The sequence below is a fragment of the Suillus subaureus genome (assembly GCF_016647635.1).
Source record: "Suillus subaureus strain MN1 chromosome Unknown BJ212scaffold_9, whole genome shotgun sequence".
Lineage (NCBI taxonomy): Eukaryota > Fungi > Basidiomycota > Agaricomycetes > Boletales > Suillaceae > Suillus > Suillus subaureus.
Genome location: NW_024538565.1, coordinates 458,358 through 692,815, shown reverse-complemented (window position 1 = coordinate 692,815; position 234,458 = coordinate 458,358). Strand labels below are relative to the sequence as shown.

The 234,458-nt window shown below is 46.7% G+C and overlaps 79 protein-coding genes across 79 annotated transcripts; 34 read left to right on the top strand and 45 right to left on the bottom strand.

Moving 5' to 3' along the window:
• Positions 1-2,395: 2,395 nt before the first annotated feature.
• Positions 2,396-3,733, top strand: BJ212DRAFT_1478934 (uncharacterized protein; the record flags this gene model as incomplete). Its single annotated transcript, XM_041339784.1, has 2 exons — positions 2,396-3,616; positions 3,665-3,733. 2 exons carry the CDS (start codon positions 2,396-2,398, stop codon positions 3,731-3,733), a joined length of 1,290 nt encoding a protein of 429 aa, XP_041195237.1.
• Positions 3,734-10,346: 6,613 nt separating this feature from the next.
• BJ212DRAFT_1061211 (WD40-repeat-containing domain protein) lies at positions 10,347-12,191 on the bottom strand. Its single transcript, XM_041328962.1, has 5 exons — positions 11,856-12,191; positions 11,699-11,805; positions 11,069-11,645; positions 10,418-11,016; position 10,347 (listed from the first exon to the last, which is right to left on the bottom strand). Exons 1-4 carry the CDS (start codon positions 12,093-12,095, stop codon positions 10,645-10,647), a joined length of 1,296 nt encoding a protein of 431 aa, XP_041195236.1. The 5' UTR covers positions 12,096-12,191; the 3' UTR covers position 10,347; positions 10,418-10,644.
• Positions 12,192-12,744: 553 nt separating this feature from the next.
• On the bottom strand, positions 12,745-13,945 carry BJ212DRAFT_1342510 (uncharacterized protein). Its single transcript, XM_041335182.1, has 7 exons — positions 13,552-13,945; positions 13,471-13,492; positions 13,338-13,397; positions 13,094-13,291; positions 12,949-13,048; positions 12,860-12,886; positions 12,745-12,811 (listed from the first exon to the last, which is right to left on the bottom strand). The coding sequence occupies exons 2-7, from the start codon at positions 13,482-13,484 to the stop codon at positions 12,761-12,763; spliced, it is 450 nt and encodes a 149-aa protein (XP_041195235.1). The 5' UTR covers positions 13,485-13,492; positions 13,552-13,945; the 3' UTR covers positions 12,745-12,760.
• Positions 13,946-14,305: 360 nt separating this feature from the next.
• On the bottom strand, positions 14,306-15,368 carry BJ212DRAFT_1061271 (uncharacterized protein). Its single transcript, XM_041328963.1, has 3 exons — positions 15,144-15,368; positions 15,004-15,098; positions 14,306-14,956 (listed from the first exon to the last, which is right to left on the bottom strand). The coding sequence occupies exons 1-3, from the start codon at positions 15,315-15,317 to the stop codon at positions 14,461-14,463; spliced, it is 765 nt and encodes a 254-aa protein (XP_041195234.1). The 5' UTR covers positions 15,318-15,368; the 3' UTR covers positions 14,306-14,460.
• A 593-nt stretch (positions 15,369-15,961) lies between these two features.
• On the bottom strand, positions 15,962-16,667 carry BJ212DRAFT_1478930 (uncharacterized protein; the record flags this gene model as incomplete). The annotated part of the gene is made up of 2 exons (XM_041339783.1): positions 15,962-16,210; positions 16,266-16,667. The coding sequence occupies 2 exons, from the start codon at positions 16,665-16,667 to the stop codon at positions 15,962-15,964; spliced, it is 651 nt and encodes a 216-aa protein (XP_041195233.1).
• Positions 16,668-21,115: 4,448 nt separating this feature from the next.
• Positions 21,116-22,506, bottom strand: BJ212DRAFT_1298134 (uncharacterized protein; the record flags this gene model as incomplete). The annotated part of the gene is made up of 7 exons (XM_041332662.1): positions 21,116-21,291; positions 21,324-21,392; positions 21,592-21,658; positions 21,710-21,763; positions 22,137-22,172; positions 22,207-22,259; positions 22,329-22,506. The coding sequence occupies 7 exons, from the start codon at positions 22,504-22,506 to the stop codon at positions 21,116-21,118; spliced, it is 633 nt and encodes a 210-aa protein (XP_041195232.1).
• A 569-nt stretch (positions 22,507-23,075) lies between these two features.
• On the top strand, positions 23,076-24,212 carry BJ212DRAFT_1478928 (interferon-inducible GTPase-domain-containing protein; the record flags this gene model as incomplete). The annotated part of the gene is made up of 2 exons (XM_041339782.1): positions 23,076-23,302; positions 23,363-24,212. 2 exons carry the CDS (start codon positions 23,076-23,078, stop codon positions 24,210-24,212), a joined length of 1,077 nt encoding a protein of 358 aa, XP_041195231.1.
• Positions 24,213-25,332: 1,120 nt separating this feature from the next.
• Positions 25,333-25,590, top strand: BJ212DRAFT_1244804 (uncharacterized protein; the record flags this gene model as incomplete). The annotated part of the gene is made up of 1 exon (XM_041329639.1): positions 25,333-25,590. A coding segment is annotated over one exon (258 nt), but the record flags the coding sequence as incomplete, so codon positions are not given.
• A 575-nt stretch (positions 25,591-26,165) lies between these two features.
• Positions 26,166-28,340, top strand: BJ212DRAFT_1298132 (uncharacterized protein; the record flags this gene model as incomplete). The annotated part of the gene is made up of 7 exons (XM_041332661.1): positions 26,166-27,035; positions 27,248-27,365; positions 27,641-27,749; positions 28,003-28,064; positions 28,107-28,179; positions 28,265-28,278; positions 28,300-28,340. The coding sequence occupies 7 exons, from the start codon at positions 26,166-26,168 to the stop codon at positions 28,338-28,340; spliced, it is 1,287 nt and encodes a 428-aa protein (XP_041195229.1).
• Positions 28,341-32,252: 3,912 nt separating this feature from the next.
• On the bottom strand, positions 32,253-33,023 carry BJ212DRAFT_1298131 (uncharacterized protein; the record flags this gene model as incomplete). The annotated part of the gene is made up of 7 exons (XM_041332660.1): positions 32,253-32,329; positions 32,352-32,368; positions 32,469-32,506; positions 32,561-32,578; positions 32,622-32,767; positions 32,818-32,883; positions 32,939-33,023. The coding sequence occupies 7 exons, from the start codon at positions 33,021-33,023 to the stop codon at positions 32,253-32,255; spliced, it is 447 nt and encodes a 148-aa protein (XP_041195228.1).
• Positions 33,024-35,295: 2,272 nt separating this feature from the next.
• On the top strand, positions 35,296-36,731 carry BJ212DRAFT_1298130 (uncharacterized protein; the record flags this gene model as incomplete). Its single annotated transcript, XM_041332659.1, has 7 exons — positions 35,296-35,358; positions 35,571-35,610; positions 35,669-35,764; positions 35,800-35,844; positions 35,905-35,914; positions 36,056-36,480; positions 36,535-36,731. 7 exons carry the CDS (start codon positions 35,296-35,298, stop codon positions 36,729-36,731), a joined length of 876 nt encoding a protein of 291 aa, XP_041195227.1.
• Positions 36,732-46,027: 9,296 nt separating this feature from the next.
• BJ212DRAFT_1298129 (uncharacterized protein) lies at positions 46,028-47,137 on the top strand (the record flags this gene model as incomplete). The annotated part of the gene is made up of 5 exons (XM_041332658.1): positions 46,028-46,042; positions 46,065-46,183; positions 46,435-46,759; positions 46,817-46,870; positions 47,000-47,137. The coding sequence occupies 5 exons, from the start codon at positions 46,028-46,030 to the stop codon at positions 47,135-47,137; spliced, it is 651 nt and encodes a 216-aa protein (XP_041195226.1).
• A 7,935-nt stretch (positions 47,138-55,072) lies between these two features.
• On the bottom strand, positions 55,073-55,615 carry BJ212DRAFT_1060736 (uncharacterized protein). The gene has a single exon (XM_041328961.1). The coding sequence runs from the start codon at positions 55,512-55,514 to the stop codon at positions 55,236-55,238; it is 279 nt and encodes a 92-aa protein (XP_041195225.1). The 5' UTR covers positions 55,515-55,615; the 3' UTR covers positions 55,073-55,235.
• A 904-nt stretch (positions 55,616-56,519) lies between these two features.
• Positions 56,520-57,479, bottom strand: BJ212DRAFT_1446075 (uncharacterized protein; the record flags this gene model as incomplete). The annotated part of the gene is made up of 3 exons (XM_041338186.1): positions 56,520-57,011; positions 57,068-57,289; positions 57,345-57,479. The coding sequence occupies 3 exons, from the start codon at positions 57,477-57,479 to the stop codon at positions 56,520-56,522; spliced, it is 849 nt and encodes a 282-aa protein (XP_041195224.1).
• A 649-nt stretch (positions 57,480-58,128) lies between these two features.
• Positions 58,129-60,824, top strand: BJ212DRAFT_1446074 (Dynamin central region-domain-containing protein; the record flags this gene model as incomplete). The annotated part of the gene is made up of 12 exons (XM_041338185.1): positions 58,129-58,278; positions 58,335-58,452; positions 58,499-58,931; positions 58,984-59,203; positions 59,268-59,600; positions 59,655-59,804; positions 59,858-59,967; positions 60,027-60,081; positions 60,134-60,343; positions 60,398-60,464; positions 60,515-60,746; positions 60,806-60,824. The coding sequence occupies 12 exons, from the start codon at positions 58,129-58,131 to the stop codon at positions 60,822-60,824; spliced, it is 2,097 nt and encodes a 698-aa protein (XP_041195223.1).
• Positions 60,825-61,201: 377 nt separating this feature from the next.
• On the bottom strand, positions 61,202-61,791 carry BJ212DRAFT_1267473 (uncharacterized protein; the record flags this gene model as incomplete). Its single annotated transcript, XM_041330667.1, has 5 exons — positions 61,202-61,235; positions 61,285-61,355; positions 61,408-61,512; positions 61,568-61,639; positions 61,705-61,791. The coding sequence occupies 5 exons, from the start codon at positions 61,789-61,791 to the stop codon at positions 61,202-61,204; spliced, it is 369 nt and encodes a 122-aa protein (XP_041195222.1).
• A 114-nt stretch (positions 61,792-61,905) lies between these two features.
• Positions 61,906-63,518, top strand: BJ212DRAFT_1342392 (uncharacterized protein). Its single transcript, XM_041335181.1, has 6 exons — positions 61,906-62,320; positions 62,373-62,453; positions 62,512-62,653; positions 62,706-62,816; positions 62,868-63,200; positions 63,253-63,518. Exons 1-6 carry the CDS (start codon positions 61,935-61,937, stop codon positions 63,397-63,399), a joined length of 1,200 nt encoding a protein of 399 aa, XP_041195221.1. The 5' UTR covers positions 61,906-61,934; the 3' UTR covers positions 63,400-63,518.
• A 46-nt stretch (positions 63,519-63,564) lies between these two features.
• BJ212DRAFT_1060396 (uncharacterized protein) lies at positions 63,565-65,817 on the top strand. Its single transcript, XM_041328960.1, has 9 exons — positions 63,565-63,889; positions 63,944-64,065; positions 64,114-64,388; positions 64,440-64,608; positions 64,662-64,802; positions 64,854-64,992; positions 65,043-65,185; positions 65,314-65,718; positions 65,773-65,817. The coding sequence occupies exons 1-8, from the start codon at positions 63,722-63,724 to the stop codon at positions 65,438-65,440; spliced, it is 1,284 nt and encodes a 427-aa protein (XP_041195220.1). The 5' UTR covers positions 63,565-63,721; the 3' UTR covers positions 65,441-65,718; positions 65,773-65,817.
• Positions 65,437-66,648, top strand: BJ212DRAFT_1446070 (uncharacterized protein; the record flags this gene model as incomplete). The annotated part of the gene is made up of 4 exons (XM_041338184.1): positions 65,437-65,484; positions 65,869-66,078; positions 66,160-66,502; positions 66,599-66,648. 4 exons carry the CDS (start codon positions 65,437-65,439, stop codon positions 66,646-66,648), a joined length of 651 nt encoding a protein of 216 aa, XP_041195219.1.
• Positions 66,649-67,001: 353 nt separating this feature from the next.
• Positions 67,002-67,765, top strand: BJ212DRAFT_1478916 (uncharacterized protein; the record flags this gene model as incomplete). The annotated part of the gene is made up of 4 exons (XM_041339781.1): positions 67,002-67,019; positions 67,072-67,104; positions 67,162-67,350; positions 67,400-67,765. 4 exons carry the CDS (start codon positions 67,002-67,004, stop codon positions 67,763-67,765), a joined length of 606 nt encoding a protein of 201 aa, XP_041195218.1.
• Positions 67,766-69,575: 1,810 nt separating this feature from the next.
• On the bottom strand, positions 69,576-70,267 carry BJ212DRAFT_1446068 (FAM96B protein; the record flags this gene model as incomplete). Its single annotated transcript, XM_041338183.1, has 4 exons — positions 69,576-69,697; positions 69,750-69,845; positions 69,895-70,044; positions 70,102-70,267. The coding sequence occupies 4 exons, from the start codon at positions 70,265-70,267 to the stop codon at positions 69,576-69,578; spliced, it is 534 nt and encodes a 177-aa protein (XP_041195217.1).
• Positions 70,268-70,356: 89 nt separating this feature from the next.
• BJ212DRAFT_1059992 (uncharacterized protein) lies at positions 70,357-71,891 on the top strand. Its single transcript, XM_041328957.1, has 11 exons — positions 70,357-70,475; positions 70,527-70,596; positions 70,653-70,692; positions 70,749-70,782; positions 70,840-70,937; positions 71,023-71,032; positions 71,093-71,124; positions 71,269-71,299; positions 71,373-71,496; positions 71,553-71,617; positions 71,671-71,891. The coding sequence occupies exons 1-10, from the start codon at positions 70,464-70,466 to the stop codon at positions 71,561-71,563; spliced, it is 462 nt and encodes a 153-aa protein (XP_041195216.1). The 5' UTR covers positions 70,357-70,463; the 3' UTR covers positions 71,564-71,617; positions 71,671-71,891.
• On the top strand, positions 71,329-72,432 carry BJ212DRAFT_1060236 (uncharacterized protein). The gene is made up of 8 exons (XM_041328959.1): positions 71,329-71,496; positions 71,553-71,617; positions 71,671-71,901; positions 71,953-71,977; positions 72,031-72,047; positions 72,162-72,199; positions 72,246-72,302; positions 72,350-72,432. Exons 2-7 carry the CDS (start codon positions 71,568-71,570, stop codon positions 72,296-72,298), a joined length of 414 nt encoding a protein of 137 aa, XP_041195215.1. The 5' UTR covers positions 71,329-71,496; positions 71,553-71,567; the 3' UTR covers positions 72,299-72,302; positions 72,350-72,432.
• BJ212DRAFT_1060220 (uncharacterized protein) lies at positions 72,205-73,161 on the bottom strand. Its single transcript, XM_041328958.1, has one exon. It carries the CDS (start codon positions 73,063-73,065, stop codon positions 72,520-72,522), a length of 546 nt encoding a protein of 181 aa, XP_041195214.1. The 5' UTR covers positions 73,066-73,161; the 3' UTR covers positions 72,205-72,519.
• A 135-nt stretch (positions 73,162-73,296) lies between these two features.
• Positions 73,297-78,043, bottom strand: BJ212DRAFT_1267907 (uncharacterized protein; the record flags this gene model as incomplete). The annotated part of the gene is made up of 10 exons (XM_041330687.1): positions 73,297-74,873; positions 74,955-75,044; positions 75,138-75,314; positions 75,480-76,844; positions 76,899-76,948; positions 77,000-77,334; positions 77,395-77,545; positions 77,608-77,720; positions 77,772-77,852; positions 77,912-78,043. The coding sequence occupies 10 exons, from the start codon at positions 78,041-78,043 to the stop codon at positions 73,297-73,299; spliced, it is 4,071 nt and encodes a 1,356-aa protein (XP_041195213.1).
• A 2,292-nt stretch (positions 78,044-80,335) lies between these two features.
• Positions 80,336-82,542, top strand: BJ212DRAFT_1298120 (P-loop containing nucleoside triphosphate hydrolase protein; the record flags this gene model as incomplete). The annotated part of the gene is made up of 11 exons (XM_041332657.1): positions 80,336-80,421; positions 80,472-80,491; positions 80,550-80,563; positions 80,614-80,662; positions 80,712-80,898; positions 80,945-81,013; positions 81,060-81,207; positions 81,261-81,339; positions 81,362-81,387; positions 81,409-81,710; positions 81,864-82,542. The coding sequence occupies 11 exons, from the start codon at positions 80,336-80,338 to the stop codon at positions 82,540-82,542; spliced, it is 1,659 nt and encodes a 552-aa protein (XP_041195212.1).
• Positions 82,543-82,983: 441 nt separating this feature from the next.
• On the bottom strand, positions 82,984-83,522 carry BJ212DRAFT_1478910 (PDCD5-related protein; the record flags this gene model as incomplete). Its single annotated transcript, XM_041339780.1, has 4 exons — positions 82,984-83,025; positions 83,095-83,139; positions 83,193-83,320; positions 83,387-83,522. 4 exons carry the CDS (start codon positions 83,520-83,522, stop codon positions 82,984-82,986), a joined length of 351 nt encoding a protein of 116 aa, XP_041195211.1.
• Positions 83,523-83,605: 83 nt separating this feature from the next.
• BJ212DRAFT_1342337 (PAB-dependent poly-A-specific ribonuclease subunit PAN2) lies at positions 83,606-88,066 on the top strand. Its single transcript, XM_041335180.1, has 16 exons — positions 83,606-83,986; positions 84,038-84,364; positions 84,413-84,617; positions 84,663-84,865; positions 84,917-85,175; positions 85,221-85,330; positions 85,382-85,934; positions 85,987-86,292; positions 86,341-86,401; positions 86,456-86,568; positions 86,618-86,730; positions 86,783-86,888; positions 86,944-87,124; positions 87,171-87,305; positions 87,358-87,905; positions 87,966-88,066. Exons 1-15 carry the CDS (start codon positions 83,694-83,696, stop codon positions 87,756-87,758), a joined length of 3,366 nt encoding a protein of 1,121 aa, XP_041195210.1. The 5' UTR covers positions 83,606-83,693; the 3' UTR covers positions 87,759-87,905; positions 87,966-88,066.
• BJ212DRAFT_1554875 (uracil-DNA glycosylase-like protein) lies at positions 87,549-89,085 on the bottom strand (the record flags this gene model as incomplete). Its single annotated transcript, XM_041341941.1, has 8 exons — positions 87,549-88,161; positions 88,212-88,225; positions 88,287-88,503; positions 88,556-88,661; positions 88,709-88,739; positions 88,795-88,862; positions 88,913-88,964; positions 89,026-89,085. 8 exons carry the CDS (start codon positions 89,083-89,085, stop codon positions 87,996-87,998), a joined length of 714 nt encoding a protein of 237 aa, XP_041195209.1. The 3' UTR covers positions 87,549-87,995.
• A 351-nt stretch (positions 89,086-89,436) lies between these two features.
• On the bottom strand, positions 89,437-90,925 carry BJ212DRAFT_1342325 (uncharacterized protein). Its single transcript, XM_041335179.1, has 4 exons — positions 90,710-90,925; positions 90,535-90,660; positions 90,327-90,499; positions 89,437-90,275 (listed from the first exon to the last, which is right to left on the bottom strand). The coding sequence occupies exons 1-4, from the start codon at positions 90,799-90,801 to the stop codon at positions 89,602-89,604; spliced, it is 1,065 nt and encodes a 354-aa protein (XP_041195208.1). The 5' UTR covers positions 90,802-90,925; the 3' UTR covers positions 89,437-89,601.
• A 44-nt stretch (positions 90,926-90,969) lies between these two features.
• Positions 90,970-91,605, bottom strand: BJ212DRAFT_1342324 (uncharacterized protein). Its single transcript, XM_041335178.1, has 2 exons — positions 91,478-91,605; positions 90,970-91,406 (listed from the first exon to the last, which is right to left on the bottom strand). The coding sequence occupies exon 2, from the start codon at positions 91,276-91,278 to the stop codon at positions 91,018-91,020; it is 261 nt and encodes an 86-aa protein (XP_041195207.1). The 5' UTR covers positions 91,279-91,406; positions 91,478-91,605; the 3' UTR covers positions 90,970-91,017.
• A 199-nt stretch (positions 91,606-91,804) lies between these two features.
• BJ212DRAFT_1298115 (uncharacterized protein) lies at positions 91,805-92,581 on the bottom strand (the record flags this gene model as incomplete). The annotated part of the gene is made up of 4 exons (XM_041332656.1): positions 91,805-91,960; positions 92,041-92,135; positions 92,265-92,456; positions 92,482-92,581. 4 exons carry the CDS (start codon positions 92,579-92,581, stop codon positions 91,805-91,807), a joined length of 543 nt encoding a protein of 180 aa, XP_041195206.1.
• A 1-nt stretch (position 92,582) lies between these two features.
• BJ212DRAFT_1059350 (uncharacterized protein) lies at positions 92,583-94,223 on the top strand. Its single transcript, XM_041328956.1, has 5 exons — positions 92,583-92,921; positions 92,973-93,043; positions 93,101-93,342; positions 93,399-93,668; positions 93,791-94,223. The coding sequence occupies exons 1-5, from the start codon at positions 92,735-92,737 to the stop codon at positions 93,990-93,992; spliced, it is 972 nt and encodes a 323-aa protein (XP_041195205.1). The 5' UTR covers positions 92,583-92,734; the 3' UTR covers positions 93,993-94,223.
• Positions 94,224-96,773: 2,550 nt separating this feature from the next.
• On the top strand, positions 96,774-98,223 carry BJ212DRAFT_1478905 (uncharacterized protein; the record flags this gene model as incomplete). Its single annotated transcript, XM_041339779.1, has 3 exons — positions 96,774-97,599; positions 97,666-98,031; positions 98,090-98,223. 3 exons carry the CDS (start codon positions 96,774-96,776, stop codon positions 98,221-98,223), a joined length of 1,326 nt encoding a protein of 441 aa, XP_041195204.1.
• A 5,993-nt stretch (positions 98,224-104,216) lies between these two features.
• BJ212DRAFT_1059202 (uncharacterized protein) lies at positions 104,217-105,726 on the top strand. The gene is made up of 6 exons (XM_041328955.1): positions 104,217-104,626; positions 104,676-104,792; positions 104,850-105,203; positions 105,260-105,307; positions 105,361-105,617; positions 105,674-105,726. The coding sequence occupies exons 1-5, from the start codon at positions 104,395-104,397 to the stop codon at positions 105,441-105,443; spliced, it is 834 nt and encodes a 277-aa protein (XP_041195203.1). The 5' UTR covers positions 104,217-104,394; the 3' UTR covers positions 105,444-105,617; positions 105,674-105,726.
• A 1,197-nt stretch (positions 105,727-106,923) lies between these two features.
• Positions 106,924-107,811, top strand: BJ212DRAFT_1342270 (uncharacterized protein). The gene is made up of 2 exons (XM_041335177.1): positions 106,924-107,708; positions 107,740-107,811. The coding sequence occupies exons 1-2, from the start codon at positions 107,231-107,233 to the stop codon at positions 107,787-107,789; spliced, it is 528 nt and encodes a 175-aa protein (XP_041195202.1). The 5' UTR covers positions 106,924-107,230; the 3' UTR covers positions 107,790-107,811.
• A 50-nt stretch (positions 107,812-107,861) lies between these two features.
• On the top strand, positions 107,862-109,592 carry BJ212DRAFT_1428132 (uncharacterized protein). The gene is made up of 5 exons (XM_041337665.1): positions 107,862-108,261; positions 108,311-108,426; positions 108,483-109,007; positions 109,059-109,116; positions 109,168-109,592. Exons 1-5 carry the CDS (start codon positions 108,154-108,156, stop codon positions 109,438-109,440), a joined length of 1,080 nt encoding a protein of 359 aa, XP_041195201.1. The 5' UTR covers positions 107,862-108,153; the 3' UTR covers positions 109,441-109,592.
• A 1,120-nt stretch (positions 109,593-110,712) lies between these two features.
• Positions 110,713-112,825, top strand: BJ212DRAFT_1058692 (FYVE zinc finger-domain-containing protein). Its single transcript, XM_041328954.1, has 6 exons — positions 110,713-111,253; positions 111,313-111,376; positions 111,454-111,763; positions 111,816-111,886; positions 111,945-112,137; positions 112,191-112,825. The coding sequence occupies exons 1-6, from the start codon at positions 111,010-111,012 to the stop codon at positions 112,434-112,436; spliced, it is 1,128 nt and encodes a 375-aa protein (XP_041195200.1). The 5' UTR covers positions 110,713-111,009; the 3' UTR covers positions 112,437-112,825.
• On the bottom strand, positions 112,786-116,034 carry BJ212DRAFT_1478900 (RAM signaling pathway protein-domain-containing protein; the record flags this gene model as incomplete). The annotated part of the gene is made up of 6 exons (XM_041339778.1): positions 112,786-113,148; positions 113,262-115,107; positions 115,158-115,414; positions 115,467-115,559; positions 115,610-115,721; positions 115,775-116,034. The coding sequence occupies 6 exons, from the start codon at positions 116,032-116,034 to the stop codon at positions 112,786-112,788; spliced, it is 2,931 nt and encodes a 976-aa protein (XP_041195199.1).
• Positions 116,035-116,313: 279 nt separating this feature from the next.
• On the bottom strand, positions 116,314-117,563 carry BJ212DRAFT_1267136 (uncharacterized protein; the record flags this gene model as incomplete). The annotated part of the gene is made up of 3 exons (XM_041330635.1): positions 116,314-116,657; positions 116,713-116,734; positions 116,796-117,563. The coding sequence occupies 3 exons, from the start codon at positions 117,561-117,563 to the stop codon at positions 116,314-116,316; spliced, it is 1,134 nt and encodes a 377-aa protein (XP_041195198.1).
• A 471-nt stretch (positions 117,564-118,034) lies between these two features.
• On the top strand, positions 118,035-124,993 carry BJ212DRAFT_1342238 (uncharacterized protein). The gene is made up of 18 exons (XM_041335176.1): positions 118,035-118,125; positions 118,181-118,379; positions 118,433-119,112; positions 119,168-119,472; positions 119,527-119,642; positions 119,701-119,999; positions 120,053-120,234; positions 120,282-120,336; positions 120,385-120,901; positions 120,951-121,568; positions 121,620-122,043; positions 122,090-122,407; positions 122,456-122,604; positions 122,653-122,866; positions 122,917-123,483; positions 123,534-123,915; positions 123,965-124,438; positions 124,494-124,993. The coding sequence occupies exons 1-18, from the start codon at positions 118,115-118,117 to the stop codon at positions 124,756-124,758; spliced, it is 5,775 nt and encodes a 1,924-aa protein (XP_041195197.1). The 5' UTR covers positions 118,035-118,114; the 3' UTR covers positions 124,759-124,993.
• A 7,093-nt stretch (positions 124,994-132,086) lies between these two features.
• BJ212DRAFT_1267244 (uncharacterized protein) lies at positions 132,087-132,269 on the bottom strand (the record flags this gene model as incomplete). Its single annotated transcript, XM_041330643.1, has 1 exon — positions 132,087-132,269. The coding sequence occupies one exon, from the start codon at positions 132,267-132,269 to the stop codon at positions 132,087-132,089; it is 183 nt and encodes a 60-aa protein (XP_041195196.1).
• Positions 132,270-138,151: 5,882 nt separating this feature from the next.
• BJ212DRAFT_1267406 (uncharacterized protein) lies at positions 138,152-138,337 on the bottom strand (the record flags this gene model as incomplete). Its single annotated transcript, XM_041330660.1, has 1 exon — positions 138,152-138,337. The coding sequence occupies one exon, from the start codon at positions 138,335-138,337 to the stop codon at positions 138,152-138,154; it is 186 nt and encodes a 61-aa protein (XP_041195195.1).
• Positions 138,338-139,146: 809 nt separating this feature from the next.
• Positions 139,147-139,356, bottom strand: BJ212DRAFT_1267786 (uncharacterized protein; the record flags this gene model as incomplete). The annotated part of the gene is made up of 1 exon (XM_041330681.1): positions 139,147-139,356. A coding segment is annotated over one exon (210 nt), but the record flags the coding sequence as incomplete, so codon positions are not given.
• A 615-nt stretch (positions 139,357-139,971) lies between these two features.
• Positions 139,972-140,388, bottom strand: BJ212DRAFT_1554793 (uncharacterized protein; the record flags this gene model as incomplete). Its single annotated transcript, XM_041341940.1, has 1 exon — positions 139,972-140,388. The coding sequence occupies one exon, from the start codon at positions 140,386-140,388 to the stop codon at positions 139,972-139,974; it is 417 nt and encodes a 138-aa protein (XP_041195193.1).
• A 293-nt stretch (positions 140,389-140,681) lies between these two features.
• On the top strand, positions 140,682-140,864 carry BJ212DRAFT_1267936 (uncharacterized protein; the record flags this gene model as incomplete). The annotated part of the gene is made up of 1 exon (XM_041330689.1): positions 140,682-140,864. The coding sequence occupies one exon, from the start codon at positions 140,682-140,684 to the stop codon at positions 140,862-140,864; it is 183 nt and encodes a 60-aa protein (XP_041195192.1).
• Positions 140,865-142,963: 2,099 nt separating this feature from the next.
• BJ212DRAFT_1342225 (uncharacterized protein) lies at positions 142,964-144,628 on the top strand. The gene is made up of 6 exons (XM_041335175.1): positions 142,964-143,304; positions 143,356-143,534; positions 143,581-143,910; positions 143,962-144,055; positions 144,115-144,168; positions 144,225-144,628. The coding sequence occupies exons 1-6, from the start codon at positions 143,199-143,201 to the stop codon at positions 144,521-144,523; spliced, it is 1,062 nt and encodes a 353-aa protein (XP_041195191.1). The 5' UTR covers positions 142,964-143,198; the 3' UTR covers positions 144,524-144,628.
• A 209-nt stretch (positions 144,629-144,837) lies between these two features.
• Positions 144,838-146,991, top strand: BJ212DRAFT_1446052 (3-oxoacid CoA-transferase; the record flags this gene model as incomplete). Its single annotated transcript, XM_041338182.1, has 11 exons — positions 144,838-145,018; positions 145,082-145,105; positions 145,163-145,252; positions 145,305-145,359; positions 145,414-145,740; positions 145,803-145,863; positions 145,915-146,282; positions 146,333-146,391; positions 146,449-146,507; positions 146,569-146,632; positions 146,702-146,991. The coding sequence occupies 11 exons, from the start codon at positions 144,838-144,840 to the stop codon at positions 146,989-146,991; spliced, it is 1,578 nt and encodes a 525-aa protein (XP_041195190.1).
• Positions 146,992-148,131: 1,140 nt separating this feature from the next.
• BJ212DRAFT_1342210 (uncharacterized protein) lies at positions 148,132-150,429 on the bottom strand. Its single transcript, XM_041335174.1, has 8 exons — positions 150,216-150,429; positions 150,047-150,157; positions 149,897-149,992; positions 148,907-149,844; positions 148,781-148,854; positions 148,554-148,727; positions 148,446-148,499; positions 148,132-148,391 (listed from the first exon to the last, which is right to left on the bottom strand). The coding sequence occupies exons 2-8, from the start codon at positions 150,122-150,124 to the stop codon at positions 148,372-148,374; spliced, it is 1,434 nt and encodes a 477-aa protein (XP_041195189.1). The 5' UTR covers positions 150,125-150,157; positions 150,216-150,429; the 3' UTR covers positions 148,132-148,371.
• A 9-nt stretch (positions 150,430-150,438) lies between these two features.
• BJ212DRAFT_1342199 (acyl-CoA N-acyltransferase) lies at positions 150,439-152,586 on the top strand. Its single transcript, XM_041335173.1, has 12 exons — positions 150,439-150,593; positions 150,642-150,718; positions 150,776-150,826; positions 150,888-151,005; positions 151,059-151,219; positions 151,271-151,392; positions 151,442-151,549; positions 151,604-151,647; positions 151,701-152,026; positions 152,076-152,192; positions 152,247-152,442; positions 152,509-152,586. Exons 1-11 carry the CDS (start codon positions 150,539-150,541, stop codon positions 152,349-152,351), a joined length of 1,284 nt encoding a protein of 427 aa, XP_041195188.1. The 5' UTR covers positions 150,439-150,538; the 3' UTR covers positions 152,352-152,442; positions 152,509-152,586.
• A 684-nt stretch (positions 152,587-153,270) lies between these two features.
• BJ212DRAFT_1428107 (sterol-sensing domain of SREBP cleavage-activation-domain-containing protein) lies at positions 153,271-157,682 on the bottom strand. Its single transcript, XM_041337664.1, has 6 exons — positions 157,331-157,682; positions 156,514-157,276; positions 156,237-156,463; positions 155,882-156,188; positions 155,666-155,827; positions 153,271-155,615 (listed from the first exon to the last, which is right to left on the bottom strand). Exons 1-6 carry the CDS (start codon positions 157,423-157,425, stop codon positions 153,429-153,431), a joined length of 3,741 nt encoding a protein of 1,246 aa, XP_041195187.1. The 5' UTR covers positions 157,426-157,682; the 3' UTR covers positions 153,271-153,428.
• A 564-nt stretch (positions 157,683-158,246) lies between these two features.
• On the bottom strand, positions 158,247-160,680 carry BJ212DRAFT_1267322 (Aldehyde/histidinol dehydrogenase; the record flags this gene model as incomplete). Its single annotated transcript, XM_041330651.1, has 10 exons — positions 158,247-158,340; positions 158,402-158,573; positions 158,682-158,870; positions 158,928-159,274; positions 159,328-159,452; positions 159,504-159,599; positions 159,646-159,803; positions 159,855-160,037; positions 160,089-160,422; positions 160,486-160,680. The coding sequence occupies 10 exons, from the start codon at positions 160,678-160,680 to the stop codon at positions 158,247-158,249; spliced, it is 1,893 nt and encodes a 630-aa protein (XP_041195186.1).
• A 459-nt stretch (positions 160,681-161,139) lies between these two features.
• Positions 161,140-163,201, bottom strand: BJ212DRAFT_1554773 (uncharacterized protein; the record flags this gene model as incomplete). Its single annotated transcript, XM_041341939.1, has 4 exons — positions 161,140-161,955; positions 162,009-162,533; positions 162,556-162,910; positions 162,969-163,201. The coding sequence occupies 4 exons, from the start codon at positions 163,196-163,198 to the stop codon at positions 161,140-161,142; spliced, it is 1,926 nt and encodes a 641-aa protein (XP_041195185.1).
• Positions 163,202-163,598: 397 nt separating this feature from the next.
• On the bottom strand, positions 163,599-165,655 carry BJ212DRAFT_1478886 (uncharacterized protein; the record flags this gene model as incomplete). Its single annotated transcript, XM_041339777.1, has 11 exons — positions 163,599-163,888; positions 163,946-164,002; positions 164,059-164,115; positions 164,168-164,226; positions 164,283-164,635; positions 164,689-164,820; positions 164,885-165,074; positions 165,123-165,177; positions 165,236-165,325; positions 165,380-165,403; positions 165,460-165,655. The coding sequence occupies 11 exons, from the start codon at positions 165,653-165,655 to the stop codon at positions 163,599-163,601; spliced, it is 1,503 nt and encodes a 500-aa protein (XP_041195184.1).
• Positions 165,656-166,994: 1,339 nt separating this feature from the next.
• Positions 166,995-169,122, bottom strand: BJ212DRAFT_1298097 (3-oxoacid CoA-transferase; the record flags this gene model as incomplete). The annotated part of the gene is made up of 11 exons (XM_041332655.1): positions 166,995-167,311; positions 167,349-167,412; positions 167,478-167,536; positions 167,583-167,641; positions 167,693-168,057; positions 168,107-168,167; positions 168,214-168,540; positions 168,595-168,649; positions 168,702-168,791; positions 168,849-168,872; positions 168,936-169,122. The coding sequence occupies 11 exons, from the start codon at positions 169,120-169,122 to the stop codon at positions 166,995-166,997; spliced, it is 1,608 nt and encodes a 535-aa protein (XP_041195183.1).
• A 1,600-nt stretch (positions 169,123-170,722) lies between these two features.
• Positions 170,723-172,083, top strand: BJ212DRAFT_1057517 (uncharacterized protein). The gene is made up of 5 exons (XM_041328953.1): positions 170,723-170,882; positions 170,945-171,072; positions 171,120-171,315; positions 171,369-171,562; positions 171,615-172,083. The coding sequence occupies exons 1-5, from the start codon at positions 170,847-170,849 to the stop codon at positions 171,883-171,885; spliced, it is 825 nt and encodes a 274-aa protein (XP_041195182.1). The 5' UTR covers positions 170,723-170,846; the 3' UTR covers positions 171,886-172,083.
• Positions 172,084-172,335: 252 nt separating this feature from the next.
• On the bottom strand, positions 172,336-174,025 carry BJ212DRAFT_1057303 (transcription factor TFIID-domain-containing protein). The gene is made up of 6 exons (XM_041328951.1): positions 173,736-174,025; positions 173,165-173,631; positions 172,836-173,108; positions 172,700-172,789; positions 172,452-172,571; positions 172,336-172,388 (listed from the first exon to the last, which is right to left on the bottom strand). Exons 2-5 carry the CDS (start codon positions 173,627-173,629, stop codon positions 172,503-172,505), a joined length of 897 nt encoding a protein of 298 aa, XP_041195181.1. The 5' UTR covers positions 173,630-173,631; positions 173,736-174,025; the 3' UTR covers positions 172,336-172,388; positions 172,452-172,502.
• Positions 174,026-174,720: 695 nt separating this feature from the next.
• Positions 174,721-176,056, bottom strand: BJ212DRAFT_1057380 (uncharacterized protein). The gene is made up of 6 exons (XM_041328952.1): positions 175,780-176,056; positions 175,605-175,729; positions 175,514-175,550; positions 175,395-175,458; positions 174,861-175,339; positions 174,721-174,801 (listed from the first exon to the last, which is right to left on the bottom strand). The coding sequence occupies exons 1-5, from the start codon at positions 175,799-175,801 to the stop codon at positions 175,042-175,044; spliced, it is 546 nt and encodes a 181-aa protein (XP_041195180.1). The 5' UTR covers positions 175,802-176,056; the 3' UTR covers positions 174,721-174,801; positions 174,861-175,041.
• Positions 176,004-176,575, top strand: BJ212DRAFT_1342129 (uncharacterized protein). The gene is made up of 3 exons (XM_041335172.1): positions 176,004-176,057; positions 176,111-176,329; positions 176,389-176,575. The coding sequence occupies exon 2, from the start codon at positions 176,147-176,149 to the stop codon at positions 176,327-176,329; it is 183 nt and encodes a 60-aa protein (XP_041195179.1). The 5' UTR covers positions 176,004-176,057; positions 176,111-176,146; the 3' UTR covers positions 176,389-176,575.
• On the bottom strand, positions 176,573-177,744 carry BJ212DRAFT_1554743 (uncharacterized protein; the record flags this gene model as incomplete). The annotated part of the gene is made up of 5 exons (XM_041341938.1): positions 176,573-176,892; positions 176,948-177,144; positions 177,196-177,416; positions 177,468-177,528; positions 177,576-177,744. Coding segments are annotated over 5 exons (816 nt in total), but the record flags the coding sequence as incomplete, so codon positions are not given.
• An 805-nt stretch (positions 177,745-178,549) lies between these two features.
• Positions 178,550-180,113, top strand: BJ212DRAFT_1478881 (tryptophanyl-tRNA synthetase; the record flags this gene model as incomplete). Its single annotated transcript, XM_041339776.1, has 8 exons — positions 178,550-178,785; positions 178,853-178,972; positions 179,019-179,065; positions 179,115-179,252; positions 179,315-179,336; positions 179,387-179,825; positions 179,879-179,965; positions 180,018-180,113. The coding sequence occupies 8 exons, from the start codon at positions 178,550-178,552 to the stop codon at positions 180,111-180,113; spliced, it is 1,185 nt and encodes a 394-aa protein (XP_041195177.1).
• Positions 180,114-180,386: 273 nt separating this feature from the next.
• Positions 180,387-182,372, bottom strand: BJ212DRAFT_1298092 (uncharacterized protein; the record flags this gene model as incomplete). The annotated part of the gene is made up of 8 exons (XM_041332654.1): positions 180,387-180,505; positions 180,589-180,692; positions 180,941-181,086; positions 181,272-181,309; positions 181,375-181,505; positions 181,747-181,838; positions 182,004-182,163; positions 182,230-182,372. 8 exons carry the CDS (start codon positions 182,370-182,372, stop codon positions 180,387-180,389), a joined length of 933 nt encoding a protein of 310 aa, XP_041195176.1.
• A 433-nt stretch (positions 182,373-182,805) lies between these two features.
• BJ212DRAFT_1267185 (uncharacterized protein) lies at positions 182,806-183,978 on the bottom strand (the record flags this gene model as incomplete). The annotated part of the gene is made up of 6 exons (XM_041330639.1): positions 182,806-183,173; positions 183,231-183,276; positions 183,335-183,430; positions 183,521-183,529; positions 183,599-183,822; positions 183,891-183,978. 6 exons carry the CDS (start codon positions 183,976-183,978, stop codon positions 182,806-182,808), a joined length of 831 nt encoding a protein of 276 aa, XP_041195175.1.
• Positions 183,979-185,699: 1,721 nt separating this feature from the next.
• BJ212DRAFT_1267774 (PLC-like phosphodiesterase) lies at positions 185,700-187,005 on the bottom strand (the record flags this gene model as incomplete). The annotated part of the gene is made up of 4 exons (XM_041330679.1): positions 185,700-186,084; positions 186,142-186,656; positions 186,753-186,869; positions 186,922-187,005. 4 exons carry the CDS (start codon positions 187,003-187,005, stop codon positions 185,700-185,702), a joined length of 1,101 nt encoding a protein of 366 aa, XP_041195174.1.
• An 837-nt stretch (positions 187,006-187,842) lies between these two features.
• Positions 187,843-189,921, bottom strand: BJ212DRAFT_1446039 (MFS general substrate transporter; the record flags this gene model as incomplete). Its single annotated transcript, XM_041338181.1, has 11 exons — positions 187,843-187,989; positions 188,045-188,177; positions 188,224-188,357; positions 188,410-188,501; positions 188,548-188,661; positions 188,713-189,197; positions 189,244-189,258; positions 189,306-189,412; positions 189,464-189,597; positions 189,651-189,717; positions 189,769-189,921. The coding sequence occupies 11 exons, from the start codon at positions 189,919-189,921 to the stop codon at positions 187,843-187,845; spliced, it is 1,581 nt and encodes a 526-aa protein (XP_041195173.1).
• Positions 189,922-190,367: 446 nt separating this feature from the next.
• Positions 190,368-191,401, bottom strand: BJ212DRAFT_1057046 (uncharacterized protein). The gene is made up of 4 exons (XM_041328950.1): positions 191,169-191,401; positions 191,048-191,116; positions 190,947-190,995; positions 190,368-190,895 (listed from the first exon to the last, which is right to left on the bottom strand). The coding sequence occupies exons 1-4, from the start codon at positions 191,294-191,296 to the stop codon at positions 190,509-190,511; spliced, it is 633 nt and encodes a 210-aa protein (XP_041195172.1). The 5' UTR covers positions 191,297-191,401; the 3' UTR covers positions 190,368-190,508.
• An 832-nt stretch (positions 191,402-192,233) lies between these two features.
• Positions 192,234-193,237, top strand: BJ212DRAFT_1446038 (PRP38 family-domain-containing protein; the record flags this gene model as incomplete). Its single annotated transcript, XM_041338180.1, has 5 exons — positions 192,234-192,287; positions 192,335-192,410; positions 192,461-192,617; positions 192,668-192,783; positions 192,834-193,237. 5 exons carry the CDS (start codon positions 192,234-192,236, stop codon positions 193,235-193,237), a joined length of 807 nt encoding a protein of 268 aa, XP_041195171.1.
• BJ212DRAFT_1342060 (ribosomal protein L15) lies at positions 193,221-194,236 on the bottom strand. The gene is made up of 5 exons (XM_041335171.1): positions 194,122-194,236; positions 193,905-194,068; positions 193,692-193,851; positions 193,455-193,641; positions 193,221-193,403 (listed from the first exon to the last, which is right to left on the bottom strand). The coding sequence occupies exons 1-5, from the start codon at positions 194,197-194,199 to the stop codon at positions 193,252-193,254; spliced, it is 741 nt and encodes a 246-aa protein (XP_041195170.1). The 5' UTR covers positions 194,200-194,236; the 3' UTR covers positions 193,221-193,251.
• A 1,341-nt stretch (positions 194,237-195,577) lies between these two features.
• Positions 195,578-195,948, bottom strand: BJ212DRAFT_1478874 (uncharacterized protein; the record flags this gene model as incomplete). Its single annotated transcript, XM_041339775.1, has 2 exons — positions 195,578-195,759; positions 195,801-195,948. 2 exons carry the CDS (start codon positions 195,946-195,948, stop codon positions 195,578-195,580), a joined length of 330 nt encoding a protein of 109 aa, XP_041195169.1.
• A 3,678-nt stretch (positions 195,949-199,626) lies between these two features.
• BJ212DRAFT_1478873 (uncharacterized protein) lies at positions 199,627-200,419 on the top strand (the record flags this gene model as incomplete). Its single annotated transcript, XM_041339774.1, has 5 exons — positions 199,627-199,642; positions 199,702-199,809; positions 199,865-200,109; positions 200,154-200,210; positions 200,267-200,419. The coding sequence occupies 5 exons, from the start codon at positions 199,627-199,629 to the stop codon at positions 200,417-200,419; spliced, it is 579 nt and encodes a 192-aa protein (XP_041195168.1).
• Positions 200,420-201,251: 832 nt separating this feature from the next.
• BJ212DRAFT_1213851 (uncharacterized protein) lies at positions 201,252-201,734 on the top strand (the record flags this gene model as incomplete). Its single annotated transcript, XM_041329276.1, has 1 exon — positions 201,252-201,734. A coding segment is annotated over one exon (483 nt), but the record flags the coding sequence as incomplete, so codon positions are not given.
• Positions 201,735-209,719: 7,985 nt separating this feature from the next.
• Positions 209,720-211,569, bottom strand: BJ212DRAFT_1267456 (IPP transferase-domain-containing protein; the record flags this gene model as incomplete). Its single annotated transcript, XM_041330666.1, has 8 exons — positions 209,720-209,963; positions 210,016-210,103; positions 210,152-210,208; positions 210,265-210,477; positions 210,526-210,670; positions 210,719-210,803; positions 210,854-211,236; positions 211,288-211,569. 8 exons carry the CDS (start codon positions 211,567-211,569, stop codon positions 209,720-209,722), a joined length of 1,497 nt encoding a protein of 498 aa, XP_041195166.1.
• A 2,337-nt stretch (positions 211,570-213,906) lies between these two features.
• On the bottom strand, positions 213,907-214,363 carry BJ212DRAFT_1213044 (uncharacterized protein; the record flags this gene model as incomplete). Its single annotated transcript, XM_041329264.1, has 2 exons — positions 213,907-214,182; positions 214,235-214,363. Coding segments are annotated over 2 exons (405 nt in total), but the record flags the coding sequence as incomplete, so codon positions are not given.
• A 481-nt stretch (positions 214,364-214,844) lies between these two features.
• BJ212DRAFT_1478867 (uncharacterized protein) lies at positions 214,845-215,995 on the bottom strand (the record flags this gene model as incomplete). The annotated part of the gene is made up of 5 exons (XM_041339773.1): positions 214,845-215,096; positions 215,150-215,273; positions 215,615-215,699; positions 215,757-215,877; positions 215,903-215,995. The coding sequence occupies 5 exons, from the start codon at positions 215,993-215,995 to the stop codon at positions 214,845-214,847; spliced, it is 675 nt and encodes a 224-aa protein (XP_041195164.1).
• A 665-nt stretch (positions 215,996-216,660) lies between these two features.
• Positions 216,661-217,280, bottom strand: BJ212DRAFT_1267109 (uncharacterized protein; the record flags this gene model as incomplete). Its single annotated transcript, XM_041330633.1, has 3 exons — positions 216,661-216,861; positions 216,934-217,113; positions 217,164-217,280. Coding segments are annotated over 3 exons (498 nt in total), but the record flags the coding sequence as incomplete, so codon positions are not given.
• An 8,061-nt stretch (positions 217,281-225,341) lies between these two features.
• Positions 225,342-226,014, bottom strand: BJ212DRAFT_1267388 (uncharacterized protein; the record flags this gene model as incomplete). Its single annotated transcript, XM_041330657.1, has 3 exons — positions 225,342-225,528; positions 225,584-225,780; positions 225,838-226,014. Coding segments are annotated over 3 exons (561 nt in total), but the record flags the coding sequence as incomplete, so codon positions are not given.
• Positions 226,015-226,907: 893 nt separating this feature from the next.
• Positions 226,908-227,421, bottom strand: BJ212DRAFT_1255305 (uncharacterized protein; the record flags this gene model as incomplete). Its single annotated transcript, XM_041329759.1, has 2 exons — positions 226,908-227,045; positions 227,140-227,421. Coding segments are annotated over 2 exons (420 nt in total), but the record flags the coding sequence as incomplete, so codon positions are not given.
• A 1,583-nt stretch (positions 227,422-229,004) lies between these two features.
• Positions 229,005-230,361, top strand: BJ212DRAFT_1267617 (uncharacterized protein; the record flags this gene model as incomplete). The annotated part of the gene is made up of 4 exons (XM_041330673.1): positions 229,005-229,246; positions 229,307-229,530; positions 229,579-229,729; positions 230,232-230,361. 4 exons carry the CDS (start codon positions 229,005-229,007, stop codon positions 230,359-230,361), a joined length of 747 nt encoding a protein of 248 aa, XP_041195160.1.
• A 222-nt stretch (positions 230,362-230,583) lies between these two features.
• BJ212DRAFT_1251046 (uncharacterized protein) lies at positions 230,584-230,763 on the top strand (the record flags this gene model as incomplete). Its single annotated transcript, XM_041329714.1, has 1 exon — positions 230,584-230,763. A coding segment is annotated over one exon (180 nt), but the record flags the coding sequence as incomplete, so codon positions are not given.
• Between the last annotated feature and the right edge of the window lie 3,695 nt (positions 230,764-234,458).

Genomic DNA, 234,458 nt, shown 5'->3' with positions numbered 1-234,458 from the left:
AATCAAAAAGGTCATCAAATTCCAAGTCAAGAAGACAACGGTGAAATGACTAGGCACCGGGCAGCAGAGCGGACAAATTGAAACATAAAAAAGGACATGCGCCTTCCATATCTATATCTAGAAAGAACAAAGAAGCCGGTGCGCGAAGAAAGAAGAGGCAAGCATCGTCGGGTGAGAAACCCCTGAGTCAATGGTTACTTCGATGCGAGAGCAAGGGACGGAGGTGACCGGAGGTAGGTTCTCCCGTCGAGATAAGAAGTCAACATAGCAGCGACTCGAGCTCGTGTCTTCTCTACTCTTTCAGTTAGATCGGAAAACCCGTCCAATACAGGTTTGAGTTCCAGGGGCGTGAATGATCGTGACTTTTGACCGAGCACTAACAGGAGGGGACTGACTGAGCCAAAAACGCCCTTGGTGCCAGAATTGAATCGAAGGAGCAAGGCGGCGGGTGGGAAAACCCAGCCTTCCTTCCACGTATTGATCTGCCTACGGCCCGACGGGAGACTGAGAACATACGACGACACTGTGGACGGCAGATCCCGACGATGACCGGTACCCTCGGTAGTTTTCATTGATCGCGTCGTCCTGAGAAGACGAAGCCGGGTATATAGAGGGCACGCTGTAAAGCTCGTGTATGTCTGCTATTACCGTCGCGCCAAGCCTATCTGATGCCAAGCAGTGTCGACAACCATTAATCATTGTGAAGAAACATTTTTTTTTGCACTCGACCTTTGTCGGGGCTCGGCTCCACACTCCGGATGTGGATGTGGCGCGAAGGGCGAGTAACTCCTACATAAGGATGATCACTGCGGCGTAATGTGAATATTGATGCAAGGACAAATAGATAGAGGACGGGACCGAATGGGACAATGGCAATGACGATTACCTCTGAGACGAGCCTTGGATCTCCTATTCATTTTATCCGATCGATATGTCCTGGGAAGACAACGTCGTGGAGCATAGAATACCGTTCTAGAACCTTCGAGCCAGTGTCGGTGGCACAGAACTCGACCACAATCTTGACCACGACCTCTCTAGATTCTGCCACCATCAAACTGCACCATGAAGTGGTAATCGCTGGGACAGAAAAACCTAAACCAAAAAAAGTGCACTGCATGATGTGCATGCGGAGCTGCTATCCGACGTCACGTTCTGAAGCTAGTGAACATGACCCCCTGTGATATAAGTTCGATCCAGGTGCGCCTAGGTAAGGAACGAGAGGGTTATTGGTTATGCGAGGAATAAAACCCCCGGTAGCGAAACCATGCCGGTGGAATCCGTTGCGGGCGACATGGCTGGTACGCGAACGCTGCCAGTGATATGTGAGAATGCGAATAAAGAAACCAAGCAAGACGGACGGACGAGTCGAGGCGTGCCTGGAGGTGCTGACTGCGAAGACAGGAAAGGGGACAGTGATCGGCGTCCTGCATTGATTGGGACCTCATAGCGCAGACTAAGGGGCGCTTGTTAGATAAACTTGGCGCAACTTGGCGTGGCGATAGCTTGCCAAGTACTAGTGGTAGCGATGTCATTGCGTGGTAGCCCGGGAGCATCGGTCAAGAATGGAAAGACTGATTTGACAGGGTGACAGTATTCACGAGGTGCATGGACGTTATGACTGCGGTAACGGGGTCAATGTGGAACGTTTGACGATCAAGTCGTTGAGCACTCCTCGGAGATGTAAATGGTACAGTCCGACATTTGTAAGTTGATAAGGTCAATGAAATTTTCACACGGACTTATTCCGTGAAGCTATGAGCTACGGATGTTATCGTGTAGACTGAAGTCGACGAGGACAAAGTCGGAACGTGGATTCGGATTGGTATCCTCCCCCTATTCGATGTGTCGTAAGCTCGCGACGGCAAGGAATGTTGAAAATTCCATCAGACGTTTTCGAAATTAAAAAGGAGAATTTGGCATGGACCTGGGGAGGATTGGTGATTGGGGCCATCAAGAACTTCATCGAAAGAGATGCCTGCTCCGTTTAAAGGGAAGTAAGACGGCTGACAGAGCTGCGGATGGTTGAACTTCTAGAAACACAGGCAGGAGTCAGGGCACGGAAGGGCCCGAGGATGCCAAGGTCAAGCCAAGGATGGCGATTATGTGTAATCATAACAGACGTGAGATGAGGATTGTAGATCTGCATTGAGATCTCACGGGGACCGGTATATCGGAGAGAACATTGTTCTTTGATTACCAACGTTGCCAGCGCGAGGATATATATTTCAAGAGAAACTTTGTGAGTTGACGGCGGGAAAGACGCGTAGCGGAAGCAAGTCTAAATTTGGTAGTCAGATCTCGATCGATCGAGACCCCGGAGACTCCTTTTGATACACAAAACCATTCATTTAAGAGTCCAAGAGAGTGTGGATGTTGCATTTTTTTTGCCCCCAACATGATTCGTACCAGCAGCATTTTGCTGAATTCGCCTACACAGTCACCGAGACTAACCTCCCAACAACTACCAAGTTCCAGTACTTCCAGTAGCTGCTCATCATCAGACATCCATGTATACACACCACGTCGTATCAGATTCGCACCTCTACCAGAACAGAATCTATCAATCGACACGACAACAACCACAACCATACCAACACCATCAACACCACCCATACCAACTTCACCAGACCTCGAATCAAATCAAAAATCAAAACCATCTTCCTTTTTCCGTCACATATTCAAACGCTCATCACCAACAAGGCACTTCTCAACAGAAGACATCACCTCACGTATCCTTGGTCGTTCCCCCACTCCGCAACCTTATGACCTCGGTTCACCTCTAACCCGGACCAGTTCATCATCATCAGCACCGCCTAAATCTTCATCTGAGTCAAAATCACGCTCTTCAATCAACTCGATCGGTTCAGGAGGCGGTCGTCATACAACATCCCAACACCGTTTCACTTCCCCATCTGTCCCTACAAAATCAGGTAGGCGCATGCTCAACGGACGCGTATATGGTTCAAAACGAAATCCACCAACAAACCCCTTTGCAAACGTTCGTGATGAGCCTGAATTCGTAGAATGGGGTTATGGCGGTATGGGAAGCGTAAATTGCAGCAGTGACTCAAAATATTCTGTTTTGGCAAAGGGCGCACCCGCTTTACTTTCTCATGGCCAAGCAAAATCCCCTGGCCCCCGTGGTGGCGCTACAGAACCCGTGGAAAGGAATGATGGCGTGGGTGTCCCAGCTCCAGATGATGAAGATGACGGCAGTGGCATGGGTTGGGTAAAGAAAAGGAGACTCGAAAGAGAACGTCTTGCTAGGGAGAAAGAGGCGGCCGAGACAGATTCAAGACGCACAAGTACCGACGGATCTTCCGCCATGGGCAGTACAAGCACTGATCTATCCACTCTCGCTACTTCTTCAGCTCCTACAACTCCTACTAGCACAACAGATACTCTCCCACCCCCAACTCAAGATTACATCTTGGAGGCCGTTAGATTGAGTCCTACCCATCATCACCACAAACGCATCCCTCCCGTGGTCGATACTACACACTCCCAAATCGAGCCTGCCAAGAACAGCCCAAGCCCAACCAGTGAGAGCAGCAGCGATGAAGATGACACCCCTAAAGAAGACGATTCAGACGAGAGCGAGGTCGAGGAGACAGAGGTGCGTCTCTTATCTCTCCCTTCTCCCACCCGTCTCACCTTCCATTAGGATCACCGAAAGACATCCTTAGGTGCTGGTGTCGAGAAGATAAGCAGGCACAAAGAGGCCGTCCATTGACGTGCCTGTCCTTAGAGGGACATTCGCCCCGACCGCTCTTCCAATATACTTCGCTGTCCATATCCCTTTGCTCTGTTGCTCTTCTTGTCCATGCCGTCCATTTGCTCTATCCTCGCCATCACATCATCGCTCAATTCCTGTACATATTCTGTTGCGCCGCCCCATGACGCGTCCATCACAGCCCCCCGTAATACTACTACTTATCCCTGCGTAAATCGCTCATATTTTTTATCACTCCCGGATTCCATGGGGTATACCGCTGTCCTCACTACACCGGCGCCGTCTCTTCGACGTGGGATGATGTCTCTCGCGGATTATCATGGAAGGCGGGCATTCATCGAGTCCTCGTGGTCTGGAGATTGATTAATGGTCGTCTAAGGTACTTCTCCTCCATATCTGATGCGCAGCCTGTACTGAAAATGGACCATCGTCCTCGCAATAGTGCCGTTTTTATCCTCGCATGCAGTACTATTTTGGTCCTCGCGTCTAGCGTCAATTTGATCCTCATCCCGTGTCGTCATCCTTCTTCATCTCCGCTCGGTCGTATTCGTATCCGACGTGCAAGGTCTCTGTTGGCCGTTCAGAACTAGATCCAGAACTAGAACCTGGTGTCATCAGTTCATTTATCGTCACGTCCACAAGTACTTTGACGACTTCTTGCCGGCCGATGTTTCGTGGACATCCCCGGACAATTATCATTATCTCCATCAAGTCAAGTAGAGATTCTCCATCAAGTGGAGGTTTTCTATCGAATCTCCATCTCCATCTTCGACTCCGACCGGGGCAAGGGTTCGGCTTTATGTTTCGAACCCGGATTGGCAATGATACCGTTAGCGATAGTTTTTGTGACTTTCCCTTTCATCGCAAACCCCCCGCTCCATCTCCATCTCCATATCCATGCTATATGCCCGATCGACTTCGGCATCTCCCTTTGTCCTCAATCGCCACTCATACACCATGTATCCCCCTACATATCTAACTTGTATCCAACAACAATCGTATTGCCTGCTTAACATGGGCATCGCCGATGTACGTCCTATCTAACATTGCATGAATCCTGACAGTGAAGCTTATCGCGCTTGTCTTTCACAGTGCACTTGTCTCGTCTCGTCACTGTACTACGGTGCTGAGAGGAGCCATGGTCGCTCCTGTCTCGTCTCGTCTCGTCTCGTGTTGTGCTTTGATTTCTTTCCTTGTCCAATCGCTTCATCTCATCTCAACTTGACTTTTTATTTCATCATGGATTATACGTCGCAATGCATTAGTTATACCCTTCAGCAGTTTAGCTCCATCTCGTGTTGTCTTTTTTTGTCTCTTTCTTTTTTCCTTTGTGACGATGAGGTATATGTTTTTTGATGTAGATGCTTGGGCATACTGGGGCCCATCTGTAGGGGAGGGGGTTGGGTGATTCTATAGTGTAAATCTCGTCACGACGATGAGAATGCATATTGATAACATAATATACACATAACACATATCACTACTGTGCAGTGCGGGAGAACTCCCTCTAAGCAAGTGTCATACATGAAATATTTATATCTGGATATCGTAAGGTGATCTGATAAGATCAGGGAGTAGACACAGCGCCCATATGCATTGTCTGCAGGGTAAGACACCTCCCAGAAGTCATCCCATAGGCGTGTTGATTTAATATAAGACAAGACGCGAAAAGAAGGCCCTAGCGCTCATGTCCATAATCCAAAATCTAATATTATACAGCACGCTCAATCGGGTTTAGGACGATGATTCACCTGAAGCTCCACTTAAATTTTTGAACCGAATGCTCAAACTTCGATGCGCACTCGTTTATAGCAATACTTGGTATGAGAAAAGAAGTGTCCAAGTCTAAGATTATATGTTACAGGGTAGGAGCAACGCCTGAAAACTTTGAAGCGAGTGTAGAAGGCGTATTATATGTCATACTTCGCGTAGGGTCGGAGGAGCGAGGAGCCGCGGTATGATGACGAGGTCTTGACGCGGTTTTTTTGTTTGAAAATAAAAATAAGAGATCCGAGATTCATTTTGTGTTCGGCGTGTTGGATGGTGACGTGACGTTGTTCGTCTAGTGTCTGGACTGGACTGGTGCTACAACTGGGGTCTAGCGGAGTTAAGGAGTTCCTGGATGACGGGAGGGATGAAAATCGTCGTCGCCAATGTTTGTATGCGTCCAGTTAGAGATAGCAGCAAATCTAGTGGTTGTGTAGGCAGCCCGATGACCGCAAGGCACTACGACCTTCAAAGGCTCCGAGGTCGGTAGTGATACTGATGAACGTGTGACGCGGTCAGCTATTGAATGATTCATTCAGACCAAGTACTGTTGAGCCGAGGACATTCATGTCGGGAGGTCGTCATAGTATCAGCTCTCGAGAAACTCGGATGCGTCCAGGAAGTGTACGAGATGTTGTATTAGTTGCGTACCAGGTAATTGCAAGAGTCCGCGGTGACGTGACGTGGTCAGCTATTCGCCTAAATATTGCTGCGAGTCGAGTCGAGCGGAGTTAAGCGGGTGTTACGAGTTGACAACACTGTAGTTAAGGTGTCGTTGATTTCGACTCCTGAGGACTTTGGGCGCGTGCAAGGACAACATTGTTGAATTTCCACATCGTCGAAGTAAGGCGTTTACATGGAACCCGAGAAAACAAACGCGTACGTAGGATACACGTGCACAAAATGTCAACGAATTTAAGGTTCAGCCTGAACTATAGTTTTCGGCTCTTTCCGAATCGAGCTCGTCAACTACCAAGTCCAATAAGCATATGATCTAGTAGTGCTGGAATTGCAAGGCGTTAGGACCCCAAAGTTTGGTTGTCAAGAGGAGAGGATGTGCAGCTCGACCAAAGAGGCGATTCGGCGTGGTTAGGAGTTCATTCGGCCAGCCGAATCAGGGGCAAATTCGGAAGGTTGGCAAGCGAATAGCCAAAGTCACTATGGACATGAGCGAAGGCAACGTCCAATCCAGAAGAGCAACGAGATAGCAAATCCAGTTGCGTTAGTCCCATGCCAGGTAAAGCTAAAGGTTTTGAAGAACTCTGGACATGTGGATAATGGAAGGGATCAAAACCCCTGTCAACGTTGACTTGAGCATCATGGGCATATATAGGTCCAGTCCAGAAGCTTACGCGATAGCAAATCTAGCTGCGTTGATCGTGTGCTAGATAATTTGGGACCCCGGGGTCTGGCTTTCGGATCATATCATTTCTTGCAGAGGGTGAACCGTCATCCCGATCTTAGAGGGATTTTTGCCCGACGAGAGCCTTGAATAACGTAGCTCGACACACCGCCTCCTGATCTTACATGCCTATCTTGGTCCCTCACCAGATTGACTATACAGGCCTATCGCTGCCGGCGGGATTTTAGCCATGTGATGTAGTTTAAATTATTACGCGGGGTTTGGATGAGGCGGAGGAGCGCTGAGGGATTTTGGCCATTAAAAATATTTGGTGAAAACGGTGTGAGATATGCTAGTTCGGATTATGGTGCGGGATTTTCGCCGTTTGTGAGTTAAGTTTTGGAAGCTGCGGGGTAAAATACCTACCCCAGCGGCAGAACTTAGCTGGAGGGATAGGGGCGCATGACTGCGCACGGACTATGTTCGTATCACCGACGGGGCGGGGTACGGACACCGCCTGAACTGTGACATCCAGTCACGACAAGCAGGCACTACGCTGTGCCCATATGATTATAGAAATTTTCGGAAAACCCATTTCGGCGTGCAATTTTACAATATGAACAGGATGTACTCACAGATGGCCGCAACGCATCAAACTCGGCCCGTTCCGCAGCCCTTTGACAGTATTGCTGTGGAATGCCGTACATCCTGTTCATCTAAACAACAGAAGTATCCCACTGACTTGACAAGCGTTGCCTTCGATTGGCAAGATTCTCAGGGAATTAGGCACATAGCCTGGCGCTGTCAGAATCTTCGCGGGTTAAGGGCATGAGATCACCTGATATGCAGGATGAGCTGAGGAGGATCATTAGTGAACACAAATGGCAGATTAATGTCTCGCTTACCTTGTTCTCGACTTCTAGATGGACCATGTGAAGAGAGAGGATACTTGATTTCTAGATCTTGCTCTAAAGTTGTTTTGAGAGCGTTGGTAAGTATGATGTGAAAATATTGCGAATACGAAGGACATGCCGTGACTCACTTGTAAGCCGCCACAATGCCAGGCTGACGTGAACCGTATGAGCTCAGCAGGACTGATTGATTAGTACTATATCAGACAAACACTGTCAGCAAACACATAATGCATAGGGGCTGATTAATCTGTGCTTGCATGAACACACGCGTCTTGATATATGAGTAACTGATACCACAAGACTAGGGATACATTAATACACACACAAATGAAATGAAACACGCGTACGATAGGCAATATTATGGAACATGACTCGACACAAGCGAATGAGGACCTTGGACACTTGCCATCCGGAAATCCAATTCGAGTAGGCTGACTCCTTTGCGGTGGTTGTACGCGCATATGCGGGCCACGATGGAAGGCACTGGCCGATCGACCAGATAGGCACCTCGTACGTGATTCCATTACCAAACCGAATATTTGGTAAACCGTTGAGATACTACCACGTATTCGATAATTTATGATGGCGTGGCCTGCATCTAGACTGCTGCCTGCAGGTCTTGGCAGTTTCAATGAGTGCGCGCACATGCTGGTGCATTTGGCACATGAAGTTAGGCATTCCCCTAGCAGTCGGATCTGAGGGTGTGTGAACGCTACCACTCCTGATTGCCTCGTGGGTAAAGTGCCGTACGCTCGCCGTGGAGGGCTGAGGTAGAGGTACCCTATGCTGAAGCGAGCCTAATAGCAATACGCACAAAAATATCCGAGATCACCGGTTAGCTCCCACAGGGATGCGCGCCGGACAATACCATGTGATACCTTGTATCTGTTGATGCGTACGTGAACCACAAAAGAGGATGAGTCACCCTCGTGGCGTTTCACTAACTCGGAGCTTTAGAGTCTAGATCTTCATGATAAATGTATGAAACATAGTTAATGTGGTAGCCGAGTACCACGTGGAGAGCTGGTTGGCACTGGCGGTCTAGTCAATCGGAGCGAGTGAACCTGTGAGTTGTGATTTCAGTGTTTTTGATTGACGATATGAAGGTAGAGGTTAAAATTGCTCACAGAACTCTAATCTTCACCATGTGGCTACAATGTCTTCAGCGTCCCGAGTCGACATTTGTCATGCTGTAAGTCAAGCTATATTTGACTCACCCAATGATATTGTGATCTGGTGTGATTCTCTCATATTCTCCGCCGTGCTGTTGCACCAGTGATAATGACAGCGAGGAGCCGCGCGCCCGATGACTTGTATAACGAAAACTCTGGCACGGAGAAACAATCGTCCGAGCTTTGTCCGCAAGGCCAGGCAGCCCGAGGACATATCGGTTTCATGGCCAAACAAGCATGGATATCTGTGGTAGCTTTGCCAGCAAGAATGGAATTAGGTTGTCTTGCATTGGGAGATCATCAAGCCCCTCTGCCCAGACAACATACGTGAAATGCGTTTTCCGGTGTTAAGCATGCCTCCGTCTGACTTCTGTGACAAAGAATGCAAGGCAAGGCAAATGCAGTCAGCAGTTCGCGGAACGAGGAGCACTCGTTGTCAACCAAGACATAAAGTTCCAGATCTCATTTTGTTACAGAAATGGCAGCGTGGAATGATGTGCGGGGTAATGCTGACTGGAAGAAAACCACTGGATTCCGACCTAGCCCAGGCAAGAAGTGTCGCCTAGTCTTGGCACGATCTCCTCTCACATGTGGTTGGACCGAAGCTGTTTAATAGTATGCGAAGTCTCTGCAACGAGGTAACACGCGTCGATACCTATTGTATTTTTTTCTCGGGCACATTTCACCCTTGGGTGAAAGGTGACGAAAGTCCGTAGATCTATGCTCGTGCGTCCTCCAACTCCCCGAATCACGGCCAAAGGTTGCAAATTTACGATATCCTGGATGTTATGTAGCAGCAGCCCATCAGGGATAACTCACGAACCTGGGCTTGACTGGGTCGATACTCACTTCCACAATACGAGGGGCAAGGGTATTGGTTTGGGACAAGCGGTAGCCAGCTCCTGGATACGCAGCATCGCATCCTCGTGTTTATTTGAATGATACGCTTGTAGAACCAATGGGGCCGGAAATATCATGCGCGATGCCACAGGGGTTTCTAGCGCTGATGATCTCGATGCAGCGCGAGGACAAATGGACAGGGGACTGCTGGAGCTTGATATTCATGTGTCCTATCGACACAGTCCTGATAGGACAAAGTCTCCAGAGAGTAGTCCTCAGCGATGCGTGAGCGCTTGAGCTCATATCTATTAGAAGGTCGGTCCAATCGAGTCAAGTGACTCCCAGTGCGGGGAGATATCCTGAGAATGAACTTTGAGAGGAAAGACCGTTGGCGCACAGTACCTGAGAAACATCCTGGAGCCGATCAATTCGATGCAGCAAGAGTACAAATCAAGGCAGACCAGAGGGTGATGTTCATTTGTTCCATTGGAAATAAGATCTTGATAAGAAAAACCAACATACGGTACTCCTCGGCGATGTGTGAACTCGTATCTATTGGAAGGTCCATCCAATTTGAGTCTGGTTTGATGCAGCAGAACGCAAACGCATGAGAGAGAACTTTGAACGAGCACCGATGACCGGGCAGGACCTAATTTCAGTGATTGAACGGAGAATACCCCTGGTGAACGAAGATACAAGCGAGGCGCCCGGGCGTGCCCGGGAGACTTCTAGGGATGATCAGCTCAGTGTAACCTGGATGCAAGCACAAAGAACATGTAGACCGAAGGTTGGCGTTCATTTGTCTTTATTTTACTGATGTCCGACCTGGCGACTCCGTGGACCCAACTCTATACAGTCGTATTTTTTTCACCAATATTAAGATCCCCCATCGATTCTCCACACTTCCATTCCCCCCTCGCCTCCAATGCCCACCACATCTCTCACCCAATCCACCGCAAGCACCTTCATCCCATCCCAGACCCTGAAGCTAGTCACAGCACTTTTCGTGCTCCGCAGGTCCCAAAGCCGTGCAACGCCATCGTAGGCACCAGTTACTACCTGCTGCTTTCTGCTCTCAGATGTAGCAATGCAAGATGGAGTCGCGGAGTGCATCATGATACCTGTGGAAGACGAGAGAGATGAAACACGGAGATCGAAGATAGAGACAGTGCGGTCTGTGGATGCACCAAGGAGGGTATTGCCGTCGGGTGTTTCAGCGAGATCAAGCATCGGTCGCTCAGGGACGTTCTGATTAGGGGAATATTTGGCTTAGCTCGGGCAGCGCAAAGATAAGACTTACAATAGTGTTGATGCACACGCCACTCTCAACGTCCCAAGTTCGGACCGTCGAGTCAAAACCACAACTGTAGGCTTTCCCTTTTGCATGCTCGCCGGCAGCAAATAATGCTTTTGACACACGTGCGGTGTGCGATTTTAGCACTGCTATTGGTGCTTTCCGTTTTATGTTTGCAGAGGCAGTCTTACGCCGCTTTTTCCTGTCATCCTCGCGGTCTAGAGGTACTTGGTGGTCATTGGGTATTGAGGTGTCCCAGACACCGATAAGGCCGTCCCACGAAGAGGTGAGGAGGTGCGAACCAGATACATCAGTAGATATTGAAGATAGTGGACTGGTGTGTAGATGTAGAGAAGTCACGGTGGATGCACTTGGGCCCTCAGAGCCCAGAAATATGCGGGTGAGACACGCGGTGAGGTCATGCGACGAACTTGCTAGAATGCGAGACTCGGTTTCTGTTGACGGCGATGGCACGACGCAGACAGAAGTGATGGGTGCTTGGTGCACGGAGATATCAAGGAGGGGATTTTGGGAATAGTCGAAGAGACGCAAGTGACCGTCATATGATGATGTTACAAAATGCCTGTAGTGATAACTGGAGGTTTAGTAGATGGATCGCGAAGTGATGGAACATACTGAGGTATTCGGCATGATACCGATGACACCCAATCCTCGTGGGGAAGCTCAGATATGCGCTGGGGAGGCATAACACTTTCGAAATACTCAATTTCTAATGTATCTTCCTATGACAATGTCAGTCTCTCCCTCAAACCAACTTAATCACTTTTCTCACCTCTCCGACACCCTTTTCTGCGCGCCATTCCAATAGGGATGTTCTGAGGATTTCACCATGGACAAGGAAGTCGAATGGAATAGGCCTGGGGAGGTCGAGTGCTTTGTTGATGAGCTGGGAGAGCTGGTAGCGTTTCCAATCCAATGGGATCATAAATTTTTGGGAGGGGAGTGCATAGGGCGTCTTGGTCGTAAATACGACAGGGTGCGAAGGCACTGCGGACGAAGACGAAGACGCCATTGTTGACGCGTTGAAACTAAACGGTGAGCGCAATCCCTAGTACCTAGGCCAAATCCACGATATTTTTGTGGCAGTGCACGTCACTGCATGTCACAGGGCCAATACTGTGTCACAAATCCTAGGGTACAGTCTTACCATACAGATCATGTTCAAACATCATCCTATGTGGCTCGAAATGAGTTCCAAATACTTTGGATCCTCCCTAATGATCATCTACGTACAGGCCCTGAGGCCCAGTGAAAACTGACTGTGACGGGAGGGGTTGTGGTGTGACGACAAGTGATTTTGTCAGCATCTCGGTGGAAAAACATACGAGAACATGATAAGACACGTAGTGAGCGAATCCGCACATTTCAATATATGCGGGGGCGAGTTTCCTCATGTACATAGGTGCTTTTTTCAATGTAAAACACATTTGCGCATTTGAGCGCATATACTCGCTCCCTTTGCCAGACAGTTGAAAATGTGCGCAAATATGCTCGGATAATATTAGGCACTGTAGCAACGGGGGTACAAAAGGTGGTACAAAAAACCTCCAAAACACAGATAGCGGCTTGAAAACATGATGCGTGCGGATAGCGGCTCGAAAACACTTGCAAACGTTGTAGGAAATGAGAATGTCGGATGGTGCAGGATCGATGGTGCAGGATCGGATGGTGCAAAATCTAATAAAGTCGTCCTTCGGAGACAGTTTTGGTCCATGTATCGGTAGCGACCTAGTAGATGATGGTTTAGCAGGTCTATCGAGAGAATCAAGGACTTACGAGTGCAGCTGCTTCCTCATCATATCCCTATCAGTCAGCATGAATGAGTCAATACAAGTGATTATACCACAAGAGATTATACGACTTACCTTTCGTTGCTCTGGTGTCAGATTCCCGTAATAAGCACAAAATTCCTCCGTCGTCCCAACGACTTTGAGTTGCTTGAGCCACCGAAGAGCACATAAATTCCTGCAATGCATTAGTAAAGCAACGTCTGAAAAAAAAGACTCATACCGTCCGTTCTTAGTTGGGCTTGGGCGCATTTTCACGATCTTGCAAGTTCCTGCCTTGACAACTTTGACTTTCGGGACGTTGGAATTGGCCGCGGCTTTGTCGGACAGGACAGATCCTTCGTTTGGTGACACAGTAGGGTTGCAGTTGGAAGGCAGCGGAGGGATTTTCACGCCAGCAGCAGCCAATGCGAGTAACGAACTGAAGACGATTAGTAATACCAGTCAAAGCAACATGTATGACAAACATAGGATTAGAGACAGTAATCTTGATTGGTATGCCCCCAATACCGAAAGGAACGCCATATCTTCGCAAACGCCGCACGTCGAGACGCACTGTCAATAGCCCACATCTTAACATCCGACAAAATCACCCCACACCTCATCCGATACATCAATAGCACTGGAAGATTCAAGCCAATATTCGGTGAGAATTAACATATGTAAAAGAACATAACACACCACAGTAAAAATGTCACAGGGAAACATACCCAAACCGCACATACCAACCCGAACCATACACTCTCCCATGAAAGGATCGACACTCCAACAAAGCTGTCACTGACGGGAACCACAGAAGACACGATTACAGAGGAACCACATAGCAAAATCGAAGAACGAACCAGACAAGACAACGAAGCTACGACCCTATAACCAACCTCCCCTACTAACACGTCTTCCTCCCGCAGCTTTCCTTTCGTGCCTGCTCACCTCGGTGACAGAGTACATGTCTGCACCATAAATGAAAAGCATCCAAACCCCCCAAAGATGAAAGATAGCTAATGACGAGACAATGTCCAACATAGGGTCTACGACCCCAAAGGACTAAATCTGAAGCAAAAAAAAAAAAAAAAAAAATCTTGATTGGTGTGGATGTCGTAGTAGTCGCATGTGGTGGCACATTCTCCTTTTCGGCAAGTGTATTGGCAGGACAAAATGGCTGAGTGACGGGATGACTGGTAGGGAGAGACTTGGGCTCTTCAATGAGACAAGAAGCCTCCGTAATGATGATGGTAGGGGTGCTTGCTTCGATGGCACGAGGACTCGGCTCTGCAGTAACAACGGTGGGAACGTTTACGTTCTCCGAGTCCGCAAGATGCAGAGATGGTGGTAGTACTGGGGGAGGAAGTACTGCTGGTGGTATCGAAGGAGTTGGTGGCAAAGAAGGGAGAATTGGTGCATCCAGAGTAACTAGAGTAAGGTAATATTAGTAGGGTAAAGCAACTCGAGCGAGAACTTACATTTGGCTTTCTTTTCTGGGACCTCGGACTTTGAGTGCTTCACTTTCTTGCGCTTCTTACCTTTTGTGTCCGAAGAGTCTCCATCGTCGCTGTCGTCATCACTGTCGTTGTTGCTGTCCTTCCTCGATTTCTAGTTGCCATTGTCGTCAAGGTGGTTCCGTCGCCATGCGGAGTAAGAGGACTTGCAGAGATAATCTAGTTTCCATCCGTCGTGAGCAAGAGTAAACAATGGGTAAGATCTTTCCATGAGCGAGTGAATAAATTGGTTTCCTGTCGAGGCCAACTTGCCCCATGACTTCGGTGCAAGCTGACGATTTACGAGCTCTGACCATCCTCCACGCAGAGTCTTGCGAATAGCTTTGACCGTCGCCTCAGGGACCTGTTCTCCGTTTTCGCCTTCGAGATAAGGAATCTTCCCGCGATGAAGCCCTTGCGCGCTAGCTCGTTCAGCCCAGTCCAAGAATGCGTCCTGGGTCCAAAATTTGACCTTAGGATGCGTCTCACGAGTGGGCCGTTTGGCGTTACTGGTGCTGGGTGCCGATAGTGATAAGTGCGTGCCTTTGGAGCTGAGAGACTCCACAGCTTCGTCAAGGCACACAGAGGAGGCGAGCTGGTGAAACATTGCCCTATCATTACATTAGAGAATGCACATGAAGTACATACAAAAACTTACTGGATAGTATCACGTTCGATGGAGAGTTTGGTGACCTGCGCTTCCAAGATCCCACAATGCTCTCGCAAGGCTTGGTTTTCGTGCATATATGCACCCTAAAACATACAGTAAGTTAATAGAAACAGTAGCAAATGACTCACCTGCTGAAACAAGCTGAACTGTGGCTGCGGGACTTTCAATGGGGGCGGCGAGAATGAATCTGCATCGGGTGACGTCATATTTGTCAAGGTGGGTCCAGGAGAAGGCGTGTAAGACCCTGAAAACGCGGTGTTGTTCCAGAGGCTAGAACCTCCCTCGCCAGCCATACTGAACATACTAGAACTGTAAGAATTATAAAGTCAGTGATAGGACAGACTGGCTCGATATAAAGTAAAAGCAAGACTGTCCGAGTCTGTATTCGATATTCTGTCTCCGCCGGAAAATACCGAATCGAGAAACTTGAAGTTCTCGGTCTCGACACGGTACCTTTCATTTCACAACTTACCACACATCGATGTCTTCCCCGACTATCATTAGCTCATCCAACATCACGATGCTCGGGGATGTTGTTGTTGTCGAGATCGATGGTTTAGACGCGTCATGGGCTACTTATGTCTTGTCTTTAGACATGGAATCTCCTGGACGAAAGGTGAGTGTTTTTTGGTGCTTATTCGCTGATTGCTCGCGCAAATCAGGCTCAGGTGGGTCAGGTTGGGGCGAATCAGGTTGGGGCGAGTCAGGCTGGGGTAGGTCAGGCTATGATTCATATGTAAGGCTAAGTGAGAGTTCGGTAGGGAATTGCAATTAAAACGATTCTGAAGAGAGACGAGTTGGATATCTTCGAGACGAGTTGGGAATTGGCCGTGACAGAGACTTTCTGAAGGACTTTTCGGTCGTTCTTGGAGCGGGAATCTGACTCTAAGATTCGCTGTAGGTAGGAGAGTACATGAGCAGTATATATACGTTTTCGAATACTTGACTAGGCCGGAACGAGAACATGAAGCGTAAGGCGAGGTGAAAATACTTCGGTGAGACAAGGAGATGGTGAGGTCTGAGCACAAGGTAAGGTAACGAAAGAAATGGACAAGGGAGATGAAGGAATGTATCCACGTAACTCGGATGCGAAGAGTTGCGCTCTTCGCATCAATGAGTCACGTGGACGATTGCGACCGCGTGGTTCGTTGGTGTTCATTTTAGAGCTTGGTCGGGGTGTAGAGAATATGGAATCCTTACACATATGATTATTAGGAAACTATATATCATGATAATGATAAGAAACGTACTTGATTAATATTGTCGTCTGTCTCGAACTCAGAATTCCGAGCGCGTTTGCGACGTCCAACAGTAGAGTTGTCACTGTCAGCGAGTCGTGCGCGTTTGGCAAATTCCCGTAATGCAATAGTTCGACGGGCAGTGTTAGTAGACAGAGCACCGTGACCAGGAGGATCAGGGTGCTGGTGTGCAGCAGGTTCTGGGGCCAATGCATGATTTTGCTCAGCCGGAAGATATACCATATGCTCTGGTAGCACCCTGCCCAGACGGATTCTCTCTTTCTCATCTTCTGGGGCCTCTTGTAGATGTCGGCGCCAAGTTGCTGCAGACACGTTGTGTGGCCTACCGAAGTTATATCTCGAGCACACACAGAGGTTGGAATTGTCATTGCACTCATTCGTAGTAATAGGCATTGTTTCGATTGTTATAACGGAGAGAACCGCCTCAATGCAAGCACCAGCTCCACCTAATTATGCTGTTCGACCCCCGGTTACACCAAAGAGAGTTACTAGGCAAGGTGGGTAGAGCTCGGACAGCACGAGGAGGCGACTGTAATGTTGCGATGCATAGCATTTGCACAGCTGCAATGTGTTGCACTCGACGTTTACCTATTTCGACAGCGAGAAGCAGATTTCAACATATTACTAATACGGTAACTCTCATATAGACATACCCTGCCCTCTGTCGTCACAACCAGTTTTCACTGGGCCTGAGGCCTGAAGTGCTGCATTCACTTCTCATCATATCTACAATACTTGTCCTCCGCGTTCGTACTACTCGGGAATAATGCATAATGTAGTGTGCATCTTGTGTTTGTCTTGTATTGCCTCTAATCATTGATCTAATGCTGGTTCTCAGATGCAGTGTGAAGTATTTCGAGCTCGACCCCACCTTGTCGAGTCTGATGCAGCTTCTGTACCCTGTACTACCAAGTCAAGCCTCATTCAGAAGTACTATGTAGGTTGGCAAGCACTACTCAAACCACAATAACTTCTCCCCAGGATCCTCGCAGCCTCCATACTAGTGTCAACCTCCACACTTACCTATGCTACATCAAGGCCCACTTGCATGCCGCGTCAAACTCCACCCTGCGTGTCGGAACTGGTGTCTTTGCGCGCTCCGCTTCAAATGCCCTATCCCTCCCTCAACTCACGAGACACCTTTGCTTCTCATATTACTTCGCTTCGGGAGCTCCTTGGCAGTTCTGACTTGAACCAGTGTGGTGCAGAGGCATATCCCCTGCCAGACTACTACATCTTGCGATCAAAGAACCTAGATGGTGCGAGTGCATACAGATTACCATTTTGTAGCGATATCTCATCTCACGAGCATGCAAAAATCACACGTTGGTTCTCTGAGAACATTCCTGGTACTTCTGGTCAAGTGAGATCAGCCCAAGCTATTTTCAACAGCTCGCTGTTGTTCCATTCCTTGTTCCGATTTTGGAGGTGTTTTTTAATCACCAGCCTTCCGATGAGCAACAACGGGTGAAAGCGTGCGCCAAAGGCATGCCACCAAGCCATTTTCGAATGATAAGCTTTCCTGCTGACAACTTCCTGACTGACGTAGACCTCGAGTGTCCGACAACACTAGAAGCAGGACCTGCAGGCAACCAGCAGTGGATTTTGGATGCTGGTCAACATCTCAGACGGTGGAATGTATATCTCAACACAACGATAACTCGTATCCGAAGTCACAGCTCCTCCGCTGCTGGCTGAAGAAGAAATTTCGCACGTGAAACGTCGCCAGTTGCTGCCAGCTGGAGAATGTGTGCTCGTTAAACGTTGACGTGCTTCAAAGAGGGTTCAGAGGAGGAAAATAAAACACACATTGGCTGGTGTGGCTAGCAGTATGCGCCTCTATAATGAACAAAGTAACGAAGGAATGGTCATGAACCCGTGCAACTTGATCTGGAGGTCGAATATAGAACATAGGAACATTTGCACTGCTGCATCCGACTTAGTTTGCTGATGTTGGATGGAAAAAAAAAACAAGGTGCAGTGCACGGTGTCCCAAACGTGTGACTGCCTGTTATTGGTCTTGTCATGGTGAGCGCGGTAGTCCTGGCTTCTATGTAGGTGTGGGTTTGACTTCAATCGTACAAACATCGAGGGAGGGATTCCTTGATGAAGTTAGTGCGGATTGGCCCATCCGTGATTGGGATGTTTAGAGATGGACGAATATAATTGTTTGGACATCATGCCAAACGGGCCAGCATTTCCTCATGGTCACCTTCCATTTGCTGCTCTCAAAATTTTATTGATAACACCGAATACATACTATGACGAAAATATCGCCTAAACCGATGTCTCCTTGAAATCTACTTCGGGACACCAAATAACTACATAAGTACTACAACGAGGCTTGGAATGGAGATTAAAAAATATAATTCCTGCTCCTTACAGAGCACCAGACAACCGTGTTACACACCACTGCCAGTTGATATATGCACGCACTCCTGGGAAGTGGTTGAAGACATGCCAGGTGCTGCATCGGAGTTGGCCACGAGCTTAGCGTGATGTTCTCTAACACCAAGGATCAGGCGGGGTCCCAGCACAGATAACTGCACCGCCCTCGCAACCTGAAGAAACCCAGTATAAATCTGAGTGCCCAGAGAAACCTTCCGTAGTAATGATGAACCATGGTCGTATGCAGAGGTAAGTGAAAAATTGACATACCGCTGAGAGTGTTGGGGAGAATTCAAGAATGAGGGTGAAACAAGAAACAGCAACAAAGCTAGCATGTCCGATCCTTTAGCGGAAATGGAAACCCATATTCACGGCATGAACTCACCTCGTGAAGTAAAGCATGTGAGTTTTAATCAACACCGTGAAACAGTCCTTGAAAATCCCTCCTGCCGAATGTTGTCGCAGCTCACGGAAATGTTTTACCGCAATCCAGACTGTCAGACACAGTGCGAGGACTTCCCACACAGTGGAAAATATCCAAGCAATGTCAAACAGAAGTAGGACATGTTCCCCATCGCCAATAAAGCACTGGTAAGTGCCAGAGAAAATGAGTTCCTCTGGTATTAATCGATGAGATGCAAATTTTTTGACATTCATAATTAAGCGTACCCCCTGAACCATGTATCGTTATCATTACAGCTACCACTCCGACGAAAATGTTGTTAACCAGGAAGGTAACAATGAGAAAAATCAGGACCATTCTGGATCTTTGATACATGGCATGTAACCGAGTGATGATGATAACTTGCACCATGTTTCAGTCTGGTCAACGTCACTGAGGTCTCGCAAGTGCCAAGCTCACCAAACAGCATTGTAGATACCACAGCACTTATCCAACTTCGTATGATGTACATAATAAAGCCTGACAAATCCAGTCAGTGACCAGCCTCGGGTAGCACACACTCCAAACAGACTCACATCTGTGGCAGTATAGTGTGATAGTCATTAATGAACCAAGTTAGTAAAGAGCCACACCCACCCCTACACGGCACAGTGGTTGACTGGAGGGGAATAGCATACATCTGTGCAAGAGACTCACTGTATCTGTCAGCGAGATGGTCGGAACACTGCCTGTATGCCGTTGGTCAGAAGGAACAAAGATAGCAAATGTACTAAGGAGACGTGCTCAGTATGCCCAAGCTGAATATGAGAGATAGGCAATTAGCACAACACCGATTGTTTAGCCTTCCGAACATACGCAGTATATAAGATTCCAAGGTAGCGTACCTAGGATATTTTCAAGTCAGTACAATGACAACCGTGCGGGAAAGCTACATACACCGAGATACAGAATTGTCATCGGGGACCAGTGTTGCCTCTGGAATTAAGTGTATTTTCATTTTGTGTTCCTCTGACATGAGACTCTACTCACCCAGACCAGTTCGACCTATAAAACCATTCTTAGCAAAATGGCTGCTCCGGTCATAGCATCAACACACCTCTTGTCCGAATGTAAGTACTGAAAATACTTGTAGATTATCAGCAGTCCTTTGATATTATCATGCTTACCCCAATCATACATTACTCCAACAAAGGCGGCAACTGCGAAACCGCAGTCAAGGTTAGATTGAGACATCGGCGACAACATCCGACTGCTGCACACGAACCTACGAAATAGCTTACAGAACGAAACGAGTTAATGGCCGACCACCAAATGGGATCATTTGAGATTATGGTCATGTTGGTAGAGAATGGGGGTAGTAAGTGAGCGGCGAAATTGGTGGCCATATGACGATGGCGTTCAAGCTAGATATAAATAACACCACCCGACGCCATGATATAACACAGCGTCGCTCGAACGAATGTTGGTTGTGAAGCTGCAAAGCAGTCGGGCGTGGGATGTCCGAGTCTGGAAATGACCGAAGAACTATCCATGGTTTCCAACACCATCCCTATAATATTTACAAGCAGAAAAGACTAGCAGAAAGAAGACCCAGACATTGCCCTTACAACCACAGCCTCAAAGTTGTACAGGCTCATGGTATTCTCGATTAGCGCTGGTGTCATAAACCTTTCGCGTTTCGGTCACGGGAAACGATGTGGTATGCGTCTTCAGAGTTGTACTGTCGTACATCCTCCCTTTCTTGAACGTCTAGGAGACCTTTGTTGTTGTTTGAGTGGCGTCTCAATTCTGGCTCCGCCACTTAGCCTTACCAACATCATGATGTATATTGAACCTCGAAACTCGCCGACACACTTGTGTAACCTATGCGCAAGCAACACCTACAACCCCTATAACACTTATCATATCTGACACTAGTTCTTCCAAGCCCTTTAAAGTCTTGAAGCCGGTGGACTTTGATGGCTCCAAAGAAGCACTCGTGGTGTGGTTCCAACATGTTCTGGGCGCAGTGGAGACCGTGACATGCGGATAGCCAACCTTGCAAATTTCTCTAGGGGTGCGATACAGACTTCCTGTAGCTTTTTCTCTCGGCAAGTTTCTCGATGGTCTCCTTGCTCAAACCCTTGGGAGAGGACTTGTCCAGAGTTCGGCCGGCGCTCCACGTGGTCGAGGAGGATGTCGGATTTAGTGAAAACAATGGAAATTTTGACCCGCGTTGGCTGTGATCTGTGCGGAGCGGTAGTGTTCCATCAATGTACTGGTTCCCAACTCTCCTTCACACTTCGATGTGAGGAATTGCTCCACGCCAGTCTCTAGTAAATGCCAGCCTGCGTGGGGTATTTCAAAGCAAAGCCATGTATGTCGTCAGCTTGCTGTACAGACGCGCTAAGATGGAGGTCTCACCAAACAGCATGTAGCTGATCTTTCAGATCAGGCATTGCTCTGTGACGATCAATGAAATCTCAGACTATATCGAGGTTGTCCTTTTCTGCTGGTTCAAGACCTTTGCCATTGTGGAGAACAAACCATCATTTTGCGGTGAGATGAGCTCATGGTCCATGCTGGCCTCGCCTGGCTTATCGTGCGAAGAGGTCTATTGACAATATGAGTAGCTGTGCTCGTTGAAGTGTCGCGTTCTACCCACCGCATTTCGCACTCCAAATGCGTAGTTGATCAGCAAAAACTTGCCAACGCCAGTCTATGAGAAGTTTTGTGTCAACACTGAAGTAACTGGTGCCAGAGATGTAGAGAGGATAAACCAGCATTGAAGCGTCAAAGGATCTAGCCATGCTGAACCCTGATTCGAGTTGGAGAAGACTCCGTCGCAATGGATGCCGTGTAGGCTATGCGTCAGCTACGCAGAAGGGAAGTATCCTCCTGCACCACCCAGACTAGCTATTCACACGCACGCCTAGCTCATTATGAAATGGAAGACATGTAGGTCAAACGGTGTGTTTGTGTCAACTGTTGGTCATAAAGCTTGGGATTGGTCGAGGTGTATGGAAGCATACCATGCCTGGTTCAACGGATTAGGAAGCAAGATTAGTTGATACATCTGCATCATTACTGACCTGATCTATGAATGTTTGAACTTTGAACTTCTTCACCTTTTAATACCTGCAAACACTATCCAACGCGCACCCCACAGCTCCCCGCCTGGTACTGCGTTTTGACGAAGTCATACAGCAAGGTAGCTGCAGATAGGAGTCACCAAATGTCCTATTCATAACTTGATACTAGTGGTTGATATACACACGACTCACATGAGGTGCGATGTGATCGGTCGCCGAAGATAGTACCAGATTGGCACGGTCTCCTACCGACTAGGGGGGTGAGCTGGGGTGAGAGACCGCGGGAGTCAGACGTCAATGTAGCTTTGATCATTCGGAAGTGACGGAATCGTAAGAGTGGGCAACATCCAGGTACCTGAGTACTAGCCATAATGATCACTCAAGGCAGTCAGTATCTCGATCTCAGGTCACAGGATCCGTACCTAGCAGCTGGTCTCTAAAAGAGGCACGGTGTCTTTGTACAAGCGCGTACCCTTTTCATCCCTGGAGGGCTGTTGACGCGGAGATTAATAGAGCAGCGTTTAATTTTGAAAGGACACTAGACCCAATCATCGTTTCTAGTGGTGTCGACGCACGACGCAAAAATTTAGAGGGTACTTTTATCCTGCCCTTCACGTGCACTTGGCGCAACACGTTAGAAGCTATGTGACACTTGACTGGCTATTAGGTTTATCGCGTGTTCTCCTGGCTTCTGTCTGGATAAGTATAAGATCCCTGCTTGCCCTTGTCGGATCATTGTCTCTTGTCTTCCCTGCAGAGCTCTCATCACTTGGACACTGCATTTGCACTACTGCAATCCACACAAGAGGTGAGCGAAGCTTGAAGCTCTGTACCGCACAATTGATTGATCCTCGTCTAGGTCGCATCGGGCATACGTGGAGAACACATTCCACGCAACCCTTCTGAGCGTCAAGTTTTCCCCCCATTTGTTTGCACTGCATGGGTGCAGTTGCTTCAGTACTCCCTTTCCTAGGCTTCCCTTCGGATGATGGTGATGAGGGTAGTGGTTATGGAAGATCCGAGCAATGGAGAGTAGAACAGAGGGCAAGGGAACTAGAAGCACAAGTGCATACTGCGAGGCAGGAAGCGGAAGAGGCGAGGCGCAGGGCAAATGAGGCGGAAAGCAGATCTAGAATGGCCCAAGAAGAGGCCACGTTATCATGGGAGTGAGCCGAAGCCACAGAAAGAGCCAGGCATCTCGCGGATGAAGCAGCAGAGGCTGTAAGGAGACGTCAGGAAGAACTGCAGCAAGCGTTGGATGAGGCTGAAGAAGCTTTTCACAGAGCAGATGAAGCAAGACTCGCGACTGAGCGTAGATGGTTTGAAGGAGTTCGCCCTGAGCGCCGCCCTTCAGATCAAGAGATTATTGAGATGAAAGCCCGCTATGGTTACAGCCCAAACTTCATTCACATCGCTGTTGTTGGCTCTGCTGGAGCTGGGAAGTCATCCTTCATCAATACCGTCCGTGGCCTGTCCAATAATGATCCCATTGCCGCTCGCACGGGGATTGTCGAAACTACCGACACCGTCACAAGTTATCCTGATCCACGTCCAAACTCCCGGATCATTTGGTATGACGTTCCTGGAGCAGGCACACCAAGCGTACCCGATTGGCAGTATTTCAACGACCTGGGACTCTACATCTTCGACTGCATCATCATCCTCATCGACAACCGTCTCTTGGAATCTGACCTCGCCGTCCTCAGTGCCTGCCAGCAGTGCAGCACCGTTGAGGCATTCATTGTTCGCTCCAAATCAGATCAACACATCAACAACATGGCGTGCGACAAGATACCAGGTTTCGACCCTTGTGATCCTGACACTGATGACGAGACACGTTCTCGTTTTCTGCAAATCAAATTTGAAGAAAAGAGGAGGTTCATCCACGAAACGAACGAGAATGTGCGGAAGAACCTTGAGGACAAAAGCCTCTCTCCTCGGAGGGTCTACATCGTTTGCAAGGACGCCATGCTCGCGAGGTTGCAGAATGCGCGTTCCTCAAAAACAATTGACGAGGCAGAGCTTCGGGATGATGTCGAGGGAAGTGTGCGTAGGCGTCTACAGTCGGGGCGTTAAAAGTAAGTCAGATCGTCTTGCTCAAATGTCGATTGGATTGTAACATTAGTGCTTTTTCTATCCTATAGGTAGGCCCGTACTGAGCCCAGGACTGATAACCCCAAATATTGATAACGTTGTTGGTCCTTTGTTCGCTGGTTTTGATTTATTTTCTTGTGAGCCGTCGGAACTTCTACCCCTCCCCCCAGTCTGATACCTTGTTGCATTCTCGACCCTCGGAAAGGGTCAATTCGTTTTGTTACATTGCAAACACCTGCTTTCTTGTGCCTACATCATTTTGATAATGAATGAAAGTCAAAAGCAAGCATCTCTGTTTCGTTCATCCCTGAACTCACTGCTCAAGCATCGAAGAATCCTTGTGAATTAATGAGAGCGCAAGCGGGTAAAATGTCGGATCCATCCAGTGTATTAGACTCGTGACCAGTCTGACATACGTCCTTTGAGAGTGGGAAATCTTGATGTAGTCAGACTGGTCGACCTCGGAGAAATTTGGCAGGCGAAGCACGGAGTTTGAAAATTGCAGGTGCCTTTTGTGCCAATGCCGTGTCATCGTCCATCATATCATACAGACACTACTATATTGCGAGCCTACCCCTGTTACTCGTCCGAAAAATTTCGGTTCCCCGGAATTGCATCACTTCAAGGTACGAGCAATCAGTGTTCAAACTGTGTGTACAGCCATTCAATGACCCCTGTCACCCCATTACAGCTGAACAACGCATCAAAATTTTTATTGACACACAGGATCTATAAGACCATTCATGCAGGTTCACGCTCTACAGTGCGGGATATGCATTTGAAGCACCCTTGCCACAAAATACCTTCCACATTGGTCACATCTTTCAAAAAGCCTGTCCCAGTCCCAAATACTCACACCAGTCTTGCTGGAGAGGTCAGCCAGGAGAGGACATCTGGGAAATGGAAACTCTAGGTCCAGTCTATGTAGAGTCTACTCTGGGTCCTGTCTGGGGGTGTGCCAGCTGCCTGGCCAGATTAAAGTGGAGTTTAATTCCAAATTGGGATGTATGTAGTATGACTCAGCTAGGGAGTCATGCATGACAAATGCATCAGCCCCTAGCTTGTCACCATTCATGACAACAATGACCCATGTGGCGGGGCCATGGATGTTGTCACCCTGTTTTTGGGTCTCTCCAATGAACCAGAACTCGCAGGCCTGTTGTATTTGTCTTTAACCCACTTCATTCACTCAGCTAGTATGATCAAAGATGATATCCTCCTTCCTCAGCCTCATGCAATCTCTACCTCTTCAGTGCTTCATTTTCTACCACCAAGCATCACTGAATTCCTAGGCGAATCTTTCAGTCTCTCTCAACATGCAGTTCATGTACTATGGCTTGCAGTCAAAGATATTGTTTGGACACTTCCAGGCAAGAACAAAGAACAAGAGGCAATAGGAACAATCTTTTGACACCATGGCTGGCCTCATGGCATAGCTGCCCATGTCCTCTATCCACCAATGAAGATGTGCATCAACCCAGAGTGTCTTGCTCACCAATGACAAACACTGCTCAAGAAGGAAGAGGCTCGATGTATCTTGATTTTCACTCAGTCTGACAGTGTCCATTGTATGTGGTCTGTCCATCTAAGGTGCCAATGTATGTTGCAATTCTTTGTTTCAAGTGTGTATACCAGCTCATTTTATTATCATCAGTGTGTAATACAAACTATCACTACAACTACGCCGTCCATCAAGGATCTAGGACATATTATACTGGTATACCACAATATATCCAGGTCACAGAACATCAGTTTGTTGAGCTGGCACTTGTGATGCATTGGATGGACTTGATGCGAGTACAGTGCATGTTTCTTCTTCTCTGTTTCATGTCTTATAATTGTCTCACCAACAGTGTTTCAGCTACCAACTGTGCATGATTGTACAACAAGGCCCAGGCTCAATGTGATACCCTTGATTATGAGTGGCAGTTCAAGATGTCTGTCACGACAGAAGAAGTCTGGGACACATTTATAATACTTGCTCTCTTGGATGACCATCAGGACCAAGGCACCAGACTCTGTGTCTCCCATGGCAATAACCAGAGTGACCACTTCACAGCTGTGATGCAAGCATGCAATGAGAAGATTATAACTCATGGCCAGGAAGAACTTCCCCATGCATGCCTTGGGTGCATGCGATTGTTCACGATGCCTGATGGCACCACTTATCACACAGAGGTGGTTGTCACTGATGGCATCACTGTTGGGTGTCCATGCTGTGCTGTACCTCATTGCAAAAATGCTCTCATAAGCACCCATCATTGTTTTTGTTCTGCAAACCATAAGTACCTAGAGGCTGTCTGTGCAGTAGATGGATGCGACAAGCCTGTCATCCATGACAAGAGCACCAGAAAGCCTTGCAAAGCCTGTAGCAATCCACTCCACTTGAGGATGGAGGATGCAAAATCAGTGTTATCACAGAGCAGAAAGAGCAAGACACAGAGAATGAAGAGTGTGAAGCTGAATAATGCACTTGCTGCCTCCTCCATTGGCAATGCACACACTCTGGAGGATGTTCTGCCTGTACAGGACATTGATGAATGGTTTGAGCATGACCCATTAACAGGCAATGTATGCATCCAACAGGCTTCAGTGACATCATCTACTGGTGTTGTGGACCCTTCAGTGCTGCTAATTGAACCACAATGCAATTCAGGAGCTTGCCCCAGCAAAGATGAAGTCCCAAAGCTCAAGGTGGTATTCTTCCATAAGTGGACCAACAATGAGCAGCTTTTCATATGCCCTTGTGGTGTTATCTCTGGTCATGGTACCATGTACCATCATGAAGCTGTCTCCAATGTCTTGGTATGCTGAATGACTTATTCCCTGTACAAGCTAACTTATGTTCACAGATATTGTTCGAGAAGATGTTTTCACTTCCATGAGCTTGCAAACCCCACCACCTCATCTATGATTCAAATTGCAACACTCTATGTGAAGTTGAGAGTAGGCAGTTGAAGTTTTTTGAGGGGATGGGCATGTGCATTGACGCCTTTCACCACAAAATGAAACACAAGGCCAGCAATCAGTTCTGCCAGGAGTGCTGTGATATGAAGACCTATCCTGAGCTCCTTGATGAACAGGGCAAGTACTACTTCAATTCCTCCATCGCAGAGCAAACCAACATCTGGTTTGGTGGGTTTCATAATATGTGTCATGAGATGACACCAGTAAAATATGATTTTTTACTTGATGAAGTGATCCTTTGTCACAATTGTGCTACTGTTATTAACTTACATTGCCAGGATAAACAACCTCATCACCCTCATCTCTCCACATAGTACTTACGTCTCATTTCTTTTCATTTACCACTATGATGTGTAATATAGTGAAACATGTCTGTTGAAAGAAAGTGTGAATGTATTGTTTTCATATGATGCAGGAACAGTGTTCAACGAATATTTGTAAAGATATAGGCATGCAAGCTGTTCACTTTCTGGCCTGCAGTTCTAGCTGCACCATGAATCGCAATGGTGACTGTTTGCGATTCATGGTGCAGCTAGAACTGCAGGCCAGAAAGTGAACAGCTTGCATGCCTGTATCTTTACAAATATTTGTTGAACACTGTTCCTGCATCATACAGACATACAGAGTTGAAAGAAAATGTGAATGGATCACTTTCATAACAATGACATGAATACAAATCTACTTGAGTGAATGACAATGACAACAATGAAGGAGGTTAGAGATGAGTAATGACAGTGCAATGTGGATCACTTTGACTTCACAGACTTCTTCTTACTTGTTTGACTGAGTGCATCCCAACATGCAGCCAAGTAGCATGTCCAAAGGCCATCAAGAGTGTGTCCAGTGCATTCATGAGCAAGGAGGGAGGTATTCTTCATGTTGGCCCATGCCAAGTGATTTGCATGATAGGTTGCATGAACAAATGGGACATTGAAAATGAGACTAAAAAGTACCTCTTGGGTATAATGCTGGCGGAGGAGTAGTGAGTCCATCTGCCAAAAAACAATGACCATATCAATTGTATACATGCTACATGGCAAAACATGCTTGCCCTTGCCCTTGTATAGTGGAATGAAAACAGGTATGACAGACAGTGCTTTAGGTTCACCAGAGTCAACAGAAGATGCAGATGATGCCAAATGAGTTGATAGCAAAGAGTCAGATGATGAGATAGAGTCCACAGGAGAAGGGGATGATGGAGGCATTGGGGACATAGATGTTGCTTGTAAACTATCAAAATTCAAGTGCAAGTGTGGACATGCTGAGAGTGGTTGAACAGTTTGAGATTGCACTGGGCTGTGTTATGAACTTGGATAGAGCATCATTCCAATAAAGGAATCAAGGATCAAGGTTGATCAAGGACTAAGCCTTATCGAGTCAATGCCTCCCTCAGGAGCAATCATCTAGACTCCCACAGGATCTAGAGTTCAAATGGGACAAATGGCTAGCCTCCTTCCCAAGGAGCTAGAGTTCAAGTATCAAAGAGAACCAAGTAGATTCAAGTTAGAGGAAATACAAGTGGTAACTAGATTTTATATATGTAAAGGAATTGTGCACAGACCAAGCTGGGCAAAGGGTAACTAGTACTAGAAATGGAAGGTTCATGGGAAAACAAGGTATGAGTCAGAGATAAGAGAGACCATGAGGAAACAGCACAGTGAAAAGGAAGCGTTAATAGTACAGCCATTAGGTGTCCACAGTGATGGTGAGAAAAAGAATAGGGGCACTGTAACAGGCTGCTAAACCAGCAGGGCCACTTGCCTAGAGCTTTGGTTGATGGTCTGGGTGTCACTGGTGTATTGTCAACAATTTCTATCTCCAATGACTCAACATCCTCTGATACCTTGGTTGGTGTTACTAGTGCATCATTGACAATTTCCACCTCCAATGACTCAACATCTTCTGATGCTGGCTGAGGTGGTGATTGCTTGTTTGCATTGATTGCCATATGAAGTCTATCACAGTTCAGCTTCATGTTGGTGCAGAGATGTGCAGGACACATAGACTCCTTGGAGGCATTGTAGAGCTCATCAAAGTTGTGGCAATCAGTTATACCATAGTGCCAGTGTCTTACTACTTGAGGGTCTTATATAAGTTGAGGTGAAATGCAATGACTATCACAATTGTACTTCAATAAGACTAAGGTGCCAGCTCCTCAAGTTCATGGTCAACGGATTTTCTACTTCTCAGTTGATAATATGTTGTTCATGGGTGGCCAAAGGGTAATAAATTACTTCTTTGCTAGATCACTTCTTGATAGTAAAGGGAAGTATATATTTTGTCAGGTTAACTTAAACCTAGTAGGTAATATGGACCTCTGCTGAATTGAATACAATAGACTGTTGTATAGGTGATCCCTGTAAGATAGTATACAACCAATCTAGACTAGAAATACTTTAGTTTTCAAAGGCAATCTCAAGGCCTTCACTTTCTTCATAATCTCACACTATTAAGACAGAAAGAGGGAAAACTCCTGCACTTCAAATCTTACGAATCTCATGGTTTGAGACAAGAAAGAAGAGGGAAAAACTTGTTGATTATGTGAGAATGGAGTCCTTATATACATTTTAGAAACCATCCTTACTAAGCAATGACTCATCACTGGATTGGTAAGAATATGCTTACTAAAGTACATGAGTAAAATATTACAAAGCACTGCAAAATGTTACAAAGCATGACTTATCATGACAAAACATGATAAGTCATGGAAAAATCCTTACAAATCAGAATATTACCAGTCACATGACATGCTTACAAACATATCTGAGTGGTTCACTGATGTAATCAAGTGGCTGAAACTATAAATACAACTAAATAAATAAAGGGAAATAGATGACTAAGCTCATGAGTGAGAAATATATCCTCATACACTCTCCTAATCATCTCCTTTGTCATATGCCATTCTGGACTCTCAACTCTAAATCCACTTCTCTGGATATCCGGATCCAAGATCCAGATCTCAAATGATCTGATCTATCTTTATCTTCCTTCTGGAATCCAAACCCTATATCAGTGCCCAACCCCATTTAGACTTCCCCTGTCTCCAGACTCTGGTTAACCATGTTTCCCTTCTGATTATTGATCTGTTACATACATTTCATTTCCGGTGTTCATTATTTGTGATCCATCCTACTTACTAATAGACTTTGCATATGCTTCATACATAGCCTTTATGTTTGCTGATTGATTCCTATATGATACCTACAGTATATAAACCTCCTGTAACTCTCAGAAATACTTCAGTTTGAATATCATCTTAGTTCCTGCTCATTCCTGTGTCCTCTGGACTCAAGACAAGTCTCCTGTCATATTCCAAGTCTTAGGATTACATCCTAGACTAAATTTCCGACTCTACCTTAAGGTAGTCTATCCTCTGTTAGTTTCTAGTCTGGACTTCGTCTGGATTAGTCTTATCCGCTTGCCCAAGTAACATCTGGACATCCATTGGATTTATCTCACATTTCAGATCTGGACATCCGTTATCTGCCCTAGTCAAATCCTGGAAATGCTGAACAATGGTTCTAGCCCCTGGAAATTAAGGGCACATACTCAGGAAAGGGGCACAGTGTATGAGCTGAGGCCAAGCCCTTGTGATCCAACCCCCTTGAGTACACGACCTTAACATCCTTCTATACTTCTTCTTATATATGTCATGGTATGAACTCCATACCATGCACAACACCAGATGAAGACATGGCACTCAGACTTGAGTGTCAAGGGATGTGAGAGGGAAGCTGGGATCCACTTTTTGAAGTGATCCTCAAACACCTCAATCTTGGTGATGTTCTTGCCAAGGGCAGTGACCAGTTCCGGATCATCAGCCAGCTGATAAAATGGAAAGTATGGGCAGTCAGACACCCATTGGCATTTGACAAGAGTATTGTCCTGAAATTATGAAGATTCAATTCTAGCAGCAAGAGCATGATACAGAGGTACTCACATCATCAAACCAGTTCAAGACAAAGCATTGTTTGGACTTGCACTCGATTTCCTTCTGTCACTCAGCAACTCGCATGCTCTCTAACTCTTTCTGTGCACATTGCTAGAGGTCTTGTTGCCACAGTGGGTCTAGCTGGCTGGTAATATGAGGAGGTTTGGACATCCTTGAGACAGGAGTTGTGCTTGGGCAAGCAGATGATGGTAGGTGTGCTGAGGTATCTGCAGGGGAGGGCATGGTAGGAGAAGGGGCCATTAGGAGGTCATGGATAGATGGAACATGTTCAGGAAGGGGTTGTGGTGCCTCAAGACCATTGGCAACAAGCAATTGTGACAAGGCCTGGTGAAGTTGGTAGTATCCAAACCCTTCAGCATTGAGAGTGACAAGATTAGCCTCCAGATGACTGCTAGCCCCTTCATCAAGTATTGGTGCTAAGTGAATTGTGCACCCACCATCCTTAGTGCAGTGCATCACATATTTGCCCTCAGGACATTGCAGTGCACTTGGTCACCGACACAGATCTCATACACAATCAGGACCACACTTCCAGGGCCTCTTGCTCTGTGAGAGAGCAGGCACCACAGAAGGCATAGCAGATACTGCAGAAAGCCAGGGACTCGAAGATGAATGAGGTATGCAGGCCAGAATTTTTGGGTAGTTGAAAAGTTCTGGGAACCACTTGAAGAAACCACAAGGCCCATGCTGGTAATGATGATGAGGTCAATATCATATCTGCAACAATAGGGTGAGGTACTCACTCATGCCAGCATTGCCATTCCTATCAGACTGACATATTGTCACAGGTACTGCTACTCTGCAGGTCAGGCAGTCCATGACAAGCCTAATGGATGTTGTTCTCAGGGTGGTGCCAGGAATAAGGGGCAGTTAAGGTGGGGGTGCTGGAAGTGAAGCCATGATGGAAATGGTAAGTGGAGAGAGCAAACCATGCCAGAAGGGTGGCAGCAGTGAGGAAACAGCAAGCAGGAGGGCAGCAGGCAAGAGGGTGGCAGGCAAGAGGGTGGTGGGCAAGAGGACAGCATATGGCAGGCATTATTAGGGTGGGGTGAACTAAGTCACAAGCTGAGTCACATCATCCTGATTTGGACTTAAACTCCACATTAATCTGGCCAGGCAGCTGGCACACCCCCAGACAGGACCCAGACAGGACCTGGAGTAGACTCTACATAGACTAGACCTAGAGTTTCCATAAGCCTTACATTCACAGCCAGGAGACCTGTTTCATATGCTGTGAGTCTATTCATCACAACCACACCATCCTGGTCTTGTCCAACCAGGAGACGGGTGGACATGTGTCAACATCCATGATGACTCACCAATCCTCGAGTAGTAGTAGCAGTCTCTTGAGCAGATACTTTGTATTAATTAGTTGCATGCTAAATTGTATCTGTACTGAGCTACAACTCACAAGTGCAACACCGATGGACTAGTCAAATAAATGGTCACAGGTTTGCTGAGGTAGTACCAACCAAACCACAGAGTTGCTGAAAATCAGGCCAGACTGAGACATGGGATCCAAGATAGCCATTGAAGTAGGGTGCAATATCATGTGGGTTGGGAGGAAGGCAGCAAAAGGCAGTGTAAATCAGGGTCATATCAGGTTGGGGGTTTGCAACTGCAAACAGGCCATCAGCACTAACAACTGTATCTAGAAGAAAACCATACCAAGTGTTGGAAGTTCCTCATAGGTAGAAGTAAAAAATGAAGTGTGGTAGATGTCTGTGAGATCCACTGTTGTGAAACATGCACTATTTAGCATTAATATGAAGAGTGAAAATGTACTGACCTCTAAATCCACAATGCTCATTAGCGCACTGCATCAGGATGTGGCCATTTATGGCAGAATCCATGATCCTGGTGGAACAAGGCATGTCCGAAAGGATACCACAAAAACACTTGACAAAAAGCCTGTGTCACTGTAAGTAATCCACGAGGCCATAGGGACAGATATGAAAACGTCCTGATGCTATTGGGCTGCACAAGTCTGTCATTAATAGCAGTGAAGTGAACTGGTAGTACACACTATGCAATGGTAACAATTTGCTTGACCTCACATGAAAAAATGATGAGTTCTGTGCTTCCTCACTGATACTTGATACATGGGCAAAAAATTGCATTGACTGAGTCATTGACTGACTCAGGGAGAGGAAGCATGGCTATGATGAGCGAGAAAAATTCACGGACCTTTATACAAAGGGCCTTGCAGGTTTTTTTCTGATTCTTTCAGTTGGCAAACTGTTCAAAGGTAAATAAATTGAACTCAAGTCCCTGTTCACATCTAAAAGTGAGATTGACAGTCTGACTGACCTATGACAGTTGAGGTTAGTCTGCACTTAGTACATCGCTTGCAGCACTTGACAAGCAACCCACATCCATGGAGTAATGGAATAATGTGTACATGGCCCAATGGTTGATGGAAAATGCAAGGACAGAGGTTTGAAAATGACAGTATGGTGTGCAACATTGAACCACCATAACCCGATTTAGAAATTGATGAGTGAGTGGTCAGCATGCCCATGTCATTTGCAAGCCATTGACAAGAGCCCACGACTGTCACATATACAGGCATGAATTGAATTCAATGAGATGAGTCCCCTCAACTATTCACTCAATCTCTATCTAAAGCATGAGTCTCAGTCATTCACAGATTGCAGCACTTGAACAAGTGCAACATATACTCAATAATGTTGGTTTATCCCCTATCTCTGTGACAACCTCATCCCCATCTCCACACCCATGTCTGTTGCCACACCCAATGACTACTAGTACACCAGGAATTACAGACTCAGCCCCATGTCCAAGATACCAGTCTCCAGCCCCTTATTATTTTATGACTAATGATATATGTATCACAGAGAGCCAACTATGTGAATTGAGCCACCAAAGTCAGCACTGTTGTTGATCATCCTGTTCATGCTATCCTCAAGTATCCCATGACAGCACCTAATGGCATTGCACACTGTTTTGTTGTTAATCCTGCATCCTTCACAGAGCCTTGATCAGCATTCCAATATTCTCTTGGTGGAGGTCATAGTGGGCAAGAAAATGCAGTGTGCCAGCTTCTCCAAGATGGTGCAGGTAATGCTGTCTGTTGTCACCAGCTTTAGTCATTGTGTATGTACATTGGTGTTCCATTCCATTGATTTTATCATGCTAAGTACAAGAACACATACTACTAGGCAATGGCCTCAAGGTATGTACATTCAACAAGGCCAGTTCTAGCAGTGATTATGCTGCATCTCTGACTTCAAGTGGGAGTCCCCCTAGATCCAGTGATGACTCTGCAGAGGCAGAGGTTTTCAACAAGACTTTTGCTTTCTTTTGTGCCATTATGGAACAGGGATGTCATGGTGGCTTTGATGCGAGTCCTGACTTGGAGATGGATGACTTCAACATTTACTCTGAGTTTGAGAATTTCCATGGGAGCTGTGGGGCTCCACTTGTGATATCAGTGAATAATCTTGGCCATCCATATATCCAGTAAGTTTGATAACTTGCATGCAGTGTGCACTGAGTACTAAAATCACACAACATAGCTGCAAAAAATTTGATGCATCAGTCTCTCAAACTCACTCCCATCTTGTCCTCCAAAATTTGGATGAATTCAATACTGAGTATTTGCAGGCACTTGTGGAGAATGATGCAAAGGCAATTTCCTTTTATGAAAAACAAGCCCAGGACAATGGATATGGCCCTCTCATACCATGTTCCTTTGTTGCCTCCCCCGCTGAGCAGAAGCAATGCTGTCATGAGTCATTCTATCAGTGTCACTCGAATTATTATTGATCCTCATCTATTGGGTAGCATATTGGCATTGAAATAGTGAAGGAAATTTGGCTTGTGGGACACTTTGCAGCTGGCCCATTCCATGCAAGGTGAAGTTTGACATGTATACCCCATATGATCTCGCTGCCTGCCCACAAGTTCTTGTTATCTGCTCCAATATTCACAGTCACCCTCCACCTGCACCCATCATTTTTCACAAGTTACTACTCACACTCAGCTGGAAACTTGCTAATGCAACACCACATCAGATTCTACTCGACTCTGCATTTATACAAGCTTTAAGAGCCCAGCTTGACTGGAAGGAAACTCGAAATCCCTCACTTTCAGACCTCCACCCATCACTTGGGAACTCCAACCATGCTTGGTGTCTCATCAATAGCTTGCAATTTGATGAATTTCCAAGTAGAACAGGATTTGAAGGTGCAATACACTTAGCAACAACACATGATCTTTTACCTGTCAACAAGCACTATATTTGTTGTGTGGAGACACATCAACTACCTATCCAATCAGTAACATCAACTTCATCTTTTCAGTTGGTCACTTGCATGACACAGCAGATGTTGTGGTGTCTGATGCAAGCCAAATGGCTTTTGATTGACACTTTATTCAAACATGTACATGGCTAACAGGAATTTGAATTTGAGTCTTGGGACATTGCCCACATGAAGTGTGAGTTGTATGAAGTTGTCTGAGCTGGTTCACTGATGACCATGAAAATTTATTGTAGCCATTATTGGTGCTCGAGCATTCACAACATCTCAATCAGCACAAGCACACTTCATCCTCTTCCAACAAATATTTGAGATTGCCAGTGCAGACACAGGTTGTACTGTCTGATTTCACTGCATGCATGGGAAGGAATTCAAACCATCATTGCTGATGGACATAAAGGCCAAGGTCTCAGTAAGTATATTTTCTCACATTCTGAGTTGACGTTAATTGGGATTTAACTATATTCAACAGGCCTAGGTATGTATTGTGTATACTTGTGTAAAGACTCGATCAAGGCCTGCTGCTATGACACAACCACTCTCCTTCACAACCTGGATCCATATGACCACCTGCACTGATTCTACTGTCTATGCCTCACTCACTATAAACACAATATATGTAGTCTCCACAGTCAGGTACCAAAGGACATGGAAATAGCCATGTTGACCATTGCATCAATGGAGCCTCATCCTGACTTGCAGGGAACATTAACGAAGATCAAGAAAGGTGGAAAAAAGGCTGCAGCATGGCTTAAAGATAAAATTGAAGGCACAAAGTTCACACTCCTAGCACTCTATCAGCCTAACAGTCTTATTCCACTCGAAATCTGGAAGGCCTCACTGACTACTATGAATGGCAATGAACAAGCACACAGGAATGTCAACCATGATGGTGTGGGTCTTACACTTTTGGGAGGAATCATGCAAGGATTTCACTATGATGAAAATATCAGCACTAGTCTGGACCTTTTTGATGCATTTGGCATCAACTCCAGTGACTGTCTATCTACCCATGCTTACTGTGCAAAATGTGCTCTTGCTCAACATGGTAAGTGATACCAGTATATTTGAGTTTTTTCCAAAATACTCAAACAGTTTTCAGTGAGACACACAAAGTCTTTGCTCTCACAGGGCAATGCAAGCTTCGCATGCATTCATCTCACCTCTTTGTCTGTCAAGCCTCAACCCAAACTCATTCCCAACTCAATGCTGATGTCCAGTTCCACCATTGTTCCAGTATCAATGTTCAGCACTCTCACTTCTGCACTAACTGCGGGTGCACATGTTGCAGATTATTAAGCACATTCCCCATCTTTTAGTGCCACACTTCCCCTGGTGTCTGCAGTACATCTGCATATCTCTCCCACCCAACAATAAATAAGCACTTTCAGTGCACTGCACAGAGCTGTAGACTCAGAGTAGTGGAGCATGAATGATACAATGGCCAGCAGGGCAATTTTTATTGATAATGAGACTACATGTGTGATGTGATGATGTAAGTATGTGATGCAGGTTGATGGTCCTTTGTAGGTGGTGGCATTGTAAGTGTTCACATAGTTGATATTGAATGGGTGAATGAGGAGGCCAGAGTATTGTGGCAATGGTGAGTTTGTGATAGTACTGTGGATAAGTTAGAAATCAAACAATGAGGACATTGATAGCGTACATGAAGAACATCAAGATGCAGTGTTGGCCATGGAGGCAAGACATTGCCAGATGGCCACGTCAGCGCAGGAATAACTGTCAGAACAGAGATTAGTAGTGAAGGTGGGCTCCTCAGGGTCTTGCATAGGCTTGAAGGAGTGATGCTTGTACCTCAAAGTGACGCAACTTCTGGGAACTGAAATTTTTCAGACAAGTAACAGGGGACTGGTCACTCCTATATTGCTACATCTCTATGTTATGACTAGCCCAAATCATGAGTTTTAACATTGATTCCATGTTGCCTATGTCCATATCTGCTTTGAATGCTCTCAACAACCTTCCAACAGATTTTACAAACATGCCTTCAACCATATAGTTCCAGCAAGTGCTTGAAGCCTTCGCACACCTTGATTTTGTCTTGAAAGGCACCAAAAATCTGAAGTTAGTTCAACTCAAGGCTCTCATATCTTTACTGGCAGGAAGAAATGTGATCCTCTGAGCTGAAACTGTGTGGGTGCATTACTTTGGAAAAATCCATCCTTCCAAGTGGCCATGCTAGGTTTGTCTGAGATGGTACACAGCAGGAGGTCTGTAGCTGTCATCTGCATGCCACAGAGTATTTTCAGCAAAGGGAGAATTTTTTCCTCTGTGTTGAGGCTGTGAGGGTCCACTGTCCATGCTAAAGATTCAGATGGCAGAGCATACTGCAGTGGTGGTTAATAATATGGAGCAGATGGTATCATTTGTGGGATCCTATTTCAATTTTAGTGCTGCAGCACAAATCAAGAAAGATGTGGCACTCTATGCAGTGCGCAAACAAAAATTTCTGTGCAATTGATAGTTAACTGTAACTATGTGGCACTATTACTTTGACCGGCACAACCAGCACTTGCACATTTTCAAAACTCTGTGCTTTGCCTGCCAAATCTCTCTGAGATCGACCAGCCTGGCTACACCACTCAACTTGTCTGTGGTTATATAAGCCAGGCTGGTATCGAGCCTACCAGTGTATTCCATCTAGCATAAATGGCAGATGGGGCCATGAGATGAGATGGTGAAGAGTATCATGAAAACAAGGGTGACAATTTGCAGAGTCAGAATGCGTAGAACTTGCTGTCACAAAGCACCTGACTGTCACCATTCAACCAGTCAGCATCAGGCTTTATTTAATATGAGGACTCAGGACACTCCTTTGGTCAGCTCCTCAATGATATACCATGTCTACAGTAGCAACTTGGGAAAATATCAGCACAGTCTTGCCCTCCACTCATCTCTGCAAATAGACACATTGTATCTCTTCACATTCTCACCCTTGATAATGCTGTGTATAATTGACTGTGAGTTGAAAGGGATCTGTTTGAAGGTCAAGCATGGTCCATGCTAGTGTTGACAGGTAGTTGCATATGTGGGTCACAAAGGGAAACTGTCCTCAATTCACTGTCCATGACAAACAGTTTGGATAGAATGCAAAGTCAATGTGAAGGATGTGGCAGTGGGTTTTTTTTTTTTAAAATCCAGTTTTTTGTCTTTGAGAGTATCTCTATGTAAGACAATACTATCTAGTCTTGGGGGCCCCATGCCCTCCTGTGCCTCTAGATTCATGAATGCCCTGATGTGAGGCTTGCCTCCACTGGTCTGCCATTCCTGCCACATGTTTTAGACATGCAATCTATCAAAGGAGAGGTGGCTTTGTAAATGAGTTGCACAATGGTGTGACTGAGTATGTGTGAATTGACTGGACATGTTCTCAGTTGCATAGCAACTGGTATAGGAAAGGGATTGAATGTATATAAGTAAAAAGAAAGGTTTCTTGAGTGACAGAGAGACTAATTCTGTTTGGATGTGACTGATTTTAATGATGTTCATTATTCCATATAGGCAAGTTAATAGGTTTGGTTGTTTTGAGATTATATGGGAGGGGTATTTGATTATTTGATTATTTGAGTACTTGAGGCAATTGAAATGGGTGATGTGATTCTGTATGAAGGAGGCTGTCAATTTGGATGTTTCAAGAGCATAGTTACTTCACCGAGTATAGATTTCAATCTTCCTGTTGTGTTGATGTAGTGTGTGAGATGCGGGATGGCTGCTTCATCTGTTAAGAGATATGGGATGGATATAGCCTTGTGGCCTAGTGCATTTGTCATGACATGTTGTTCTTGTTGATAATGGGGGCATGTGAGGAGGTAGTGATGGATATTTTCATCTATGTTTGGGCAATGTGGGCAGGAGGGAGTGAGGGACTTGCTGATGCAATGTAGGAATTTCATATTCTGTGGGCTTGTATAGGCAGATATTACTTAGTGTTATGTTCGCACTTTTGGTGCTTATGTAATCATCATAGTTTTCACCACCTACCAGTACCAGTCTGAGACTGAGAGTTTATAGCATGATTTCCTATCCTCTCTGAGCACTGAGCTTAGTCCAGAAACCCTTTAGGATTGAATAGCAGCTAGGCATAGCACATTTAGCCCAACATTAGAAGTCTACTTTCCAGTTCTCTTCTTGTTGTGTTTGCCACAGTGATGAAGATGTTGGTTTAGTGGGGCATGGTGGGTGCAGAGGCACATTAATAGACCTGTGAGTCATTTAGGATAAGATTTGGTTAGTTTAACAAATGAGCAAAGCAATATATTGGGATTGATACTATGTGTTCATGTGTAGCAAGGGGATTTGGACCAACTTCTGGACCAGTGAGCTTGCATGGATTGGTGGTGAGCTTGTTTGAGAGCAGAGATACTTAGAGGTAGGGAGTTGAAGCATAGATAGTGAGGAAGCCAGGCCTGGGAGCTATTGTTCTGGCATCCTTCTGCAGCCTTCTTTGCTTGTTTGTTGGCTTCCTTGTTGCCATGGATGTTGGAGTGGCCTGGTACCCAGAATACTGTGACATCAAAGTTGTTGTGATGGTCATTGGCTAGTTTCTGCATCATTTGGTGAAAGTGGTCTGCTAGGTGTGATCCCAGGCATGTGCAGAAGCTGTTGCTACTCTGAATTGCCACTTGGTTGTCAATGGATATTGAGATGGGGAATTGGATGTTGTGTTCTGTAGAGATTAGTTTTGCTGCTAACATGAGGCCTACCTCTTCCACTTTGAATACAGTATGTTCATCTTTGGTGCCTAGGTAGTATCATAGTATTTGTGGCGCTGTGCCCATCCAAAATAGTACCACTGAGGCACCAATTTTGTCATTATGGCCTGAACCATCACAATATACCTGTATTGATTCTGTTAGTTGTTCATGTAGTGTGGAGGCTTCGTCTTTTGAGGGTGCAATGTTGGTCTTGAAGGAGTTCTTGGTGGTAGGAGGTCATCGTGCTGGGATTAAGGTTTCTATTTCATCTGGGTCAATGGAGAAGAGATGGGTAAGTCCATGTATGCAATGAAGAATGATGAGATGATACATAGCACTTTGCAGTGTGTTGAACTGGGTGGTATACAGTGGCTCAAAAAACTGTCTGCATGTTTTGACATTTTTCACTATCTATGATATTGTGTGAGAACTCACAAATGCCTCAAGGACATGCTTATACCACATTGTAGTATGGCTTCAGGGCTTTCATTTGAGCCCTACACCGTGAGAATCGGTGGAGATATGGTGGAGATACAAGGCTCACAAAATGGTGACTCATGCGGACAGTTTTTTGACCACATATTAAAACCATATAAATCATCATTTATGACACCATAACAATCATGCCACCATTAAATAAATTATAAAGTGGTGTCATTATGTCATTTTAAAACCATATCTAACTATACAAACCAAAAATTTCCATATGTCATGGTTATATTCACCATGAAAGCCACCCCCCTGCTCAAAGGGATAATATCCTCTCTCTTTCCTATTCTGGCCTCTCTGCTTGTCAAATTTCCTCTAGAACTGGAGTATCCAAGTCCACTGTGGCCAAGTTCATCAAAGAAAGTCACACAGACAAGGAAAACCTCTGTGAAGGGTGTCCATCCAAGCTCACCTCTACTGATAGAAGGGCTATTATTCAACATATCACTATAGGAAAGGCTGATAATGCTGTCCAGGTCACCTATTACATCAATTCCACCATCACATTCCCTGTCTCTTCACACACTGTGAGAAACATTCTCAAGACAGCTCATCTCAGGTCAGTAACAAGGAAGAAAAGGCTCTCCTTTCTATCACACATATGCAGAGAGGACTAGCACCCTTCTTTTTTCACATATATACCTTGCCATCTGACCCAATCCTATTTATTGTGGTCTTATATGATCATATAACATGCTTCCAGTCCATGTAATCCAATTCTGATGGGCTAAGGCAAAGGTTAGTCATCTCTGTTTATGTGTGATAGAGAGGAAAGCCTTTTCTTCCTTGTTACTGACCTGAGATGAGCTGTCTTGAGAATGTTTCTCACAGTGTGTGAAGAGACAGGGAATGTGATGGTGGAATTGATGTAATAGGTGACCTGGACAGCATTATCAGCCTTTCCTATAGTGATATGTTGAATAATAGCCCTTCTATCAGTAGAGGTGAGCTTGGATGGACACCCTTCACAGAGGTTTTCCTTGTCTGTGTGACTTTCTTTGATGAACTTGGCCACAGTGGACTTGGATACTCCAGTTCTAGAGGAAATTTGACAAGCAGAGAGGCCAGAATAGGAAAGAGAGAGGATATTATCCCTTTGAGCAGGGGGGTGGCTTTCATGGTGAATATAACCATGACATATGGAAATTTTTGGTTTGTATAGTTAGATATGGTTTTAAAATGACATAATGACACCACTTTATAATTTATTTAATGGTGGCATGATTGTTATGGTGTCATAAATGATGATTTATATGGTTTTAATATGTGGTCAAAAAACTGTCCGCATGAGTCACCATTTTGTGAGCCTTGTATCTCCACCATATCTCCACCGATTCTCACGGTGTAGGGCTCAAATGAAAGCCCTGAAGCCATACTACAATGTGGTATAAGCATGTCCTTGAGGCATTTGTGAGTTCTCACACAATATCATAGATAGTGAAAAATGTCAAAACATGCAGACAGTTTTTTGAGCCACTGTAAGTGGTGCAATTTGGGGTGAGCAGTGATGTGGATAATGGCCCTGTGACAGATGTTATGAAGAGCAAGGGGGATGGGTAGTATGTTGGCATGGGCTTTGAGGATATCTCCTGCAGTAGTGCACATGGCACCAGTCATGGCCAATGTGGTGAGTCTTTGCACTGCTGTGAGTCTTTTGGTAACTCCCAGGGAGCCTCATTGGAGGATGTCAGATCCTTCCTTGAATGCCAGTGAAAACCATAAGTTGGCCATATACAGCATTTTCAGTATGGCGATGGCTTGGTATAGTTGATGCATGAGAGGTAGTGGGATTCCTTTGGCCATGGTGGATAGATGGCAAATCTGGCATACATATGCTGTTCCCTTTGCTACTGCATTGTCAACTTGAGCAGACCAACAAAGTTCTTGATCCATGATGACTCCGAGGAAGCAATGGGATGTGGTGGGTCGGATTGTTGACCCTTGGATGATCATGTTGGGGCGTGATCTTTGTTTGTTCATGGAGCAATCTATCAATGCAAATTTGTTAGTTTTGAAGTGTGAGTTATGATTGTGTGACCATTCAAAGCTGCCTTCAGGGTGTTCCAACATGTCAGTGAGCATTTTGTGCGCAGTTTTGAAGTCATCCACTATGGTGATAAACACTGCATCATCAATGAATGCTAGAGTCAACTCCTTCAGAGTTTCTCTTCCTTTTCATTTGTTAGCAACTTCCACTAGATCTGAGTTATAGATAATATAAAGAATCATGGACAGGGGGTCATCCTGTCCTATACCATTGGTGATTGGTATCCAATCTGAAGTGTATCCATTGAAGTGTAGTTGAGTGAATCTGTCCATTAGTACTCATTCTGTGAACTCTACCATTTCATGAGGAATGCAGCACTTTCACATGTTGTGAAGGAGGCAGCTTGTGACTGCATTGGGGAATGCCCCTTCTATGTTAAGAAAGAGAATGGATGCTACACAGTAAGAGCACCAGGCATCTTTGATGGTGGCTTCTAGAAGGTGGAGAGAGTCAGTGGTAGAGTGACCTGGCCTGCTGCCAAAGTGCGTGTTTGGTAGGAGGTTGTGGTGTTCTAGGGTGTATGTTAGTTGTCCTGCTGTGACTGCTGTGAGGAGTTTGCATGTAGTGTTGAGTAGTGCAATGGGCCTGTAGGCCTTGGGGACTGCATAGAACAGCTTTCCAGGCTTTCAAAGGACCATGGTAGTGAAGCATTGCCATGGTTTGTAGTATGTCTTGTGGGAGAAGACCACATTGAATATGTAGACAAGATGTGGGGCTAAAATAGATGCATAGCACTTGAATACGATGTTGCAAATTCCATCTGGGCCTGGGGCCTTGTACCTGCTGAGGTTGGTGATGGCTCAGGAAAGTTGGTCCACTGTGAAAGGGGTGTGTGGGGAGACTGGGTCTGGGTATTCATAATCTGGTGGTACATTGTTAGTAAGAGGAGGAGGGAAGAATGCTTTGGCAATTAATGTGCTCTTCTTATGATTAGTAGATGCCTCAGTAGATGAACCATCTGGGTGTTTGACAATTAGTGTTGGGACTCATGTCTTACCACCGTCCCTGGGTTTGGACATTATGTAGCAATTGGCCATCCAAATGTTGTTACCTTCTAAGTCCTCAAGCCATTCAGTCCAATGTTGCTGCTTCATTAAGGTGATGGATTCTGCATATTCATTCTTGAGGGCCTTTAGTTCTTCATGGGATTTGTGTAGAGGCAGGGCACACATCTGGTAGGATAGACAATGTTATGAACTCGGATAGAGCATCATTCCAATAAAGGAATCAAGGATCAAGGTTGATCAAGGACTAAGCCTTATCGAGTCAATGCCTCCCTCAGGAGTGATTGTCTAGACTCCCACAGGATCTAGAGTTCAAATGGGACAAATGGCTAGCCTCCTTCCCAAGGAGCTAGAGTTCAAGTATCAGAGAGAACCAAGTAGATTCAAGTTAGAGAAAATACAAGTGGTAACTAGAGTTTATATATGTAAAGGGATCATGCACAGACCAGGCTGTGCAAAGGGTAACTAGTACTAGAAATGGAAGGTTCATGGGAAAACAGAGTATGAGCCAAAGATAAGAGAAGTTATGAGGAAACAACACAGTGAAAAGGAAGTGTTTAATAGTACAGCCATTAGGCGTCCACAGTGATGGTGAGAAAAAGAATAGGGGTACTGTAACAGACAACTGAGATGGTTGATGTTCTTGCACATAACAGAAAGTTCCCATGTCCACCACCATTTAGAGTGAGGGCATGGTTTTGTTATTGGGATGTGGGCATTGATGGTGGCGGTGATGGTGTCTGTTAGTTGGTGAGTGGCTGTCTGGAATTCCTTGTCAGTGGCTAATGGCTGGGGAGGGTGGGGAGAGAGTAAGTTTTGGAGGTGCTTATCAAATTGTTCCCATTCAACTTCTCTCCAGTTTCTCTGTGGCATGGTGTCAGCACGTGGTGTTTCCAGTTCAAGGACAAGGTGTATAGGTACATGGTCAGTCTTTGGGCCTCTGAATTCTGGCACTGTGGTGCAGGTGATGATGGTGTCGAGGAGTTGTTCTGTGCTGAAGACATTATCTGGTCTTGTCCAGTTACCAGTGCTGGTGGATTGGAGTGCTGGGATGTTAGCAGGTAGTAGCTGTATGTTAAGGTTGCATGCTCAAGGGGGTTGGATCACAAGGGCTTGGCCTCAGCTCATATGCTGTGCTCCTTTCCCAAGTATGTGTCCTTAATTTCTGGGGGCTAGAACAGTCATCTGGAGTTTCTAGGATTTGACTAGGACAGACAATGGACATCTGGATCTGAAATGTAAGATAAATCCAATGGACGTCCAGATGTTACTTGGACAAGTGGATAAGGCTAGTCTGGACAAAGTCCAGACTAGAAACTAACAGGGGATAGACTACCCTAAGGTAGAGCTGGAGATGTAGTCTAGGATACAATCCTAAGACTCGGAATATGACAAGAGACTTGGCTTGAGTCTGGAGGACACAGGAATGAGCAGGAACTAAGATAATATTCAAACTGAAGTATTTCCGAGAGTTACAGGAGGTTTATATACTGTAAGTATCATATAGGAATCAGTCAGCAAACACAAAGGCTATGTACGAAGCATATGCAAAGTCTATTAGTAAGTAGGATGGATCACCAATAATGCATATCAGAAATGAAATGTATGTAACAGATCAATAATCAGAAGGGAAACATAGTTAACCAGAGTCTGGAGACAGGGGAAGTCTAAATGGGGTTGGGCACTGATATAAGGTTTGGATTCCAGAAGGAAGATAAAGATAGATCAGATCATTGGAGATCTGGATCTCAGATCCAGATATCTGGAGAAGCAGATTTAGAGTTGAGAGTCCAGAATGGCATATGACACTGTATCATACCATAGCTAGCAATCAAATCAATGAGAGGGTTAGTGGCAGTATAATTGAATAAATGATGGTTGCGCATTTCTTCCCATAGCAGATGGTGACAGTTGAAGTCACCCATCCATAGCATGTGGTCATTGATCATTGGGCATAGTGTCATGATGTTGCTTTCAATGAATGTGTCAAGCATTTTGAGCATTGATTGAGAGTGATGGTCATTGTAAATATTGAAGATGGTGCATTTGCTGTATGGACCAGATAGCTGAAGGAGGGTGATGTCTGAGGAGGGGAAAGAAATCTGTTTCCATAAGTTAGTGTCCAGAGATGTGCTGATTAGCATGATGGCACAAGTTCATTGTTGTGGATGAGTGAAGTGTTGGGTCAGGTATATTACATGCCAATGGTGGTTGGCAGAAGTATTTCTGAGGAAGTTGATGTGCAGTTCTTGAATGAGGATAATGTCCCATTTGGAGATGCTGGGACTGTTGAGAAGGGAGGCCTGAGCAACCATAGAAGTGTTGAGGTTTTGCTGCCAAATGCATAGACAGATGGTAGGTTCATTTCGGTGTTCAGACATGGGACACAGGCTGGGAGGTGCTGGCTATGGAGGAAGAAGATGAATTAGTGGGGTTAGTAGGGTTGGTGGAGTCAGAGAAGCTTGGAATTAGGGCAGAGCCTAGACAGCCCATGAGGTCAGTGAGGATAGGAGATTGCAGGATTTGAGGGGTGTGTGGGTGGGATCTGTTGCATGGTTGGAAAGTGATGGTTGATTGCTTGGATCCCTTTTGCCTGGGAGATTGAGCTCTGTGGGGTGCTGGGTATGTAATTGGGGTTGAGCAAGGAGGCTAATTGATGTGGGTCCAGGACATTTCTGTTGGGTAGTAAGGCATGGTATTCTCCAGGAATTTTTTGTTGATGAGTTCACATCATTGAATGAAGTCAGGGCAGGTGCAGTTTCAACTGGCATGGTGGTGACTTTGGCAGTTGATACATACAGTATTGTGGGAGGTGCATTCTGTGGTGTGGTGTTGGTTGCTGCAGGTGCCACATACATCAAGTGTTGCAGAGCAGTTTCATGCTATATGTCTGTACCTCTGACATTTAGTGCACCAGATGGGCTCACATTTGTCCTTGGGGACTGCAATGCATTCATTTTGGATGCAAATGCCTTCTTTGAGGATGAGGATTGCCATATGGGGGTCTGCAATGTGAATCAGTGTGAAAGCCTTGCATTGGGTTGCAGATCTGTGCTGGGGGGGCTTGATCCAGTGAGTAGTCACAATTGAGTTGATCAGGAGATTGTTGTCTTGCTTGACTGAACAGAGGAAGGCGTCATCTTGAATTTAGAGCTGGATGGGGAGGTATTCAGCAATGATAGGGTCAGTATGAGTGCAAAATGATACTGTGTTTCCAAAGTGTTTGGTTAAGGCTTCTTTACTTGTCATTTCATGGAGCCAGGATGCTAGGGATTCAGTCTCAAGTTCAATTATGAAGCTTCTGTTGTATAGTGCAGTGATGGATCTGATGTCCCCAACTGGGGTGTCTGGCTTGCAGATGTTGGCAAGGGCTGCCTTCATTTTCTTGACCATGTCAGCATGCAGAGTGCCTGGTGGGAAGAGGTTGTTACCTGGCATGGGGTCAAGTAGGATTTCCCATGCACAGATGGCTGCTCTCCCAATGGCTTTATCAATAGAAGGAGTCAAGTTGGCAGCCATGACGGAACTGTATGTTTGATGTTGGTTTTGAGTGGTAGTGCCAGTTTCCATGTTGTCATTGTCATTGTCATGTTAGGTAGGTGTGTGTTGGGTCAGGAGCTGGGTTGACAGAGTGTTGAGGCATTCTTGGGTGGTGTCAAGTGACGGGGAGAGGAGTTTCAGGGCATTCTGACATTCTTCTACTATCATGTGAAATTTGTCAGCTACTGTTTCAATACATGATGCTGAGATCTGTAAACTGTCATTCATTTTGTCTCTGTCATTTGCTATGGCTTTGTGGACTGCCTCTGTTCAATCCAAGGTATTTGAGAGTAGGTCAGAGGTGGTTAGTAACTTTGCCATCTGTGGTGCTATAGCTCCCATGACGTGTTCTATGATGCATGGGGTGAGGGTGTCCAAGATTTGTCTTGCTACCTCTGTTGCCATTTCGCAGGCTGCATGCTTTTTGAGGATGTATGCAGCCACACATATGGCAGTAGTGACAGGGAGAGGGGTAGTATCTCGCATTTGCATTATCTGAAATAGAATGGATATTACATGAGTTAGGGTAAAGGTTTCATCAGGGAGGCTAAGGAGGTTTTTGTTGAGGTATTTTTCTGCCGATGTATAGTCATTCACTTGATTAGACATTGCTTTGATTTCATTCTGTGTTAACGGGGTTTTCATTGACTGTCAGGTAGCTGGGCCTGCAGAGGGGGAGATGTTGTTCAAGCCAGTGAGCCTGATCTTCACTCCCTTTGTTGCAGGCACATTGGTCTGTTTTTGATATCTATGTTTATATTTTTGAGTTTTATAGGGATTTCAGAGAGATACTTAGATGCCTGTGGGTGTCATTTACACTGTTGAGCATGATGTTGAAAATTTTGTTTTCAGGGTCCTACTTGGGGTGGCACTTGGTGTAAGTCCAAGAAGCGGTTTGTGGCAGTGGGTTTTAAATTGATGAGTTGGACTTCAATGAACCAATGATGCAGTGCAATCACATGCCCACATTTCTGACCAATCCTTTTCTACCAATTAGGGCCTCATGCAGGAACCCTGTGACCTGAGATCGAGATACTGATTGCCTTGATTGATGGCTAATAGTACTCAGGTGCTTAGATGGTCTCCACATTGTCCACTCTTACAGATCCTTGTGACCTAATATTGATATTCCAAATGATTAAAGCCACATTGATATCTGACTTATAGTGACTCCTTGTGTATGCCTCATGTGGTGTACAGCTCCATACCCATTGCCCATTGAACCCATGGTGCAAGTTCACTTATGCACCACTACTTTGGGCACAACCACCAATTGAAGGTCAACCCAACCCTAACCCTAGTCCAAATATAGAATGTGCACTTGAGCTGTTCAGTTTTAGTTCACAACTGTTACAATCGCAGTTACCCCCTATCTCTTTACTCTTTCTTTACTCGTGTATTACGTCATGACCGCACCCGTCTGTGCCATCATTAGACAACATCCTTCTATATCTGTATTATAGCATGATCGCTACATGCCGTCACTAGCTGACTCATATCTCTGACTCGTCTTGATGACGTATGCTTACCGGACCTCTTATCTCTGACTCGTCTTGATGATGTATGCTTACTGATCCCTTATCTCTGACTCATCTTGATGATGCGTACAATACCGGCCCTAAATCTCTTACGTCTATATAAACCCGGTCTTGTACTTAGCTAGAACTTCACTTTAATCTACTAGGTTTTACCTGAACTATCCTTCGCTTAGGACCCCCAATCCTAAGTCATCTGATAAACGATATTCAAGTCGAAGACACTCTCTTTGACTTGTCTTAAAGAACCTTACATTTGTAAGGACACGATCCGGCTTTAGGCATACTCTTATCAAGTACCTATCATCACGCCTATCCTAGTCAACCTACGGTTCACCGTAACAACAACTAGAGTCTTGCTGAAATAGACAGGGGAATGTACAGATTAAATTTATGTAAGTTCAAGTATTCAGAATGTGGAGTTGTTACAAAGGGGCTGAATTGACTAATCTTACAAGTTTATAGGAAGCTGACAAAGTGCAGAGGTGACGGACCGGAATTTTCTCGATCACGTGACTATCGAAGACACGCACTTAGTCATCCTGCCCGCCCGTCCCACGCGTACTTACCTTTGGGGTGCGAAAGTAGTTACACCCCCAACTCCAAGTCTGACACGATGCTTCCTCCAACCTACCGAAAGCATCGATCGGATGCAGGTCCATCATGATAGTCACTAGTATATTTTCAACATCCGCTACGGCGGACGCTCACTGTGAACTTTGAACCCGGGTCCCTACCTTCGTTGGCGGAATCAACATCGATCAAATACTCACTCTCAGTGTGCATGTCGATCCACGGCTCACCAGTGATCCAAGCGATGCAGGGTGTTGCTATGAGCCTGCGATGCTTGTCCTCCTGTCATAATAGTAATACGCGTCTGTCGACGGCTTGCCTCGTATAGAATTCGATTGCGGTGGCCCACAATACCATCATTCACTGGCAAGTTTCATATACATAAACGAAGAATATGGTCTTCCAAGCCCATCATACGTCATGTATAAAGATCGCAACGAACGAACGTGGCGCTTGGAATGGTAAGATGCGCTACTTCTCTGTCGTTTTGGTGGAACTTGACAGTGTTTAAGTTGAGAGTCGGAGTTGTTCTAGGTTTCCTGTTCCATTTTTGCAGGGGTGCGTGTACTGAGCGTTTCGATTATACTTCGCAGCATCAACCTACACGAGACTCTATGAGGTTTAGTGCCCTACCTTTTTAAGCCTGCACCCAGGTCATCACACATGTGTTCCTTGACGGCTCCGTTAACGTCATACACCCCTGCACTATTGTACGCTGGTCCACATGTTCCCCGCTTGATTGGAATGTGACCCTCAAACGCATCTTTTTACAGTGCCTCAGAGAAGTGAGGAATAGCAACATTCTACGGGGATTTCCTCGATTAGAGACCATCGGGCCTCTATGCTTCCAAAAATCCTGCAAGGAAAATTTTGGGCCGCCGGCAGTTGCAGGCAAGTTGTGTGCAGTGGACAGGGTCGAATTTTAGCCTAATTAAAGGTCATAAACATTCAGTTTGTGACGCCACCATGGACATACACTAAGACTTGTTGCATTAGTACGTACAGATTGCCGTCGAACCGGAGGAGTGGAGATCTCTTTCGTGGACCTCATGCATCCCGCCTAAACCAACAGATCGCTTGGCAGCCGAAAGACAACGAGTTTATCGGCGGTGACACCCTGTCAGGTTATGGAGCCCTGGATGTTTATTGATGAAGTCACATCCCCGCTGCACAGACACGAAGCCAAGTCCCTAACTAAGCCCTGCCTCTACTCCGCTCCTCGTGTTTTAGATGTGAGATTGAGTTGCGAATTCTGGTTTCGTACTTGGAGATTTACTACCACAGGAGTAAATAAATGTGTATATAAAACATTGGTACTGGTATGTTACATCGAATCATAAGTCCGTAGAAGCACTAATTGTAAACATGACAGTGAATAAGCACCACAAAACGAGTTAAAGTAGCCATCATCTGGGCACGTCCTGGCGTTTGTCCATGTTGAAAAGTCCCCCATCCACGCACTGCTGACCCGAGCAATTCTCCTTATGACTACTAAGAGTGTTCCTGCGCGAGAACTTGCTCCCACAGTCGCAGAAGTATACAATCCCCATATGGATCTCTTCCACATGCTCGTACAGGCTCTCAATATTGAACTCCTGACCACAATGGTTCCATTTGCACTCGGCGCGCGCGCTCCCTTTCCCATGAATCCCGTGAATTTCATGTAAGTGAGCAGACAGATTGATGCCACGAATCAAGTAGTTGCAGTGCAACCCGTGCGGATAACCCCACATGCACTGGAAGGTCTCTTCGCGAGAATGGGCAACCTGAAAGTGCTGATTAGATGCAGCGATGCACGGTCAGAATATTGATGATTTAAACCTACAGGTACCGCTACAGTGGAGGAATCAGACAATCCGTTGCTAGAACAGCTATAAAAACGGTTTGACATGGTATGGTCGAGGGGAACTGTGTGCTTTGTGCAGCTGGAATATCTGAGTGAGCAGTGACCTGGCGAGATATGAAGGGCATCAGCAATGTACTTATACTCTTCCCCCCCCCCCCCAGCTATCAATACGAGATGATGTATACAGCATGTTTATCACACTTGCCAATTAATCAAGAGGAGCACCCGGTTACGTTTAAACTTGTGCATATTCTACGGGAGTGATCAAATTAAATTATCGGGCCAATCAGCCACAGTGCTGGCCAACTTGTCCCAGAATGCCAAAGTTCCACACAGCATTGTGCGCCAACTTGCCGTCCACTTCGGCAAACAAACTTGATTGCCGCCCTAAATAAGCGCCTTAATTCGGCGAGAAAGATAGCGAGAGCTATTGCGACACGGTGTAGGCGGTAAAATAATAGTATCATGTCGATATCAAATACCAGAGATCTAGCTTCAGTCTAGAGGCGACACAACAAAGCGATATTTCTAATTCACTTTCTCTAAGTTAGCGCGGGCTAGCAGTGCAAAGCGCCAAACCCAGACTTCAGGCAGCATATACATGCTAACCAAATGCTTACACTGTGTCTGATGGAACCCGAAGGTAATTAAAAATTGGATGGGCGGAGGGGACTAATAATCACGAGATATCAGCAAATTTCAATCGAACCAGCGCCCTGCAAGAGAAATGGATTTTGAACGTATCAAAAAACTATTGTCCACGAGTTTAGAACCGGTACGGGGTCTAGGAACGAATTTCAAATCTGTTGAGGTCCCCGCTTGGCTATGACTGGTTGAGAAGGACCTTCCTTGAGATTCCTCCCCAAGGATTTATTCATGAATTTATGGCCAAGGTGTGGTCATCAAAAAAAACGGTCGTCGGCAAGTTTTGAACGTGCACCAGGAGGAACAGATTTTTAATCTGCCGCACTAACCCTTTGGTTAAGGCTAGTTAAGGTGAACAAGCAAGGAACTGACCGTGAGTGAATTGAGAGGAGTCATGGAGAATTAGATGATGTGATATAAAATATCGATGATCATTAAAGTTGACTGTCTGTGTATTGAATAGACACGCAACCAATCCAGAGCAAGAAACGAGTTTAGAATCCGGCTTATCGTATGGTCAAGATGCGATGGTGTCCCAGTCGCCACTGCGGCACCAGGAAGCCATGGATGTCGTGGCTTGCTGCAATGGTACCCCGTTGGTATGAGGTCGAGAAGAGCCAGCAGCTGTCTTCTTTCTTGTATGATAGTTCCTCTATATAAAAACGAGTGAGTGACAGAGATGAACCGAGAAGTACTACAAGCTGGTAAGGGACATCGACTATGTGTGGCTCTCGCAACTCGATATCTGATGCATCTCCTTTGCGTAGCATGCCAGAGATGACGTGCCACTCGAGCACAGCTGAGGGTATGTGACGGAGACCGGGTGTCGTACTCAGTTGCTCCGTTCGAATTGGAGCGTAGTAGGGACCGAGGAGGGTGCGTTGAGCGCTGTGATGGTCACGTCGCCTATTGGAGGTAGAGAACTAACACTATACTGTTCAAGAGGAACTGAGATATACAAGGTTGTAGGGCACGTACATCAGCATCCTCGGCGTATTTGATGAGCATCGCTCGCCGTGTATACCGTAGTGTGGTTGTCGTAGCAGTCAGTGACTTTCCATTTGCAGAAAAGGCCGTAAATTCCACCTAGGTTTGATGGTGGACCGATAGGTTCAAGGTCCCGTATACTAGTTGCGCTGTCTTGTCGCATCATACACTCACGAGAATGCAATCATGGTGAAATTGCATTATGTAATACAAGTGCTCTGTCCAGGTGGCTGTGTTCCCTTGAGCGGCGTGCTTCCATCCGAGGTCCATGCTCAGAACAGCTGACACCGGTACCACCTACCTTAACCGTCTTAAGGATTTTGCCTGTTTTGGCATCCCAGACTTTCAGCGAGCGCCCGCCCGTCGCGATCATCGTATCTGGTAAGTAGCAAACAGAGCCTCCACACGCCGTCACGGTACCAGTTCCCTGCCTCATGATCAGTAGTTCAATGGTCTCGCCGCTCTCAATATTCCACACTCTAACTGTTCCACCGAACAACCTGCTCGTCACTCAGTCCTTACTTAGACTCCAGTAGACAGACCACAATCACCTTGTGTGCCACGTCCACTTTTCTATGACTTTGGGCGCCCGTGTCAGAATCTAACTGCGCCATCTTCACTCCCGCCTGTTACTTTCCTGCTGTCTGGTGACAATGCTATTGTGGGCACTCCTCCATTGCCTTCGTCCTGCGAGGCCTTCCCAACCCTGCATGCCGTTCCCTAAGTCCAGGCAGGCGTAAAATGCCATACTAGACGGTACAGGCGTGTCCTTCTGAGGCGCTCTTGTTGATATTTCTTGCTTCAGGGGCAGCGAAAGGCATCATTCTTGCTCGCGGACGGACGCGGCATAATCTCAGCCCCCCAAGCCACCCCCGAAAGCCACACACACGTTTACCCACAGGTACCCCGCCCCCACCCCTGCGAATTGGAAGCTGTGATGGGGCGGACGGTTTGTAAAATGCACAGGAGGAAAGTCCCTCATCATTCATGCTGTATCCTGATTCCTCGTGTTCGCTTCACAGCTTGACCACGTGACTAGCTGTGCAGCGCCCAAGTCTCGTTTCTGACCACATTGCAGCACAGTTTCTTCATCTCCGTTGAACTCTCAGCATCGCGTCTTGTAGTTGGACCCATCCACCGCATATCGATGCCTAACCTACAAAAAGCTAGGAACAGCATAGATGAAGATATTGACTCCGAATTGTAATTTATGGATATGCGAAGGCAAGTACGCGCAGCAGGCACTAGTTCCTGCCACCGTGCTTATCCAAAACATTTATGATACACGATGAATTTAGCGTGATACGATTCACATCGGTTTCAAATTCATCAGTAGGCCCTTGTTATATATTTCCATCTTTAAGACATTATGTGTTACAGCTCTATGGATCGAGGCAGAGAGTGAGCGGCTAATCGATCGATCACTGCTATCACGCTCCCACGTTGGAGTTCCCAGACCGAGTCAAGGAGGCCAATACGGTGTTCGTGAGTTCATTGAGAATAATGTGGCCATCAACTATAAAATGAGCGTCTACAATTCATAGAGTCAAATTTTGAATCATAGCAGGTTCGAATTTCATCTCTCCTGGTGGATGCTGTCTCATCTACCCTCTTATCTAGGGATGGGCGCCATATATTCATCCAGTATCAAAGAACGTCAATCAAGGGTTGGGACGTATCTGGCTGGGATAATTGATGTGCTACCATGACATCAACTTCACAGAACGTTTAAGCTGGTATCTTTTGCGTGTGCTGTCACGGTGTCGGTATGCCCAACACGAACGTATTGTTGTACATTCACCAAGTTCGCTGCTTGCTCGCATCCGCCCTCTAACAGTGTGGCCCTGATCTCAAATTATCATAGTTGGCGGCCGTTCATCGATGCATATCGTCCTGGTAGCCATTTTGTAGGTTCGTGGAGACCAGTCGGATGATGACGGTGATGTCCCGATCTAGCCGTGGCTGTGGTATCATATTTGAACTTGTGTGTTTGGGAGCCAACTCCCGGCCACTTATTGTGTGTATGTCCCTATACTTGGTGGAAGGTGTCCCTGAACCGCAGATACAATACCTAGGGGTGGCACTAACGAACACATTGGAGACTCTCCCCATCACCAGAAATAGGCCATCCATGTGTTCCTCTCGGAAATAGGGTATGTGCACCCCATGAACTCAGGACTTGTGCTTGATAAATACCCCCTGCAACGAGTCAAACAAGAATCATCTTGGAGGTGCTAGCGTCTTTTCTAGAGGACAGTGGTAGTGGTGTACTAGTATATACATCCCAAATCATGAGTCCGTACAAGCACTAACGAACAGAAGTCATGAATATCATTAGACTCCCTGCGACCAGTCAAGGAATAATCATTTTGGCACGCACTAGCGTCTATCTATGTTATGTAAGAGACTCCCTGCCCGCATACTACTGACCTGAACACTGGCAGGTTTTCTTATGTCTATTAAGAGTGTCTCTGCGCGAGAACGTGGCCCCGCACTCGCAGGGATGTGAAATCCCCATATGGGCCTCTTCTACATGTCTGACGAGTGATTCTTTGTGAAGTTCCCGATCACAACGTTTCCATTTGCAAATGACGCGTGTCTTGTCTGTGCCATGAATTCCGTGAACCTCACGTAAATGAGCGGACAGATTGTGGCCACGAATCAAGGCGTTGCAATACAACCCATGTGCACAATCCCACATACACTGGAACACCTCATCGAGCAAATGCTGAAGCGCCAGCTCTTAGACGCAGCGACGTACGTTAAGAAGATTGAGAACTTACACCCGGTCCCGATGCACTGGAATCAGATACCCCATTGCTCGAGTAGTTGTAAAATCGCATCGACATAGTAGTAGTGTTATGCGTTATGCAGCCTGATGTTCTTTGGATGGAGCGCCGACTCTAGCGCTCGAGATGAGATTGAGAGAGAAGACTCAAAGAAGGCAAGGCAGCCAAACCTGTATCGGTCCGCATGAGCAGCCTACCTAAATATACCAGCCCCGGGCTGTGCGTGGGCAATACTACTTTTACTATCAAACATGAACATGTACGCCACTCATAAGTATGCATCATGTGTTTCACATATAGCTATACAGGCTGTGCACAAGTTCATAACTTCCTGTGCAGCCCTTCGAGTTCCCCTCGCCAATCAGTCCAAGAGCTGTCAAAGAAAATAACTGCGGACTTGCCACTGACCAAGCCAAATCTACAGCATCAGCGAGGAGCGCCGCGCCAAATTGGCAGAAGCTTTGCTTCCCCAGCATCATCACATCGTGAACTCCGCGGATAACTCGTACACCTCCTAAATGATCGCGGCTCGCAGTGGGCTATCAAATAGCCTGAAGTTGTGGGGAGTAATTTTGAGGAGACTTCCACTGCCTTGCCGAGGCGTGTTTGTGAAATTGCTACGATGCCTGCGGCATTTCATAAAGAAGTGCGTGCCCCTCGCGTATACAAGAGATGCCACGGTGTAACAGAAAGAATAGCGCACCATTCAAAAGAGCGAGTGGACCTGTTAATCTAATGAATTCAGCGTGTTTTCGCGAAACTGTTGGCGACCGAGGTGAGCTCTAGACTAGAGCTTCTTCAGTGGCGACGCAGAGAGACAACCCGATTCTGGTTCACTTTCTCATAGACATACACAATGTACATTACACTTACAGTATATATTCCCCTTGGAATCCAATGATCCTTCCCAATCGAAGTTAGAGTTTCAAGCGCTTCAAAAACTGGTCAACCAGATTCTTCGTAAAGTCCTCCACCACCTGGAACCTCGCAATCCCACACACTTCGCTTTCAATGTGCTGCATCAGGCCTGAAACCAACTTGTACTTCCTCTTGCACTTTGGGCACTTGAACTCGTCCGCGTCATGTGTCGGAGAGTTGATATGGGAATTCAGAGCCCCCAAGGTACGGAAAGTACGGTGGCAGAGATAACATTCGTAAGCAGTGCCGTTGAATGCGCGCTCTGTCGCATAGTAAGATACAACGCGGATCGTTCCGCCTTCTATGCGGCGAGAGACCGAAATCGTAGGCACTATCTTGAGTGCATGGACTGCCGCGGTTACTTGTGCTCGTGAGATATTGTGACAAGTCCCCGACTCAATGTGAAGGGCAATTGAAGAAGGGGTCTTAAACCTCTTTGGGCATAGTGGGCACTCGAAATCCAGGCCCCTGTGCACGGGGGAGGATGAGTGCTGTGCAGCAGGGTCTTTATTAATATATGAAGCGTGAAAGCAAGTGCAGGACTTACTTGATCCAATGAAGTCGGGGTGGCGAAATCGCGCGAGCATACAAAGCACCAGTTGTGCTTTGAGCTGGCAGCAAGGTGCTGATAAAGGCTTGCCAGGTCAACAAACCACCTATTGCATCCCACACAAAACGGCTCGTCGTCGTCGTCACTGTCATCGTCACTCTCGAACGCACACTCGTCCGATTCACTGTCGCTGCGATGTACCGCAGCGTTTTGCATGTGCTGACATAAAAGGTACGTGAGTTGGGAGGAAAATGGCAACATGCGCACCGCGCACCTGATCCAGTCCGGTAAAAGTTGAGAATAATCTGTCACAATCCTCGCAGAAGGGGTGGTCATCTTTGTCGCGACAGTGGGCAAACAATGCCTGTGTGGAACGAAACAAACGGTCACATTGATTACACTGCGCCATGATGGTGGAAGTCAAGACAAAGGTCGTCACAAGATCGTCAGAGTCATATTTATTCGAATTTCCAAGTATGAACGCAAGATATCCATGAGGCGCATGTGAGGCTGTAACGAAGAAGCTTGAAGGGGGCACAAATATTTGCCAGATGTTTAAGGCGACTCTGACTCATGTGATAAGAATACTTCCTCATGATACGGATGTCCCTACGTTACCATGATGATTCTGTTGTAGTGAGACATCTGACATAGGGGCATGCGTATCAAACAAGGTTGTGATACGCTTTGGCTCAGTTAGCCAGCCGTCTCCAGCTGCTACTGGCTTGCAGCCGTATGGAACAGAACGCTGCGTGACAGGTATCACTGTGATAAGAAAATGGGGGAGACAGCGAGAAACGACAAGAACATGCAAGTGTGTGCGAGAAGTCGAGAAGTGAGTGGTCAGGCAGGAGGCCCTTAGCTTTCAAAAATAGTGTTTATCTGAAACAGCACAGAAAGTCCAACGACGAGAAGAAAGAAATTTGTTCTGGTTTGGAGTTGTGGCTGTGTTCGCACCAAGGCGTGCCTACTGCGTGTTTCGCAGTTCAAGTCACGGTCTAGCTTCGTTCATTTCTGTAATTCTTTGCCCTTGTCCATCATCATATAGTCTGCCCATCATGTCAACCGGTCTCGGTTCAGAAATTGTCTCTGTTATCAACAAACTGCAAGACGTATTCTCGGCCGTTGGTTCCTCAGCATCCCAAATAGACCTACCACAGATTTGCGTGCTTGGAAGTCAAAGTAGTGGTAAGAGTAGTGTACTTGAGGTGTGTACCGCGATATTCGATGTATATGAAGTGCACTACTTACATCAATGCATTAGAACATCGTTGGAAGAGATTTCCTTCCTCGTGGCACTGGTATCGTGACACGGCGACCACTAGTCCTTCAACTCATCAATCGTCCCGCAACTGCGCCGCAAGCGAATGGAACAACAAATGGTATGCTTCTTTCTTTGACTCTGTTCACCTAGCTGACTTGTGATAGCACAATTAAATGGCAGTGATAAGCAAGCGAACGAATCGGAGTGGGGTGAATTCCTGCACCTTCCTGGCGAAAAGTTTTATGACTTCAACAAAATCCGTACCGAAATTGTTCGAGATACAGAAGCTAAGACTGGCCGCAATGCAGGCATCTCACCACAACCCATCAACCTGCGTATATTCTCTCCCAATGTCCTTACTCTCACTCTCGTCGACTTGCCCGGTCTAACCAAAGTCCCTGTCGGAGACCAACCCAAAGATATCGAAAAGCAAATCAAGGACATGCTTGTCAAGTATATCTCGCGGCCAGCATGTATCATCTTGGCTGTCACCGCTGCCAATACAGACTTGGCAAACTCCGATGGTTTGAAGTTAGCTCGGGAGGTTGACCCAGAAGGAACGAGAACAATTGGTGTTTTGACCAAGGTCGACCTTATGTAGGTCCATGCTTTGATAACGGTGTAGTTCTCGAAGCTAACGCACCGAAAGGGATCAAGGAACGGACGTTGTGGACATCCTTGCAGGGCGCGTCATTCCGTTACGTTTGGGATACGTGCCAGTGGTAAACCGAGGGCAACGCGACATTGACACATCCAAGTCAATCAGTGCTGCATTGGATGCAGAGCGCAGCTTCTTCGAGTTGCACCCTTCATACAAAGGGAAAGCCCAATATTGCGGAACACCTTTCCTTGCCCGTAAGCTCAACTTGGTGCGTGCCTCAATTACTCCCCACGCACAGCAGATTTGTCACTAACATCTTACTCCCGTCTTAGATTCTCATGCAACACATTCGTGCCACTCTGCCCGACATCAAAGCTCGTATAAGCCAGCAGCTTCAAAAATTCACTGCCGAGCTGGCTACCTTGGGCGGTCCTTTGGGTGATGCATCCTCTGGCAACATAGTCCTTTCGGTCATTACGGAGTTCACAAATGAATTCAGAACAGTCATTGACGGTAACACCAACGACCTCTCGCTGAATGAATTGAGCGGTGGTGCACGAATCAGCTTCGTCTTCCACGAGCTGTTCAATAATGGTGTGAAGAGTATCGACCCTTTCGATCAGGTCAAAGATGGGGATATCCGAACTATCTTGTACAATTCTTCGGTGGGTTTGTTACTCGCATAACCGGAGACTGCTGAATTAAATTTCTTAATGCAGGGTCAAACACCATCACTTTTTGTTGGCACGCAAGCCTTTGAAATCATTGTCAAGCAACAGATCAAGCGACTGGAAGAGCCGAGTGTTAAATGCTGTCAGCTTGTATATGACGAACTCATTCGTATTCTCGGACAACTGCTACAGAAAATCGTACGTATTCACACAACCGACGAATGCAATAAAGTGCTAATGGTATCGTACAGCAAGCCTTCAGACGTTTCCCTGCGCTCCGGGAGCGCTTCAACTCCGTTGTAATTAATTTCTTCAAGACTGCGATGAATCCCACTACGAAGCTTGTAATGGACATGGTTTCGTGCGTCCATAACAGCAGATATTATATTTTTTCTACATTCTTATGCACTTGATGATTAGGATGCAAGCATGTTATGTCAACACGACTCATCCCGACTTCCTTAACGGACACAGGGCAAGTATATATGACTTTGATGATCCTTTATTAGCTCATGCATCCTGCACAGGCTATGTCAATAGTTCAAGATAGATTGAACGTCAACAAGCCTCCAACCCCAGTCCCAGACGCCAAGTCAGGGAAGCTTGCCCCGGGTCAAATCAACAATAACCGTGACTTGGATGTTGATATCAAGAAGGAAGAGCCGAGTTTCTTTGGCTCATTCTTCTCGTCTGCCAAGAAGGGGCAGCCTAAGAAGGCCGGTCCCATCATGGAAGCGGTACGTCCTTCTCATATACCTGAATATTCCGCAGCTTATACTCGTGTTTCTTAGCCTCCAGCAGTGATTAGACCCCTGTCCGCTCTCAGTGAGAGGGAAACAATGGAAACCGATGTTATCAGTACGTCATATTTACACGTTTCTTCACTCGCACAATTAATTTGACCTCAGAGCTACTGATCCATTCGTATTTCAACATCGTCAAACGCGAAATGATCGACATGGTTCCAAAGGCTATTGTGCTAACGCTTGTCAATCACTCGAAAGAGAACTTGCAACGCGAGCTTCTCCAAGAGTTGTATAAACCTGAAGTGCTCGATGACTTGATGAAGGAGAGTGACTTTGTTGTCAATCGCCGGAAGGAGGTTGTTAGCATGGTTACAGCACTGAACAAGGCTGAAGAGTACGTTGAATCTTCTCCCATCAGACTTGATACTCTACTGACTATGCATTGTCATATAGGATCGTTGCTGGGGTTTAGACACGTCAAATATTGGGAGGTTTCATTGCAGGTTCTCTACATGACCTCGTTCGTTGTGCTTATGGACTGACTACTAGTATTAATACCCTCTACACAATATGTTCTACCTGGTGTTAGTCTCCATACTTCCTATTGTTACAGTTTTTGACATCCACCGGTGTGCGCTAGTTGAACGTTAAAGTTGATTGGTTTAGCGTGTGTTCTTTTAATCCCCCTTGGAGTTGTTCGACACGACGATCTTTCCAAAACCAACAGTCTGATCTACTTTCGATGGAATAAGCTATGAGGTACAAACGATAGAAGCTTCCGTCCTCCATTACACTTCAGGGGATCTTTGCCTCATCTACCAGATTTACAATATGCTGTGCTTCAGCACTTCAGCCGAGGTTGAGCCGGAACATGTCATTGAGCCTGCAAACGATTTCTAAGGAAGATTTCAGCACCAGGTTGATGAACATACACGTAGAATGATTCGCCCTCCTTTGCCAGCACAAACACCTGGGAGAACTGCAACTCTTGGTCTCCGTCCACCTACATCATCTTCAGGAGCTAGATCGCGCGATTGATCAATAAGAAGACGAACCCTTAGTAGCCCTGTCACGTTGATCAAGAGAGTACTCATATCAAGGGATGACGGCTGCGCGTCAAATGTGCTGATCTTGTGGGCGACCTTTTGAAAAGGTAGATCCTGAACCATACGGAAGAACAGTGAGCGATACGTGTTGAAATACAATCAGACTTACGGTCAGATGCTGCACGATGTTAGATCCACCCTGGACCGGTTTGCCCTCCCATGTCAGCATGGAGTGCGGCCGCTAGAAGTTGTCAAAAAGTGTTTGAATACCGGAAAGTTGCAAATACACCGTGACGAAGTGCTTACATACAAAGGGGCCAGGCTCTCCCGGCCTTGTGCGAATTGTGAGTAGTAGAAGTCAGTAAACTGCTTTGCTATAGCAGTGATATCCATTGTGTTCAAAAACTAAGACACAGACGATTGCAGAGATGGTGGTAGTAGGGCAAGGTAGTAAGCAACTTGCCAAGTCTAAGTTGCAATCGATGACCTTCCCAATTTGGGTTATCAACGTTTCGGCTGTGATTCTCACTCGCAAGATGACAGCTGTTTTCCAGGCTGCTCTTCCGCCAAGCAGTCCACCAATGACAGAGTCGTCTCGTCCAACTATGCGCAGGAAGAGTTCGGCGCAGAACTTGCTGTCGTCGTTTAAGCCTGCGAACGGCGCTGGCAACGCAGCAACGATGGGCAGCATATCATCGGCTACCAGCGTCGCTTATACTTCAGTCTCCACACCAACTACAATTCCTGCATCCGGCAGGGAATGGGATGGCCAGTCTGTTCACTCTGACACGCTTTCATCTAATGCCACGTTGGTGGGCACTGGCACACCGGTCATTGCGCAGGGAACCTCTGTCGAATATCTCCGAGATTTGGTGCAGAAGCGGATCATCACGTTAACTTACATGCGAAATGTTCATGAAGGGTGTGTTCGGTCTGCCCTTATATCACTTCCTAGAGCTCATGACTGCACACAGGAGAAGTCATTGGTTCCATACAATTATGATGTCCAGGACTGAACTCGACAAGGCATTCAATAACTTAGCCATGCGCAAACGGTGCGGCAAGCCCCGGGATTATTACTTATAACGATTTTGCTGAGATATTATGAGACAGGACATATCGATTTGCTATCCTTGCAATGTCTCTTTCAAATCTGTTAGATATTCCTCAAGTTCAAGACTTTCTTCGCGGACTAATGAATACCATGAATGAATATGACCAAGCAAAGGAGGAACCTGACCGTCAGCCAAAGATCGTAAGCTTTTATCCAACAACCATGGGTCGTTCACGGCTTACTGCAGGTCCAGCGGTTATTCCGGCCCAGAGTATCAAAGCGGCAGGCTGCTGGCGGTTTCGCTGAATATACTGTACCATATACGGACGGATCGGAAACATCATACCTCGTTTCACCTCATATAGTGCGTTCCCTGCGGGTTTGACAGTATTCTAATTAACTGAAATGTTCACAGCCATTCCCTCTAGACTATCATCAGACCCTTCTCTCCCTCCTGGATGTCATCTCGGAAGTATATAATAAAATATCTCGAATACTGGGCCCCTCACCATTTCCAAACTCTGGACAACACATGATGGGACCTCTCGGACTTCTCGCACCACATCCTGGTGTTTCGTATTTGTTCTCTGGCGCCGACTCCAATGTGAAGCAAATGGACGACGGTGACTCCAGCCTGTGGGGTATCGCAAACGTACATGGTGGCTACGGCGGTGCTCTTGGAAGCCCGCCACCTAGCTGGACGCCCGGGATGGGAGATATGCTCCTAAAAGTGGACACGAAATTCAAGGTAATAAATTCGGGATGACATGGAAACATGGATATTGAACAAAACACGACAGAAAATAACGTCAGCATTATTGAAAGAGTTAGACCAGGTCGCTCGAAACGGAATCAAGGATGAGTTGACGTCTCTCGATCCACTCCTTCGGAATGTTGCTTCACCCGACGATGGAAAAGAGATGTATGATTTTGAAGGCATTTTCTGACTCACTGGAATCATTCGCGGATATAAATTGTACTTTTATATACCCACCCCATTTGCATGTAGAATAGTGTATCATTCATCTCTTGATGGACGTTCGTATTTATTATGTCGTGCAACGAACCTGAAGTGCGTGACGTCAGAACGCGAAAAGTCACACAGGTCACATGTGGGACAGTGGAATTACGCGACCACAACGCGTTGCTAGTGCCAGAACCTCTTTGCTCCTTTCTTTTTGGAACCTTTGGACGAGTTCTTCTAGCATCCTTCTATTCTTGAAATCTTTTATCTACCACAAAGTTCAAACTCTCGTCCCACCGAGCTTCATGCCAACGAATAACGTTCAAGCTCTTCTTTCCACAAATATCCCAGACCCGAGCGATTTCCCTATGCCAGACTTGCGACAACTGGATGCGAGTATGCGGTGCACAATTTGCGGCGAATTGTACGATGCACCCATAACGCTTGCCTGCGGGCACTGCTTCTGCTCACTCGTGGGTGCCTTACCCCCTTTCTCATGCAGCCTGTCATCTGAATGTTGCCGGTAGTGTATTCGGGAACATATTGTCAAAGAATCGGAGTGCCCAAGCTGCAGGAAGCCGACAAGTGAAGGACAATTTAGGACAAATCCAGTTCTCGAGGAAGCAGTGAGTGCATGGAAAACTGCACGGTGAGTCCTGCATCCCCCCTTGCGTAGATGCAGTTTCAACAAGTACAGGTCAACTATCCTCCGGCTCTCCCGTGAAGAACAAGACCGCACCAGAAGGAGTCAAGAAGAGCAAACACCCCGCCGGTCCAAAACCCCATTGACCAACGGTAAGAAGCGCAAGCGGCGCGTCAGCTCAATGTCTTCCGATTCAGATGTTGTTATTGTTCCGGGTCCTTCTAATTCAAGCCAGCTCACCTCTTCCCCGGTACCAAACAAGTCCAGGCGTTTGAGACGGCAAGACATGGAGCCTTCGTCCGATCCACAAGAGGAAGAAATAGTGCAAGGTTTGGGTGTCCTTGTATATTGTGGCACAGTAGTGCTCAATTCGTACTTAGGGGGTCGGATGGTAAACTGTCCTATCTGCAACGTGTCCATTGTCATGGGGGATATCAACACGCATTTAGACTCGGGATGCCAGAAATTCCCATCCGGTGCTGTGGCATCAGGCACAAAAGATCAATGGTCAAAGTTATTTTTAAAAAAGGGGAAGAGTAGGGACAACGGGTAAGCGTTGGTTTAATTCTGACCATAACGAACTGACAAGAACGTGGAGGCAGGATTGACGTGGATGATGCAACGGAGCGCATACCCAAGGCCTCATATGATGTATTGAAGGACAAACAAGTCAAAGACTTGTTGCATACTCACAATTTACCCATCATCGGTGACCGGAAAACGTGGATCGCTCGGCATCAACGGTGTGTGACTTCTTGGTTCCAATTAAATCCGCAGTTATCAATGGATCTTAGCTGGGTTATGATTTTTAATGCCAATTTGGATAAATCTGGATCTAACAGGAAGACTACGAAAGAATTACGCAATGAATTGAAGAATTGGGAAGATAGTAGAAAGCGAAGACATCTTGTGGATAATACAGCAACTCACATGGTGGGTCTTCCGTTCCTTCTATTGCTGAGAATGCTTATCGCAAGCTGTAGTTGAACAATCAAGGAGAGTTTGCACGGCTAATTGCCGAAGCACGGGACAGCAAGGCTAGAAAAGACTCCAGTCCAACAATCGTGCGGCAACATCCTCAGGACGATAACGTTGTTGGAGATTCTGAAGATGATCAATCGCTTTCGTAAGCCAACTATCCCTATCTAAAAATGTGGCTTGGATGCTGCAGACATGTATCGTACGTTGTGTTTTGTCGTGCTTTTCGGCAGGTAGCGAGCGCTCGATGTGAAGACACCCTTACTTTCTCGCCAGCTACTCCAGAGCTGGGCGGGTAACGTGTAATCAATTTCTTTTGACCCTCAGATTTGGGTACACAATGCCCTTTTCCATTGATCCTCGTTCAAGTGGTCCACTCGGTTTCGTTGGCGGTCGCGTATGAGTTCAAAACCAGGTACACACCTTCGTGGAGCAGTTTCCCAACACGTTTCAAGAAAACCCGAAGCTTCTCCTTTGTGTTGTTGCAGAGCCTCCGCTAAGTGCCCGTGCCACAGTAGCCTTTGTCCCAGTGGCGATCAGTCCACAGTAGTCCACAATTTAACTGCTTTTTCTGACAGTCAGACGAGTCTGAGTGGCAAAGTACTGTATATAAACTTGATGGATCTGTATGATACACTAAACATTATTCTGAACATGAGCAGGCTCACCCCACCACTGTCGGTTAGCGATTCTATATCTCGTAGGAAATCGCAAACTAACGCAACATTCATACAGCTTCTTAGTAATTTAAGCGCTCTGTCGGCATCAACCACAGCAGAGGTAAGTTTAAATGGAACATGCCAGGTGTTGGGTGACTTGACTGCCATTCAGGAAGAGAACACTGCATTTGTGACTGAGCAGTTTCTCCCCCGCAAGCAAGATGCCGTGTTTGGAGATCCGTTTGTCTTCCAAACGTCAGCAACCAATCAGCATATTCGCGCGAGGCTCATCATGCTCTCACCGTTCCCATCTGATACTGCTCCGTTGGCCAAATCGGTAGCATATCTTTCTAGTCGCTTTGGATCCATCAAGGCCGAAGTTGTAAGTGTATCCCACCAGGTGGTCACTTAGGTGACCGACCAATAATGAAATGACTGCATTTAGTAATCTTGGCTTCTTTAGTTTCGTACACCTGGTGCAGAGAACCACTTCTTTCGCCTTCATATTTTCGCATGCTCAGCCGGTGTGAAAATTACACTACCCCCCTCTTTCCGGGGTATTGTGTCCATCAACGACTACGAGGGTCTACGTCGTCGTCGGCAAATTCGTTGTGGTCGTACCTTCAACGAACGAATGCGCCGTGGTTTTATCAGGCTTGGTTCCTGTGCGCTCGAAAATGACGACGAAGTTTTCATCCACGCCGAGGGAAAGATCGAGCTAATGCTGAGAACGGAGAGTGATGTCAATGATAGGGTTTGGTCTCGCATGGATCGTGGCATGCGGAAGATTTTTCAACGGCGCCTAGGTTCTTCTAGGCTGTTAGACTCAGCTTTGGGCGCTGCAGGTGGTTCTTGAAGACGTTTCTCTGTGTATTGTACTGCTCAGTGCTGTCTGGATACAGCTATGTACAACTTGAAACTCGTAATAGGCATTGTTGTGGTATCGGAATGATGGCCACGTGTTGGCAGGACACGAGCGAGGCACGCGGAGTACATTGTCGAGCCGAAGTAGAAGGCATAATTGTTCTCGCCTTCAGAGAATCAAGATTGCAAGCGCGCTTTTTTGTTTCCGAGTACAAGACTACCCAAATAAGGCATAAGGGAAACGATTTGCGGGATCATGACTCCGTCTCGGTGACGTATAGTGACCGCCCTTCCCAAACCCTTAAATATGCAGAGCCTTGGGAGAGTTCCCGACCCAAGGACGCACTTCGTATTCTTGTCCCCGCTCGTATTTGTTCATCACGATATTTCGTTCACTACTGGATTAATTTGCGCGTCATGTCGAGATATTCGAACTGCTCAATGTCATCAGACTCGGAGGTCAGTTTCGTCCTTCAAACACAGTATAACGTCGAGCTAAAGTCTGCCTTAGAGTTCATTATCACTCAAAAAGACTCATTTATTGGTACAACACAATCCTCTTTGCCGTATTTGCGTGCCAGTAGCTGACCCTATTGCACAGAGGATTAAGCCAACTGGCACTCGTAAGATTCACTACAACGCTCTGAGCGACTACGATTTTATGCTCAAGACACCGAAGCCCATTGATATATCTCTGGCGCTCCCACACTATCGTGCGCGCAATCAGCCGGTAGACCACCGTTTGGCTATGTTCATCAGTAACGAGACGTCACCGATTAAGCTCAAAGTTGTAAGTGCCATATCTTGACTTGCTGTATTATGTCTCAACATCTCTACAGTGCCGCTCTGTGCCTCGTTGCAAGTTTTTCCTCGATATCAGAACCACCACTTCCAACGTGACCGTTTGGTTGCCCTCAGATTTTCGAGGTCACATTCGTTGTTCGGGTACACCATCTTTCTCAGCTGGTTTTGTCAACCGCATGATGGCAAATGTCCGTGTGAATGAGGCAATGTCAATGGAAGACAATTGGGACAGCGACGAAGTATGGGTCGATACCCGTGGTCTGGTGACTTTCAGGATGTGGGATCTTCACACCAACGCTCCAGAAAGCCAGCCCAAAGAAACGTTGAAGCGCATTTTTAGTTCGACTTGTAAGAAATTACCGGAGAGGAATGTTAACTGGGATTTTCTTCTTGAGGATTGAGAGCCGGGTTTTCTTGACTTGTTCTGTCGCTCTTTTCGATTTCTGACTTCATTCGAACCCTATACACTTCTTAACACTGACTGCCAATTGATTGGTCTTTAGGTTATCACTCTTTCTTATATCCCAAGTGTAGCATGCTTTCATTCACTCTGCACAAATGTAGCCTTTTTATACCTACCGCAAACATCACTGTATCAATATGATCCTCGACGGACTGACAGACTTATAGTAGGTACACAACATTATAATCGATTCAATTTAATACACAAAGTATTCGGCTATCACATACCAAGACGGCTTGGGAAATTTGACTGTCTATGGTTTGCCGCCGGTAATGAAGGTCTTGCTACACGACCCTGGCTTTCCAACAATAATTGATGCACACTGCCCCTGTAGCAGTTTGATTAAAATTAGCCAGCCTGTTGGACGTAGTCAAATGCTCAAATGCAACCCTACTTTTGTAGACACATGAAGTACATGGTTGTGACCAAGAACGATGGTCGGAAGGCTAGCCGCCAGCCCACCAATTAACCTGTCACCCCCTCAAGGAAAGACTGGTGCAACGCATGTTCGCTTGCAAAGGCATATCAGCCTGAAGGCAGCCTGGCACTGGCTGAAACTTAAAGCGTCAATGCGACTTGTTAGAGTGCTCGGCTACCTCTATTTATCATGTCCGTGTTGAAGTCGAGCTGGAAACCCCTGGCGGCATCGGGATATTTGTGATCCAATACGTCTAAACAGTAGTAGTCCTTAAGCATTACCTAATTCTGCTCGTCATCATTCGCTGCAATGACGGAGATTCTGGTGGGAAGATGGTTGGCCGCAGCACGGTCTTACGACAGTCAGTGCCTACTCAAACAAGGGTGTCTTCCGCAGCCTGTGACGCGGTGAACTCGGCTAGGCTAACCCTGACGGACTTCGTAAAGAGCTTCCCGAGGTGTGACTACTTTTGCAATGCACACTACACCCTTGGACGAATGTCCTCGCTGCGCAGTCACCCGTGGTTGTCGCTTTCGCCGTGTGAAGGTTGATACAGTAGCCGCAAAGACGGGTCCAGTTCGGCATCGGCGTGACATAACTCTCCACGTTCTGAAGGCGGGTAGAGTCGAATCTTGAGCAGGCCAATGGTCCAGTGCACCATCTCATCATCAGTGGCAGGTGAATTTGATAACTGACCGTGTCTTGGACCTGGCATTGATTTGATTGCACCACTCTTTTTCTGGCTTGTTCGATTCACGCGAAGGTAGCGGAAAAAAATCCACGCCCTCCACCTATAGCATAATTGTTCTATGTGCGTCCATTTTTGGGGCTCCTTGTCCACTCCGTAGCATACCAGCCGTTATTGACATCGGTAAAGATCTGGGGTAGGTTACAGCTATAACCGGCCATGTCGGTCTCCAAAAGCTCTGTTTTTTCGTAATGTGCAATCTAGTTGTCGTCGTCTGTATTGTTGCAGTAGAACTTTGCAGCGGACCACAAAATAGCATGAGCGATGATGACTACATCGGACCGCCTGTCGACAGAAAGCTTCATGACATTGGACCCTATCCATTGAACCTGGACGCGATGAGAGCGCACGCAGGAAACCTGATGGGGAAAGTGCGATACAGGCTATGCCGATAGCAAGAAGAGCCACGATGAATCGCGATTAGTCTCCTAGAGAAACATAATGTACTGACACGGTCATAGATCACTTACCAGGAGGAAGATGGATGCTATTTTTGGAACAGTATAACTGCACTTAAGTAGAACAAAGGTGCTACAATCCTGTAAGATAAAGCTATAGATACAACTTGTCATATAAAGGGAATTAACACTTGCTACCGGCTGTCGTGTCGTCCAACAGGCTCAGACACTTTTCTAGTGTCTCCACCAGGGCAGAGTTTTCCAAAGCAGCAGCAACACGCTCCTTATCATTCAACTGTTTATTTACTAAGGTATGGGTCAAAAAGGGGTAGAAGGGGGCAGGAGTTTGGTTGCTAACCTGCAAGTTCACTCTGATGCGATCCTGGTTTTACTCGGATATCCACTTTGAAACGCTGAGGCAAACTTCGCATCAGTCGCACGCGAATGGACAACCCTGAGCAGGTAGTTAAGAGAGATTCTTAAAACGTTGTAAAAACACTCGCCAATCAATGTTGACATCCCACAGTGAGGTACGGTGGGAGTAAACTCGACCATGATGTGATTGTCACCCATTTTAATCTGCTCTGCAGAGACTACCCTGAGTTCTTCAAGAGAATTGGGATGCTCAGGATCTGCGATAGAGCGGATCAAGTCTGTAGAAATGTGTGCGATTTAGGCGAGTTTAGGAGTTAAGAAGGCCTGAAACGTACCAAATATCTCATCCTCGTCGATAGGCTCCACCTCAGACTCGCTGCTGAACTCGGGCTGGTACTGTTCGTCAATCCATAGTGACTGCCCTGCTTCAAATTTCGATTTACGGGTAGAGCGTTTGGAAGCATAGACGGTTGGGTTGGCATTGAAGATTTCTCCGTTCATGGCAGGAGGATTTATGAGTAGATCTTGATTAAGCGGCATTTCAGCATTCTGGAGAGTCGCATTGTCACGTGTCGTGACACAGTGTGTCACAGCGCGCCCTGAACGCGCCAATAATTCCCTTTACCTTTACCCTTTGAACGACCATTTATACCTGCTCTCTTCTGTTGTTTCTCCAGTCTGGCTCCTTTACTTGGATATGCCACCTAAAGCAAGTCTTGTTCACTTTCAAACTTATTTGTCCTTAACGCAGCCATTTCAGCGAAAGCGTGCGGACGCAGACCCCCAAGGGGCTCCTGCAACTCGTTCGACGCGAAGCTCAGCGCGGACCGGTAGGCTCCCATAATCCTAATGATTCCAGTCCGATGAATTGAAATGCAAGGTGGAGGTCAAAACGCCACAACAAGTGTAGCCAGTGTTGGAGCCTCGTACGTCCTGTCTTCTTACTGTGTTCCGTCCTGATGATAATAAAGGCTATGAGTAGTGTCGCAAAAGACAGTTCTGCAGATGGTGTAGATGTGCGCAAGCTTGCCCGGGCTGTTGAACAATCTCCTTTACCACTCACTGTTCCGCAGGTGGCTCCGCCTCAAAAGAAAACAAGAAACACCGGAACGAAAGCAACGTCAAGAGCAATAAAAACAACTACAAAAGGTCGTACCAATACGACGATTGCGTGAGTCTTCCGGCCCTTGTATGCTGTAGTGAACTCACGGAAGACCTCCTTACGCCCAAATTGCTCGCCACGTTCACGAAAGAAGTAATGATGATGTAAGCCTGCGGCAGACATCCTTTTCCCAACTTTATATAACACCATTCCATCGCTTGCAGAAACTCGCCTCGACTAGGTTTGCATTGAACGAGTAAGTCTGCCTTTAGTACACTTCAATCCTGACGGCCACGACGGATCAATCGTATCTCACGACTCAACCTTCACGTCGTTCACGACATTCCTTCATGCGCCTCTCGTCTTTGTTGTGCTGTGTCTCTAACACGCCCGCTCGCAGCGACGAAGTAGATGAGATAAACACGGTGGCGGTACGTGCAACTGGTAATCATCGCTTATACTCTGTACGCCTCTGACGTCATCGTTGTTCCTCTGTTTCCCTAGCCCAAGGAATCCCAAGAAGCCCCCACCGAACCGTATGTCCCTCAGCGGGCGCAAGTCCTGTTCAACTCATTTGCCGATGAAGACGACCGCGATGTGATTGGACCAGGAGGACTGGAAAAATTATGTACGGAGGCTGACATACCGCTTGATGGTGCACAGCCCCTTATCCTTGCGTGGCAGCTAAAGAGTAGCGAAATGGGCAAGTTCACGAGGGCAGAATGGTTGCATGGAATGGGGTTACTTGAGTGAGTCTCTATGGTTTAGTTGTGCTTTGCTATTTCATAATCAAGTGTATCAGAATCTCCTCATTGCCAGTTCTAGCTCAAGCCTTGAGAGAGCTTGAAGATCTTCTTATTCGTGATAAGCAGGCGCTTGCTCGCTCGGCTTCCATTTCGAGTCAAGCAAGGAAGCGTGGTATTGCGAGCACAAAAGAGCCCTACAATCGAACTCGTTACAGGGAGTATGCTTCTGACCGCAAGACTGCTTTCGCAGATCTCTATCAGTTTTGCTTCACGCTTGCTAAGCCACCGTGAGTTTTCAGCTATCTCCGAAAGGTAATCCTTCCGATCATTCATATCAGACAAGCACGAAACATCGACTTAGAGGTAAGGAGCTCTGCGTCCGCGGCGAATCATGTATCTTATCATTCCCAATATAGACAGCTATGGCGCTGTGGTCAGTGCTCCTTGCTCCACGATATCCAATCATCAACGATTTGATCACCTTCTTACCTGTACGTCGCTGTCACCCCTGCCATGGATGCCGCTCATATGTTCCTGTAGGAAAAAGGTACATACAAAGGCGCAAACAAAGATATTTGGAACATGGCAAGTCCTTTCATCATCAGGCATATGACGTACTGATGCAAGATAGGTACACGAGTTCTGCCACGCTGTGGACCCTTCCTTGTCCAGTTACGAAGCTGATGGGGTACGTCACATCTTGCGTGGTAACTATGTGTGCACTAAATCTCGTAGGCTTGGCCATCATTACTTGATGACTTCGTTGCATGGATGAAGAGTAAGACAAATGATGGCGCGGGACCTGTTCCAGCCAAGCAGGAGTGATAGTAATCGTCGCTGTCATACATTGTCGATCACATAATGTCTACTCGATGGCGGGTACGATTGTCGACTGCGAGCATCATTTAGTCATTCATAACAGTAGTCAATACATCTTTTGCATTTGTTGGGTCCTGCCAGTCCTCGATACGTCTCTGAACCCGTACCTTTTGTCCCGACTTCTCATGTTTGCCTCGCATCTCCGCTATCTCTTTCTCAATTGCTGCAATGCGGCGGAATGACGCAGCTAGTGCTTGCACTGATACGCGGGGTGCGTCTTTCACATCGGCAGCGAGGTGAAGTCTGCTCCGACTCCGAAGTTCTGCTTCGGCGCGCTTTCGACGGAGATCGAAGCGCGAGGCGAGCTTTCCTGTGCGAGGTGGTATCGACGGGGGCAGGATGGCAGCCGATGGTTTGATGGTGTCAGGAAGAGGAGGTAAGCCCAGTGACGACCGTACGTCTTTCCAGCGCCCCTCAATGAAGGTGTGAGGGCTGTGCGCACGAGGGTGTTCATCGTGAAGGGTTGCTTTCGAGAATAGCTGGCGTGCCAGCACAGCAGCGAACAGGATAACAATGATGATAATAGCGAGCTGAGAGAGTTGCTTTTGGCGTTGTATGCTATGACCAGCCATGTCAGCCGGCGGGTTGCCAAAAAGCTGAGGTGGGGATTAAATGTTAATTACCTGGACATAATGACCTCGAGACTCATGGTCAGCCACACAATGTACAATACCGTGTTCCAGACGTGTCTGGCCAGGCGCGTTCGATGCACGTGACGAATATCACTCTGACATGCAAGCCAAATGCTCATCGTGTATTAAGTACGACCAGTCAAACTACTGTATGCTTTCTTGCTAGCCTACTCAGTAGTCGTCAACTTCCACGGGCTTCACAGCTTGCATTTTCTCCATCGCCTCCCGGAACTCAGTCTCCGCAAATATGGCAGCTTCCTTGGCCACCTGCAGCTTCTTCTCCAACTCGTCTACTGTCATCGGCCTCATCTTGCCACTGTGTTCTACCATGCCAATATTGTCGAAGCGGCGGAGGGTATTGCCAACCCGAGGCATAAAAATGTGACGATCCCAGCCACTGTCATTGAATGCAAGGACGGCGCGTACCGCAGCTGTGTTGATGTCACGATGAAGTTCCTCGAGCTTGGACAACTGCACTTCCATCCAACGGGCTCGACGCTCAAGGGCGAGCGTCAACGCGGCGACTTCGTCTTCCTTGCCAGCTGTATCATCACCGCCGTCGTCTAAGAAATCATCACCCTTGAGCATGTCACGAAGTACGCCATCAAATGAAGAGCTGTCGTCCCACGTCGTCCGAGGAAGCAGGCGCAGGAGGTCGGAGATAGTCTGTGTCAGTGTCTCCAACAGCTGTTGAAATGAAGACACGGCATTATCGATGGAGCCCGAAGGCATGTTGGTAGCGAATGACCCGCCGCCCACAGAAAGGGCAGACAACGCATGCACCAGGGGACCGTACTCAAGAGGCATCTTGGCAGCGGGATTGATCTTTACTAAGTCAAAGAACGGATGATTTGGAAGATCCATGCTCGGATTCCTCACGTCAATGTCGTCGAGTAGATCAGCAAGTGAGGTAGGTCCCACAGGAGATGATGTATCCACAGACTGCGCCCTCGAGTTGTTTGGGCTAGAGACGACTGTATTCGTAGTCTTGGGAGGTGATGGAAAATTCACAGCCTCTGAAACTGAAATCGATGGTGCAGCCGATGCATCTCCAAGAGTAACCTCATCTTCCTTTGGGATCTTGATTGGACGAGTGATGGGTTTATTCTTCTTTGGCATCTTGGACAGTATGGGGGCTTGTTCCACGGGTTCAGATGTCTTAGATGGAGCGGGGGACTGCTTAGCAGTTGGAGTAGCGGGCGCCTGACCAGAGGAGCCTGCAGACTTCATAGCTTTGACCGCCAACGCAGACTTTGTAGCTTTTTGAGCCTTGGCCTGAGCTACCCTTGCCTTTTCGGCTTGAGTCTTTTCAGCCAGGGCTTGCCTCTCCTTCTCCTTTATGACAGCTCTCTCCATCTCTTCCTCAGCCGCCTTCTCTCGTGCCTGCCTCTCCTTCTCCACTCTCTCCGCTTCTGCTTTCTCCCGTACCAACTTCTCTCGCTCTTCTCTCTCCTTCGCCAGCTTCTCCTTCTCCATAGCCTTCTCTTGCGCAATCCGGGCCTTCTCAGTGGCTTTTGCAGCTGCTTTTTCTTGGGCTGCCTTCTGGCGCTCGAGCGCACGCTCCGCCGCCGCCGCCTTTTTCGCCGCCTTGCGTTCTGCTTTGGCCTGTTCTTTGCTGCCCTCGGCGGGTGATGATGCCTCGCCAGGCCGTACATCAGGCGGAGGCAGCACATCGGCGTTCAGGGCGGGAAAGTCAGCAGACGACAGTGCCGGGACCGGCGAAGGTGAGGACGAAATCGAAGGAGTGACTAAAAGTGAAGTTGGCGAACGAATAGATGGTTAAAAGAAAAAGAGGGAGGGAAACAACCGTTAGTCAGCATGCATCTAACCAAGGCTAAAACCATCGAGGGAGGGGAAAAGGAGGGGACAGAAGAGGAGAATCGAAATAATGTTGGCCGGATGCGAAGGTCCCGGAAGCTCTCATGGCCGGTGGTAGAATCTGCGCACTGCAAGCACGGGGCTCGGTACTCTGACCTGGGACTCCCTCCCCTGAACAAAAGAAAGGGACTCACTATTTGGGTATGCTAGGCCCGGCGGGGGGCCATACGTGGCCGTAGCAGCTGGTGCCGCGGTCGCAATTGCTGGTGTACCAGCACACGACAGACTTGCGGAGGATAGTACGGGCGAAGCGAAACGTGCTGACATGATTGCTGGGTCACTGAAAGGTGCAAACTGGTACTGAGGTTGATCTGAAACTGAAAACAAAAATGCAAAAAAAAACATAGACGGCATCATCATACAAGAAGCATACACGTGAACCACAATGAATCAAATCGAAGCGCAAAAAGTGAAGTGAAGAAAGAGAAAATCGTCAATGCGCAGTCCAGCGGCTTACACAAACAGAAGTCTCCTACCAGCTGTAGCGTTATGCATCTGCATCGAGCCAGCACGCTCCCTGCTCGACTGAATCAGCTCACGGAGCTGGGCTTCACTCACGCTCACACTCGTGTCGAACGGCTGAAAGCGTGTCGGCTGTGTCTGTGACTGCGCGTGCTGCTGCGGGGGCGACTGCACCGTCTGCGCTTGCTGCACAAGCGGAGAACTGGTGGAATATCCTGCGTAGTCTCCATGTCCTCCATGACTCCAATGCGACGATGTCATCGCGGGGGTCTCCGAAGCCGTGAAAAACGAGTGATGGCTATCACTCGCACTCAACGGGGATGACACATGAACGGGGGAACTCGCAGCTGTTGAGCCTTGCCTCCCCCGTGCGAATCCAAATCTTGAAACCTTCCGTTCCTCATCAGGGTACGACGGCGAGCTACGCGCACCACCATCAGTTGAGGATCCTTCCGTCTCCCCGAAGGGATTAAACGACCCAAGATAACTCTCACGCATTGCGAGGGGGTCATATATGGAGCGGGCGGGATTATGAGGGTACATGGCTGGCACTTGATGTGTGTGAGGATGTGCTTGTGGTTTGAGCGCAGGGAATGCGTCCATAAAGCCACCGGCGAAAGGCACGCGAGCTTCCGCTTCAAGCGCGCTGAATACTGCCTCTCCTTCCGCATTCACATCTACATCTGCAAGCTTCGGGTCCAGATTGAAGCTGAACCCACCCTCGCTCCCCGAGAGCATACGCAGCGTGCGATCGAAATCGGGAAAGACGCTCACTTGCGTGCTCGAAAGTACCGCCTCGCGCCGCGCTTTGACATCGTCAAGTAGCGCTTGTGCAGCGGTGGACATCTGATAGCTTCCTCCAGACATTTGTAGTGCTTGGAGACTTGGCGCAAGAGCAGGCTCTATCTTAGATGTACGAGTCGGAGGCGGGAGACCAGGCGGGGCATCTGGTAAACCTGGTGGCAGAGAGGCAGGTACAGCCGGTGTACTGTCCACACTCTCCGTGGAGCGCGGGCGCACCGGACTTGGTGGCATATCCTGACTGCCAGATCCTACATCATCTGAGTCGATTGCCATTGACGGTGAGGGCGACGTCGGCGGAAGCGGTGCTAGTTCCTTGACCCGGAGAGTCTTAACTTCAGGTGGCGTTGGGGGACGCGGAGAGACAGCGGGTGTCGGGGGCCGAGACGAAGATGCGACGGAGGGTGTTTTCGTACTTCCTCCGCCACCTGAGCCGGCCTTGCGATCGTGCTGTGGGCGTGGTGTACGCGCCTGCCGCTGACCACCACGCCGGGGACGCTGAGCAATGGTAGCAGTGGATATCGTACTGCTGGGCGTCGGATTGGCAGGTTTGGCCCATGCTGCAGTGCGCGGGAGGCCTGAAAGAGGTAATGTATGAGCGAGACAGGAATAATTGTACGGTCACAACGCACCATCCCCATTCTTGGTCCCCCTGCTTTCTGTGTCCTTTATGGTATGCTTCCTGGAAACGGGTAAGTCACCCCATAAAAACGTTTTCAAAATCCACACGTACAACGTTGTTAGATCTTCCTTTGTAAAGCAGTCTTTCTCATCTCCCCATTCGTGCAGATTCATACAGGTGTGATCAGTACATGACACACCGCGAAGAAAGGCCATGCAATACTTGGTCGTCCCATAGCTAGCACGCATGACCTCTCGACCTCCTCCTGGACTTGGGGCGCCATCAACGGTTGAGATACAGCGTGCGGCATCCTCGCGCCGATGATACGTAATGTAGAGTCCTACAATAGGTGCACCACCCCCTGAGGATGTACGCTTGACGAGTAAAATCTTGGAGATTTTGCCGTATTGCCCAAAGTAGTCATTCGAGCGAAGGGTGGGGATGAGCTACGTCGAAGAGTATTATTGGATGAGGTGAGAAGTGGTTTGATGAAAGGTGTAACATACCTCTTCCTTTGCAAATCGAGGACCGATACCAACGACATATACAACGTTGCGCTGGACGACGCGGACATTGGCGAGATGGCGCCTACCGAGGGCGTCAAGTTCTTTGCGCTCACGTTCACGTTGTTTCTTCTGCTGGGTCAGGCGTTTATGGCTACAACACGCCAGGAAGGCCTATATTGAATTTTAGAAGTAAATTGTGAGGGCGGAACGCACTCTTCTTTCGCAATAGGTTTAAACTGAACAGTTTCGTCGGTATATTCACGGCGACAAGCGGGACAGCGGCCGTTGAGGTTCTGCTTAATATGATGCCAACAGAATCTACATATCTGAGTGGGGCTGAGCGCGTCTACCTAATACATATGAACGAGAGGATATACCTGGTACCCGCAGACACACGGCTTAAAATTAAGGTCTGAAATATCCATCTCTTCGAGACAAAGCGGACAATCTGCATCATCCTGGGATCGGTAAATAAATGACGTTATATGTGATCATCAAAAAAAAAAAAAAGACTTACGGCGTCATCGTCGCTCCAATACGCGTCCTGCACCCCGGCGAGAACATGAGACTTGGACTGGTGGGCGGAGAAGCCAGCGTGGACGACGGGGGCGGGAAGAGATGGATGGTGGTGTAACCTAGTGGTAGACATCTTGAATATGCGTAAATCAACGTGCTCGTTGTGTTAGACGACGATGAAGATGACGGCAAAGGGTTGAAATGGATGAATGAGTTGCGTTTGAGGCGTTGAGCAAACGCGACTTACAATGAGGCTGCAGACTTTTCCCACACTTCATCTATTGTTGATTGTTTGTGTTGTGGCACTCATCTAGATTCCATTACGGATTTCTAGGTCAACCTGAAGAACGATGTTCAGAAGGAACCAAGTACTATCTATCATGGTAGGGGACACTAATTCCGCATCCAGGACTTGCAGAGTATGCAGACTGGTGCAATTGACTCATTTCACAAGTAAGTACAATCCAGCCTCGAGCACACTGGCATTGATACGTAACTCGCATACGCCATAGCGCGTCCCTCCAATTCCTAGAGGTTGCTATAAGTATTAGCGCGGCTCTGACTTTTGTTTCCTCGACGATTTAAGAAGTGCTCATTTTGTCGTATTCTGGCTCCCGCGTATGACTATGTTTCTTACATGTTGAGGGCTAATACGTCTGCTCATAGAGCCTTACGCGGGTCGCTCAGGTCTTTCAGCACATCCGGTCCAGAAGTCGTCATATATGTGAAAAATTGCTTTAGCCTATCACAGCTGAACCTGCTGATTCACCATTCTCTTGCGCATCCTGACACCCATACAGGCTGCGACTGTCTCGAGAAGAGAAGATCATATCAGGCTTGCACATCCTATCTTCATACGAAGAATACGCAACTAGACAGCCGGGAAGATGGTTTACAGTCAAGTTATCTTCACCGCTCATAGCTAATCCAGTTTGACAAGACCCAACCTCTGCATTGCCTCTCATGCTGAGAAGGTCTAACTTGGGGCTTGATTTGGTCCAAACTGCGGGACTCCTCGTGCTTAAAACACTCTTTGAATTGGACAAGGCCGCTCTTGTGCAGGTCGGTCTTTTTGTTCCTGCTGGATTTTCTGGATCATTGTGGATCTACTCCTAGACACCACGGGGGCCGTCAACCGTTTCAAACTCGATATCTACGTCGATTCTTCTGGCGTTCGGGAGCCTTCGGTCAGAAGTTATCATGAGCGTCCACGCCTTCAGTCGTCTGCGATTCCGTAGGGTTTTATATCGAAACTCACGTCTAAGTTTGTATGTTGATTACCTATCATGTTACATGCTTGGATCGCAGATAGGAAGGCTGTCCTGGTGCATTCAGGTGTCCCAAGGCAATACATAAGTAAATCTCTGGGGATAAGTGTCAGGTCTTTCTTTCTTCGATCACTGGTTGTCGGCGTTGAAAGCTATAGCATGATTCACGTGAAGGGCAGAACAGTCCAGTTTTCAACGCGATTGGAACTGGGTACAACAACTGACTCGTCTCGCATCTGTCCACTGCAGACACTCGAGTTGAGGTGCATGCCCTGTTAGTATGTGGAAGTGGCGATGGACTGCGGATGACTCTTGGCGATGGATGGAACTCAAATATTCTAAGACTCCCGAGTCGTCGAAAATGCGGTGCAATGAGGGGTAAAATAGGTCTGTGGGCTAGTTGATTATAGTCAAATGGACAAGGCAGATCTTCTCCAGACTCCAGCTGGGAGCTCATCCGCTGGACAAAATGACTACACACCAACGCCATGTCGTGAGGGAGAGTCAGGCGTCCAGTGCTTGCTAGGACCTATTATATCATCTTTGACAGTGGCATCCTTGACTCACTGAGGATACTGCAGACCTTTGCTGTGGAAGGTGAACAGAAGAAGCACTGAGTTACTTAGTAACTGTGAAGTTTTTCTGATTCGCTATTGATAGCTACTGACTGTAGGTCACTAGTGATACGAGGAAAGATGGAAGGAACCTACCTCATGCACATGAATCGTCTGCGAGATAAATGATAATGGCTGACCACACTACCAGTGATTAAAGTTTAGGGGGTAGCACCCTTATGTCAGCTCATATCGCAGCCTAAAACGGCAACATGCGGTTTGGACTCGACGCGTTATTTTCGACAACCTAGACGCGGATTCCGGAAGCAAATTTACGAGGTCAAAGTAACTGAGACGTTCGCTTCAAGGGCTTTCACTGTGCGGAGATCTGTAGAACTCGAGAACAAGAAGATTGTGTTATATGTTTGCTAGACTTCAAGTTCATTGTTTTATTCGATTGATGAACAACTTGAAAGTACGAAGGACACACCTTCCACGACACGCGTCAATGGCCGCCACTCAAGCTCCATTCAACCTTCACCAATACCTGTTCTCAACAGCGTATCTACTCCAAGCCACAGCACAAGTTCAAAATCTACAGTCATGGCTACAGAAAAAAAGCACTTCACGTCGAAACGGTTTGTAGATGCGCCTATCTCACAGCTGTCCAAAGCTGGAATCAGACATGAGTACGTTCCATAGTCTGCAATTCTACCCACGTTGACGGACCGTCACGTAGGTTTCTGACAGATGTCCAAGGTCAGTCTGGTACACACTGTATAATGCGGCTGAGCTGATGCGGTAGTATTTGCCATAGATGCCACGCTCGAGGTGGGTGTGATTGAAAATCAGTCTACTAAGCTAATGATCGTACATTGTAGCATGCTTTGTCGGGCATTGATCTTCTGGTGCAAGCGAAAACTGGAACTGGTGTGAAGTGCGACTAAATTATTCAGTCATAGACTAACTTTACACACAGGGAAAACCATGGCGTTTCTTCTCCCCGCCATCGAACGACTCGCTTCCTCCCAATTGACGTCCTCTGACGTGGGCAAGATTCTTGTTCTGGCGCCTACACGAGAGCTGGCACTTCAGATCGAGGAAGAGGCAATGTCCCTTCTTGCGCACCACCCGTACGGTGTGCAGTCTGTCATCGGAGGTACAAAGTATGCATTCTTTGGCGCATATTTTGATATATATTAACATTTGCAGCATAAACACAGAAAAAAACCGCCTTAACTTCTTCCACCGCTCGCACCGACATCCTAATTGCCACCCCCGGTCGGCTTCTCGACCATCTGACTTCGGGGCTCACCCTCCGCCCAAGCGTGCTCGTTCTAGATGAGGCAGATAGGCTGCTCGATCAAGGATTTCGCAAGGATTTGGAGCGCATCGTAGGATTCTTGCCTGATAGACGGGGAACAAAGCGACAATGTATGCTGTTTTCTGCGACTTTTGATAAGGCGATCCAGAACGTGGGTGGGTTTTGTGTGTAAAAATAACATGTACTGATCGTTTGGGCGAGTAGATCGCAAAGATTTACCTAGATCCAAATTACAAATTCATATCTACGCTACACGCGGATGAGATCAACACACATGAACATGGTGTGTACATCTTTTTCATAAGCTATCGATGAACTAACAGGGTGGCATGTATGTAACTTAGTTCCCCAGAGTTACCTCGTCACGCCCCTCGAAGATACCCTTCCGATACTTGTTTCCCTCCTCAAGCAGGCAGGCCCAGAAGCAAAGACGATGTTGTTCTGTACAACGGCACGTGGTACGGCCGTCGTTGCGAGTATCTTGCAACAAGTGTCTGCTGCAAGCCCACAATCTATGCTTCCCCCAATCTACCAGATCCAAAGCCGTATGTCACAGGCTGCACGTACACGCGCCGCACAGGAGTTCCGCGATGCCCCAGAAGGGGCGGTTTTGGTTACAAGTGATGTGACTGCGAGGGGGATGGACTTTCCAAGGTGGGTCTTATATCAATATCTTAAAGTATCCTCTTTGCCAACAATCATGCTGTCGTCCAATCATTTTTCTCTATGTTGATCTTTTTTATTTCGTGTCTTGCTCCTGCAGTCTACTTTCTCTTCATCACAAGGTGTACTGACATCATCTTACAGTGTAACATATATCATCCAGCTTTCCCTCCCCAGCTCGCCCGCACAATACATCCACCGCCTCGGCCGAACCGCGCGCGCAGGGGCTGCCGGTGAAGGCATATTGATGCTCATGCCCGACGAACAGTTCTTCTTGCGGCTGCCAGAGATCGCCTCGCTTCCGTTAACGCCCTACACGCAGCTTGAACGTACTGGTAATTTGAAGTTTAAGCTAGACGACCGCTCCATCGGCCAGGCATATTCTGCTTGGCTTGGGTTCTATAAGTCCTGGCTAAAGCAACTGCGATGGTCACCCACGGAGTTGGTGAAACAGGGCGCTATATGGGCGCAGTGCTTGGGGTGGCCGAGTGTGACGGAGGTCGGCGGTGGACCTAGTACTTCAGGTAGTGCTCCAGCACAAAGAGGCGCAAGGGGTAGAAGTGTGGTGGCGACATGGATCCCGCCGCCTATCGCAAAGCGCACTGTAGGATTGATGGGTCTGCGTGGAACACCGGGGCTAAACGTGGTGGATCGCCTGGACGATGCGGGTGACGGTCCAGCTCGGAATACAGGAGGAGGGGGACGTGGAGGGGGGCGCGGGCGCGGGCCAAAAGCTACCAAACCGCCCACAGAAGGGGCAAGCGATAATAGGACTGCGCACACACCAGCCACTAGAAGGGGCAAAGCGAAGGCAGGACAATAAATGTTCGAAGTGGCTTATATTCCTTGGGAAGAAGTTGGTAGTTAGAGCTGTTAGAGTCCGACATCATGCCTATACCTCAATGCATTGCTAATTGATTGTCTTAATTCAAACTGCGGCGCTCAGTGACTCAAACATATATCGCAGTACCGGCCTCCCTGAGCAACTGCTTTTGTGTCACGATGTTTCACCGACCGTTAGCATATAATTGACAACAGAGAGGTCCAGCTTGCACTCCTGTGGGCTCAACGGACGGCCGAGACAAAGTCTTGACAGGAGAGACTAACGACAAGTATTGCGGTATTCGAGGCGATGAGGGCAGGGCACTGACAGGGGTAGGGTGGTACATGTTAGCATTTGGTAATTGAGGAGTATGGTGAATGATAATGAATGATATGATATCACGATATCAAAGCAACAAGCTCGAGTACATTAATGAAGCATCTAAAAATCATCATCATCATCAAAATCTCGCCTGCGCTGGTACTAGTTGGTAGTCGCGATCAGCAATCTTCCGTCTCAAAAATTATGACATTGATGTGGTCGAATACTCACCACTATAGTGGTCTTCGTAGTTGTCTTGGACCGTGCGTCCTCCATCTGAATACATCAGATTCAGCACTGTACATGCTCACACGAACAAGACTACACACCTGATCAAGAAGGTCGATCAACTGCTGCTCGCTCACACGTCCCCGCAGCTGTCCTGACTGAGCCATCCGCATAACGACGGTCTCGACCTGCCGCGATCTCTCCGGGCTCACAAGGGCAATGCGGGATACTGGGTAGTGAACACAAAATGATGATATTGAGTACGGGCACTGAGCCAGAAACAAGGAGTACGCACATCGCTCTCGGGCAGCAATGTCGAGGATGGTTGCCATCATATCCCTGCGCATCTCATCTTCAGCTGCCTTCCGCTTCGACTCGTCTTCTGCTGATGCATTTTGGTTTTGTGGTGACAATCCCTGTAGATTCTCCATGAAAGGGTGTTAAGAAGTGTTTGAAGTCGTGAAAGTTATTATAGTAGGGGTCAAGCTTGGATGTGATTAGATATGGGAACTATTTGGTGCAATATTGCTTCCGTTACCGCGAGCTCGTCGATCTGGACTCTAGACAACGACGGCATCGATTTTGTCCATGACTGCAGCACGATGTCGACATCGTACTACATAATAGACCCGATTGCGACGCTACATGATTATGCTCAGCCAGTCACTGCCCTTAGCTTCGACCCCGTCTCTGACACGCTCTGGTCCGGGACCAGTGTAGGCACGGTCGTCGCGCTGCACACAATACAGGGCCTCCGTGGCGTGTCATTCCCCGTCGGCGGTGTTCTTCCGGTCAAGCAGATCGTTGCAGGAGATAACTATGTCAGGGCACTTGGTATTGCAGGTGAAGGCGTCGGCTCGTGGGCCAAAGGTGGGATGAACAAGTGGTTCTTTCGGTATGTGATTTCCCAGTACTACACTTGTGTATCCTTTCATGAAGGTTGTAGATCAGACTCTACTCTAACAGCATTCTCGAACACTACGTATACTTCCAATGTCCTTGCAGTTTCAACAACTGCACCTGAACTTGTCCTATTGAATGCAATCACAGGCAACTCCGTCCGTGTTGCTCCCTCCTCATCCGTTGTGACACACCTCCAGTTTTCACATTCCACGCTCCTTGCGGCGCTTACGGATGGGTATGTGCGTGCATATGACCCTCGCACTGCGCTTCTGCGCGAGAACGGAGAGAACTCGGTGCTGGCACATAGTAGTGGTGTGCAAGACCTCCAGACGAGTGGAAACTATTTCTACACTATTGGGTGGAGTATCAGGTTAGCAACGTGTTATCTGCGTATAGAAATACCACTGATGTGTTGCAGACGCGGTCACGATTTTCCTGATCCCCTAGTGAAAGTATATGACCTACGTACAATGCGCCCTCTCCCTCCCATCCCCTTCCAGGATGGTCCTGCCTTCATTGATATCCTACCTAAACATTCTTCTAGCCTCGTAGTCACCTCTGCGCAGGGTCTAGTGAACGTTGTCGATGTATCCGATTACAGTAATGTCTCCGGGTTTTATCAGGTATGTCAGTAATTCTCCCCAGACTTAATCGCTCATGTATTGCAGCTCGAGACCACATCCTACATCAGCTCAACAGCTGTGTCGTCCAACGGCTCGTTCCTCGCTTTTGGTGACGCACTCGGTGCCATCCACCTCATGACAGCCATCGCAGAGGACGCAGAGCCGCTTTTCAATGGTTTTGAAGGCCAACCCATCGAATGGGCTGATACTCCTGAAGCACCCCCTGATATTAACTGGACAGATTCAACGTGAGTTATCTTCTACCATTCATACCCTTTGCTGATTTCAACACACCAAAGACCCCTTAACTCTATTGGCATCCCACACTACAACACTCTGCTGCTTTCCTCTTGGACACCACAATTCCTTCCGCGCTCTGGGATCTTGAGTCCACCTCCGCCTAAAATTCCGCCCCAGGTCTTAAGTACCATGAAGATGAACGACAATATTGCATATGCGGCTCTTCCGAAGGAGCTGCGTGGGCGGAGGAATCGTGTGCCTGTGACTGCTACTAAAGATCAAGGGCGGTTCAGGAGTGGAAAAGGCAGAAAAGATGATGTGAGTGTGATTGTTGTTTGAATACGCATAATTGACAGGATATAGCTCGAGCTGGAAGCACTAAGCATCGACGACAGCGTCGAGGAGGTACCCCGGATTTATCGAAAGGTGGAAATTGAGTACTCGAAGTTCGGCGTGGAGGATTTCGATTTCGGGTGCGCGTTCTCTGTCTTCACTTCTGACGGCTTTCATTGATGTTTCTGCAGCTTCTATAATAAAACACCGTACAGCGGTCTTGAGACACATATCCTCAACTCTTACACAAATTCAATGCTCCAGGTCATGCACTACACGTTTCCAATACGGCGCCTCGCCAAGTCGCATATCACGACCAATTGTCCAAGAGAACACTGTCTACTGTGCGAGCTCGGTTTTGTGGCACGTATGCTCGAGGATGCGGGCGGCACAAATTGCCAAGGAGGGAACTTCTGCAAGACCGTTGGTGTGCTAGCTCAAAGTCAAAACCAGATCGAGTTGATCGATTACGGGCGCGAGCCCACTGAAGTCGACTATGCCCATATGATCCAGTCATTCCATCGTTTCCTCGTTGATCATCTTTCGCTTGAAGGAAACTCCTTCCCACACAATCCATGCCTCATACACCAGCCATTCCAGGAGGACACGCATTCACCTGCGGCTGCACCTATCACACAGCTTCTTGGTATAGACGCGAAGAACGTCATCACATGTATGAGCTGCAAGGCTGTGAGGGAGAAGGAGAACATGACACATGTCGTCGATATGGTTTACCCACGCAAGGTGAGGACACTTTATACGCATACTGGTCTGTGGTACTGACTCAGATAATCAGCTCACACCTTCAGATCCCCCTCCTGCAACAGATTTCACCAGTATCCTTCGTGCTTCCCTGATTCGCCAGATGACATACAAGGCAACATGTCAGACGTGCAAGCAATTTGGCGCCTTCAATTCCCGACGCTCAATACCTTCATCAGAGCTTCCACCTGTGCTTGCGGTCAATGCAAGTGTCTATAATGAAGATAATCTGAAGCTATGGTTAGACAACCGACAGTCGAGATTTTTGAGTCCATCGGTGGAGGTAAGAGGCGAGGTTGATGGCGTGGACGAGGCAATGGGGGTTGTGTATGAACTGAGAGTGAGTTTATTTTCTTGCTGCTGTTGCGCTCATTTTCGGTCCGTATAGGCCATGATAGTGCAAATTATGACGAAAGAAAGACACTCGCATCTCGTTGCGATTGTCAAGGGTGAGCTTTTCATTCTAGCTGTTACTAACGCAATCCCTACTGATAACGACGCAGTTCCTGAAGCGGAAGGTCGCCCAAATTTCAAGAGCGCCTGGTTTCTTTTCAACGATTTCGTTGTGCGTAATATATCAGAAGAAGAGGCGTTGAGCTTCCCAAGCACGTGGAAGGTCGGTTGTGATGTTTTTTCTGTGCACCAAGATACTTAAGATGAACCAGGTCCCAGCTATCTTATATTTTGAGCGCATCGATGTACGAGAACAGCTCGACTACAGCGGACTTCCAGACCAATTGGACCCGTCGATTCTGAGTCTAGATACCTCTATCTCTGTGTCAGTACATTCATCTCATGGCCGCTTTACTCTTTTTATCTTTAGCGCATAGGAACCGCGACGAGAATATCATCCAGCACGAGTGCCTCCGCTTCGAAGAACTCCCTAAACCTGGAACACTTGTCGCAATCGATGCTGAGTTTGTCTCCATGCAGCAGGTATGCTTTGTGTACAATTTCCGTTGGACTGTTTTCATATATCCTCACTTGTCAGGAAGAAACAGAGTACCGTTCGGATGGTACCAACCGTGTCATCCGCCCTGCACGGCTCAGTCTTGCTCGCGTGTCCGTTCTTAGGGGCGATGGTCCAAAAGAAGGTGTCCCGTTCATCGACGATCATATCCATACGAGCGAGGTCATTGTCGATTATCTGACTGAGTTTTCTGGTATCAAATGTAAGTGTGGTCCAGTATTTCTTTTTCCTGGCTGAAAATGTGACAGTCGGTGACCTCGATCCGCATTTGTCGCGGTACACATTGACACCCTTGAAACTTGTGTACAAAAAGCTCAGGGTGCTCGTTGATCGGGGATGTATATTCATTGGGCACGGACTCTCGAAAGACTTCCGCATAATCAGTATGTTCCTGCATTTAAACGAGGACCACTCACTAACTGTCGTCATGGTCAGATATATTCGTACCCCCAGAGCAAGTTATAGACACAGTTGACTTGTACTTTCTGCATACCCGCCAGCGACGACTATCACTACGTTTCCTGTCTTGGTTCGTCCTGCATGAGCATATTCAAACCGACACGCACGATTCGATCGAGGACGCTCGAAGTGCGCTCAGGTTGTATAAAGCGTATCATGATTTCGAAGAGCGCGGTGTCTTCGACGAAAAGCTGGAAGAGTTATATCGTGAAGGAAAGCAATATGTAAGTGTTTGTGGCTATTCTCCTCCCTTCCGCACAATGCTGATTGACTATGTCAGAACTGGAAACCGCCACCCCAACCAGGCTCACGGCCAAACACAACCCGCTCGCCTGTTCCTGCTGTGCAGGCCTCGCCTATCGCACAGTTCCCGATGATAAATCAGAATTTTGCGCAATCGCCGTTCAATGCTGTGAACTTCCCCATATCTAATCCAACATTCTTTACCTCTCCTGATATGGGGCAGTTCGGAGTCGGCGGGCAAAGCCAGATTTGGAACAGCCAAAGGCATCGATGAGGAAGATCTGATACATGCATGTAATTTAAGCAATGATTCCGTTAGTGTAGCAATCGCATTCGCTTTCCTGTAGGTGAAATACTGATATTGCTACAATTCATGTCGTTAAGATGTGGCGACCTGCGCCTGAAGGTGGAACAGGACTGAGAGCCATCCAATCGATTTCTTCCCCGTGTGTCTTCCGCAGCCATTCATTGGCTTTCTTGAAGTGGGCGTTTCCAAGGAAGCCCCGATGAGCTGAAAGAGGAGAAGGATGTGGAGATCTGACACATAGTTACCAGCGTGTCCATCAACAAAGTGAGTCAGAGCGTACCTTAACACCAGATGCTTTTCCTTCTCGGCCTGAGTCAGTTGTCCCAAAACAAAACAGCAGATGGCTGGTACACACCTCGTCAATCCCAAGTCTGTCGTATAGTTTTTGGGCAGGCAAACCCCAGGCAAAGAAGACAACCCCTCTTCCGTCCGGACGGTCGAGCACCGCTCGGATAACAGCGTCAGTGAACTTCTCCCAGCCTTTTTTTGAGTGCGAGTTCGCATTATGCGCCCGTACAGTCAGGCAGGTATTCAACCAGAGAACTCCAGCCTTAGCCATGGGCGTCAGATCCCTGTTGTACAGAGTAAGCGAATCACAAGCTTGAAGCTAGAGATATGACAAACCCAGACGTGGGGACTTTGAAAGTGGGGATGTCAGTTGAGAGTTGTTTATAGATATTCCTCAGGGAACCAGGGAGCTTAGTTGGAGGAAGGACGGAGAAAGAGAGCCCTAAAACATTGTATTAAACATATTCTTAGTGAACTGGACATACGTACCGTGCGCTTGTCCTACATTATGATATGGATCCTTGTAGAGTGCCGTGGTGAGCGACGGAACACATATAAAATTATACAACGCACACCTGGCCTAGTATAACGGCTTTCACAGAGTCAAGTGGCGTCAATCGTGACCAAGAGTAGACATCATTCACTATAGAGAGTTTTATAACGTCTTATTGATAAACGACATGAGTATCTTACGCTTTGGGTATACGGTGTGCGCACGATGCTCCGCAATGAGGAATTCTTTGAGCTGAGGTAAATGGTGTGCTCAGAGGAGAGAATACCAGGGGGAGTGAGTACTAAGGACACACCTTTTGGAAATACGGCTTCATAAATTCCTTGTCTAACGCAGCCCTCCAGGAACCACCCATAGTCTCACGTTCTAAGTTCTCTATGACAGCCTTAATGTCAGGTACACTGCTCTGACATGATTCTTCTTCGACTGTTGCGACAATGACCGTCGAACTACAAGCAAGTTAACTAGACTTTATTAAAAAGTACTTGCAAAATGGTGTACCTTTTAGCCTGGATCTTCTGTCTTTTGGTAGAGCTCGAGTCCATAGAACTGGCCGCAACGCGCTTTCGTGACACTGAAGCCATAGGATAAATTGAAAGCAAGACGCGACGCGCTTGGTCGCACCTACTATATGCCAGTGGCACGTGACATAGTTTCAATTTATACGCTGCTCCGACGAGCTGTAACAAACTGGACATGCCCCCGGACTATGGTCGACTAGTTTGTTTAGGAGCCACTATCGATGAATTTATGCCTTGGCTCGCAGTGACATATACTTTTTTGATGGTGGGGGGAATGATTGAGAGGATTCGAAATGACCAGGTCGTTGCATTGGTACAGAAAAACATGACAGAAACTTCAAAGGACAAAACTATCTCTTTCTCGCCTTCATTTTCTTGTGTAGAGTCGTCTTTGCCTTTTCAAACCTTGTCTTTTTCTTCAGTCGCGGTCCGTCATCGTTTGCGCCCTCAAGATCCCCCTTCCATGTCGTTCGCGATCTCGACAGTGCATCAGCTTTCTTACCCCTTTGCCTCAGCTCTTCATATCCATCGCCGAGCACCCCCGTCTTCGTGCGTCCGACTGAGTGTAGCACATCCGCAAACTCATCCTCCAGGCCCCGGCCTCTTTTCCTACCCTTTCCAGCTCCCGTACCTCCGAGTGCCAAATCCTCTTCATCTTTTCGTCGCCTACGCGCATCTTTCTTCTTCATGACTAGTCGGGTGAAGTTCTCCTCCTCGAAGTCTTTTATACGTTGGATCTCGCGGGCGCGGTCGGATGCGAGGGAGGGCATCGAGCCAAGGCCGGACGTACCCTCGACGTGCGGGCGCGAGGGGTCTTGGTGGAGAAGGGTAGAAAGTGCCTTGGGAACGGGCTGTCGTTTAGAACGCTTGTCGGCTGCGGCTTCCGTGTAGGGCATGGGTGCGAGCTTGGGAGGGCGGTATATTCCATCGGGGTCTTCAACATCTGAACGGGCGTCTTGGTCCTCGTCGGAGTGCTGCTCATCGTCGACGAGATTTTGGGGATTTGGACGGAAGGCGAGAGGATCTGAGAGGGCATATCGGCAAGGAATTGCTATTACAGCGTAAAAAAACACACCTTCGACCACATCTTTGCCAGAAGGTACTTCTTCAGCAACTCTGACTAGCTTTTCGATCTGGTATCGCATCCTGCTTTCCAGGACTTTTATTTTTTCAAGTACAACGCGACCCTCTATCATAGAGTCAACCAGATCGCCAGCGCCAGAGCCCCGTGCCTCTCGATCGACTGTACTGAAGGGGAACTGGTTGGTGTTCTCTCTGTTAACGAGTCTCCAGTTGCTCGGCGTGCAGAGAGGAGGACAAGCGACTGCAAGTACGACAGAAGCAGATGGTGTTTGAGTGAAAGCAATGAGATTCCGTCCTTCATATCCATCTCATTTGCAGTTGTTAATCTGGAGCAATGTCAATAAGAGCTGCACTGTCATGGGTACAAACTTTTACTTTTGTTTGAGGGATTGCATCGACTCTCGCACTGATGTCATACTACTAGTCATCTCATCAAGTATGCCGCAAACGACTTGCGAGTCCGCCATTTCGAGCAGGATGGTGCAGCTTGCTGCATACAATGTGGTCGTCGGACCAGGAGGTAGAAGTCTGATGATCTGACGGCTCGAGTGAATTCGACAACGCAAAAATCTTGGCTCCGGCTCCGGCGGCATTTCCCAAAAAGTGTCATGTCAAAACGGTTCACCCCAAAAATACTTCTCGACTACCACAAAAATGTTGACAAGTCGCTCAATTGCAAGTAATCAAAGCACAGGTGCGTGTAGCAAATTTTGTAACAAGTTGTGCGTGAACCTCCCTATAGAATATAAAATCAATCCGCTGTTCCAGCGGAATCTTGTCTCAACGATTTCACAGCCTTGTGCAATGTCACCGTAGCGCGCATGCAGTCCAATATCCCTGAATATCAACCAGGTTGCCGTAAAAAGCAGACACGATCTGTTGGGCACCCTCGTCGTCAAAAGACCGCATGGAACCAATGACACGATAAATCCGTATAATTGCATAGCTGCAGCAAACCGAATCAAATCGTTGGGACTTCTCTCATCGCCCACAGCAGTATGGCAGGTTGATGATAATACAAACTCCTGATGATGTAGCGTATGAGCAGTGCAGAACGCTCAGTATTTATTCGGTAAGCTACCATTCTTTTGCCATTCTTTTGGCTGTGTTATCCCTTTCTACGGGCGGTTAACCGACTACTAAGAATAATCGCGTGTGTTTTCTTTGTAGGCCCGGATCAAGAAAAGTCTAGCGCCGACTGGTAACATGATCATTGTGTGAGTACTTACCGTACTTATCTATTACTCAGGACCGCGACAGAACCTAACTTTATTCCTCATGGCCATTGACACTGACTGCCAAGTGGTCTGTTTTTGGGCTGTTGCATTTAGGACAGCGACGGTATGCTCTTGTAATTATGTATAGTGTATATATATTAACACGGTCTACCAAATTAGCTGGGCATCTAGGGATTGAGAAACAGCAAGATAGAGCAGTGTTGGGAATGATATAAGTAAAGTTCGGTCAACACTACGGTTCCCTGAGCCCCCATCCCGTCTTATATTTACTTCGCACGCCAGGAATGTAGAAACTTGAAGGTGTGTTATATATGTCCGCCTGGATATCATGCTTTGATAACGCCGTTATCGAAGCATCGTTGAATAGCAAGTGCCGATGGCCTTGCAACTGATAGGATGAGAACATAGGCCGACCCACGGTGGTGTCAAGGAGATTAAACAGTCAGATTGGCCTTCGGTGCCTCTTACCTGTTCGTAGAGTGAAGGCCTGATTATTGAATAGTGCTGAAGTGTAATTGGTGCCTGACTTTGTGGCCTTCGTTTCGGCCTTTTAGCGTTGCCGCCTGCAGAAGGGTATCATTCAACTCGCTGCGTTTTAGGAAGGTTGCAGATGCAGACTATGTCAGCTCCCTCGAATCGCCCTTTCTGGAATTCTTGACGCATTATTCATCTATCATAGCATCTTTTGGAACCATCTTCATTCCCATCAAACGTGTCTGTCCAAGTCGGTTGACGCTGATCCCGCCGGCCACTGGTTGACCCCACGCCCAAGAGGGATATTTCTTGGTAGTAGGCCAGGATTCCATGTTCCAGCCTGACAACTGCGCGGAAGTGCTGACACATCGAGGCTATTACCATTACCCGAAGAGCCAAACTCAATCCAACTTTATTCACGAAGGTTCAGCTTACAGCACAAAACATTTCGTATCATTGTGTCCGCGTTGTGAGGTCGTCTATAGGTTTCATCACCGAAAGCCTCATCCGTGGATGGCAGGAGTCTCCGAGTCATAGATATGATTCGATCTCACATATGTTCAACATGACATCGATGAAACGGATCTGACCTTGGCAGGCTCGTTGGCCTGATCTGCCTGATCGACTGCTAACCTCTGGCCTCTGCCTTTCTCAATCCACTTTGTTCATCCCGACAGATCTTTGGTGGATGGCCCTAACAATCAGCTCACTTTATCCTAGTTCGCCCATATATGCCACCGGTTCCTGGCCTGCGAACACCCTTTGGCTGTTGGCCTGCATGGTTTCTCCTGGTGCTACACAACTTTTCGCTGGCTTATATAGGTTTTCAGAACATCCCTATCCACAGTGTATTTCAGAATGTTTTACCATCACTGGTGCGTCTGCACCAACACTATGCTTCCTCTCGGTGCTAATCCATCATACAGGCAGGATTTTGAGCTGTACAATCATGTCAAGGCATCACAGGCAGGACAGTCACAAGCGACCTGCCGATAATGTACGTTTTTTCCATGCTCGTAAATGTTGGTGCCCTAACGTTTTGCTGTATGGTCAGTCGACTCAACAGAACTGCCTGCCGTTTGCTTCAGTGAATTCAAACGAGGATCCTACACCTGCTGATATTCAACATCAAGTCATGTATGGCGTGGGCTCGACGAGCAATGACCAAGCATTCGCTCTTGTTAGTCTACATGACGCGGGCCTATCCCAAAGTGATGACTCAAGTCCACTTCCAAGCGATGTCTCGGACCCACTTCCGCTCCTTGATCGACAGATCGGTCAGCCTAACGTTCATAGGTATGAATCCCTCATAATCCCTATTATTCGGAACACTAACTCGTTCAATGGTGTAGTGTTGCTGGACGGCCTTCGCGCGACGGTTTTTTCATACAGATTCCATGCTTGTGGACTAACCATCAAAGCCAGTGCGACTTTTCTGCGGATACTATCAAGAGTGTATTAATGCATATGACATCACAACATCTCCGTAAGAAGCAGCCATCCAGCAGTCAGGTGCAATGTTGCATTTGTTCACCCCCAAGGACCGTCAGGAGAGATACAATCCGCCGACACATCAGGGAGATACATTACGGAGACAAGTCTCGCTGCAGACGCCCCTCTTGGTGAGCCCCTCCCTTCCTCCATTCCATCTCCTTATCTGATTGGCCCCATTGAATCTCATAAGCGCCTCTACATGACCTACCACGCAACCACCATGCATCATAATCGATGGTATTCATCACAGCCCTCGTCATCCTTCCTCTGGTAATTCACATGACCTTCTGCAACCACACGGCCAACGTTACCATATACATCATCTCAGGGTCCTGAATCAGTGCGAAGTAACTCCAATTCTCGACTGTGACTTCCTTCACCCCCGTGATACCTTCTACTGGCACGATTCTCGTCATTCCCACTACCCGATGCTTTCCCACCTACGGACCTAGTGAGGTTCGCACAATGTGATTTCAACACTTGGGATAGCTCTCCTGCATCAGATTTACTCGGTCATTTCAGTCACGGTGAGCAAGGACGTTCATGCCCAAGCCGATATAGCCCTATATTTGATTCAGGCTATACTTGTGAAGCTGGATACAATAAACGCGATGACCTTGACGAGCAAAAGCATTCATCAAGTCCCTATCGTCTGGTTACTGTGATGGAGGATACCCCCAAGACAGGAGACATTATGGCGACTCGAAGTGAACATACCGTGAGGATCCCCATGTCCGTGACGCCGTGCCACAATCCAGTTATGATGCAACTAACCCCCTGCGAGCACCTCCCTCTTTACCAACTCCCTCCTTGAATTCATGCCCATGTTTTGTTTTCGATAATGAGTCTTCGTCCTCCTCCCCATTGTTATGCCGTCTTGTCGTATTTTTCTCATGCCTTTCCAGCATCCTTATCATCTTGTCGTCGTATCGTGGACGCCTGTTATACCCCACTTGCTACTATATATTTGTTCTGTCAACATCAGTATGGTAGCTAGGTAGCCTGCTTTTGTCTCATTCAGAACATCCTTCAGAACACTAATGTCTTCGTGCATCGGAAAACTGGAATCTATAGAGATCTCATAAGTATCAAATGACTGAATAACATAACATAAGCAGTAATAAAAATGATGAGGAGGCACAGTGTGGTGCCTGCACGGCCACCAGCAGAAATCCTCCCTTTGAACATGTGATTACTTATCTTTATTTCCTTAATACTCACTCTCTCAACTCCCGTGTTCGCTAACCCTTACTACTTCGATCGAGCTGTCGCCAACAGTGCTGCAGCGCTTAGTGCTTAGTACTCAGTACTCATGCTGCCATGCACATAATCAGTTCTTCTGAGTGTATCAAGGTCTGATTGCATGAGACTAATGACCATGAAGCTCCAATGGCACAGTCCCCATTTCACATCCGTGTCAGCAATGAGGGGAAAGCGGCTCATCACACCTTCATGGATAGTATTGATTCAGAGAACTTGCTGCCATGCAGCGCCTCTTTGATGTGTCCAAAAACCTGGAGGATTCAGCTTCCCAGGACTTTGTCACCGCGCTCTGTAAACCTAGCTCAGAGACTGCTTAGAGATGGTTGGGATGTCCAATGATTGTCGCAACTAGATCCAAATCATATCCTTCGTAGTCCATACCAATACCAGGATATGACCCTCGACGTCACTCTCGTACGTACTCATCCTTTTCTTTTGCACACGCAATCACTCTTCGTTACAAGCCTCATACACGTTCACCTTTGATTCATCTTCTCAGTCAGCGTATTAATTCATCTCCCCACCGAATATTCTTCCTCAGTCTTTCCAACTGAGACTGAGGTGAGCGTACTGTTTTCACGTCTACCTACATGTACCTAACGATACGTAATAAGTTATCTCGTTTCTAGGTATGCATGTGCCGTAGTCGATTTTTCCAACCAAGACTGAGTTCTTCTCTCGTTTCTAGAATGAACCTATTCCATTCGTCATAGAAGGTACATCTAGGTGGAAAAGAACACGTCAAGTGTTGGAAGTTCCTCGTAAGCAGAAGTAAAAAAATGACGTGATGGATGTCTGAGATCCGCTGTCATGAAACATGCATTATTTTAGTACCTTGCATGGAGCTGTAGAATAGTGTAGCATGAACGATACATTGCTCGACGCCAGGCGGGGAAATTTTTTATTAACAAACGTGAAAATTACATGTACGATGTGTTAATATAATAATAAAGGTCGATGGTCCTTTATATGCATAGGCGGCGGTGGTATCGAAGCGTTCATATTGACGTCGAAAGGGTAAATGAGTAGAGGTCAGAGCGTGATAGCGATGGCATGTCTGTGATTTGAGTTGTGTGAACAGTGGGCGTTTGGATATGGACTACACGATGGGAGATAAGTTTTTGTCGAACAAGGGTATGATTGAGCTGAATCGGAACATACATGGATATTCAGAGTGAGCAGCAGGGTTGGGGTTGACAGATGGCACCAGCGAAAGAATAACTGTTGGAACTAAAAAAGATGGGCTCATCGGGGCCTTGCATAGGCTTGAAGGAACAACATATGCTCGTACCTTGAAGTGACGCAACTTCCGGGAGCCGAGGATTTTCGGACGAGTAACGGGGACTAGTCACTCCGACCGGGCATGGCGTGGCACGCCACGTGTCGTTTGACTGCGGGGAAAAGTCAATATCGATCGGTTCGAGGAGGCATAACAAAAACAATGAAAGTTGATTTATTCAGTTAACGGTTTTCTAGGCCGCCGCTCTAGTTGGAGCGTAGTGCATGACATCTATTTTTTTCAGAGCCCAGTGCGTTTCATCTTTTGTGGAGCAGACCGACAGCAAAAGCCATACAAATTGTTGCCAATAGGACTTACCTGAGCGTGTCCTCAAGCGTCACGATTGAAAGGTGATGGGAGTCAGAAAGGAACATCGAGTCATGTGTGGTTGGATAAACCCTTTTATACGCGAAGAAGCGATCAACGAACGGACAAGGCCGAATGCAAAGTTGATCAAATGTTAACGTCAGACTACTTATTCCCTTTCTCATGATCATAGTACATATATGTGAATCTTTGCCCTGCCTCGAGTCACCCGCAGCTGACTTCCATTATTGTCTTGATCTCCTCGTGTGCACGGCCTTGCTCCTGCAGGCGCCTTGTACTTTTATCTTCTTCCTGTAATACTATGACCTCGTACGCACCACTCATACCACCAAAACGCTATGATCTCGTCGAGGCATTCGATGCCATGGCACTCGCCGGCAAGTCAAACGAGAGTAAGCGGCTACCTGATCCTCTTCCTCCCAATGGGAATCGGGCAAGTAGTTTTATAGGGGGTTTCAATCCCGAAAAGTTGGCAGCGAACGCGCTACTTGACGCGACGAAACGACAACCCATACACAACGGACAACCCATTCCGAGCAGCAAGGGCGTATCGTCCCCACTACAAAATCCGCCTACCTTTGTGGTGACCATGCCATCTCCTCGGTCGGGGAAACAATCGTTGACGATGCAGCACGCGCTCAATACCATGGCACCGCCAGTCAACTCTTCACCATCGTGTCCTCACTCAGATTCCTTCCTTTCCCCTGGCATCATGGCCCATCCCTCTATCTCTGTGGGAATGCGTCCGCGTCCAACACTTGATGTTACACCTAAGTCTCGTCCGCGTGCTGCTTCTCTACCCCCTTCCCCATTATCACCTCCGGTATTCAAGAACACCACACAATGTAGCAGCATGACAAAGCTCGGGAAGCAGTGCTCCCGCCAAGTCAAGCTTCCGTCGACCCACTCTCATATCGACCCAATACCTGTCGTGTATTGTCATCAGCACCGTGATGCAATGTTTCATGCGCAGACTGGGTTTTATGTCAGACGGAAAGGCATGGCCGATACATTTGTAGAATTTAGTGGTGAGCACCACATTCATCTCGCCCGACACGCTCTTCAATACAGGGCAGATTATATACCACAATACCTCCAACGCGATACCCAGCTGGCGCTTAGAGTCGAAATGGAGAAAGCTGCTTCTACTTCGGACGTTCCCGGTTATATTTACACGTACGAAATTCGAGGTTCGTCGCTCTGAATTTTCAAGCTTCTCCTGATATTTATATAATCATATTTGGCGTTCATGTTAGACCCGAAGCGTCTTAATATAATTCAGCTCAAAGTCGGGCGCGCTGTAAATCTCACAAAGCGATTGGATCAATGGGGAAAACAGTGCGGTTCGAAGGTGCCAATTGTCCGGGGGTGGTGGCCAGGCACAGTTGAAGACGAAAGTGACGATGACGGCACTAATGGGAGCCTGCTTACAGGAAACATCAAGGCGGGAGAGCCGGGGCCATTGTGCCACCGTGTGGAGAGGTTGGTACATATAGAGCTTGCGGACTTGGTGGTCCACACACCATACCTAGACCCCAAGTTTCCGAAAGTCGACAATTCAGACACCTCTCCTTCTACTTCGGGGTCGCCGAAGAAGGCTACAATGAAGCCCTGTCTTGATTGTGAGCAATTGTCATATTTATCATGCTTGGAATGTAGGATTTTTGACGCTGGGTCCAGGTGGTGCTATGCACAGGGAAATATTCGCATTTCCACGTCCTGACAAGGGACGTTACAAGGGGCGAGAGTGGGAACTTCTCGTGAAACCCGCCATCGAGAAATGGGGCAAATTTGTATCAGAATACTATGCTTGAACTATCATGTGCAACACTATCACCTTCAGAGGGAGCCAATGGGAAGTCTTATATCCCTCAATTGATATCCACGGTACAAGCCCCAGGATGACGTGCTTTCCATCCGAGCTTCCTGCGTCGGTAATAGGTTTGACTCTCGAAGGACTTTGTGATTCTTATAGCGCACATCACGCCCTCCTGTACTGTGCGATGATGGTGACAATTGTACTAGAAACACTGCCGCAACAAATACTTGTCACAACAGTCTTAACCCTCCTTGGACTTGCGTTAGACAAACTAAAGACTATAGACGAATAGATATAGTCGTTCCTTATTCACTCGACTGCCAGAGCTCAGTAAGCAAAAGTTCACTCTGAATCCGACCTTTTTTAATAATAAAAATCCTGTTTATTGTCTGCTGAGGGCAACGCCCGATGTAGACAGTACATGCTATGTGTTACTGCGTTCTAGTTACGTTATTAACATTGGTATACTTATGGACCATTGGCTCGCGCCCCGAATCCGACCTTAGTTGTTGCTCGGCGCAGATCTCGTCATGCCAAGGACCGAAAGCAGCGCGTGTCATAGGGGCGTAGAGCGCTGGTAGCATGTATATATGTAGTTCAGTGGCGAATTGTGTTACGAAGCTTGTGCGGGACCGTCGATCAGGCCTGCAGGTACTTGATCCTTAGCTGGCCCTTAGCAGCATATCGCGCGATAGAAAACACTTTGTAATGTCAGGAGCTCCAGAGTCCTAGGAACATTCTGTGATGAGAAGAGCGGGCCGCCTTCTTCCGGGACTAGCGGACCATGGATTGATTAGTAACAACACTGGTCTACTATTTAATTCTACTTTGTTCTTTCCTTCTAGAACCTCGCCGGAACTCTCGGATGTAGCTAAGGATGTTGCTGATACATTCTCGATTGCTATCCCTGTGTCGACGGCCACGTCAGAAGTTCCAGTCCCCTGGCCGCGCGGTTCCCGAACTCTTTTGTGAGTCACTACTAGACTATTACTCTCCCCGATCGGAGTCTTGGTCCCTGCAGGGCAGACACTGGCCCACTAAAACTGTCAATCACGAACAGCTTTATCTACACATTCCACGCGTATTGGTAATGAAGTCACTGTATGGCAGTAATACATATATCTAGCGTGGACAACATCTTCATACCTCCACCAAGTCCCCCGCTCACTCAGCACTGATACCCGTCCCTTCAATACCATGACACTAGTATCAGATAATCCCAATATGTGGCCGCTAATAAACTTACATCGTATTTCCAGCTATTTTACAGGTTCGTGGAGAGTATTTCGGTGTTTTACTCAAAGTTTGACTAACATTTCACAGTTGCAGCCTTGATTGTAGTCTTATACGATTGAGGTGAGCAAAATATTTTATCTGGGAAATCATCGATATTTAATCGCACCATCCAGCACTGACTTTCGGACAGGAGGTGGGTTGGCAATTCGGTATCACTATTACTGGAGCAGCCATCTCACTAATAATGGTCTGGTAGTTTGAACTTGTCTGGGTGAGTAAAATCTCATCAGAAGAACAACGCTTGGTTAAGTCGGGCAGAGGAAACGCTGGTCCTTTATGACTGTTCTATATATAAGCGTATGTGCTAACTTACATATTGGCGAGTCGTGCTGACTTCAACATATTCTAGGTGCGCTACACCGGAATAATATACTGCATGTATGTTCGCAAGGCTTACAAGTTAGCACTGTGCTAACGAGCCATCTCTCACGGACAGCAATGCCGTCCTGCGTATGTTTCCTTACGTGCTTACAATGCGTCCATTTCTTCTGATTAGCAACATCATGTGCAGCAACACTTCCGTCATTCTCGGTGACAGATGCAGTGGGTATTCCGTGCAAACGCCTGTTATTCTCGTCCAGCTAACTGCACTCCTGTGTAGAGGTGAGTGTAATTGTCGATCAACTTCTTGAATCGATATAACGACTGAGCTAGCTGTGAGTTCATTCGAAGAATCGAGCCCTCCGATGCTCATTGGTTACTGGGTTTTTAGGCACTACTTTTTACCTCGTACAATGGTGGATACTCGTGGTCGTAAATGCAATGCTAGGCGGTGAGTTATTCGGCTGCAGCACCTGGGCATTGACTGAAATATCATGCAAGTTATTATGATCGCTCGATTAAATGCCATGTATCAGCGATCCCGAAAGATATTCACCTTTCTTGTTGTAACCTTCGTGGTTAAAACAATTCCCTGTGTAGTAATCAGTGCAGTAGACAGCAGTCATGTTTCAGGAGGTGAGCTTACAAACAACCTCAACACATCAAGCTCATGGGGTAAATTCCAGCGGAACTCGTTCTCTCCAACATCCATCTGTGCAGTTACGAGGGAGTGAACTTACTCATGAGGGCTGAGAATTGGATACTCATCACCGCATGGGAGATCCTCATACTGTGTCTTGCAATCTGGATTGCTGCAAGACACTTTCGGGAACTGCAGTACCCATCCACAGGCTCGGCAATCGGAGACTGTTTCACGGTGTTAATTAAAACTCACGTGCTTTACTTTGCAGCGTGAGCTTGTCGATTTTAAAGGTGATTATCTCTTTCGCTGATGATGTATGCGTTAGCTTTACTGTTGTTTCTGGCTTTAACCTCGGCCTGCTGTCCCAAAATATCTCGGTATGTCAATCTGTGACTGAATTTGCATTCGATCATCCTCACCGTTTCTAAAGGAGTCAATTTCCGTGGGGGCTGAAACGTATCTTGGCATTCTTCGTGTCTTCTCTTTGGCGCAGACGTTTCTGCTCGGACCACGCCTCATCATTGGTGTTCGAGAATATCACACTATGCTCGTGGCCAACTCTGATGAAGGAAACAGCATTACTACAATTGCTTTCCAGGAAGGCGCACATGTCTTAACTTATGGAGATGCGTAGCACGTGAAACGATGGAAGCATTCTCGGGTACGGCTGCAGGCACTATTCATGATTTCGTTTTGGGATGCATTTGGAGCTTGTTGTTTCGAAACAGGCCTGAAAGAGATCATTACAATAGGTACGACCAAATCAACACAACGAATCATTGTTGGACCTCGCTGGCCAAAGTCACATCGAGCGATTGGTTTCGTCGCAACAAGACTGTTACCTTGATTGAAGAAATCTTGTTTGTTCGAGTGAGAATAAATGCTGTTGCTCAGTGGCCTGTGTACCTCGGACTTGGCATTTCACGAGCGCCAGTAGCTCGCACTGCTGCCAAACTTCCTTTCACACTTCTGAGTTCCATCTTACCAGAGTCTAATAGCCGGTGAATAAGTTGGAGAGCAGAATGCCGCGGCGGTGATGACCGGAAATGGTGTTGTGACTCAGTAGTGGTGGTGGCGATGAATTGTGCGGGGTTTCGTGCAGAGCTTACGCAATTCGATAGAGCGAACGCAGCTGTCCACCAGTGCCTCCTGATCCAGATATGATAAGTGGACATACTACCGTTATACGTGTACTAGGCTGCGTTTGGGCTGCGTGCAAGTCAGTCGACTATGGGGTAACAAAGTACTCGGTCGAAGTCACTAACTGCCAGAGCTCAAGCGCTCAGTGAAAGTCCGCTCTAAGTTAAATCCAACTTACGCACGCATAGGTGCAATAATTTCAAAATAGTGTGTTTTCACTATCTCTGCACGGAACACCAATCTGAAACAGTGATAACTTGGTGATAGAATTTTCCTGATGTGTACCAGATGGGTACCGCGACACATCGTTACCTTAAGCCTTGGGTTCATCTGCTTGGCGATCGGCACTAGTTTGAGTAAACTGAAGACTCAAGAGGCGTGTGATCAGGAAACTTCCGATACAATTGTGTAACTCATCAGTGTTTGGTTGGTGTAGGAGTTGTTCCCAAATCACTGTATGTGTGTTATATGTACATGCGTTGTACTTACGGCAGGTGATACCGTCCTCAAGGCCTCACTTACGACGTGGATGATATGACCCGTGGTGGATGAAATCGTTTGAGATCATGTATCAAGCTAAGTCTGATCCGATCTAGCGGGCTTTTCCGCGGTCGTCACTTGTGACAGTGACTGACAGCGGTGGCATCAACCTGGGAGTACTGATTTTGCGGCCTCTGCATGTGCAAATACTCCTCATTCTCTGTGGAAGCTCACAACGCGTCCTTTGTGCGGTGCTGATTTGCCGGTCTAAACACTATGCTATCTGGAGGCACCAGGAGGCACTCCAGAACTGTCAGCCTGACTCCTGTTCGGACCTTGATCTGGCGCACCACGGACTTCTATTGTGATCAGTGTAGCGTTACGATATAGCTGAGGTTGGCATTACCCTTGTGATGATATAATTCTAGGTTTGAGAACATGACTATTTCTAGATGACCTACCGTTTTGAATGTTTAGTGAGAGGTCCCTGCACTCGGTCACACAACTTGCGAGTGGGAACGCCGACGTTGCTCACTCCTCTTTTTGTTCCTGGAAATGAAATTATACATTGTCGATAGGTCACCCGACTTGAATACAGGATCACAAGAAACGGATATGTTTAATCTGTCTATCAGCAGTCCTGATAGCATGAGAAATCAGTCGTAAAGGTTCTTTTTGTTCTATCGTTTCTCCAAACCTATACTTCGTCCTGTGCGAGGGACTTGCAGCGTTGGCATGGAATTAAGGCATATCATCACTGCCAAGACATCTTATGGCCTTCCTAGTTCCAATGTCCAACGGCACACAGGAGGGCATCTATCCTTCCAGGTATCTATTTATTATCGATGACACTATGTGATCACACTACGCCTCTTATCCCTCTTCTCGCCCCACCATCCCGCCATGGCTACAAGTCGCTACCAGGGACACTGCCGGACAAGTGCTCTGGAGGATGACGGTCGCGATGATGCAGTCATTATACCACAGACTGCTAGCGTGACGCCATTGGTTGGGAACATTCCTTTGACACCGCCCCGCAAGTTGAACCAAGTCCTTGGGCTGGTAACGCCTCTCGCGACCCCGGACTCTCAGTTACGACCCAACTCCTCTGAAATTCGTTTCACCTCTCCACCTCATACCCCTGTCCGACGTCCCGACATCCCAAAGGACACGAAGCTGCTGACCGTCACAGGAAACCCATCTGAATGGTCTAGCGACCAATCTACTGTTCCTTTTCTGCTCCTGACAGGGCTTTTGACGCCCGACAACACGCCTCCGCGTCTTAGTAAACCAAGATCCGTACCTATCGATCATAAGGAAGAGACGACAGACAAATCAGAGTCGAGCCACTCTCTAGAAATCACCCCGACTGTGAAGATCTCGGAAACGTTAGTGTTATTTCTCGGCCTTCAGAAATCCCTGACCTCAAGTTGCACGATAAGTTCCGAACTTTATGCGAAAGTCATTCAGAACACCAGAACATCGGAGCCAGTTACGACACAATGCAATGGCATTACCAAGAAGACGAAACGCCGATGCTTTAAATCGGTCAAAGCCCCTAATCGTTATTGCGTCTACCATATTGACCAGGATACTGGCCCTCCCTCTAATTCATCTGTAAGTGTGAGGGGTCCACACCGCCTTGAATCCCAGGATACTGCTACGAAGCCAACAACAGACGTAAATTCGCAATGCCAACGTTCAGTCAAACCTCCGGCTCAATACTGCCATCAGCATGGATATCAAAGCAATAATATTCCTACCACATCCATCGCACCGCAACCGACGACAGAGGTGAACTCACAGTGCCACGAACTCACACTGCATGGCATTCAGTGCCGTCTTCCAGTCACATCTTCAGTTCAATCCTGTTATCAGCATGGATACCAAAGCAATAACGCTCCTACGACACCTATCGCTCCGACATTGACAATCGAAGTGAATTTTCGGTGCCATGGACTCACACTGCGCGGCATTCAGTGCCGACGTCCAATCAAACCTCCGGCTCAATACTGCTATCAGCATGAATCCCAAAGTACTAATACCCCTACCGCACCCACCTCACCTCAGCCAGCGACGGATGTGAATTCGCAATGCCATGGACTCACACTACGTGGCGTTCAATGCCGATGTTCAGTCAAACCTCCAGCTCAATACTGCCATCAGCATGGATCTCAAAGTACTAGTACCCCTACCACACCTACCGCCCCAAAGCCGACGACAGATGTGAATTCGCAATGCCGTGAACTCGCGCTACGTGACGTTCAATGCCAATCTCAAGGCAATATGACCCCTACCGTCCGGCCAACAGTGCAATGCAATGCCAAATCCAAGTCGAAAGGACGTCGATGTAAACTGTGGGTCTCGATTATCCCCGGGCAACTCACAAAGGATTCTTCGCAACCAATCTATTGTCGTTATCATATTCCAGCTCTAGTGGGAATTATGACACACGTTGCCAACGAGGGGTTCAAAGTGCAGCCGGTCGGCCGGGAAGAGGTTTTCGTCCGTTTTTGTGGTAAGGTGATTGTTACCGATTCTATTGAACCTTCTTGAACGTTCAATAGACTATATTCCTGAATATCTGCAACCCGATACTCGACAGCGACTACGAAATGCCATCACAAGAGATATTTCGGAAAGGTTCAGGATACCAGGCTACGTATATGCGCTAAACGTGTTCGGTAGGTTTTCCTTGACCCACCATAAAACGCTAGCCTGCAAGCTGAGCCCTTAACAAGACCCCGAAATTGAGGGAAAGCTTTCGTTGAAGATTGGATATAGCAACGATGTCAAGAAACGTCATGCAGAATGGAGGAATAAATGTCGATCTTCCATAAGAGATGTTCGCGGGTGGTGGCCTGGGACCATAATCGAAGCCAAGGATGATGACAAGATGTCGATACAGGAGCTCATCGGAAATAACCGCCAGGGTGCCAAGGGTCCGATGGCTGAACACCTCGAACGGTTGGTGCATATCGAGCTCAATGATCTGGCAACGCATGCTCCTTACCTGCATCCCAATTTTCCTGACGTCCACTTTTCGGACATTCCACGTCTGCCAAAGGCTGATCCTAAACCCTGCCGCGATTGTAGCAAGTTATACCTACTGAATGATTGCGGGCAGGTGCTAAAGTTTGCGGATTTACAGATGGGACCAAACACCAGGAAGTATTCTCATTCACGCGCGTCAAGGAAGGTGAGTTCTTTGGAAGGGAATGGGAAGATATCATCAAACCTGTGATAAGGAAGTGGGGATTATTTCTCATGGAATATTTTGCTCCGAGTTAAGGTGGTGCATGCATATGAGTTTTGCGAATGACTCTTGGACTTGATCGCTCTTTATATTTATTGCGGAGGTTCACTTGTGTCATACATCGCGGACATTTTATTGGACTCAGGGTCCGATGTTGTACACTGGCCTGTATTTTGGTATGCTGACTTGTCGTAGCATTGTATGAGTTCTATTATAACAAGTGTTGACAGCAACGTTCAGAATCCAAAGTGAGGTGCGATGTTAATTACCAGGTCTAAGTACTGTCGAATGACCGCCGACTCGGACCAGGCTGGTCCCAAGCCAGTACCTATTACATCAATTTTCACTTCCAGTACTACAATCCGCCAGTCCCAAGCCTACCCTGCAGTAAGCCGTATTTTTTACTAGCGTGATCATTGTTCACTTCTGTCATTTGTCACCTCAGTTGTATCACGAAATTCAGTACAACACTCCCATCATTTTTCACTTCCAGCACCATTGGTCCTAGCCTTCCTGCTACCTTCTCGCACCCTCCACTATTTTTGTTCCACCCCTCCTCAACACCAGTAAGTACCCTAGAACGCAATAGCAGGTGCCAACGAGAAACCATTGTACAGCAATGTGACAAAAATAGAGCGAAGGACTTGATGAGGGTAGCAAGCGGTGCGGTGAGATCTCGGAGACACTTACAGAGCAGGTAAGCCTGTATTTAACCTCCCTACCTGGGCTGCCTCCATAGTATTGCCCTCCCCTGCTACTTTTGCCTGCCACTGCCACAACCAACAAGTACTTTCTGTTACTGCCCAAAACTTTCCGTCGCCTTCTGTTGTATGGCTCCCGACTACAGTTTCATGTACCCTCCCACATTCCCTGCACCCAGTTGTGCCACTCCCAGCATGCTTGAACTGTACCTTTCGCTTTCCACACCCGCCCACTGCCTCGCGCCCCAAAACCAACACTTCCAAGACCTTTGAACACATCGCTGCACACCTATACACTCTGCCATACCATTCTTATGCCCAAATGCACCCCCGCAGCACATGTGGATCCTCGCCGCCTCTGGTATTATCCCGCTGCCTCACGCGCTCAAACATGGTTTTCGTCACTCTGCCGCACCCTCCCGGTGTCCTACTGTCCTTCTTCTCACTTTTACACCATTCCGCCAACCTATTGTTACTGCCTGACAACAACGACCATGATATCTCAAATGCTTACTGCTGACTGCCTCTCGCAGCCTTCTTGTGGTTCACGCCTGGTGGGTCTTGATTCGAGCACGAAGTTTGAAGTGATATTTTGTTTAGATGCAAGAGGTTATAAGGGCAGGAAACGATTGTTGTGTTCACACTAGTGGCATGTGCATGTGCGACCATAGCCGCGCAAAGCTCCGTGAAAACCATGCGAACTGATAGATTGCACAAGGTCGTTGTCATAGACGACGAGCGCGCGAGTAATTACACTTAGAAGGCATTCAAACCACAAACCAGAAATATTAGCGTGCGTGGCAGTGTTTTGGTGTATCGCAGCAGAAACTTCGAAACGCCATCAAAATGGATCTTTCATCGAGGGACAAGAAACCAGGCTATGTATATGCGTTTGATGTGTCTGGTAGGTATTCCTTGATTCATTGTAAAAACATTGGCCTACAATCTGAGACCTTACAAAGACCTGGATCACGAAGGAAAGCTCGTGTTGAAGATTGGGTTCAGTAAGAACATCAAGAAACGCTACGAAGAGTGGAAAGATCAGCATCCATCTATAGAGAACGTTCGCGGGTGGTGGCCCAAGACCATAATCGAAGCTAAAGACGATGACAAAACCTTGATAAAGACACTCATCGAAAGCAATGACCAGGGCGCCTTGGGTCTAATGGCTGCAAAACTCGAACGATTGGTGCATATCGAACTCTGGGACCTAGTGACACACCTTGCTTATCTGCATCCCGAATTTCCTAACGTCCATTTTTCGGATTTCAAATACCAGGACAAGGTTGTTCCTAGACCCTGCGATGAATGTACTGGTACAATACACAAGGAGATATTCGCATTCACACGCGTTGAGGAAGGTAAATTCAAAGGGAGAGAATGGGAAGATATCGTCAAGCCTGTGATCAGGAAGCGGGGGCTATTCCTCGTGGAATATTATGCTGAAGGTGACCATGACGATACCACGAGTTTTGCTAATGACTCTTGGGCTCGACTCCTTTTTATAACTATTGCCACGGAGGTTCACCTGTGGACGCTCTTCATTTTGATATGTCCGAGTCGCGGATATCTACTGGACTTAGTTGGGATGTTGTATACTAGCCTGTATTTTAGTGTCCTTCGTAGCATGAGTTCTAGCATTCGTACGTTCAACATCGACCTGTAAACACTCAGGATCTGGGACGATAGCATCAGTTAAGCCACCGATTCCTTATGTTCCTTAACGTGCCTTCAAATTTCGTGGCGACAAGCCTACTTCTTGCTTTTTGTACTTTGTTCCTTGGCTGAAAGCAGGTCTACCGTGGCGTACAATCGTTTCCCAAAAAAGGCAATGCCGACGGTCTCTTGGCATTAGGACGATCGGTCGCATGGCAATGACCATTGTTGACAGGATTCGATCATCCTTCTTGTCCTCTTTTTTTTTGTGGACTTTGGCATAAATGGCGCACATAAAGGACTTTCCGTTGTTGTTTGCTGTTTTAGCTTTTCTGTCTTGACCTTTGCCTTCTGACCCTCGTCGCTGCGCGTCTTCAAATTTTGGGCTTGACGCCTCATTCTATTTCTGACACTTCAAAACATTCGCCTACGATGTTCTCGAGCTTATTCTTGGCCTTGGGTGTAGTGTCACTGGCGCAGGCCGCCCAGTTTAACGTTACTGTTGGTGGAGGACCATTAAGATATGATCCACAGTTTGTTGTATGTCTCTGTAGTCAATTTCGCAGTATTCTTACTCATTAACGTGAAGAATGCAAATCCTGGAGATATCATCATCTTCACTTTTAAACAATCTAACCATACGGCTTCCCAATCTACTTTAGCCCAGCCATGTGTGAAGGCGCTCAATGGATTTGACTCTGGCTAGTAAGCACGAACATGCCGTTGTATAAGTTTAGACTGACATATATTGGCGCACATAGCATGCCAGTATCAGCCAGTAATACGAACGGCCCGTTCCCTGCAGCGCAGTATACGGTGCAGGACATGAACCCAGTTTGGGTATACTGCAAACAAGCCGATCACTGTCAACAGGGCATGGTCTTTGCCATCAACCCAGGCACTCAGTTTGCTGCATTTCAAGCAGCGGCCATGGGCAATACTACGGCCTCCTCATCCTCGTCCGTTTCAACGACTGCGACTACTCCCACCGGGGTCGTCACCGCCACTGCGACTGTCACGGGAGGTGGGCAAACTATGACTACAACCTACGGTTCGTTCCCTGGCAGCTCGGCACCGACAAGCGGAACCAGCACGGATCATAAGGTCGTTGTTGGTGGCTCGACCCTGACGTATACGCCGTCGAATATTACTGCACAAATTGGAGATACGGTAACGTTCCAATTCATGCAAAAGAATCACACGGCAACGCAGAGCACGTTTGCGGATCCGTGCCGCGCACTTACCCTCACGTCTACGAGTGGACAAGTTGGGTTCGACTCTGGATTGTGAGTATTTTTTGTTGGTTAAGTGATGTGTGAGACTGACAGCGCTGTTAGCATGGCTGTTGCATCTACTGCGACGACATTCCCGACGTACACGGTCAAAATTAATGATGTAAGGAACTTGGCATCGTATGATTTTCTGTACTGACATCGAGTGCCTTAGACTGCACCGATCTGGGTATATTGTAAACAATCTGGACACTGTGGGCAAGGCATGGTGTTCTCTGTGAACGCGGTCGAGTCCGGAGCCAACAACTATGCTGCATTCAAGGCGCAAGCAATCCGACTCAACGGGACCTCATCCTCGACCACGAGTACAGGAGCACAAGCTACACAGACGAAATCGGGTGGTGTGGTGAAGATGAATCAGAATGATCGTGGGACAAGCGTCTTGGTTGGCCTTGTGGGTGTAGCGGCTGGCATGTTCCTGACATGAGGCTGTCATGAGATGTATCTTATCACATCTTTCAATTTTGGTGTATCGTATGGGCTGCTCGTTCCTTATAGCATGTAGTACTATGTTGTCCCGCTGATCATGGTAATTGAACTGTATACTGTACTAGATTCACAATGTGGGTGTGGGTTGGGCTAAAATTTAAGTCGATCTAAGTAATAGTCTCCAATTATGTAATGCCCTTAATGAGAGAGGTAACGCTGCATTAATGTGAGGCGCCTGCGGTTGTTGTAGAGGACGCCGGTGAGAAGGCGTTCACGCTGCACAACCAGTGCCCTGACGGGCTCACGATCCTGATTTTGGTCGTCGTCATTCCGACGGGCGTCCTGGGTTTTGCTGTGTACCATCCTCTGTTCACGCTACTCGGACACACAAGTGTGTCCACCGACTTACTACAAGTTACTTTGCAGACATTTTGTATATCCAATTGCTCAGCTGAGCCATGGATTCATCGCCTAATGTCCCGTATCAGGCCTACAAAGTGCGTCGATCATCTCAAATCCTCATTCATTCTCATTTAAATAGAAAAAGTCGAAACGACATTCTCGAGTAGTCTCATCTATTCAGCTGGCTCCTAATGTCTCCCCGCCGCCCATGTCCCGCCCATCGAGCATCACATCTATCGTCCCTTCTATCCCAGCTCCTACATCCACTCGTCCACACGAATATTTTGAGTCTGAGAAGGTTCTGGCAGTCTCCACAGAGTATCCAAGTGTCATTACAGTTGTAACAGACAAGACACGAGCTCCCAGCACCGATATGGTACATTCGAGGGACCTTCCTTCCTCACCAACCACCAATAGCTCACAAACTAGTACTGAGTTACCTTCCCAGAAAGCATTGATGTTGCGCTGCCAGATCCTGTCCATGCCCCCGTGTCCGACGAGCCAGTTCCACGTACAAATGGAAAAGACAAAGAAATCGAATTACCAATTTCATCCCCTGCATCCTCCATAACAAACCTGCCTGCTGCTTCTCCGAAACCATCCAGGTTCAGGCGCCTCCGTCCGCCCGCTGCGAAATCCCTGCTCGTTTCGCCTCTCCGTCCACCCGTCACCCACTCACCCGCACCATCGACATCTAGCCGTCAACTCGATGCACCGCATTCACCCGTGATGCACAGCCGTGTCACCTCGGTTACATCAGTGATATCAGATAGTGGTAAACTACCTCCGCCAGTCGTACTTCGAAGAGAAAGCGCGCCTTTTCCTCAAAACATGATCAGTCCACCCCCGCGCTCGTCTTCGATGGTTATACCCCTGCCACCGCCGACACTCTATTCACCCACACCCATACCAGCACCTCTACCGCCAGCTTCTACATCAGCCCCAGTATCAGCAACCGCCTCAGGTTCGGCCTCTCCCGCAGCGTCAACTCCCTCCCTCCCCTCCACCTCATCTACACCTGCATATTCCTCTGCACACGCACGTATATCCACCCCTGCGCGGTCTACAGCGCCTTACCGTCCAGGCTTCCAGCCTAAGGGTGTGTATCGGCCCCGTACATGATGAATTTGCTGAATACCGGAAGAAACGTGCTGACGAGGGGCGGATGGAACGAACAAAGCTAGAGCGCAGGCTAGAAAAGCTTATCGCTTTGCATTTCCCTGTGGAAAATTCTGTTGAGAAGGGCGTGAGTGCGAGGAAAGATGAGGTCGGTGTTAATGGAAGAGGAATGGAGAAGAGGAGGGCCTCGTCGTTTTTCAACCTCGACCTTAAGAATATGGATGCGGGTGAACTGTGGAAAGGGGTATTACAAAGTCAAATGATACAGGGCTCCAACGGTGATACTCGAGGTATATGATATTGCTCGTTTTGTTGAACTGGGTATTGACTAAAACAATTCCTTTTCCAGCTGCAGAGCAGCGGATAACACCGTGGCAGGATGATGCCGCCGTATCTAAATGTCCTCTATGCATGTATGTCTTCCTTTTCATATCTACATCTCTAAAACCACCACTGTTCGAACATGATAATCTTACTTGCATTCCTCCAGCGCGTCCTTTCACCCACTTACGAACCGTAAACATCATTGTCGCCTCTGCGGTACCATCATCTGCAGTCTTCCTCCAAAGCTTCCGCAGCGCCAGAGCCCCTGTTCAGTGCTCTTCGTTGTCGATGCCAAGACGAGGCGCATCGAGGAGGTTGGGGAGGGCGTCGATTACGGTGTGCGTCGTGCGGGCGCCGGTGAGGAGGAAAAATTCCTCCGTGGCGTCAGGATATGCCGTAGCTGCAGACCTGTGCTCACGCGACAGCAGTATTGGCAAGAGATGGCGAGTGTGCCGCCGTTTGTAAGGCTCTATGATGTAAGTGGGTTACTGGAGCTATTGAGCTTGGGTGATACTGATTTGGACATAGGCATTTATTAGTCTCGAGAAAGAGATAGAGGATGCAATTCCGCAGTTTCAGGACCTGCTTCTCACACTCAGGTACGTATTGACTGGGCTCTGATTTTGCACAGATTAACGATAACTCTTTTGCATCTAGCAATGACGACCAGCCAACTAAAGAAGCGTCCGCAGCACGGAAACGTCTCCTAGATGCCTTTGCTCAATACGATGCTTTTGCCAAACGGATACGTGCCATTCCTTGCAATACAGGGTCTTCCCAGAACCACGTGCAGCTCGCAGTCCTCAGCAGGGCGAACCTATTTTTGCAGAAACATATGTTCCCATTGCAGGTACGTGAACCACGTTTCCTTCGATACTCTGAACTGACTAGCACGGTGTGCAGTCCCTGCCCAAGCCTAAGAAGCGTGATTCAACGTCATCACCTGTGCCTTTCGAGACACCACTTGTGGACCCCGATTCAGACCTCGCTCATACACTACAACCGCTTCTAGAACAAGAGGCTCTCCTCGAATCCTTTGTCGGCGAGGCGATGGCGCATCGCAAGTTCGAAGACGCGAAGACGCTCAAGGCGAACCTCGCCGAAATCAGAGCCGAAATCGATCGTATGCTAGGTGATGGTGTGCGGTGAGACGGAGACGCACGTGAGGTGATTATAGTTGGAGTGATTATAGCTAGTTGACGACTCGTTCATGCACGCAAACAAAGCGCTATCTCATGAATCTACCATTACATCCGTATCCTCATTTTTATCGCTCTGATAGATCTTCTTATGTTCTGGGACCCTCGTATTTCACATTCACATCACCTTCATGTAGGATCCAGCATAATATAGGCGTGGAATTTTAAAAGCAAGAGACAATACTAGTCGAATATGTAATGTGAGATATTGGTATGATGATGCTACAATAACTGCAGGTATGCTTCATGCGTCGTGAGGATGAATCGTGGATATAACAATTAATCAAAGCCACCAGGGCTCAGCCTTCATCACTCGTGTCCCGCATACGAGGTATATTGAAGGACTGGTTTGGAAGAGCGCTCCGAGGGGCTGCTATGTGACCAAATAGTTTTAATGTCTTCGGCTGCGTGGAACTGCGGCTCCTGGATAAATTTGCACCTAGCCGCCCATCCTCGGCGATCAATCCGACTGCGGATGGCGCCAAGATAGCAGTCATGGGACAATATGGTCGTGGCGTCGATGGCGAGAATGACGAGACATGTAGGAGCATCACAAACTCCTGCGTGGCATTTGTCAATGCCAACATTTTGCCTAAGAGATCTGAGAATACGGCGTGGGACGTGCCGTGCGTTTTGACCATATTTGACAATTTGACCACAATCTGTAGAAAAAATATCCCAGTAGTCAGCGTCAGATGACCCCAGTGAAATCGAAAAGACAAGCGGATCACCACAGGAATGGGGCCAAGACAAGGCAATCAGAGGGATGAATCACCTTGACGAACACGTGTGCGTCCTCGCGGAGCCTTTTTCTGTCAGCCCCTGGGTCTCCGCACCGCATTGCGTTTATATTAGTACGCAGGCGCTCTGTGGTAGTTTTAGCCTTAAGCAGTGTATTGCGGAATTCTTCAGCTCCTTCGGATAAATTGTCCACGATCTCTTTCAACATCTCCCATACTGCGGGTGCTGCCTCCACTGCCACTTCCATCGCGTCGAGGGCGTCTTTGTCGACAAGTGTCCGTGAAGGAGGTATTTCGAGTGTCGGGCGTCGGGCAGGTACATAAGGCGATGAAGGCGCAGCTGATGGCGTCAATGATGTTTGGGAGGCTTGCCGGGAGTGTTGCCCAGACAGCAATGACGTCCAAGGCATGCTAGAGTTCATCAATGAGGGAGTCAAGCTCGATGTTGATGCTGAAAGCGGTAGCGCCGGATGACGTTGTCCTGCTCGAAGTGTCGTTGCTGTGGAGTTTACCACTGCGCCAAATGGCACTGGCAGGTCATATGATGGCAATGATTTACCAATCTCCACGTCTTTTGAACTGAACGACCCAGCATGGCGCCGCGTGGTTCTTGCTCTACCAAGGGATTGTGTGGGCCGTGATCTGGCGATTGGAACACCATGCGGTGGCGGTGCATTGAATGGGGAGTACGGCGGTGGTGCTGAAGAAGGAAGCTCGGGGTTGGGATTCGAGGCTGGTTGGGGCTTCACTACATGGTGTCGTCGGCGATCCGAAAGGTGAGGTTTGATAGCTTCAATGTGTGGAACCATCGACTGCCACGCACTCGATATCTCAGCCATGGCGCCGTAAAAGATAAGCACCAATGACCGCATATATCGGTCATCATCTTTAGATGCAAGGATGTTCAACTGCAGTGACATCATCGCAATAGCTTTGCCAAACATGGCCGCAGTATCTCTACTACTCTCCACAAGTGCTCGGCAGAGCGAAGGGGGCGGCGTTGTTTTCTTGCAAATTGCATCAAACCGATCGAGAGCACCGTTCAACTGCATCATGTAAGTATACGCAGGGTCGGTGACTTTCTTCAGCACAGAGGATAGTTGTCGGTCGTTGGTATAAGTGATGTAGTGTGAAAGTGCCTGATACACCTGTGAAACAGCGAAGAACAGCGACCGTGCACATTCTACAAGGGAGCGCAGAGAGGGCGAGAGATTGTTAATCATGGCTGTAGAGGGAAGCGCCGAGAGGCGCTTGAAGTATGCATGGCGTTCGACTTCGGGAACCGGCCGAGGAACATCGCCAGAGGTTGGAGATGCAGATGTAGGGGGTGTCTGAGCATATGCCTTTCTGCTTTGGAAATGCGAGGAACCGTCAGAAGATGATGACGAGTCTTGACGATGTGAAAGAAGTGAGGGCATGGGAAACTCGTCTTGCGACAGTAGATCAGGTGCGAGGACTCCTTTGCTTGCCCCCCTGATAACCTGCTTATTGACACCATCACTCACGTTGGCTGCACGGAGATCGGGCAGACTCTTCTTTCCGAACAGTGCTGAACGTCGATCACGAGCTGAACCGGCAAATGATGCATTACGGCCATGCTGTGGACCCTCTGGCACAGCTGTACTGTCATCATCTGTAGAAGACACAGACTCGGCAGGAGTGGGCAGGTAGGTCCCGATAGTCACTGATCGAGGTGGCACTTTGAACGGAGGAAGCATCCCCAGGCGTAGAGGTGGCGGCCGGTCAGAACGCGGCGATGTCGGCTTTGCAGGTCCCGGAAGGGGAGAAAAGTTGGCGTCGATAGAAAAGGAACGAGCATGAGGGGTAACACCTGGGTCTGAATCTTCCTGTATACGTGACCAGGACTGTATTTGGTCTTCGCTGTAGGTGCGTCAGCTGGCGTTCAAGTACGATAGAGACTCGATCCTTACATAGAGTTGTCCAAAGCAGCATTTGCACTGAGGAACGAGTCGACGCTGGGCTGTTTCACGTCCAAACGAGACCGAGAATTATTTCTCATCCACTTCTGCATGAATGTTATCCACTCCCTTCCTCCATCTGGCGTTTCCATGACATGCTTCGGCGGCCACTCTATGGGATTGTGATCTACCTTCAAGACGTCCAGTTCACGAAAGTCTGTAAAGTACCCCGGGATACGAGTTATTTTGTTGCGTGACAGGCAGAAAACCTGACAAGATCATGTTTGACACTAAAAGGAAGTACAGGACTACGGAACGTACCTTCAGGTGGATCAGGGAGCCTGATTGGCCCGGTAGTCTTTTAATTTTGTTTCGACTGAGGTCCAGAATCTCTAGGGACGGCATGACTGTCAACTGTGTCATGTTCAGTGACCGTTTAACGCGTGAACTTCAAGGCTACTCACCACATCGGGAAAAGAGGTGAAACTGTTGTTTTGCAAATTCAAATATCTCAAGCGAGATAGTAGGGCAAATGCAGTAGGGAGCGTAGCAAGGCGATTGTACCCCAATGCGATCCTAAAGTAGTCTGTAATGTGAAGTTGCGGCAACAACGCGTCGCAGCAACGTACCTGAGTACTGAACTCTCGTCATCGAGGGAGTCGTTCCTGCCCATGGTTGCCAGGTGTTCTGCGCCATCCTCACCGACATCTGTCAGGTTCCTGTGTGTGAGATCAAGGGTAGCGCCATTGTCGGATGACTGTCGAAGTGCTTCCGCGATGTGTTCTTCCGTTAGTGAGGCAGAGAGCAAAGGAGATAAAGCGCCATGTTTACTAGTACCCGGGAATGGAGACGTGCGCCCAGCAGCACGGTCAGCGTCCGAGACTGACATTTAGAGGATAAAGCAAGAGGAGCAGGGTCGACGGTCAGCAGGGCTTTCTAGGGCGTCGAACAAATAACGTATTGTTCCCAACAATGATTATTCTGAACCAGGCAGTCGTCGGTCCCATCCGGTCCAATGAATGCTGTACACTCACGCGGTCTATCCGACGCTTCCACATGTACAGTGGACAAGTCACAGTGGCAGATCTCATTCTCCGACTTTCGCATTGCTCGTAGTAATGGTCACCATCAACGTATATACGTATACAATGCCATTTTAAAACCACAACTAAAACCACATCGAAACAGAAAAACTCGTCTCTTCACTCCGCATTGCATGCCACCATCCAGGAGGAAAAAATAGCACATCACCGGGGGCCAAAGTCGTGCACATAGCTTTCTGCGGCACCCATTTCCAAAAATCAGGGAAAGCATCTCGCGAGACTTTCTCTACCTCCGGGGAATCAGGAAACACATCCACTCGAGATGTATTGCACATCGATGGCTCCGTAATGTTGGCCGCCGGATTGCAAGATTTATCAGCAGGGTCAGATGTCGATGTGCCGAATGGGTACATCAGATCGGAAACATCAGGCGGTGCGAGCCAGACAGTCTTGCGACCGACCACTTGGGCTAGCGCAAGAAGATTTAATATACAAGTAAAATAGCGCGCAAAGAAGTCGTTCACCATAGCAATTAAAGAAGGGGTCCTATCAAATAGTATTAGTATACTCGTGCATCGACAGGGCATCTAATCTTGAAGGGACTCACAGTATGGGCTGGGGAAATGGTACCCCTTGGGCCGAGCCACGCATTGATGATCAACCCATCCGTATTTCCCGGAGGTTTGTAAGCAGGATAACAAGATGGGGGATCAGGGCACGCATAAACGTATTCGGGAATACCAATATCCCCTTCAAGTGCCGGGAATTGCATGAAGAGGTTATGTTGTGCAAGGTATAACACCTCATTCTGGGGTTGAGCTGAGTGTTCAGGAAAATCGAGGGACTGCAGAAAACAGTCCCAGCTCATCAGCCTTTGGGTCCATTCCTCAGTCCTGTAGTCTTTTCCAACTTCAACAGGCACAAGACGACCAGGGCCCGCCACGGAACGGAGATAGTCAATAGACGCCCACGAACTTAAGGCTTTCCAACCTTGTACGTAACCATGACGTTGGAGTACAAATGGCTTTTGTGACCACTCCCTCCCGAAGGCATTTGGTGGAGGGTGAATGCAAGGAATACTAAGGAAAAAGGCGCTGGAGTGGTACATCTGTATCAGTGATTGTTTGTGACCAGAATAGGCTCTGAGTGGTTTCAGCGTTAGATTATCTTGGATATCTTTGATGAGTTGATGGATGGAATCCAATCTGCCTGGAGCGCCTGCTATAATGATAGCGCGATCTAAGAAAGCTACAGCTTCTGTAGCTGCTGCATCATCCTGTACCAAATCAGAAACCTCAGATACAGCATAAAAGAGGCAGGCGTCTGTGTATAGCCTTCGCCAGCAAAGGGACTCGGACGGCAGTAAGCGGCTCATTTCTTGATACGCCCTATCAATGAAAGGTTTCATTGATGTCCGCGAGTCGACGTTGTCATGCAATGAACGAGCCGCAGCGTAAAACTCGAGGTAAGCCGAGCCGCAGCGCCGTAAATCTAGTTTGTGATCGTGACCAGGACATTTGGTAATTTTCGACTTCTATTCGAAGAATGAAGCTTACCAACTGTGCACGGGTGACTTTCGTCACCCAATTCTGCCAGGAGTTGGTCAAAAAATTCAAGACTCATGAATCGACAGAGCCTGATAACCTGCAAACAAAATTAAGAGACAAAGATATACGTCTGGCGGCGGCTACATGGGCGTTTTGCTCTGCGGACTTCAACACTCCACGTGTGAAAGGCGTCGAAGTGTCACAAACACGCGAACATTTACGTGACAGAAACCATTTTCCGTCACGCGTGGCTGAAGATAAAAAGGACAACGGGGAAGGTGCGGCCGTGAGAAAATTCCCCAGACGATCATTTCCTCTCAAAGTAACCCATTGCATCCGGCCCGCGCCGAACGGCGTTGACCGCATTCCTTTTTCGGATATGACTTCGAGGTACGCCTTTCGCCCGCAGCGTTATTGCATACGAATAATCTAATGCTACTTCCAGGTTGGACAGGCTCCTCCTTCTTCTTGATACAGGATCTTCGTCCTCCGTGAGGAATACAGCAGCCAAACAACTTGCCCAACTTGCAGCCAAAAGTGTAATCAGTGATGTTGCAGTTCAAGACGATATTAAGTCAACTCGTCACCATGTCCCTCTCGGAGACTCCTCAGCATGGTCTGAGTTAATGGCCGTCGTGGCTCGAGTGCGTATAGCGTGTTCCACTCCATGTCTCTATGCTAATTTTCGCTCACTCAGATTTTACCTTATTTGCATTCAAAGAGTCATGAAACAAGGTCGGCCGCATCAAATGCACTCTCACAAATATTCTCCCTTGTGCCAGTATGGCAACCACAAGCTGTAGACATCAAACCTCCCCTAGATCTAGATACATCTTCCTCTGATTTTCCTGCATTTTCTGTACAAGAACTCATGCAGAAAGGCGTGCTGCTTCTTGCATCATCCGGGAAAGAGTTCTCAAAGCCAACGGGCATCCTTGCAAACGCAGCAGAGGTTAAGAGAGCTCGTAAGGAGGCCATGGGTCGGCTAGGTCTCGACTTCCTTGAAAGTGTGGGGGCTGCGGATGATATGGACCTGGACAAGGAACTCGCCGTCGAAGGGGAGACTGAAACTGATCATGACAACGAAATTTACCCTAAACGAGAGGACACTGCTACCCCCATAGACTCCCCAATGGATATCGAGGCTCCAGTGAAACGTGAACGGTCGCCCCCTCCTTCACTATCTCGCCCGAAGAGCACCACGCCCGCTGCACCGTCACCCGTAACAGAGGGAGAGTGTCTTAATGGACTTTCAGCACGCGAACGAAACCGCCTGAAACGTAAACGGAAACCAGGAAACTCTGCATTTGTTGCGGCGCCCCCTCCACCCCCTACTGGGGCCAAGTACAACGCAACTCCTGCAGGGCCATCAAATAAGTAAGTCCAACTGCAACAGTAGTTCCTTATGTATCTCACTATCTTAATTGCTCAGAGTGCGATTGGTATCAGCAGAACCGCAGGACGCGCCAAGGTCACGATTAGATAGCCCTGTTGACACTGTCAAATCATTCGTTCAGGAGAAGGTTGTCATAGACCCATCAAAGGGTGGCGCTGTGTCACCGAAAGCAGCCCAACAATCACATGCGCTGGAGGTCATTCCAGGGGCTTGGGTGTGGCAAGGCATTGTAGCCCTCCTAGAGGTCGACTTATTCTCTGCAAATTGGGAATCAAGACATGGTGCTGCCATGGCTTTGCGCGAGTTGCTCAAGGTCCAAGGATTATCAGGTGGCATGAAAGGTGACATTTGACGTTCGTTATAGCGCCGAGCTTGTTCTTGACGACAGAGTTTAGACGGTTTATCCACAGAAGAAAATTCCCTTGCACATGAGCGTTGGTGTAACGACCTAGCTGCAAAACTTTTGTGCATTTTCGTCCTCGACCGTTTTGGGGACTTCGTCTCTGATCAGGTTTGTTTTCTTTCTCTTTATACACTCACACATAGCACACGTCCTGAGTGCACTATAGGTTGTTGCACCTGTTCGTGAGACGGTGTCACAAACACTCGCATCTCTACTGCTACACATGCCTCAGCAGTCCGTGAAGCACGTCCATTCCATACTATTGCAAATGATCCGACAAGACTTCCCGTTGGGGCACAAACCAACCAAGAGCAAGAAAGGCGATGGTAGCCATGTGTGGGAGGTTCGGCACGCAGGTCTTCTTGGTATCAAGTACGAGGTCGCCGTGCGAAGTGATCTTTTTGAGACAGCTGGTGATACAGGAAAAGAGATTCTGCAGGGCGTCGTCGATGCCGCAGTGCTCGGGTAAGTATGTCGTGTAGTATTCATGGTCACCTTGCTGACGTCTGGCCATGCAGCCTCAGTGATCCTGATGATGATGTTCGTGCTGTTGCTGCATCTTGTTTGCTTCCAGTTGCAGGTCATCTTGTCGAACAGCTTCCAGAATCTCTGGATAGAGTGCTTTTAGTTCTCTGGAACTGTCTACGTGGCATGAAGGATGACTTGAGCTCAAGTGTTGGCGCAGTGATGGATTTGTTGGGTAAGATTTTAATTGTTGTCTCACAGGGTAGTACTCACGGGCGGTAGGTAAACTCGTAACTTATAGCAAGGTCATTGATATCCTTGCACAAGCTAGCGTGTCGTAAGCTTCTCTTATTTATTCTCGGTCATGTCTAATGGTCCTGACCAGCCTCCCGCTCACGGAACTGGCACCCACACTCTTCCCGTTCTTCCGACATACGATCCCCAACGTTCGTCTCGCCGTAGTCAAGACTTTACTTTCCTTCATGACCGTAACTTCCCTTCCCCGCGAATGGATCGTCACGCCATTCCTTCGCCTCCTTTTCCAGAATTTGGTTGTGGAAGAACGGGCGGATATTCGCGCTGTCACTTTGACAGCCTGGCGGACGGCGCTCGAAGTCGTAGCGGATGTGCCTGGATGGATGAAGAAGTTGGTGAAGCAGCAAACCGTCCTTGATTGGTACTCGACCATGATGACGCCGCTTGGCGCTCCTATCGATTGCTCGACGTTTCATTTTCCTGCCTTCACGGAAGATGACAGCGACGCAGGCCCTCTGGAGAGGCATAATGTCGACAGGAACATGCTTGCCCAGGATCTATCGTTGGTCAGTGCAGAGGTAATCATACAGGCTCGGATTGCAGCGGCTACCTCCATGGCGTATTTAATGATTTATTGGCCTCCCAAGGTGCTGCGTTTTTCAGCGTGTCGGTTTGCTTCTGATGATTCATTTGCAGTCCATCGACGAGCTTTTCCAGCCCATACTCGTGCATTACTTGCAGTCAACCAGCATGCTTCAGAAATTCTTGGCTGCCCTCGTCTCGGAGGAATGGGCCCGCGCATATGACGCAGCGTCGCCTACTGCACTCATCATCGAGACGTTTCCTCTTGCAGCAGAGCTTAGCACGATGTGTTTGGCTTGGTTACAGGGCACGCCTCCGATCGCATATCACGAGATGGCGTTCACGCTACACCGCATCCACTCAGAGTGCGCTGCGCTCCTTCGTTGCTTCGCAACTGATTGCAAGATTCCCATCTCCTTGATTCCGCATCTTGGTGACGAGATTGATATCACTGGCACAAAACCGAATAGTTTCACCATCGAGACTGCAGAAGAAGCGGTTGGTCCGATGTACATGAAACTGAAGGACAGCCTTGGGCGCACGAAGAAGCGCGAGTTGGGAGTTATTGCCGAGAAGAGACAAAAGGTCATGACCAGCATCGAACAATACTCTGAGGTCAAAGCACAGAACGACACTCGTGTTTCAGCGGCTTTTGCAGCCGCCTTCGTTGCGTTCCGGAGTACCCCAGATAAAGTTAGTCCTGTGGTCAAGGGAATCATGAACGGCATCAAGGTATGTTAATTGTTGACTTTCAATTGCCAAAAAAAGCTTACTTTGTTCCAGAACGAGGAAAATCTGGATCTCCAGACCCGCTCAGCCGTGGCAGTAGCACTATTCATCGACTTCTGCTTTCAACACAATATTACGCAGCCGCCTGACAAAATTGTCAAGAATTTGTGTACATTCCTATGTCAAGATGTGGAACAAACACCGACCTTTGCCTATTCGCGATCCGTCTACAAGGGTATTCTGTCACTTACCTCTTGGTCAAAGCAGATGACACAGCCACCAAAGAACGGCAAAGATAGTTCGAAAGGTGCCGATAGTGCCAAGTCGAGCGAAGACGCTGCAACAGCACAGTTATCAAGACGAGGGGCTTGCCTAGCATTTGATCAGTTGTCGTCCAAGTTTGGATCCCAGCTCCTTCAAGTGATCCCGAAGATGTGGATTTCCATGGCCGGAGGTCTGCTGAGCGCATGCACAACAGGTGCGAAATTATTTCGGAGCCTCTGATTTTCCTGACCCCTGCTCAGCGTTACCACACGAAGCTGACGCTCTCATGGACAAACAATATGGACAAGATGTAATTGACTCGCTCAGTGTCCTCGAAGCCGTTGTGCCTTCCTTTCACCCTGATCTTTGGCCCAAGCTTGCAGAATTGTTTCCCGCTATCGCCATGGCGCTGCGTAGCCGATATGCTATTATTCGGCAGGCAGCTGCACGCTGTTTCGCTACCATCTGTAGTGTGATGACTTCCGACGCTATGCTGTTCGCAATCGAGAAGATCATCCCATTACTAGGAGACGCTATCGTGCTGTCAAACCGTCAGGGTGCGGCAGAAGCGATCTATCGTACGTGTTCAACTGTTTTTAATGTCCTGTTCTTCACACTTCGCTCAGATATCGTCCAGCACCTCGACATCAAAGCACTTCCCTATGTCATCTTTCTTATCGTCCCTGTTCTGGGGCGCATGAGCGATCCCGATGACGACATTCGCTCTGCGACTACCAACACATTTGCGTCCCTGATCAAGATGGTTCCCTTGGAGGTTTGTACTAATGCTTGATATACATCCTCTACGTTTACATATTTTTAGGCTGGTTTGCCTGATCCTACCAGTTTCCCTGAGGAACTGCTTAAGAGGCGTGAAACAGAACGACAGTTCCTCACCCAACTACTTGATGGCAGCAAAGTTGAGCAGTACACCATACCTGTTCCTATCAAGGCGGAGCTCCGCAAATACCAGCAAGAAGGTATTAATTGGCTGGCGTTCTTGGCCAAGTATCAGTTGCACGGGATTCTTTGTGATGGTATGTTTGAATTTCCTTGAAACTTCCCACGTCATTCTAACATACTTTAGATATGGGTCTTGGTAAAACCTTGCAATCCATTTGCATACTGGCCGGCAAGCACGCAGAGCGAGCTAAGAAGTATGAAGATACAGAATCACCTGATGCGGTTCATCTTCCATCGCTCATCATCTGCCCCCCTACTCTTACCGGTCATTGGTACTACGAGATTCTGAAATACTCCGAGAACTTACAACCCATTCTCTACACCGGCAATTCCAAGGAGCGCGCAAGGCTTCTTCCTAAACTGTCCAAGAAAGATGTGGTCATCACCTCATACGAAGTTGTGCGGAATGATATTGCGAGCCTAGAAGATTACAACTGGCTATACTGCATCCTGGACGAAGGACACGTGATCAAGAACGCGAAGACAAAACTCACAAAAGCTGTCAAGGCTATACATGCACAGCATCGTCTCATTCTTTCGGGCACTCCAATCCAGAATAATGTGCTGGAGCTTTGGAGTCTTTTTGACTTCTTGATGCCTGGCTTCCTTGGGACTGAAACGTCGTTCAACGAGCGATTCAGTAAGCCAATCCTGTCAAATCGTGATGGAAAGGCGAAGACTGGTGAAGCTGGTAAGTGACGTATCTGAGAACTAGTCCGCGGCTGACTAAATTCCCCGTAGCTGCTCTTGCTCTTGAGGCCCTGCATAAGCAAGTCCTGCCCTTCCTATTACGCCGACTGAAAGAAGATGTCTTGAATGACCTACCCCCGAAGATCATTCAGGACTACTACTGTGAGCTATCAGAGGTGCAAAAAATACTGTACGACGACTTCTCCAGCTCACAGGCCAAGACGAATGCGGAGGATGCCATCCAAGGAGCTGCCAAGGATGCCCCACAACAGCATGTTTTCCAATCACTACAGTATCTCCGCAAACTTTGCAATCATCCTTCACTGATCCTGAAGACCAACCGAGACGCTGTTGTTGCAGCACTTGCTAAGATGAATTGCAAAATCAACAGTTTGAACAATATTCAGCACGCACCGAAATTACTTGCTCTACGGTATTGTCTTTCTCTATGTATGCAGTTGCAATACTCAAGTGCGGGACAGGCAACTACTCACAGATTGCGGTATTGGAGGCAGTCCTTCGGTTACTGGTGAAAGTGGGAAGATCGATCCTGCGGAGAGCTTGTCGGAGTCGAGTAGTGCATTCTCCCAACATCGTGCTCTAATTTTCTGTCAGATGAAGCAAATGTTGGACATCATCGAAAACGATCTCTTCAAGCAATACATGCCTTCCGTCACGTACATGCGACTCGATGGCGGAACCGACCCCAACAAGCGTCATGCTATTGTTCAAACATTCAACTCGGATCCCAGTATTGACTGCCTCTTATTGACAACGCACGTCGGTGGGCTTGGTCTGACCCTTACCGGGGCAGATACTGTGATATTTGTGGAGCACGATTGGAATCCCATGAAGGATCTTCAGGCTATGGACAGAGCTCACCGGATTGGACAAAAGAAGGTCGTCAATGTATATCGCTTAATCACGAAGGGCACGCTGGAAGAGAAGATCATGGGGTTAGTTCCATATTTATTTTTTCGGTTGTATCTGGTCCCTGACGGCGTTCGATAGTTTGCAACGCTTCAAGCTCAACATTGCGAACTCGGTTGTGACGCAGCAGAACTCCGGTCTGGCGTCGATGGATACAGAACTTGTTCTTGATCTTTTCAGACGAACAACGGAAGACGAAGATGCAGCGGCAAAGAAGAAGGCGAAGGCGCCAGCGGGTCCTGTCAGCCAGAAGAACCTCCTGGCAGGCCTCGAAGACATTCCCGCAGAAGATGAGTACGAGGGGCTTGATCTGTCGAGTTTCATGGGCTCCTTGGGCATGCAATGAGATTGGATTTTAGATTCGGTATTCATATTGATCGAGCACTTGCTTGGTTTTCACTTGACGACTACATATGTTGCATTTATAGTAGAATGTACCCATACTCCATCAATAATGTATAGTGTAGATTAAGCTACGAATAGGTCTTCCCTCTGACTTGGACTTGACATAATAGTTGACAGTGACCGCTGTAATTATAGAAGTTGAAAGCAACTGTAGCGAAAGTTGAAACGATTGCAAGACGTGGCGTCACGTGACTCAAGGAGTTCAGGAACCTGGGTACTCTCCTTTGCTAAATCAGTCTTGTTAACTTCTTTCGGTGTCCATCCTTTTAGGAATTTGAATGTGCATACTATTACCAAGGTAATTCTGAAGACAGCTCAGACGTAACATCCGACGCGGTATGTGGTTTGCGGGGGCTCTTCTATCTCGAGGCAGGGGTTCCTAACACACGAGCGCTCCTTTACTTGGCTTCTTTGTCATCGTTGAAGTCTCTGTACTCCAGGACACAATATTAACAGCACAGAAACCAATGCCATTCCAAAATTTGTCTCCCAAGTCAATCTAGCACATGTCGCTGCACCGTCGCTTTCCATTCTTGCTCGCTGTCTTAGAAACATCCGTTTTCTCCACTGTCGATCAGTAGCGTTGGACATCGATTTAAACCCTTCGGGGACCACCTTATGATCCACTGGTTATTACAGAACTCACAATCCAATTCTCGGAGTGCTTCTCTCTTGCTCTCGAACACCTCAGTGTTAGCTTCGACCCCGCGCTCTTCTCCCCGGAAAACGAAGAGATACTCGCTATTTCTTCCCTTTGATGTGGTTGCTCCGTTGTTGTCCTTGAGTCGCTTGACAAAGGTAGACCTCGGCTAGATCTGCGCTCCAGCCATCAACGATGCGTCATTCAAGAATGGCGCAAACCTAGCCTCTGCTCCAGGAATTCTACTTTGGAGACCGGTCCCACCATCTCTCACCTTCACAAGATTCATACACCTCATGTAACATTGCCGGGACTTGTGGATATACTTGGTGCCTCGTGTGATTAGACACTCCTCGTAATAGCCTCTCTGAAACCAACCTGCATTTGACATAGTCAATGCCTCTGCAACCAACCTCGCTGTGTTTTATGTCCTATCATGATCAGGAACTTGACAGCAATGAGGTTCAGACTCAGTCGGAGACACATCTCTGCTGTTTTAGAAGCTTATCCAGCTTCAAGGAAGGATCCCGAAAGCGCACCTCCAACCACCAGAGAAGGACGAGGGCAGCAAAAGTGACGGACGAGTGGAGTTTAGTGCGGTGGAGGGCGTATGCTTGACTTGGGAGTTCGGATGGCAGAGATTCTGGTCGAGCAAGGAGATGAGTGATGAACAACCCAAGTTGTATTACGGTTGAATTGATTGAGGTTTAGGTGGCGACTTTCGTGTAAACGAATCATCGTTGGTGTTGGCGAGTGCCAGAAGGTTGTCCTGTTCTGAAGTTCGTGGCCAAGAGGTTTTTCCGCCACTGTTTCTACTACTCGGGTAAGTCAGAGGTAAATTTGCAGCTGACGAGGTTTTCGAAGTCTTGTCATTACGTTCTTACGTTCCGCTACACGTACCTTGTCAGCCTCATCTAGAAACCGAAGTACTTCAGAAGGATAACAGGGCACTCATCACTCGGTAACAGGGTACCTATGTCATTGGAAGCCGAAGTACTTCAGAAGGGTATATACAGCTTTATCATATCAAGGTGCTTTGACAATATTAATAGAAGATCTTTTGGAAGTCTTTCTGGAGCCAGACTATGTGCCCATCTCAGATGCCGAAAATGAAGCAGTCCCTGGGTCCAACTTTGATGGAGCATTAAGTCATTCAATCTCATCATATACAGCGATATTATTATTAACAGCTGAAGCATCAGGCAGATGAGTCATGGGTTCAGTGAGTGATATCGACCAGTGCACTGACATAGTACATAGAACCTTTTTTTTTGGGGGGGGGCATAAAGCCAGCCAAACTACCCGAGCGCTGTCGTCGTCGGTGCGGTCCTACGTTGATCGGAGTTTGGGCGGGTAATTGCGGAGTCGGCCGTCAGATGCCGCACACCAAAATGGGAAACTCCGACAAGCTCCGGTTGAAGTTCACTCTGACCGACTCCAACTTCATGAATTCAAACCCTGAACAAACAAAGTCCAGACTCCCCGTCTCACCATTCACAATGAAAAGATCCCCATGAGACCCTACTCAATATGTTCACTTCAGCTTAATGTTGCAGCCATCGCTGAGCGGTATATAATCCGTGTATCCCCGCACTCGCACGCTTGCTCTTCCTTTTGTCGTTTTATTTTCTTCACTAACGTCTCTTTCATTCATCAATTTCATTGATACTTCGTATCATCACTCTCGTTGCTAACGTAGGTCACTCTTCGATGGCCTAACAATTCCGACTTCGTTTTGTGACGTGACCAGTTCCATTCCATGAGGTGAACATACGTAAAGTATACTCGTGAATTCGGCAGCGAGTAGAAGTTCTACATTTACGTGGAAACCTGCGTGCCAATAATTCTAGAAAGTCGAATCACTGCTTCTGGCGCGGTTGATGGTTAACATAGCGAATTCCGTCACTCTGCGCGCATAAGTAGCAATAAATAGAAGTTGAACGCGGGTCGCATCCCAAAATTTCCAGGACAAACGCCTTAAAACTCTGGGTGAGTGATCTTGCGTGCAGGCAATGCCGCGGCTGTATCGGTTTCACTCAATCGACACCATGCAGCCTTCTCTGGACTTGTTTGAGGTTCGAGTCGCTATATACCCCTTGACGTACTCAACCGCGCATTCAAATTTTGTCGGTGTGTGGTGCCCTCGCACTGATGACCATCACTAACTCGCATAGCCGTACTAGATACCATGAAGCCTATTCAGTTTGCCATCCTTGCCATTCTCGCCGCTGTCACTGGGGTGAAGGCTTCTACCAATGGCACCGTTGAAACCTGTGTAACGATATGCTATGGTGGGAAACCCAGCGAGTGCGAGGATCCCGTTGAATCTAGCTCAGGCTGCTGGACCTGCTGTTACGAACCTTCTGAACCCTAGCCATCGATTTTGTACAGATAATGTATTGCGTCTAGTCACCTATAGTTCTGAAGAACGACAATTTCAGATGACTCTAGTCTGACGATCGGAAAATCTCCATATGATGCCATCTGCATATGACGTAACGTAGTCATCCAGATACTGCAAGCCATCGGTAGTCAACTTTGCTTGAAAACATAGGCCAGTCTCTATCTTTTGTGCACTTGGTTGTTAATTGTAGCGGTGTCAAGTCACCAATCCCTGACGGACTGTAGTCAACAATGGCAGACTGTCCAGACAAGTGACATATATTCACAGTTTGATTATCTTCAACCCTCCGATTCCAAATGAAAAGGAGTGGGGTAGTATGTGCCTGGAATGAGATCAGGATTGTTGTATTCATTGACTGGATGAAGTCCTCGATGTTGGACCACAAAATTAGTGGCACTCTCCAAAAGGGGTTTTTGAGAGCAGCAGTTATATATGAGTGTTCATCTAATGTTGTTGCTCTGGATTGGAGACACCTACCTTCAAAGCAAATATTGTTACAACAGACCTGTCATCGTTCTGTCCACTAAAAGCTCTGCAAGATGCTCTTGAAGTACAGTTGATTTTTCATCAAACACGCTTTTGACATCAAACTCATGATTCCTGAGTATGCGCTTGGATCAGCCAGGCATCACAATGCTGGAACTTGGCAGGATAACTTAAGCTCAACATTCCAAGTTGTTTGAGTTGTTCGATGTGCATGTTAAATACAATCAATGGTGATATTTTGACCACATGAGGAGTACCCAAATGTATCCTTATGCACAGGACCAACTGATTAGGCTTGGATTTTCCAGGGCCAACAAACACAACATAATGCTGAAGCCCATTGATATTGGTGGGAGTTCAAGGCAACACAGACTGCAGCACTTGTAAAGTGACTTTAAAGAGAGAACAGACTCAGGATTCAAATTAAATTGACCTATGATTCGATTCAATTGCGCCAGCCCCCTACAGTCCAAAGATGATCTAACTTAGTTGTTTCTGGTCTTGTCAAATTGAAGCAGAAGCACTGCTTCAGGCTGTGGTTGGATGACGTGGAGAATTTCGTAAGTTCCATCATTCAGCGCTAACAGTGAGCGATATAAATTCCCTGCCATCAAGTCTTAAAATTCTCAAGACTCTGGTGAAACACTTTGTTGGCAGGAAGTGGCACCCATAGGTAACGTCATGTCCATTTCACCCAATGGCATATAGCTCCTCTTGGACCTGCCATAGCCTCCCTGTGTACAATTGCCAATTTCACTGCATCCCCAAGGAGTGCATGAAAGTCAATGGGTCAAATCCCTCATACCCATCTTCTGCAGGAATGCCTTTGATGTCTGTTAGGAGGTCCTTCTCTGACAGGATTCATTTGTCAAGATACAACTATTGATGTCACTCTCATATGTACTCTTCCTTTCCTTTTACATATGCAATCACTCTTCACTACATGCCTGATACACGTTCCCCTTTGATTCTCTGTCTCAATCATGGTATTAAAGACCTCTCCTCATCGAATATAGTTCTCTAGTTGTTTCACTGAATCTAAAGCCTTCATTCTTGTTCATCGTTCCTAGTCCAAGCCTCTCAGATTCTCAATACCATTGGCACCTTCACATTCCTCCTTGCTGCTGCATCTTCTGTTGTTCACCTGAAAAGATCAAGAACAAAATCTATATCCATTGATGCCAGATCAGAGTTTTACTGCATCACAACTGAGTTCGCAATGTTGAGCTTGAAGCGCTGCAAACCATCAAACACTGCCAAGGGACCAGATACAAAAAAAGAATAAATATAGAACTAACCCCATGATCTTCTTTTCTGGCATCCCCTTCATGAACATTTGAACAATAAGCCAGGCACAAAGAAGTAAAAAAGACTCCAAAGCTCCACATGATATTCTGGATTGGAGTGCTTGAATGGGATGATGCTGTGCATGTATAGCCTTGCAGTTGTGAGTTTTGTCTTCACATTCATGATCACATGTCCTTCGTGATGCAGTATAGCCAGCTGTAATTTTCTAGGCTCATAGTATCGTTCTGTGCAACTTCATATGAGGTGATGGAAGGAGCCCTGCACACTCCTTGGAATTGCTGGTGTAGAGAATGGGTTGCAACTTCTCAAGAGTATTTTAGAATCTTGCAGTACTGGTGACCAGTAAGATTAGAGAGGCAAATGATGAGTGATAAAGATGAACAGCAGACAGGCGATCCGATGGTAGTGAAACAGCATGCAGCCGCCTGCCAAATAATGGCATATTGGCTACAGCAGGTGATATCTCGCAAACTTGGGCCAAAGATCAAGGTGATATGACAACTTGAGGAACTGACCAAGACGCTTGCATATGGTTTGTCGATGAGATACTTTGTGTGGTAACACTGAGCAGAGTCAGGAAATTGGAAGGCCGAAAAATATCACCCTGTTGCACATGCACCCGGTTACAGGTAATCTACCCCCTTGTTTCCTTATCTCTTTGTTTACGTCATACGCGCCATCAATAGACGGGTTCTTTCCATTCTGATTACTCACAATCGTTGCTGTCGCTGATGACATCTACTCTGCTTTGATGATGTGTACATACCTGCCTAAGTAGCTAGACCAATAAGCTCAGTCTTGTACAGGGTTTCCCTTGAACTAACTTGGACCTCCAATCTAAGTCACTGATAACCGATATTCTAGTGAGACCTCTCTCGACTAGTCTTAGAACCTTACATTGAAGGCTGACCACACGACGTACTCTTATCAGTATCTGCATTGTGCCATCCTAGTCGCAACACCAGTGGGCCTCCTGCCATGGAAATCCATATCTTCAGGATCACCAGCTGAAGGAGCCGGAATTATTAAGAACCATGCTCAAAGGAGAGAGACTGACTCAGAGGGGCTTGGCCTCAGCTCATATGCTGTGCCCCTTACCTGAGTATGTGCCCTTCATTTCAGAGGAAGTCTGATGATGGTCCAATGAAGTCCAATGTAGAAGCAAACAGAGGTAGACTACCCTTAGGTAGAGTCGGAGAGACAGGAAGTGGACCAAAGTCCAGAGAGAGGGTAGGTGCTGGAAAGGCAAGACTCCAGTCTAGGGAAGCAATCCCTAGACTTGGGACAGAGACATAGGGGACAAATCCGAAGGTCCGGAATTCTGGCCTAGGGAATCCATCCCTAGGCCTTATGGAAAAGGGCAAGACTCAGACGGACTGAAGTCTGGAAGAAGATTGGGCAAGTCTAAGGTGATATTCAGACTGAGGACTCTACTGTAGTTGTACAGGGGTTATATACTAGAGGCTATCTGAGAGGATCAGTAAGCAAAGGAGTAAGGCTATGTATGAGCATGCGGAAACACATTGGTAAGTAAGACGGAACATAAGTAAATGAACTCGGAGATGAAGACTCGTACAAGGATCAATCAGCAAGATGAAAAGAGAGATAACCGAGAACCGGAAAGGCAGAGATGCCTAAATGGGGATAGGCGCAGGATCTTGGATAGAGGGTGGGAATAGGTCCGGAGATAGTAACAGTTAATATCTGGAGGTCCGGAAATCTGGGGATCAGGGTGGAAACAGGACTGAGATATGTGAGGTGGTGGATGTAGTCCAGAATCCAAGAGGAGGTAAAGTCCAGATGTCTTGCTGGATGGAATGTGTGTAGGGTGGACAGGATAGGGGATCCAGGAATGAGTCAGATATGGGGTCTGGAAATAGGTCTGGAAAGTGTGGGAATATGATGGGATCTATGTCTGGCATATGGGATATGACAGGAATCCAAAGTGGGTGCCAAGCAAAACAAGTGTGAGACATGACATTAAGAATTAACCATTTGCCTCCATTTGCCCTCTCATCTTTGAGAGCCTGTGTATTGTGAGCAACCATTCAAAGCACAGGATTGCTGGTCCACTGTGAGAGCTGGCTGACAAGGATTGGGTACATAGCTCAGATTGATGCTACACATCCCTGACACCCACTTTAGTGGGGAGAGGGTTCTGTAGACTTTAATTAATTCCCTTAATGGGTCCCAGGTGCCGCCTCCAACACTATTGGTTTGAATTACTGAGTGACCATCATATTTTCCTTGGCTCATTGATGCTCAATTGCAGGAATGCATATTCATTTTAGTTTGACATAAATGTGCTTGCAATATCTGGGTGTACCTGCAATAGCTGTGTCATACTGAATACATGTAAATCTTCCCATTGCCAGCCAGCCGAGAACCACAGGTAACTAGATGTGATACATCATCTGTACAAAATAGATGGCTAAGCCTCAGTGCAGCAGGTCCAGCAGTCACCAAGTTTGACTGCATACCACCCTTCTGTGCACTCAGGTTCCTTGGAAAAACATGGCAATATACAGATTCCAGTGTTGCTATCAGTAGCAGCTGCCTTCACCCCAGTAACAGCAGCAAGGACGGCAAGGACGGCAAACTGAATAAGTTTCATTGTATCTAGTATGCGAGTTTATTTAGTGATGGTCATCAGTGCGAGGACACCACACACCAACAAAAGTTTGGAAGTGCGGTTGAGTATGCAAAGGCACTATAGCAGCTTGAAGTCTAGGAAAAGCTGCATGACATCGATTGAGTGAAACATATCCAGTCTATGCAAGGCCACTCACCTAAAGTTTCAAGGTGTTTGTCCTGAAGATTTTGGGATACAACCATGTTCAATTTATATTTCTTGCTGTTAGTGCAGAATGGTTTCTGGTACCCTGTTATCAGTTGGATTTTACTCAGCTCCTTCAAACATCTTCTAACCCCACGGTATTCACAATTCAAACACCCCAGACCCTATTCATGTGTTTGCTTCAGTTTAATGTTCATGCATAGTATGCCACAATAGGCAGCTTTGATATGTGGAGCACCAGGTTGTGCTCCAGGAGGAATGTGTTGGATCTGAGATGGTGTGATTGAAAGTGATAGAAAGATACATGAAAATACATGGGTATGAGACACAGGTATGTGTACATGAAGCTCATGCCTTCAAATGATGGGTTATGCATGCTAGAAAGAGCCATACATATGGATTCTGCAGATGCAGAAGTTGCACCCCATTCAGCATCAATTTCATCATTAACTGAATGGACCATTGAGCCACTGGCATCACATGAGACATGATGACAAATATGAAATTTATCTGGGGTGCCGTCTAAGCCCTATTTAACCATGACTTGCAAAGGAGACTGAATTTTGCAAAAAGCTTGTAATGAGTGTCGACCCTTCACAGGTTCCTCTGCGGCATACAAGTCACAGACTTCTTTGAAGATCTCAGCTCCAGGGAGATGCATCGGGAGTGTAAGAACTGATGAGAGGGGAGAGATCATGGCCTATACTATTAGGAGGGCCGTTGCGAAGTTTGTAGGTTAGTTCTGGGAAAAGCTGGTGCATTCAAGAAGCATGTCTAGGGCTCCTAAGAAGCTTGAATGTTTGAATGTTTGAACCACATCAAATTTTCCCACATGTAATGTAACATGGTCAGACTGCCACCCACATAACCATTACACCAAAAGGTGAAATACTGAAAGCTTAGCTTTCAGCATCAGTGACAGTATATGTACTGATTATGAGAACTTAGGCAAGCTGGTGTGCTTACATGTAAAAGCTTGGGCTGAGTGAACCAGTGTCACTCGCAGGCAAAACCTAGCTCATCTCAATATCAAATAACAATGACCCTCTCAAACAGAATGAAACCAACAAGTCTTGGACCATCCATAAGCAATCGCCCTGGAAGCTCCCTCATATGTTTGTCCACCTTGTGACCCTATTCTGGGTCTCAAATCTGTTAATTTTTGGATGTAAAATATGCAGACATCTCACATGTCGTACGGTTTGGCATGTGTGACACCCAGCAAGATGTGACACAGTGAAGAACATATATGGGATCTCAGCGAACAGGAGCACTGAGCAGTTAGCTAATGATTGATGATGGACCAGGACACGTCCTTGGCAAGTATGGCACCAATTGTATGTACCCATGACAAAACACTAACTTTTAATAACAAATTCAATGATATGGGTAATCAGAGGCTTTGCACATGGTGGGTCTCAAACTGGCTCAAATTCACTGTCTCACATACCCAGATATGTGCATGGCATAGCAGTAGCTCTGAGACCAGCACTAGATGTGGAGAATGTGATTGGTTGGTTGACACTTGAGAGAGTGATTAGCTAATGCAGTAAAATTTACCTGGTAGCAGGCTCTGCCACATACATGGCCAGAGCTGTCCAGCAGAGCATCACAAGGCAGACAACATCCTTAGCTACTACTGCAGTCACCCATCTCCTAGGATAAGGGTCTGTTAGCTGGGACAAGAGGGATGCCAGATGGCGGGGGGTGGCAGTGGTTTTGAACCTGTGAAAGTTCTCATCAGGGGACTACTACTACCACTACCCCAACTGCACCAACCTTCTCATTCTGTTTAGGACTGATACTACTGAGCCTATGTACCTAGTGGGAATACAATACAAGACCTGTCACACGACTGCAACTGCAAAAAAGACGACCAGCCAGCCAGTCGCGTCCAGTGACCATGACCCACTAGCAGGGTAGTTTATGGTTAGGTGAGGGCTAGTGGGGGTAAGAAGCTTCAGACCTCAAGTCTCAAGATTGGATTGACAGAAAGAATTTCTGGTGATACGACAGATTTATCACCACTCCAGAAATCGGAGATATTCATGTAATAGCAATATTAATATGCATGTCAAAGTCACCCTCATGGTGTTTTCCATAAACCGCAACATTGATGGGTTGGTGTTACCCATGTGGAACCCTATGTGTGTGCTACCAAGACTTCTTTATGACTCACATATGCAATACATTTAATTGTTGCTCAACCTTCAAACAGATCCCTTTGCTCACAATCAATTGTACACAGCATTATCAAGGGTGAGAACACAAAGAGACGTGACTCAGATGTGTCCATTTGCAGAGATGAACAAAGGACAAGACTGGGCTATTTCCTCTGTGGCTACCACTGTAATCACAGTATATTGTCAAAGAGGCATGTCCTTGTTATTATTAACACACCTTATTTGAAGGATGACCTCAATATACTTCTTGAACACACTACTATGGCCAATCTCATGCACCAATTCCCAGAACTAACAATCTCCACAATGGTCTTCCTGTAGGCCATCATCTCTCTCCTCTCACCAGCCCTTACACTTCTTATGATCACCCTGGAGCTAAGATCTTTGGGGTTTATGATGGGCATGCCATGGAGGAACTTGCAAAGGGTTGATATTCATGATCAGGTTTATACTCTCATCACAAGCTTTTTGTGAAGTTCAGTCACTTCCATTCCTCTCCTTTGCAAGTCATGGTTGAACAAGGCTCCAATAGACGGCACCCCAGATAAATTTCATATTTATTGTCATCTCTCATATCCTGCCAGTGGCTCGATGGCCATTTGGTCAATGACAAGATTGATGCTGGATGGGTGCAGCTTCCAAATTTGCAGAATCTGTATGTTTCTATCCATACTTCTTCCCTCTTGTACATATCTCGCTTTGGATGTACTTTGTGAAAAGATTGTGTGGCTCTTCCCAGCACGCATAATCCATTGTCTGAAGGCACAAGCTTTACATACACATACCTGCATCTTTTTACACCATTTCTATCACTTTCTACCACACCACCTCACTCTCAATATCATATTCATCACACTTCTCCTGGAGCACAACTTGCAGCCCTACATATCGAAGCTGCCTGTCTATCATGGCATACTATGCATGAACACATGGGTAGAATCTGGGGTAGCTTCGTTGTGAATGCCATGAGGTGTTCGGACTGTGTTTGCTTGGGGTTAGAAGTTATTTGGGAGAACCGAGGAAAATCCAACTGATAACAGGGTACCAGAAACCGTTCTGCACTAACAGTGAGAAATATAAATTGAACATGGTTGTATCCCAAAAGCCTCAGGACAAACACCTTGAAACTTTGGGTGAGTGGCCCTGTGTGGGCTGGATCTGTTTCACTCAATTGATGTCATGCAGTTTTTCCTAGACTTCAAGCTGCTATAGCACCTGTAGCGAGTATACAAGCTCAGTGATCTTGGTAGAAGTCACTTATATTGATATATATACCTGTAGCAAGTATATGAGCTGCAGTAGCTGTTAGATAAGTATGTACTATATGAATAGAAGGTACTGACCTCAGTGATCTTGGTAGAAATCACTGAGGGAGTGAGCTTTGCTATGCGTGAGTGAAAATAATAGGTAGCTTATGTAACATACTAAATGGGTATAGTGAGGTTGGAATATGCAACACTCCCTCTCAAACTGAGTGGAGGCCAAGCATGGTGGTGAAGTGCTTAGCTTTGAGGCTAGGAAGGGGTTTGGTGAGAGTGTCTGCAACCATGTTGTCTGTAGGACAGTACTCTAGTAAAATAGAACCTTTGTCAATTGAAAAATGAATGAAATGATAGTGGATATCTATGTGCTTGGTGTGCACATGAAACATGCCAGAATTAGCAAGTGCAATGGCAGACTGATTGTTGCAGTAAAGGATGGTCAGTTGGGCAAGCGGACAAAAGACTTTGGAGATAAGGCGATGAAGCCGGATGGCTTCCTTTGCTGCGTGCATGGCAGCAATGTATTCAGCCTCTGTAGTGGAGAGTGTCACCAGCTCCTGCTTCTTTGAGCTCCAGGACATGGCCCCACCATCCAGCAAAAATGCATAGCTGGAGATAGTGTGTCTGTGCTCTTGGGAGGCACCATCTGTGTCAGCATAGCCTTCGAGGCCAAGTTTACCTTGGCCAAAGGTGAGTGCCATCTTCTTGGTACCTGTAAGGTACTGAAAGATTTTCTTAACAGCCTCCCAATGGGCTATGCCAGGGTTTGTGCCATATTGGGCAATGGTTGAAACAGCAAATGCTATGTTGGGGCAAGTGCCCACTGCGAGGTGCATAAGTGAGCCGATGGCCTCATGATATGGGATGTGCTTCATGAGTGTGGACTCTGCAGGAGTCTTGGGGATGGATTGTGAGAGCGGGACATTAGGATCCATGGGGATGGAGGAAGGTTTGAGGTCAGAGAAGTTGTACTTAGCGAGAATGGATTCGATGTAGCTTTCATGGGAGAAGGAGATGGTCTGCATGACCTTCATGCTGAGCAATGATGTGATGGGGCTGAGATCTGTGAGCTTGAAGCAAGCTGCTACATCAGACTTGAACTGAGTGATGAGGTTGCTGTTGCTAGCCGGTGAGAGTACAATCATCAACATGAGACATGAGAATGAGAATATCTGTGCCTATGTGTTTGAAAAACACTCCCCAATCTGACTCTGCTCTTTTCATCCCTAAACTGAACAATAGCCAGCAGAGTTCCTGGTACCACTTGAGGGTGCCTTGTTTCAATCCATAGAGGGCGACATGAAGGCAGGGCGACAGGATGTTTGAACTTGTTGTCGATGTTGAGTCCAGGTGGGAGTTCCATATAGATTACCTCATCAGTGTCTAACTTCCCATTTAGGAATGCACTGTGGAAATTGAAAACTGTCAATGTCCCAATCTCTCCTGGCTGCAACTGCAGGATTGTTTGAAGGGAGGCAAGACGCGCCACTAGCGCATAGGTATTGTAGTAGTCGAGGCTGTAAACCTGTGAGTACCCTTTTGCTACTAATCTCACTTTATACTTCTCAATTTCTCCATCAGTGTTTCTCTTTATTCTGAAGACCCACTTGCATCCCACAATGTTGACATTGTCCAGCCATTCAACAACAGTCCAGGTACGTGCTTCTTCCAGTGCATTTAACTCCTTATTGATTGCCCCTTCCCATTTAGGCCAATCAGTCCATGCACTTGCTTCCTTGACTGTGGTGGGATCAGTCCCTTCTATTGCCGCTACTCCTGTGACCATTGTGAAGACCTCTTCATCATCCTCATCTATCTCACCATACTCCCCTGCCATTCCTAGCTTAGCGGCCAGGTTACTGGACTCCCCCACAGGCTGCATCCCAGGAGGTAAAGCAGTGTTCTTGCCGTCTGTGGTGCCTGTGCCATCGCACAGACTTCTAATGTAGGCTGACTCTATTCTCACCCTTCCAGAATGGTGTGGCTGCTCAGTTTGTTCAAACTGTGGTCCCAGGTGGTCTCTAGAAGGAGGAATGGGATTATGGGGTGGTGTTGGAGTATTGCTGGGTGCTTTATTGGGGTTATCAGTGTGTAATGCTTGGCTCATTGATTCATTGGGTACTGAACCAACATCATAGATTCATACTGTACAGCTTTCCAGTCCACTTGGTCCTCCTATAGGTATTCTCACCTCTGCTGTATCTAATCTGACACTCCTCTCCACAGCTATCCTTCGAGTTTCTGAGAGGTAAACTCAGTGACCATTGCTGTTGTGATCAAATCCCATCCATCTGCCATCTATGGCACACATATTGAGCTTGGAGCCATTTGTTGAGTGTACTTTGACATGGCAATCCCAGACTGGTAGGTGCTTTAGGTTTGGCACCTTTTTGTACAGCATCTCATATGGTGTCTTGTTGTCCAGGACATGAGTTGCCATCCGGTTCTTTAACCAGGTGACATGCATGATGGCCTCCCCCCATAGGAACTTGGGTAGTTCACTGGCATGCAACAGTGCACACATTCATTCAGAGACAGTGCGGTTGAGTCTCTCTGCAACTCCATTGTGCTCTGGAGTGTCATGTACGGTGAGTTTGTGTTCAGTGCCTTTACTGTTGAGATAACAAGTGAACTCTTCTCTAGTGAATTCTCCCCCTCAATTGGAGTGAAATCGTTTGATTTTTGTGTCAAACTGTGTGTTTGCCCAGGCTTCAAAGAACTTATATGCACTGAAGGCTTCATCCTTTGTGCGTAGCAGGTACAGGTGAGAAAATTGAGTGAAGTCATCAGTGAATGACACAAAGTACTCTTTATACCCAGGAGTTTGTACAGGAGATGGACCCCAGAGGTCACTATGGACTTCATCACCAAACTTCTTGCGTCTCGGAGGGTCATGGATTTTTCCAATTGGTTTGCGGGTGGCTTTTGCATATTTGCAAGAGTTGCATTTCTCCATCATTGCATCTGAGGGATCCAGCTTGATTCCAGTGATGACACCATTTCATATCATCTTCATGATGCTGTCCAGGGAGATATGACCAAGTCTAGCATGAATTTTGCACATGGTGAGTGTTTCATCTGCATTCACAAGTCCAGCAAATAACTTCCTGGGGCCCTTTACACAGTATAAACTCTTAGAGACTGGGACCTCCCCCAGTAGCTTCTTTGCATCACTGAAGATCTTGCACAAGCTTGCACAGAACAATGCAGCATATCCAGCTGCCGTGAGACAGCTGATGGAAACCAAGGTTATGCCCATCTTCGGTGCATATAGGACATCTTTGAGGAGTATTCACATGCTTGACTTGCATTTGGCAGTGTAATCATAATATTCCCTTTGCCAGTGGCCTTGAAGGTGTGTTTGTCAGTGGTTGTAATGTGTTTCAGCATGATGTTGACGAAATCTTGGAACAGATCATGATAGGATGACATATGTCTCAATGCACCTGAGTCAAGCAACTCGGTTCAAGATTCGCATTGGGAGTTCAAGTTTGCTAGGGTTGCATAGGTGAATGATGTTTGCTCTTCTCCTGTCTCATCTGTATCATCCATTAACCAAACACCTTCAGGTTCATCATCTTCCTCATTATCCTTGGCTTTTGCGGCAGTCTCAGGTTTCCTGTCCTTCCCTTTTCCAAAGGACTTCTCCCCTGCTTTGCCTCCTGCTGCACCTCCTCCTTCACCTCTGCAGTCTCATTGCATGTGGCCATACTTGCCACAATTGTGACAGTTCCCCTTGATTCAACAAGTTTGTTTACCTGCATTCGCATTATAGGCTGCATCATCATTCGACAAGCTGCTCTTCTTTGTCTTGGCTGCTCAGCAGTCGAATTCATCTACTATTGTTGATATCAATATGTCTGCGGTGAGTTGAATGCTTGAGACTTTAGCAGATGCTGTCAGTGCTGACAAGTGGGGGTCATATGATGCAGGTAGTGAGCTCATGATGATTGCCATGAAGCTTTCATCTGTTGGGGCATGGCCTAGTGAGGACAGTTGCTTGCGAATCATTCGCAGCTTGTCAAAGTGTTCTCTGATGTTACCCTTTTCAGAGCATTTTTGGTCTTGTAACTTTCACAGTAGTTCAACAGAGACTACACAAGAACACTTCTCGAAGAGATTCGAAAGGTACGTGAAAATCTTTTGTGCTGTATCCAAGCCCTTGACTTGGATGAACAAAGAGTCAGGGATTGTGCTGGCAATTTGCTGCTTCGTTATTGCCTCCCCCATGCGCCACTCCTTCAGTGCAGTCTTGTATGCAGCAAGTTCTCTGACCTTGTCCATCATACTTGGTGACCATGATGCTCCTCTTCCCAATAATGTCGAGGGATCTACTGGTTTCTTCTCGGTCCCATCTAGGTGACCAAGGAACCCATGAGCATCTACTGACCATTGCATTCTATCTTTGTAGGTCATCCAATTTTCTCTGTCCACAGCAAGCTTTGGGACATGTAGAAAATCTTCTCCAAGTTTACTGTTAGAGCTGGACATGGCAGGCTATATTTTTTTGTATACTTGGTTATGTTTTTAGTTGACGAGTGCAGAGCTCATGACCTGTAGCAAGTATACGAGCTCAGTGATCTTGGTAGAAGTCACTGAGGGAGCGAGCTTTGCTATGCATGAGTGAAAATAATAGGTAGCTTATGTAACGTACTAAATGGGTATAGCGAGGTTGGAATATGCAGCAGCACCTTCATGTACTCAACCGCACATTCAAACTTTTGTTGGTGTGTGGTGTTCTCACACTGATGACTATCACTAAATAAACTTGCATACTAGATACAATGAAGCTTATTCAGTTTGCTGTCCTTACTGTCCTTGCTGCTGTCACTGGGGTGAAGGCAGCTGCTACTGATAGCAACACTGGAATCTGTATATTGCCATGCTATCCTGAGGAAACTGAGTGTGTGGAAGGGTGGTATGCAGCCCAATTTCGTGACTGCTGGACCTGCTGCACTGAGACTTAGCCACCAAGTTTGTACAGATAATGTATCATCCCTAGTCACCTATGGCTCTGGAGAGTGACAATTTCAGATGATTTAAGACTGACTGACAATCAGAAGATCTACATGTATTTGATTCATCTGTGTATGACATAGCTATTGCAGGTATGCCCGGATATTGCGAGCACATTGGTGGTCTACTTTGCTTGAAAACATAGCCCGACCTCTGTTTTTTGTGCACTTAGTTATTAATTTATTGTTCACTACCACTTGCAAGTCTGAATTCTGCACACATTTGGAACACCATCAGAGAATTCGTGAGTCTACCCAGGGTGCTTCACATTGATTGTGGTGGTTTTCCGACATTATGCATGGCTTTATATAACTTTATATTCCAATATAAAGAAAACCTTTCCTATATATGATCATATATCGGCATATGGACAATATCTTCGGTTCACAAGTCCTCTGATGTCACAAATCAGATGACTGAAACAATATACAAGCTTTCAAAGGTGAGAGGGCAGATGGAAGCAAATAGTTGGTTCAGCATCATGTCTCACATCTGCTTGGCTTGGCACCACCACAGCTTTGATTGTCATTATGCATGGCACATTCGGACAATTCAATCAACCCATCAACTTTGTGTTCACTGTCCAGGTAAATTAGTAATTGTACTCTTGTGCCTCTTCAATACTAGCAAATATCCAATAGGTGATCTATGATCCATCCAGTAGCCATGCACACCGTCAGATATGAATCCATTGATAACCTCTTCATAACTGAGTTTTTGATGAGCAATGCAGCTATGGATCGAATCTGCATAATGATGACCACAGTATTTTCAAAATGAGAATGTAGGACGAAGTCAGGATGCTCGTTCTGAAACTTGACAAAGTCATCTGCAAACTCACCCGCACTGTTCTCACCACAGTTCTTCCTTGATGCAGTCAACATTGCATAGAACAGAAAATATTTCAGTGACCAATGGCTGAGGTCCAGTCAATCCAGCAGCACCTTGTGTACAGTTCTGCAGCTCAGGTGTGAGGATTTCTCAGCATCATTGCTTCATCCCATATGGCCTCCCAAGCCCTCATTGGCTCAGTGTTCTCATTCAAGGAATCTGCCTGATAGGCTTCCTCCTGAAAAAAAATGACTTCAGCGGGTTGGATTGTGCTACAGAGCACTCTGTAGCAAATTATATTTCCCTGATGGAGCATCACTTCCACGAGAGCTCAGAAGAATGAAAATTAAAAGGTTAAGCACACACCAGACAGCTCCTTCAGTAGTTATTATAAGAATAACACAAGTATAATCACATGGATCTGCAGGAGACAGATACTCTCAGTCGTTGCGTGTGAATGCAAACGTCTTGGTATATTTACCTGCGGGAGACAGATACTCTACGTAGCATTAGTTAAGGTAAATATACGAGTCAAAATAGAGTTCTTTACCTCAGTCGTTGCACGTGAATGCAAACGTCTGAGGTACTAGTACGAAAATCTGCATGAACTAAATAGACACGAGTGCTCTTGTACGAGCGGATAAGTGAGTGAAATGACGACAAAAGGAACACAGGCCCAAGCAATCCAAAGATTCAGTAGGTACAATGGGAAGAAGATAAAACAAGAGCACATAATGGAAAACATACGAGTCGCTGGACAATAAGAACAAAAATACAAGAGCATTCAATGGTGCGCCTCAGCTGCGAGTGCGCTTGCGTATTCCAACAGTTATTTCTCGCATGATAATACTGGCAGGCTCACATGCGTGAAATGTGTACTTCGTGGCTTTCACAACATAATGCATGTGCTACAGAAGTAGCTAAAACATATCGATTAGTTCACATGGTACCAAACCCGAGTGAGGTGAATCAATGACATCACCATATGTGTGAAGCAAGCATAATTCTTTCGCACAGCCAGCCTGACCAAAATCCGTCCAAGTGTATTCCAGTTTGGAATGTCGCGGCAAATACCATACCGCAGCGGCTGCATGCGGCGCAGGACGTACTCAGGGCCTCGCCGCTTGGTGTGTTGACTTCCATATTAGGAAATGTTCCCATACCCTCGCTTACCCAATCGTGCAAGTAACAAGTTGTTGGATGGCATTAGTTCCTTTATGTACTTTACTGCGATTTGCTGCGATTGCAACATGAGAGCAATCACCAATTACAGTTTTTATAGATCAGTGCGGTGCTTGGCAATGGGATTCTCCTTAACGTGACGACTTGACCGCAGCACCACATGCAAGCTTTGCCTTGGGCAATATAAAAACGAAACGGGCTACAAGAACTGCCAATTCAAACGACTTGATTCAGTCAAAGATTCAGTTCAATACCACAACCACCCCAACACGATGGCCGCTACCTCTGGAATTGGTGTCTCCCCCGAGCTAACAAAAGCATTCTCCGATGCTGTCGAGACACAGAATGTCCGATTCATCAAAGTCATCATTCAGGACGGTCTGCTAGTTTACCTGTTTGCATCATTAGTGATCTCATACCATCAGACAGAGTCTCTCGTTTCTGTAGCCTCCTTGCCAACCGCCAATTCCTTAAACGAGGATTTGGTACAACTTCAAGAATATCTTGAAGACAAGGAACCATGTTATATCCTGGCGCGTCTCGATGACCCTCCTTCAGAATGGCTTGCAATTAGCTATGTGCCAGATTTTGCCAACGTTCGGGATAAGGTAGGTATTGTTGTTGATATTGTTGGAAACAATCTGATCAGCCCAGACACTGTATGCTTCAACACGGGGTTCTTTGACCAAGTCGCTGGGCTCGACTATTTTCACGGACAGTCTATTTGCGACCTGCAAAGCGGACTTGACACCTGAAGGCTATGAGGCTCACAAGAGGCACCAGGCTGCACCCAAGCCTCTGAGCGCGCGGGAGCAAGAAATGGCAAATATCAAGGCGGCCGAACGAGAAGCTGGAAACAGTTATGAAGGCAGTAATGTAAGAAAGAGCCACATTGGTCAACGCGTCGGCCTGTCTTGGTCCTCGGAAGCTGAGGACGCTGTGAAGGGGCTTGGGTCGCGAAATGATAGTCGGATCGTCATATTGGTTCGTATCCTTATTGATTACATCGAGCGAGGCGTTCACCAATCGTTTCAGAAAATCGAACCATCAACCGAGTCGCTTGAGCTGGACTCTTTCGCAGACGTAACAGTGGATAATTTGAGTTCAAGTATACCAAGTGATGAACCATGTACGCGCTCCTTGCACTGTGATCGTGCTTTTTGTGCTACGCTCACGTTCTTTCATTAGCATATATATTTTATGCGTGGACAAACCCGTATTCTCAGGCAGGCGGAGACATCGGTTCGTGTCACTACTCCCGCTGCACCGCACGCAATACATCTGACTTGCTTGCTCAGTCTTTATATACTCTTGCCCTACGACATCACCTGTTCGACACAGGATGCTCTATTCATCAGCGGCAATGTCAACTTATCTTGCGGCGAAGGATTTCTTGGTGGAAACTGGGTCAATATTCCCACTTGCAACAAAGAGGATTGAAACGTCGGACCCAGCGGAACTCGATGAGACCTTCCTCAAGGCCGGTCTCAACCATGATGGACCCACAGGTGCTATTGTCAACAATAATGGTGCTCGGCAGGATGACCCTGCGAAACCGTCATTCGCGAAACCGAAAGGCCCTGTGAGGAGACGATGAAGGCGGAAGAAAGATAGTAAACTGTAGCCGTTCCAAATGTGCAGTAGTGATGACAAAGCTTATAAGTGTAGATGTAGAGGGAACGTGACACCAAGTTTTGTTTATTCCTGGCCCGGATCTACACTTGTATATCCATCCGGGAACAGAATGCATACCGGAGCTTTGTCGGCATGCAGGGTTCGTTGATAGTGGGACTCCGCTGAGCTCCGGATGCGCTCGTGCTCATCGGAAAGCTGTGGGCATGTGACCAACCAAACACACTTATAACATCATCATGACCTGGGGAAAGAACACCGAAGAATTGTATTCCATCCATGTTGGCTGCGTGCGTCTCGAGAGCGACGCTCGTCTCAGTTCTCAAACCTCGTGCAACCGTCTTCCTTAGAGCAAGATGGTACAGTACTACGGAACTCCCACCCAATAAGTCGAAGGTGTGGAAGTCAGTCGACGAAGCAGTTAAGGATGTCAAGTCAGGAGATGTCCTTTTGTGTGGCGGTGAGTATCGTCGCATTCCATTTCTTATACCAGATCTGTGATCTTCTGGCACGCAATACCCAGGTTTTGGTTTGGCTGGTGTACCAGGTGAGTCTCGACAGAGGGTGGATCTCGAGCGGTGCAACTAAGCTAGAATACAACAAGACACGCTGCTTTCCGCCTTGGTCAAGCGCAAGGACGTTACAAAGCTAACAGGAGTTTCCAATAATGCTGGCGCAGGCGACTCCGGACTTGGTTTGTTTATCCACAACTGTCCATGATTCGTGAACCTCATGAATATCCATAGGAAAGTTGTTCAACAGCAAGCAGATAGATAAGGTCGTCGCTTCATACCCTGGAGGGTGAGTGATTCATCTTGTTTGGGCCTGCGCGAGATAAACTGTCTGTCCATCCAGAAACAAGGCCTTCGAGACTCTATATCTCAACGGCGAGGTGTCTTTGGAGCTATGCCCCCAAGGTACACTCGTCGAGCGTCTCCGTGCCCATGCCGCTGGTATACCAGCTTTCTTCACCCCTACTGGAGCATCAACAGCAGTAGAAGACGGTTCTATCCCAACACGATACAACGAAGGAGGATTTGCCAACGGAGTCAAGATACCAGGTATTAAGAAAGAATCACGAGAATTCGGAGGTCGCAAGTATATCATGGAACCGGCCATTGCTGGTGATGTCGCTTTCGTTCACGCATGGAAAGTCGATGAGGTTGGCAACTGTGTTTTCCGGTGAGGAAACAGGATATCGTTTTTGTTGCCTACCTGAGCGTTGAACATGTTGATTCGCGCAGATACGCTCAGCAGAACTTTGGTACAGTCATGGCTAAGAACGCAAAACTTACGATAGTGGAGGTGAGTCGGGGTGTCGTGGTAGTTTTCCAGAAGTTGATGCATTCCTTGCAGGCAGACGAAATTGTGCCTACTGGGTCTCTTTCACCAACTGCCATCCATATTCCCGGCATTTACGTCGATCGAATCGTTCAGTCCACCGAGCCAAAACGGATAGAGTTTACGACGCTCGCGCCAAGCCCATCATCATCTACTGAACCGTCCACTCTGACACCCGAGAAAGAACACGCCCAGAAAATGCGCCATCGTATTGCAAAGCGGGCTGCCAAAGAGCTCAAAGATGGATACTATGTAAATCTCGGTATTGGCATGCCCACTCTTGTTCCCGGATACCTCGAGCCCGATGTGAGTGTTTCGCTGCAAAGCGAGAATGGCATCCTCGGTATGGGGCCATACCCTAGTACGAAAGAGGAGGTGGATCCGTAAGTAGCGCTGCCAGGGAGTGTTCCTCATACTAAGCCTATCTTTGTAGAGATCTCATCAATGCGGGTAAGGAGACTGTGACCTTGCTGCCTGGTGCCTCGATCTTTGGTATGTTTTCAAATGGTTGTTATATGATCCAGCTTCACTTGCTGACTCTACTGCTAGACTCGAGTGAATCATTTGCTATGATTCGCGGCGGTCACATCGATGTTTCCATTCTCGGCGTGAGCATTTTCACACACCTGTTTCCTGGATAATCTCACAATATTCTGGTTTGTCTTATAGGCTATGCAGGTATCACAGGCAGGTGATATTGCTAACTTCATGATTCCCGGAAAGTTGGTTAAAGGTACGTTATCTAAATGGGTTTTCGCCATTCCGCCTTCCGGTGTGTTCTCACTGTCGATCACATTCTTAGGCATCGGAGGAGCTATGGACTTGGTGTCTAACCCTGACAAGACGAAGGTTATAGTGGTAATGGAGCACTCTGCGAAGGACGGCACTCCGAAGATCCTAAAGAAATGCTCTCTTCCGCTCACGGGTGCTCGTACTGTCAGTCAAATCATCACAGAGTTAGCCGTTTTCGACGTCGACAGAAAGAACGGCCACCTCGAGCTTGTTGAGCTCCAGGAGGGCGTAACACTTGAAGAAGTCAAGGCGAAGACCGGGTGCGATTTCAAGGTACGGAGAGATCTGAGCAAGCTTTGATTTGCTTTCAGGTTTCGCGAATCCTATTGTGGAGAAATGTTGATAACATCGTCTCCCTGTGCATTAAATGTATTATTATTATACCATACAGACAGTCTCAAACCAACCGTTCTGATTCAAGGCGCCTCCTACAGTGCAGTGTCTCCTCCGAGTCGTCCTATTTACAACTTACACGAATGTTGGCGTTACACAAGTTCTAGGGTAGCGTAAGTAGTGGGCCCCATACTTCAAGTGCTTGGGGACACTCCGTGGCTCACACATATGGTGGTGTCCTTGTCCTGTCACTAAGTTCGCGCTGCTTCCTCTCTGCGCAGCAGGACCCTACGAACCAAAGAGCCATAATTTCACTCGTTTTTATATTTCCTCTTACACCCTAACCTTGGCGGTAGAACTTCTCGACATGCGCCCATTCAACATTTTGTAGCCATTGGTCAAGCGAACCCAGAAGGAAGGAACATTGGCGTGTCGCTGCCGAGTTAGATGTTATGGCTCAGCGTGTCGCGCCTTTCCTACCATTTACATCGCACGCGGACAGTGGTGCAACAGTCTAGGAAGTATCCGATGCATTAAGACAGAAATAGTGGTTTCACCTGTTGGGTGTAATAAACATGGGTCATCCAAGGACTCAAACTTCAAACTCACCCGTTTTTCATCTCTCTGCCATCTGCTCTCTCGGTAAGCATACTGAATAAACAAACTCAACTGACCGAGTTCCAAGGCCTTCTCTTAATATGCAAGCCTCAGCTATGTGTCGTACTAAAATCGAGGCCACTCATGACTGAGCGATCTATAGTTCGACCGGTCCTCCCGCGCCTGCGAGGTGTCTCAAGCTAGCATATAGAACCATTCTTCCTACGTTGACCTTTTATGCCCCAGTGCATCTGGATTTGGCTCTGGCTGGTTGCGCCTGATGTCTAGTGTGTAGTTATCCTTGTCTCCAAGGATCTGATAAATATTTCCAATGCCGCTTTCTCATTGTCGTAATAATTGTAAGTCCAAATTGCAATGCAACTTTAGGTACGTACCGATTATTAGATTATGGTGAGCGCCTTTTTCCATCGCAGAGTGTTCTGACCTTATCAACTTTAGCAATGACCAGTGACAATACTTGCAATCCGCCACTCGCATACTTTGAAAAATGAAGTAGATTTTTTCGAGAGAATACAATAGCAGGATTTATCAGTATACTTCGGAGTTGTTAAGGTAGGGTGACGAGATGACTAGTAGGTGTAGCACGGCATCACTACCCCCTGGTCAGATCATCTGAGTCGTTTCCTCCTCACTCGTAAGCTTCCGCTGTTGAAAGTCGTAAATTCTGTATTCTACAAGTACACGTGACTTTATGCTGCATGATCCCCGAACCCTACCAGCGTGCCTGACTTAACGAAGTGTAACCAATTCTGCATGCACCCGTCAGCACATCAAATCCAAGTAAAGCGATCGAGCTTATTCACCTTCAGCAGACGTTGGATGGATAGCAACCGTGTCATCTAGGTCCTGTTTCCGGGCTTAACAGGCGCATCAGTTACCAACTGGAAGATAAGACGATGGAAAGTACTCACCTCCCATCTTGACAGCCACTGCAAAGCCTTGCAATACCTCGTCGCTTCCTTGTCCAATAATGTGTACGCCAACCACACGTTCTTCTTCGCCAACAACGATGAGCTTGTACACCGTGGGTTCCTTGTGCTCTTCCTCAATTTGAGAGAAGTAAAGCGAGCGGAACGAGGATTTGTCTATGCTGCAATGAATATTTTTGTGCAATTGAACAGAAAGAACGCAGACACACAGATCTTGACAGCAGAGCCATACTTCTCGCGAGCTTCCGGCTCCGTCAAGCCTACTGTGCCAATGGTGGGGTGACTATATATGCGCTATGAATGTACACTTCCGACAAAAGGAACGATATGCTCACGAAAAAACGACCGTTGGGATGTTCTCATACGACAATTTGTCGTTCTTGAATTTCTCAGGCCCAAACAGCCTGTTTGATAGTCGCCGACCTGCTGCAATAGCGACTGGCGTCAAGAGTGCCTTACCCTGGATATCACCGACCGCGAAGATATTCTCCAGCTGAGGCTTGCCCTCTACAAACAAGGCCTTCTGGAATTCATCGACAACTACGTCGCCCCTCTTGTTGAGCTGGATGCCCAACTCTTCGAGACCCAGACCCTCGGTGTTTGCATGCCGTCCAATAGCCCACAGCACACAGTCCACCTTGAGTTGTGTGCCATCGTTGAGGTGCACAGTCAATTCACCACCCTTCTGGCCTTCAATCTTGGTGACTGATGTATTCTTGTGGATGTTAATTCCAGTGTGCTCCATCCAAGGCGTGAGTGTGTCCTGAAGGATGGGATCAAAGGTGCGGAGAACGCGTTCGCGCCTAATGAGAATATGTGTCTCACTACCTAGCGTATGGAGTACACCCGCGAGCTCAACGGCGATGTATCCTGCGCCGACAACAGCCACGCGCTTCGGCTGGTCCTCAAGGTCAAAGAAGCCGTCTGAATCGATTCCAAGGCTCGCGCCAGGGATCTCATCGTCACTTGGTACAGTAGGGCGACCTCCAGTAGCAACGGTAATGTGGTCACCTGCGATGACGTACGGCTCGCTACCGTCGGACGGTGTGATCTGAACCTCGTTGGGCGAGACTAGACGGGCGGTGCCACCGTAATAGTCCACCTTTTCTTTCTCGAGGTTCTTCTCATATATGCCATTCAGCCGGCGGATGTAGGCATCGCGCTGCGGTTTGAAAGATGCCCAGTTGAACTGGGGCGGTGGCACATTTTCGAAATGGTACCCTTTACTTGCGTGGCGGAGACGGTCTGCGAGGTCGGCCGCATGCCACATGATCTATACCAGCCATAGTCAGGGGGTAAGAAATGACAAGAAGGGAATGACACACTTTTTTGGGAACGCAGCCAACGTTCACGCAAGTACCGCCGAGATTCGGCGACGATTCAATTAGAGCAACCTTTTTGCCATAAGATGCAGCGCGACGCTGGCGTGGGGGCGGTCAGTATCTCTACATGATCACCCTGATGAAATGACACACCGATGATGCGACTCCTCCACTTCCACCACCTATGCAGATGTAGTCGTATTTCCCTTGCAGTTTATTGAGTGGTGCCATCTTAGTACTGGTATTCGAGAATGATCTTGATATCTGTTGTGAAGGAACAAGTTCAGGTGACCTATGATAGCCTATCATGGCACGGCATTACCTGAAAGAGCCGCTGCGATGCCTGTGGGCGCACTAAGGATTGGGATGTTGCGATTTTCGCAACGGATACGGCGGTTTGAAATAAAGAGGCCACCTTAAGGAATTGGACGAGCAACTGCTCGTCTGCACTCTAATTTTATAGGTCCTGCTCAGTCAGCACTTGGTCCCTGCTGTATCAATGCTGCGTCATCGAAAGTTGCGGGTCACGTGTTAAGTGACAGAGACGGATACACAACGCGTCACCGGTTACATTTGCCAACATAGGCGGTTTGACTATAGTTGTACGCTTATCAGGTCCTAGCGAGTTAGAACCTACAAGCTTCGATGGCAACGGTAGACTGGACAGCAGATGCAAATGGGGCTCTCACTCTTTCTCTAGGTGGGTCACTATGCACGGACTCGAGCATAACTAACGCGCTTCGCGCAGTCCGAGCAGAAGAGGATAAACAGGTGCTTGGAGGCGAGGAAACTTATGAAGAATTTCATCCGACATTTACTTACCCTGTATGTTTTTATTTTATCTTATTGCGCACTTCCGTAATACTCCGTCATGCTGTCCAGATCTACGGAGAGGATGAAAGGATCTATGGCTACCAAGACTTGGTAATTGACGTGCGTTATACCTCATTCGTGAGTCGACACCGGCGCTGAATATCCAGCCCGTGGTCTGCAGCTTCGATTTGCCTCCGGTTCACTGGCACAATACCTCTCTGTCCGCTATGCTCAAAAGCTAGATGCGTCTACAACCGTGGACAATGTGGAAGGCATATTAAAAGAGTTCATACCCCCTGGTACGTTCCACTTCTCATACCTGTTGCCCTGTGACTAACTTTGGACTTGTCAGACTACGATACAGATGAAGCAACATTTCTCACACGCGTCCAAGAAGATGCAGTTTCTTTCAAGCCCATAGGCAACGTCGTACATACTTATACTCGATCCGCGCCAAGCACGTCAGGATCCAGCTCTGCCATTCGAGATGTGGTGGAGTACGAGGTGTACCATGTCAGTGTTATGAGCACTTTCTGCTATCAAATTTTACTGAGGCGTGTGCAGGCGACATGGAACGATCCAAGATTCAGAGAATATCATAGGCGAATGCAGATTTTCATCCTGTTATACATTGAAGCAGGCTCATACATCAATGAAGATGACGACGCTTGGCAATTTTTTGTGTTGTCAGTTCCTCATTCGTATCTATCAGACTATTTAACCGCGCGCAAACAGGTACGAAAGACGCAAGCGGCAAAATGGCACGAAGACATACCATTTCATTGGGTATTCATCAGTGTACAAATTCTACTGCTTTCCCGAGAAACACCGTCTTCGTCTGAGGTGCGTGCTTCCTTTGTGTAATGGACCTACATAGTCAATACATGGTTTGCACAGTCAATTTATAATTGTACCACCGTACCAACACCAAGGCCATGGATGTAAGTACTGATGCTCTTATCCTCCACCTCTATTCATGCTCGGGTCTTTGAAGCGGAGCTGTACAAAACAATCTACAACTACGCCCTCCTCGCCCCCCTCATATCTGAGTTGACAGTAGAAGATCCCGCCGAGGCATTCGAGGACCTACGAGACCGAAATGACCTCAGGATGCTCCTTGCCAACGAGAATTTCATGAAAGAAGGCTTTGGCAACGAAGCTGTTTCGCACGGTGGAGGAAAGGTACGAAAACGGAAAACTCGCGCTCGAGCCAACCCGATGGGTGCATCATCTGGTATAGTCAAAGGCACCGGAAAAATGGGTCCCCCGATAGATAAAGCTTGGTCCGAGACGTTTCGAACACAACTCAAGGTGGCGGGGGTAAGTCCTGAATTTGGTTTACTCTGATCATTGTTCTGAGTTTTCCCAGCGTCAGTGGCAACGGCTTATGGAAATGCTAACCTTGATGCACCTCAACCCCACCGACATTCAGGCCGCGAGAGCATATCGACTACAGGTCAAGGAGCGGTTATACCGTTTCAACTTTGTAGGTCCGCCACCAGCTTCACGTCGCCTTTAATTAATGTCCTCTCAACGACAGGAAATATTGGCCCAATTAGAGAAGGAGGAACGACTGGAGAAACTGGAGGAGACATTCCAAAGCTTACGGGAAGATTATTTGAGAATATTGGAGATGATCAAGTAGCGCGATTAACACATACTAGTGATTGCTCTTATTATTGCTATTTGACGCACTTATAATATTCCTACCACCTGATTGAAGTAAGTTTCAACTACTGGTCGATCAAACGAGGTTTGTATGAGCAATGACACGCGGCTCGATGGCACAGTACCCCACGGACAGTAACCTCTCTCGCAACTGAGGACAACGGCTCAACGATACCCATGTCGATTTCGTTCTATCAGTCTGCCTAAGAGACTAGTAGCCACTGGTTGTATATGGGCAACATGATATCACTTGCGCAACGGTTACGCGCAGAGAGGAGGACCCTGAGTATCCCCTTGTGAGTAGCTCTGTGCTATTGGCGGCACACGTTCAAAGGTACGAAGGGTGAGAGGCTCACAGCCAGAGCAAGCAAACCAGAATTGGAGTAGATGCAGAAGGAACGGGGGCAATTTCTGGTGTCGCCCAGCAAGCGCTACCTGGACGCGCAACCAGACCCCTGCCGTTGAAAGTGCAATGACTCGCCAAAGACAGCACACCCGGGTGAAGACCAAGGGAGGGCTGGCACAATTGGCAGGAATGGTAGTTTTTCCACATGATAAAATACTAGGACAGTCTCAGGCATGCCCGAGTCATTCACGATGAACAAGAATATGTATTGTAGGTGTTCAACTGGCAGACGATATCAAATCCGGGGTCCTGTGTAGTTCAGGCTCGCGGGAAGGACATATGAATTAGTGAATGACAATGCGTCGATGTCGATCCCATGCTCGAACTCCTCGTCCGAGTCAAGCATAGCCCTTGTGACCAAGGCAAAAACATTCATGGCGAGGACGATTCGCGTCAAGTGGCAGAAGAGGAAGAACAACGACTTACGAATCATGTTCCTTGGCTGTTCCGGGTGGGGTAAAAGTCCGTTTGGATTTCCCATCTGAGCATTCGTCCATCAAACATTGATTTAGTGCATAATTATTCAAACGAGTACAATATACAAGACCCAGCCGGATCCTATCACAACAAGAACTACAGTAGATAAGACATATTGCACTTCGATAGCGAACATCCTCCACAAATGCACCATGTAAAGATATCCATACATCATGAAACAAGGAAGAGCCCGACAGTATTCCCAAAGCCCGCCATTGCAGCTCCACGGATCGCAAGGAAGGGCGACACTCTCGTGAATGGAATGCGGGGGTACTCTTCCGGCACCGCAGTCGGTGAGGGTGGTTGGCTGAGGTACATCGAAGGAAGGAAGAACCGACGGAGAGAAAGAGGGAGTTCGTCAGTTAGGCTCGACATAGTAGCAGTTCGTGCCTTTGAGACACCAGTATCGAATAACCAGACCTCCCACCGGTCTAGAACCGCGGATGTTAGTCCACGTGATGTCGATAAAGGTGGAAGCTGGAATGAGCCTTTTGTGTGTGTCCGAGATATGCGGCGAACGCCTATTATTTTTTCACCTGAAACATCCCAGCCCCCCCGCTCGCACGCTGCCTCGCCCGCTTTTAGAACGGCGACGTTGGACCACGTTGACGGACGTGATACTATTGGTGGATCGATTGGGATGGAATGCCCTTCGTCATCCTCATCTGTTAAATGGGGTAGCACGTAGCTCTCCGAGAGACGACGGAGTCCTTTTTCTGAGGCTCTGCGGGAGAGAATCCCATGGCCAGAAACAGGAAATGCTGAGGTGTCTGGCGCAGAGGCAGTGCTAGCAGAGGATAACCTCCGTGTGGATGTCACTAAGGATGGCCCTACAGTTGAGACTATACTGCTACTCCGTGAGCGCCGGCCCGTAGCCAGCTCCAGGATGGTCGACTGCTGTGGATTATTTCGAGGGCACGTACATCTCCTTCCCTGCGATGTGATGTAAACCTTATAGAGAATCACATGATGCCCAATCGAAACAGAGACCATGAAGCTGTCCATGGGCGGTTCGCCACAGAACTGGCAATTCACGATACGAGAGTTGGATATCCGCAGTTGGTCGATAGCGCCATGGTTCTCTTCCAGGATGAAGATGCACTCGGAGGACCCAGCATCCCACAGGGAAATAACGCCAGCTTCTGAAACGATGCCAATGATAATGTGATCCCTGCCATCTAACCTGACTTTACACGCATCCACCTTGCTGACACGGTCCGCTGAGTTTCCTGATTGCAACGCACATCGGATTGGCACAGCACTTTGAGCTTCGCATACGCCGAGCAGCTCCAGAGCTCCATCTGCCAACATGAACGCTGCCAATATCCGGTCATCTGAGCGAACACGGAGAAGACGGCTCTGCAATATAGGCTCAGACGATATTGGAGAGATGAATGACGCCGACGCGTGATCATCCATGACCCATTGGGCAATATCTCCATTCTCATACACCACAATGAGGGGCTCTGGTTGAGGAGGACCTGGCGGAGGTGTACACGGGCGAGATTGCGGCCCGTTCTTCTGCTTCAACACTGATTGGAGCGGGGGTGCGAAATGCAATTCCCTAGTCCCTGTCGACATCGAGGGCTGCGCGAGGGTCGCATATAGTCTTGCGCTCCTCCCCGCCATGAACCATACCCCAATTGTCCCATGCGTCGTCCCTATAGCACAATACTCTCCTGCGTCATCTAAGGCGATTGCAGCTATTCGCTCCTGCGAAAACGATGTACTGCTTGTACTCAGCAAAATATCGCTTGTATCAATGAGGACAGGGTTCGGGTCGTTGAAGTGCCATATGCTAAGCTCATTCTGCAGTCCAACTGCAGCTATAACTTCGCAGTCTTTGCTTGATGCAAGCAGCTCGACATCGGTCGCAAAAGCGCGGGGTAGTGTTTTGAAAGAGGCTTCTCCATTGAGTGGTTTTTCACTCCTGGGGGATGGTGCATCAGCCTCTGCACGATTCCGCTGTGCCTCGAGTAGCTCGGCATCTTTCAGCAGATATAGCAGCAGTCCATAAAGCATGACGATCGTCACGCTAATTGGCAAGATGACGAACTTAAAGAACCAGAAAACGAGGTTGATGGGGCGTGCAGGCCCAGGGGAATGCTCATAACCGTGCTCTGCCCCTGTATCAGGCTGGAACGCGACAATGGTTGGGACTTCAAGACGGAGATGAACTAGTGGCTCTTCATCGGGATTGAGCGTCTTCCAAATACGCCAGGCAGGATCTTGCGAATCTGGGCGACGGTGAGCTGCTTGTATGCGTTGCTGAAAGGTGGAAGGAATGACGAATCCTGCCTCGTTTTCACGAGTAGCAGGTCTTGTCATAACATACAGTGTTGCAGTGATTGCAAGGAGCTTGAAAGGCCATGAGCACAGACATATTGAACTCAAACTCATATACATACCAGTAACAGGCTGATATTTGTCAACGCGCGGCCCTTGAGAGATTCCTTCGCATTGAGCGTGACTCGCTGCCAGTTAGACGTATTTTTCCCCAGTGAGGTATCACGAGTCGAGGTAGACGCAGCGGGTGCTAAGCTTGGGTCTTGTCTCAGCAATTGATTAAGCTGAGCCCGCCTACTTCAGCACCGACCCACGCATACAAGCTCAGATGAACTCACCTCCAGCCTTTGTATATCAATGCTGAGTACCGCCAAGAAGAATGTGTGCGCAAGGAACCAATGTGCGACGAGGACCACCACCGCAAAGGTGCAAAATTGCCTGATTGCACCAGCAGAGAAAAAGGCGATAACGCCCAGAATGGAGTTATACGACACGACCTTGAGTGTATTAGAGGTTCCAGCACGGCTCAGTCCCTCAGCAATGCGCTCTTTTACAGGGAGTGTGATAGATGTACGGGTCACCGCATCCACGAGATTAAACATATTCTCTGCGCCCACGAAGATGATAACGATAGGGAGAAGACTCCTGTATATGGTAAGTGCTTGTATGGCGAGACAAGATATGAAGCGTTACCAGGGAACCATGGTCACTTTAAACCGTAACAATGCGCATACACTCAGACTCGTGATTGTACTTGTCGCAATCTCAACGAGTGCAGTGAAGGTGAGACCGATACGAGTGTGCACACCGTTCATGCGCTTCATCGACCACGAGACATATGCAAAAAATGCACCATACGCGAAGTATAAGAATGTTGAAATGGATGAAGTTCCCGTAGTCTTGGATAGGCTATGGTTGTACTGCAGACATTGAGAATAGGCACGTGAGCCACGGATAGTAATGCACATACCTCCAGTGCGATCAGCTTCGGTTCCGCAGTTACTACAAACATCTGCGCTCTTTCTGCACTCTCCTGTGTCGAGTTCTTGATGATTTTTAGCCAAGAATCATGGCCGGCACTCCTCAAACAATCCGTCTCAGGGAATACATAGGTAAGTGCCAGGAACATTGCAGAGTCAGGAGTGGCAGAATTATGTTGTGTAGAGTCGCGCCCTGTAAGGACCATCGGCGGTGTAACATGCATACCTGCAGCTGTGACACCTTCAGAGCGAGTGGCTGTCAGGGAGATGTTCCTGTCGCTGCGCAGACGCTCCTCGTCGTGCTCCCAAAAGGAAAGGGGACTGATAACAAAACAATGACGCGAATTCAGGTTGTTACAGGAGACTCCATGATTCAGAAGTCCTTGGAGGATCCGCCCTTCTAGTTGAAGGGTGTAAAGCAAAGTCTGTAGGGAAAGTACCTCTGCTCCGTCAGCTGTACTAATGAGAATGCGTTCAACACGAAGTGTACGGTCACTTCCGCAGCGTGCTCGAGTGAGGAAGTCGTCTCGTACTTGGAGGTTGGCGTTTCCATCCCAAAGTTGATGTACGTCCTTTTGTGCATAGCCATCATATGCCGCATGAGCAGCGAGGAAATAATTGAGTGCATTTGATGTAGAATCAAAGCGCGAGTAAGATGGGGTCGACCAGTATATGGCAAGTGCAGGGTACGAGAAGGATGTGATGACAATCGCCGAGATAAGGATGAGACGAACTTGATGTGTTGCGCAATGTCTTGATTCCATCTGCGTCAGACTCGAAACCAAAATGACTGCAGAAAGTACGCACATTCCGAATCGCCTTAGAGCAAGGTCTGCAAGAGTTCGCATTCGTTGCATAAATGAAGGTCCAAATGAAAAGAAATACGTCTGCTGGCGGGCCATCGAAGACGGTTATGAAGAATCCCTGGAACCGAGCACCGTCAGTTGCACCTGACTGGCAGGCGCCTTGACACCGGTTTTCGGATACTTCCCAACGTTGCCTGTTCGTTTCCAGTAAACTTGAAAATGAGCGAAAGTAAGATAGGCTATACTTGGACTGCAGGATTGGTAGAATAGACGCAGCGACGTTACCGGCGTTGCTATATACCGTACTGAGTCTAGTACTGACGGTAAGGTACTTGCATGCCTCGGATGTAAATGAAAAGATGCCAAGTTGATAACTTGCTCCCATCACGTATACACGGCTCCACTTATCATGGCATTTTTCGTAAATGTACATACTCAGCTATACTTCTCACCAATCCAGGGTGTTTGGATGTTCATGCAATACTCTTACAAGAACTTTAAATCCGTCAGAACAAGATCCATCTTGCAAAGGATCATATGCACTTATAATGGATTCCGTGCCCGCTTGGGACAGTATTGAAAATTTCCGTGGTATTATGGGATGTAGCATCGGTTCGGGTGCTGGACGAATCCCACCAGTATAAATGCGGCATCAATTACGTGAAGTTGAGATGCCCCAAGGTCACCGCAGTGACCGCACATACCACTTTGTCCACTTTACTCTGCAACACCAGCCATCGAATGAACCAGTCTGCAGTGGAGCTGATAAGGAGCAGAGCTCGATTATGGATCTCACTACACAGCAATGCAAGTTGTGGGTGAGATTCTCTTACAGTGTCAGGCCCATGAATCACGTAGACTGATACCCCCAAAAAAATACATTTCAGTGCCTTGTATATGAAGCATACTTCCATAAATCATCGGCGAGCTTTCGTGAGTTGCAACAACCCATTGAACCGCGCACGATATCCATCAGCGTATAGCAACATAGTTAGACCATGAACGAAATCCCTGTCATACAACACCGATCAGAACCAAAAAAAAAGGAAACCACAGGAAAGAAGGGACGTACCAGCTCCGCACGAGTGAGCGTATAGGATAGTCCAGCACTTTGGGTATACTGGTCTGCACAAACGACGGCCAGCGGTCGGTGACAATTGCTTTAGGGTTCGTCAGTGCACGAAGTCCTTCAGGGCCACCGAACCGTCCGTATCCACTGGATTTGGTGCCTCCAAATGGCAGGTCTTGGCTATGGGGAAATTAATTACCACATTCTGGACATCAACATACTGCTTACTTGAGCTAAAAGTAGCACATTCAGCATTGGAGTAAGCAGCTAGCGAGGCAAAAACAGCTCACATAGAATACTCCGAAGTCGTTGACAGATACCATACCACAATGAAGCTCCTTTGCAACTTCAATACACAGGTCCTGATGAGGTCCAAAGACGCTGGCGCCAAGTCCGTACCGTGTTCCATTCGCGATAGTGATCGCTTCGTCAATATCATCATATCGAATTAGGAGCGCAATCGGGGCGAACACTTCATTGATAGAAGTCAACGTCAACAGCTCGAAACACACAATACAACAGCACCTACATTCCACCTGTGCAATTCTCGAGTTGGGCTTGGCATCACCCACCACCGTTGCCTGGAAGTATGATTTCCCGTCACACGATGTATGCAGGAGCTCCTTCCCGCCGACATCGACTCTTGCACCATCTTCCTGTGCCTGGAATACTAGTTCCTCGAGCACATTAAACCGGTCGTTACTGATCATAGAGCCACAATCCACGGTGTTGATGTAGCCCTCGCGTGTAGGCGCCAGCACGGACCCAAAGCGCAACTTGGCGACGCGGTCCGTCAGGATATCGTACAATTCATCGTGTTGGTCCGAGTGTACAATGAGACGCTCAATACCGATGCAGTTCTGACCCGAGTTTTGGCTGGCATATCAATTAGTTGGAAACATTGTCGAGTAAACACGCATAAAGCTCACAATACACCACGCATCCAAATACTAGACCATTTGTGGAGGTCCGTGTCTGGTAAAATGATAGCGGGGTCCTTCCCGCCAAGCTCGAGGGTAACGGGTGTCAGGTGTTCAGTGGCAGCCATGGCGACCTGCGGAGAAGTTAAAAACAATTCAAATAGCCTCTGCAATGATCAATTCACCTTTCTTCCGACTTCCTCTGAGCCAATGAAAGTGATATGCTTAATAAGAGGCGACATGGTCAATGCCTCGGCCTGATCAGGCCAGCAGCAGACAGTCTGAAATTCGGTTAGTATTGTGGTACCAAATTTGATCCTACCATACCTGCACAATATCAGCGTCGTATCCGAGAACCTCTAGGCACTTATGAATAGCACCAACAAACCATTCCGTAGACCAAATAACGTGTTCAGATGCCTTGAGTACGATAGCGTTCCCGGCAAAGATAGATGCGATGATTGGTGACCAAGCATTATGAAGAGCTACAATCAGATCAGCCACTTTATCAATTACATTACTGAAGAGACACCAACGGTAGTTCCATGATACGATAGCAGACACGACGCCTTTCGGCTCGTAAATAACCTGTGACTTCTTGTAACTCATCATCAAATTCGAATATCTCGTTTCCGTTCGTAGAGCGCGTTCTCCATGGTTGATCAACCACTCCAACTTTGAGCATGTCGTCAATATCTCGCCCAAAGCCGCGTCAACCACTACAAGAAACCATCTCGATAACGGCAGAAAATGATACAAAAATAACTCACTCGTCTTTCCTGAGTCGCGGCACGCGACCCGCGCGCATAACTCCTGGTTCTCCACGAGCCACTTTAGTAAGCTGCGCATGACGCGCCTCCGCTCACCAAATGATGTCTCACACCACTTAACTTGGGCATTTTTCGCGCGTTTGATCTTGGCCTCGATTGACCGTGCGTCATCCGCGAGAACGGAAGTGAGGTGCAGGTTGCTGGCGGGGTCAAAACACGTGATATAATCGCGTCCACCTCCTCCAAATTGGAGAGGAAGGAGGTCGGGCATCTGGATATGCGAGCGGAGGTTGGCATTGGGTATCACGCGAGAGTGCCAGTTAGGGTCTGCTGCCTGTCAACGAGAGGAGTGAGTTTCATGAAGATCATTCGTAAGTAAAATACGAAACAGACACACCTCTGGAGCAGGGTGGCGGAAAGGCACTGCGCTGTTGACCGCTTTCTGGTATCTGTCAAATACCAGCCATATACCAAATGCTGAAAACGTGGTGAAGAGGTATAATACATCAACGATGCTGGCATTCGGATCGTCTTCGAGCCATAAGTTGAGCGTGTTCAGCGGATGGAATAAGACATAGAAGAGTGAGTGCATTTCTACGACGATAGCCCAGAGCCAAGAAGAATCCAAAAACCCAAACCAACGCGTTCGAAATATAAAGACAAAAAAGGCAGATCCTCCATCTTAACAACACGTCGGTAAGCTGTCACGTGATGTCACACACAAGTGCCCGCAAGAAAAAGATCTGCCACAAACTGGAATATAATATAAACAGCGACCTATAGGTCTCCAGGAAAATTACATTAGCTGAAATCGCAGAGCAACACTGATAATGATTTGTAGTTACGTATGGGTATATCAGACAAAAAATTGCAATGCAATGCAACGAGTGGATGTGTAGGAGTAAAAGTCAGGGTAAAAGAAGTAACAAAAGGGTAGTAATAGAACTCGAACAACACACTCGCGCAGCTGTAGTGAACATAAGCATTAAGCAAACTATGTCCGTCGAACAAGTCAAAAATGCGAATCCGTGGTGTGTAGGTCGCGTGGTGGTCATATTATCTCTTTGATGCTACTGCTCGAGTCCTTTTTCCGTTTGCCCTCGCCAATGTTAGCAATCTTCTTCAGCGACGACAAGCTCGGCTTGCTCTTCTCATGAATTTTGTCCTTCTTCGGAGGAGAGCCGCCCGGTCCTGAAGAAGTCACAGACACAACATTTGTTGCTGGGCCGGAAACAGCATCGTCTGTGGGATTGGTATCTAAAATACCAGAGGAGCCTCCACCGCCGACTAACCGAATAGTCGTGTTAGGTTCTTGAGCATCCTCTTGCGACGGCCGCGAGGTAATAATGGGCTCTGATAATCTAGGAGCCTCTAGTTCTATCACCACATTGGTGGGAGTCGAGGGTTGCAGTGGAACTGCATTCATAGCAGGAGCCGAGTCAGCAAGGAGGTCGGTGACGTTTTCTACAGAAGGGGGTGGCGTCTCTATATGCACGTCGTCTGCCGTAGAAATAACCTGTTCGACAAGAGTCTCCACTTTCGCAGGAGGAGAATGTCTAGGAGGAACTTTAACGATTACCACGTCTGTTGGTATTACCCGCATGCCGAGCCCACGGCCCGCTTCAAGATCCTCGTTAGACGAGCGTAGTGAATCTGGCGGCGAGGGGAGAGAGACGACATCGTTGACAGTCGGTAAGTCTACGGGCAACGGAACTGGGGGTTTAGTGATGGAGATAGCGGGAACAGGTGGCTGTGGTATAACATCGGTAGGTTCTTCTGTGAGCTTCAAGTCCGTAAAAACGGGTATAGGAACAATTGCGTCAGAGTCAGCGAGGTTCAAAACGCCGAGACCATGCCTCTCCCGTGCCTATAATCAATATGTTAACCGTAGAATTCACCAATAAGAGTAACAATGCGTACCTTGCCTTTCTTCTCATCCAGTGACGGAGCATCGTGGATCAAACCTGATTCATACCATTTCTTAACACTCCGGTCAGCCCATGCCTCCATCGGATTCAATCCTCTATACTCTCCGATGAGCCGCAGTCCCCCCGACCCGGCCTCCCCACCACCGTCACCTTGCCCCCGCCCGCTTCCATCAAAGAAGTATGCCTCATATCCTAAACCATCCTCACTGCCTTCACTCTCTCCTGCCTGGCCCAGCTCAAAGCCCTCGCCGCTCTCTAATTCATCAACGAAATTTGCGAGCCACCGCGCCCACCCACCAGGCCCATCCCCATGCCAAAGCACTATCTTCGTGTCAAACTCGCGCCCAAAGACGATTACCTGACCCACGGCGCCGGCCTTGTCAGGGTTGAGGTCAACGCCGATATAGTTGCCTGCCTTATCTACGACGAGTGGGATCCAACCACGCTGCGAGTATTCTTTCCGCACATAGCCGTCGGGTATGGACCGCATGATATCGCGCAGACGTGGATTACTTCCCTGTCTGAGGGTCATCATCGACTTCGCGCCAAAACCGCCATTCCTCAAGGACAGTTTCGAGGGGGAGCAACGAGAGGCCAAAGAAGAGACCATCTGAGCACCCCGCTGACGATTCTGCTTCTTGTCCGTCCACGACAAGATATGACTCCCTTACCGCCTGCGGTAGTGCAAAACCAAATTGCATCTCAATTTGTGCGAGGTCCTGTGGAAGAATTCCGTAGTTGAGAGTATCGCCTAGTTCTGGGTATTCACGAGCCAGCCATAGTTTTAGGCGATTCCAGGTATTTTCTAGTGGAGGGTAAGGCGGCGGTGGGGTTGTTGAATCTACAAAGGGGGTATGATGAAGAGGAAGGAGTGAAGCTGGTCGCGAGCGAGAGCTGGAGGGTTAACGAAGGTTAGTTAATTGAATTGAAAACAGAGTAGGAATGGACGAACGAAGTCGGTACATAACCGTATGTAGAAATTGGGGATTGTGGTGGATATGTATATGTTGGACTGAGTGGTCCCGGTGTTTGAAGAGCCGCTGGATTGAAAGCATCTGGATGTCGCCCATGACCCGATGACGAAGTTGGGAGTGAGAAGGCCTCGTGCGTTGTCGACATGGCTTGTCCTCGTCGTACAGACTGTTTACGGTCAGTTGAAAACAGTGAAGCGAACCAATTCATTGTTCGTCGTCGCCAGCTAGATTTCCAGGACGTTGGACACACCGTCCACAAGTCGACCTAAGTGATGTTTGTTGTAAGACAGTTGCTAACCCTCGCAAAGGGAAATAGATTTTCGTGTCTATTTCTGTCCCCATGTGTATAAGTAATACGCCGCCTCGTTATCACAAACTTCCTGTTTAAAATATCTGTTACTGCGGCGCAATGCGAAGCGACGGCCTTGTTTTACAGCAATCGATCCCCAAATATATGTAAAAATTCAACTGTCAAAAGACGCCTGCTTCATTCGCCTGGAATGGCCGTATAAAACGGAATTAACGTGTGATTGATATCATTAAACATCGAGAGTGGAAATCAAACAAGCCTACTGATCCATGTGTCATGTACTACCATTAATACGAACTTACATCTGCCCGAGGTTGTCAGAGACCTTGAAGTCACAGGCGGTCTTTGCTTGTACCTCCTCCACCGTCACACCCTTGGCTACTTCCATGAGCGTCAGGAAGCCACCAGACCGGTCAACGTTGAACACAGCGAGTTCGGTAATAATCTGGCTGACCGCCCGTGCACCAGTCAGTGGCAACGAGCATTCCTGCATGATTTTTGGACCTCCATCTTTTGCACAGTGTTCCATGGCCACAATGACCTTCGTCTTCTCAGGATTTGACACCAGGTCCATGGCTCCTCCGATGCCTGCAGGTGTCACATGAGTCCAGATACAAATGCGATGTTAAATCACATGCCCTTCACAAGCTTGCCTGGAATCATGAAGTTTGCAATGTTGCCGGCCTGCGATACTTGCATAGCCTGAAAAAAGGTTGATCATCAAAATTTCCCACAGCCAACGAAAATGAAACATACACCAAGGATAGCGACGTCCATGTGGCCGCCCCGGATCATACCAAACGAGTCAGTCGAATCTATGTATAATCATTAACACGCGCCTCCTACTCGTGCTCTGACGTCACTCACCAAAGATCGAAGCACCCGGCAGTAAAGTGACCGTCTCCTTTCCAGCATTCGTGATGTCCCTGTTATCTTCCCATCAGCACCGACATCATTGGAACACATAGCCAGCGACACCCACGGATCGATTTGGTCCTCGGTGGGGAACGGACCCATTCCCAGAATGCCGTTTTCACTTTGCAGCCAGATTTTGACGCCTGGTGGGAGATACTCCGTAACGAGGGTGGGAATACCGACACCAAGGTTCACGTAAAAGCCATCTCTGAGCTCCCGTGCTGCGCGCTTTGCTATTCTGCGCCGTGTGCTCTTTTCCAGGAGTTCCTCAGGTGAGGAGGCACCAGTAGTTCCGGGTGGCGGAGCAGTGGCAATGATATCAAAAGCTTTTGGCTCAGTGGCCTGCACAACACGGTCAACAAATATTCCTGGGACATGAACAGCAGTTCGGTGGCAAGGAGCCAATGGGGACAATCTCCTCTGCCTAGAAGCGTGATAAGCTTGGTGCCAAATAGTGACTGCATTACCCTCACCTCTGCAATAACTAATCGTGCATTCCTTGCCATGGCGTTATTGTAATTGTTTGCGACATGTCGGAACATGAGGTTGCCTGCTTCGTCTGCCTTCCAGGCGTGGATGAATGCGACGTCGCCAGCGATGGCAGGCTCCATGATATACCGTTTCCATCGAATTCTCGGTATTCTTTTTTGTTTCCAGGTATCAAGATACCTTCTTTGAAGCCGCCTGCTTTAAATCTGATGGGGATGCCGCCAGTTTCAACGGTCGTGGAGGCACCTGTGGGTGTGAAGAAGGCGGAATGCCCGCGCCATACGCGCGCATCCGTTCAACGAGGGTACCTTGCGGGACCAATTCAAGGGACATCTTTCCATCAAGGTACATCCGCTCAAGGTATTTGTTTCTGAGCGAGCAATGAGCACATGAACATATATGCAGCAGTAGCACATACCCGCCAAGGTATGATATTATGAGCTTGTCAAGTTGTCCGCTCTTCATTAGCTTAACTAGTCCATTAAAATTGGTGAGATTCCACTACTTGGCACAGAAAAACGAACTACTTACCTAGACCCAAATCACTTGAACCAGCATTGTTTGACACAGCAGTCAAACTGTGCACGTCATTTCGTCGTGAAAGAGCAGTGATCAAAGTCTCTGTGAGGCGGTTATAAAATATCCCTCCTTGGAACTCGCGGGCAACGAACTTACCGGGAGTACCACACAGGCCGAACCCTGATATTGAATGAAATCGTGTCAACCGCAATCCAACCACAACGATGCAGACATACCTCCGCTCAGCACAATATCCCCAGACTTCACATCTTGCACAGCAGCATCTGCAGATACCCACACTTTCTTCCGCTGGAGTGCAGCAGACTCAGGCTGCGTCGCATAATGTCTTATATACAACCGGAAGGATGTCAGACCCTTGCATCGTCGGAAAATCTGCGTACTATGCGTAGGAAGGAGGAGAGCAGGACCCATAGGTGCCAGGCTTCAGGTCCCAGGACAAAGAATCAGAGGAATTTGGTTGTGGTTGACCGGCCGAATGCCAATATTCCATGTCACAAGTTGAACTTCTGTCCCGACGCGTCGGTACTCCGCCTGTCGAGCCAAAGAACAATCACAAAGCCCAGCAAAGCCTTCATATGCGGGCAGCCTCGGGAACACGTATTTCCGTACGATCATTAGTGAAACATTCAAGTTATTGAAACTTGATGGGTTCCTGATTTTTAAAGTCTAATCAGAGTCGGCATCGCATTCCGAAATTCACAGTCGGCCGTTGCCGTTGCAGAACCCCTGGCACCCTTTTTTGCTCAATGTCAAGGGCGTCGGCCGGTAGTTTACAAGACAAAAAACGGCAGATCGCGAACTTGTATTTAAGTATCACGAGCGCGAGTCCTAACTAGTAACTTAGTGGCCTAGGACGGACCCTAGTGAGACCACACTCATGATAGAGCGAAAGTACTACGTGTAGAATAGGTGCATGAACGCGATTTCCTGTTGAAAGTCGATTCCACGCGGCCCCGTTAGACTCCCTTTCTTGCAACTGCAACATCTCTAGTGCCATTCTGGTGTCCATGACGTCATGAACAGAAGTTATGTCTTTGGCTCATGCCATAATATTGTAATCGGACGCGATTATCTTGTACTCATCACGTTGCCCAAGGCTGTCCAAGGTGAAAGCTCTCATGACTCAAAGGTCATACTAACGGGCCCATTCATTCCGGGAGAGTTGGTGAGTGAATCTTCCAATGGAGACTCGAGCACAGAACCGTCCACGTTCTGCACATCGGAAGTCAGGGAGTCCGGGGACCTGACGATTTCATGAGCAAACGAGCAGGAATTTCTGCCGAGTGGGACTTGTATGCAGGAATTTTGTCTTGGGCGGTGATGAGAAGGTCTTTAAGACCGTCTGCCTTGACGTTGTAAATGAAACATGACTCCTTGGTCTTGACCATGCCTCCGTCTGACTCTTGTGATAGGAAACCTGAATCCGATGGACGGCAGTTGTAATCTGGAAGTCGTGAAACGAGGAGCACTGAGGTTGTCAAGGATGGTATGCGGTCTCGAGGCTGACTCTACAGCTACAATATTTTGCAGTGTGGAGACCTGATGTCTGTATCTCCTCTTCGGTAGAAATGATAACGTGTATGGTGTGGTGGATCTTTATATGAGGTATTAGCAGCTGGGAGACAGCCATTGAACTCGCCCATTGAAGTACCTAGGTGGTATAAGAACAATATACGTGCTGTAACAAATAATTTTGTAAGGAAACGATGGTAATAATGTTTACTTGATAATAACCTCGAAACTTGAGCGATCAAAGCTTGCTCAGATCGCTCCGTACTTTGAAATCGCAGCCGGTCTTCGCCTTGACTTCTTCAAGTGTTACGCCTTCCTGGAGTTCAACAAGCTCGAGGTGACCGTTCTTCCTGTCGACGTCGAAAACGGCCAACTCCGTGATAATTTGGCTGACAGTATGGGCACCGGTGAGCGGAAGAGTGCATTCCTTCAGAATCTTGGGGCTGCCGTCCTTTGCACAGTGCTCCATCACAACTATAACCTTTGTTTTGTCGGGGTTAGACACCAGGTCCATAGCTCCTCCGATGCCTAAGAATGTGATCGGCGGTGAGAATGCTGCGGAAGAATGACGAAACATGTCTAAATCACCAACCTTTGACCAGTTTTCCAGGAATCATAAAATTAGCGATGTCGCCAGCTTGCGAGACTTGCATAGCCTATGAGAAGAACCAGAATACGGTGAGATCATCCAGGAAGTCAGTGAGTGTACGAAAATACTAACTCCGAGAATGGAGAGATCGACATGACCACCGCGGATCATAGCGAATGATTCACTTGAATCTGCCCCATGGTGTTAGCAATTGAAGCCGATCACGCGAAAACATACCGAAAACCGAGGCGCCCGGCAGCAGGGTCACAGTCTCCTTACCCGCATTAATGAGATCCCTACAAGGAAATGGTTAATATCAGGAAACACTCCCTGGCGGCGCAACTTACGGATCCACTTGCTCTGCCGTAGGGTATGGCCCCATGCCGAGAATGCCATTCTCGCTTTGTAGCCAAACCCGCACACCGGGTTCGAGGTACGCGGGAATGAGAGTGGGTATGCCAATACCGAGGTTTACGTAGAATCCATCCTTGAGCTCCTTAGCAGCGCGCTTTGCAGTACGATGACGCATCTTCTGTGCGAATTCTTTCTCAGCACTCAAAGTGGATTGTTCACCAGAAGATGATGGGCTTGGCGCAAGTTTGATATGCTCTATTTGCTTTGGTGCGGTGGACTGAACAACCCGATCGACATAAATTCCAGGAACGTGGATGGCATTGGGTGAAAGAGAACCAATAGGCACGATTTGATCCGCCTACAAAGAATGTATCAACTTCCTCACAAAAATATCGTGATGTACTCACCTCCACTATCGTGAGTTTTGCGTTTTTCGCCATGACCGTGCTAAAATTCTGCTGGGTGTAACTACCCGAGTCAGCACGTTCAGCGCTGAGTTAAACGGCCTCCTTACCGGAAAACGCAGTTGCCAGCCTCATCAACTTTCCATGCACGAACGAAAGCGACATCACCAGCAATGGCCGGTTCCATGATATACTTGCGACCTCCAAATTCTCGTGATTCTTTCTTAATACCTGGTATCTTGACTCCGTTGGCAAATCCTCCTTCGTTGTATCGTGTTGGGATAGAACCGTCTTCTACTGCTGTTGATGCTCCAGTAGGGGTGAAGAAAGCTGGTATACCAGCGGCATGGGCACGGAGGCGCTCGACGAGTGTACCTTGAGGGCATAGCTCCAAAGACACCTCGCCGTTGAGATATAGAGCCTCGAAGGCCTTGTTTCTGGATAGAAAGACATTTTATCTCGAGCAGGCCCCAACAAAATGAGTCACTCACCCTCCAGGGTATGAAGCGACGATCTTATCTATCTGCTTGCTATTGAACAACTTTCCTACGGATCTTAATGAGGTTCACAAATCGTGGACAGTTGTGGATAAACAAACCAAGTCCGGAGTCGCCTGCGCCAGCATTGTTGGAAACTCCTGTTAGCTTTGTAACGTCCTTGCGCTTGACCAAGGCGGAAAGCAGCGTGTCTTGTTGTATTCCAGCTTAGTTGCACCGCTCGAGATCCACCCTCTGTCGAGACTCACCTGGTACACCAGCCAAACCAAAACCTGGGTATTGCGTGCCAGAAGATCACAGATCTGGTATAAGAAATGGAATGCGACGATACTCACCGCCACACAAAAGGACATCTCCTGACTTGACATCCTTAACTGCTTCGTCGACAGACTTCCACACCTTCGACTTAGTGGATAGTGGAAGTTCCGTAGGAGTGCTGTACCATCTTGCTCTAAGGAAGACGGTTGCACGAGGTTTGCAAACTGGGACGAGTGTCGCTCTCGAGGCGCATGCAACCAGCATCATGGTTGCACTCGTAAGTACTTGCTTTGTTGACTTATATAAAATTTGGTGTTTCGGAGACGAGCTCCGAAACACCCCACCCCCATGTTCGACACGGCGACGATACCTGTAATCCGCTGCGTCGGTGCAACATCGGTGTACCTATACCGACGCAGCGGAGTAGCAACAACAGGGTGGGAAACTGTGCTGACAAAGAGTTGGACCCCACAAACTTCGTTGGAGTCCGTATCTTCAAATATAATTATCCGATCATACCGCAACGTTGTCGTTCTACGTACTCGAGATTGGGCTCGTTGTTCGTACGCCATTGACATCCTCCGCCCATTTTTCTAACTCGCGCGCCTGCGAATGACGCTGTCTATTCTCTTCCTGCCGATACCACTACTCCTTCCCGCCGCCAGTACTTTAAGCTTTAGGTCTCCGTACCTACTCGTTCTGATCCATTAGTAGTCATAATTTGCATGATGTATTATCAATATCTCACCCAGCAAACTAAATTTGCATAGCTTGGTGATGGGTGTTGGTGTGATGAAGACTTGGCGTGAACATGGAGGCAGAACTCTGAACAGCGCAGTAACTACTAACAAGTCAAGAGAGTTATACGCGAATATCACCGAATACGAATGGGATATTGAACCATGTCTCAAAAATAAAGTACTCGAACAATTCTGTCCATGATTATCGGCCCTCACCTTTCATGAAAATGGCAATGCAACGAGTAGTAGAGAGGTTTCTATGACTTGTATGGCCAGTAATTTCGAGTAGTGGTGCGTATTCAGAGCTAGACGTGGATGACCGGGGAGGATGCGTTTCACATTGCGAATTTCGAACGTTCTGCAAAACTAACCTACATTCAATGGATTCAATGCGTTTTGTGACTGACCTCGTCGCTTTCCCCTGTATCATCGGTTGCGCTCCGTCACGAGACAAATCTGATCCAGCTATCTCTCATGTCATTGTTGACAGTATGACGAATCTTGAGGCCTGAGGTACCCCTTTTCGTGCCTGCGAGGTGTTCCAGCCTCCAGGTCTAGAACAGTAATAATGCCAATTCACGAATGACTTGAAGGCCGAGGCCGAGCGCTGATGACTCGTCTGTCGTGGAAGATAACGCTGCGGATGTCCTTGTCTCGAAATACCATCTGTGGTTCTATCTCGTGACATGACATGTTCCTGAAATAGTTGCTCATCGCTGCGCTGGCAGTGCGAAGTGAACGTACTGGATGAAAAAATCAAGTACATTTGAATCATTGATGAACCTAGTCACAGTCAGCTGGGACCTCAACCAGTAGGGGTTATATAGCTAGAGCAGAAAATGGTTAGCTCACTATGAGCGGCCATCACACTGCGGCGTGGCTGTGTAGCTTGTGCAAGCAGCCGCCAGCGCAGGGCCCTTCAGTAGAATCAGTACCCACAAGTAAATTCAAAATAACCTGAAATAAGCTGGTTTATGCAACGTTGAGCACTGGGACCTACCTTGCCCCAGCTATGTTCGTCGGCCGAAAACAAAATGTGCGCCAACCAGAGGGCAAGAAAAGGTCCGTGGTGGCGTTGATGCGCAAGTTGATGTGGCGCAGGACTTCGCTACTTCTTTTTTTGGGCATGACGAGAACATGTCGTCAGACTGCGGGGGGCCATGTATATAAGCAAAATCCCTCTTACTCCGTACCTTCATCCTCGTGAAGCAAACCACAACACAAAGAGTATCTGAGGCCAAAATTGTCATGTCAGACAGTTGGACAGATGACATCTTGCTAAAGGTTCGTGGTCTCTTAAGCTTTAGATCGTGTGGGACTCACTTGTCTCGAATTCTAACAACTAGATTGCAAACATCATTGTTTACTTCCTTTTCCTCGGTTCCAATGTCTACACCGTAGCGGCACCTCATGATATCTACTTCACTGGCAGGGAGACATACGTAACCCCTGCTCCATGGGCCTTTTTGATTTGGTAAGCCGTTTGCTGTCTACCCTAACCAATACTTACGGTACTCTCAGGTCTCTCATCCACCTGCTCCTTCTGGGTACTGTCATCTACCAGTTCACCGCCTCTGGCAAGAAAGTAATCATTGAAGGCATTTCATGGCGTTTCCCTCTCCTCGGCATCATGAATGCCATATACGTGCATTTATGGGCATCCCAACACTACATATTTGCATTCGTCTTTGCTTTGTTCGTAAGCAGTACTATCTCCGTAAGTCTCTCAGCTCGCTTCATAGTATTCAGAGCGTCACATCTTTCATATAGCACATCTACTACGTGGTGAAGAAGTTCCACGCACCTGGTAATGTTGGCGACGAAGTCTTGGTCCACTTGCCTTTCTCCCTTTACCATGGATGGACTACCGTTCTCGTCGTCATCACTGCGTTTGAAGCATTCGGCGTCAATGCGCTTTCTGTACCAGCCGGTGTTTGGACCAAGGTTTTCGTATTCCTTGCTTTGTACGTCAACACAGATTTCCTCGTGACGCATCAGAATTCTTATGTCGTACAGGTTCTTCCTCGAGGCGACTGCGGCCGCGTATGCTTTTTCCAGTCCTGAGGGTGACCTTGCTGCCAGCTTCGCGATAACGTGGTCTCTCTTCGCGATCTTTGCTCATCAAAGTGTTGGTCGCTCGGCATTCATTCACTGGTCTGCACTCGCGTTTGCAGTGCTCTCGGCGTTCTGGGTTTTCTTGGGCATCTTTGGCACGTACAAGCGGTTCAGGGGTGGCCCAATCATCTTGGACGAAGAGCGTGCTCCACTTGTCGGCAGTGAAACCTGATTTTGAAAAGAGAACGAATGTGGACCCAAATGACTATTGAATGGGTCCTTCTATTTTTTGACACTGACAAAGCAAGGTCCCTTAATCCAGCTTCTGTTTTCTTCCGTTATGGATTGTATTGTTTCTTGTGTACTTAGTACTTAGTGCTGACGTCCCTGTGGCTCGTGCTGTACTTTGCCTGCATATCTATGGCCGCATCAGCAGGCATTATTGATTCGGTTTCAGAGCTTTTCAAACCAATTTCAAACTCAATGATGGGTATCAGTGGGCAGTAATACATTGTACCCAAACTATGAGCATATGGTAACATATGATCTACAAAGACGACTGAGTGTTCAAAAGACATGAATGATCTTCACGTGAATTGCGATTAAAATTGAGGAGAAGGCCGTGAAGATGATTATCAGTGAAGAGGGAGGAGGAGGAATATCCGTGCACTACGTCTGCTCCCCGCCTGTCAACCCTCGTGTAAAAATATTTTTATATAGAGGCCTCGCCCACTACTGTCATCGAAGAGAGTCGTCGGGAATCAGGACGGCCCTGTCGACAAGCGGTGTAGTGCGAACCGTAGTGTGATAAAAGGCAGGAAGATAACGAAGTCTGGAGCGGAGACGACATCAAGGTTTCCTGAATTCGCACAACACTGTGTAGATGGTGTTGAACGCAGTATAAATCTCTTCCCTGACCTAGCGGAAAGGATAAGAGCAACAAGTGTCAGCGGAGGGTTCGAACCAGATCCACCAACACGTCGGTCTCATCTTGGAATAATCCAAGAATCACTGACGCGAGAAGATATAATAACGAAAGTCTTTACCTTGGCACCAGTCAACACTATTTTCCCCGACACGAAGATCAACAACACGACCTTTGGCTTGAGCATGCGATAGATGAGACCAGGGAACAACTAAAAGCATGTGAGCAAATTAAAGTCTCGCATTGTGCTTACATACCTCAGGCTCGTAACTGCTGAACTGTCCGTGGCTGTATGCGAGACCCTCCAAGCGAATGGGGAACTTCACGTCACAACTTCCGACTATGTTTTGGATCTTGAACTCGGCGAACTTGGCGTCAAAACCAAGCTTTTGCACGATACGCGCGTACTTGCGCGACGCCAGTCTTGAGTCGTCTTCGCTCTTCGCACCCGTGACGACCATCTTGCCAGAGGCGAAGATAAGTGCAGTTGTCTTGGGCTCACGAATACGCATGATGACAGCTGCAAAACGCTATCGTGCAAAGCGCATTGGCGTGCAACGACAGGTAGTCAAACAGTAGTACCAACCTTAGGGTTATACTCTGCATTCCGGGCGTGCAGTGCAATGGTCTTGAGGTCAAGACGACAATCGAGGTTAACTGTTGCAACAATATTTTGTAGCGTGGGCACGATGCCTTCCACAGCTGTGATGTGTTGTTGCTCAAGTGTGAGAGGGGCCGGTGTGGCGGGAACAGCACTGGCCGGTGGCGTCGAAGGACCTGCCACAGCAGCTGATGTAGCACCATTACTAATTACCGTTGTCGCATTTACAGGTTGCGACTGTGAAGGGGGAGGGGTATGTGATTGAGACAGTGGCGATGGTCCCGGAAGCGCGAGATTCGATGGCGCAGGAAGACTATAGGTACCAGCGCCGGGAAGTGCTAGCCCATGATTAGGTTGGGCAGCTTGTGGTTGGGAAAGTTGACTTGGTTGCTGGTAAGGCGCAGCAGACCTGCCGAAAGTAACCTGACGAGCGGGAAGTGCAAAGGACATTCCTGACAATAGAAAGACAATGAAAATTTGTTCGTCGAAGTTCGTGGGAAATCTCGGCGAGGGGGAAAATTGCGTGAAGGGTCGAGGTCGAGGCCATTATATATACCTTTTAATTTTAAACTCCGACCATAACTCGGATCTGATCTCCATTCTATGTTTCTCTTCCTCTTTCTTCCATCATAAAATCCATTACTTATGATCCGGGCGTGTTACCTTGTATTTCCCCTTAATCCTTGAATGCATAGGATAGATACTGGTGCGAACGTCCAGTAGGCTTTGTTCTCAACGAGCAGGATACCTTTATACTCTTGGAATCGACTTCAAAGCTACACATCCAACAGGCGCGGGACTCACAGTATGTGGCGTGGAATATTCTAGAAAGCTACCAAAAAAGGTGATATTATTCTCACGCTTGTGTATGATGATGGTGTACGTGGCAGCATTGCCTAGCAGTGCGTTCTTGATTTGGGGTATGAGACTGTGCTCGTATGTCTCATCTTCCAGCCTCACAGAGATTGATGTTGTTTAGAAATAATCTCGGCAGTGTGTAGATCCCCCCCCTACACGGCCTTACGTCCTCTTACTCCAGCTCATCTTTGGCTAAAGTGGGACCACTGGTGGCAATTTTGACATAACAGATGCGGGATGTTGCCAGATACCTATATAACAGCGTCTAACCGCAGGTGTACATGGCTTGTCGTCTGCATGATGATATATGTGCAAATCAGCACTTCTCCGCAATGTACAGAATGCGACTGGCCATCAAAGTTGTGTGCGCCCCTCTGAGAAAGCTTGATCCGGATAGTACGGATGTATGTGAAATCAGTCATTCTTCGTCATATGTGTGGTCTAGCTATGGGTGATCAGGTATGAATTGTGCATATTATATCGTTTCGCCATTGAACTCTGTTCTGTCAGCACAAATGAACCTATGGCTCTGCTCGAGTAATAGGCTGACTATCCCCACTGTAATCGGTTAGGCCAATGGTGATCAGTTGTCCTCTTCCGTCAAGGGTTACAGACGAGCGTAAGGCTGCTGCCGCGACTTCCTCGGAGAATACTATGTCCGAATTGATGTTTGATTCAGAGTCGCTGTGTCTACGACGAATCACGATCCTGTAGATATAAACTGCAGCCACAAGAAGGTTGCATGTAACGAGTGAAACGGCGAGCTAATTATTTCCAACATGCAGTCAACCAAAAGATGCCTCGACCGATGCGCAATTCATACCTCAAAATCAGTTGCAATCCTCAAGATACTCTTGAAATGCATGAGTTGGCAGACATCTCGGAAAACTGAGACGATCGTCACGATGATACTGGTTGTCAATGCTGCCAGTATCATTATGCGCTCCTTTGCTGGAAGCTTTATGCCCCACAAAAGATACAAGGCGGGTAATACGATGACTGTATCAGAAACGCGGTCCGCTGTTGATATCATCGTGAGTGGTCAGGATGTCGTTCAGATCGGGGGTTTTACTTATCAACTCAAAAATAACTATAGGATGGATCAAATACGCATGTACTTGCCCATTCTTGTCGGGGCGATGGCACCAATCAAGATCGCGGCCATATTGCCAAGCTTTCTGTGCCACTAACGCGCAATACAACACCAGGAACACGAGGGCTATGGCAATGGCCGTTAAACGCAAGGACCTCGCTGACCAGAAAATCCGTGCTACAGAAAAGAGAATACTTTGTCGAACGGCCCTGATTTTATCATATGCTCAGTGAGCAACGCCGATGAAAACGGGAAAATACGCACCAGATAGCTGATGGAAAGGCGAACCCGTACACCCAGAAACATATGACTGCGGACTGGCCGCCATCTATTATGTAAAGATAGGTGTTGACCACACTGGTGAATGAAATCACATTGCTAACCAGTATAGAAGGATTTCCATCCAGCGATTAATGAGGACTTTAACGTCCGTCATCATTGTGATATAACACAAATATAGCAGCTTGCACTCACCACCCCGCATACAAGCGCTGCGACAGCCCACATGTCCTCCACCCAGAACATATGTGTCCGCATACGGTATCCGAGCCGCAGGATAGTAATCAGAACAGCCAAGACCTGAAGGATAGTGCAAACGACTGAAAATCGTTTGAATGGCTAGAATGTCTGTAGGAATTTTCAACTTTACCTCTCGACGCTGTCCGTGACATAGTAGTGTATTGATGTACACTGGACAGTAATACAAGATCCAGCGATTTGGCTCGAGACTTAAATTGAACATAAACCCTGAGGTAACGTTACAAAGCGTGGAAGATCAGGAAGGTCGCGACAGAGCCAAGAAGGGTCTAAGGCAACTTGGCAAAGGTGAATCTATTTAGTCTGATCGATTTTGGGTTAATGCTGTGTTGCTTGACAGGAAGATGATGAAATGATTCCCTTTCTCATGTGTTCTAGGTCGCTCTGCGAGTAAGTAGATTTCTCCCAGCCAATCACGTACGAGCTGTTCGAAAATGTTGAAGATCAACGGCGAAGTCGTGTATGTACTTAGTACGACTATGTGCCAATTCAGGGATGGCCGATTGGAAAACCTGCCAAGCAAAGTATCTGTCGTGAATGCGATACCCGGCCTGTTAGCATGTTATTCAGGAAAAGTACTAACTGGACTTGTTAAGAGGCATTCTGGATGGGTCAGTGATTTTGTCACCGATGATGTGCGTACTGTCGGCCTGGATCTATAAGCGATTCTTGTGACTTCGCCGCACCATTTATGTGATTTCCTATGCCGACTCACCTCCAGTGACTACCAGGTTGTCTTGGAGAGCGACTGGTATGATATTACGCGTAACTTGCCATGTACTACTCCCGTGGCTGGAATAATCGATTGCCACTAGCTCACCTCAGTGTTGTCGACCGTGTCACAATTCAGAGATCGCCGCCGCCACAGCTTGACACTGGCAACTCTACGGGAAAACAGTGGGATACCCTGCTTCGATCACGGGTCATCACACTCTTTCGAATTTTCGGGTCTCGACAAAAGGCAGGCTAAATTCAACATTAGTTACACAGGATTAACAGTCCCCTCGCCTCGGAATGTAGATTGAATCTCTGACTTTCTCTGCTCACCGCTTCCTGACTAGGCATCGCCCAAGTCGACAGTGGTAAAAACACCACCCGTATTGGTTCGCGTCGTGTAATCATTGTCATCAATAGAAACTGGGTCGTCCGCACCCACGAAACCAAATATGCGGTAAAGGAAAGTAACTATGACAAGAAGGTTGCAAACGAGAAGCGACAAGGCTGTCTAGTGCGTTCAACACTCAGATTCAAGTACCCCTAGAAGAAGAAGTTGACTGCACCTCGAAGTCTGTTGCTGTGGCAAGAACGGTCGTGTATTTCGCTATCTGACAGACCCCCCGGAAGATGGATATAATGGTGACGATAATGCTAGAGGAGAATACGGCGAAAATCATCCTTTTCTGTCTTTTTGGCAGTTTGAGACTCCAGAGTAAGCGCAATGGCAGAACAATCAGTATTGTGTCGGATAAGCAATCAGCTTACGAAGTGTGTAAGTTCAGGTCGTGTAAAAACCGCAAGAAAGTCGCACTCATCAGTTCAAACGCGACCATGGGTCGCGTCATAGATACATGCACCCTTCCAGTTGTTTGATACCAAGAGGTGTCGTGCCCATTATTCCACGCTTTTTGTGCAACAAGTCCTGCCCACAAACAGAGGAAGAAACCTGCAAGACCGAGTATCAAGCGACGGAGGTGCTGCGTTGCATACACAATGCGAACGATGGAAAACAAGATGCTTTGCCGGACTGCCCTATTTGCCCTTGAGAATCAATGGTGCAGATTTGGACACGAATACACTCACCATACCATGGAGGAAAAAGCAAATGAGTATACCCATAATGATATAATTCCTTCTTCACCCACTGCAGCCAGGAGTCCAATAATGAGTGGGTGATGTGCACAAGCGGACACCCTTCACCTGCTTCAACGTAAGTCCAGCAAGAAGTCAACACGACTATCCCGCATAGAAATGCGACGCCTGCCCAAGCATCCTCGATCCAGAACCTTCTCAACCAAATACGATAGGCGAGTCTGAAGATCGTCAACACCAGCCCTAAAGCTATGAATGCACTCGAGACGGCTGCAGGTGGGTTAGTGAATTTTATATACCATGCAAAAACTTACCTCTCAGAGTCACGAAGGTCGACCAAGAAATCACCAGCGCCATGTAGGTCAGGATAAATACCAAAGAGGGGGCGTACCCCAAGCAGAAAAGCTGCATTTATCTTGCGAACTCAAAGTTTGCAACCCCGCTTGGTGACAAGGACGTGCCCCTGAATCTGTGGCAGCATGTTGCGTGATGGCAGTAGTGACATTTGTTGACCCTGATTGTGGAAGGCATACAAAAGTTCAACCAGGCTCAAGCTATAGATCTGGTCCAACAAATCTTACAGTCTCCCCAGCCATTGCTGCGGAACGGCTTTCGAGACTGAGTAAGGTACGCTACTGCAACAAAATCCCTGCCACCTTAAAGGCTCATCATTGAAAGTAGTCGCGACTCACATGTATAGCGATATATTTCCGCAAAACGCCACAGGTGCAAGTCCAGACTCTCGAATCGTGTTCGCTTACAGGGAAGCGAGGCTGAAATCGACTCGCTTATTCGGGATCTGCAGTGCAGCCCTCATGAGTAGACATATATAGTGATACAGCCACCCTCTGAAATGAGTCTCCGAAACGAAGGAATGACTGGAGAGTGGCGGCGTAGTGGTTGTTTAGCAAGTCCGAATCAGCCTGCGCCTGGATTAGATCATCCACGTGCGCATTTGGCGATTGGATATCCACGTGGCAGATAATCTCGACTCTCGAGTCACTCGCATCTGCTGCTTTTAAATACTAGAAAAATAGCTCCGCGCTCAACTGCGCTCAACCATACCTTGTTAGATGTCCAACTCCCAACCCGCTACCATCCTTCCTGAGGCGCACGAGCAACTGGTCACGCCGTGGGATGTGCAGGGCTCAGTCTCTGCCGAGGGCAAGCAACTTGCGATCGACTACGACAAGTTGATTGTCCAGTTTGGGACGCGCAGAGTCGATGCAGAACTTCTGGAGCGGTTCGAGAAATTGACAGGGCATAAGCCGCATCCGTTGCTGAGGCGGGGGATGTTTTTCTCGCATCGGTGAGTGCAATGAAGCCGCTCAGCTGATGTCCCGTACAATTCGGTTGATGTCAATGCGCTTTCATAGAGAATTTGACAAGATTTTGGATCGATATGAACAGGGAAAACCATTCTTCTTGTACACGGGACGCGGTCCAAGTAGCGATAGCATGCATCTCGGGCATATGATACCATTCCTCTTTACCAAGTGAGTCATTTGTACATGTCTGTCATTTGGCCTAACGATCTTGGAGATGGTTGCAGGATGTCTTTGATGTCCCGTTGGTCGTCCAACTAACTGGTGAGCATTTCGTCATCTCAATTTGATTACTCACCAATCCAACGAACAGATGACGAGAAATTTTTGTTCAAGCACGAGCTGAAAGCTGAGCAGACGCTACAGTTCTCGAGGAGCAACGCAAAAGACATCATTGCAGTGGGGTTTGATGTCAAGAAGACATTTATCTTCAGCGATTTCGAATACGTTGGTGGGCCATTTTACCGCAACGTCGTCAAAATATCAAGGCAAATATCATACAACCAATCAAAGCTACATTTGGTTTCAACGACTCGTAAGTCTCATTCGTCCTTCATCCAGGATGGTCTGCATATTTTTCAACAGGGATAACATCGGCAAAATCCATTTCTGTGCCGTTCAAGCAGCCCCGTCCTTCTCTAACTCGTTCCCTCACATCTTCGGCGAAGTTTCTAATATCCCATGCCTCATCCCCTGTGCAATAGACCAGGACCCTTACTTCCGACTTACTCGTGATGTCGCGCAGAAACTCAAGTACCCTAAACCATCCCTCATCCACTCCCGTTTCTTCCCCGCTCTTCAAGGACCTCAGACGAAGATGAGCGCATCGGATGCGACCTCGAGCATATTCATGACCGATACCCCGAACCAGATCAAAAATAAGATCAATAAGCATGGTTTCTCTGGTGGTAGAGAGACGGAAGAGGAACACAGGAAACTTGGGGGTGATACGGACGTGGATGTTGCATATCAATATCTGGGCTTCTTCCTGGACGATGACGAAGAAATTGCGAAGATAGGCGAGGTATGTAGCTGCGGTTAATGTTTGCGAATCATGTCACTGATATCCGTGATCAGGATTACAGGGCAGGGCGTCTACTTACGGGGCAATTGAAAGCACGTTGTATTCAAATGTTGCAGGAGTTCGTGAAGGTCTTCCAAGAGGTCAGTGACTTCCCTACGACCTTCAGGATTATGTATTCATCCTTACATATAGCGGAAAGCCAAGATTACGGATGAGGATGTCAACGCATTCATGGATCCAAACAGGAAAATAGACCCTAGTTTCGGCAAGCGATCACAGACATCATGAGGTCATGTAATTGTACGAGGAAGTAGCAAACACATAGTTTTACGTGTACGTAAATGAATCTGCCATTTCGTGTCATGATCGTCGCGACAAATACACCCACTGACTATATTTTAGGTATCTGAGCGCGATCCAGATCCATGCCAACTACGCATTGATAATATTCAGACCGTAAGATCCACTACTTATTCCATTCATCTCTGTGTTGCAGGCCTTGCCGATGGGAATTGTACTAGTGCCAATGCCCTTCGTCCAGTGAAAAGGATACGTCTGAACCTAGTCATACTGCCGTGCAGCAATGACATCCGTCATGCCCTTGCCCCTGTTGAAGGTATTCATGGTTCTTCTGGTCCACAGGGTCATCAACGAATACGCAGAGCTTCTCGTTATATGGCCTTATGAACACCTATGAATGTTGAGTTGGTTCCAGGCTCGTAAGTAAGTGATCCGGCTGACAACACTCGAAAGACCAACTTACGCTGTGTGAGGTGCATGACTACCGATTCCTTGACTTGTTCGAAGTGCTCTGGAAAAAGGTGTGAGTCGAGGATTGTGTTTTCAGTGATATCGAAGTCTTCGCGCCTAGATGAGAGATATCACAACCATGCCTTGGACATACTCAAGATGAAAGCGTTACGCTTTGACCATCAGTGCTTTATAAAAGTTAGAGATACGTGGCGTGAACGCAGGATGTGTATGCTCAAGAGTTGTCGTCAGCATGATGGCGTCGGACACGATCAAGCATCGCCATGGTTTTCTTGAGCGAGCTCTTGAGGTGGCACCCAGACGAGACCAACACAAACACATTTAACACGAGGTTCGAAGCTCACTGCAGAGAGGGGCCCATGCGCCGTTCACAACCGTTTCGCGAGAGAAGCTTGCGGGTAGAAGTGTACCTCAAGTACTGGATGATGCGGTGTGCATCAATTATCATATCCGGGACCTCGCCCGACGCGATTGCAGCAGTTAGCCAGTGCTATTTTTGGGAACCGTTCAATTATTGAAGCTGAAAACAAGACAAGCTGAGAATTATCTTCTAAATGTCGAGAACACTCTTCTCTATTTGCTGTCCACTATTTCGTCAAGTGTTCATGATGAATTCATCCACCTCGTGACTCACCATCAGCCAAAACATGAAGCTCAGAAAGACGTGCAACTTACCCAGACTTTAGCATCATCGATGGTCACCAAACACGGGCCTATCAGTAGTACGAGGGATGATCAGCAAGTATCAATGGCAGAGTATACACACGTAGAAGCGTACCGCTTGCTTGCACCACCGGTTCCTCATCATCCTGATACATTTCTTGCTGTGTTAGTGCCTTCGTTATCCATGCCGTCATCTGCGATGCTTCCGTTACTGCCGCCGTAAGCATCTTAGAAGGAATGGGACAGCTGGCTTGCATCACGCGAAGCAAGCGGATCTACATCATCTCCGGGTCCTGGGAGATAGTCTCATGAGTGGGTGAGCGCGTGGCCTGCCGGCACGCTGGAATTCGCAGCTGCGAGTAACACTAAGGGTGGAGAACTGGCTGCTAGGGTGGTAAGGGTGGTGGCAGAAGGCATGGTGCTGCGGACGGAATACCAAAATTGGTTAGAACAACATAAAACAAGGGTAAAAACACACCTAACGTACCTTGGGGACACTGCAACAGCGAGGCGCTCGATCAAGTCCGCCTTTCTCCCTCGCAAGTTCAAGCCGTGCTCACGGCACGGCGCTTGCAGTTGCTTCACGGTGAAAGTTTTGTTGCAGGGAGTGTTAGTGTCAGTGCATGCACTTCATTAATGACGATGAGTCCGAGTCCTGACCGTGTGGTACCATTGCCTCTGGCGTGCGATGCGCACAGTGTATGGGGATTTCCCTTGGGCGCAATAATTTGTGAGTGTACGTACATAATGAAATATGTAAAAAAACAATATCAAATTCGCCTCGCTGACGGGAAGAGTGAGGACTTTGTATGGGCCCAGGTCCTCCTGCTGGCTTGAGTCAACGAGGGCACTCACCACTTCACGCACGTTCGGGGGTTGAATTACCAGGTCTGGCGATGGTGGGCTATGATGCATGTGATGTCGGACAGCGCAAGGAAGTCCGGGTCGATAACGGCATCGGAGCCAGTACTATTGGATGAGCGTCGATGAGAAGCTGACACGATACACGTAAACCGTGAACTGGTCGACCTGGTGAACGACGAGGGAGGCGGTCCCGGGAGAGCGAACGTTTCGCCTGAGTGTCAAGGGCGGGATTCCCTTCCGAGGAGGCATCATGATCCCTGCTCAGTACTCTACCTTTATTGACGGTACGGGACACATAATTCATTTATATAATATATTGAGTGCAAAAACGATCAGATTAACGTTCTCAGGCCTAACTAACTTCGATTGCGGTGTATGTATCACTAAATAACTTGTTTGTCTGTTTAGTCAAAGGTATACCAACCGCGGGCAGTTGGGAGTACTGGACTATCGGGCACGAACAATTAATAACCGACGTAGGCATACTGAATCAAGCAAGAAAAACCTCGGCAAGCGATCACAGACGCTAGCGCTGTGACTCGGAACTACTGGTGACCCAGTGATACTTGTTGTACAAGTGAAATTCTACGTAAAGAATGTATGCTAGAGTCCTGGGCATTAAAGATATGATGGCGGTAGATATAATAACGAATACGCGCGAGCCTGCCAACCTACGCCATGATCAACATGAACGGGAGTGAGCTTGCCAGACCCTCTTCAACCACGCATTGATACCTTGTAGGCTAAGCAATCCACCGCAAATTCCGTCCATGTCTTTGATGCTGGCTTTGCCATTGGGCATTGCGCTGGTGTCAATGTCTTTCGTCCAGTGAAAAGGCAATGTTTGTATTTGGTCATGTCGCCATGCAGCAATTGCATCCAGCGCGGCCTGCCCCCAGTTGAAAGATGCATGATCTTTATGGTCCGTAGGTCCGTCGACGAAGACACATAGCTTCTCGTTGTGCGGCTGGATAAACCCCTCCCGCACACCATTCCGGATAAGTTCACGGAGGGGGTTGTAGTAGGACAGAACATTGAGTAATATTACGGCTGCAAAGTATGGTTTTGGTTGGCCAACATAACATTGAAGCAATAAAATATGTTTACGTTTGTTGTGAATGTTGAGTTGGTTCCAAGTTATAACTTCAAGAATCTAGGGGCATGATACAGTGAGCGCGAGTTACGTTGAACGAGCGAGCCTCGTGTACTACCTCTTCAAAAGTGCCGTATCCTCCTGGCAACCCCACAAAAGCACCAACACGCTTCGCCATCTCGATCTTGCGCTCGTGCATCGAGTCAACAATAATCTTAATGAAAGAACGAATCACACAGATCGAAATGAAAACAGACGGAAATCAATCAGACAACGTGGTATACCCGTGCGAGCTATTACTTACCGTCTCTATCTATTGAAAGTGCGCGGGTGCGCGTTGGTGAGTCAGGTCTGTATTGTCATCATTGATGGAATCGCGTACATGTCTTCGTCGGTCCTCGTCGAGGACTTCAGCAACAGATTCAGTCTTTGCGACACCATTGCCCTTATCTTTTTCGCCGCCTGCGGCGTGTATGGCATATGGGATAATGCCAGTAACTTGGCCGCCCTCATCTGCGACAGCACCTGAGACAACGCCCATGAGGCCCATGTTACCACCGCCATAGACAAGGGGTCGATTTGCCTCAGCCAGAGCATGGCCCAATGCTGTCAATGACAAAAATACGATGCAAGACACGTGAGAGTAGTCAAGAGATTGAATCAAGAAGACATACATAGCGCAGCTAGCTGGAAGGCATTCTGCTTCCCAAGTGACGCAGCACAATAAACTGCCACAGCCGAAGAATTGGAGGGTGCAACCATGACCGACAGCTCTGGAAGAATTGCTGATTTTCGAGAGGGGGATTGGGGATTGAAAGGATTATGCATGTTCTGCACTTCAACGAGTCTTTAAGTAAATGCACGTACAGCAAACTCGAGGCAAATGGCGTTTCTGCCACGTGTCAGGATGGCAGATTTCAGTTCACAACACTAGGGCCCTCGGCCCTTGTTCGACGTTTTTTTGGTGGGAGATTCTAATACGGGAGCCGATGAGATTGCTGTCACAGTACGCTTGACTGGGCGTGTTCTTGGCGGGCAAGGAGTCGAGCTCAAGAACATCGCTCAATGGTGTGGTATCACAACCCGACTTAGGATGAATCGATGCCAGTTGTGTTGCGACTCGCGATATTTGTAAATCTCGTTGTTTGCAGAATGCTAGGGGTCCAAAAAAATAAAAACATACCGGCAATAAAGTTTCAACTTCCGACAGCCGATCGCGATCTGGATGTAACCTGACGTAATATCAACGACTCAATTTGTGCTAATGCTAATTAACCATATTTGCAACCAAGCCGTCTGGCTACATGACCTAGTTCCTCAATATCAATGAATATTGCTGGTATCAAAAACGAACTTGCGGCAAGTTGATCAGCCATTACCAGCACCTTTGGTATTAACGGACCTTCCGCGAGCAACCGTTGACTGATAGACAGAATGTCGCGGAGGTACGCGGCCACGTTTAGAGGGTTCCAATGTGCCTTTGACCTCTCGATCATCGTCATTCCTTTTCGTCGCATGATCATGACACCTCCCATCTATTATTATCCAGGATCTTCTTAGTGAAGATGCGTCCCTAGAGTGTTGGATGAGGTTGTATTTCATTTGACGGCTTTGCTGTCGTGATCATCCCACTCCGACGTTGACGTGTCTGTCTTATTCTCATTGTCTCATTACGAGGAGTGCGCACATCATCGTTTTTTCCCAAGAACAGATTTTGCCAACAAGAAATTTGATACATTCGAGCCCAAGTAGCGGGAAGCTGGTTGCCAGTTGTGACATCTACATACTACGTGGACACCGGAGACGGTAAGAAAAATATGCATAATAAATCTGAGACACTGACTGTGGTTGACATCGATAATATGTTATTGATAGTGGTCGACGTCGCACTGCCACACTTCTGAGTCTCCTACCTGTGGGTGACCAATTTTTGCAGGTCCTCGTACCCGTAATTTGCACCACCCAACCCACGATTCGCCGTGGGTGCTGCCCGGCGGGCCTCGCCCGTGTCATACCCTTGATCATCGGCTATCTGAGTCTTGACGGCGTGGGCACTATAGACCACGAGGCAAGCCAGAACTCGTTAGTACGAAGCTGTCGTAACTAGCGCCGGGCACCGCAAAGTCGAAGTTTCGTAGGAGATCACCGAACCACAATTACCGCTGTTAATTTCAACGTTGATTCTATCCATATCCGAGAGCTAGTCGCACAGCTTCGAGGTTGTCAGCTGGCTCGAGGTGAACACGTTGAAAACATGAAATCCCGCAGTAGCCCATGATGATCCTAGCAGAGCCTAATGGCGTTACTATGGTTAAGCACTGCAGGTTGACTAGTCAATGACATATAGAGGTAATCAAAAGGCAAACCATCCATCTCCGAGATGATATCTCGCGACCTCTTGCAGAAAATCAAGGCATATCGCTATATTTCTTTCGGCAGAGGGCCTAAGGGAGTCTGGCATGAGGGTTCTATACTTCTGCAATTCACGCCGAACCCTCCTCGCACTTTCTCCTCCTGAAGTTGCATTCTACAAGCAGGGGGACAATGCTTTGTCCTATCGGGTCTTCGTAGAAATCCACGAGTGCCCAACCCCTGATCCGCGGTCCCCTATTTACGTCACTCTCTCCTTGTTCATCGAACTGATCGAGGATCCATTTGCCGACTCGAGCATTGACGCCTTCAAATCCAATTCCCCACTGCGGCCATCCGAGGCCGCGGGCCATTGTCGGAGGGAACGCCAATGGGACTGACAATGCAGAAAGGAATGTTATCGATAAGGTCAGGGAAGAAGAATCACAGGAATCAACAAGGATATTGGTTGAGAGAGCAACTTTCTCGGGGATAGAAAGGAAGGTGGGGATTGCATACCTGTGGTGATAGTCAGGCTCATAATTAGCTAGATGATCCGAGGATCTTCATACATACCAGTCGTGAGTCCGGACCAGGACATCTTGACAGTTCCAAGTAAAACCGAGCCTGTCATTATCAGGCCAGATGGTCGGATGGATCCCGATAGCCGCGTTGTCCCAGTCGTAACCATTTCCGCCGAAACGACTGAACATTACGACCTTGCCTCTTACTTCACCCAGGGTTGGTATTCTATTTTCTAAATACCACATGTCCAAACCCCCTGGCGAGGCAACAATCTCTTGACGTACAAGCCGGCTAAAACGTTGCGTATCAGAATCTTCCTGCTTGATTGACATAACTATGGTTTCGCGCGAGCTTGAGGGTGTTGTAAGGAACGTGTGTACCGATGATAAGATTTCCGCAAACAGGGCGCGTTCCGGATATATTCCGTGGTATGAAATGAGGTGGGAATCGACAATTGCCAAGCGTATGTCGAGAACTCGAATGCCAGAGTGAAGTTGTCTCTCGAGAGGGGTGCCTGGCGATTGACACTGGGCAATAGGCCATCCATAAAAAGCCATTCTATCATCCTCGTCATAGTAGTATTTCACTCGCACATAGAAGTCGAGACATACGTATCATGGGTTCCTGATATGTGTGGTCAGGTAAGCACAGTGAATACGAACAGCAGTTTCACCTGGAAGCATCAAAGAGGATAGAGGGACAGCATCAGGGATGAGAGACAAGAAACAGGATGTATCTCGTCGAGGGAAAATAAGCAAACAATGATGTTTGCGAGACAACTAGAATTATATGGATTCAGGCAAGCCAGTGTTGTCTACGCTATTATCTCACCTTATTGCGATAGACTACCCATTCTGAATCTGCTGGGACTTTGACAAGCTTCCACCTCGCTGTAGCGTCGACATCGAGACGCATAGTAACAGACACAGGGCTTGTAGGACTCGCCTCATATTCCTTCGTCGCACTATCCCATGTATGTCGAGATACCTTGAGAAGAGAGCACTTTTGGGAAAATGATATGCTCTTGGAATGGGCTCGGACGAGGAGAACGTGGTCTTGCTGTGCCGCGCCTCTGAGGGTACAATATAAATCGTCCTGTGTCTGGTTTGAGATGGTGAGGTGCATATGCGTTAGTGGAGAGCACGAACTGACTGTCCGTTGAACTTGGCACCGTACAACGCTTACTCCCAGTGCTGTGTAGATAGCACCTCACGTGATCTGCAACATGCAGACGCGACCCTTTGGAACGTAGAAAAGGCGTGACAGAGGCGTGAAAAATGTACAAATATGGAATGCCTTTTTGGACGATGGGGTGTGTGAGGCTTGATTTACAAAAAAAAATTGAGCTTTTGCATGGATAAAAAGTTTAACTTATGAGGCATCCAGCGTGTTTTATATTTTGAGACTTAACTGCAACAGTTAGACATGTCATCAAGAATGAAATGGATAATTTAAGAATAGAAAACACTCAGACGAGCCCGTAATGCCGCCTAAGTTAAACTGTTCATTCATGCAAAAGCTCTGAAATTTTTTTAAATCAAGGTTCATAGCATCAGAAAGGTTGCTTCCGCTGCAGTGTCAGGGACTCGGAAGCTGGCAGGCTACCCGGATCTTGATTGAAGGAGCACAACTCAGTTGGCAACTTCTCAAGAAAAGAATTTGATATTATATGGATATAAATATCGGGCCTTTGATATAACTTTCTCGAGTAGCACTATCAAAAGATTTCTAGCTTGCTTTCAGCGTACTTGATTAGGGTTGTTGTGATTTTCGCCTGTCTCTCTCTTCGGACGCCTCTCGCCATTTCTTACCCTTATAAAGGACAGCTAGTGTCAGGATTTCCATTACCATCACAATGACACCCCAGAGGGTGTATAAATAACCATCGCTAATGGCGACCTGACAAAAAGTTCAAACAATTGCATATAATTCAGCAAAAAAAATTTGAACACACCTGAATCGGAATAGCCACCTCTGTGGCAACGAACGCAAAGGTACATCGAAATGTGCTACTTGTGGCAACAACCGTCGACGAACGACCTGGGTTAGCATCCACAATGTATGCCAGCGTGCTTGCGTAGATCCATCTAGATACACGTCAGCTAAGGTCTTGCAGATCGTATATAAACGTACGTCGAGAGGAACCCAGAGAGACAGAGCATAATACAGATTGCCACGACATGAACGTGCCTTTCGCAAACCCATGCATATCCAATTATAGCCGGTGGAAAAAACCACATGGCGGGCCGAGTGCTGGCCAATCGCATCTGGATTGTTGTGTTAAGATGCTTGTCGTACAGGTATATGAATATCATCAACCTCGGCGTAGCCTTGGCCTCCATTCTCTTGCTTCAACCTGGCGAATGTTCGGTCAGACCAACGGCCGCCAAGTAAGGACCCGCATATAGAACCTTCGACGCCAGTCAGTCATCGTCAATCCAACAAATAAGGACCTACCTATTCCATACGAGAGTAGAACTAGACCAATCTGGAGAGCGTCATAGCCGTAGTATTCGGATAACGTTCTCGAACAGGTATATAAAATACTGTAGCTGAAAGCGAATATCCAGCCTAGACATATACATGGCTCGTCAGGTCAGTATCGATTCGAACAACACTTACCAGAAGCAAATAATATTGTGAGATTATTTAAGCGTGTAAGAATCTTCAGAAGTGGAGGGAAGGGATTGACGTCTGCGAGCGACACGTTGACATCTTTCATACATGAAGCAGGTGCAATGGTGGGGCTATTCGCCTCGACGTTAAGATCCTCCATTTGCAGCGGAGAAGTTATGCTTTCTAGTGCAGGTTGTGCGAGCTTGTCAGTGGCAGAAAAAGCATGACTGGATTTGTCCAAGTGTTGCAGTTGCAGCTCCCCTTCCTTTGCTCTCATCTGCAGGACATTCTGATACGTCAGACTACGTTCCTTCCTGAACGTATCTTTGAATAGGAGAACCAGGGCAAGGAGAACAACTCCGGCGCAAATAGTCATGAACCAGAAGATTGAGCGCCAACCCAAACCCTGTGTCAGCACACCACCGAATACTGGGCCCAACGCCGGCCCCAGGAGCGGAGCAGAATAATATATGCCCATTTTAGTGCCCTCGCTCATGGGGTTCGTAGATATCTGCTAGTGTGGCTGCGGCAATTGACAAGAGCGCACTCGAGCTGATTATTGTAAGTAGTAACTCAGAGATTCGGTATAAATTCCTTACCCAACAGCTTGAAGAGCTCTCATTCCAATCACCAGACCAATGGTGTTGGACACGGCGACAATAGCAGAGGCAACTATGAATAATGCTACAGATGATACATAGACAAACTTGAAAGAATATCAACAGTTTATTGTTATGAGACAGAGTGCTCGACGAACCTTGCGTCCTTTTATTTCGCTGATGGCGCTCCATAGAAGCCCAGGGACTCCCTGAATAAGAATAAAGACCGATAACGTCCAGCTTATTTCCGATGTAGATGCCCGTAGGTCACTCTGAATATGGGCATTTGCAGCTGGGCGCAACTTATTTCAGTCTTCTGATCATTTGGGGAGGGAACAGTCATACGGTTCTGTATGTTGACAGCTAAGCCTGCGATCATGGAACCAGCTGAAACAATTATTAGAATGGTAGTCTACGGTCAACATGTCAGCCTTCTTTCAGAATGTAAGTGAGTGCTACTTACCTTGCGCGCATTGCCCCATCTGAAAGGATCATCTTCCACAACAGCGTGTTCAATGCCTGTCTTGATTTCGTCACAGAAGGCGGTAACTGGGCACCTAACTTCAACTGCGACGCGAGGAGTTTGTACATGTCGGGTACATTCCTCAGAGACCATGACATGAAAAGGGTGCAGGGTAAGCTGGGGGTCTGGCAAGTAACACCGACAGATACGTCAAACGCAAGGTTTTATATGAATCAAGTGAGGGGTCGGCGCTCAGGCCTCGACCTCAGGGAAGAAATGGCGGCGTGTGCTAATGATGGATGAGAGTGCACGCTGATGGGTTGACCGGTGGTGCTGGGGCACATGGGATCGGTTCGGCATGAAAAGTGAAGACGCTGAAACTATCCATGGCAACGGATCGTGTGCGTGTAGTGCATGTTTCGTCGGCCATAACTCGTACCGGTGGTGGGGCTAATTGTATCAACCAACTCGGTACAGTGCAGAATCTAAAAGTTTAGTCGCTTCAGGCAAACTTCGATTCCGAAGCATGGAGAAAAAGTTATATTTAGGCTTATGAAGAATAATTGCAGATCACGCGCCGCACAACCGCATCGGGAAACAGGCCAAGCGCGCGTCTATGATACCAGCTGAACGTTGAGCTTGAGTAAGTACAAGTCCTTATCACACTAAAACGGCAGTGAACACGATATGTCAGCAAAGATATTGATACACAAATGGGTAAGTTGAGCAATAGAGAAGATTTAGTCGTGAGGGCGGCGTTTGCTATGCAGATGGATTTCGCGTATGTGACGAACAAGACAATCTCTCCTCATGAGCTTGCCACATCCATTCCAGGAGCAGTAAACACGACGATACGAGGATCCTCCAACATGCTTGCGCATATGAACGACGAGGGTGTCAGCAGACACGACACCATTGCAGGGATCAGTTGCCTGTGACCACCTGCAACGATCTCGTGGCATTAATGTCGACACACCGGCCGGTATATCCAACATAAGATGGAAGGTGGGATCAGCCGGGGGCATCGAGATAGCCTGTCGGGTGACGAGGTGCAAGGATCGCGGGGTGCAAGGATCCGCAAGAGCTGGCTCTCGAGTGGTCTGCAACGCCTTTGGGCTGTGGGGTTCCTAAATGTGAATAAGGTCGCAGCACAGCGAGGACAAGTGCTGATCACTCACAGCAGAACGGCCGTAGCGGCTATAGCTTGTATCAGAAGTTCTTCCATGCCTAGTGATTTGACGCCGTCAGATAGGGTAGCTTACAAAAAATACCATTATACACTGGCGCAGTTATAATTCGACGGAAGCGTGTTGGAGACATGAGAGCAGTGGCAATTTCGAAGTTCGCGCTAAAAATAAGAACTTGTAAGAACAGCAACAGGCCACATAAGAACCACCGACTAGTTTAGAATTTGCTTTGTTTCATTTGATTTATTAAGAGGGTGCTCAGCATCATCAGTCGAGTGGGAGAAACCCGATGGTTCTCTAGGACATGCTGATGTGGAAGTGGTCAGTAGTTGGCCGCACATGTTTGCAGTCAGATAAGGAATATAGAAAGTATGGAGGCTGTAATTTATATGCGAAGATGGCACTGTTACTGGAGAAGTACTATCAGGCGTTAGCCTGCCAAACTAAGAAGTGGGTCGCAAAGTTCCAATCGTCAAAACCTTCTAGATCATGGCGCAGGATTCCGTATTGAGATCGGTGAATGGAGATTAATAGGCGTATAAATGAGGGTAGTTATGACACAATCGATGGAAATTCTGGTCCAGAAACTGGTTGAAAATGGCAGTAACCAGTGATAGGGTGAAGTTGCGCTTGAGCAGGAGAGTTTGAGACGTTTAAAAACCATCGTTGGTCCATGGAAGCGGTAGGAGAGTACTCGAAAAGGCGCAATATCCGGTTAGAAGGATTTTGAAGAGTAAAACGCCATTCGGACAATGATATATGATAGTTCGTGTGGGGTCGATAGGCCATTGAGAAAACGTGGTGGACAACATTCAACACAATCTAGATAAGCTTCCCTTATTCGCGGCGTTTTAAGCGGGAAATGAGTATGATACAACTCACTACGATCACTGATTGGACAGGTACACAGGGGTTGGCCCTTCGTGGTAACACGTTGTCCTGGATGGGGAGCCAGTTGCCAGGATGGAATGAACTGTACGACTATTCGTTGAGGCCATCCTTCCGATGGCCACCAGACTTTTAAATGTTGAAGGCAAAGCCTGCTAGATGCTGTGTCAGCAGCACAGAAATGATCAACGACCAATTGATAATTGGGCACGCGGAGGACATAAGGAAAACATAAAGCGAATAGCAAAATGCTTCATGGCGACAACAAAAGTGATACTTACGTAAAGACTCTTAAAAGTATGTTTCTCCTTTTTGCACTAAACCTTAGCACTTTAAGTTAGATTCCACGGACTAAAGAGTTGTTACATACTCTGACAAGCGACCGCCATCATGGCTAACACCACCGTCAAGGGCGCAATTGCCATCCATGGCCAAAACCCTCAGGCGAGTGTTTGCGGTACACGTTTTGATGATAGCTGACAATAGCATAGTTTCTAGTGGAGACCGTTATCCGTAATCGAATATGGGAATCAAACTATTGGAAGGAGCATTGCTTTGCTTTGACTGGTGTGTCCACCGCGTTTTCTAAGACGTCCAGCTCATCCTTTTCAATATAGCGGAGTCTCTTATCGACCAAGCCATTGCGCTTAGGTGCATCGGAGGTGTTTATGGCAATCAGCGCCCTACGGAGTTCCTGTGCTTGCTTCTGAAATTGCTTCAGCTTCAACCGGAAAAGGAGATATTGATAGAATATTTGCAAGCAGACGAGTTCAAGTGAGCATTATCATATGTACCGCCTGCTGATTGCTGATGCAAGTACTTAGATATATGAGGGCATTGGCCGCCATGTACATACGAATGACCTTCAGTGCAGTGGAAGTGTACGAGCTTCTCGAACCATTAATGAAGGACTTCAGAAAGCTTCGATACCGCGACATGGGTTTGTCGATCTTCATTTTTTTCGTTGGTATGCGTCTTACATCTCAACAGCAGGGTATTCACTAACTCATTTTGACGAATTCATATATTCGCTCCTCACTGAGGAACGAGTCTGTGACATCATTCTTCCCCGTAAAGCCAAGCGCTCGATACTTGAAGAGAACGGCGAGATTGGCCCTCGGAAGAGTCGTTTGCTTGATGCTATGGAGGGCAGGAGTGAACATGGTAGTGACAGGAGTCGTAGTTCCAGTCGAAGTAGGAGTAGGAACCCCAGCAAGAGCTCATACCGGTCACGGAGCCCCAGCGTTAGTAGGAGCAGAAGTCAATCTCCGTCAGAGAACGGTCGATACGTATCGAGGAGTCCTTCTCGTTCTCCATCTCGTTCACCCGACCGTTCACGCAGTGGAAGTATGTCTCCAGATAGGATGAACATCGAACCCATGAATGTATTATAATCTACTTAGCATGTCTACATCTTTTTGACGCCCTTGGTATCGAAAGTTTGGTCCTTGAAAGAGAGCAACTGCTTGGACAGTTCCTTCCATCGCTCCTCCACTTTTGGGTTCTTCTCAACAGCTTCAGGAGAAAGATATCCTCGGTTGCGCCAGTTGGTGTACCACACTTGAGGACATTACTTTTAGAAATAATCAAAGTTGAGGGAGGGAGACTCACGAATGTCCGTACGACGAGTCGGTGCTGCTGAAATACGATCTGCACGACCCTTGACACAATCACGAAGAGCCAATGGGTTGTAGTATTGGCAGAAAACACTTCCTCCAACGGACTCGACCGCTTTGATGGCAGTTTGAGATGCACGAGAAGGAGTGATGTGAATAGGCGTTTTCAAAAATGGAGCATTCTACATGACAATGAGTTGTACTAGAAGGATGCCTGAGAATAGAAACATACATCGCCCAGAAGTTTGATTCCATCGTGTACATTATGAATGCATCCGCTCAGCAACAATTCGCGGGCTGTGATAGGGTTCTCAGGCGATGATTGTAGTCGACCTTGGTCAATCCAATGCTGTATCCGGTCCAGATTAATGGGGGCGTACACCTTCCGGTTGCTTAACGGACCTGTCAGATGGTTATGAAACTAGCTGGAATAAAGAGCACTCACGGATTTACAAAGCCCTTCTTCGGGAACCTCTTCGTAATCGGTGTCTGACCACCCTCGAATCCAGCTTTTGGTTTGCCATTGCCTGCGCGAGCCTTCTGACCCTTGTGACCTCGTCCGGACGTTCCTCCGCGACCAGAGCCTTGACCTCTACCAAGGCGTTTTTGCTACCAAATAAAGTATTAGAAAATGTTGCATCAGAAACGATGACAGTGCCAACCGCGTGCTGTGAGTTTGGTCCGGGCGAAAGATTTGACAGTGTTATTCGAGCCGTCCTTGAGCGGAATACGGACGACATGTCCGCTAAAAGTAGAAGTTTAAGCAGTGGTTGTCTCTCGAAAATTCCCCGTGGCCGACTCCCACGTCCACGCTTATGGCATGCGTAAGACATTTGCCCTGTGGTTGTAACTTTTTCATGTTCTTTTCGTTCATTCGTCATCCTAAAGCCTAGGAATCAAGCTTTTCTGTTGACATTCCTCTTTGCTGAAATTTCTGCATCCCAATTCTTGGCCTGCGATTATTACTCCCATTACACTTACGCGTCTTGGGTTCAATTTAATTAGGCTCTGCTCACTCTGGCTATTTGCAGTTCGAAATGGATATATTTCTGCACAACTCGGCGCGCATCTGTTGTGTCCCACGTGCTCGACGAGCTCAATGCCCTGCTCATGATGTTGGATATGCTGTTGAGCCATATTCAATGTATAATTCATGTCCCGAATTGCATCCACATGTCTACGCAACTGCGAAGGTCCTCTTTCTGTTCCTGGCTCCAGTCCACGCTGTATTTGCATTTCACCTCTTTGCGGTTCAATTGAATGCAGTGCCACTGCCACATTTGATAGTTCTTGTCTTTACATTGGTGTTGGAACGTTGACGAGCAGGGTGCAGGTGTTTGGATGCGCACATTTCGAATTTGAAATATACTTACAACCACCGCACTGTCTTTAGCCGCCATTTCCCTCTCCCACTTGTTCACGTATCCTCTGTTGCTTAATCTAACTTGCGGCTGTGTTACAATGTGATGACCCTCTGTGGTTTCACTATCTCGTGCACTAGGTGGAGCTCACTCTGTTACATGATTATTTGTTATTTGGGTGATCCCTCTTCGCTCAACTCGTGTATACAGCTAATTTTAAGCCGTGTGGAGCCGTGGTCCGTAATCTTCTGCGACGTTTATGACAGTCTGGTCGTCACCACCTTACGTCTTCCGGGCACACTCCGAGTAGAGAATGGGGGCAGTGAAATTAGTGGCCCTGAGTAAAATTGAGTTTGTGCAGAATATGGCTTTATGTACTAAGGCATGGCGCTGGGGCCGACAGCCGGAAAGCCAGACAATTGTCGAAGCCGATTTCGTTATGTGCATTATTAAAAGATGCTAAGAGCTTCTAAGGGACTCCTAACTATGGAAGCCTGGACACTCGTGCTCAATTACCCAGCTAGAATTACCATATATAGGCTATGCTTCTGCAGGACCACAAATACCGCCAACGTGAATAAGAAATAATATTATGTACTACATGTGTCAAACAAATGTATAACAGAGATTTGCTGTCCATACTACTACACCAAGCCTACTAGGCAGAGCACGAGTGTCCAGGCTATAGATGGACTGCTGTGAGGTCAATAAAATACTACTGCAAGAAATCAAATCAAAAAATATCAACAAATGTCAGTCACCATTTGTCCATCTCATCCACATCACCATCTGAGTTGTCAGAAAACTCCCATATGACTAAACCATCATGGTCCAGTCCAACAATGTCTTTATCAATGCCACTCATGGTTTCAGACTCATCATCATGCACAAGACTCTCTAGCTGATGCAAATGCTCATCACCTGCATAGATATCAGCCTCTGTGTTCAACATGTGAGCCACAAGTGGACAGATAACATACCAAGGCCAAGTCTACCACCCACCCTGCCCATATAGTATGTGCTGTTATTCTCCTCATCATAAAGCAAGTCCTGGTGGTTCTCTAAAAGTGGGAGACCTTCTTCAACATCTTCAATAGCAGATGGTATCTCCTTGTTGACCTGCAGCATGTCAAGTAATTGTAGGTACATATCCCAAGCAGACTGCCTTGTGACTGATGGGCAGCCCAGTTCCTCATAGCAGCACTGTATAAGCTTCCCAAATGATTGTGGCACAAGATTGAAGACAGCATGAGAATGATCAATATATAGATTGTGTATGTGATCTGTGAAATAACAGTAAGAACAAACAGAATGAGCACACATGGTTTTGCTTACTTTAAAGTCCAGGGTGCCAAAGTTATTAGCTGACTGGTAGATGAGGTTCAGTACACTGTGGGGGAGAATCTTGTTTTGGTCTCACCTCTTTCAGGTGTTATTCACTCAGTCCTGGTATGTGTCCAGCTCCTGCTGCAACCATGGTATAAAAACCCATTGAAACACCATCCTAAAGCTATTATCAGACTTGGAGTGAGATAGACAAGTCAGATACATACATTTGGAGAGTATTATTGCTATTGTACTAACCTGACATTACTCCATGGTCCAAAAGTGACTCAAATCCTGGTGTGAACTGGCATTGCATTTGTGACCATGTTATCTTGAGCATTACATTTTTCTTATTATACATCCAGTGATGCTGCAAAGTACCCTGTAGCACAGGATCATGCCATTGACAGAGCATAGTATGTGTGTTGGCAATCCCAAAATTTTCTGACCCAGGGTCACTCTGAGTCACCATGGGCATATCTAGTAGTAGGTAGATTACAACATCAGTGAAGAACCAAACCAGAAAGGAAATACTTACACCCAAGCATATCAAGTGTGTTGAGGTAATAGCTGAGGATCAGCTGTGGGTTCCAGTTCAAGTGCCAAACCCTCATCCACATGATCCTACCTGAGAACAGCTTGATGCCAGTATGGAGGCTGAGACCATACCTAAGCCACTTATCATGTTGATTAACTGTGAATATATTGTTAACTCCCACTGCCCAAAATCACCTCTTTCAAAGGTGATTGGCCTTGTGCTGGAGGACAAGGTCTGGCTTGTATATAGCAAAGTAAGAAGTTACCACATTCCTACAGTACAAAAAGATACAACAGTTAACAATTAAGATATGATATTTATGAACATACTACAATACCTGGCTATGCTCATATTTTGTTCATGAAACAACAAGCTTACCATTTCATGCACTCCAGCTTGTGGATAAGTTAGGTGCAGACCAGTCATAGTCTTGTGGATGGTATTGACAGTATGATGTTGCTAGCACATTCTTTGAAGGTCCATGCCCTTGCGAATCTTGAGAAATGTTGTGAGTCTAAGTACAGTGTCAGAATGTGAATACATTGAAGGGATGGTGAAACTTGAAGAGAGAACTAACCCAAGACCATAACATGATGTATCAAAGTGTTTCTGCAATTCTGCAACAATTTGCTTATCTGTCTGACATGCCTTCCAAAGGCAAAGGATGTATGGTTGAGTTATATCCAAAGGTGCTAATTTGATGTGAGTTCAGTTAGCAGTGTTGGTCTAGAACCACATGATGTACATGTAGGTTTCCATTGGTTGGGCATAGTGACAGGGGGGATGCTAGAGTGACAGGGGAAAGAGTAACAAGGGTACAGGGAATGCTAGAACAATGGGGAACATTAGAATGAGGACATCTAAGGTGAGTATATAGGTATTTAAGCTAAGCATGTACTCTAACTCCAAGTCTGATGTGACAATCATGTTGACTGTTATGATAATATCCAGCTGTTTGGCCTCTATTCATTTTCCCTCTCTTTCACCCTTGCTGGACTCTTTCCTCTTTGGGCAATTGCCCCTTTTCTCTTTCTTGATTGTTTCACTGACCATTCTGTTAGTTGTACCATGTTACTGGCTCATCCAATGACTCACTGACCCTATGCCCTTACTACCCAACTGGTACCTTTTACTTACTATGATATTCTGACTCATCATGACTCACCATGACTCATGTTCCCTTTACCCTTACCGCTCAACTGGTACTTTCTACTTACTTTGGTATCTTGACTTGCTATGACTTGTTCACCCTCTACCCTTACTACTAATATGGCAGACCTGCCCTTATCCCTTCCAATGGTATATATACCTCTTGGGTAGCACTTGTACTCTCTAACTTGAATCTACTTGGTTCATACTGCCTACCCTTTGAGCCCTAAGCAAGCTCTCCTCTTTAGCAAGTACTTTCATTGGAGCTTGTCACTGCCAATGTCTCTAGCCTTGTGAAGAGAACAATTGATGACTTACCATCATAATCATCAATAATCAATCATAGCCCTTGCAGCTAGATTAATTGCTGTGAACTTGTACCTACAAATGCTCACTGGTTGCAGTAGGCTTGGTGTGAGCCCCAATTCAAGTTCTCTGTTACTCACTCACTTCATTTGCTTGCTACAAACTTAGCTTGATCATAACATTGACTCTAGCCTGCAAATGGTAGTTTTCACTATACTTTTCTTGTTGTTACTTTCCCTAGGTTATGTTCGCATTTTTGCTGCTTATGTAATCATCTTCCCTTTACCTAGGACTCTACAGTCACTACTCAGTTTTCCCTTGTCTCCAATTCTTGGTTGCTCCCCATTCACTTGGGTTATTTAGTAGCATCCCCTAGTTATAGCTTCCTAGTTATAGCTTCTTCAGCTCGCTAGCTAGCTCCTGGAACATAGTTTCTGTCTTTGGCTTGAAGTGTCTCCCTTTCACTCATTTTATCTCTTGAGCTTGAGCCTAGTCCATTGATTCCCTTGGGTCAAACATTCTTGCTTGCAGGTGTAGCAGCTAGGCAGAGCATTTACCATTATACTGGCTAGGTACTTTCACTAAGTGTCCAGTCAGGTTGTGTCTTTTACACCAAGTTGGATAGAGTTGGATGGATAACCTAAGGACAGATAAGTTATCCCCATTGAGTCTTTCACTGCCACTCACTGCCCTAATTCTATAGAATAGCATTGTCTAAGTTGAATGTATTGTCCAAGAATGTTGTCCAATGCACTCACTATCTTTCCCACTCTAGAGTAAACCCTTCTCCCAACAAAGTTTCTTCAAGTTCATGAAACTTATCTTGTGAGATCTGCTGCTCATCCTGCCAAGCTCATACACTAATCTTTGTCACTTGATTCCCCACTCTAGTAATTCCTTACTATGCTAAAGCTTCTTCAAGTTTGGTGAAGCTCATCTTGTGAAACTCCTACTGCTCCTCCTACCAGTACCTTCTGTCAGATGATCATTTTCCCTTTCATGTTGTTTTGCAAGTCCTCATTTTTGGAGCTTGACCTGCTCCTCACAAGCCCCTGTGCACAATAAGCACTCTTTAGGGAACAGTCTTCCATCATGTGTGCCCTGCACTCTCAATGTGACTTTACTGGTGGTCAACATTCCTGGTTTTTCAAAGGATTAGTATGTTCTCTTAACATTCTTAGCTATTGAATTTTATTAACTTGTCATATTTAAGCCATGCAGCATCTCTGCATCTGCACTACTGCTACTATTCACAGTCCATTTCACAGTGCCTCTCATTCCCATGGCAGACCCTAACAATGTCATTTGTCAGTTTACTGAAGACACTTTTGCTGCCAAAGATTGGATCTGTGAGCAGCCCTCTTGTCATGCCTAGATCAACAAAGGCCAACCTTATCACTACATGCAAACAATTAAACCTGGCAAAGCAGGGCATCATGTACTATATGTAGCCTGCTATGCATTGTATCAGACAGTCTGTGACATCAATGAAGAGACCCACAGGTGAGTTGATAATGTATATTTTATCACAATGACACAATCTAACTACTAACTACTAGTAGCAGCATCATATCTGACATCTAGTGCACCTGCACCATCTACTGCAGCCAGTAGTTGTCAGCCTAATCCTCAGATGATCCAGCAGTCAGTGAATGCTGCCCAAAGGAAGTGTAAGTCATATCAATCTTTGTATGATAGGACTTGCACTGACATTATCACAAACAGCAAGCATTAATCCTCCTCCTGTTGTGGCAGTTCCTGACTGGATTAATGCCACTATGGGTCCACTGCCAATCTCTCACCACCATGCAATCACTGGCCCTGATGTAGTTATCCCTACATCTTGGCAGGGGTTAGCAGCAGTGCCAATACCATCAAGGCTTACCAATGCTATTGGATATTCATTGCACCATAAATCTCATATACAGGAGAATGTCTCAGATGGGCTAAAGCTGCCTATGCTAATCCTGGTATTACACTGGCTATGCTGGCAGCTGAAACTATTTCTCTCAAGATTTCAGCTGTTCATGAGGCAGGGGGGCACAAGAAATCAAGAGACATATCAATTGGAGTACAGTCTTTCCTTAGTATGCTCTCTTGAATGTATGCTAATGTATTTTTATCTAGAATATCTGTGAAGGCAAGAAGGACATTGATGCCTACATTGATGCTCCAGGTCTTATCAATCTTGCTTTAGAGATGGTGCTTCCTAAGCTATGTGCTCTTGGTAGCATATTTTCATGGTGTGATGAGGAGTTCATTGTACAAGACTCTGGATGAGTGGACTTGTCAATGCACCAGCCATTAATTCTGTACTTCTACTCACAGTGTCTGTAGCCAGGCCAAAAAGGCCCCAAAAGTTCCATCAAGGGCCCTACATTCAAGATGAAGCAATTTTCCCTCATGGTGGTCATTCTAGAGCATCAGTGGACAGAGTTTGAAGATTAGCAAGAAGATAATGAGATGGTATGCTTATGTATTGTACACTCATTGTCTATGCTAACTTACACTCAATTATACAGGCTATTGAGTGTTTAGGTCAGTCCTCTAATGCCAATGGTGCTATTGACAATGTTAATACCAAGGATGGTCATGTATCAGTCAAGGACACCTCATACTTGTACTTAGCAGATGATGCACTGTCTGCAGTCCAGCTCCCTTTATGTCACCCAGCACTTGACACAGTGGCCAGTGCTGCACTCCCCTCATTACATGAGACAAAGTCCCACTTGCTGGTCCCCACTACTACCAGCATCTTCATCAAATGAATGCATGAATGTGCAAGCAGCTCTAGCACAATTTCACCCCCTCACAAAGTACAGGTACCTCCTGCATTGTGTCTGGATTGTGATCATCTCAGGGAGGCCCTTAAGATTGGTAGAGGTGCTGACTTGAATATCAAACAAAGTATGTTACAGTCCTTTAGTCTATTCAATGCACTCACTATTTAGTATCAGTCTCCAAGTTTCAGAATGAAAATATTCATTTTCACTTGATCCCTACCTGACCCCTCAATGAGCTCTTGAAGTGCACCCACTACCACTTATTCTCAGTAGATAATGCTGATTCATTTGTTGGCTATGTGACAATTGACCTATCCATTGAAGGCCATATTGGAATTGGCAGATTCAAAACAGCATACCAAGGATGGTTGATACTAATGGTGCCTCCTAGGTCTGGTCTGGGGCCATGGGCAAGTCACAAGGTTGTTGTGAAATGTTCATTCAAAAGAGTGTACCCTCAAGACATGCCTGCATCTAGCACAGATTACAGAATTGGATGCTTTGCACCATCTGATGAGCTGGCCAAGCTGTTCAGAGAAGCAAATGTCCTATACTGGGCAAAAGCTTTGTTAGATCTTGTCTACAATTTCATTGACCATGCAATTGCAGATACATCTGATCCTTCACCATTTAATATTCCACATGTGCAGCTTATTGAAGCCAGCCTTGCACTATCATACCCTCAAAGCAGTGGCAAGTCTTCATTAAAGACTGTGATGATACCATGTAGAGCTTTCCTCCTTGAGGAGGTTATTGAGGGTGAAGATTTCACCAAGTTTATTCATAATATGGATCCTGACCCACTGCTTGACCCAGACAAGGATGGGTATGACTTTGTGCTGTTTTTGGCATTCATGCAGCATGTCCAGTATGTGAAGACAGGTGGGTTAGTCTTTATATCTGATTATCAAGGTATATGCTCCAGGTCTATGACCCAGTATTCTATATTCTCAGTGTGATTGATATGGAATTGAACAAGCAGTATGAAGCTACTGACTGATCCACAAATCATGATGCACTTGTCTGTTAGCCAAGGCAAAGATATATTTGGGGAGGGCAACATTGAGAAGGTGGTCAGTGTTACAGTTTCTCTTTTTCTTTCACCTCTTCACCTATTTCACTAACACTTCTTAGACATTCTATTATATTCCATCATACAATTCCATTTCTATTTTCTGATTCGCTATTTACCTTCAATCTCTGATTCATTTATTAAAGCTTCACTCTAATACCTTTATATATACTCTCTCTCTTACACTTGTACCCTTTAACTTGACCTACACAGACCAGGGCCTGCAATATACTGCTTAACTCACACGACTCATGAATAGGTTTACACTTTAGATCATTTATTTCCATCTAGTCATTCTTATGAATGCTGAGCATAACAAAAGGTCAAGTTACTCCACTACTGTGTGGTTCCCTCAAACTCATGCCCAGAACCAGAAACCATTTCGACCATTGCACCGACTCCTCCCAGTTTCACCTGGGATGAACAAAAGAATGAGTTTTTCTGTCTTGACACCAAAGGCAACAGATACTCTCTAGACCAGTGGGCAGTGTACTATGCTGACCAAGCCCTGAAGAACAAAGTTTGGAATTTCTTTACCCAAACTTACAAACGATCCACCACTACTACCATGCCTAAAGAAATTGGCAAGACCCCCTCTCCTTTCAATGGCAACACCTGCCTTGTTCAAGGATGGACCCTCCAAGTTGAGGCCTACCTTGACATGAATGACGAAGTATATGACAATGATAAGAAAAAAGTTATCTTTGTGCTTAGCCTTATGACCAAGGGTGAAGCCACCAAATGGGCCAAAGGCCAATTGAAAGCTGCAGTAGCAGCTAAGACTTACGGAACCTGGGAAGATTTCACTAAACAATTTAAATCTACCTTTTTCCCAAAGAACATTGAACAGACTGCAATCTGTCACATCTCCACTCTTAGACAAACCGGCAGTGTAGCTGCATATACCTCATTATTCTGCACCATTCTCGCCGATACCAGCATCAACAAAGAGAACACCAAGATCATGTTCTTTAGAAACAGCTTAAAGCGTGAGATTACCTCTGCTATTTACGCCTTTGATATGACCCCTACTACCATCGAATCATGGCTGGAGAAAGCCTTAGATGTCAAGGTCTGAAGGACCTTAACAGCACCTCTGTCCTATACCAAGGCACGCAACCCTTATGCCATGGATATAGATAAAGTAGAAATAGACGAAGAAGACAGTGAGAAGAAGATGAGGAAAACTTACCTGACTCCTCAAGAACGGGAGTGAAGGTGCAAGGGCGGCCTTTGCTTCAAATGCAGCAAGAAAGGTTAGCCACAGACTGCCCTAACCATCCCATGGTTACAACCAACACCAGGAAGGTAATCAAGGAGTCATCTGACAATGATTACAAAGAATTTCAGGAATGGAAGGCATTTAAAGCATGCCAGATGAAGAAAAGTGGTAAGAAGCCAGTTAAGAAAGATGAAGGTAGCGATGAGGAGGATTTTGCTTAAGGGAGCCTGCACCAGTGTCAGACACTCCCAGAATCAGACTAGTAATACAATCTGTTGGCAATACTAATTCTATTTGTTTGCCTTTAACCATCAGATTGAACAAGTTCCCAAAAACCACTGTAGCTGCTGCTCTAATTGATTGTGGCACAGAAGGCCAGTTTATCAATGAGAAGTTCATACTTAAAGAAAATATTCACATGCACAAACTTGAAACCCCAATACCTGTGCGTAATGTAGACAGCACATTAAACAAAGCCAGAAGAATCACATGGTACTGTGAACTTTCATTTTTGATCAAAGATGTCCCTATGCAGAAGCAATTCTTTGTAACCTCTCTAGGAGGAGAAGACGCTATCCTGGGAATGACTTGGCTAAAGAAAGAAAACCCAGATATCGATTGGACTAATCAAGAAGTCCACTTAAGGGAGCATACCCTGAAAAAAGCAACCATCGAAGAAGTCAAAGACAAAGATGTATTTTACAATGTGCTTGAAGAACTAGAAGATGAATGGGACCCTGCTAACAAAACTCTCCCACACCTTTTAGATCCCATCAATGACAACGACGATTTTTATACCTATATCCGGAAAACTGACAATATCTCACAGACACTTGCCCAGGACACCACTAAACCAAAGAAGACTTTTGAAGAACTCATACCTGAAGAGTTCCAACAATATAAAGATGTATTTGGTGATGTAGCTAATGGTACCCTTCCTCCAGAATGCAAATACAACCACAAGATTGACCTCAAAGAATCCTTCGAACCACAGAAATGCAAAATTTACCTGCTTAATGCCAAAGAAGATAAGGCTATGAATGATTTTATTGATGAATATCTAGCCACAGGGACAATCATTCCTTCTGAATCCCCTCAATCCTCCCCCTTTTTCTTTGTCAGAAAGAAAGACGGTTCCCTCCGACCTTGCCAAGATTATCGCTACCTGAACAAACACATGGTTAAGAATAACTACCCTTTACCGCTAATCTCTGATCTTATAGATAAGCTAAAGGATGCCAAGATCTTTACCAAGATAGATATCAGATGAGGATATAATAACATACATATGAGAAAATCTGATCAATGGAAGGCAGCTTTGCTACTTCTAGAGGACTTGTTGAACCCACAGTCATGTTCTTTGGAATGTGTAACTCACCCGCCACCTTTCAGTCTATGATGAATGACCTGTTTGGAGACATGATCCAGGAAGGATGGATTATTATATACATGGACGACATACTCATTTTCTCTAGAGACAATGAAACCCATCGCATCCGAACCCATAAAGTACTTCAACAACTCCATGATAACCTCCTCCACCTTAAACCTGAAAAATGCACATTCAATGTAATGGAAATTGAATACCTTGGCATGATTATCAAACCCGGTTCTATGGCTATGGACCCTGCTAAATTAAAGGGTATATCTGAATGGAAGACTCCCACAAAAGTGAAGGAAGTCCAATCATTCCTCAGATTCACTAATTTTTACCAACAGTTTATTGCTGATTATTCTTCGATTGCCAGACCCTTAATTGATCTAACCAAGAAAGATGAAGGATTCTCTTGGACCACTGAACATGAGGAAGCTTTCAATAAGCTGAAATGTATCTTTACCTCATCCCCTATTCTTCAAATACCCGATAAGAATTCTCCTTTTGCTATTGCCACTGACACCTCACTATATGCAACCAGTGCAGTACTTCTCCAAAAGAACAATAATGGAGACTGGCTTCCTTGCTCCTTCCTCTCTCAATCCTTTAACCCTGCTGAATGAAATTATCAGATCTACAATAGAGAGCTACTCACTATCATCTGAGCTTTGAAAGCCTGGAGACACTATCTCCTCGGATCTCCCTTCCCTGTCCTTGTACAAACTGACCACAAGAACCTTCAATATTTCAGAGACATACAAGACCTCAACCACCATCAAGCCAGATGACAGACATTCCTTTCACAATTTGAACTCCAAATCCAACACATACCTGGTAAAGAACTTATTATCCCAGATTTACTTTCTCATAGAACAGATCACCTTCCAGATGTAGATGTCAAAAAGGACAATACTAGTATTCAACTTTTACCTGACTCTTTATTCCTTAATGTTGTGGACACATCATTCACTGACAGACTACATATATCCTCTGCCATTGATCCTGTAGTTCACACAGCGCTTCAAGCACTTACTGACTCATCTATTCCCCCTCCTCTCCATTTGGCTCTTTCTGATTGGAAATTGAGCCACAGAATACTTACTTATAAAGGACTTACTTACATACCCCCTGGAGATCTCAGATGAGAACTCACTTCCCTCCATCACAACTCTCCCACCACTGGACATCCTGGATGTTTCAAAACCCAAGAACTCCTCTCTCACAATTACTGGTGGCCTGGACTAGCCACTTTCATAAAGAACTTCGTAGACAGTTGTTGCATCTGCCAACAGAACAAAGTAAACATGCACCCATCTACCCCCCTCTTTCCCCTATTCCCGCTCCAATCTCTAATCAACCCTTTGCCCACTGTTCAGTAGACCTGATCACAGACTGACCCCTTTCCAATGGCTTCAACTCCATTATGGTTGTGGTTGACCATGGACTTTTGAAGGGGGTAGTTTTCACCCCTTGCCTTAAAACTATAGATGCTGAAGGCATCGTGAACATTTTCTTTTCCAAAGTTTTCTCTAGATATGGACTATATGATAAAATTATCTCTGACCGCAGACCTCAGTTCACTTCCCAATTCCAGATTGAACTCAGAAAACTCCTTGGATACAAGAATTCCCTTTCCACCACATTTCATCCTCAAAGTGATGGAGAGACTGAACAAGTTAACCAAGAACTTGAAGTCTACCTTTGGATCTTTTGCTCTAACAACCAGATGGGTTGGGCACCTATGTTACTACTTGCTGAGTTCATCCATAACTCATGACATCATTCTGCTTGTGGCACATCCCCCTTCTACCTCATGATGGGTTATCACCCACATCATCTCCCTGACCTTCATCCGAAATCCAATATCCCTAACATAGAACAACATCTCACTATTCTTAACAAAGCACATGATGAAGCACTAGCTGCTCATGAACTCACATGCAATACCATGCATCAATGAATTACATCTAAATTTGTACCATTCTCTAAAGGCAACAAAGTCTGGCTTGAAGCCAAGAATTTACACCTCAGATACCCTAATTGGAAACTTGCTCCAAAACGAGAAGGACCATTCACCATCATTGACATATTATCCCCTATAACTTATTGACTTGCCCTACCCACGCAATGGTGCATCCACCCCGTCTTCCACACCACACTCCTTTCTCCTTATAAAGAGAATGATATCCATGGCCCTAATCATATTACACCCACACCTGATCTCATTAATGGTGAAGAAGAATACAAAATAGAAGCCATCGTCAGACACCAAGGCTCTTCTTCTAGATGCCAATATTATGTTAAATGGAAAGGATTCCCAAGTTCCGAGAATGAATGGATGAAAGAAGCAGAACTAGGTAACACTTCTGAAACTCTCTTTTCTTATAAACAATCACATCATCTTCTTTGATAGTAGTCGGTGCCTACCACCCTTACAACAGGGGTCATGTTACAGTTTCTCTTTTCCTTTCACCTCTTCACCTATTTCACTAACACTTCTTAGACATTCTATTATATTCCATCATACAATTCCATTTCTATTTTCTGATTCACTATTTACCTTCAATCTCTGATTCATTTATTAAAGCTTTGCTCTAATACCTTTATATATACTCTATCTCTTATGCTTGTACCCTTTAACTTGACCTACACAGACTGTCATATCCCACAATCCAGACCCACGTTCCATCATATTCCCACGCCTTCCGAGCCTACATCCAGACCCCACATCATATCCAGCTCATTCCAAGATCCCCTTCCACTGTGCTCCACACCTCAGCAGGATCGACTATGCTCTGGATTTACCCCTGAGCTCCGGACCATCGGATCCTCACTGCTAGCCTGATCCATACAACCCTATCCTGTCCACCCCATGCGCACTTCATCCAGCAAGACATCCAGACTTCACCTCATCTCAGATTCCGGAACTATATCCACCTTCTTGTATTCCGGTCCTGTATCCACCTTGTCTTCCAGATCCCCAGATCTCCGGACCTATTCCCACCCTCTGTCCGATATCCTGCGCCTATCCCCATTTAGGCATTCTCTGCTTTCCGGCTTTCGGTTACCTCTTCTTCCATCTTGCTTATTGATCCTTGTACGAGTCTTCATCTCCGAGTTCATTTACTTATGTTCTGTCTTACTTACTAATGTGTTTCCACATGCTCGTACATAGCCTTGCTCCTTTGCTTACTGATCCCCTCAGATATTGTTCAGTATACAACCCCTGTAGATACTCCTGTAGTTCCCTAGTTTGAATATCAACTTAGACTTGCCCAATCCTCTCTTGGACTTTGGTCCACCTAAGTCTGTCCTACCCATCAGGCCTAGGGATTGATTCCCTAGGCCAGAGCTCCACCTTTCCAGCACTTACCCTCTTTCTGGACTTTGGTCCACTTCCTGTCTCTCCAACTCTACCTTAGGGTAGTCTACCTCTGTTTGTTTCTACATCGGACTTCATCCAATGTAGCCCCTATTCCTTCTGGGCCTCCGGACCTCCTGTCCCTTGTACCTCCGGGCATCCTGTCCATTGGACGTTCCACCCTCCGTACCTTCGGATGTTCTGTCCTCCTGTCCATTGGACGTTCCGCCCTCCGTACCTTCGGATGTTCCGTCCTCCTGTCCTTCAGACATCCTGCCCTCCTGTCCTCCTGTCCTCCTGTCCTCCTGTCCTCCTGTCCTCCTGTCCTCCTGTCCTCCTGTCCTCCTGTCCTCCTGTCCTCTGGGCCATCAGACCTCCTATCCTTCCATCCTGTTTCCTGTAGAAGTATCACCTTGCAGTGGGAACTCTCCTGAGCACTTCCTGCATTCCTCCAGAACTCTCCTGCGCTCCTCTGGACATTTCCCGCGCTCCTCTGGAAGTCCTCTAGCGCTCTCCAGCAGAGTAGCCAGCCACCGGAAGTCCTCCGGACTTCGTCAGACCATCATCAGACCTCATATGAAATGAAGGGCACATACTCGGGTAAGGGGCACAGCGTACGAGCTGAGGCCAAGCCCCTCTGAGTCAGTCTCTCTCCCCCTTGAGCAACATGGTTCTTAACACAGACCAGGGCCTGCAATATACTGCCTAACTCACATGACTCGTGAATAGGTTCACACTTTAGATCATTTATTTCCATCTAGTCATTCTTACAAATGCCAAGCATAACAGTCAGTGAATTTGAGAAACACCATGTTTGCAACATGTTCTGCAAATGGCCAGGATTTGGACTTGAGACACTTGGGGCAGAAGTAGCTTAGATTGTGCTATGTTTGGCTTGGGATCATGTTTTTTGAACATGCTACATTTAGCTGTGTTATTATGTAGGATGATTTTTTTGATATGGTGTTCAACAGATTGATCAATGTGAATTCAGAAATGGTTGGTCAAAGAGTGTCAACAAGCAAGGTAACAAATAGGTATGTCACTAGTCAACATATACAAATATGCAAGCATGGTGCTCGAGGTCCAGTTACCATAAGCAGCAATTTTAGCTGAGTAATTGAGCACGAGTGTCCGGGCTTCCATACCTAACACCGTTTTTACTTTTCCTGACTCCCATGATAAGTGGGGAAGTTCTGTCTCAGCGTCTGCAGCAAATGCACCCGTAGGAATCCGGCTGCCATTCAAGAATCCAAACTTATTTGGCTGTGATTTTGTCCAATAATTAAATCAGGCAACTGCAGGGGTAAACCCCTGGTGTTGCAGGGTTGCAGGTCCTGCACCCATACCCTCCAAGTGGGCCCTGATTTTGCCATGGGTGGATGGGTAAACAGATCACACAGCAACCCGTCAAGGGTATATGTGCGGGTCGCATGCAAATTCGAGCAGTTCGTTTTACAAAATGTAGAGATGTTTCAGGAGGACAAGACTGAGAGGCTGCTCCGCTGGCTTCGTAGCAATAGTGATCATATAGGTGATGTAAATCGTTCTGGAAGAACCCATCGATAGTGACCCCGGCGCAGGAGGAAAATTAGCCCGCCTCCTCGCAAGGTCGTTGCGTGGGATAAATAAACAAACAGGAACTACTGAGAGCATAACTGCTTAAAACGAAAGGTGCTCCCGAAAGCGATATTCAAAACGATGACGCTGATCGGTAAATGGATCCCAGAAGGAATCACGAACCACGCGCAACAAAGTAGACCTCGTCTATACGATAGAACGATGCTGATCTTCAGCGTCGACCTTGCTGGGAATGTCGCTATGGACCATAACCCGTCGGTTGACCGGCTGTCCATGCATTTTCTTATCTCTCGAAGCGTGTCGTCTATGAGTGCGGGACCGTCGATGGGCTTCCCACTGAGAGCCATCTTCGACCATGAAGGGCTGCGACGGATCAAGCGTACACGCACGGCACACCACCTTCTTCCGCGCCCGCAATATTTCTGTGGGACTACCCAGCTGTTGGCTAAAATATCGAGGATCCCAGAATGCGATGGACGTACCTCGTAGGTTTGACGTCGATCGTCAGCATCTCCCGCGCCCTTTCGGACAGTAATAGGGGATCGACCAATGTCTCATTGCCAAGGAAAGCTGTCATGATCCATCAGTGCGAGCACGAGGTGGACAGAGAGCACGTACCTTCAACGATACGTTCGCCTTGGTTGAGAACATGAGATGTCCACTGGTCGCCGAGTTCTTCCGGGGATAAATCATGCCGCCTGAAATTTGATGTGCAAAAATAGTAAACTCACCAGTGGCGTCTAAAAGGTAAACCGGGAGGAGGGCAGCCGCATGATCGCCACCTCCATTCGCGCTATAGATAGCAGGAAGAAGCTTGTTCTTCAACCACCGTATCTGACGCTTCGAATATTGCCTCGTCCCGTACTTCATTTGCTCCACAGCGGACGCAAAAACCTTCTCGGAGGGCTCTGCAGAAGCGAGATAGTCATGAAACTCTTTATATCCTAGGTCTTGTAAGTCGGTGTCGTAGAAAAAAACCGGACGAAATTCACCGATAGACTGATAGATGCCGACAGTATAATCAGTCTGCTGCACGGCTGATTCGTCGGAAGGCCCTGCGACGACTCCGTCAGGCGAACTGCATGCGGGGGAGGAAGCGATCGCTCGGAGTTCTTTGATTTCATTCAACAGCCCTTCCTGAACGAGCCTGTCAGTATGCGGTCGATCGATCAAGACCTTCCTGACCTTGATCATGTCGTCTACCCTTGCATCCAAGCGCTCATTCAAGATGGAAGGCTCGGCATAGAGCCAGAAACACAGGGTTCGATACCTGATGCTAGTTCGGTGAAAATGCCACGCCGCTGATAGGAGAATTCAAACCTCGGAATCAACGCCGTTTTAGACTGCTCGATGATAATTTCGCTCGGGGCCTTCCCGGTGTCTTTGATCACACGAAGGCTTCCCATCACTTTGCGCGTATCTCTCCAATGCCATCGCTGAGCGACTGGTTCGTCGAGCGCAGTGAGAAGTCTGTGCAGCAACATCGCATCCTGAGGGTGAGATGCTGCGGATGGAGGATGCTCTGGAAGCGCATTGAATAGCTCGAGGAGTTCGGGAGGCAAGTTGGCAATGGACTGCGCGACGGAATCCGATAACGTTTGCCCTGGAGTGGGCAGCCGATTCGGAAACATGAGATGTTGGATCCAATAAGATGTACCGCCGACAATAATCGGTATCATGTCCATCCGGTGCGTCTCGTCGATCTGCGATCAAGTTGAGACCGAAGTGACGGGGAGGATAAGCAGATAATTTACCGCCTTGATAGCGTCTTGGACCCACTGGCCCACAACGTACTGCTCCCCAGGCTGCTTGAAGTCCATGAGAAGGTGCTCGACTCCCATTCTTTCCGCGACTGGGACTTTGTTCGTGATCACGTCCATCCCAGTGTATACTTGCATGGAGTCGGCGTTGATGATCCTCGCGCCTCTCCATCCGTGTATTCCTTGAGCAATCTTGAGAGCCAGCTCGATGGACAGCTTGGACTTTCCGACGCCCGTGGTCCCACAAATCGTGATTATGGGTCTGAGATTTGACATTTCTGAGGCAGAAGCGGGAGATCTCCAGCATCGAAGGCTATTATCTATAATGTGTCAGTCGGATATGAGCCGTAGGGCCAGCTTACGTGGCAAAGACCGCTACCATCATTTTTCTAATGTTGTTAGCAAAACTCGGCAGTTTTGCAAACCGGACTAGTGGTAAAACTGGCTGTGCCTGTTCCACAGCAGAACTGGCAGGACCTGGCAGAACTCCAGGGTATCCCAGACTTGCGGAGATGTAATTCAGACCTGATAAGACAGTTTGCATTTGGTTTGGATTCCATAGAACATGAAAACCGACGTCCCTAAAGTAAGACGGCGCATGCTCCCTCGCGTCACTGATCAACGACAATATTTCGAGCACCTAGAACGAATTAAGATCAGCTCAAATCGCTACTACTGGAAATGCAAATATTCACCGCGCCCAAGGTCTGTATAGTACGGCCGGTTGAGACGTGTCGTGCTATGGGCATTGGGCAACGCCCAGCCTGAGCACAATGTGACACTTATATAAGCCCCAAACCCCCATGTCGGAAATTCCTAATTTAGCTTTCAATGCATTACAAAGCATTGAAAGGTTTAAATTCAAACCTCCGATTGAAATGGCTTCCAATAATAGAGTCGGTCTTGTAACGGCCATTGCAATCACGGTTGCAATGCCCATTGCAATGGTCATTGAAATCTGTTGTAATCAATCTTAGTCATTGTAATGAGTTGTTTGTACCCTGAGTCACGGTGAGCATTGCAACTGGTTGCGATGATGCCCGTCTCTTGCAAGCCCCTTTCTATCATCTTCTATTACCATAGTACTTTATCTTATCATTTCCTGGTGTTATCTTACCTTTCAGTTCCTATTGTGCTTATTATTAGTGTTATCATATTACATTTGTATGTGTATTATTACTTACCAGTTTTCTTATGCTTTCGGTCCTGTTATGCTTATTAGTTAGTTAACTGTTATATTGTATTAGGTTTGTGTTACTCACTTGTCAATTAAGTTTGTACTTGGTAGGTTTTGAATGCTTGACTATCTGTAGTGTTTATTGGCTTAAGCTTAAGGTCACATGATGGTTGGAATTTACTGTAGTAAAACTGTTAGACTAAATGGCCATTATATACATAGAAACTTTACTGTATATAATGGTTTACTTTACTGTTAATACCTATAAGGTATTAGTCTAAGTGTCTAATAAGCTAAGGTCACAACACTTTTGAGGGCACAAGTTTGAACTATGGCAACATCTTGTTAAGGTTGTGTGCTCAAGGGGGTCAGATCACAAGGGCTTGGCCTCAGCTTGTACACTGTGCCCCTTTCCCAAGTATGTGCCCTTAATTTCCGGGGGCTAGAATAGTCATCCAGAGTTTCCAGGTTTTGACTAGGGTGGACAATGGATGTCTGGATCTGAAACATGAGATAAATCCAGCAGATGTCTGGATGTTACTTGGGCAAGTGGATAAGGCTAATCTGGATGGATTCTGGATTAGAAACTAACAGGGGGTAGACTACCTTAAGGTAGAGCTGGAGATGTAGTCTAGGATGCAATCCTAAGACTTGGAATGTGACAAGAGACTTGGCTCAAGTCTGGAGGACGCAGGAATGAGCAGGAACTAAGATGATGTTTGAACTAAAGTATTTCCAAGAGTTACAGGAGGTTTATATACTGTAGGTATCATATAGGAATCAGTCAGCAAACACAAAGGCTATGTACAAAGCATATGCAAAGTCTATTAGTAAGTAGGATGGATCACCAATAATGCATATTGGAAATGAAATGTATGTAACAGATCAATAATTAGAAGGGAAACATAGTTAACCAGAGTCTGGAGACAGGGGAAGTCTAAATGGGGTTGGGCACTGATATAGAGTTTGGATTCTGGAAGGAAGATAAAGATAGATCAGATCATTGGAGATCCAGATCTCAGATCTGGATGTCTGGAGAAGCAGATTTAGAGTTGAGGGTCTGGAATGGCATATGACACATCTACATGTTGTAAGGACAAGTACAAAATGAAATTGAAAATCTATCCCTAACAAGCATGAGTGCCACGATGAACAGCTTCACCTGCAGGTTTCTTCACCCTAGTCTTTCATCTACCTCAAGCTGGTTGCTGTCTGATATCCGTTTCCTGCACTATGACTGTAGCAGTCACTGCTGGGCCTGTTGTGGCACCCTGAATAGGTACTTCAGTGTGCCCTACAGAGGCGGCAGTGAGAGTGGAGTGAGTACTGATGGATGAGACAGCGCTAAGAGTGGGTGTGTGGCATTCAGTGGGCTGTGGCACCTCAATGATGTCAGACTGAGAAGCTGCAACACCCTGCACAGTAGAAGATGGAGCATCATCTGACTTGCTGTCAGTATCCATATTGAGTGCATTCATGGCATGAATTATTTTGCTGGAGTGATCTTCCTGACCAACTGCAGAAGTAGAAAATTTTGTGGAGCTGAAAATATCTTGGTTGATGTTTTGCACAATGATTTGAATGTGATGGCTATCCCACTTTGTGAGTAAGAGCTTCTTATAGTGGAAGAATAGATCCTTGTAGTTAATATTGGATGACTTTCCTAAGCCAGACTTCTGAAATTCTGTGTCAGGCGACAGCAGAAAAATTGACTGTGATATTGACTGAGCAACATGATTGAACATAGTGTAGATGATGACTCACAATGACAGTGGCCCATGTGATACATCCTGGTGTGACATGTTTGAAGTTCCATTTCTGGGCATTTGTCTTCAGACCACCAGTTGTCTCTTGGTGAAGCGAAGTAACACCATGTAGTGCAACCTTCAGAATCTATTCAGGGATACATGTCAGTAAGAAGACGCTTGTTGGCAGAACACATACCTTAGCTAGAAGCTCCCAGTTTCCAAACATGGTCTTTAAGGATGAGTCTTCCTGCATTCTGAGAAAGAGGAATGGTGGGAAAGTCTTGTACTTTGGGTTGGTTCCAGACACTCCAAGCATGTTCCATATTTCAGTGACATCAGCTCTGTGGTAGTTGGTATTGTTGAAGTACATTCCTGGAAGGCCAAAGATCTCCCCCACAATGCCACACAGTTTGTTGATCTCTGATGAGTGAGCCTCAGAAATGCACTTCATTACCTGGTCATCCAGGATGAATGTTAGTTAAAACATAGATATTAAAACATATGATATTACTTACAAGGTTGCTGAAGTATGAACTTTCCATGATGCTGTGTAAGCGACTAGGGAAGTGCTGGAATAGTTCATCCAGAAATGCTGATTCCTGGGTTAATGCTGTCAAGTACCAGTTTCAGTTGTCAAAGGGAGTCAGATTCTCAGGGCATTGCTTGCTGAGAAGTTCAGCATTAGGGAACATCTCAACAGTCATGCTGTATTTGTGAGCATAAAGTGTTATCATTTGCTCATGGGCCAGGAGTTCATCAGGTGCTTCTGCACGACATTTGTGCTTGGGCTTCTCAGCAATGAGAACTTTGTTTTCCTCATGAAGAGTACAATTGTCCTCAATGAGCTTCTGGACCTGAACCTGCAGCACCTTAAGTGCCTGGAGTGAGAGAAGAGTAAGACACATAACATAATCTACCATCTGAAACATACCTCCATGAGGTCTCCCTTTGAGGCACTTGGCCCTGGAATTGCAACTGGTTTGATGTTAGGTTCTCTGTCCCATGAATCATCTGAGTCAGATGTGCTCTGAGTCCTAGAGAGATGAGATATAATGCTAGAGAAACTGGGGGAGATGAGAGCAGTCAAAATCAGCACAATAGTGCGATATATAATGTGTCATACCTCGTGCATTCTGCAGCTGAAGCTGTGGCAATCTATCAGTGCCAAGAACAAAATGTGTCTATGCTCTGACTGCATATTGATAATGAAAGCATAATAACCTGGCCTTACAACATATGAAATCAGCATACATGTAATAATCAGGTTGGTCACTTACATTTTGTGTCAATGCACATCCTGTTCAGCTCTCAGCAGCTCCCTGGACCAGTGTACAAGATGTCATTGGTGTCCAGTACAAGGCCTTGAGTGTACTGCCACTCCTTTGTGATACCTCACCAGCACTCCTTCTTTGGCTCTGACTCAACAGAATACATCATCTGCACAGCTACAGCACTGATGCTCAGGATTGGTGAGTTCTCTACTTGATCAGTGAAATGATCAGAAGATGATTTGACACTCTGAATCATCCAAGACTTACTCTTGGCTGTCACATGCTTACTAGTTGTGAATGCTGAGTGTGGAGTTAGCAGCTCCTTAAGAGGAGAGTAAGGTGCAGGCACAGAAAAGGTGGATGTGGTCCAGGGAGCAGCAAATTGCAGCTGTGCAGCTGTGAGACTATGGAACTGTCAAAGATGCAGTTGTTGCAGGTGTAGATGTTGCGGGTGGAGCTGGTGTGATGAAGAAGTTGGGCAATAAAGAAGATATGGATGTAGGCATGGTGGTGGTAGGAGGTTGTGTCATGGATGGTCCAAATAAGGGTGCTGGTACTGCAGAGACAATTTGTAGAGTAAGCAAGGTGGGGAATACAAATGAGGTGCAAGATGAGTCTTACATGGAGATGTTGCTGTGGGAAGGGACAGGTGGCAGATTAGGATTCACAGGAAGAGGTGGATAGAGATGATGGAGCATTCACAGGGACAAAATGAGACATCTGTCTGCAAGTAACCTGCACAGTGGATGCCATTGGAGTGACGAGGGGGATGAGGGGTGGTATAAAGTTTTTTGCACAAGTTGAACAATGTGATGACTCAGATGAGTCAATTCATCCAGAGGGCCAAGAAACTGGTTGATGGTTTGATCACTGACCCTTGCATAATACAATTGTTGTCAGTGAGAAACTGGTTGATTGTTTGATCACTGACCCTTGTATAATATGATGGTTGCCAGTGACAAACCAGTTGATTGTTTGATCACTGACCCTTGTGTATAATGGCTCAGGCCATCAATAAACTCTTCAGCTCATGGAATGTCATCAACTTGACATTCCATGAATCATTTTGTGGTTGCTGTAGGTTGAGAGTCAGCATTGCATACATTGTAGTGTCCTAGACTTACTAACAATAGGGTCACCAGCACTGGGCAGTGGATGCTCAACCATGAGATCAAATGTGCACAATATGGCCTGCCTCCAAGTGCATCATCTTCACATGAAGAAACATATCAGTATCTGTAGTATCAACTACAAGATAGTTGGAAGGTCCATCTGGAACAAGAATTGCTCCACATATGATGGATCTAACAGAATAGAACTGGGCTTGTGCTTGTGGTCTTGCTTGAACTCTGAAAAGGTTAAGGTCCTTGTCCTTTTGAGTGTGCAAACCAGTGGGAGTGTCAAAGGGGTAGATGAAAGCCAAGGGAAGCCTGTGATCCCCAACCAGGCATTCAAAACAGAATAACAGCCTGCTGAGAATGACCTTGTTTTCTGTCTGCTGAATAAAGACACAGTTGAAGTGCAGAGAACCAAAGAAAAGGGGATTGCAATGAAGGTAGTCTGTGTGCTGACACCAATCAACCATTGATTCATAGTTGATATGCATGAAATGGTGCTCTGTAATCTGCATGTACATGTCAGCATAGCAAAAACAAAGAGCTGAGATATACATACTTCATAAGTCCCTTGAAGATGAATGTGTTTGCCTTTAGGCAGTGGTATGTTTGATGAGGGTAAAAGAAGATTAAGAAAGTTATTAAGCTTGATACAGAAATTACCAAAGGCTTGGTCTGTTACAGCTACATATGCCCCTATTCATTTTCTCTTCCATATACTTGTATTATGTCATGACCACATGATGCAGTGCCATCACTAGACTTATCTTCCATATTTGTATTACATTGCGATCGCCACAGCCATTGTTAGATGACTCATCTCTTATCTTTGACTTGTCTCTTATCTCTGACTCATTGCTGATGTACGTGTACCTGCCCTAAAGTCACTTACGTCCTATATATAGTCAACTATGTACTTAGTAGTTCCTTACTTTAATCTTACTAGGTTTTCACCTGGAACTTCCTTTGCTTAGGATCTCCAATCCTAAGTTGTCTGAAACCAATATTCAAGTCAGAGACACTCTCTTTGTCTTGTCTTACAACCTTTACATTTGTAAAGTCTTGACTATAACATCAGTCATTGCTCTTATCAAGCTACTGTTGTTACGACCATCCTAGTTCATAACAAAAGATTAAAGTACCTACTCCGACCCTCTCCATCAGGGAGGTCCCAGAACCCAGAAACCAAGATCAGACAGAGAGAGATGTAACATCCCCTGTAATCAGATGCATCACTAGACCAGATGATCAGGATGTCAGCATCTACCACCAACTCAGAACTTAAAGCCGGAGCCCCAACATCTTATGATGGAAGCCCTCAGCAGGCTTTATGTTGGTTGTATGCAATTAAGGTGTACTTTGTGCTTAATGCTACAATCTACAACACCGACGAAAAGAAAGTCATTACTGCTCTCACATATATGACAAAAGATAGTGCTATGGGATGGGCCCTCACCTTCTATACCGAAGTTGACAACTCCATCTCCAAGTCCTATGGAACCTTTGCAAACTTCGAAACAAAGTTCAAAGAAGCCTTCATACCAGCTGATGCCATTGGCACAGCAATGAATAAACTCTGTACCTTGAAACAAATGGGCAATCTCACTTCCTACATCACCAGCTTCAAGACCCTTGCTGCACAAGCATCTGTAAAGCAAGACGCTGTCCTGATCATGTTCTTCAATGACAGACTCAAGAAGGGGATTGGTAACTCCATCTATCAAATGGAAACCATTCCCACAGACTTCGACAAATACGTTGCTGCAGCCATCAGGGTCAATAGTAATTGGCAAAGGGGTGCCATGTTCTGTCAGAACAACCGCACTACCACCAAGCCAACTGGACAGCAATATGTACCCAGACCTTCCATTGATTGGCACGACCCAAATGCCATGGAAGTAGATCGGCTTACCAAAGCTGAGAGAAACGACCATATGAAGAAAGGGTTATGTTTCACATGTCATCAGAGAGGACACATGACTAGAGCATGCCCCCAGAAGAAAAATGGAAAGACCCCCATTCATCATGAAGAGATAGAAGACAGCAACAAAGAAGATGAAGATACAATGATCTGTTGCCTAGCTGAGGATTTTTGATGTGGAAGACTGGATTGACATCAGTATCTTCCAATGTACCTATCAGACTTGTACGAAGTATTGGAATCAGAAAGGAACTTTGCATTCCCATTTCACTTATCTCTAAAACTCATCTGAAAACCATCAAAACAACAGCTGTTGTTGACTCTGGTGCTGCCGGAACATTTATCTCAGAGGATTTTGTCAAAATCCACAGGATCCGAATGCACAAACTCACGAAACCATTCCGAGTCACCACTGCGGATGGAAGTTTTGCAAAGGGGGGCACTATCACTCGATATTGCATCCTCATCATGAAAATCGACAAATGATCCATGATTGGAAAATTTAATATTACACGGCTTGGCCATTGTGATCAGATTTTACTTGGGATTCCCTGGCTATGTGCCATGGACCCGGTAATCAGATGGAAAGCAGAAACACTAGAACTCTCTCAAACAGAGAAAAGCAATCAGATTGAAGAAGAGGTCGACATTGAATGAAAGAAGAATAACCTCCAACCTCTCTTCCAGAGAAACATTGAAAAACAAAACCCAGTTGTAGAGCTGCTGAAGGCGCCTCCTGTGAAACCTGTCCCAGTCATGATACCACATCAAGAACCACTTCCTCGAGCCACCATCAAAGAAATTCCGGATGAAGAAGAATCCTCAGTATTGACCAATCCTGACCCCATCCCTGATGATGATGATTCCTTTGATACCAAAGATGATGTATGGACTTCTTCGGACTATGCACCACCCATACAAGAACTCGCCACATATCACCTCGACGACAATGAATTTTTGGTTGAATATCCCACTGATACTGCCGAGCTCCAGGTCATTACCAATGTTTCTATGGATACCCCATTAACCAAGGATGGCACCAGCATTGCAGAACAGAAACCTATGGTTACACCCCTATCATGGCCCACAGAATACATCAAGACCAGTAACAAAGCCCAGCAGTTCACCTTAGCAGCCAGGCTTGAACAGAAGAAGAAAATGTTCAAAGAGCTCATCCCCTCTTATCTTCACAATTTCGCTGATATTTTCGCAAAAGACAGTCTTAACCAATTGCCACTGGAATGACCAGGAATCAACCATCATATTGAAACCAAACCTGGGTTCATTCCAAAAATGTCAAAAGTTTATCCGTTATCTGAAGCAGAACGCACTACTGTCAAAGCGTTCATTGATGAGAATGTAAAGAAGGGTTTTATCTCTGAGTCAAAGTTGCCACAAGCAAGCAGCTTCTTCTTTGTAGGAAAGAAAAGTGGAGATCTTCATCTATGTCAAGACTATCGGTACATTAATGAATGGATGGTCAAGAATGCCTATCTGCTCCCGTTACCACTCTCTCTGGTCACCCAGTTGCATGGTGCTAAATACTTCATGAAGATGGACATCCGTTCTGGTTATAACAACATTCATATCCACCCTGATGATAGATGGAAAGCTGCTTTTACCACAGAATATGGCCTCTTTGAGCCAAATGTTATGTTTTTCAGCCTCTGCAATTCTCCTGCCACCTTCCAAGCGTATATGAATCAGACGTTCCAACAGGAAATCAATGAAGGATGGTTGGTCATCTATATGGACAATATTCTGATTTTCTCCAATAACCTTTCCTCACACCATGATTGCACCCGGTGTGTCCTCAATAGAATTTGGAAGGAGAAGCTCTTCCTTAAACCAGAAAAATGTACCTTTGATGCACAAGAAGTGGAGTACCTGGGCATGATTATTTGGCCAGGTTGCATCGCAATGGATGTTGCCAAAACTGATGGGATCAAAGACTGGCCTGTTCCAATGACAGTAAAAGAGGTTTGGTCATTTCTAGGATTTTGTAATTTCTACTGAAACTTCGTCCCTCACTACTCCGACATTGCCAGACCACTAATTGATCTGATGAAGAAAGCCACAGTATTCCAATGGTCAGACCTCTGCACCACCGCCTTTTCCTCATTAAAAGACTGTTTCTTAAAGCAACCTGTCCTTCAAAACCCAGACCCTAGCTGGCAGTTTGCTGTGGCAACCAACACCTCACTAGTTGCCACAGGTGCAGTCTTACTCCAAACTGATGACAATGGAATGTATCATCCATGTGGATACCTGTCGCAGACCCTGAATCCAGCGGAGCACAACTATCAGATATTTGATTGCAAATTCTTAGCAGTCATCCACGCCTTGACTGAATGGCACCATTACCTAGAAGGAAACCCCCTCACCCTGTCCTCATCTTCACCAACCACAAAAACCTATTGTACTTCTGAACTGCTCAGAAATTAACTTGCAGGCAAGCCCATTGGCAGTTGATTTTATCCTGCTATGATATTGAGCTCCATCATGTCACTGGATCTAAACTTGCCACCCCAGATGCCCTCTCCCGCTGTCCTGATCATGGTACAAATTCTGACCAGGATAACTCTGATGTCACTCTCTTACCCGACTCCATGTTTGTTCACCTTCTTGATGTTGAACTTATGACCACTCTTGCAAATCCTGACCCCTCCGATCCAGACCCCATCTTCCAAACTGCCTCCAACACCCTAGATGGCTTATCTCTCCCTCCAATGAAATCCACACTTGCTGATTGGGCGATAAAAGATGACATCCTTTATTATAAGGATCATGCCTATGTCTGGCCTGCTGGCCACCACCTTGTTCTGGAACGCTGTCATGATCATGCCACAGCCAGTCATCCCAGACGTTTTAAGACAGAAGAACTCATCAAAAGAGACTTTTGGTGGCCCTCTATGGGTACCTATGTCTGTAAATACATTGAGGGTTGCGCCCTTTGTCAGCAAATGAAGTCTGATACCCATCCTATGACTCCTCCCCTTGTACCCATCGCTTCCGCCGCCATCATGCCTTTTACCCAGGTCTCAGTTGACCTTATCACTGATCTCCCTCCGTGTGCTGGCTTTGATTCTGTTATGGTTGTGGTCGACCATGGCCTTATGAAGGGGGTAATTCTAGTCCCCTGTATGAAAACCATCACTTCTGAAGGAGTCACCAAGAAGTTTTTCAAATATGTCTACCATCAATTCAGATTACATGAGAAAGTCATTTCAGATCATGGGCCGCAATTCATATCAAAATTCTCAAAAGCCCTCGCCAAACTTTTGAAATACAACATAGCCACATCAACTGCTTATCACCCCCAAACTGATGGCCAGACTGAACACCTTAACCAAGAACTCAAAACTTACCTATGGATCTATTGCCACAATCACCCAGAAGACTGGGTAGAACACCTCCCAATGGTGGAATTTGTTCATAACCATTGGAAACATGACTCTCGAAATGCATCACCCTTCTTCCTTATGATGGGATATGAACCAAGGGCTCTCCCTCATGTACTCCCCGACTCTACCATGCCCACCGCAGAAGACAGACTTCACTCCTCCAGAAATCCAGAGAAGAAGTGCTATCATGCCATAATCTCACCATGCAATGAATGGCAGAATGAACTCATGGATGAAAATATCACTCATGGAAGATAGGAGATAAGGTTTGGTTATCAGGAAAGAACCTGATCATGCAGTTACCATCTTGAAAGCTTGCACCAAAACGATATGGTCCTTTCCCCATTGTCGCTGTACTATCACCCATCACATTCACACTCCAATTACCACCACAATGGAGAGTTCACCCCACATTCCATGCTTCTGAACTATCCTCTTATCATGAAACAGAGATTCACGGTTCGAATTTCCATGACCCTCCCCCTGACATCATAGATAATGAAGAAGAATACAAAATAGATGTGATCTTATTGCACAAAGGCACAGGTAAACAAAGATGCTATCTTGTATCCTGGAAAGGATACTCTTCCACTAGTAATGAATGGATCCCTGAAGAGAACCTTAGCAACACTATTGATGCCCTTGCTGCATATAAGAAGGCTCACAAATTGTAACCCCAGGACAATGTCTCTTGAATGCCTACGCCTCTGCATACAACACATCAAAGAACTCACTGCTGCTATGAATAACGTATCCGAAAACATTACTCACCCATTGTCCCTTATTGACTATCAAACTGCCACTGCCACCAACCTTGCCAACAATGCATCCTCCCCAGTAGCTTCCCCACCTTCATCTGACTCTACTTTGACCAGTGACTCTACCCTCACTGATTATTTTGCAATCATTGACCAAGTTGAGACAAGTGCTCTATTCAAATCAGCCCTTACATCCCAACAATATGCTATTGAGATTGATCATCTCCTGGGAGAAAGAGGAGCAATCTCTAGTGGACTCATCATCTGAATTATCAGAGACGCCAGCCTTATAGAATGCACCGCTAATCTTCTTGATGATGAACATCACAAGACCATATTTCGCCACCTTCATATACGCATTCATAATACTGCAATTCATCTGTTGCCTGATGATACTAGAGAAGCTATCAGGGAAGCTATCCACATTGTCACTGAGCAGATCACTACAGACCCAGTCGCATGACCTCCATCCCCACATGCTGCCGTTCCAATCCCACTGCCAATTCTTCCAACAGCTACCATTGAGCATTCGGATGACAATATCCCTCCTATTGCTGTACTTGACATACCAGCTTCTCCTTCTCCTACCCCCATCACACCCACTACATGTCAGTACCCCACTAGACGCAGGTCCGCCCATATTGCCAAACAAACAGCATCAGCCTCCCCACACAGAAACCGCAAGTGATGATCTAGATCCCCATCTCCACCCGCACAGTCATCCACTGTCACCACTGTGAAAACAGCAACTGCTGACAATGTAGTATGTCACAACTGTCGCATTGCCAGGCATTGCCATAAGAACTGCCCAGCATACTATTGTTGGGTTTGCAAAGAGTATGCACCCAGGCATCTATCAGTCTTTTGCAAAGACTTGAAGGGAGAAGCGGTTATTCCACTGGTTTGGACTGACACAGGTTTCTATGAGGCTCTCACTCATTAGGAGATCGAGCAGGACGGTATTTATCACACCACTGGGGTGGCTGGTGAGTCATCTTGTACGGTTACAGAGGAGCAAAACGACTTGCTAGACTCTAACTACAATGCTGACCCTATCTATTGGGCAAATCAGGATAACTGAAGTCGGTGACTTCATTCCTAAACAAGGGGTAATGTTACAGTTATGTATGCCCCTATTCACTTTCTCTTCCATATACTTGTATTATGTCATGACTGCATGATGCAGTGCCATCACTAGACTTATCTTCCATATTTGTATTACATTGCGATCGCCACAGCCATTGTTAGATGACTCATCTCTTATCTTTGACTTGTCTCTTATCTCTGACTCATTGCTGATGTACGTGTACCTGCCCTAAAGTCACTTACGTCCTATATATAGTCAACTATGTACTTAGTAGTTCCTTACTTTAATCTTACTAGGTTTTCACCTGGAACTTCCTTTGCTTAGGATCTCCAATCCTAAGTTGTCTGAAACCAATATTCAAGTCAGAGACACTCTCTTTGTCTTGTCTTACAACCTTTACATTTGTAAAGTCTTGACTATAACATCAGTTGTTGCTCTTATTGAGCTACTGTTGTTATGACCATCCTAGTTCATAACATGGTCAGCATGATGAGCCTCCTCAATTGCATCAAAGGTTTGTGAATGTTGTCTTGATTCAAGCTTCACATGGAAGAAGTTGCTTGTTGAGACAGGGCGATCAATGACATTGATGAGGTCTTGCTCTAGTAAGTCTTCTTTATCTGCTTGACATTGAGCCTTGTCAAACTCAAATAATTGGTGGTATATGTGATCTGTGACCACTTGCCATGTATTAATGTGCAAGATCTGTCACATCTGAACACATGCTATTAGTAGTAGACACATTTCTTAAATTTAATGCACCTGTTCTGCTACATCACAAAAATTTGTGCATAGTAAGTATGAATCCTTTAATGAGCTGTGCATCTTCTCGTTTGGCTTTGTATTATAATTCTGTGTTGCTCCTTTCACTTCAATGTCATCAAAGATATGTAGGTCCATATGTAACTTTGGAAAATTCCAACTTTTGTTGCTCTCATTGGCCATTTTGTTAATATATTGCTGAAAGCAATTAAGTGACTATCAGTAGCATAAATACATGTAACATACCTCCAAAATGGCTAAAAACACACAGTGTGTATGTCAGCCACTGCTGATTGTCTCAGCCATGTGGACTTTGAGTGAGGCATACATGTTGAGCTCAATATGAAGATGGACACAGTGGAGGAGCAGATAACTGATAGGGCAGTCTACTTCTGTCAAGATATCATGAGTAGCATATACTATCATCTAGTACAAATCAGTTAGACTCAAGGTAGCACAAAAAACCGAATGACAAACCTTTGAAATGTCTCCATGCACTGAGTTGTCTGTAAATGAAATATTCATCACCTGGTTCAAATGTTTCTGATCTCACCAGCAGGGAAATGTGTGATAGCTGTGTCAATTCACATTAGATCAAGTCTGAATCAAAATACTACAGAAAGTAACATTACTTCTTGTTGACTCAAGACATGCTATCTTGTCCAAGACCATTGATATGTTTCTGAAGCTCAACCCACAGGTGATCAGACCATTCACCACCAGAGTGAAAGTGTAGCCTGTCCCAAGACAGTGCACAATGTACATCTGTGGAGGACAGCACCCAAAATGAATTCTATGATGGCATTCAAACAATGCAGCAGGTCCAGTAGAGAGTGGTCTCCTTCTCTTGTGCACTTGCTAGGATGGCCTGTGAGTCATGAGACATGTGAAGTGGATAGTGACATGATGTATCTGAAAGTTTGTTGTGTGGAATGAGACAAACTGGGCATGGCCACAGGGACCTGACACCACAAGTAAGTGACATCATTGACCTTGTCAGAACATGGTAAGCTACTGAGAGGTCAATCTCAAGAGTTTGGGACTCACTGTTCCTCAAAATCAGATGATAAAATGAGTATCAATGGAAAAAACCAGCACTGAACAGCATCTAAGCACTCCAACCATTGTCCTGTTCTCAATCTTTCTGCTAGCAAAGAGAGTATCCTTCCAAATGACTTGTGCCATACTGTGGCCTTGAAATTAGCCCATGCTGACTTGCTGGAGTGTTGCTTGTCTTCCTTCACCTGTATCAATACACTTAGTATGAAGTAATAGATGTGATTCAAATATATGCATCATACCACAGGAAGCCACCCAACAACATAACCTCCACCCATTCCCTGACTGTTGCGAATGTCAGTGGGTAAATTTGCTAATCGCACAATGACAGGGTAGCCTTTTGCAGTACTGAAACTTGAAAGTTTTGTCTTGTCTGCATACAAGATGAAGGCAAGGGGCTTAGCACCATCTGGCAGCTGCAACTACAAAATATATTAAAACACCATCAAAATTACTACACACATTACATGAATGATACACACTTGAGCATCCAAGAAGTGTTGAGCCGTAAAGGGCTCATTGTTAAGGTCATACTCAAGGGATAACTGGATCTGAAGGGCTTCGGCCTCAGCTCATGCACTGTGCCCCTTACCTGAGTATTGCCCCTTATTTCAGGAAGGCAAGACTAATGCATCTGGAAGGTCAGATGAGTAGTGTAGTGGATCTGGATGACTTCCGGATGAGGGATAAGTATCATAGGGCTAATCTGGACAAGTCCAGACTAGAAACTAACGGTAATGGACTGTCAGAGACAGAGGCAGATACAGATAGACTATAGGAATCAATCCTAAGTCTCAGAGGGTGACGAGAGCAGAGATACTCAAGTCCAGAGGACAGGAATGAGTAGAACTAAGATGATATTCAAACTGAGGTACTACAGAAAGTTACAGGAGGTTATATACTATAGGTATCTAATGGAATGATCAATCAGCAGAGTCCGAGGCTATGTACAAAGCATATGGATAGTCTATTGGTAAGTAGAAATGGATCACAAATCATGAAACAGAAATGAAGCATAGGTAACAGGTCAGGGAGCAGGACAGATATACAGATAGCTGATATACCGGAGTTAGGGAATTTACCAAAAAGAGATGAGCACTGGTTGTGGATTCGGATGAATTGTGGACTGGACAGGATGAGTGGACAGGATGGATGATGAGATGTTAGAGGGAGATAAGATGTGGATAGGATTGGAGATAAGATGTGGATTGGATCTGAGATGAGATAAGGATCGGATCTGAGATCCGGATATGTGGATATGACACTTGTCTACAAAGTGTTCAAATGATTGGCCATTGAACTTTGACAAGTGCTGAGCATCAAAATGAAAATGGGGAAAAAGATAAGGGTCATGGAGGAGGTCAGTAGCCCACTTCCAAAGATCATGATAGTAGACATCATAGTCCCAAGATCTATCTGTGAAGGGTATTGAAATAAAGTCTTTTGTAAACTGAGGTCAAAGATTAGTCCAACATGATTCATCCAGCAAGGGGCAAGACAACCCCCATTAGATGCTGAGATGCTGCATCCTACTTAGTGTGAACATCCTTATGGTTATGGAATGTGAATTTCTCTGACTTCTGCGCACAGCAGCGGCAGATATCCAGGCGATGGTCAGTCTGTTCATTGTTGAGGGCCACTTTGAGCACAATCTCAGCAACATCAAACCCTAAACAGGACTTGAAGGGATGCCAAGGATGCTTGTCTGGATCAGGAGCCAACCACAATGAATAATGGGCTGGTTGATGCTTGAAATTGCCAAAAGCTTGGACCTTAGTCAGGATCCTGCTATTTGGGTGATGTTCAACCTTTATATCATTGAGCTGGAATTCACAGTATTCAAGATCCCTGTCATCAGCAGGGAAATCTTCTAAGTCATCCATATTAATAGTATGCCATAAACTAATCACTGAAATCATTGAACTCACCGAAAATAGGGTTTGGATGCTCTGAATTGATGTCACAGTTTGAAGAACTTGGTCAAGATGAAGAAAGTCCAGGGACTTGCTATCCTATTGCAACTGAGCAGATAGACTATCAAGTAAAACAGACATGATAATGTGGCAATATCAAAGGTAAGACTTATGATGTGTGCCAAGCATGATGTTTGGATCTGCAGCTGCAGCTTGGTTCAGATGTCAATAGATGTCAAATTATTTAGAGTAAATCAAAACACACCTTTTTGCTGCTGGATTGATTTTGCAATGTGTTGATCTTGTGCTTGTTTTTGGGCATTCTTCTTGCAGGCCTTTTGATGTGTGGCCCACCCATGAGGTTTGATGTTCTGTTCACAGAGATCACAGAATTTAGCTTGATCAGAGCCCATAATGTTGTTAGATATACTGTTAAGGTCGCGTGCTCAAGAGGGTCAGATCACAAGGGCTTGGCCTCAGCTTGTATGCTGTGCCCCTTTCCCAAGTATGTGCCCTTAATTTCCAGGGGCTAGAACAGTTGTCTAGAGTTTCCGGGTTTTGACTAGGGCGGATAATGGACGTCCGGATCTGAAACGTGAGATAAATCCGACGGACGTCCGGATGTTACCTGGGCAAGTGGATAAGACTAATCCAGACAAAGTCCGGACTAGAAACTAACAGAGGATAGACTACCCTTAAGGTAGAGTCAGAAATGTAGTCTAGGATGCAATCCTAAGACTCGGAATATGACAAGAGACTTATCTCGAGTCTGGAGGACACAGGAATAAGCAGGAACTAAGATGATATTTGAACTGGAGTATTTCCAAGAGTTACAGGAGGTTTATATACTGTAGGTATCATATAGGAATCAGTCAGCAAACATAAAGGCTATGTACGAAGCATATGCAAAGTCTATTAGTAAGTAGGACAGATCACAAATAATGAACACCGGAAATGAAATGTATGTAACAGATCAGTAATCAAAAGGGAAACATGATTAACCGGAGTCTGGAGACAGGGGCAGTCTAAATGGAGTTGGGCACTGATATAGGGTTTGGATTCCAGAAGGGAGATAAAGATAGATCAGATCATTTGAGATCCAGATCTTGGATCCGGATATCCGGAGAAGCGGATTTAGAGTTGAGAGTCCAGAATGGCATATGACATATACAAGATGTATCTACAGAATCAATGAGAATAAGGGGATGGAAGCATAGAGATGGTGGGGGTGCAAATACAAGGAAAATGTGTTGCAAGTGCCTTGCAATCACCTTGCGATGTATTGAAACTCAGAGACCAATCTTACATCATCATTCTGATAGGAGTTTCAACAACATCTCAACAAAAGAGCATTTAATAAGTTTCACAAATTTCCAACACAGAAAGTCAAGAATCTGGAAACTCCAGCACTGTCTGCCTGGGTCCATCTGGCTGTTTCCTTCACCATTGTTGTCCTTGTCCATCTGTTGTAGAGTACTATTCACAATACTAGCATAATGAGCTCATTCCAACTTCTTATCCAACAGCTTGAACACAGTCCTGATGCAATAACAAGTAACTCTCTCAGTTCTCTTTTCCATTTTATCACCATTGGAACCATACTTAAGAATGACATTATCCTTGCAGAACCATCCTTAGCACCAATTGATGACCCTCTGAGTGTTCTCCCACTTGCAATTGCTAGGTTTCTTGGTGCAGGGTGTGCTATATCCCCTGCTCAAGGACATCATCTGGACTGGTGGGCTCAAAACTGATATGCAAGAATTATGGAAGACAGAGGGGATACACAGGGGAGTAGGTATGTACTACATCAATATTTGTTCCTTCTATTACTCATTTCTAATGAACTTGTACCTGAAGCTGAGCATCTCCTCTACCCCCTGAGCAGCTACTGCCTTCAACTGAATTGCTCATGCTGTGCCAAAGGGATGATGCTTAACAAGGCAAAGCAGCACTATGTTGTCCTCTTTACTCTCACTAGTGGCCCCTACACTACAAAATCAGTTCACCTTTACTGTGAATGTTAGTGGTCACTTGTTGTTAGGTATTTTTCTCACTGTACACTCCCAGCATGCAAGATTGATTATCACTACAATTACAGTGTATTTGAAGGGGAGCAAACGTACTACAAGGACCAACCTGTGAACATACAAGTCACTGAACATGTCTACATGGTAAAGGAGGTCATTGAGCTCTTTAAGACTGTGATAGACCTTGCATGGTAAGTGTTACAATCATGTACACCCCTATTCATTTTCTCTTAATCACTGTGTATTACATCACAAGCTGCATAGCACTGCTGTTAGACTTATCCCCAATATCTTGTATTACATCATGATTGCTGTTGCCATTGCCAGATGACTCATCCTTATCTATGACTCATCCTTATCTCTGACTCATTATTGACTTATGCCTGCCCTAAAGCTACTTATGATTCACTATATATAGTTAATGATGTACTCAGTAGTTCTTTACTTTAATCTTACTAGGTTTTCATCTGAACATTCTCTTGCTTAGGACCTCCAATCCTAAGTTGTCTGAACTGATATTCAAGTTGAAGACACTCTCTTCATCTTGTCTTATGACCCTTGCTTTTGCAAGGTCCTGACTTAACTTCAGCCATTGCTCCTATCAAGCTGCTATTGTTACAACTATCCTAGTCCATAACAGTAAGTTATCCTTGACTTGTACTATGATCCTGGACCTAATATGTGATCCTGCAGGGCATTGGCTACTAACTGTGCCTGGCTCTATAATCTTTGTCTTTCATATGGAGTGAAGTTCAAGCTCTATGTAGACTATGTATGGGACAGCTATGTCATCTCTTCACTTCTTGAAGACTGCAAAAATTGAAAAAGCTCTCTGATTATCCCTCACACTAGTGAACAACATGATTGCTTCACTGCCACAATGATCACAAGAAATTGTCACACACGGCTCTTTGGCTATGATAATGTACATCACTACTACTGTGGCAAATGTACTTGGATGTACACTGATCCTAAGGGCAATTGTGAGTGCTGTTAGCTTGAGGTGCAATATTATAGTATCATTGAGCTATTTAAACTAGCTCATAAGGTCTCTGTTGTCAATGTCAATGGTATTACTGTCAGACATCCATGTTGTACTGTTTATAATTGCCATATTCCACTTTCTAACAATCATCATCAGTTTTGTCCTACTTATACCAACCAAAACAATGAGTGCACAATTATTGAATGTACACTGCCCATCACTGGAGGTTGTCACACATGTTTTACATGGACAGTCTTGATTTCAGCTCCAAGAGTGACTTGCCCATGCCCAAGCTGCCATTGCTGAGAAAAGGGATGCAAACCAACTAGATATAGAGTCTCAGCCTGATGTACAAGAAGAGGATGAACTTGATGAAAGCAGGCAAGTACTTCCAGCCTCAAAACCAACACAGGGAGATCCTACAGCACAGCCCAAATGAAAAAACTCAAAGCAACATTTGGTCATTGCTGCACACACAATGAGCAACTGATTGTCACTCCCTGTGGGATGATCATTGCTCATTGAACATTTTTTGGGGCAGAGGGAGTTGCAAGTGTTGTTGTATGTGTTCAGCTCCAAGCCCTGACTTATAATTAACTTGTGCTACAGAAATTCATCAAGGAGGTCTATGCTAGCAAAGACTCATTCAGCAAGCCCAATCATATTTTCTTTGACAGCAACTGCACATTGGCAAAGATGGTAAAAATGAACTGTTTTTCAATAACATTAGACTGTCAGTTGACATGTTTCACTTCCAATGCAAGCATTCAGAAACAGATACCTTCTGTCAGGAAAATTGCAATCCTAGAGCCTTTCCTGAGCTCATTGCTGATGATGGAAATGGTTGGCACTTCAACTCCTCTATTGCAGAGCAAGCAAACAATTGGTTTGGAGACTACTACCCCATCTGTCATGAGATGATGGCCCACAAGTTCAACTTCTTTTGTGATGAGCTGATCCTGAGAAGGAACTGTTGGACAGAAGAAAAGTTGAGACAGGATGGGCAGGACCCTCATACATGGCTGTGCCATAGTCATACATAGAGTAACCTGATAAAGTGCAGTAATGATTAGAACTTGGTTACCTTTTCTTTTGATGCAGTGATCATGCTAATAAGGTCTTTGTCATTTCAGTGTTATATGACTGTTTCATTTGCTTCAAGACCTTTGATCAAGGCAAACAAGCTGTTACCACATAGTCCTTGTTTGATATAGTGATCATGAAATAAGATACATAGAAGTAGGGTACATCTGCAAGAGTAAAATGGATGGTACAGTATGACTAGTTATGAAGAGACACAAATCAAGGAAAATGTATGAAAAAGAAGTTGGACCTTACTTCAGAGGCTGCTATGACAGTCAAGTTTTCCTTGGGCTTAGATTTACTTACTTTACTTACCTTTACCTACTCCCACTTTCTTTAGCTTATGTTTGCATTTTTGCAGCTTATATAAGCATCACCTCTTACTTTCATTCATTACCTATAATCTGAGACTAGCAGTTTTATGATGATTCTTCTCCTCTCTGAGCTCTGCGTCTAGTACAGAAACCCTTGTGAGTTAAATAGTAGCTAGGTACTTTACCAAATATCTAGCCAAGTTGTGTTACTCACACTACTTTGCCTTCTTCATGAATGTGGACTAAGACCCCTTCTCTGTATGACCATACTCAATGAAGTACTCATGAAGCCCATGGTTAGCACTGAACTGCCAAACCTTTCAATTGTCATAGAAGGTTGAGGCTTTGAAAGGGACACCAAAATAACCAGTGAATATGTCTGTCACACTTCATTGACCCATAGCAGCTATCCTGCACATTACAAATCTATCAGCAATATTGACAACATAAAAGTCTGTTGGCCATATCTATATTGTTTTAAGACTTTCTCAACCTCAATAGCATTAGCTTGTGAGGTTCCACATGAAAGCAGGCTTCTGCTACTCTCCCTCTTCACAATTGGTACTGAGATGATAGATGGGGGAGAGTGAAATGAGCTTGATGATTCAGAGAGTGAATGATGATGCTACTTCAACTGATGCTTCACTGGATAGACAGTGTTAGTCACATTGTCATCATCACTGTCTATGAGGAACAATGCAGAGGAGTAATGGCACTTTGAAGTGAGATTTGGCTCATTGTTGTTGTCATTAGTAAGAGATAACACAGAGCCTCCATTGCAAGGACAGAAAGGGATATGAGGTACACAACCACCAGTTTTTAAAGCATGATTAATGGTAGGGACTCAACAAGTAGTAACAGAGGGTATGGTAGGGACTTGGTGAATATCTATGGCAGGATCTGTCAGTAGCAAGGATGGTACACATGAGCTATGTGTGAGATGTAGCATGCATATACTTGCATTTCTCAGCAAGACTAGTCATCATATTGGGGCTTCCTTGTTGAGTGAGCTGATGCAGATAGTGTTTTAGGTCTATACAGTCCTTTACATAAGCATCCTTCACAAGCAGGACACCATTGTCACATTCTTGCAGTGATACCATGTGGCTAAGATTGAAGCGGGTCCAGGTGCCCAGAAGATAGTTGTAGCGTTGGATGAGAAGAGTGGTTGTAGCAAGCACATTCATATCATGTGAGACCATGCCAAGTTTACAAAGTATGTCAAGGCTAAAGGAAAAGTTGGGTAACTTGAACCCATCCTGGAACTTGTATATGACAGGCTTGATGCTGTCCTAGTAAGACAATGTTAGCATGAGTCATAGGATACAGTAAACAAGATCTTACCTCATTCCAAGCATAGACAACAACAGTGTTCTTCTCTCACTGAGCAGCTTGAACACATTCAAGATCTTGCTAGTGCCTATCTTTCTGCAGCTCTTCCTCATGAGTGTTTTGCTGAGTAAATATTGCAAGCATCTGTGTGGTATATCAAGGGGTGGCTCATTTAACTTATAATGGGCCAGCAACAGTCTGGGAAGGACCAGCAAGATTGGGGTTAGGAAGTGAGAGAAGGACAGGGTTGATATTGGAATCATGAGACTCGAGAGCCTGGCCCTTGCCCTTGTTAACCTATAGAGGCTGGTCAAGACCAGGCTTGACATTGTCCTGAGTAGGGGCAAAGACAGGCTTAGTGATGACAGTAGGTGAGGGTAGCAGCAGTGCAGCAGGTTCTGAAGATGGATGAGGGCAAAGCTCCAGTGTGGGGTCCAGTTGTGCAGCTGCAGTATGGCCCTTTACCAAACAGCCACCTAGAAGGCCACAATGAGTGCAATATGTGTTATGCTCACAAAGGGAATGAGCATGTTTCTTGCAGATAAGAGCTGCACAGATCAACAGCACTGCAGTGCCTAATTGTGTAGGCTGAGAAACAGGGTTGAGTTGGGTTGCAGGAGGTCCAAAGTCCCCTGAGGGTAGCATGGGTGAGCCAGAAGGGCCTCATGGCCAGTGGAAGAAAGTACATTTAGCCTAGGTATCACTTGAGAATTTTCTGCACTACATTCAAACTTTAATTAAGAATAAAATCCAACTATCTTGAAAACACAGCTCACCATTGCCATCCAACAACCCTCATTTCCACATTCATTAGATTTGCAATGTATCCATGGGACTTCTTTGTGACAGTTGTCACAGGAATAAACAAATGTCAGTTTTGGTTGTGTGAGGTGAGCAGTAAGTGTAGCCTGCCAGGATAATGCACTGGCAGCTTCTGATGTGGGCAGATTCATGCTTGAAGAGGAGCCACAGTAGTCTTGGTGAGGTAAGGATCAATCCAGCAGGCACAAACAATACACTTACAAGTGTAATCTATAGAAACTGTTAAGGTCATGTGCTCAAGGGGGTCAGATCACAAGGGCTTGGCCTCAGCTCATACGCTGTGCCCCTTTCCCGAGTATGTGCCCTTAATTTCCAGGGGCTAGAACAGTCGTCCAGAGTTTCCAGGTTTTGACTAGGGCAGATAATGGATGTCCAGATCTGAAA

Excerpts from the sequence above, each read along its gene's own strand:
- BJ212DRAFT_1061271 (XM_041328963.1), bottom strand. The coding sequence starts at position 15,317 with ATGTTCAGTATGGCTGGCGAGGGAGGTTCTAGCCTCTGGAACAACACC. Across the intron at positions 15,099-15,143 it reads AGTTCAGCTTGTTTCAGCAG|GGTGCATATATGCACGAAAA; the intron begins GTGAGTCATTTG and ends TGTATGTTTTAG. Across the intron at positions 14,957-15,003 it reads ATCGAACGTGATACTATCCA|GGCAATGTTTCACCAGCTCG; the intron begins GTAAGTTTTTGT and ends ATGTAATGATAG.
- BJ212DRAFT_1057303 (XM_041328951.1), bottom strand. The coding sequence starts at position 173,629 with ATGTCCTTTGCACTTCCCGCTCGTCAGGTTACTTTCGGCAGGTCTGCT. Across the intron at positions 173,109-173,164 it reads ATGCAGAGTATAACCCTAAG|CGTTTTGCAGCTGTCATCAT; the intron begins GTTGGTACTACT and ends TTTGCACGATAG. Across the intron at positions 172,790-172,835 it reads TCAGCAGTTACGAGCCTGAG|TTGTTCCCTGGTCTCATCTA; the intron begins GTATGTAAGCAC and ends ACATGCTTTTAG.
- BJ212DRAFT_1342199 (XM_041335173.1), top strand. The coding sequence starts at position 150,539 with ATGGCAACGGTAGACTGGACAGCAGATGCAAATGGGGCTCTCACTCTT. Across the intron at positions 150,594-150,641 it reads GGCTCTCACTCTTTCTCTAG|TCCGAGCAGAAGAGGATAAA; the intron begins GTGGGTCACTAT and ends CGCTTCGCGCAG. Across the intron at positions 151,220-151,270 it reads TGGAGTACGAGGTGTACCAT|GCGACATGGAACGATCCAAG; the intron begins GTCAGTGTTATG and ends AGGCGTGTGCAG.
- BJ212DRAFT_1060236 (XM_041328959.1), top strand. The coding sequence starts at position 71,568 with ATGGGCAAGTTCACGAGGGCAGAATGGTTGCATGGAATGGGGTTACTT. Across the intron at positions 71,618-71,670 it reads CATGGAATGGGGTTACTTGA|AATCTCCTCATTGCCAGTTC; the intron begins GTGAGTCTCTAT and ends CAAGTGTATCAG. Across the intron at positions 71,902-71,952 it reads TTCACGCTTGCTAAGCCACC|ACAAGCACGAAACATCGACT; the intron begins GTGAGTTTTCAG and ends CATTCATATCAG.
- BJ212DRAFT_1342210 (XM_041335174.1), bottom strand. The coding sequence starts at position 150,124 with ATGGCACCACTCAATAAACTGCAAGGGAAATACGACTACATCTGCATA. Across the intron at positions 149,993-150,046 it reads GTGGAGGAGTCGCATCATCG|CGTCGCGCTGCATCTTATGG; the intron begins GTGTGTCATTTC and ends CCCCCACGCCAG. Across the intron at positions 148,728-148,780 it reads TGGCTCTGCTGTCAAGATCT|ACAAATCCTCGTTCCGCTCG; the intron begins GTGTGTCTGCGT and ends ATTGCAGCATAG.
- BJ212DRAFT_1057046 (XM_041328950.1), bottom strand. The coding sequence starts at position 191,296 with ATGTGCGGCCAACTACTGACCACTTCCACATCAGCATGTCCTAGAGAA. Across the intron at positions 190,996-191,047 it reads CGAATTATAACTGCGCCAGT|GCATGGAAGAACTTCTGATA; the intron begins GTATAATGGTAT and ends TCAAATCACTAG. Across the intron at positions 190,896-190,946 it reads GCCGCTACGGCCGTTCTGCT|GAACCCCACAGCCCAAAGGC; the intron begins GTGAGTGATCAG and ends ATTCACATTTAG.
- BJ212DRAFT_1060396 (XM_041328960.1), top strand. The coding sequence starts at position 63,722 with ATGCCAACGAATAACGTTCAAGCTCTTCTTTCCACAAATATCCCAGAC. Across the intron at positions 64,066-64,113 it reads AGTGCATGGAAAACTGCACG|GTCAACTATCCTCCGGCTCT; the intron begins GTGAGTCCTGCA and ends CAACAAGTACAG. Across the intron at positions 64,609-64,661 it reads GGGAAGAGTAGGGACAACGG|GATTGACGTGGATGATGCAA; the intron begins GTAAGCGTTGGT and ends ACGTGGAGGCAG.
- BJ212DRAFT_1342337 (XM_041335180.1), top strand. The coding sequence starts at position 83,694 with ATGTCGACATCGTACTACATAATAGACCCGATTGCGACGCTACATGAT. Across the intron at positions 85,331-85,381 it reads GTGGAGGATTTCGATTTCGG|CTTCTATAATAAAACACCGT; the intron begins GTGCGCGTTCTC and ends ATGTTTCTGCAG. Across the intron at positions 86,889-86,943 it reads AGTTTGTCTCCATGCAGCAG|GAAGAAACAGAGTACCGTTC; the intron begins GTATGCTTTGTG and ends CTCACTTGTCAG.
- BJ212DRAFT_1058692 (XM_041328954.1), top strand. The coding sequence starts at position 111,010 with ATGGAACGAACAAAGCTAGAGCGCAGGCTAGAAAAGCTTATCGCTTTG. Across the intron at positions 111,254-111,312 it reads CTCCAACGGTGATACTCGAG|CTGCAGAGCAGCGGATAACA; the intron begins GTATATGATATT and ends TTCCTTTTCCAG. Across the intron at positions 111,887-111,944 it reads GACCTGCTTCTCACACTCAG|CAATGACGACCAGCCAACTA; the intron begins GTACGTATTGAC and ends TTTTGCATCTAG.
- BJ212DRAFT_1342325 (XM_041335179.1), bottom strand. The coding sequence starts at position 90,801 with ATGGCGGACTCGCAAGTCGTTTGCGGCATACTTGATGAGATGACTAGT. Across the intron at positions 90,661-90,709 it reads ATGCAATCCCTCAAACAAAA|ATTAACAACTGCAAATGAGA; the intron begins GTAAAAGTTTGT and ends ACATTGCTCCAG. Across the intron at positions 90,276-90,326 it reads TGGCAAAGATGTGGTCGAAG|ATCCTCTCGCCTTCCGTCCA; the intron begins GTGTGTTTTTTT and ends ATGCCCTCTCAG.
- BJ212DRAFT_1057380 (XM_041328952.1), bottom strand. The coding sequence starts at position 175,801 with ATGTCACGGACAGCGTCGAGAG. Across the intron at positions 175,551-175,604 it reads CAGCGCTTGTATGCGGGGTG|TCCTCATTAATCGCTGGATG; the intron begins GTGAGTGCAAGC and ends CGGACGTTAAAG. Across the intron at positions 175,340-175,394 it reads GCCTTTCCATCAGCTATCTG|GGCCGTTCGACAAAGTATTC; the intron begins GTGCGTATTTTC and ends TGATAAAATCAG.
- BJ212DRAFT_1342270 (XM_041335177.1), top strand. The coding sequence starts at position 107,231 with ATGGCTGCAAAACTCGAACGATTGGTGCATATCGAACTCTGGGACCTA. Across the intron at positions 107,709-107,739 it reads TAGCATGAGTTCTAGCATTC|GATCTGGGACGATAGCATCA; the intron begins GTACGTTCAACA and ends GTAAACACTCAG.
- BJ212DRAFT_1342238 (XM_041335176.1), top strand. Across the intron at positions 119,643-119,700 it reads GGGACTTCGTCTCTGATCAG|GTTGTTGCACCTGTTCGTGA; the intron begins GTTTGTTTTCTT and ends AGTGCACTATAG. Across the intron at positions 121,569-121,619 it reads GAATCATGAACGGCATCAAG|AACGAGGAAAATCTGGATCT; the intron begins GTATGTTAATTG and ends ACTTTGTTCCAG.
- BJ212DRAFT_1342129 (XM_041335172.1), top strand. The coding sequence starts at position 176,147 with ATGTGCCAATTCAGGGATGGCCGATTGGAAAACCTGCCAAGCAAAGTA.
- BJ212DRAFT_1342510 (XM_041335182.1), bottom strand. Across the intron at positions 13,049-13,093 it reads AGCCCAACTAAGAACGGACG|GAATTTATGTGCTCTTCGGT; the intron begins GTATGAGTCTTT and ends AATGCATTGCAG. Across the intron at positions 12,812-12,859 it reads ATGAGGAAGCAGCTGCACTC|GTCGCTACCGATACATGGAC; the intron begins GTAAGTCCTTGA and ends ATCATCTACTAG.
- BJ212DRAFT_1428132 (XM_041337665.1), top strand. The coding sequence starts at position 108,154 with ATGTTCTCGAGCTTATTCTTGGCCTTGGGTGTAGTGTCACTGGCGCAG. Across the intron at positions 108,262-108,310 it reads GATATGATCCACAGTTTGTT|AATGCAAATCCTGGAGATAT; the intron begins GTATGTCTCTGT and ends ATTAACGTGAAG. Across the intron at positions 109,008-109,058 it reads GTTGGGTTCGACTCTGGATT|CATGGCTGTTGCATCTACTG; the intron begins GTGAGTATTTTT and ends CAGCGCTGTTAG.
- BJ212DRAFT_1342225 (XM_041335175.1), top strand. The coding sequence starts at position 143,199 with ATGGCCGCTACCTCTGGAATTGGTGTCTCCCCCGAGCTAACAAAAGCA. Across the intron at positions 143,535-143,580 it reads TTGCCAACGTTCGGGATAAG|ACACTGTATGCTTCAACACG; the intron begins GTAGGTATTGTT and ends TGATCAGCCCAG. Across the intron at positions 143,911-143,961 it reads ATAGTCGGATCGTCATATTG|AAAATCGAACCATCAACCGA; the intron begins GTTCGTATCCTT and ends CAATCGTTTCAG.
- BJ212DRAFT_1059992 (XM_041328957.1), top strand. Across the intron at positions 70,693-70,748 it reads GTAGCCAGTGTTGGAGCCTC|TGTCGCAAAAGACAGTTCTG; the intron begins GTACGTCCTGTC and ends GGCTATGAGTAG. Across the intron at positions 71,300-71,372 it reads ATGAGATAAACACGGTGGCG|CCCAAGGAATCCCAAGAAGC; the intron begins GTACGTGCAACT and ends CTGTTTCCCTAG.
- BJ212DRAFT_1059350 (XM_041328956.1), top strand. The coding sequence starts at position 92,735 with ATGGCCCTAACAATCAGCTCACTTTATCCTAGTTCGCCCATATATGCC. Across the intron at positions 93,343-93,398 it reads GGTCAGCCTAACGTTCATAG|TGTTGCTGGACGGCCTTCGC; the intron begins GTATGAATCCCT and ends TCAATGGTGTAG. Across the intron at positions 93,669-93,790 it reads CGCTGCAGACGCCCCTCTTG|CCCTCGTCATCCTTCCTCTG; the intron begins GTGAGCCCCTCC and ends TATTCATCACAG.
- BJ212DRAFT_1342392 (XM_041335181.1), top strand. The coding sequence starts at position 61,935 with ATGACAGCTGTTTTCCAGGCTGCTCTTCCGCCAAGCAGTCCACCAATG. Across the intron at positions 62,654-62,705 it reads CTGACCGTCAGCCAAAGATC|CGGTTATTCCGGCCCAGAGT; the intron begins GTAAGCTTTTAT and ends CTGCAGGTCCAG. Across the intron at positions 62,817-62,867 it reads ACCTCGTTTCACCTCATATA|CCATTCCCTCTAGACTATCA; the intron begins GTGCGTTCCCTG and ends AAATGTTCACAG.
- BJ212DRAFT_1060220 (XM_041328958.1), bottom strand. The coding sequence starts at position 73,065 with ATGGCTGGTCATAGCATACAACGCCAAAAGCAACTCTCTCAGCTCGCT.
- BJ212DRAFT_1061211 (XM_041328962.1), bottom strand. The coding sequence starts at position 12,095 with ATGGCGTCTTCGTCTTCGTCCGCAGTGCCTTCGCACCCTGTCGTATTT. Across the intron at positions 11,806-11,855 it reads CAGAAAAGGGTGTCGGAGAG|GAAGATACATTAGAAATTGA; the intron begins GTGAGAAAAGTG and ends ACATTGTCATAG. Across the intron at positions 11,646-11,698 it reads GTATCATGCCGAATACCTCA|GCATTTTGTAACATCATCAT; the intron begins GTATGTTCCATC and ends TTATCACTACAG.
- BJ212DRAFT_1059202 (XM_041328955.1), top strand. The coding sequence starts at position 104,395 with ATGACCCCTACCGTCCGGCCAACAGTGCAATGCAATGCCAAATCCAAG. Across the intron at positions 104,627-104,675 it reads GGTTTTCGTCCGTTTTTGTG|ACTATATTCCTGAATATCTG; the intron begins GTAAGGTGATTG and ends AACGTTCAATAG. Across the intron at positions 105,204-105,259 it reads TAAACCCTGCCGCGATTGTA|ATGGGACCAAACACCAGGAA; the intron begins GCAAGTTATACC and ends GCGGATTTACAG.
- BJ212DRAFT_1342060 (XM_041335171.1), bottom strand. The coding sequence starts at position 194,199 with ATGTCGTCCGTATTCCGCTCAAGGACGGCTCGAATAACACTGTCAAAT. Across the intron at positions 193,852-193,904 it reads AAGAAGGGCTTTGTAAATCC|CAACCGGAAGGTGTACGCCC; the intron begins GTGAGTGCTCTT and ends AGGTCCGTTAAG. Across the intron at positions 193,404-193,454 it reads GACTCGTCGTACGGACATTC|TGTGGTACACCAACTGGCGC; the intron begins GTGAGTCTCCCT and ends AATGTCCTCAAG.
- BJ212DRAFT_1060736 (XM_041328961.1), bottom strand. The coding sequence starts at position 55,514 with ATGTGGGATTGTGCACATGGGTTGTATTGCAACGCCTTGATTCGTGGC.
- BJ212DRAFT_1057517 (XM_041328953.1), top strand. The coding sequence starts at position 170,847 with ATGTCAGACAGTTGGACAGATGACATCTTGCTAAAG. Across the intron at positions 170,883-170,944 it reads CAGATGACATCTTGCTAAAG|ATTGCAAACATCATTGTTTA; the intron begins GTTCGTGGTCTC and ends TCTAACAACTAG. Across the intron at positions 171,563-171,614 it reads GTTTTCGTATTCCTTGCTTT|GTTCTTCCTCGAGGCGACTG; the intron begins GTACGTCAACAC and ends TATGTCGTACAG.
- BJ212DRAFT_1342324 (XM_041335178.1), bottom strand. The coding sequence starts at position 91,278 with ATGCAATTATACGGATTTATCGTGTCATTGGTTCCATGCGGTCTTTTG.
- BJ212DRAFT_1428107 (XM_041337664.1), bottom strand. The coding sequence starts at position 157,425 with ATGGCCCGCCAGCAGACGTATTTCTTTTCATTTGGACCTTCATTTATG. Across the intron at positions 157,277-157,330 it reads GCTCTAAGGCGATTCGGAAT|ACATTGCGCAACACATCAAG; the intron begins GTGCGTACTTTC and ends GATGGAATCAAG. Across the intron at positions 155,616-155,665 it reads CAAATATCAGCCTGTTACTG|CTCCTTGCAATCACTGCAAC; the intron begins GTATGTATATGA and ends TGGCCTTTCAAG.